This window comes from Cervus canadensis, chromosome 29 (genome assembly GCF_019320065.1).
Source record: "Cervus canadensis isolate Bull #8, Minnesota chromosome 29, ASM1932006v1, whole genome shotgun sequence".
In the NCBI taxonomy this organism is placed as follows: Eukaryota; Metazoa; Chordata; class Mammalia; order Artiodactyla; family Cervidae; genus Cervus; species Cervus canadensis.
Window position 1 is genome coordinate 17,123,021 of NC_057414.1, and position 263,957 is coordinate 17,386,977.

Consider the following 263,957-nt stretch of genomic DNA (forward strand, 5'->3'; position numbering starts at 1 on the left):
ACTGCAGGTGTGAAGGGCATGTTCGTTGGTTTCTCTTCTCCAGGATCACTGCTCATCGCTGCCTTTTCGACGTCTTATAGTAGTTTTATATATATATACATATATATATATATTTCCAGTTTCCTAGTTTTTATGGGGTGAGGGTGAGTTTTCCTGGTATCTCAATCCTTTTTGCCTCAGGCAACTAGGTGAAGAGTGGTGTCATTTACTGAAACGGGAAATAAATAATAAGTGGAAATTTCAGTAGGCTGTTGAATACATGGGTTTGGAAATCTCAAGGAGCTGCAAGGGAAACAATATTTATTGATCTTTCCCTAAATATTATTGATTTTCATATGAACTTGGCTACTCTGGCTGATATACACAAAGTTAAGAGATCTGTACATATGGAAAATGGTTATGGTAATGATTCTGCTTTAAATGTTGCCTTTTATTTAGTATTCAAGCAGCTTACCTTCCTCCCAGACACAGAACTTTTGTTCACAGCATCTTTCTTGGACACTGTAGTCACACCAAGTTCATGTAAGTTCATCAACCAGTTCAGACTGTTTTCTCAGTTCAGTTGTGGTCATTTCCCTTTGACCCATGGGTTTTTATAAATAAGGTGTTTAATTCCCAAGTGTGGGATTTTCTAGTTCTCTTTTTCTTACTGATTTCTGGCTTAATTGTGTTTTTTGATAAATGTTTCATTTTCGCTTGAAAATGAAACTCTGCAGTCATTGAGTACAGTGTTTTATAAATGTCAGTTAAAACTAGTTTATTAATTGTTAACATCTTCTATATCCTTACAGACATTTTTTTATCTGCTTATTATATCATTTATTTAGGGAAGTGTGCTAAATTTGCTACTGTGATTGTGGATTTGTCTATTTCTCCTTCAGAAGCTATGTAATTAGGTGCCCACAAATGTTTTTAAAATATTTCTTCATCATTATACATGTCCCTCTTTGTCTCTGCTAATGCTTTTGCTTTAAAGTTTTTTGATTTAATGATAATATAGTAAGGTAGATCATATCATTTGACTTCAATTTTCATCCTTCATTTAGTTACACCCTTGTGTTCACACCTTTTGCCATGCAACTTTACAGTGCCCTCTACCATGAGCTGACTTTGACTTCAAGACATCCCTTGATGCAGAAGCTTGAAATGGGCTTGCGCATTGAGATTTGCTCTTTTGAATGACTTCCATCACCATGAAAACATACTCAGGTCAGCCTGGTTGAGTGACACATGGAGCAGAGTTGTCTGGTCATAATAGCTGAGGCCGGTCTAGATCAGCAGAATGGATAGCAAATCAGCTCAGATGTGTGAGTAGTAGAAGCTTTTTGTTATATGTGATTGAAGTTTTGTCCATGCTTGGTCCATGGCATTATCCTGGTAGTTGAATACTGATATATGCACAAGGTGTATCTTTTTCTTTTTTCCTGTTTTTGTGCTACATGGTGCAGCTTGTGGGATCTTAGTTTCCTGACCAGAGTTTGAACCCAGGCCCTTGGCAGTGAGAGCATAGGGTCTTAAGTGTGGACTGTCTTTTTCCATATTTTTTTTTCTAAATCTATCTTAACAAACCAAACTCTTGTAAGGAGCTTATTGTTGTTTGTTCTCTTAATCCAGTTAGTCAATTTTGTTGTTTTTTTAAAATGGAGCATTTAGTTCATTTGCATTGAAAGGAATTACTGCTGTATTTTGGAGGAGGAAATGGCAAGCCACTCTAGTATTCTTGCCTGGAGAATTCCATGGACAGAAGAGCCTGGTGGGCTATAGTTCATGGGGTCACAAAGAGTCATATGACTGCGTGACTAACACACACTGATGTATTTAGGCTTAAATCTGGCATTTACTATTTGCTTCCTATTTGTTCTCCTGTTCTATGTATCTTTTTTTTTCTTGCTTTCTCTTGGATCTAGTAATATTTATGATTTCATTTCATCTCCTTTTTGACTTACATATATGTACACCTTTTTCCAGAGATCACTTTCAAGTTTATAGCATACTTTTTTTTCACATATTAGAATCTGCTTTCTACCACTTTATATATAGTATGAGAACTATACAGCACTGTAGTTTCATTCTCTGCTCCTGGCCTTGGAACCATTGTCATACATTTTACTTTAATAGTTGTTATAAGCTACAATAGTCATTGTATTTTTTTTTTTTGATTCAAACAGTTTATTAAATTTTGAAGTAATTTTTAAAATAAAAACAGTATTTTATATCCATTGATATATTTAATATTTTCAATGTACTTCATACCTTTATGGAGATGTAGATTCCCACGAGGTACCTTTTCCCTTCATACTCAATGCCTTTTTAAAAAATTTCTCATAGTATAAATCACTTATTGATTAATTCTTATTGTTTCAAATATCTGAAAAGGTCTTTATTTAACACTCATCTTTTATGTTTTTGCTGAGTTCTGAATTCTAGGTTAACTTGTTTCATTTTTTAAGTTTTTACAGATGTTGCTCCTCTGTCTTCTGGCTTGTGTTGTTTTCAATGAGAAATCATTGTTGAAAGAATGTTAAAGAGACATTCTTACCTTTTTTCTTCTACATGTAATATGTCTTTTTTGCTAGCTAGTTTTGAGATTTTTCTCTTGATCAAGACTGATAAACACTGATAAGTGTTTTAAAGCATCTGGATTATGAAGGGCAGGCAGCTGTGTGTTGGAGTCACTTATTAGTCAAAAACTGTGTTTTTTATGTAACTCCCTCATGTTGCCTAAGTTTTCAGGTTATTTCAAGAGCGTAATAAAGTAAAAAAAAAATTTTACTTTCCATATTACCAAATTTGACGCCTTCAGTGTGTTAGTTGGCTAGGGCAGAGACTATGGTCCCGTTTTTAGAGCTGGGAAAACTAAACTTTGAATGGTGCAATGACTGCAGGAAACACTCAACTAGATAGTGGGAGAGATAGGATGAAGCTCTCATTTTCTACACCAAATCCAGTGTATTATCCTAGATTATAAAAAATATTTTAAATCCATCTATTTTGATGGCACTTTCTGTAGAATGGTAGGGTAGGAAACATTTGAGGAAACTACTTGATCCTGATTGTTTTATTTGTCATTACAGCAAAAAGGTGAACCATGCCTATGAAGGCCAGCAAGATTGAACCTCAGATCCAGACAAGAAAACAAAAAAAGCATACTCCATGGATTTTATACATCTTCAACCACAAATGCTTTGTTACTACCATTATTGGCTGCTACAGCTGCCACTGGAAAATCAAACAGGAGAAAAAACTTAAACGTGGACAGTGCTGCTCTTTGGTACAGAGAGATGGGAAGAAGCTGGACCACATTTTCTTAATTTGGGGAACATGGGCTGGTTCCTACCCTCATACAGATTCACTAAAATCTTCAGGACTGGGCAGGGGCTCTAGCTCTTCTGTGAAAGGTCTGCCACAATTCTGGGGCCACAGTTAATTTTACTGAAACATGTGCTTGTTTTCTTTCACTTTTATTATTAATTTCTTTGCTGTCATTCTGTTATTCACTTATTCATCTTTTCTTTTATTAGTAAGTGAACCTGGAAGAAGAAGTGAGATCTAGGTCAGTCAGATGTTCTTGGCTGTGGAGTATAGGAATAGTTGAATTTTTAAATCTCTCTTCAGTGTGAATTTCCCAAAGGAGCTGTGCATAGGAAAAACAAAAACCAGCAGGTAGGAAATAAGGTGCTCCTTTGTTATTGGTCAGGCAAGTATTTGATTTTTCTCTAATGAAGGATCACTGGTAAGGCTGAATGGTAGCATGTGGTCTGTCCTCATTGAGCACCTCTTTCTTTCTTTAAGTCATATTTTGGGCCTCTGTGGTGGGCACTGTGATGTAAGAGATGAAATGATGAGCACACTGAAGTGAGAAAAGGACGGACGTATTATGTATCTTCACTTAATTATAAACTCGGTCTAGCTGGGTCCAGGATTCTGACCAGTTGGATTACTGATTTCTCTTGTCTGACATGGGGAGCACAAAGAAAGCAGTGGGAATGAGAGGCTTCCCATTAGGCATGAGTGTTCTTCAGTTCATGTATCTTTCCCCCCCAGATATTTGGTTTCTATACCAGTGACTGAGGACAACACAAGTTCCTCAGGCATTGTACTTACTCTCAAGGAATTCACAGTCTACTGGAGGAAAAGACAAGTATATATTAATCTCAATATACTGAGACAATGGTATAATTGTGTGTGTGTATTCATATGCATGCACGTCTCTGTCCATGTTACAAGAGAGGGAGCCAAAAATAACTTTGTTTAGAATGCGAAATGTGATTAAGAATTGGATAGATAAAGAATAGAGGGTGGCAAAAGAGATGGTATTGGAGGAGTCAAAAGGCTTGGTCTGAGGTTTATTTTAGGTGGAGCAGAAGATATGAATGGAGAAGTGATGGGAAGTGAACATAGAGAGGGAGTTGGTAGATGTAGTGTGGTTTTAAGAATTGGACTTCTTCCATGTAGGGAATTGAGAGTCCCTAAAGATTTTAAGCTATTACTGTTGTCTGAGCTTTGTTTTGGAATGATTATTGGATCATGTGGAAGATGCATTAAACAGGATGAGAGTAATGCAGAAAGGTGTCTTTGCCTTCAAAGAGAAAAGCAATAGTAGTAATCAAGGTTAGAGATGTTGGTGTCCTGGATTAGTGAAGTGATGGTAAAAATGAAGAACAGCAAATTGATGCAACACATATTACTTAGGAATGATGAAGTAAGTTACAAGAGAGCTATAAAGGACATTGAGTGAAAGAAAAAGGTAGACTTCCTAGGAAAGGTGACATTGGAGGCAGTGTGGTATAATGGAAAAGTCCCTGGACCACTGCCTGGGAGTATGTTTTGGTGCTTGTTCCAGCTCTGCTTTAGGGCTAGTTATATGCTATCTCTGAGCCTCTCTACAGAGGGAGTTAAACTATAGAATTTTCAAAGTCCCTGGGCAATTCTTAAGGCCCTGTTTATGCTCAGGGGAAGAAATCTGGCATATAGCAAAAGAAATCTAGCATATAGCAAAAGAACAAATTCCTTGTGTTCTGGGAAAAGGCTGGCTGGATTCAATTTATGACTTCATCATTGACTATCTCCAAACTAGAGCTTAACCACTGTGGGACCTTGGCCAGTTACCTAACATTCCAGATATTTGAATGATGGAGATGGTAGCAGCAGTGCCCACCAATGGAGTTTGTTGTGAGGAAAGGAGAGATAAAATGTGTAAATACTTAGAACTGGGCTTGGAATACAGTTAGGACTAAATAAATGTTAGCTGTCATTTTATTGTTCTTGGAGTCACTGACTTGTGAAGTCATCTTTCACTTACAGGAATGATGGTATAGGGGATTCTGGGTGGAGGAAATGCAATAGTCAGAAGTCCAGAGACAGAGAAGCACAGTGGTGTGTTTAGGGAAAAACAAATTTCCAGTATTGAATTTATGAGCAGGTAAGGTGATAAATGGTAAGTGATCAGATTGGAAAGGAATATTTTAATCTAATTATGTAGCATCTTTATGTCAGCCTAAAATATTTGAACTTTGTCCTGTAAACAGTGGGGAGCCTTTGAATTTTTGAGCAAGAGTGACAACAATGAGAATCAAAATAAGGAGATGTGCTTATTCAACAAAAACAAGTTTATTGAATGTGTGTAAGTGAGTAAGACCACTAAGGCCTCTGGCCTTCCTATACCTCACATTCTAGTGGGATGAGTTAGGTAATAAACAGTAATGAAGAAAGATGGTTTCAGACAGTGATAAGAGCTTTGAAGATAATACATAGGAAAATAGGTTAGGTGGATGGGAACCTGGTTAGAGAAGACTGCTTTGAAGCAATGTCTCGTGAGCAATCTCTTAAATATAAAGGTGGAGCCAGCCATGTATACATCTGAGGGCAAAAATACTCCAGGAAGAGGAACCAGGAACTGTGAAACTCTTGGGGTGGGAACAGATTTGGTCATATTCTAGAAACAGAAAGCCAGAGTGGCTGGAGTTCAGAAATGGAGTCAATGTGTAGAGTGGAATGAGGTCAGGGATGGACAAGGCTTGATCATGTGCACCTTTGGGTCATGGCGAGGAGTTGGGATTGTATTTTCGTATAGTGGGAAGATCTGGGAGGCTTGTAAGCAGGGGAGTAGGTTTATCTGATATATGTTTATCAAAGTCCTCACATGTTTTATGTAGAGAGTGAGTATAACCTGAGTTAAAACCTGTTCTCTTCAGCTTCCTACACAGCAGAAGTTGTGGTTTAGTGGCTTGATACCTATAATGTCTCTCATCAGAATGGGTCTGTTAGTACTCTATGTTTTCTGTTTTATTCCTTAATTCTTACTTCACAGTAACCCCATATTTTGCACAAGGCAGGGATTATTAAATCCATGCTTTGCAAAATACAAGCAGTGTGAAAGACACAAAGAAACAGAATTTTTCATCCATGTGATATAGAAATGTTAGGATTATAACTCAGCAAATTAAACCTAATGTTTCCAGGAAGGGTTTGACAGCCTCTGATTTGGTTGATTTGTGCTGTAATTTTCAGTGCAGGGAGTTACCCTCAAGGCTCAGTTTGTACCCCTTCTCCATAAAGATATCCTCCATCTTGGCTTTGGGCTCACAGATCTGGGCAATGCATCTGATAACTCTTGGCTCTGTGACTTTGAGTGAATTACTTTTACTTCTCTGAGACTTAGTTCTCTCTTCTGCAACATGAGGTTGCCAATACCTTATAAAACTGTATTGAGAAATGAAAAAAATGAAAGTAGCTTGTGAAATCCCTGGCCTTGTATTTGTTCAAGATAAACTACTCCAAAAAAAAGTTTATTCCCTAACCTACTTCTCTCCTTCCTCAAATGTGGGAAGATAAATGGCTAAATGACCTGATGAATAATGAATGAATGAATTACTCAGTGAATGAATCACTGAAAAAACATTTGGTGGACAGGAGGTGGATGAATTCAACAGATGGTTACAAAGAGCCAGCTGCATTTAAGGAACTGGCAGTACAGAGGTGTAACAAAAGTTCCTTTTCCTCAAAGAAGAAATTTGCATCAGATAGAAACATGATTGCATTTCAGTGTAATAAATGTTATAATAGGCTTATACAAGCTTCTGTAGGGATAAAAGAATATAGAGGTCTCTCCAGCCTAGGGAGGGTAATGCTGCACTGCAGCTATACAGACCTCTGATGAGTGTATGCAGATGTTGCTGAGATACCATGAGTAAATGGAACTTAATTATACTTTCTTCTTTCTGTTCCCAGAGAGAACGATTATTTTACCCATGTCTGATCATTTCATTTTGCATGTCTGTGCTTTTGGTGTACGTGTGGGTAGAATCATCAAATGAATACAATGGCTTTGACTGGTGAGTTTCACTTTTTTTTTCCATTTGTGTAAGGGCTCTTTGGTCTAATAGCCACATGGATCTTACTTCAGGCTGAAAAGATCTGGTGACATAAGAGGGAGGGTGGACAAAGTTGGATTTTTTGCAGCTGGTGGATGGGAGGCCTGACTCTGGGGAAGAGTAAGGATGCTCAGCACCCTCAGCTACTGTACCTCCCTTCCCTGCTCACTCTCACTCTTAGACCAAATCTGGTTCAGTGGGAAGCTTTCTCTGTGCTTCCAGTGCCCCCAGTCCTTCTATTCAGATGACTCCCTGATACCTTGCTCCTCAGCCTTTTGTCTGGGTTACTGATGCCTACACTAGTCCATCTTCATGATCTTTGTCCATGAACCCTGATGTCTCTGCCTCACCTCCAGCCTCTGCTTCTTCCTTCTGTCCTTACTGGGCTTCCGAAGACTCTGGAGACAGAAACAGTGTCCCATCTCAGCACCTTTTGTAGCCCAATTCCTACTCTGAACTACTCCTAGCTCTTTCAGTTTTTCTGACCTGATTATTGAAAATCTTACCCATTATTTGATATCTGGGGGGAGAAGGTATGTGTTTGAGTATGGGGCTTTTTAAAAATGGAAGACCTTTTTATAGAAGTTTTTATTTTAAATGTAAAAATGCAAAGTAGAAAATATAAACTTCAACTTAGTTTTACTTTTGAGTAACAGTCACTTGATATACTTCCAGTTTTTTTATGCTTACTTTTACATTATTATGCTCATGCCAGATATACAATTTTGCTTTTCCTTTTTGCTTAAAATAGTTACACACATTTTGACAGATTGCTAAAACTCTTAATGAATATCATTCAAAAGAGTCTAAAAATATGTCCTGACATGAAAGTACTCTAATACACTTACTTAAACCACTTTTTATTGTTCAGTTCAGTGCGGTTTAACTGCTCAGTCACATCTGACTCTTTGTGACCCCGTGGACTGTAGCACGCCAGGCCTCCCTGTCCATCACCAGCACCCAGAGTTTACTAAAACTCATGTTCATTGAGTTGGTGATGCTATCCAACCATCTCATCATCTGTTGTCCCCTTCTCCTCCTGCCTTAAATCTTTCCCAGCATCAGGATCTTTTCCAATGAGTCAGTTCTTCGCATCAGGTGGCCAAAGTACTGGAGTTTCAGCTTCAACATCAGTCCTTCCAGTGAACACTCAGGACTGGTCTCCTTTAAGGTGGACTGGTTGGATCTACTTGCAGTCCAAGGGACTCTCAAAAGTCTTCACCAACACCACAGTTTAAAAGCATCAATTCTTCAGTGCTCAGCTTTCTTTATAGTCCAACTCTCATATCCATAAATGACTACTGGAAAAACCATAGCCTTGACTAGATGGACCTTTAAAGTTGGCAAAGTAATGTCTCTGCTTTTTAATATGCTGTCTAGGTTGGTCATAACTTTTCTTCCAAGGAGCAAGAGTCTTAATTTCTTGGTTGAAGTATCATCTACGGTGATTTTGGAGCCCCCCAAAATAAAGTCTGCCACTGTTTCTACTGTTTCCCCATCTATTTGCCATGAAGTGATGGGACCGGAGGCCATAATCTTAGTTTTCTAAATGTTGAGCTTTAAGCCAACCTTTTCACTCTTTTCTTTCACTTTCATCAAGAGGCTCTTTAGTTCTTCACTTTCTGCCATAAGGGTGGTGTTATCTGCATATCTGAGGTTATTGATATTTCTCCCAGCTATCTTGATTCCAGCTTGTGCTTTTTCCAGCCCAGCATTTCTCATAATATACTCTGCATATAAGTTAAATAGGGAGGGTGACAATATACAGCCTTGACATACTCCTTTTCCTATTTGGATCCAGTCTGTTGTTCCATGTCCAGTTCTAACTGTTGCTTCCTGAAATGCATACAGATTTCTCAAGAGGCAGATCAGGTGGTCTGGTATTCCCATCTCTTTCAGAATTTTCCACAGTTTGTTGTGACCCACACAGTCAAAGTCTTTGGCATAGTCAATAAAGCAGAAATAGATTTTTTCTGGAATTCTGTTGCTTTTTTTATGATCCAGCGGATGTTAGCAATTTGATCTCTGGTTCCTCTGCCTTTTCTAAAACCAGCTTGAACATCTGGAAGTTCACAGTTGGCGTATTGTTGAAGCCTGGCTTGGAAAATTTTGAGCATTACTTTACTAGCGTGTGAGATGACTGCAATTGTGTGGTAGTTTGAGCATTCTTTGGGATTGCCTTTCTTTGGGATTGGAGTGAAAACTGACCTTTTCCAGTCCTGTAGCCACTGTTGACTTTCCAAATTTGCTGGCATATTGAATGCAGCACTTTCACAGCATCATCTTTCAGGATTTGAAATAGCTCAACTGGAATTCCATCACCTGCACTAGCTTTGCTCTTAGTGATGCTTCCTAAGGCCCACTTGACTTTGCATTCCAGGATGTCTGGCTCTAGGTGAATGACCACACCATCATGGTTATCTGGGTCATGAAGGTCTTTTTTGTATAGTTCTTCTGTGTATTCTTGCCAGCTCTTCTTAATATCTTCTGCTGCTGTTATGTCCATACTGTTTCTGTCTTTTATTGAGCCAGTCTATGCATGAAATGTTCCCTTGGTATCTCATTTTCTTGAAGAGATCTCTAGTCTTTCCCATTTTGTTGTTTTCCTCTATTTCTTTCCACTGATGATTGAGGAAAGCTTTCTTATCTCTCCTTGATGTTTTCTGTTGTTAAGCATTATGAATGTTTCTAACATGAGAGCCCAGAGAAATCTTTGTGCTGTAAGTGACATTCTTACAATAGATTCCCATAGTGGGATTGAGTTATGAAGAATAAACACTAATAAAATAGATTATGCCTATATTTTCTCAAAAGATTCTAGTAATTTCCATTCACAATAGAGATACAGGAATTTCTGTTTTAACATTCCATTGACAGCAATAAATGTTCTTTTTTTTTTTTTGATTTGTTTTTATTAGTTGGAGGCTAATTACTTTACAGTATTGTAGTGGTTTTTGCCATACTTTGACATAAATCAGCCATGGATTTACATGTGTTTCCCATCCTGATCCCCCCTCCTGCCTCCCTCTCCATCCCATCCCTCTGGGTGTTCCCAGTGCACCAGCCCTGAGCACTTGTCTCATGCATCCAACCTGGGCTGGTGATCTGTTTCACCCTTGATAGTATACTTGTTTCAATGCTGTTCTCTCAGAACATACCACCCTCGCCTTCTCCCACAGAATCTAAAAGTCTGTTCTGTACATCTGTGTCTCTTTTTCTGTTTTGCATATAGGGTTATTGTTACCATCTTTTTTAAATTCCATATATATGCATTAGTATACTGTATTGGTCTTTATCTTTCTGGCTTACTTCACTCTGTATAATGGGCTCCAGTTTCATCCATCTCATTAGAACTGATTCAAATGAATTCTTTTTAATGGCCAAGTAATATTCCATAGTGTATATGTACCATAGCTTCCTTATCCATTCGTCTGCTGATGGGCATCTAGGTTGCTTCCATGTCCTGGCTATTATAAACAGTGCCTCGATGAACACTGGGGTACACATGTCTCTTTCAGATCTGGTTTCCTCGGTGTGTATGCCCAGGAATGGGATTGCTGGGTCATATGGCAGTTCTATTTCCATTTCTGACTGGTGTGTAATGGTACCTCATTGGGGTTATAAATGTTCTAATTTTGATCATTTTTAATTTTATAGATGGAATTTGTTTTGATTTAATCATTCATTAAGTTCCAGAACTGGTTAATTTATTTACTTTTCAGTTTTATTGCTTTGTTTACTTCGTGAGATCTTTACTAATTTTTCATTAATTTACATGCAGTCTTTGCTTATGGATTCATTCTAAATTATTCCACAGGACTTGAGATACAAAATTGTTTTCTTTTAAAGTAAAACTTCCCTCAATTTTTAAAAATGTTTTATTGAGATGTAATATTGTGTTAGTTTCAGGTGGATGCAACATAATAATTTGCTATTTGTATATGTTGTGAAATGATCACAACAATAAACCTTTTTAACATCCATCACCACACATAATTACAATTCTTTTTTTGTGATGAGAAGTTCTAATATCTACTCTCTTAGCAATTTTCAAATATATAATGCAGTATTATCAAGTGTAGTTACCATGCTGTATGTTACATTGTAATGACTTACTTATTTAATAACTGGAAATTTGTACCGATTGACTCCCTTCACTCATTTCATACACTCTCACCTCTGGCGACCACCAGTCTGCTCTATCTATGAGCTTATTTTTTTGTTTTTTAGATTCGACATATAAGGGAGATCATAATGTATTTGTCTTTCTGTTTGACGTATTTCGCTAATCACAATACTCTCAAGGGTTCATCAGGTTGTCACCAATGACAAGATTTCCTTCCCTTTTAGGGCTGAATATTCTATTGTATATACACACAACATATTCTTTGTCCATTTATCTTTCAGTGGATGCTTAGGTTGTTTCTATATCATTATTGTTCAGTCGCTCAGTCGTGTCTGACTCTTTGTGACACCGTGGACTGCAGCACGCCTGGCTTCCCTGTCCATCACCAGCTCCCAGAGCTGACTCAAACTCATGTCATCGATCCAGTGATGCCATCCAGCCATCTCATCCTCTGTCGTCCCCTTCTTCTGCTTCAGTCTTTCCCAGCATCAGGGTCTTTTCCAGTGAGTTGACTCTGGTATCAAGTGGCCAAAGTATGGGAGCTTCAGTTTCAGCATCAGTCTTTCCAATGAATATTCAAGGTTGATTTCTTTAGGATTGACTGGTTTGATCTCCTGGGTGTCCAGAGGACTCTCAACAGTCTTCTCCAGCTCCACAGTTCAAAAGCATCAGTTCTTTGGCACTCAGCCTTCTTAATGGTCCAGCTCTCACATCTGTAGATGACTACTGGAAAAACTATAGCTTTGACTAGACAGACCTTTGTCAGCAAAGGTGATGTCTTTGCTTTTTAATATGCTGTCTAGGTTTGTCATAACTTTCCTTCCACGGAGCAAGCGTCTTTTAATTTCATGGCTTCAGTCATTGTCCACAGAGATTTTGGAGCCCAGGAAAATAAAATCTGCTGCTGTTTCCACTTTTTCCCCATCTATTTGCTCTGAAATGATGGGACCAGATGCTATGATATTAGTTATTTGAATGCTGAGTTTTAAGCCAGCTTTTTCACTTTCCTCTTTCACTTTTATCAAGAGGCCCTTTAGTTCATCTTCTCTTTCTGCCATTAGGGTGGTGTCATCTGCATATCTGAGGTTGTTGGTGTTTCTCCCGGCAATTGTGATACCAGCTTGTGCTTCATCCAGGCCAGCATTTTGCAGAATATACTCTGCATATAAGTTAAATAAGCAGGTGAAAACATATAGCATTGATGTACTCCTTTCCCAATTTTGAACCAATCCATTGTTCCATGTCCAGTTCTAACTGCTTCTTTACCTGCATGCAGGTTTCTTAGGAGGCTGGTAAGGTGGTCTGGTATTCCCGTCTCTTTAAGCATTTTCCATAGTTCATTGCGATCCACACCATCAAAGGCTTTAGTGTAGTCAGTAAAGCAGAAGTAGATGTTTTTCTGGAGTTCTCTTGCTTTGTCTCTGATCCATCGCATGTTAGCAATTTGATCTCTGATTCCTCTGCTTTTTCTAAATCCAGCTTGAACATCTGGGAGTTCTCAGTTCACATACTATTGAAGCCTTGCTTGAAGGATTTTGAGCATTACCTTGCTAGCATGTGAAATGAACGCAATTGTACAGTCATTTGAACATTCTTTGGCATTGCCTTTCTTCAGGATTGAAATGGAAAATGACCTTTTCTAGTCCTGCAGCCACTGCTGAGTTTTCCAACTTTGCTGACATACTGCCTGCAGCACTTTAACAGCAGCATCTTTTAGGATTTGAAATAGCTCACCTAGAATTCCGTCACTTCCACTATCTTTGTTCATGGCAGTGCTTCCTAAGGCCCACTTGAATTCACACTCCAGGATATCTGGCTCTGAGTGAGTGATCACACCATTATGGTTATCTGGGTCTTTAAGATCTTTTCTGTACAGTTCGTCTGTGTATTCTTGCCACCTATTCTTAATATCTTCTGCTTCTGTTTGGTCCTTGTCATTTCTGTCCTTTATTGTGCCCATCTTTTGTGCCCATGAAATGTTCCCTTGGTATCTCCAGTTTTCTTGAAGAGGTCTCTAGTCTTTCCCATTCTATTTCTTTCCTCTATTTCTTTTCATTGTTCACACAAGAAGACTTCCTTGTCTCTCCTGCTATTTTTTGGAACTCTGCATTCAGATCGGTATATCTTCCCATTTTTCCTTGTCTTTCACTTCTCTCCTTTTCTCTTCTATTTGTAAGGCCTCCTCAGGCAACCGTTTTGCTTTCTTGCATTTCTTTTTCTTGGGGATGATTTTGGTCACTGCCTCCTGTACATTGTTACGAACCTCAGTCCATAGTTCTTCAGGCACTCTGTCTTTCAGATCTAATTCTTTTAATCTATTGTAAATGATGCTGCAGTGAACATAGATGCGAATATATCTTTTAAAGTTAAATGTTTTTCATAAAGACTGAGAAGCTGAATTCCTGGATTATATGATAGCTCTATTTTAATTTTTCTTGAGGAACCCACATACTGGTTTCCATAGTGCCTGCACCAATTTACATTCCAGCCAGTGGTACACACAGGTTGCCTTTTGTCCATATCCTAGCAAACACTTGTTATGTTTTGTCTTTTTTGTAGAAACTATTCTAACAAATATGAAGCGATATCTAATTGTTGTTTTGATTTGCTTTTTCCTGATGATTAGTTGTTGCTGAATACCTTTTTATATACCTGTGGCCTGTATGTCTTCTTGGGAAAAATGTCTATTCCAATCCTCTCTGTTTTTAAATTGGATTATTTTAATTGATATTCGGTTGTATGAACTCTTTATATGTTTTTGGATATTAATCTGTTAATCAGATATGTGCTTTGTAAATATTTTCTCCCATTTGCTTTGCTATGCAGAGGAAGTAGTTTGGTATAGTTACCCTTGTTTGTTTTTGCTTTTGTTCCTTTTGCTTTTGATGTCAAATTAAAAAAAAATAACCTAGGGTGATATTAAGGAACTTACTGGTTATATTTTCTTGTAGGAGTTCTTTGGTTTGATGTTTTATGTTCAAGAATTCAATGCATATTGAGTTGATTTCAGTATGTGGTGTAAGATATTGGTTTCACTGTTTTGCATGATTGTTCAACCCTGTTTATTGGGGAGACTGTCCTTTCCACATTGAATATCCTGGTTCTTGTCTCCTTTGTCATAAAATAATAGACCATGTATAATCATGGGTTTATTTCTGGGCTTTTTGTGGCATCCCATTGATCTGGTGTTTGTTTTTGTGCCAATACTCTACTTTTTTAATTATTATAGTTTTGTAGTATTGTTTGAAATTAGAAAGTGTAATGTCTCCAGCTTAGTTCTTTTTTCTCAGTATTACTTTGGCTATTTGGGATCTTTTGTGGTTCCTTACACATTTTAGGATTGTTTATTCTATTTCTATAAAAAGTGCTATTGGAATTTTGATAGGGATTGCATCCAGTCCTTAGATTGCTTTCAGTTGTATGGAAATTTTAGCAATATTAATTGTTTCAGTTTATGAACATGAGGTATCTTTTCATTTCATGTCTTATAATTTTCAGTGGATAGCTCTTTAAGGTACTTGATTAAATTTATTCTTAACTATTTTATTTTTGTTAATGATTATCTAACTCATTTGAAAAGACCCTGATGCTGGAAAAGATTGAGGGCAGGAGGAGAAGGGGATGACAGGGGATGAGATGGTTGGAATGGACATGGGTTTGGGTGGACTCCGGGAGTTGGTGATGGACAGGGAGGCCTGTCATGCTGTGGTTCATGGAGTCTCAAAAAGTTGGACATGACTGAGCGACTGAACTGAACTGATGTAACAAAGGTTGTTAATCTTAATTTTTTATGTATTTGTTATCAGTATGTAGAAATGCAGCAGATTTTTGTATATTTGTGTCCTGCAACTTCAACTTTAATTAATTAGATCTTTCCAGTTTTTGATGGAGTCTTTAATATTTTCTCTATATGAAATGTCATCTTCGCATAGAGAAGGTTTTACTTCTTCTTTGTGGTCCTGACGCCTTTTATTTCTTTCTCTTATTTGCCTGATTCCTCTAACTAGGACTCCCAGTGCTTGTTGGTCAGGAGTGCTGAAGCTGTACAGTCTTGTCTTAGTCCCGATCTTAAGGAGACGCTCTTCGCTTTCACCATTGAGTAAGATGTGGGCTTGTGATGTGTGGCTTTGTTTCACTGAGATGTGTTCCTCCTATACCCAGTTTGTTGAGAGTTTTTTTTTTTTTTTAATCGTGAATGGAGATTGAATTTGTCAGATGCTGTATTTTCATCTGTTGAAATGATAATATGATTTTAATCTTTCATTCTATATGTTAATGTGGTGATGACATTTATTGATTCGTGTGTAGGGAACTATTCTTGTATTACAGGGACAGACCCACTTGATCATAGTGTATGATTCTTTTAATGTGCTGTTATATTTGACTTGTGGTATTTTGTTGTCAATTCTTGCATCTGTATTCATCAGAGACTTTGGCCTGTAGTTTCTTTTCTTGTCGTTCCTTATCTGACTTTTATATCAGGAAAATGCTGGTAAAAAATGTTTTTTTTTTAAAAAAACATTAAAAAGAAGTTTGTAAAATGAATTTGAGAGTGCTCTCTCCTCTTCAGCTTTTGTTAAGAGTTTGAGAAGAATTGATGTTAATTCATCTTTAAATGTTTAAACTCTGCCAGTGAAACAATTGGTCATGGGCTTTTCTTTTTTTGGGAGGGTTTTGATTACTGATTCACTCTCCTTTCTCATTTGTTAAGAGTTTGAGAAGAATTGATGTTAATTCATCTTTAAATGTTTAAACTCTGCCAGTGAAACAATTGGTCATGGGCTTTTCTTTTTTTGGGAGGGTTTTGATTACTGATTCACTCTCCTTTCTCATTACTACGATCAGATGTTCTAGTTCTTCATGATTCAGTCTTGGTAGGTTGTTTGTTTCTAGAAGTTTATTCTCTTTTCTAGATTGTGCATTTTGTTGTTCAGTTGTTCAGTCGTATCCAACTCTTTTCGACCCATGGACTGCAACATGCCAGGCTTTCCTGTCCTTCAGTATCTTCTGGCATTTGCTCAAACTCATGTCCATTGAATCAGTGATGCCATCCAAACATATCATCCTCTTGTCGCCCCCTTCTCCTCCTGCCTTCAATCTTTCAATCAGGGTCTTTTCTAATGAGTTAGCTTTTCACATCAGGTGGCCAAAGTATTGGAACTTCAGCTTCAGCATTAGTTCTTCCAATGAATATTCAGAGTTGATTTCCTTTAGGATTGACTGGTTTGATCTCCTTTCCATCCAAGGGACTCTAAAGAGTCTTCTTCAGCACCACAGTTTGAAAGCATCAAAGTTGTTCATAGTCATCTATTATGTTCCTTTCTGTGATATCAGTTGTAGAGATTCCTTTTAAATTTAAATTTTCGTTTATTTGGATCCTCTTTTTTCCTTGGTTAATCTTATTGATGCTTTGTCAATTATGTGTATTTTTTCAAAGAATGAAGTCTTAGTTTTGTTAGTTTTTTTCTGTTGTTTTCCTATTCTTTGTTCCTAGTCTGTATTTCGTTTACCAAGTAAATTAGCTCTTGAATGAAGAGAAATCCTTGAGGAAGAGCCTTGCCGCATAAAGTGATCTGCCCATATAGGACTGTATAATTCGCCCTCCAAGGAAGATCTGGCTATTTACAAGGGTGGTTGTGCACCAGGCCAAGAGAAATACTTTTGGGACAGTTACTGGGTACTGACTCTGAATTGATGCAAATTTCTAGAGATGTAGAACAGCACTGTAATTCACCACTCAGAGTAATCAATGGAAGTAGGTAATCATTGGAATCCCCAAACCCACCCTGCGGTTATTTCTTTAGGTTTGGAATGCATAGTTGGAATACAGTACCCAGAAGCAGGCAGGATCCTCACGGCAGTACTCCATCTTCAGATAAAGTTGTTAAAACACAAGAGTGAGGCCGCATTGTTTCTAAAGCTACAGGGAAAGTTATTGGGCAATATTCCATATTTGCTCCATATTCCAAGTTGTTCCCATAGCAAATTACCACAAATTCAGTGGCCTAAAGCAGTATCCATTTATTTCCTCATAGTTCTTTGGGTCAGATGTCGGGCATGGTTGGTTGTGTACTCTGCTTAGGATCTCATAATGAAATCAAGGTGTCCACTAACCTAACCATCTAGCTTTGACTAGATGGACCTTTGTTGGCAAAGTAATGTCTCTGCTTTTTAATATGCTGTCTAGGTTGGTCATAAATTTTCTTCCAAGGAGCAAGCATCTTTTAATTTCATGGCTGCAATCACTATCTGCAGTGATTTTGGAGCCCCCAAAAATAAAGTCTGTCACTGTTTCCCCATCTGTTTGCCATGAAGTGATGGGACCAGATGCCATAATCTTAGTTTTCTGAATGTTGAGCTTTAAGCCAAATTTTTCATTCTTCTCTTTCATTTTCATCAGGAGGCCCTTTAGTTCTTCATTTTCTGCCATAAGGGTGGTGTCATCTGCGTATCTGAGGTTATTGATATTTCTCCCAGCTATCTTGATTCCAGCTTGTGCTTTTTCCAGTCCAGCATTTCTCATGATGTACTCTGCATATAAGTTAAGTAGTCAGGGTGACAATATACAGCCTTGACATACTCCTTTCCCGATTTGGAACCAGTCTGTTGTTCCATGTCTGGTTTGAACTGTTGCTTCCTGACCTGCATACAGATTTCTCAAGAGGCATATCAGGTGGTCTGGTATTCCCATCTCTTTCAGAATTTTCCAGTTTGTTGTGACCCACACAGTCAAAGTCTTTGGCATAGTCAATAAAGCAGATGTTTTTCTGGAATTCTCTTGCTTTTTTGATGATCCAGTGGAAGTTGGCAATTTGATCTCTGGTTCCTCTGCCTTTTCTAAATCCAGCTTGAACATCTGGAAGTTCACGGTTCATGTACTGTTGAAGCCTTGTTTAGAGAATTTTGAGCATTACTTTACTAGCGTGTGAGACTAGTGCAGTTGTGCGTTAGTTTGAGCATTCTTTGTCATTGCCTTTCTTTGGGATTGGAATGAAAACTGATCTTTTCTAGTCCTGTTGCCACTGCTGAGGTTTCCAAATTTGCTGGCATACTAAGTGCAGCACTTTCACAGCATAATCTTTTAGGATTTGAAATAGCTCAAATGGAATTCCATCACCTCCACTAGCTTTGTTCATAGTGATGCTTCCTAAGGCCCACTTGACTTTGCATTCCAGGATATCTGGCTCTAGGTGAGTGATCATAGCAACATTTGTTATGTGGAGCACAGGATGCTAGTGAGCTGAAGCAACAAGATGGTTCAGCAACAGACTGCAAGAGAAATTAAAATAGAGAAGTTTATTATTTGTAGGTACTCGAGGAAGTACACGGTGCTTTGAGCCCACCCAGGGAGGCCAAGGGAGAATGTAGACAGAGAGCGAGGCAGGACCTAGGCACATGCCTTTATTAGGGTCTATGGCTAGAGTGCTTTGTGATTCCTGGGCTAGGGCCAGATTGGTTAAATCATACTATAAGAGGAAAGTTCTTGTAAGCCCTATGAGAGTCTTATCTAAGGGGCACATAAAGAATACAAATGCTGGGAAACATGGGAGACTGTTGCCCATAAGGACTGTTGGGAAAGTCATATCAAGAACTTTTATTTGCTTACGATTAAGGGCTGTTGTCTAGATCTTGTCTAGATCACTAGCACCTGAGAGTGCTAGTGTCAATTTGAGGTCTCTGTGGTTCATTGGACAAACAAAATGGAATCCAGGCAACATCATTGATGCTAAGCTAATACAAAGCAATACCATCAGCTAAGGTGTTAACATTCACTAAGGAGAGTTAGCTTCCAACAACAAAAAAGACAACTCTACACATGGACATCATCAGATGATCGATACCTAAATCAGATTGATTATATTCTTTGCAGCCAGAGATGGATAAGCTGTATACAGTCAGCAAAAACAAGGCCTAGAACTGACTGTGGGTCAAATCATCAGCTCCTTACTGCAAAATTCAGTCTAAAATTGGAGAAAGTAGGGAAAACCCCTAGGCCATTGAGCCTAAATCAAATCCCTCCACATAGTGGAGGTGACAAATAGATTCAAGGGATTAGATCTGGTAGACAGAGTGCCTGAAAAACTATGAACAGAGGTTCATAACATTGTATAGGAGGTGGTGACCAAAATCATCCCCAAGAAAAAAAAGTGCAAGAAGGCAAAGTGGTTGTCTGAGGAGGCCTTACAAGAGCCAAGAAAAGAAGAGATGTGAAAGGCAAAGGAAAAAGGGAAGGATATACCCAGCTGAATGCAGAGTTCCAAAGAAAAGCAAGGAGAGATAAGAAAGACTTCTTGTGTGAGCAATGAAAAGAAATAGAGGAAAACTATAGAGTGGGAAAGACCAGAGATCTTTTCAAGAAAAGTGAAGATACCAAGGGGACATCTCATGCAAAGATGGGCGCAATTAAGGACTGAAATGACAAGAAGCAGAGATATTAAGAGTGTTAAAATATTAAGAAGAGGTGGCAAGAATACACAGAAGAACTGTGTATTTCTTAATGACCCAGATGACCACAATGGTGTGGTCACTCACCTAGAGCCAGACATCCTGGAGTGTGAAGTCAAGTGGGCCGTAGGAAGCATTAACACGAACAAAGCTAGTGGAGGTGATGGAATTCTAGCTGAGCTATTTCAAATCCTAAAATTTGATGCTTTTAAAGTGCTACACTCAATATGCCAACAAAGTTGGAAAACTCACCAGTGGCCCCAGGACCGGAAAAGTTTGGTTTGCATTCCAATCCCAAAGAAAGACAATACCAAATAATGTTCAGACTGCCATACAATTGCACTCATTTTACTTGCTAGCAAGATTATGCTCAAAATCCTTCAAGCTAGGCTTCAGTAGTACATGAACTGAGAACTTCCAGATGTTCAAGCTGGATTTAGAAAAGGTAGAGGGACCAAATTGCCAACATCTTTTGGATCACAGAAAAAGCAAGAAAATTCCAGAAAAACATCTACTTCTGCTTCATTGACTACACTAAAACCTTCGACAGTGTGGATTGAAGCAAACTGGAAAATTCTTGAAGAGAGGGAAAACCAGACCACCTTATTGGCCTCCTGAGAAACCTGTATGCAGGTCAGGAAGCAACAGTTATAACCGGACATGGAACAGTGGACTGGTTCAAAATTGGGAAAGGAGTACATCAAGGCTGTATGTTTTTACCCTGCTTATTTAACACATGCAGAATACATCACGTGAAATGCTGGGCTGGATGGCTCACAAGCTGGAATCAATATTACTGGGAGAAATATGGGTAACCTCAGATATGCAGATGATGCCACCATAATGGTGGAAAACGAAGATGAACTAAAGGGCCTTTTGATGAAGGTGGAAGAGGAGAGTGAAAAAGCTGGCTTAAAACTCAACATTCAAAAAACTAATATCATAGCATCTGGTCCCATCATTTCACAGGAAATAGATGGGAAAAAGTGGAAATAGTGACAGATTTTATTTTCTTGGTCTCCAGAATCACTGCAGATGGTGACAGCAGCAATGGAATTAAAAGACCCTTACTCTTTGAAAGAAAAGCTATGACCAACCTAGACAGCATATTAAAAAGCAGAGACATCACTGCCGACAAAAGTCTTTCTAGTCAAAGCTATGCTTTTTTTCAGTAGTCGTGTATGGATGTGAGATTGTGGTACTGGAGAAGACTTTTGAGAGTCCCATGGACAACAAGGAGATCAAGCCAGTCAATCCTAAAGGAAATCAGCCCTGAATATTCATTAGAAGGACTGATGCTGAAGCTGAAGCTCCAGTCTCTGGCCACCTGATGTGTAGAGCTGACTCATTCGAGAAGACCTTGATGCTGGGAAAGATTGAGGACAGTAGGAGAAGGGGGTGACAGAGGAGAGGTTTGGATGGTATGGCTGACTCAATGGACATGAGTTTGAGCAAACTCTGGGAGATAGTGAAGGGTAGGGAACCCTGGCATGCTGCAGCTCGCGGGGTTGCAAAGAATTGGCTCTTGACATGGTGGTAGACAAAAGCTCCATGGCTTGTGTGTGTCCTCATGTAGAACCTGTTGTGTCTTTTGTTTTTCCTCAGAGTTGCTGTCAGCTGACAGTTGATTCTGCTGATAAGCATTGTGGTGTGTATGGTAGACATTGGGAGAGCATGCCGGAAGTCTGCACCTTGTATCTCTGGGAAAGCAAGGAAAGGCTCCTAGAAGGTTTCTTTAAATATGAGCGCAGAGACTGGATGTAGATGGGAAGGCTGACTGGGCTGCTAGACAAGGGCTGTCTCTATTGGATGAGAAGGACTTCATCCAAAAAGGTGTGTGATCATTCTGCTGCTGCTGCTGCTAAGTCGCTTCAGTCGTGTCCGACTCTGTGTGACCCCATAGACGGCAGCCCACCAGGCTCCCCCATCCCTGGGATTCTCCAGGCAAGAACACTGAAGTGGGCTGCCATTTCCTTCTCCAATGCATGAAAGTTAAAAGTGAAAGTGAAGTCGCTCAGTCATGTCCAACTCTTAGCAACCCCATGGACTGCAGCCTACCAGGCTCCTCCGTCCATGGGATTTTCCAGGCAAGAGTACTGGAGTGGGTTGCCATTGCCTTCTCCAGATTATTCTGCTAGAGAGATGTAAAGCAATGTTGTAGAACAGAGGAAACTGCTTGAAAATAGTAAGTCAGAAGAATCCTAAAGTGGACAATCCATGTGGAATGAAGTCTACTGCATAATCTTGAGCAATTGTATATACCCAATTTAAAAATGTGACAGCCAAGAAACACTTTTTCCAATTCCACTCAGCTAAACAAACACCTTTTCATTCTTCTCACTTCCATGCTACTTGACTACTACTACCTATATTGAGTACAACTCCATAGGTCAAGAAGAAGTGGAAGATGAAAGGAGGAAAAAAAAAAAACACAAACAAACTTGTGTAGAATTCTTCCTGCAGTTCATGGTGAGTGGGTGGTAACTTTACCTGAATTTGGTGAGAGGATTTTGAGCTGAACTAAACTATAACAATATCAATATTTACATGTAATTGAATGTACAAAAGAAGACCTTTTAGGTTCAAAGGAAGTGAAAGAAAATAGATGTGGCTAGAGAAATGATTAGGAAAGATAGAGGCACCATTAAATAGTAAACTTTAACTTCCTCACTTGGAAAATGAAGTCAGTATCCTTACTTGGCTAAGCAGTTTGCTGAATTCTTTGATTATATCTCAACAGCTATTAAGTCCATCTTTCATTTAAAAAAAATTGAAATATAGCTAATTTGCTTCCCTGGTAGCTTGGTGGTAAAGAATCTACCTGGTAATGCAAGGGGTGAGGATTTGATCCTTGGGTCAGGAAGATCCTCTGGAGAAGGAAATGGCAACCCACTCTAGTATGCTTGCGTGGGAAACTCATGGACAGAGGAATCTGGTGGGCTATGGTCCAAGGGCTCACAGACAGTTGGATACAACTTAGCAACTAAAACAACAACAAAATAGCTAATTTATAAGTGTAAGCAAAGTGATTCAGCTACATATATATAGATATGCACAGACACGTGCATATATATATTTTTTTTTTCAGACCTTTTCCATTATAGGTTATCTTGCATGTTTTCTAAGATCTCCATTTTATGGTTTTGATAATTAATGTGCTTGTTTTAAAACATCTATTTTAGTTATATGAATGTGAGACCTTTATTTTTCTAAAGATCTTGATTATTTTGTGGTTCTTTCTGATCATTCTATTATGTTTTTAGTGTTCAGGTTATTCTTTTCATTGACATACTGTGTGAATTTGTTGACACTCCTTACATGTTTTGATTGCCGTCTGTGAGTTCATGTTTTACAGAGTACTCTTAGAGTCTTGATCTTGGATAGCTCTCGCTCGGATAGCTGCTTGCTTGTTACATTCTTCTTGATGTATATTATAACTCCTCACCAAAGAGAATTTCCTTACTTTTTTGTAATGTGGCTTTTGTTCACACATCTATATTTTATACAGGCATACCTTGGAGATATTGAGGGTTTATTTCCAGACCACAGCAATAAAGTGAATATAGGAATGAAGCAAGTCACACAGTCTTTTAATTTCTTAGTGCACGTAAAAGTTCTTTTTATACTATACTGTTACTATACTGTAGTATGTAAGTGTACCATAGCATTATTTATAAAAAATGTTCGTGGCTTAGTTAAAAATTATTTTATTGCTAGATAGCTAACCATAGCTATTTATGAATAACTTGCCTTCGGCGAGTAGTGGTAGTAACATTAAAGATCCTTGATCACAAATCACTACAACAAATATAATAGAAATGAAAAATCTTGAAATATTGCAAGAATTGCCAAAATGTGATACAGAGAGAGGAAGTAAGCAAATGCTGTTGGACAAATGACGCCAGTAGTCTTGCTTGATGTATGGTTGCCACAAACCTTCAGTTTGTAAAAAATTCAGTGTCTTCAAAGTACAGTAAGACAAGTTATAGGTCTGTATTGTTAAAATATAATTTCTCCAGGTTTTATATGGTGAGAAGGTAATCTCTGTTATCTTGAAATGAACAGTCTAAAACAGTTTTGACATACAATACGTGGAACAAATTTAATCCTGTTTCTCTTAGCTTATCATTAGCAATTTTCTCTCATAATCTCCTTTAGGAATAGGACATGTCAAAACAGGTTTTAAAGGGGTCAAATACCTTACACAAGATAGAGAAATTGACATGGTGGCTTGCAGTTATATAAGAAAACGTACATTCACATGAACCAGTAATCTTCCAAAATGGAAAGTGTTAAGTTTTATTAAGGCAGTAGATTTTTTCTCTTTTAGAATTCCAGAACTTCTATATTATATTGTTTTTTAAAGAGAATATGTGTTTTGAATATATATTCTGAATAACTTTTTAAAAATGATACCACTTATACAGAGCCCCATTTAAAGTACCCAGTTACCTATAGGACAGAGTTAAAACTTCTCCACTAAATATCCCCAAAGTTCTTCACCCATCTGTTCCCAAATTGCTTCTCTTATCTCCCAGTTTTCTTATACCTCATCTAATTGGTCTTGTCGCCCCTATCCTTGATGCAGATGCTACTAATTTTCTTTCTTTCTTTTTTTTTTTTAACTGTATTTTAAGGATTGAAACTTATTTTTGCAGGGTCATTTTTATAGGTACAGGACTCTGGTTCTTCTGGTCCATTGTCTTACTGAGTTTCCTTGGGATCCTGGCTGCCTACACATCATTGCTGTTGGTGAGTAGTGTTTTCCGTTTCTCCCACTCCTTTCGTGAGTAGCCTCACTAGGTACTCTGTCTGTGGCATGGTTCTCAGTTGGTGCTGGGAGCCCTCAGAACCTCAGATCACACTTAGCAGAGTTGGCATTTACATTAGCTACCTGAATATTAGGCAGGAGGGATAGATGGAGGAAAAAATGCTTGTGCTGTTAGAGGATGTGTCTTACCACTTTGACCCTTAGAAAGAGTGGTAGAACATTCTTTTTCTCTTCTCTTGTTTCATAGCCTATTTCCTGGTATACTTAGTATTATCATTTTAGATGCTCACACCTTCATATGGCAGTACCTTTACATATTGAACTACTCATTCCATACAAAGCCTATCCCCTAAGAGTAAGTCTTTCTGGGTCTTATAAATTAGCTAGTGTGTCAGACCTGTTTTAATGCACAGTTGCTAGTCCCTTAGTCCAGGTGCACTAACTTGTTGGCTCAGACGGTAAAGTGTCTGCTTGTAATGTGGTAGACTCGGGTTCAATCCCTGAGGTCAGGATCCTCTGGAGAAGGAAATGGCAACCCACTCTGGTCCTCTTGCCTGGAGAATTCCATGTACTGAGGAGCCTAGTAGGTTGCAGCCCATGGGGTCGCAAAGAGTCGGACACAACTGAGCGACTTCACTTAGTCTAGGTGCAGAGTACATTTTAGCAAATATCTTTAGGCAATAGAGACCCTGCCTCTGTTTCTGGACGCAGTAGGGTCATGTAGTATGAGAAATCCAGGCCAGGAAACAGAGGAATTTGAAGAAGTGGAAAGCTTGTGAGAGACTGATTCTTAGGTAACTGGAGTTTTTCAGTGCCTTTTTATATATTGGGCATAAATATCTTTCTCTGATTCCATGATTCCTTGTCTCCACTGATTTCTTGTCTGATTCAGAAGAACTCAACCCCCAAATCAGTTAATATTTGCCTTAATTTTTCTTTCAACAAAATGTGTTGATCATTATATGGGTGATAATAAGTACTGAGGATACAGAAATCAACAAGACACGTGCAGATTCTGTTTTCATGGGGGCACTTCAGCGTGACAGGTATGAGATATAAAGTTATAATAGTCTTTAAATCTTAAAAGATGAAGCTGTTAAAGTGCTGCAATCAATATGCCAGCAAATTTTGAAAAAACAATAGTGGCCACAGAACTGGAAAACGTCAGTTTTTATTCCAATCCCAAAGAAAGGCAATGCCAAAGAATGTTCCAAGTACCGCACAGTTGCACTCATCTCACATGATAGCAAAGAAATGCTCAAAATTCTCCAAGCCAGGTTCAACAGTATATGACCTGGGAACTTCCAGATGTTCAAGCTGGATTTAGTAAAGGCAGAGGAATCAGAGATAAATTGCCAACATCCATTGGATCATCAGAAAAGCAAGAGAGTTCCAGAAAAATATCTACTTCTGCTTTATTGACTGCACCAAAGCCCTTGACTATGTGGATCACAACAGACTGTGGAGAATTCTTTTACAGATGGGAATGCCAGACCACCTTACCTGTCTCCTGAGAAATCTGTATGCAGGTCAGGAAGCAACAGTTAGAACTGGACATGGAACAACAGACTGGTTCCAAATAGGGAAATGATTACCTCAAGGCTGTGTATTGTCACCCTGCTTATTTAACTTATATGCAGAATACATCATGAGAAATGCTGGGCTGGATGAAGTACAAGCTGGAATCAAGATTGCTGGGAGAAATATCAATAACCTCAGATATGCAGATAACACCACCCTTATGACAGAAAGTGAAGAAGAACTAAAGAGTCTCTTGATGAAAGCGAAAGAGGAGAGTGAAAAAGTTGGCTTAAAACTCAACATTCAGAAAATTAAGATCATGGCATCTGGTCCCATCACTCCATGGCAGATAGATGGGGAAAGAGTGGAAACAGTGACAGACTTTTTTCTTGGGCTCCAAAATCACTGCAGATGGTGACTGCAGCCATGAAATTGAAAGACGCTTGCTCCTTGGAAGAAAAGCTGTGACCAACCTAGACAGCTTATTAAAAAACAGAGAAATTACTTTGCTGACAAAGGTCTGTCTAGTCAAAACAAAGGTCTGTCTAGTGTATGGATGTGAAAGTTGGACTATAAAGAAAGCTGGATGCTGAAAAATTGATGCTTTTGAACTGTGGTGTTGGAGAAGACTCTTGAGAGTCTCTTGGACTGCAAAGAGATGCAACCAGTCAATCCTAAAGAAAATCAGTCCTGATTTTTGGAAGGACTGATGCTGATGCTGAAACTCCAATACTTTGGCCACTCCAATACTTTGATGCGAAGAACTGTCTCATTTGAAAAGACCCCGATGCTGGGAAAGATTGAAGGCGGGAACAGAAGGGGACTACAGAGGATGAGATGGTTGGATGGCATCACCAATTCAATGGACATGAGTTTGAGCAAACTCTGGAAGTTGGTGGTGGACAGGGAGGCCTGGTGTGCTGCAGTCCATGGAGTCGCAAAGAGTTGGACATGACTGAGCGACTTAACTGAACTCGGGATATTGAGGAAAAAGGAATAACATCATTTTATTTTATTTTTTTTAATAACATCATTTTAGATAGGCTTGTAACAGACTTTGGAAGGCCTGAAAAGTGAGTTAGTTCATTAAGCATAAATTAGATTTCTATTTAGGAAAATCATCCTGGAAGTTGTGGTCTGGAGCCTCAGCCTCCTGAGCCTCAGTTTCTTTTCTTCCAAATGAGCAAGATAATATTTAATAAAATGGTATTTTATAAGGTTGAATAAAGAATAAGTGAACTATATTCATGAAATTGTTTTGATAAAAATCTGCCTCATACATTCTCTCATTCATATCTTAAGCATCTGAGGACTCTATTTTTTCATTCCTGTCTCCAGACTGACTTGGTGACTGGCTAGATTTAGGTTCAAATTCTATCTAAGATTTATTGACTAAATACCGATGTTAATGATAGTGGCTAGTAGTTATAACAGTGGCACTGGTTCCTCAAGACAGGTTTTTTAGATGACCCTTGGAAAGGCTGGCCCTTGACCTCTGTTCTTTAAGAAGTGACTGAGTAATACCTACCAAGAAATTGGTAGGAACTCAAGAAAGATATCAATATACTAACTTTGCAAAATCCCAGAGAAGATAATAATAAATTCTTCCAGGGGTTGGTGGTGAAAGGTACAAGTAGGAGTGACATGTGAACTTTCTTTGAAGCTTCAGTGGCATGGGGAGGGGGGGAGCTTTTTAGCAGAGGAACAGTATGGCAAATTCCCAGCATATGAAATCTGCTGATGTAGCAAGAAGTGAATGTAATACCAGACTGTGAAAGGAATTTTGAATTCAGGAAAGTGTTTTTGGCAGCATCTTGGGGATTTCAAAATAATCTTTTTTTTTTTTCTTTTTTCAGGTACTTGGGTTTTTGTTGCTTTGGGAGGGGATTGAATTGTACCTGCATTGGTGTCATAAGGTAGGACATCTGACTCTTCATAGGAGTCCTGAGACCAGGACTGAATGTGCCTCTTTAGCATTGTGTCAAACACAGAGCTTCCCTTTGTTTTGTTGTTCCCCTTATTAAAAAAGTCTACTTACACTGTTTTAATTGAAATCGTTAAATTTGTAAGAAAGGTAACTGATGTGCTGAAGGAACTGAACCTAAACTTTATTTTTTCTCCCTACTATGGACTCTGTGACTCTGTTCTTCTCATTCCCATAAAATCTTAGGCAAGCTCCATTATTTTCCCAGTCCTTTATAGTCACAAGAACAGTCTTGTTTCATTCATTAAAAATTGCGCTTCACTCCAACTTCATGAAGTATTTCCCTTCCCCTATTTCACATGACCCAGGCATGGGAACCTGCAGTGGTGGAAAGAGCATGATTGTCCTTTTACCCTTCTTCCAGAGTATGGCTCAGGGGAAGGAGAAATAGGATAAAAGAACACAGTCCCACAGGGAGGTGTTGGTCCTATCAGGACCAAGTAAATGCAGTTGTTGGCTCTTAACCGCATGGATTTTTCCATGTATATTTTCAGAGACCCTTCTGCTGAGAACCTTGATTGCAACTCCCTTGGTAAAGTGAATGCCTGTTTTCCTATAGGCCCTGATGCTTCTCTGCTGAGGTCCTTTTGACTCTCCCTTAGTTTGAAGCCCTTTAAAGTTATATTAGCAATTAGAAAGGATCCATACCTGTTCTGAGGAAGCAGTCATTACTGATCCAGCATCTGAAGACATGCAGCTCATTTCCAACATTGCCTCCCTTGTCTTATACTGCCATGGGCTTGAGCATCTCCAGCACAGCCTGTTGATATTTATAGACTTTTTTTTAGGCATGGTTTTCCTTGTATCTCCTCAAATCCAGGAGCATGTCAAATTTTCTGAGTGGTCTCCTTAAATTTCCTCTTTTTCAAAAGAAAAGAATGAACTGAAAATGTAAATTTAAGGATTAGAACAGATGGAAATTGAAGTTGTAAGTTCTTAAGGGAAAGAGTGTAGACTGAAAAGTACATAAACAGGCCTATTGAGATCACCATCTACTTTGGGATTGGGACAGCATGATCAGTTAGTTACTATCAGGTTATAACCCTATGGGGTAAACCATTCTGATTATCATTCCAGCCTTGTGCCTTTTACAGAAACCATGCTTACCTTGCCCCTGGCAGTGAGTGCCGCTACTTGGCCTCTGCCACAGTAGAATCTCATCATTGCTTTTGAACTCAGGAAGCCAGTTTGAGTGGCAACATCCCTCACCTTTATCCAGGCATAAAGCATGGCCACTACGGTGCTTTTCAAGGATGCTGACACTTTCTCACTATGTGTTTTTCAGTGTCCTCTGAGACCTCCCATAGAGGCCAGTATGGTGTGGGTTAGCTTATTATAGGTGATAGCATTCCAGAAACCTGTTTTCAATAAACCATTGAATTCTTTCTTCCATATTATACCAAGAAATCGCTGGCATCCCAATTTTATAATGCATCGGCTACCATTTTTTTAAAAATTGAAGTATAGTTGGTTTACAGTATTATATTAGTGTTAGGTGTGTAACATAGTGATCAATATATTTATGTTATATTTCATTTAAAGTTATTATAAGCTGTTGGCTATATTCCCTGTGCTGTACATTACATCCTTGTATCTTACTAAGTTTTATATTTAGTAGTTAGTGTCTCTTAATCCCCTTTCCCCATCTAGCTCCTCCCCTGCTCCTTTCTCTGCTAGTAACCACTAGTTTGTTTTCTGTATCTGTGAGTCTGTTTCTGTTCTATTATATTCATTTTGTATATTCTACATATGCATGAAAACATACAACACTTCTCATTCTTGGTCTGACGTACTCTACTAAGCATAGTACCCTCCAGACCCATCCATTTTTTGCAAATGGCAAAGTTCCATTCTTTTTTATGTCCTAGTTGTAGTCCATTGTGTGTATGTACACACGCACGCACACACACACACACACACACACACACACACACCCATTACATCTTTTTATCCATTCATCTGTTGTTGATGAACAGTTAGGTTGCTTCCACAACTTGGCTATCATAAATAAAGCTGCTATGAGCATTGGGGTGCATATATCTTTTTGAATTGATGTTTTCATTTTCTTTAGCGTAACCACAGGAATGGAATTGCTGGTAGTTCTGTTTTCAGTTTTTTTGAGGACCCTCCATACTGTGTTTCATAGTGGTTGTATTAATTTATATTTGTACCAGTGTGTACTAGGGTTCCATTTATTCTACATCCTTGCCAACATTTATTATTTGCTGAGTTTTTGACAATAGCCATTTTGACAGGTGTGAGGTGATACCTCATTGTGGTTTTGCTTTGCATTTTTCTGATGATTAGTGATGTTGAGCACCTTTTCATGTGCCTTTTTTGCTATCTCTATGTCTTCTTTGGAAACATGTCTGTTCAGGTCTTGTGCCCAATTTTAAATTGAGTTGTTTCTTTCTTTCTTTTTTTTTTTTGAGTTGTTTCTTTTTTTTAATGTTGAGCTGTATGAGCTCTTTATATATTTTGGATACCCTTATCAGGCATATGATTTCCACATATCTACTCTCATTCAAAAGATAGTCTTTTAATTTTGTTGATTGTTTCCTTTGCTATATCAGTTCAGTTCCGTAGCTCAGTCGTGTCCAACTCTTTGTGACCCCATGAACTGTAGCATGCCAGGCCTCCCTGTCCAACACCAACTCCCAGAGCCCACCCAAACTCATGTCCATTGAATTGGTGATGCCATCCAACCATCTCATCCTCTGTCATCCCCTTCTCCTCTTGCCCTCAATCTTTCCCATCATCAGGCTCTTTTCAAATGAGTCAGTTCTTCGCATCAGGTGGCCAAAGTTTTGGAGTTTCAGCTTCAACATCAGACCTTCCAGTGAACACCCAGGACTGATCTCCTTTAGGATGGACTGGTTGGATCTCCTTGCAGTCCAAGAGGCTCTCAAGAGTCTTCTCAAACACCACAGCTCAAAAGCATCAATTCTTCGGCACTCAGCTTTCTTTTATAGTCCAGCTCTCACATCCATACATGACTCCTGAAAAAACCATAGCTTTGACTAGATGGACCTTTGTTGGCAAAGTATGTCTCTGCTTTTTAATATGCTGTCTAGGTTGGTCATAACTTTCCTTCCAAGGAGTAAGTGTCTTTTAATTTCATGGCTGTAATCACCATCTGCAGTGATTTTGGAGCCCAGAAAATTAAAGTCAGCCACTGTTTCCCCATCTATTTGCCATGAAGTGATGGGACCGGATGCCATGATCTTAGTTTTCAGAATGTTGAGCTTTAAGCCAACTTTTTCACTCTCCTCTTTCACTTTCATCAAGAGGCTCTTTAGTTCTTCTTCCCTTTCTGCCATAAGGGTGGTGTCATCTGCATATCTGAGGTTATTGATATTTCTTCTGGCAATCTTGATTCCAGCTTGTACTTCATCCAGCCCAATGTTTCTCATGACGTGTTCTGCATATAAGTTAAATAAGCAGGGTGACAAGACACAGCCTTGACGTACTCCTTTTCCTATTTGGAACCAGTCTGTTGTTCCATGTCCAGTTCTAACTGTTGCTTCCTGACCTGCATACAGATTTCTCAAGAGGCAGGTCAGTTGGTCTGGTATTCCCATCTCTTTCAGAATCTTCCACAGTTTATTGTGATCCACACAGTCAAAGGCTTTGGCATAGTCAATAAAGCAGAAATAGATGTTTCTGGAATTCTCTTGCTTTTTTGATGATCCAGCGGATGTTAGCAATTTGATCTCTGGTTCCTCTGCCTTTTCTAAAACCAGCTTGAACATCTGGAAGTTCACGGTTCACGTATTGCTGAAGCCTGGCTTGGAGAATTTTGAGCATTACTTTACTAGCGTGTGAAATGAGTTCAATTGTGTGGTAGTTTGAGCATTCTTTGGCATTGCCTTTCTTTGGGATTGGAATGAAAACTGACCTTTTCCAGTCCTGTGGCCACTGCTGTTTTTCAAATTTCTGGCATATTGAGTGCAGCAGTTTCACAGCATCATCTTTCAGGATTTGAAATAGCTCAACTGGAATTCCATCACCTCCCTAGCTTTGTTCGTAGTGATGCTTCCTAAGGCTCACTTGACTTCGCACTCCCAAGATGTCTGGCTCTAGGTGAGTGATCACACCATCGTGATTATCTGGGTCATGAAGATCTTTTTTGTATAGTTCTTCTGTGTAGTCTTGCAACCTCTTCTTACTATCTTCTGCTTCTGTCAGGGCCATACCATTTCTGTCCTTCATTGAGCCCATCTTTGCACGAAATGTTCCCTTGGTACCTCTAATTTTCTTGAAGAAAACAACACAAGAGAAGACTGTACACATGGATGTCACCAGATGGTCAACACCGAAATCAGATTAATTATATTCTTTGCCGCCAAAGATGGAGAAGCTCTATACAGTCAGCAAAAACAAGACTTGGAGCTGACTGTGGCTCAGATCATGAACTCCTTATTGCCAAATTCAGACTTAAATTGAAGAAAGTAGGGAAAACCACTAAACCATTCAGGTATGACCTAAATCAAATCCCTTATGATTATACAGTGGAAGTGACATATAGATTTAAGGGACTAGATCTGATAGACAGAGTGCCTGATGAACTATGAACAGAGGTTTGTGACATTGTATAGGAGACAGGGATCAAGACCATCACCAGGAAAAAGAAATGCAAAAAAGCAAAATGGCTGTCTGAGGAGGCCTTACAAATAGCTATGAAAAGAAGAGAAATGAAAAGCAAAGTTAGAAAAGGAAAGATATACCCATTTTAATGCAGAGTTCCAAAAAAACCAAGGAGAGATAAGAAAGCCTTCCTCGGGGATCAGTGCAAAGAAATAGAGGAAAACAATAGAATGGGCAAGAATAGAGATCTCTTCAACAAAATTAGAGATACCAAGGGAGCATTTCATGCAAAGATGGGCTCAATAAAGGACAGAAATGGTATGGACCTTTGCTGTATACAAGCTTTTAATTTTAATTAGGTCTCATTTATTTTTGTTTTTTTTTCCTTGCCTGAGGAGACATACCCAAAAAATATTCTAAGACTTATGTCAAAGAGTGTTATTGCCTGTGTTTTCTTCTAGAAGTTTTATGATTTCCAGTCTTAAATTTAGATCTTTGATCCATTTGGAGTTTATTCTTATATATGGTGTGAGAAAATGTTCTCATTTCTTTCTTTTACATGTACTGCTCTAGTTTTTCCAGCACCACTTATTAAAGAGACTGTCTTTTCCCCAATGTACATTTTGCACACGTAGGCTACTACTGAGCCAACGTTTCAGAAAATGAAATAAGCAGTTAGAATCATTTTACAATATATAATACCTGAATTCTGGTATAGTGAATTCAGAATCTCTGATAAGTGCACGCTTATCAACAAATTTTGTTGTTGTTCAGTCACTAAGTCATGTCCAACTCTTTGCGACCCCATGAACTGCAGCACACCAGGCCTCCCTGTCCTTCACTATCTTCCTGAGTTTGCTCAAACTCATGTCCATTGAGTCAGTGATCCATCCAGCCTTCTCATTCTCTGTCACTCGCTTTTCCTCTTGCCCTCAAACTTTCCCAGTATCAGTGTCTTTTCCAGTGAGTTGGCTCTTTGCATCAGGTGGCCAAAATATCGGAGCTTCAGCTTCAGCACCAGTCTTACCAGTGAATATTCAGAGTTGATTTCCTTGAGGATGGATAAATAAATAAACTACACACACATACACACACACACACTGAAAGTCGCTCAGTCATGTCTGATTCTTTGCGACCCCATGGACTATACAGTCCATGGAATGAATATTCAGAGTTGATTTCCTTGAGGATGGATAAATAAATAAACTACACACACACACACACACACACACTGAAAGTCGCTCAGTCATGTCTGACTCTTTGCGACCCCATGGACTATACAGTCCATGGAATGAATATTCAGAGTTGATTTCCTTGAGGATGGATAAATAAATAAACTACACACACACACACACACTGAAAGTCGCTCAGTCATGTCTGACTTGCGACCCCATGGACTATACAGTCCATGGAATTCTCCGAGCCAGAATACTGCAGTGGGTAGCCTTTCCCTTCTACAGGGAATCTTCCCAATCCAGGGATTGAACCCAGTCTCCTGCATTGCAGGCAGATTCTTTAGCAGCTGAGTCACAAGAGAAGCCCATACGTGCTTAAGTTTAGCCCAGTCTTGAATTCTTTTCTCCTTGTTTAACAATCTTAGGATTTTTTCCCACATATACTGTAGAGTTTGGTCAGCAAATTTAATAAAGCCATCTCTTGAAGTATTCTTGGGTCTAATTCTTATTATAAATCTGTAGACCATGGAAAGTGATGCAGGTGAGGTATGAGAAAGAGTGGCCATCCCCTTGAAAGGTGACCACCTTAGTCAGGGCTTCATCCATTGAAGGATTAGGTTTATTGGACTTGTGAGGAGAGATTGCTTCTGTTGGCAACAGGAATTCTGTGGGGCTTGGAGTTTCAGTTTTAGTGTGCAAAGAATAAACCCGGAAGGAAAGGGTTAGCACCAAGCCTGTAACCTATTCTCTTTCTACTTAGGCATGTTCAGAGAGGAATGAATGACCTCAATCAAAACTCTTTATAAACATACTGAAGGTATTTAAGCATACTAAAAATAGTTATTAGTCAAAAGATAATGAAGAATTTTTATCTATGAAAATTTCTAGCAGAATATAACCTGGTATGTTTGGGTTGCTTATTGTAAATAAACTTGAAATTTATAAATTTGTATGGTGGGAGACATGGCTGACCCAAGTTGCATAATTAATAGGATATAAGATAAGGATGCTCCATAACTCAAAAGGCTCCTTCTGTGGATCAGAGTTTCCATACACTTTGCTCAAAACACACCTCACATTAACAAATTTCTTTTTATTGAAGTATAGTTGATTTACTTCATGGCATATAGAAGGGGAAAAAGTGGAAAGAGTGAAAGATTTTACTTTCTTGGGCTCCAAAATCACTGCAGATGGTAACTGCAGCCATGAAATTAAAAGATGCTTGCTCCTTGTAAGGAAACATTACGACAAACCTAGAGAGTATATTAAAAAGCAGAGACATCACTTTGCTGACACAGGTCCTTTTAAACAAAGCTATGATTCTTCCAGTAGTCATGTGAGAGTTGGACCATAAAAAAGGCTGAGCACTGAAAAATTGGTGCTTTCAAACTGTAGTGCTGGAGAAGACTTGACAGTCCCTTGGACTGCAAGGAGATCAAACCAGTCAATCCTAAGGCCTGATGCTGAAGGTGAAGCTCTAATACTTTTGACCACCTGATGTGAAGAGCTGACTCACTGGAGAAGACCCTGATTCTGGGAAAGATTGAAGGCAAAAGGAGTAGGGAATGACAGAGGATGAGATGGTTAGATAGCATCACCGACTCAATGAACATGAGTTTGAGCAAACTCTGGGAGATAATGAAGGACAGGGAAGCCTGGCATGCCGCAGTGCATGGTGTCGCCCAGAAATGGACACAACTTAGGAACTAAACAACAGCTTAGTTGATTTATGGTGTTGCTTCAGGGGTACAGCCAAGTGATCAGTTATAAACACACATGCATATATATTCTTTTTAAGATTCTTTTCCATTGTAAATCACTGTAAGATGTTGAGTATAGTTCCCTGTGCTATGCAGTAGATCCTTCTTTTTAAATCCATTTCATATATGGTAGTGTGTATCTGTTAATCCCAAACTCCTCATTTTTCCCTCCCCATTCTCCTTTCCCCTATGGCAACCATGGTTTGTTTTCTGTGTCGGTGAATCTATTTCTGTTTTGTAAATAAATTCATTTGTATCTTTTTTAAGATTCTGCATATAAATGAAATCATATGATATTTCCTTTCAATCTGACATACTTAATTTGACAAGGTCTAGATTCATCCATGTTACTGCAGAAGGCAATATTTCATTCTTTCTTATGGCTAAGTAAGATTCCATTGTATCTATGTACCATATTTTCTTTGTGCATTCATCTGGTGATGGACATTTATGTTGCTTTCATGTCTTGGCTATTGTAAATAGTGCTGCAATGAACATTGGGGTGCATGTATTGTTTCAGACCATGTTTTTCTCTAGATATATGCTCAAGAGTGGTGTTGCAGGGTCATATGGTAGCTCTACTTTTAGTTTTTTAAGGAACCTCCAACCGTTTTCCCTTGGCTGCACCAGTTTACATTCCTACCAACAGTTTAGCAGGGTTCCCTTTTCTCTACACCTCCCCAGCAATTATTATTTGTAGACATTTTTTGACAGCCATTCTGACTGGTGTGAGTTGATACCTCATTGTTTTGATTTGCATTTCTCCAATAATTGGCGATGTTGAGCATCTTTTCATTTCCCTGTTGGCTATCTATGTTTTCTTTGGCAAAAGGTCTATTTAGGTCTTCTGCCCATTTTTGATTGGGTTGTTTGGTTTTTTGATAGTTGCAGCATTTGCAAATATTTTGTCTTCTGTGGATTGTCTTTTCCTTTTGTTCATTGTTCATTTTATTTCCTTTGCTGTGCAAAAACTTTTAAGTTTAACTAGGTCTTGTTTGTTTATTTTTGTTTTTATTTCCATTATTCAAGAAAATGGATTCCAAAAAATATTGCTACAAAAAACACACCTCATATTTTAAGTCCAGGATCAGCGTGTATCATAATACAGGAGAGGAAAGACATTTTTATGAATAGCTGCATTTGATAGATTTTTCCACGAGAAAAAAAATTATCTTTAATTGACTATATCGTTTAAATCATTAGTGAAGGTTGGTGTTGGGTGTGCTCACAGAATCACAGAAGATTCGTGTGAATCTTGTTTGACAATTAAACCCTTGCATTGTAATGCATTTGGTTTGCTAATAGGTTAAGATTTCTGCATCTGTATATAGGAGAAATTGGATTATAATTTTTCTCTCTTGTACTGTCCTTATTGAATTTGAGTATCAATGTTTTGTTGGCTTCATAAGACAAGTTAGAGAGCATTCCCTCTTTTATATTCTCTAAGAGAGCTTGTTAAAGTGGAAATATTTCTTTCTTAAATGTTTGGAAAATTAACCACTGAAGGCAGTATGACCTGGAATTATTTTGTGAGAAGGTTTAATTATGGATTCAATTGCTTTTTTATAAAGATAATGAGAGAGTGGGCACCAAGTATGCTTTACAGGCAACACAGAAACAGAAAAACTGTATTTGAAGGAGAAAAATTTTAAATTATATCTTCTTGGTCTCAGTGTTCTTTCTCAACAAAATAATTAGTGTTCTGGCCAGCAGATATTTTTCATCTGTTCAACAAATATTTATTGGGTATTTTATATGAATCAGACATATTCTGCAAGGCAGTGAAGATATAATTATAAACAAACATTGTCCTTGACCTCTTGAAACTTACAGTCTGCTAGGGAAAACATGCACTGAAAAGGTACTTACTTACAAAATATTTTTTACTTGTTACCATATTGAGTCATGTAAAAAAGTAGTGAATATTTATAATAGCCATTATTGAAGCTGAGTGAGACATGCCAGGCAGTATTGATGGCCCAGCTGAAGTTGAGATGATAAATTAGTAAAAGTATCAGGCCATATACATAGCTGTGTAATTTTTTTTCTCCAGGAAGCAAAGAAGGTAAATTATTGAATTCATCTAATATTGGGCAATTTCAGGTTGGTTAGGTTAAAAGGATGAGGAAATGAGGACCCAGACACTATAGGGACACATGCATTTCCTAAGAACAGTTCTCATCCAAGATTAGTGCTTGGAGGTCAGGAAATTCTTTCTGTTTCCCCAGATCCTGATTCTGCTAGTGATTGTGATGTGCTCGTTTTTTTTCTGGAGTCTGTTCACTTATTGGAGAGATAGGTGGCTCACCGTCGGGCTGTCACTGCAGGTAAGCACCATCCCTAGTTGTAGCCCTGTCTGTCCACTTGTGTTCAGCCTGACTTTTGGCTTTCTTCCAGGTCTTTGCTCCCTACATACACCTAAGCAGCATAGCTATGATGGTTATTCTTTCATGGCCTTTGGCTTTCTACTTGATCCGTTTGGAAGGAGAAGGTATGTTCTGTGGGTGAAACCTTGCCTGATCCTTTCAGTTCTGCCTTTAACTTCTGTATCTTACTTAGTAAAACAAGCTGGATGGATAGCCACCAGTATACCTCTTTGAAATTCATTCAGCTTATTACTCAGTCATGCTCCTTATAGTCAGACAACCCCACATGACCTATCATAGTATTTCCCTGATCAAACCAATCTTCTTGTAAAGAGGGATTCTCCTTCTAGAAAAGTAAGAATTTTCTCTCTTTTGGTATACATTGACTGTCTTGAAATGGATTGGGGTTAGGGAGAGAATAGAGGCAATTTTATTTGACCAGAATGATGGTATAAATCCCAGTTCTTTAAGTTTGTATTTAAATATTACTAGTTTCAACTGATGAACCAGGTGCAGATATCCATGGGTACATCTTAGTAACTCAGAGTAGAAGCATGTGAGTCCCTGTCACATCTGGGAACTGCCCCAGAAGCAGAAATGTGTGCCTCTGCTACTGGTTTCCTCTCCATTCTTTGCCCTAATATCATGGAAACAAATAAGAATCAGAGGTGTACATGAAACTGTTTTGAGAATGGAGTTATTTCTCAACACCCTTACTGAGAAACCAGGAGGACCTTCTGTCTGTGTCGTTTTTATTACTGGTTAAACAAGGAGTGCTTGCATCCTACTTGTATAAAGATACAGGCAAGAGAAAGACTAGGATTGCAGTGTTGCCCTTGTGTGTTTGTATACATGTATATATGTTGAGGGTGAATTTTAGGAAATGTTCCTGGGGGCAGGATCTTAGAAGAAACAATAATTAACTCTTTTCTTTTCCTAAATTTTAGCTAGATTCAGAAGATACCAGATGACATGTAATGAGAGAAAAAGAAACAGATGTAATGTGCTCACAAAGTTGAGAGGTTAGAGCTGAAGATCTATGTTCAAAAGTGACATAGGTGGTAATTTTAAAACTTACAATTGGGTAAAATTTTCAGAGGTCTAAAATAGTAAGTGGGAAATGGCCAATGAAAAATAGGTACTATGGTCAGACTCTGTGTATGTGTGTGAGAGAGAGAGAGAGAGCGAGCGAGCAAAATACTGAGTACCTGTGGTGTCAGCTATCGTATCAACTCTGTGAAGTAGATGTTAGCAGCAAGATAGCTCCGTTTTTCAGAATGAAGATAATGAAGACCCAGAGAGGTGAAGCAACATGTCTGAGTCACACAATGAGAAAGTGGTAGCATTTGGCTTTGAATGCACATTTCTGTCAACTACTATCCCTTCTGGGCTTCCCCAGTGGCTTAGTAGGTAAAGAATCTGCCTGCCATGCAGGAGATGCAGGTTCAATCCCTGGTTCAGCAAGATCCCTTAGAGTAGGAAAATGGCAACCCACTCCAGTATTCTTGCCTGAAAAATCCCAGAGAAGCCTTGCAGCCTAGTCCAAAGGGTCACAAAGAGTTGGACACAAACACGCATCAGCACTATCCCTTCTACTCTACCTTACTGCCCGAAATACAGAGGCATTTAAAGCTTATCGCTGGCCTTCCCTGGTGGCTCAGCGGTAAAGAATCCACTCTCCAATGCAGAAGATGTGAGTTTGATCCATGGGTTGGGAAGAGACCCTGGAGAAGGAAATGGCAGTCCACTCCAGTCTTCTTGTCTGGGAAACCCATGGATGGAGGAGCCCAGTGTGCTACAGTCCATGGGTCACAAAGAGTCAGACATGACTCAGTGACTAACAAAGCTTATTTTTAAAGGGCTTCCGGGCTTTCTCAGAGCCAACTAAACTCCTCTTTCTGAGAAGATATTCCTTAACAGTCCCTCTTTTTCCTTTGCTTCTCACCTCTTGTACAATTCATTCCTTTGTAAATTTACATTTGTTAACAGTAGTGATTTAATAATAATGCTTATATTTGGATATTCCTGTGCTTTCAAATCATTGAGAGAACATAAGGATGTGAAAGAAATATAGAGTAAATCAGTGAGTCTACAGAGTTAATGAACCCATGGACTGAGTATTTATTGGTTGTTGCTTGGGGATAGTTAGTTGCTTGGGATGGTTCTCCATTCCTGTTTGCCTTTTTTTCCTCCTTACTTCCTCCTCCTTCAACTTTTTCAGCTCTACAAGTGGCTATTGGATTGCCCTTTTTTCTTATCCTTTTGTGTCTCTATTTGCTTCCATTGGGGAATTTTTCTCCCTGCGTTCAGGAGAAGGATAAATTGGCACCCAAGCCGGACTTGTTTGGACATAGAGGTGCACCCATGGTAGGTCTGAGCGTGAAGAATGTGGGTGAGTACAGTTGTGCATGGGTGTAGAGGGCCCATCAGATCCTCGGAACCCCCTGGAGAAGTAAAGGGGTTGACTTGAGATGACAAGAATAAGTAAGTAATTGTAGAGGTTGGACTTGAACTCACCTAATTCCCAGTCCATTTCTCTTTATTGTGTCCAATGACATTGCCTCAGATGAGCAGAGTCCCCGAATCAGATTTGGTAGACGAGAATGTAGGCAGGTTCTTTGAACAAAGAGCCAAGGGAACCAAATTTTACTTTCTAAAGTCCTTTCTTACTGGGCCCTGTCACTACCCTAAAAGGGATGTCAGCAGAAAAGACTGTGAGATTAAAAGCCTGATGTCCTTTTCTTCCACAGCTGGGGCCTGAGAATACCATAATGGCCTTTGAGAAAGCTGTTGAACATGGGGCCTGTGGACTGGAGAGTGATGTACATATAAGGTAGGAAAGAAGGAACCAGGGTGGGAGGAGAAAAGACCAGTGGATGACTCTAGCCTGGCCCAAGCTGTAGAGAGGGCAAGCCCTGGGAGTTTCTCCCTTATTCACCTGGTACATCTGTAGATAACACACATACATGAATCACTTCTCCTTTACAGACCACATATCTGTACCCCTGCATTCTCAATCACAGGCTCATAAATCACACACTCAATATAGTCTCCACAAGTAGCTCAAATTTGTGTCCCCTGCCAGCATGCTGACAACTTGTCCCCATGCCCTACCTTAGCAACCTATTTAATTAATTAATTAACATTCCCTGGGCACCTACTATATCCTTCTGAGTGCTAGAGAGAGGAAGATGAGTGAGATAGAGAGTTCTGCCCAAGAGCTGTTCCCAGCCAGTGAAGGAGACATGGCATGTTTACAAAGAACCTTATTCCTTTTATGAATCTTAACATTTTAAATAACATTTTCCAGGGCCTTTGAATAATACTTAGGCATTTTAGTTAAATGCTTTAGGTATTTCAAACTGCAATTATGCATTTAATGTGTTTTCTTTTTTAGGTACTGTAGTTTCAGTCTTTTCAGAATACTTGAGTAATTCTTACAAATCTAACACATTAAGTGTATAACTATATACATTGTTTGATATATTTCAAATCCTTTTATAAATGAGATGTGAACTTATAATCACAAATCTAGATCAGTTACTCAATTTCGTATTTTAAATTGGATTTACAAAGATAACCTTTCCAAATTACCTTAAAGATAATTTTACTTAAAGTTTACCTAAAATTCCAAATACCCAAAGATTCAAGTACAAATATTAATGACATATGTATGATTTTTTTGAACATACATATATTTAATTCTGCATTTCTCTACTTTGAAGTGTACTTACGCACCAAGAAGACAATTAGGTTATTGAGGTTGCTTTGCCACATAAATATTTTATGTTGGCCTCATTTTTTCAATTAAAATTTTTTTGAAGTAAAATACAAAACATTAAATTTACTATGCTTACTATTCTAAGACATATGTATCAGTGGTATTTTACATATTTTTAATGTTGTGGAAACTTCAGCCAACTATCTCTGTGACTTCTTTTCATCTTGTAAAAGCTTTAGACCCATTAAACAATGATGCCCATTCCCTCCTCCCCCACCCCCCCGGCCCCTAGAAACTCCATTGTACTTTTCTGTCTCCATGATTTTGTCTGTATTTTAGGTACCTCATATAAATGTATAATTCATATAGTATTTGATTTTTTTGTGACTGGCATGTCTGTCAGTCTTATAGTCTTCAAGTTCATTCATATTTTATTTCAAAATTGCCATCCTAAAAGGATGAATAATATTCCACCATATATATATACTTGCATTTTGCTTTCATCAGTTTTGACACTTGGGTTGGTTTTACATTTTAGTTGTAGTTAATAATGCTGCTTTGAACATGGGTGTATAAATATATCTTTGAGACTGCTTTCAGTTCTTTGGAGGTATATGTCCAGAAAGGGAATTGCTGAGTTACAATGATAATTCTCTTTTTAATTTTTTGAAGGACTGTCCTAGAGTTTTCCACAGTAGTTGCATCACCGTATGTTCCCACTTATAGTGTAGAAGTCTTCTAATTTCTCCACATCTTTGCCAACAGTTGTTATTTTCTGTTCTTTTGGTGGGAGCCATCTAATGGGTATGAAGTATGATATCTCATTATAATTTTGATTTGCATTTCCCTAGTGATAAGTGATGTTGACCATATTTTCCTATACTCACTATCTATTTATAGTCTTCTTTGGAGAAATGTCTATTCAAGTCCTTTGCCCATTTTTGAATTTTTTTGTTTGTTTTTTAGTTTACTGAACTTCAGAATTGAAATACAGTTGGTTTATATTGCTGTGTTAGTTTCAGGTGCACAGCAAAGTGATTCAGATCTCTCTCTCTCTCTCTGTCATTTTTCAGATTCTTTTCTAGGGTTGTATTTTTTTGCTGTTGAGTTTTAGAAGTTCTCTCTATATATTGGATATTAATCACTTATCAGATATTTAACTTGCAAATATTTTCCCATTCTATAGGTTGCTTTTTTACTCTATTGATATTGTCTTTTGATGCACAGAATGTTAAATATTCATGAAGGCCAATTAGTTTATTTACATTGTTGTTGCCTGTATCTTTATTTTCATATCCAAGAAATCATTGCCAAATCATTGCCAAATATATTTCCCCCTATATTTTCTACTAAGAGATACATTGTTTTAATTTTTACATTTAGTTCTTTGATCCATTTTGAGTTTTTGTATACAATGTTACGCAGTGGTCCAGTTTTATTGTTTTCATGTGAATATCCAGCACCATTTGTTGAAAAGATTGTTTTTTTTCTCTCTGTTGAGTGGTCTTACCACCCTTGCCAAAAGTCATCTGACCATATATGCAAGGGTATATCTGGACTCTGTTCTGTTCCTTGTCTGTTTGTCTTTATTCCAGTACCCTACTGTTTTGATTACTGTAGGTTTGTAGTAAGTTTTTAATCAAGAAGCGTTAGTACTCTAGTTTTGTTTTTATTTTTTAAAATTGTTTTGGTTGTTTGGGATCCCTTGTGATTCCATATGAATTTTAGGATGACTTTTTCTTTCTTCAAAAAATGTCATTGGAGGCCAAGATAAGAGAGTAGGATAACCATGAGCTTGTCTCTTCCATGGGCACACCAGAACTGCAACTACTTACAGAGAAACGATCTGTGAGAATGACCTGAAGACTAGCAGAAAAGGTCTTCTACAAATAAAGATATAAGGAAGGAACCACAGTGAGACAGGTAGGAGGAGCAGTGATTTGGTATAGTTAAGACTTTATACCCCAGGGTAGGCGAGCCACAAATGCAAATATAAGTATTATCACAGAGGTTCTTCCCAAGGAGTGAGGAGTTTGAGCCTTACATTGGGATTCCCACCTCAGAGCTCTTGCACTGGGAAGATGAGCCCCCAAGAGCATTTCACTTTGGGTGAGTAGGGTTTACTTTTAGGAGAGCCAGAGGGCTGTGGGAAGTAGAGACTCCATACTTAAATAGAAAACACAAACGCTCACACACTCATGAGATTCAGGGCAGAAACAGTGATTTGAAAGAATCTTTGGTCAGACTCACTTATCTTCGAGAACCTTCTGGAGAGACAGGAGGTAGTTGAAACTCATCATGGACACATAGACGCTGGCAGCAGTGATGCTGGAGAAGACTCTTGAGAGTCCCTTAGACTGGCCAGGAGATCAAACCAGTCCATCCTAAAGAAAATCAACCCTGAATATTCATTGGAAGGACTGATGCTGAAGCTGAAACTCCAGTACTTTGGCCACCTGATGCAAAGAGCCGACTCTTTGGAAAAGACCCTGATGCTGGGAAAGATTGAAGACAGAAGAAGAGAGTGACAGAGGATGAGAGGGTTGGATGGCATCACTGATGTAATTGACATGAACTTGGGCAAACTCTAGGAGATGATGAGGTATAGGGAAGCCTGGCATGTTGCAGTCCATGGAGCCATGATGAGTTGGCCATGACTAGGTGACTGAACAACAACAATCAGAGACTTCTGATACAACCTTAAGCATACTAACATTCACATTTGGGTGGGGGAGTCTAATAGTGAGAAGCCCTTAAGAAGGAAATGGCAACCTGCTCCAGTATTCTTGCCTGGGAAATCCCATGGATAGAGGAGATTGACAAGCTATAGTCCCTGGGGTAGCAAAGAGTCAGACATGGTTTAGTGACTAAACAGCAAGTAGCAGCAGCAGAAAGAAGAGAGAGAAGGTGTGCAGAGAATATATTTGAAGACATAATAGCTGAAGACTTTCCTAACCTTGAAAAGGAAACAGACATCCAAGTCAAAGAAGGACAGAGAATACCAAACAGATCAAACCCAAAGAAGTTCACATCAAGACAAATTATAATTGAAATGGCAAAAGTTAAAGAGAAAATCTTAAAAGCAGCAAGGGAAAAGCAAAAAATTATGTACAAAGGAATTCCTATAAGATTCTGAGCTGAGTTTTTGGCAGAAACTATATGGGCCATGAAGGTCAGTTATTTAAAATAATAAACAGGAAAAATCTTTAACCAGGAATGCTCTATAAGGTTCTCACTCACATTTGAAGGTGAAGTAAAGTTTGATCCAACCAGTCAGTCCTAAAGGAAATCAGTCTTGAATATTCATTGGAAGCTGGAACTCCAATTCTTTGGCCACCTGATGCGAAGAACTGACTCATTGGAAAAGACCCTGATGCTGGGGAAGATTGAAGACTGGAGGAGAAGGGGACAACAGAGGATGAGGTGGTTGGATGGCATCACCAACTCAGTGGACATGAGTGTGAGTAAGCTCCCAGAGTTGGTGTTGGACAGGGAAGCCTGGTGTGCTGCAGTCCATGGGGTCACAAGAGTCGGATACAACTGAGTGAACTGTACTGAACTGAAGGCTAAAAGAATTCAGCTCCATGAAACCAGCTTTACCAGAAATGTTAAAGGGACTGCTCTAAGTGGAAGAGGCCACAACTAGAAATATGAAAAATTTGAAAGGAAAAAGTTCATTGGTAAAGGCAAATACGCAGTAAAGGTAGAAGATCATTCACTTGTAAAGCTAGTAGGAAGGTTGCAAGGTAAAAGTAAGAAAGTCATCTATATCCACAATAAGTAGTTAAGGGATGCACAAAATAAGAAGGTGTAAAATATGATGTCAGACCAGGCATCTTGTGGCTGTGTTGTGCTTGTGAGCCTTGTAGGGCCAGGGAGGACCGATTACTGCATGGGGAGAAGGCCAACAGTGGCTTGAGGAAGGTCCTAGCCCTTCTGCACTTATGTCTGGCAGAGCTGATTTGGGACAGTGAGGCAGTCCTTCCCAGTCACTAGGATAATCAGCTGGTTGGCCACACATTTGAGTACACACTAAGATATTGAGAAGCCAAATGAAAAGCCCAGACTGCGGTGTTGAAACGGGTTAATAAGGAGCTTAATGATTTAGCCCATGAGCCTTCATCAGTGTTTTTTTCAGGTCCATTTGGTGCAGATGGATTTCATTGGCAAACCACAATTAGGGTACCTAATGACAGCCTATATGAAGGTGGCATATTCTTTTTTTTATTTTTTCCCATTTATTTTTATTAGTTGAAGGCTAATTACTTTACAGTATTGTAGTGGTTTTTACCATACATTGACATGAATCAGCCATGGATTTACATGTGTTCTCCTTCCCGATCCCCCCTCCTGCCTCCCTCTCCATCCTATCCCTCTGGGTCTTCCCAGTGCACCAGCCCTGAGCACTTGTCTCATGCATCCAACCTGGGCTGGTGATCTGTTTCATCCTTGACAGTATACTTGTTTCAGTGCTATGGCTTATTCTTTTTAACAATTGATTTTCCTACAGACTGCCCCTTCAAACCACTTACCATTGCATTTGCAACAGGAGTTTATCATCCAAGTATTAAAAGTAATGGCAGCGTTTGTCTCCTAAGATCACAGTGGTCTCCCACTTTAGCTGTACATATATACATATATATATATATATAATATATCTAAATATGTAAGCAGCATCACATTCCATCAAATTTCATTAAAAAGCAGCAGCATACCTATTCTTTTCAAATGCAAATCAAACATTCTCCAGGACAGATTACATGCTAGGCCATAAAACAAGCCTCAGTAAGTTTAAGAACACTGAAATTATATCAGACCTCTCTCTCAACCACAGTGCTATAAGCATATAAATCAATTAGAAGGAAAAAACCTGGAAAACATAAAAACACGTGAAGGCTAAAGAATGATACTAAACAACCAATGAGTCACTGAAGAAATCAAAGAAGAAAAAAATAATACCTGGAAGCAAAATGAAAAAACAGTGATCCAAAATTTATGGAATGTAGCAAAAGCAGTTTTAAGACAGAAGTTTGTAGTACTACAAGCCAACCTTAGGAAACAATAAGTAAATAACATAACCTTACACCTAAAATGATTAGAAAAAGAAGATCAAACAAAACTCAAAAGTTAAGAAAAATCATAAAGCTGAGAGCAGAAATAAGTAAGAGAGACATTATAAAGCAACAAAAATGATCACTGAAAGTATGAACTGGTTCTTTGAAAAGAGACGCAAGACTGTTAAATCTTTAGCCTAAATCTTCAAGAAAAAAAAAAAGAGACCTAAATCAATAAAGTCAGAAATGATTAAGGGAAACTTAACCGCAAACAGCACAGGAATATAAAGGAGCAAAAGAGATTGCTATGGACCGATCAATGACTCATTAATGAATTTGGTAAAGTATCAGGCTATGGAATTAATGCACAGAAATATATTGCATTTCTGTATACTAAAAGAACTATCAGAAAGAGAAATTAAAATAATCCCATTCACAATGACATCAAAAGGAGTAGAATACTTGGAAACAAATCTTACTAAGGAGCTAAAACATCTGCACTTTGAAAACTGCAAGACATAATAAATGAAACTGCAGATGACAGAGAAGTATAGAAAGATACACCATGCTCGTGGACTGGAAGAATTAATAATGTTAAAATGACCATACCAACCTGATGAAATCTACAGATTCAGTGCAATCTCTATTAAAATGTCAATGGAATTTTTCACAGATCTAGAACAAATCCAAAATTTTTATGGGAACACAGAAAACCTCTGAGTACCCAAAACAGTCTTAAGATAGACGACTCCCTCCAAAGTGTACTGTAGAGCTACAATAATCAAAACAAGATGATGTAGGCACAAAAACACACATAAATCAGTGGAACAGAATAGAGAGCCCAGAAATGAGTCCATAGTTATATGGGCAGTTAATATATATCCATGGAGATTAAAATATGCAATGGGGAAAGGAAAGACTCTTCAAAAAATGGTGTTGGGAAAACTGTACCACTTTCTCACACCACATACAAAATAAACTCAAAACGAATTAAAGTCTTATGTGTAAGATCATAAAGCATAAACTTGTAGAAGAAAACATAGGTAATGTACTGTTTGACTTAAGTCTTATAATTTTGAAGGGAGGTCTGTTTCATTAGGCTAGGGAAACAGAAGCAAACATAAATGAGACAACATCAAATGAAAAAAGCTTTTTCTCAGTGAAGGAAACTCAACAAATTGAAAAATCTGTGTACTGAATGGGATAAGATATTTGCAAATGACATATCTGACAAGTGATTAATATCTTAAAGTATATAAAGAACTCATGCAAGTCAGCATCAAAGAAACACCAACTAAAAAATGGACAAAGGACCTGAATAGACATTTTTTTAAAGGAGACATGTGGCCAACAGTTATATGAAAAGATACTCTATATTACTAATCAACAGGGAAATGCAAATCAAAACCACAATGAGATATCCCCTCACACATGTCAGAATGGCTATTAACAAAAAGATAACAAATTATAAGTATTGGCAAGGATGTGGAGAGAAAGGAACTCTTGTGTGCTGTATGTAAAGTATATTTGAATAAAACTAGGGGGAAGTCACTGAGATTTTGATTGGAGTTGCATGAATCTTCTCATTGCTTTGGTTAATAGTAACATGTTAACAATGTTAATTTTTTCAATCCATGAACCTGGGATGTGTTTACATTTATCTGTGTCTTCCTCCACTTCTTTCAGAAATATTTTCTTGTTTTCATTGCATAAATCTTTCACCTGCTTCGTTTTAAATTCATTCTTTTAAGTATTTTATTCTTTCTGAATCCATTTTAAATGAAATTGTTTTTGTAATTTCTGTAATTAGTGACCAGAGTGGAGATTTCTTTTATTTAGAGTATAGGATCTCTTTTTGACACCTGAGTCTTACCATGCTTTGCAAGTTATTTCATGAACCTGTACACAGATTCTTCATTCTTAGTGTATAGAAATGCAGCTGATTTTTGGATGTTTCCTTGGTATTGCTGTTTTGTGGAATTTATTTTGTTTCTTTTTGTTATGGAAATTTTAGGCTTTTCTGCATGTAAGAGTTTTTGTTGTTCAGTCATTGTCATGTCTGACTCTTTGTGGCCCTGTGGACAGCAGCTTGCCAGGCTCCCCTATCCTTCACTATCTCCCAGAGTTTGCTCAGATTCATGTGCATTGAGTTGGTGATAGTATCTAATTGTCTCATCTCTGCTGCCCTCTTCTCTTTTTGCCTTCAGTCTTTCCCAGCAGCAGGGTCTTTTCCAGTGAGTTGGCTCTTCGTATCAAGTGACCAAAGTATTGAGCTTCAGCTTCAGCATTAGTCCCTCCAGTCAATATTCAGGGTTGATTTCCTTTAGGATTGACTGGTTTGATTTTCTTACAATCCAAGGGACTCTCAAGAGTCTTCTCTAGCACTGTAATTTGAAAACATCAATTCTTTGGCACTCAAACTTCTTTATGGTTCAACTCTCACATCTGTACATGACTACTGGAAAAACCATAGCTTTGACTATACAGACTTTTGTCAGCAAAGTAATGTCTCTTCTTTTTAATACACTGTCTAGGTTTGTCATAGCTTTCCTTCCAGGGGCAGGTATCTTTTCATTTCTTGGCTGAAGTCACTGTCCGCAGTGATTTTGGAGGCCAAGAAAATAAAATCTGCCACTGTTTCCAGTTTTTCCCCTTCTATTTGCCATGAAGTGATGGGCCCAGATGCCATGACCTTAGTTTTTGAATGTTGAGTTTTAAACCAGCTTTTTCACTCTCCTCTTTCATCTTCATCAAGAGGCTCTTTAGTTCCTCTTTGCTTTCTGCCGTAAGGGTGGTAAAATCTTCACACCTGAGGTTGTTGATATTTTTCGCAGCAGTCTTGATTCTAACTTGTGATTCATCCAGCTCTGCATTTTGCATGATGTGCTCTGCATATAAGTGGAACAGGGTGCCAGTATATAACTCTTATTCTTTTCCCACTTGTGAACCAGTCAGTTGTTCTACGTAAGGTTCAAACTGTTGGTTCTTGACCCACATACAAGTTTCTCAGGCACAAGTAAGATGGTCTGGTATTCCCATCTCTTAAGAATTTTCCACGGTTTGTTGTGATCTGCACAGTCAAAGGCTTTAGTGTAGTCAATGAAGCAGAAGTTGATGTTTTTCTGGAATTCCCTTGCTTACTTTATGATCCAACAAATGTTGGCAATTTGATCTCTGGTTCCTTTCCCTTTTATAAACCCACCTTGTACATCTGGAAGTTCTTGGTTCATTTACTACTGAAGCTTAGTTTGAAGGATTTTGAGCATAACCTTACTAGCATGCAAAATGAATGCAACTTTTCAGGTAGTTTGAACATTCTCTGGCACTGCTCTTCTTTGAGATTGGAGTGAAAACTGACCTTTTCCAGTCCTGTGGCCACTGCTGACTTTTCCAAATTTGCTGGTGTGTTGACTACAGCACTTTCACAGCATCATCTTTTAGGATTTGAAATAGCTCACCTGGAATTCCATCACCTCCACTAGCTTTGTTTGTAGTGATGCTTCCTAAGGCCCACTTGACTTCACACTCCAGGATGACTGGCAAACCATCATGGTTATCCTGGTCATTAAGATAATTTTTTGTATAGTTCTTCTGTGTATTCTTGCCACCTCTTCTTAATCTCTTCTGCTTCTGTTAGGTGCTTACATTTCTGTCCTTTATTGTGCCCATCCTTGCAAAAATGTTCCCTTGGTATCTCCAGTTTTCTTGATGAGATCTCTAATCTTTCCCATTCTGTTGTTTTTCTCCACAGTTCTTCTTCTTGTTCATAAAGAAGACCTTCTTATCTCTTCTTGCTATTTTCTTGAACTCTGCATTCAGTTGGGTTTATCTTTCCCTTCCTACCTTGCTTTTCACTTCTCTTCTTGTCTCAGCTATTTGACAAGCCTCCTCAGACAACCACTCTGCCTTCTTGCATTTCTTTTTCTTTGGGATGGTTTTAGTTTCTGCCTCCTGTACAGAGCTACAAACCTCTCTGCATAGTTCTTTAGGCACTCTGTCTACCAGATCTAATCCCTTGAATCTATTCGTCACCTCCACTGTGTAGTCGGTCATAAGGGATGTGATTTAGGTCACACCTGAATGGCCTACAGGTTTTCCCTTCTTTCTTCAATTTAAGCCTGACGTTTTCAATAAGGAGCTTATAATCTGAACCACAGTCAGCTCCAGGTCTTGTTTTTGCTGAGTGTATAGAGCTTCTCCATTTTCGTGTGCAAAGAATATAAGCAATCTGATTTTAGTATTGACCTGTAGGTGATGTCTATGTGTGGTCATCTTTTGTGTTGTTGGAAGAGGGTTTTACTATGACCAGCGTGTTCTCTTGGCAAAACTCTGTTAGCCTTTGTCCTGCTTCAATTTGTACTCCAAGGTGAAACTTGCCAGTTACTCCAGGTATCTCTTCCTATTTTTGCATTCCAATCTTCTGTGATGAAAAGGACATCTTTTTTTGATGTTAGTTTTAGAAGGTCTTGTAGGTCTTCATAGAACTGGTCAACTTCAGCTTTTGGGGCATTAGTGGTTGGGGCATAGACCTGGATTACTGTGATATTGAATGGTTTGCCTTGGAAATGAACTGAGATTATTCTGTTGTTTTTGAGATTGCCCCCAAGTACTGCATTTTGGACTGTTTCGTTGACTGTGAGGGCTACTCCATTTCTTCTAAGGTATTCTTGCCCAGAGTAGTAAATATAATGGTCATCTGAATTAAATTTGCCCATTCCTGTCCATTTTAGTTCTTTGATTCCTAAGATGTCAGTGTTCACTCTTGCCATCTTCTGTTTGACCACGTCCAATTTACCTTGATTCATGGACCTAACATTCCAGGTTCCTATGCTGTATTATTCTTTGCAGCATCAGACTTTATTTTCACCTCCAGGCACATCCACAACTGAGCGTCCTTTTCGCCTTAACCCAGCAGCTTCATTCTTTCTGGAGTTATTGGTAACTGCCCTCTGCTCTTCTCCAGTAGCATATTGGACACCTTCTGACCTTGGGGGGCTCATCTGCAGTGTCATATCATTTTGCATTTTCATACTCTTAATGTTCATGGGGTTCTTGAGGCAAGAATACTGATGTGGTTTTGCCACTCCTTTCTCAGTGGACTGCATTTTGTCAGAACTGTCCACAGTGATTCATTTGTCTTGGGTGGCATGGCATGGCATGGCTCATAGCTTCATTGAAGTTATGCAGGCCCCTTCACCAATGACAAGACCATGATCCATGAAGGCAGCGTATAAGATAATACCATATGAAAACAGAAGTAATTTTAGGTTCTTCCTTTCCAACCTGGATCCATTTTATTTCTCTGTGATGCTCAATTGCTCTGGCTAGAACTTTTAGCATCACTTTGAGTAAAAGTGCCAAAACACACTTCCTTACCTTGTTCCTAATTTTAGAGGAAAAGCTTTTTGTCATTCACCATTGAATATGGTGTTTGCCCTGGCTTTTTCATATATGTCTTTTATTACTTTGGTATAGTTTCTATTTTTAGCTTAAAGAGAATGTTTATCATTAAGGGGGTTGAATGTTGTCTAATTCCTTTTCTGTATCACTTGAAATAATTGTATTTTTTTTTTCATTCTTTTAATGTGGTTTATTACATTGATGGATTTCAATAACATTCTTGAATTTTGGGACTAAATCTCACATATAATCCTTTTGAATACAGTGCTGAGTTTTATTTGATATTTTATTGAGGTTTTTTTACATCAGTATTCATAAGGGATATTGTTCTGTAATTTTATTTTCTTGTAAGTTTGTCTGGCTTTGATATTGGGGTATCCTTTAGAGTCTGTTAACTCTTACACAATCTTTTTTTATTCTCATATTCAATAAGTTGTATTGTCTTATCTTTTAGTTCAGTGAGTCTTCCTTTTGCCTGTTTAAATCTGCCTTTGAATCCCTGTAGTCAGTTTCTCATTTCAGTTATTGTACTTTTTAGCTGTATAATTTTTTGGTTTATTTTTCGGGTTTAAGAAATCTCTTTATTAATATTTCCATTTTGTTCATACATTATTTTGTTGAGTTTATCCACATCTTTCTTTAGTTCTTTTAGTGTCTTTAATATGATTGTTTTAAAGTTTTTATCTAGTATATCTACCATTAGCTTTTTTTCAGGGACAGTTCTTGTTGATTTTTTTCCTTTGAATGGGCCATACTTTGTTTTTGTCAGTCTTGTGATTTTTTTTTAATTTGGTTAAAAACTGGGCATTTGAGATGAGTAGTATGGTCCCCCTTCCTTTGGGTTTGCTGGGTTTTGTTGTTGTTGTTGTTTTAATTTTTATTAGATGTCTCTATGCCGTGGATCAGCCTGAGGTGTAAACTTGAGTTTTTTTCAGGTTTTTCTGATCTTCCCTTGGCCATGTATGGTCACTTTCTAATTTCTCTTTGTATGTACACATATTTTTAATATTTTAATTTTTTAATGTAGATTGCTTAATATAAAGCTACTGTTTAATGGCTGATTTACAATAGGAGAAAAGGAGGGTTGAAAAGGGTGCTGCCCTTTAAATCTTGTGAAAGTCATTTCTGTTAGAGGGCTGGGGCTTTGCAACAGCAGAAGAAGGTGCAACAACAGTCTTATCTCTTTGCTCCTTTGTGACAAGAAGTAACCAGTGACCAGAGCAGGGAAACCCTGTATTTGGAATAGAGGATGTTTTTTTGCCACCCTGGCACTCACCAGCTGCTGTGCAAGTTACTCCAGGAACCTGTCCACAGTTGTTTGCCATGTGAATAGGGGTGGGTAATGGGTAGCTGCTATTGTGCTAAGAGCTGAAATTGACTGAAATTAACCCCAGTTTACACCTGAGTTTTCCTATGGAAGTTGAAAGCCTTTCATATACTCCAAATCTCCAAGAGAATTACATCAGACAGTCTTCGAATGCAGTTGCTGTCTAGGTGGGGAGACATTCCTGGTGCTTTGTACTCTGTCATCTTCTCAGCATCATCTCTTCTTTCATTTTTGATAAATTTTAAGTTGATAGTTGTTTTCTTCCTTCACCATTTAAAATATGTTGTTTCATTGTTTTCTGTATCTCATATTTTTGTTGAAAAGTCTGCTATATACATATCTTTGTTTCTCTCTAAATATGTATTTTCTTTCCCTGTGGCTCCTTTTACAATTTTCTTTTCGTTATCAATTTTTCACCAGTCATACACAGGCACATAGTGTGGGGTATGTGCCTGTGTATGTGAACTCCTACATTTACTTTTCTTGGCATTCATCAGTGTTGTTGGATCTATTGATGCCTAACTTTTATAAATTTTTGAACTTTTTACTTTTACTTCCTCAGATTTTTTTCTGTCCCTCCCCTCTTTTTAGGATTGCAACTGCACATATATAATACTGCTTGATATGATCTTACAGTCCATTTGGATAGACTGTACTGCTGAACCTTCAAATTCACTGATCTTAACATCATCTGTAATATCAAATATGCTGTTAAATTCATTTAGTGAAATTTTCATTTCAGTTATATTTTTTATCTCTAGAATTTCCATTTATTTCTTTTTTGACTCTTAGAGTTCTGTCTTCATATGTTCTTGTGTTCCTTTGCATCTATTACCTACATCGTCTGTATTTTTTATCTTGATTTAATATTCTTGTTTACTAATTCTGTCACCTCTGTCATTTCCAAGTTTGTCTTTACAGAGTAATTTCTCTAGGTTATGTTACATTTTTATACTTTGTTATACATCTGGTAAATTTTGGTTATAAGCCAGACATTGTGACTTTACCATTCTGTGTGGTATATTTTTTGTATTCCAGTAAAGAATTTGGTGCTTATTCTAGAAGGCAATTAAGTTACTTGAAGACTAGTTTGATCCTTTGGAGGATTGTTTTTAAGTTCTTTTATGGAGATTCTAAAGTAATTCTAGTTCTAAATCATTCTCATCTCAAAGGTGTATCCTTGTTATTACTGAGGTCATGCCACTGATAGAACTTGAATGAGTTACATCCCTTTGTGAGCTCTGTAAATTGTCTTAGAACTTTCTGGTTATTTTCTTTTTCTTGGAAGTTATTCTTGGCAAACTCCATAAGAGTTTTACTCTGTACATTTACAAATTGATATTTAGCCATACTTCAAGGGATCCTTGTACATATTTTTCTAGAATGCTTTCTTTTTGCATACCTCCATTCCCAGTGGGACTCTAGCCAATAAATTCTAGCTTTCTTGACCTCTCCTTAATCTTCTCTTCTTCTTTTCATTTCAGTACTGTAGCTGGGTACTTATTAGATGCTCCGCTCCTTGCGCCATGGGCTTCCCTGGTGGTGCTAGTGGTAAAGAACCCACCTGCCAATGTAGGAGATGCACGAGCTCAGGTTTGATTCCTGAGTCAGGAAGATCCCCTGGAGGAGGGCATGGCAACCCATTCTGGTATTCTTGCCTGGAGAATCCCATGGACAGAGGAGCCTGCTGGGCTACAGTTCATAGGGTTTCAAAGAGTGAGACCCAACTTGAATCGACTTATCATGCATGTCCACCTTGCCCTATGCCACATTCCAGTATTTACCTGCAAGATGGAAGCTTGGGTAATGGTAAAGCCTATTTCATTTGTTTGCCTTTTCTCAGAAATAATTATACTATGCTCCCCATTGTCCACTTCCTACAAAAGTTAATTCTCTTGTCCAGTTTTCTAGTTGTTTATGGGGAGGGGACTAGGTCTCAATCCTGTTACTCCTTAATGATCATTACAGAGTTCTCATCATGTATATTTTAATCATAAAGAAAGAGAGATTTTCATAAAAACAGATTCTTCAAGGCAAATAGCTGGTAACAGAAGTTTTCAGATAATAAACTTTTCTAATGATGCCATCTGATATGAGAATCTAGGACCAGAAATACTCAGGGCAGTTGCCAGTTGGGAAATGAGTCAGGAAAACATAGGAAGACTGTGTAGGTGCCTGCTTAGTATGGTTCTAGGGACTTCAGGACCTTGCCGCATTCACTTCTCACTTACCTTACTCTCAGATGACTGCTCTACCTATTATTTTCTAGATCCATAAATTCCCTGGATAGGAAGGCTACTCTTCCACCATAGCTAATAGACTTATTGGAGCTTTCCTGGTAGCTCAGACGGTAGTCAGCCTGCAGTGCAGGAAACCCAGGTTTGATACTTGGGTCAGGAAGATCCCCTGGAAGAGGGCATGGCAAGTCACTGCAATATTCTTGCCTGGAGAATCCCCCTAGACAGAGGAGCCTGGCGGGATCCAGTCTATGGGTTCACAGAGAGTCAGACAGGACTGAGCAACTAAGCACAGCGCAACAGGCTTGTTGGACATTACAGAAGATTGCTTCCTTGGGCAGAAAAATGTCAGTATCAAAGTATAAATTCCTGTACTTAATCCTCTGCTAAGACAAGGGAGGGAGTAAGGAACCTAGTAAGACTTGTGAGCTTGATAGGCTTTCTGAGAACCCTGTCTGCCAGAGTGGCTGAATTCAGCCTATCCACCTCTTTCGCTCTTCTCCCCCTCTGCCTGCAGTTATGATCGTGTGCCTTTTCTCATGCATGACTCTGACCTGAGAAGAACAACCAATATCAAGGAGGTCCTGCCAAATGCCTCCTTGACACACCCTTCCTTATTTGATTGGGATTTCCTGTCGACTCTGAATGCAGGCAAATGGTTTTCACAAGCTCTGGTAAGACACATTCTCCACTTGAAGAAACCTGCCTTGAACTCCCTCTTCTGTATGAGGTCATGTGCTGCTCCTGGAGATAAAGCCTTTAGATGAGGATAGGCAAGTGTGCACACAATTTCATCCCAGTTTGGTAGCGTGACTATAGTTAGAATTCGCAGGAATGTTATTCCAGTAATGTAGTCAGTCTAATTGCTGCTGGAAATTCTGCAAACAAGCCTTAAACTTATTCTTGTTATTTACTTCCTTTTTATCCAAGAATTTCTTGAACTTAGGGCTTCCCTGGTGGCTCAGATGGTAAAAAATCTGCCCGCAATGTGGGAGACCCGAGTTTGATTCCTGGCAGTGTTTAAAAAACAAGTTAGAGAATTTAGAATTATCCTGAATAGAAAGTCAGATTTACATCTGATAAAAGTCAAGCCTGCCTTCTGAAAATAGTTAAAGGAAAGCAACTTACATTTTCCAGGTTATCATGTCTACAGGGAATCCATGTGACCTAGGTTTCACCAATCAGATATACTCATTTTCAGTCTGATTTTGACAACAAACACCTGAGCAGGGCAGACAGCAGGCACTCATATTGCTGGTACCTATGGCAGCAGAGCTACAACAGTTAGAGGTCAGCTGTGGTAATGGCTTTCCTATCAGGTAGTTGTGAAGTAAATCTTCAGGGACTTTTGATTATATACTAGATGGAATGGAATTTATTTATATTTGATGTTAATCCTGAAGACCGATTTGACCCTTTGTCATGTTAAAAGTGAAAAGTAAAGACTTACATCAAGAAATATACTTATCCACTTAAAATTCTTTCAACAAGTGTTACTGTAAGGGATAGCTGAACATTGATTTGTAATGATTGTATCACCTCAGAATACTTATTCTCTTATGAGTACGTAGCCTATAAAAGCTGTTTCCGTGTGAGAAATAAAGGGATACATCTGATATTCCAGGTTTCTGTGTGTATGTAGGCTCTGTATATGTCTCATCATACATGAATAAATAGAAACATACAGACTAGAGAGACTCCATTAGTATGTACAATATATATTGGTTTAATTAGCCATGGGCTAAGTCACTTCATTTGTATCTGACTCTTTGTGACCTTTTGGACTGTAGCCCTCCAGGCTCCTCTGCCAATGGGATTTTCTAGTCAAGAACACCATACATTGGAAGGCAGATTCAACAACTGAACCTCCATGAAAGTCCCCCAGGCAAGAATACTGGAGTTGGTTGCCATTTCCTCCTCCAGGGGATCTTCCCGACCCAGGGTTCAGGAAGAAACCCACATCTCTTAAATCTCCTGCTTCAGCAGATGGGTTCCTTACCACTAGTGCCGCCTATGGAAGCCCTGATAACCATAGGTAATGTTTTGGCAAGTATGTATTCCAAATGAGAAGGCTGTTAGAATATTTGTTGTGTAATTTATGGTTTGTAAAAGTCTTACTTACTATAAGTGGTGGGATAGGATATGTTATTTTAGTAATGTTATCTGTATGTTTTAGGATTAATAGTTTTATTTTATCTAGGTGGTGTGTTTGCAAGTGTTTAGTTATACCTTTAGTCTGGTTACTGAAGAGTATTCTGAAACCTTGACTTCAAATATGATTATCTAGGGGGCTTTATTTTTAGGTTTGTTGGTAGAGCTTGCTTTGCTTGCATGCTGTGTGGTCAGAAGTAGTCAAAGTGGTGTTGGCACATTATTTAAAAGGTTTGTAAGATTGGATAATTTTTCAGAGCAAAGAAATTCTTTCATTTGCGAAGGTTTTTCTGGGTTCTCTTTTTTGGTTGGGTATAGTTATGGATTGATGGTGGTGGTGAGTTGATTATTATCTGACAGTAAAGTTATTATTCTTGAGACTACTTGTGAAAATTAAATAGTTTGATCTATAGTGAAATAAAAATAGATATAGAAGTTCTGGGAATTGTCCCTGGAAGATCAACTGATCTGTTTGAGGGCTTCCTTGGTGATTCAGTGGTAAAGAGTCTGCCTGCAGTGCAGGAGACTCAAGTTCAATCCCTGGGTCTGGAAGATCCCCTAGAGAAGGAAATGGCAACCCACTCCAGTATTCTTGCCTGGAAAATCCCATGGACAGAGGAGCCTGGCAGGCTACAGTCCATGGGGTCGCAAGGAGTCGGGCACAACTTATATTTATTGGTATAGTTATTATTCTTGAGATTGCTTGTGAAAATTAGCCTGATCTGTAATGGTTTTTCTAGTAGTCATGTGTGGTTTTTCCGGTAGTCATGAATATTCATTTCAAGGACTGATGCTGAAGCTGAAACTCCAATACTTTGGCCACCTGATGCGAAGAACTGACTCATTGGAAAAGACCTGGATGCTGGGAAAGTTTGAAGGCAGGAGGAGAAGGGGATGGCAGAGGATGAGATGGTTGGATGGCATCACCGACTCAATGGACATGAGTTTGAGCAAGCTCTGGGAGTTGGTGATGGACAGGAGAGCCTGGTGTGCTGCAGTCCACAGGGTCACAAAGAGTCAGACATGACTGAGTGACTAAACTGAACTGAATAATGAAATAAAAAGAGATACAGAAGTTCTGCAAATTGTCCCTGGAAGATCAGCTGAGTTCTTATTTTACTAGTAAAGCCAACATTTCTGTGGAGCATTTTTATATCCTTTTGTGAAAATATAAATCTCTAAAGTTGTTCAGTTGCTAAGTCATGTCTGACTTTTTGTGACCCCATGGACTGCAGCACACCAGGCTTTCCTGTCCTTCACCATCTCCCGGAGGTTGCTCCAACTCATGTCCATTGAGTCAGTGATGCCATCCAAACATCTCGTCCTCTGTCGCCCCCTTCTCCTGCCCTCAATCTTCCCCAGCACCAGGGACTTTTCCAGTGAATCATCTCTTTGAATCAGGTGTCCAAAGTATTGGAGTTTCAGCTTCAGCATCAGTCCTTCCAATGAACCTTAAGGGTTGATTTCCTTTAAGATTGATTGATTTGATCTCCTTGCAGTCCAAGGGACTTTCAGAGGTCTAGCACCACAGTTCAAAAGCTTCAACCTCAAAAAATCTCAAAAGTATAAAAATGTAATTCTCATGCATATAGTGAGCAGATTATAATTTTATTTAACACATTAATGAAATAAGCAGAACGACACTTAAAAGAAGTAAGAACTCAATATGCCTATAGTCAGAGCAACAAAGAAATGCTGAAATCACATTGTTAAGTTGGATACAAACCTAGTATGTTACCTTGTTAATATACTGTATGGCAATGAAGACATACTTTTGGAGTTATCTTTTTTATAAAAAATCATGTACATCTCTATTGGACAAAAATAATTTCCACTTTTATTAGTTGTCTACAAGTCACCATCTAACTTTACATAGTCTGACCCTAATCAGTAGAACATGGTAATTCAAAGAAAGGTACATTTTCTTAAGAGTCAGATGACCCTTAGGTGTGCTTGTTAAACATTGTGTTACCATGATATTATCTTTTGCCTTACTGCTAAGTTTTGAATAATTAAGTCTCCTCTTGGGATCATTAATAACTTCTGTAGAGTAGAGACTGGTCTCATTGTGATTTTGCATCATGTGGCTTCATTAACTCACATCGGTGTCGTTAAAACAGTCACTTAACACACATAAGGTTCCTTGTTAGCTCTAGAGTCAGATCTGACTCTAGCAAATCTAGAGTCAGATCATATTAGACAACTGCTCAGGCCACTTAAATTAGGTTCCATCACAAAGTTTATAAAGCGTCTAGAATTTTATTTTTAGCAGTCTCTATTATTCCAGAGGTCTTTTTATCACTATTATTTACAAACTAAATTCATTTATGCCAGGTTTCACCTCTGCACTTACAAATGTGGACAAATTCCTCTCTCCTTTTCTTGCAAGTCGGTGGCTTTCTTACTATTTGTAATGCTGGGACAGTGTACAACAATGGACATGAAACAGTTTGCCTAGGAAGGCTGGTAGGCATTGGTCCAAATACCAATTTTATCTGTGTCCTTAGTGGGGACTGGGGACTTGCCATATCATACTGAATGAAATGTATTCTCAAATATCATCCATTAGGCATGGCTTTGATTATGCAATCAATTTGTCCAGTTATATCCCAGTGAAAGGACAGATTTTTATTTAAGCTCATGGAAATGACTGCATTGTCATGAGATATAAAGACTCAGTAAAAAGTATTTGTACCTGAATTCTGAGGGATGGTGAAAACAAGATACTATCAATAAATACAAAGAATGTTTTTCACAAGGTAAGAATTAGAGAAAAGTAAAAAAGAGAATGGGTTTTCTCATATGCCCATTAGAAAATAGAATATTAAAAAGAGTACCAATAAAATTCCAAAATGAATAAGCATGATTAGATTGACCTCATCAGTTCATTCAGTCTGGCATGGGTAATGTCCTGCTATGTCTAGGGTTATCAGTGCGCTTCCATGAAGTTAACCGCTTCTACTCTAAAACTTAATCTTTGAAATTCTGCCTCAGTCCTCTGATACAGATGGGTTGGTGTCTGATTGAGATGACAGTGTCAACTTACACTAGGAAGCATTTTCATGAGTTTGTTCTTGGTGTATCAAAAGATAAGAGTGTACAGTCCTTTCAAACAAGATTTTGATTCTAGACTTTCCAGCTTTTGATCTGTATCTTATATAAAAAACCTTCAGACAATCATGGGAAGAAAGAAGAAAGCTCTTGATAACTGAATTGAATCTGTTTTATTATAGCAAACAACAGTGTCAGAAAGGAAAATAAAATACTAATAGAATATATTAATCTATTAGTGTAACTCTTTGTGACCCCATGCACTGTGGCCCGCCAGGCTCCTCTGTCCATGTGATTCTCTAGGCAAGAATACTGGAGGGGGTTGCCATTTATTTCTCCAGGGGTTCTTTCCAACCCAGAGATCAAACCCAGATCTCCCACACTGCAAGCAGATTCTTTACCATCTGAGCCACCAAGGAAGCCTACCTAATAGAATATAATACATAACTATATAGAAGATTTGATCTGTTTCCTTTAGGAGTAAGAACATGTTATAGACCTTGAAAACATTAGCATCTCTCCTGATTCTTCCAGTCCATTCTTTAAAACATAAAAAATTGTCAAACTCTGAAATGTATTTATATTTTTATTTTACCTGCAAAATATTGACTGGGATGATAAAGGTTCCCTTTTTATATTTTACAGCTTCTGCCATATCTTAACTTGTGGGCAGTTTTTATAATAGTGTTGAACCATATATGAAGCATGGATGTATCTACTTCTGGCCATGACAGTGTACAGGTGTTAGCTGTGTCATCTTGCCATAAATAGCTAGAAAACCAGAAAAAATACATGAAATATCCATTCTTAGATGCTGGGCAACAGTCAGTGCAGAGCTGTGAAAGGAAGGAATAATAGAGCATTCTGATTGCCCTCATATTGCGCCTGGAGGCGTGTTCTGGCTGTCATACAGCAGGAGGAACCTAAGCAGAGCGTGGTGGTCCTGTGGAGCTGAGGACAGATTGGTTTTTTTTTTGTTTTTTTTTTTTTAGATAGAGGTGGTGGTAGTTTTGAGGGAGGACTACCCAAAGGAGAGAACTCTCCAGAGAAAGACCTCTGGAAGTCTGTGTGGGGTCTGCTTGAGTATGTTGCTGATATCTAAAAGGCACACAAATAGGGTGAACCTCCCCAAGGCTGGGCAGAGTACTACTAGGGAGCTTTTAGCGGAATCATTCTAAGAGCTCACATAGATCTGGAAAATATTCAAGTTCTAACTAGCCATATTAGAAGACAGGCTTTGTTGGACATACGGGCCTTTAGTAAAAATTCTGGAAAGGTCACACCTCAGCTATAGGGATAAATAAACCCTAGATTAAAGGCTATTAAAATTGCCTTTAGACCTGCTCTAAACAATATCCATTTGATTTGCTAGTAATCGAAATGCTTGCCAAAATTTTTTTATTGCACTTTAAAAGAGACAACAATGTCAGGCCTGTAACAGTATAACAGTCACAGTGTCCAACAGCCAATAATAAAATTTCTTGGCATACAAAAAAGCAGGGAAATGTAGCTTAAAACCAGGAGCAAAACTGCTCATTAAAAGTTCAGAAAAGACAGACTGATAGGGACTTGTAGACAGAAACGGACTTTTAAAAAGCTATTAAAATCTCTAGTTCCAGCCGTGTTGCTGCAAATGGCATTATTCCATTCTTTTTTATGGCTGAGTAATATTGCGTTGTATATATGGACCATATCTTCTTTACTCATTCCTCTGTTGATTGACATTTAGGGACTTAGAGATTGTCATAGTGAGTAAAGTAAGTTAGAGAAAGGTAAGTATCATATGATAGTGCTTTTATACGGAATCTTAAAAAAAGGGGGGTACAAATGAATTTACCTACAAAACAAAAATAGAGTTACAAATGTAGAGAACAAGATTTTAGTTACCAGGGAGTAATGGAGGAGGGATAAATTGGGAGATTGGGATTAACATATATGTACTGCTGCTGCTGCTGCTGCGAAATCGCTTTAGTCGTGCCTGACTCTGTGCGACCCCATAGATGGCAGCCTACCAGGCTCCTCTGTCCCTGGGATTCTCCAGGCAAGAACACTGGAGCAGGTTGCCATTTCCTTCTCCATGCATGAAAGTGAAAAGTGAAAGTGAAGTCGCTCAGTCGTGTCTGACTCTTCGCGACCCCATGGACTGCAGCCTACCAGGCTCCTCCGTCCATGGGATCTTCCAGGCAAGAGTACTGGAGTGGGTTGCCATTGCCTTCTCCCAAATATGCACTACTATATATAAAATAGATAACTAATAAGGACCTTCTGTATAACACAGGGAACTCTACTCAATACTCTGAAGGGCATATATGGGAAAAGATTTAAGAAGGAGTGGATATATGTATATGTATAACTGATAAATGTATGTATAACAGATTCACTTTACACCTGAAACTAACACAACATTGTAAATCTACTATACTCCAATAAATTTTTTGAACCAAATAGTGTTCCTATAACTAACAAACTATAATATTTGCACTTTAAAATTCCCAAGATTTTCATGAGGGATTATTGGTCTACAGTTTTCTTTTCTGATAATGTCATTGTCTGGTTTTGGTGTTATGATAATGCTGACCTCATAAAATGAGTTGAAAATGTTCTGTCCTCTTCTGTTTCTTGGAGGAAGCTGTGTAGAATTGGTGTTATTTCTTCCTGTGTATTTGGTAGAATTCAGCTTTAAACACACTTGAGCCTCAAATTGTCTTGGAAGGTTGTTACGTATAAAGTCAGTTTTATTCATAGATATATGTCCTTCAGGTTATCTCTTCTTCAGTGATTGTTGATAGTTTTTGTCTTTTAAGGACTTAGTCTGTAGCATTAAGTTGTTGAATTTATGGACAGAGTTGTTTATTTTTAGTTATCCTTTTAATGCTTGTGGGACCAGTGATTATATTTCCTCTTTTATCCCTGCTTTTCATAATTTGTAATTCTTTCCTCTTTCTGTTCAGCTGGTTAGAGATATATTAATTGCATTGACATTGTCAAAAGAACTGGAAGATTTCATTGATTACTGCTTTTTGTTGTCAAGTTTCATAGATTTTTACTCAAATCTTTATATTTTGCTTCTTTTGCTGTTTAAAAAATTTATTTATTTTTTTATTGAAGGATAATTGCTTTACAGAATTTTGTTGTTTTCTGTCAAACCTCAACGTGAATCAACCATAGGTATACATATATCCCCTCCCCCCTTTTTTTAAGCTGATTCAAAAAAAATTTTTTTTAAATTTTTTAAAATTTGTTTTAATTGGAGGCTCATTACTTTACAATATTGTGATGGTTTTTGCCATACGTTCATGTGAATCAGCTATGGGTGTACATGTGTTCCCCATCCTGACCCTCCTTCCCACCTCCCTCCCCATCCCATTCCTCATGGTCATCCCAATGCACCAGCCCTGAGCACCCTGTCTCATGCATCGAACCTGGACTGGTGATCTGTTTCACATATGATAATATACATGTTTCAGTGCTATTCTCTCAAGTCATCCCACCCTCGCCTTCTCCCACAGAATGCAAAAGTCTATTCTTTACATCTGTGTCTCCTTTGCTGTCTCACATATAGGGTCATCATTACTGTCTTTCTAAATTCCATATATATGTGTTAATATACTGTATTGGTGTTTTTCTTTCTGACTTACTTCACTCTTTATTATAGGCTCCAGTTTCATTCACCTCATTAGAACTGATTCAAATGCATTCTTTTTAATAGCTGAGTAATATCCCATTGTGTATATGTACCATGGCTTTCTTATCCATTCGTCTGCTGATGGACATCTAGGTTGCTTCCATGTCCTGGCTATTGTAAACAGTGCTGCGATGAACATTGTGGTACATGTGTCTCTTTCAAGCTGGGTCATATGGCAGTTCTATTTCTAGTTTTTTTAAGAAATCTCCACACTGTTTTCCATAGTGGCTGTACTAGTTTGCATTCCCACCAACAGTGTAAGAGGGTTCCCTCTTCTCCACACCCTCTCCAGCATTTATTGCTTGTAGACTTTTGGATAGCAGCCATTCTGACTGGCGTGAAATTACCTCATTGTGGTTTTGATTTGCATATCTCTGATAATGAGTGATGTTGAGCATCTTTTCATGTGTTTGTTAGCCATCTGTATGTCTTCTTTGGAGAAATGTCTGTTTAGTTCTTTGGCCCATTTTTTGACTGGGTCGTATATTTTTCTGGAATTGAGCTGCAGGAATTGCTTGTATATTTTTGAGATTAATTCTTTGTCATTTGCCTCATTTGCTATTATTTTCTCCCATTGTGAAGGCTGTCTTTTCACCTTGTTTACAGTTTCCTTTGTTGTGCAAAAGCTTTTAAGTTTCATTAGGTCCCATTTGTTTATTTTTGCTTTTATTTCCATTACCCTAGGAGGTGGGTCGTAGAGGATCCTGCTGTGATTTATGTCAGAGAGTGTTTTGCCTATGTTTTCCTCTAGGAGTTTTATAGTTTCTGGTCTTAAGTTTATATCTTTAATCCATTTTGAGTTAATTTTTGTGTATGGTGTTAGAAGGTGTTCTAGTTTCATTCTTTTACAGGTGGTTGACCAGTTTTCCCAGCTCCACTCGTTAAAGAGATTGTCTTTTCTCCATTGTATATCTTTGCCTCCTTTGTCAAAGATAAGGTGTCAATAGGTGCGTGGATTTATCTCTGGACTTTCTATTTTGTTCCATTGATCTATGTTTCTGTCTTTGTGCCAGTACCATACCTCCCTTTTGAACTTCCCGCCCATCTCCCTCACCATCCTACCCCTCTAGGTTGATAACAGCCCCTGTTTGAGTTTCCTTAGCCATACAGCAAATTCCCGTTGGCTGTCTATAACATGGACTCTTTTGTTTGCTTTGAGTTTCATTTTTATCTTTTGTTTCTAGTTTGCTGAAGTAGAAACTTAGGTTACTGATTTTAAGTCTTTTTTTCTTTCTATCATAGCATTTATTGTATTTACCTCTAAGCACTGCTTCAGTGGCATCACACAGATTTTGTCATTTATTTATTTATTTTTGGTTGTGGTGGGTTTTCACTGCTGCCCACAGGCTTTCTTTAGTTGCAGTGAGTGGGGGCCGTTCTTCATTGTGGTGTAAGGACTTCTCATTGCGTGACATCTCTTGTTGTGAAACCTAGGTTGTAGGTATGTGAGCTTCAGTAGCTGTGGCCTATGGGCTTTAGTTGCTCCACAGCATGTGGAGTCTTCCTGGACCAGGGATTGAACTCGTGTCCCCCTGCATTGGCAGGCTGATTCCTATCCACCGTAGCACCAAGGTAATCCTTGATATTTTGATATGTTGCATTTTAATTTTTGTTTACTTCTGAATATATAAAAATTTCCCCTTAATCCTTCTCCCTTGACCATGGATAATTTAGAAATGTTTTTTCAAATTTCTAAACATTTGCAGATGTCCCAGAAGTTATTTTCTTGTTATTGATTTCTAGTTTAATCCTGTTCTCATCTGAGTGTTTAGTTTGTGTGATTGCTGTTCTTTCATATCTACTAGAATTCATTTTATTGTCCAGAATATGGCCTGTCTTAATATTCCAAAAGCATATGAGATGAATTTAGGAAATTGTTTTATATATATTAAATCAAGTTGACTAATAATGTTTAGATTGTCTCTCTTCTTGAGAATTTTCTGCCTGTTTTATCCATTACTGAGAGAGGAATAGTGATGTCTTCAACCATACATGTTGATTTATATATATACATATACATACATATATATGTATATGTATATTTGGATCTGTCAGGTCTCCTTCATTTATTTTGAAGTTCTGTTGTTAAGAGCAGACATATGTAGGATTAGGATGTCTCCTTGGCGAATCTGCCTTTTTCATGACAGACTAATGGCCTCCCAAAGAAAGCCATGCCCTGATTCCTGGAAGCAGTAAGTATATTGTCATACATAGTAAAAAGATCTTTGCAGATGTAATTGAGGTTATGGATTCTCTGTTGATGAGATTATCTTGGGTTATCTTGGTGGGCCCAATCTAATCATGAGTCCTTAAAAACAGAGAACCTTTCCTAGTTGCAGTTAGAGAGCTGCATTAGTGGAGAAAAGGCTGGAAATACTTAAAGCATGAGAAAGACTCAACCCACTGTTGCTGCTTTTGAAAATGAAGAAACCGGGCTATGAGCCAAGAAATGCTGGTGGCCTCTAGAAGATGAGGATGGCCTTTAGTCGATAGACAACAAGGAAATAGGTGACCTCAGTATTAATAACCACAAGGAGCTAAATTCTGCCAACAACCTGAATAAGCAGCAGATGGATTTTCCCTCTCCAAGGGACTCTAGAGAGGAGAACAGCCCTGTTGACACCTCGATTTTAGTCAAATGAAACCTAGATAAGTCTTCCAATCTGTAAAATTATAAAATAATACATTTGTATTAAGTCACTAAATTTGTGTTGTTTCAGTAGTAATAGAAAATATAATCATAATATTATGTTCCTCTTTATCAGTGATAATTATAACTTAAGAACATAGAAAACACTTTGACAAAATACTAGCATCTCAAATCCATGACTATATAAAAAAGAGAATATATCATGATCAAGATTAGGTGCATCTTCGGAGTACAAGACTCATTCAACAGTAAAAAAAAACAACTAGTCAATGTCAATGTGATTTATTATATCAACAGTCTAACGAAAACTACATGATCCCTTAGATTGATGCCACAGAAGCATTTGACAACATTCAGCAAAAATTTTGTTTGTGATTAGAAACTCTTAAAAGTAAGAATAGCAGAGAACTTACCTTAACTAACAAAGGAGAAACTTTAAAGCCTATAGCTAACATTATTCTTTTTTTTGTTGTTGTTGTTATTTTATTTTTTAATTAATTAATTTATTTTTTTATTAATTGGAGGCTAATTACTTCACAACATTTCAGTGGGTTTTGTCATACTAACATTATCCTTAATGGTGAAAAAATGAATGTTTTTCTTCTAACATTGGGAACAAGGCAAGAGTGCCTTCCCTAATGTAAATTGGTGTATCCACCATGGAAAACTTTATTGAGGTTCCTTAAAAAACTAAAAAAAGAGTTGCCATATGATGCAGCAATCCCACTCCTAGGCACATATTCAGGCAAAACTGTAATTCAAAAAGATATATGCATCTGTATGTTCAAAGGAACACTATTCACAATAGCAAGATGTGGAAACAATCTAAACGTCCATCTTTCGGTGAATGGATAAAGAAGAGTGATTCGTATGTATAGTGGAATACTCCTTAAACATAAAAAACAATGAAATAATGGACCTAGAGATTATCATACTAAGTGAGGTAAGTCAGAAAGAAAAAGACAGATGCCATATGCTATGTCTTATATGTGAAATATAAAACGTGACACAAATGAGTTTATCTACCAAACAGAAACAAACACATGGACATAGAGTGGTTGCCGAGAGGGATCAGGTATGGGGAAGGGTGGATTGGGAGTTTGGGATTAGCAGATGCAAACTATTATATATAGAATGGATATACAGCAAGGTCCTAGTGTGTAACACAGGGACTCGTGCCGTATCAATATCCTGTGAAAATGAATGTAAAAAAGAATGTGTGTGTGTGTGTATATATATATATATATATATACATATATATATATGTATGTATGTATATAAACTTTGCCATGCAGCAGAAATTAATGTAACATTGTAAATCAGCTATACTTCAATAAAATAATTTTTTTTTAAAAAAAGAATGCCCTTCCTTACCACTTCTGCCGAACATACTGGAGGTCCTAGACAGTGTATTGTGGAAGGAAAGATAAAAGGCATGCAGACAAGTAAACTTTAAAGTACACTATTATTACCTGTATTCAATATATTATGCATTAGATCTCTATGACTTGTTTAGTGCTCAGTATAAGTTTGTACCCTTCAATACTATCAATCTTATCCTCAGTCCCCATCCCCTGGTAACCACTGTTTTACAATTTTTTTTTTCTTTTTGCAGGTTTGACACTTTTAGGTTCTATGTATAATAATATCATATAGTACTTATCATTCTCTGTCTGACTTACCTTGCATAATCTGGGTGTTCACAGTCCATCCATTTTGTCACAAATGGCAGGATATCTTCCTTTCTCATGGCTGAATAATATTCTGTTGTGTATATACACTACATCATTTTTATTCATTCATTTGTTGATGAGCATTTAAGTCGTTTCCATATCTTGGCTATTGTGAATAACGCTGCAGTGAGCATGAGAGTGCATATATCTCATTGAACTCCTGTTCTCATTTCCTTTGGATATATATCCAGAAGTGGGTTGCTGAATCATTTGATAGGTCTTTTTCTAATTTTTTCAGGAAAATTCACATTGTTTTCCATAATAGTTGGACTACTTTGCCAGTGAGTGTGAAAGTTTTTCATTTTCACCACATCCTTGCTGGTATCTGTTGTCTCTTGTCTTCTTGATAATAGCCATTCTAGCAGGTGTGAGGTGATAATCTCATTGTGGTTTTTATTTGCATGTCCCTGATGATTAGTGATTTTGACATCTTCTCATGTGCCTGGTGGCTGTTTTGATGTCCTCTTTGGAAAATATCTATTTAGTTCTTCTGTCCATTTTTCTAGTCACATTTATTATTGTTATGTTGTAGTATACTTCCTTTATATATTTTAGATATTAACTCCTCATCCAGTATATGGTTTGCAGAAGTTTTCTCCCATTTTCTTGGCTGTCTTTCATTTTGTTAATTATTTATTTGCCATAAAGGAGGTTTTGAGTTTTATGTAGTCCCATTTGTTGATTTTTGCTTTTGGTGTTTGTGCTTTTGGCATCGTGTCCAGAAAAGTCATTGCTAAAACCAGTATTGGTGAGCTGCTTCTCTGCATTTTCCTCTGGGAGTTTTATGGTATCAATCTTATGTTTAAGTCTGGATCCATTTTGAGTTAGTTTTGGTGAGTGGTGTGAGACATGGGTTCAATTTCATTGTTCTGCATATGTTTCTCCAGTTTTCCCAGTACCATTTGTTGAAGATATTGTCTTTTCCCCATTGAGTGTTCTTGGCTCTCCTCTTGAATATTAGTTGACCATGTGATCTCAGGGGCTTCCCTGGTGGCTCAGACAGTAAAGAATCCGCCTGCAGTGCAGAAGACTTGGGTTTAATCCCTGGGTTGGGAGGATCCCCTGGAGGAGGGCATGGCATCCCACTTCAGTATTCTTGCTTGGAGAATCCCCATGGACAGAGGAGCCTGGTGGGCAAGTCCATGGGGTGACAAAGAGTCGGACACATCTGAGCGACTAAGCACAGCACATATAATTCCAGAGCTTAATACTGGACATTTTAATCTGTTCCATTGGTCTTTGTATCTATTATGGGGCTGGTACCATATTATTTGTATTACTGTGGACTTAAAGTATAATTTCAAATCAGGAAGTATGGTATCTCCAGCTTTGTTCTTTCTTTCTCAGAATTTCTTTGGCTATTCAGGGTCTTTTGTGATTACATGCACATTGCAGGATTGTTTCTTCTGTCTCTGTAAAGGATGCCTTCAGTATTTTGATGAGGATTGCTTTGAATCTAGATTCAAAGCTTTGGGTAATATAGCCATTTTAACAGTATTAATTCTTATGATCCATGAACCCAGAGTGTCTTTCCATTTGTTTTTGTCTTCTTTCATCAAAGTCTCATAGTTTTCACCATACACATCTTTCACTTCCTTCGTTAAATTTGTTCCTATGTATTCTATTGTTTTTAATACTATTAAAACATGGATGGAATAGTCTTGAATGGAATGGAATAGTCTTCTTTATGGAAGACTACTATGGAATGGAATAGACTACTATGAATGGAATAGTCTTCTTTATTTCTTTTTCTGATGCTTCGTCAGTAGTGTAAAGGAATGCTACCAAATTCTTTATATTTCTTTTGCATCCTGCCACTCTACTGAAACTGATTAATCCTAACAGTTTTTTGACTGGCTTTTTGGGATTTTCTTTATACAAGATCATGTAACCAACAAATGACAAGCATTTTAATTCTCCCTTTTTGATTTGGATGCCTTTTATTTCTTTGTTGTGCCTAATTCTGTAGCTGGGACTTTCAGTACTGTATTGAATAGGAGTGGTGAGAGTGAACCTCCTTGTCTTACTCTTGCCCTTAGAGGAATACTGTCAGTTTTTCTCCATTGAGTATAATGTTATCCATGGGTTTGTCAGATATGGCCTTGGTTATGTTGATATATGTTCCTTTTATACCTAATCTGTTAAGGGCTTTTTTAATCATGAAAGGATTTTGTATTTTGTTCATCGTTTTTTGAGATGATCATGTGATTTTTATTTTTCATTTTGTTGATACGATGAATTATATTAATTGATTTGCATACATTGACTTGTCTTTGCATCTTAGGGATAAATCCCTCTTGGTCATGGTATATAATTCTTTTTATGAATCCTTGAATTTGGCTTGCTATTATCTTGTGGAGAGTTTTTATACCTATGTTTATCGGGACTGACTTCACTCATAGCTCAGTTGGTAAAGAATCTACCTGCAGTTCAGGAGTCTACCTCCAATGCAGGAGACCCAGGTTCAATTCCTAGGTTGGGAAGAACTTCTGGAGAAGGAAGTGCAGTCTACTCCAATATTCTTGCCTGGAAAATCCCATGAATAGAGGAGCCTAGTGGGCTACAGTCATGAGGAGTCATAAGAGTTGGAAATGACTTAGTGAGTAAACCATCATATTTATCAGGACTGTTGTTGGTCAATAGTTTTCTTTTCCTGTGGTTTTGGTATAAGGCTGACTTCAAAGAATGAGCTTGAAAGTGTTCTCTCTTCCTTGATATTTTGGAGAGTTTGTGGAGGATAGGTCTTAATTATTCTTTAAATGGTTGGTAGAATTTACCTTTAAAGTCATGTGGTCTTGGAGTTTTATGCATTGAGAGATTTTTGATGACTGGTTCAACCTCTTGACTCATTATTGATTTGTTCAGATTTTCTATGTGTTCCTGATTCAATCTTGACATATTGTCTGTTTCTAGAAGTGTAATAATTTCTTTTAGGTTATGTAAATTTGTTGGCATAGAATTGTTCATAGTAGTTTTTTACAGTTCTGTGTATTTCTGTAGTATTAGTTGTAATGTCTCCTCTTTCATTTCTAATTTTAATTGTTTGAGTCATCTCTCTTCTTTTCCTAGTTAGCAAAACATCTGTTAATTTTTTTTTATCTTTTCAAAGAACCAGCTTTTAGTTTCATTGGTTTTTTTCTATTGTTTTTCTGGTTTCTATTATGTTTATTTCTGCTCTGATTTTTTATTATTTCCTTTCTTTTGCTAACTTTGGGCTTAATTTGTTCCTCTTTTCCTAGTTACTTGAGGTGCAAACCTAGGTAATTTATTTGAGATCTTTCTCATCTCTTACTGTATGCATTTGTTGATATAAGCTTTCCTCCTGGAAATGCTTTTTCTGCATCTTACAAAATATAGTATGTTGTTTATTTTCACTTTCATTTGTTTTGAGATAGTTGTTAATTAACCTTTTGATTTCTTTGATATAGTGCTTATTTGGAAGTGTGTCATTTAGTTCCCAAAGATTTGTGGCTCTGCTTTCTTTTTGTTGTTGATTTCTGATATCATACTGTTGTGGTCACAGAAGAGTGTTGGTATTATTTCAGCATTCTTAAATTTGCTAAGATTTTTTTTGTGGCCCATGATATGACCCGTCCTGGAGAATATTCTGTGTATACTTGAAAACAGTAACAGTATGCATTCTACTGATGTAGAATGGAGTGTTCTATAAATGTTTGTTAATTTAATTTGTTCTAAAGTGTTGTTCAGTTCTGTCATTTTGTTGTTTTCTGTGTGACTGATATGTTTATTGTTCTTAGTGGGATACTAAGTCCCCTAATGTTGTATTTTTCTCTGTTTCTTCCCTAAGTCCTTGGGTGTTGTAAACATACATGATTGCTATATCTTCTTGATATAATGACAGCTTTATCACTATATCATCATATGTATTTATTTTTATCTCTTGTTATCATTTTTGGCTTGAGATCAGTCTGTCCTAAGTATGGCTACACCCATTTTCTTTTGGTTATCATTTGCTTGGAGTATCATCTTGTACCCCATTCACTTGGATCCTGTGTGTCTTTATAACTGAAATGAGTGTCTTGAGGCAGCATATTGTTGTGTCTTGTTTTTTTAATTCATCCAGCCACTCTGTGCCTTTTGATTGATGAGTTCAATTTGTTTGCATTTAGAGTTAGTCTGTTTCTGTTGTGTTATGTTCATTTGTTTGTTTTACTTTGTAGAGTCCACATGTAAATGAAAATACACAGTATTTGTCTTTCTCTATATGACTTATCTCACTTAGCATAATACCCTTCAAGTTCTTTGTTGCAAATGGCAAGATTTCCTTCTTTTTTGTGGCTGAAGAGTATACCATTGTATATATATACTACATAGAAGAGTTATACTATTGTGTGTGTGTGTGTGTGTGTGTGTGTGTGTGTGTATATATAGCATATCTTCTTTATCCATTCATCTGTTGATGGATACTTAGGTTGCTTCCATATCTTGGCTGTTATAAATAATGCCGTTATGAACATTGGGGTGCATGTATCTTTTCAAAAGAGTGTTTTCCTTTTCTTTGGATATATGTGTGTGGGATTATTTCTTGGCTCTCTATTCTGATCCATTGATCTATATATTTGTTTCTGTCCCAGTACTATATTGTTTTGATTACTGTAGCTTTGTAGTGTAGTCTGAAGTCAGGGAACTTTATTCCTCCTGCTCTTTTCTTCTTTCTCAAGATTGTTTTGGCTCTTCAGTCTCTTTTGTGTTTCCATGCAGATTTTTAAATTATTTGTTCTGGATATATGAAAATGCCATTGATATTTTGACAGGAATTGCATTGAATCTGTAGATGGCTTATGTAATATTGTCATCTTAGCAATATTTTAATGTTCCAATCCATGAACACTGTGTTTCTTTCCATCTGTTTGTATTGTCTTCAGTTATTTCATCAACATCTTGTATTTTTCTGAGGTCAATTCTTTACTTCCTTAGTTATTCCTAGGTATTTTATTCTTCTTGGTGCAATGATAAATGGGATTGTTTTCTTAATTCTCTTTCTGATAGTTCATTTGTATCCTGCAGCTTTACCAGATTCATTTATAAATTTACTTACAAAAATTATTTATTTATAAATTTTATAAATTACTTATTTATAATAAATTACTTAAATTTATTTATTTATTAATGAGTTCTAGTAGTTTTTTGGTGGCTTTAGGATTTTGTTTGTATAGTATCTTGTCATTTGCAAACAGTTTTAGTTTTTCCTTTCTAATTTAGACTCTTTTTCTTCTCTCATTGCTGTGGCTGGTACTTCCAATACCATGTTGAATAAAAGCAGTGAGAGTGGGCATCCTTGTTTTGATCTTGAATTAGCGGAAATGCTTTCAGCTTTTCACCTTTGGATATGATGTTAGCTGTGGACTTATACATGGTCTTTCTTATGTTTGCATATGTTCCTTTAATACCTACTTTGTTGAGAGTCTTTTTGTCATAGATAGATGTTGAATTTTGTCACAAGCTTTTCTGCATCTATTGAGATGATCATATCATTTCTGTTTTTCAGCTTGTCATTGCGGTGTATCATATTGTTTGGTTTGTGGATATTGAAGCATTCTTATGTCCCTGGGACGAATCCCACTTGATCATGGTGTATGGATCTTTTAATGTATTGTTAAATTCAGTTTTTAATATTTTGTTGAGAATTTTTGTACCTGTAATTTTTTCTGTGTGTGTCCTATCTTTGGTTTTGGTATTAGGCTGATACTGACCTCATAGAATGAGTTCAGAAACATTCCTTCCTCTGCAGTTTTTGGGAATGTTTTGGGGAGGATAAATGTTAACTCTTCTCTAAATGTTTGATATAATTCAACATTGAAACCCTGTGATCCTGGATTTTGTTGGGAATTTTTTTTTTTAATACTTACTCAGCTTCAGTACTGATAATCTGTCTGTTGATATTTTCTGTTTCTTCCTGGCTTTTTGTTTCCTTTTGCATGCAGTGTCTTTGCCCACCTCCTTCTTTCTCTATGTGTGTGTCTTTAGATCTGGAGTGAATCTCTTGTAAGTACCATATATATGGGTCTTGTTTTTGTATTCATTCAGCCACTCTTTGTCTTTTGGTTGGAGCATTTAGTCCATTTATATTTAAAGTAATTACTGATGGGTATATACTAATTACCAGGCTCCCCTTGTGGCTCAGCAGTAGAGAATCTGCCTGCCAATGCAGGAGATAACGGATTTGATCCCTGGGTTAGGAAGATCTTCTGAAGAAGGAAATGGCAACTCCAGTATTTTGCGTGGGAAATCCCATGGACAGAGAAGCTTGGTGGACTGCAGTCCATGGGGGTCACAGAAGAGTTGGATATAACTTAGCGACTAAATAACATTATACTAATTATTTTTATAGTTCTTTTTTGTTCCTTTCATCTTCTTTTGTCCTTTTTCCTTGTGATGTAATGACTGCATTAGGTGTTATGTTTGGATTCCTTTCTCTTTTTTGTGTGTGTATCTGTTGTAGATTTGTGGCTTTTGGTTTGTGAGGTTTATAACGGCAATAGTGTGTGTGATTATTTGAAGTTTCTGATCTCTTAATTTCTAATACATTTTAATAATGCTGAATTTCAGTCTTCTTTCTGCATGGTTTTTGACGTTACGTTTTACTTCTTTCTGTTTTGTATCCCTTAATACTTATTGCAGATGAACTTGATATTACTACTTTTGTTGGCCTGCTAGTGGGGGAACTGGTTCCTGACATGGCTGGCTGTGGTTTCTGAGGTGTCTCAAAATTGGTACTGGACTGCTGGTGGGTAGGACTTGATCCTAAACTGACTGACTGAGAAGTATCTTGGTGCTAATGTGACTTGCTAGTGTGGCCAGGGCCTGGGCCATCATGGGCTAGTGCCAGTTCACTGGTGGGTAGAGTCAGGTGTTGAGATCTCTGGATTCAGGGTCCTGTGGGTCCTAGAGCTGGTGTGGCCTGCTGTTGTGTGGAGCTGATTTCTTACACAGCTGACTGTGAAGTTCAAGCTGTCCAAAAGCTTTTGTAAACCCACTCGTGGGTGGGGCTATATCCTGGGACAGTTGGGTGAGGGGCCCAATGTGTCTCAGAATTGGTGTTGGCCTTCTGGTGGGTAGGGCTGTGACCTAGGGGGTCCTAGGGTGGTAACAGCCTGCTCATGTGTGCTTTAGGCCCAGCTGATGTGTGCTTTAGGCCCTGCTGATATGTGCTTTAGGGCCTGCTATGGCATGTTCTGGGGCTACACTGGTCCTGGGGCTGGTGTTCGTCTGCTGGTGAGTAGGCTCTGTGCCCAAGAGATCCTGTTGCTGGTTCCCACCCACCAGTGGTTGAAGCTGAGTCTTAGAGCTAGTGCCAGTCCACTTGTTGGCAGAGCTGGGTTCTAGGATCTCTGGCCACAGGGCCTTGGAGGTCCTGGGACTAGTGCCTGTCTAGTGTATGGGCTGTGTCATGGTCATCTGTTGGCTCAGGGTGTCATAAGGCAGCCTGCCTGCTGGTGAGTGGGGCTGTGTCCCCACCTGGGTAGTTGGCTTGGCCTGAGGTGTCTCAATACTGGTGCTGACAGACTGGTAGGTTGGGCTGGGTCCCAGTGCTAATAAACTGGAGGGAGGATTGAAAAATGGTGCTTGACAGCACCAATGTCCATGTGGTAGAATGAGCTCCTGAAAATGGCTGCTACAGTGTCTGTCTCCAAGATAAGTTCTAGTTACCTCTTGCCTCTCTGGAAACTCTTTAAGATCAGCCAATGGGTCTGAACCAGGCTTCTTTAAAATTTCTGCTTCTGCCTTGGATCATGGGAAATTTTGTGTTTGCCCTTTAAGAATGGAGTCTCTATTTCCCACTGTCCTCTGGGTCTTCCAAAAGTAAGCCCTGCTGGCCTTCACAGACAAATGTTCTGGGGGGGGGTGAATCTCACTGGTGCAGGACCCCTTGGCTGGGGAGCCCAATGTAGGACTCAGAACCATTGCTCCTTGGGAAAAACTTCTACAATTGCAGTTAACCTCTCATTTGTGGGTTGCCCACCAGGGAACTTTGACCTCACCCCTCCTATATGTCTCATGATTTCTTCTCTATATATTACTTGTAGATTTTTTTCCTGCTCAATTCTGGTCTTTCTCATCAGTCGTTGCTCTTTAAATAGTTGTAATTTTGGTGAACCCATGAGAGGAAGTGAACTGAAGGTCTTCTTACTCTGTCATCTTGGCCAATCTCTCTGTAAAGCTTTTTTTTAAAAATTAAAAACAATTTTAAAATTTTATTTTAAATTGGAGGATAATTGCTTTACAATGTTGTGTTGGTTTGTGCTGTACCATAACGCAGATCGGCCATAAGTATATATTTATATCCCCTCCCACTTGAGCTACCCCCGGACCATCCCACCCCTGTAGGTCTTTACAGAGCACTGAGCTGGGCTCCCTGTGTTATGTAGCAGCTTCCCACTAGCGATCTGTTTTATACACGGCAGTGTATGTATCTATGTCAGTGTTACTCTCTAAAGTCGTCCCACCCACTCCTTCCCCCGCAAGTCCATTCTCTATATCTGTGTCTCTATTCCTGCCCTACAAATAAGTTAATCAGTACCATTGTGTATAGCTTTCTTTTTGTATAGCTTTTTAAATTGGTGGTTTTCCATGATAGTGTGCTCAGTTTTCCCCTTTTTAAATGTTTTTATTTTGTGGTTACCTTGCATGTGGTAACCTCAGTTGCTCAGTCATGTCCAACTCTTTGCAACCCTGTGGAGTGTAAACTTCCAGTCTCCTCTGTCTATGGGATTTTTCTGGCAAGAATATTGGAATGGGTTGCTATTTCCTCCTCCAGGGGATCTTCCCCACTCAGGGATCGAACCTGCATCTCCTGCTTCTCCTGCATTGCAGGAGGATTTTTCACTACTGAGCCACTGGGGAAACTCCATGGTTACCATGAGGTTGTATAAAGTATCTCATAAATTAAAGTCCTTTTTCTACTGATAGCAATTTATCTTCATTTACTCATACAGGTCCTATCCTTTTGTTCTTCCCCTTTTATAATTTTGCTGCCAGAAATTATCTCTTTCTATGCTGTGAGTTCATTACTGAAATACAGTAGCTTTAGTTTGTATTAGTGTTTTTTTCCCTTTAACTTTTATGCTGTAATTAATTGTTTAAACCTTTTGTAAAATAGAGTTACATTTTCCTAATCCTGTTTATCACTTTACTCAGAGTTTTGTGTACTTTTGTCTTTTCGGATAGAAGAGTTCTTTTCAACGGTTCTTGTGGGGCAGGTTTAATGGAGGTGAACTTCCTCAGCTTTTGTTTATCTAGGAAAGCCTTTATTTCTTCTACATATCTGAAGGATAATTTTGCTTGATAGACTATTCTGGCATTTTTAGCTTTCAATATTTTCTATGTGTCATTCTACTCCCTCCTTGCCTGTAGAGTGTCTGCTGAGAAATTTGATGATTGTCTAGTGGTGGTGGTGGTGTTTTTAGGTTACTCCCCCTCCACTCCCTCACAGCAGTCCTTAAGATTTTTTTCTGTATCATTGACTTTTGATAGCTTCCTTATAATGAGTCTTGGAGAATGTCTTTTTGCGTTGAGATAATAAGATGTTCAGTTAAATTCATGGGTTTGTAAGTCTTGGTCTTTGCCCAGGATTAGAATTCCTCAGATATTATTTGCTTTGCCCTCTTTCTTTTTCTTCTCTTTCTGGTGTATCTGTTATTCTTATGTTGGCTCTCATAATGGAGTCTGATAGCTCTTGTAGGGTTTTTTTTTTTTTTTTTACTTTCAAAATCCTTAGTTCTTTCTCCTCTTCTGCTCAAAGTATTTTTTGATTCCTGTCGTAGCTCACTTACTCTCTCTTCCATCTGATCTACTCTGTTTTCAGTGAATTCTACTGCATTTGTTGAGTTCTTTGACTCTAGAATTTCTGTTTGGTTCTTTTTTAAAAATTAAAAAAATTAGAAACTTCCCAAATATTAAAAAAAAAACAGGAAAGAAAACCTCTAAATAACCCATAGGTAAAAGATAATTGTCAAGGAAAGTTAGAAAATACTTTGCACTGAAAGAAGATAAAAATACAGCATATTAAAATTGGTGGCCTACAACTAAATGCTTAGAGGAAAAAGTCTTGGATTATCTGCTTATTTTAAAAGAGTCTCCAATAAATAATCTAAGCTTTCTCTTTAAGAAATTAGAAAAAGAAGAGCAAATTAAGCAAAAAATGAACAGAAGAAAATACATAATAAACAACAGAAATCAATGAAATAGAAACAGAGAAACAGAAAGCATCAGTGAAACAAAAATGTATTCTTTAAAGAGATCAACAGAATTGATAAATCTCTAGTCAGTTGGGATTTGGGCCTCCATGGTGGCTTAGCTGGTAAAGAATTTGCCTGAAATGCTGGAGACCTGGGTTCTATCCCTGGGTTGGGAAGATCCCCTGGAGGAGAGCATGCAACCCACTCCAGTATTCTTACCTGGAGAATCCCTATGGACAGAGGAGTCTGGCGGGCTACAGTCCATGGGGTCACAAAGAGTTGGACACGGCTGAGCGACTAAGCACAGCACAGCATTTTGTATGAACAACTCTGTGCTAATAAAGGTGACAACTTAGATGAAATGGAACAATTCTTTAAAGATGCAAACTACCTAAAATTACTCAAGAAGAAGTACATAACCTAAATAGTACTATATCTATTAAATAAACTGAATTTGTAGTGGAAATACTTCCAACAGAAAATTCCATTTGGTGATGTATATTCACTGGTGATTTCTACAAAATGCACAAAGAAGAAATTAGACTATTTCTTATTCTACAGATATTTTCCACAAAATAGAAGAAGGAAGAATAATCTCTAATATATTTTTATGATAGCAGCATATATGTGATAACAGATCTCTAAAAAGGCATTTGAAGAAATATTTTTTAGGCTGTGCCATGGGACATGCTGGATCTTAGTTCCCTGACTAGGGCTTGAACCTGTGTCCCCTGCATCAGGAGCATGAAGTCTTAGCCACTGTACCACCAGGGAAGTTCCAGGCATTTGAAGAAATTTTGAGAATGATATCCCTTGTGGATAAAATGTAAAAGTCCTCAACAAAATATTAACAAACTGAATATAGTAATATATAAAAAGAATAACATGTCATGACCAAAAGGGTTTTATCCTGAGAATGCAAATCTGGTTCACAGTTGAACATCAGTAAATTTTACAATATTAACATATACAAAGAAGGAAATAATATAATCATCCTCATATATGCAGAAAAATCATTTGATAAAGTTAAACATCCAGTCTTAATAAATTCTCTCAGAAAATTGAAAATAGAAAGAAACTTTCTTAACAGCTACCATTATACTAAATGGTGAAAGACTGAACTCATTTCCGTAAGACCTGGAAAAAGGAAGCATGCCTCATCACTCTACTCAACATCATGTTGTTAGTCCTAGCCTGTGCAATAAGTGAGAAAAAAAGCATACTGATTGCAAAGGAAGAAACAGAACTATTTCTATTTGCAGAGAACCTAATTGTTTATATATAAAATACTAAGGAATCTACAAAAATACCCAAGAATTAATAGGTGAGTTTAGTGTGAACACAGAATACAAAGTCATTATTTATAGAAACCTCCCCCACCAACACCCTTAATCTAATCAGAGGGGACTTCCAGTTTCAACTTTGATATGCAAAGATCTTGAAAGCTGTCACTCCTCTCCTTAAAACAACAAAAAAAATGTAAGTGAATTGAACACCACATGTCCAGGAGCTTCAGACAACATCAAGCAAGATAAATAACAAAAAGATATATATCTAATCATGTTATATTTAAATTGCAGAAAACCAAAGACAAAAGGATCCAAAGAGTGGGGTAAAAATCCCTACCTATAGAGGATCAAAGATAATTACACCAAACTTCTCATCAGAAACCATGCAAATAAGAAAAGAATATACTATTTATAATGTTAAAAGAAAGAAACCCAGTAACCTAAAGTTATATATCGAGCAAAATTATTCTTCAAAGTTAAAGAACTGAAGACTTTCTCAAACAAAAACATAATTTGTCACCAAGAGAATTACCTTGCAAGAAACATCAAAAGAAGTTCTTCAGAGAGAAGGAAAATGATGTAGGTCAGAAACTTGGATCTACATGAAAAAAACAGCATCAGAGAATGAATAAATGACACTAAAAAATAAAATCTTTTATTTTTCTTGTTCAGCATAAACTTCTGGTAGAAAGTGTAGAAGAAAATTGCAGTGACTCTGGATTAGGTAAAGAGTTTTTAGAACAACAAAAGCATGATCCTTAAAAAAAAACTGATAAATTGATCTTTGTCAAAATGAAAAACTTTTGCCCTGTGAAATACATTGTTTTCTCACAGCCACAAACTGGGAGAAAGTATTTTCAAATCACATATCTGTCAAAGGACTTCTATGTAGAATATATTAAAAGCTCAAATTCAGAAAAGAAATTAAGCCATTTAAAAAATGGCCAAATAATTGATTAACTACTTTACCAAAGATGAATGGACGGCACATGGGTGACAAATAAGCACATGGAAAGCTGCTCAATTAATCATTAAGGAAATATAAGTTTAAGCCACAATGAGATATTACTATAAAACCTATAGAATGACTTTAAAAAGCCTTAGAGAATATGGATCAATTAGACTCCCATGCCTAGCTGGTAGGAATGCAAAATGATACAGCCAACTCTGGAAAACCATTTGACTATTGCTTATAATGATAAACATACACTTAACAAAGATTTCAAAACAAGGAATAGTGCCAAGATTAAAAGTAAAATGTAGTGCATGCACTCTGATATCAAACATATCTGATTGTTTCTGGCATCCTTTTTGCTTGTAAGAACTATAATTTGTATAGTATGAAGAAGTCAACCTTTGATACTTTGCTGTCTAAGAGATGGCACATAATTTGGGTTACAGAAGTATTTAGTAGTTTTACAGTTGACATTTGAACAACATGGGCTTGAACTGCATAGGTCTACTTTTATGCAGATTAAAAAAGTGCATGCTAAGTACTGCACCATCTGTGGTTCATTGAATCTGCAGATGCAGAACTGGATAAAAAGGACTGACTGTAAAGTTATAGTCAGATTTTTAACTGTGTGGGGATCAACACTCCTAACTCCTGTGTTGTTAAAGGAGTTCTGTATTTCTGAAATTAGAGTCCTGTTTTGGAAGTTGATATAAAAAAATGTTAATTGCAGTGGGTTGGTCATGTAAGAATATTAAGTATTTGAGAACAATAAATGTTTGTAGTTTTAATCTCTATTAAGCAGACCAATAATACAATGTTCTAAAATAAAAATAGCAGAAGGTAACAATTTTAAGGACTTGAGTTCCTTCAGAAATGAGGAATTTTTGTTTTTGTTTAAAAACAATACCAGGCATGCCAAAGTTAGTCCAAAGCACACAGTTATTTGGGGGGAAATATATGAAATTAAAAGATGCTTACTCCTTGGAAGGAAAGTTATGACCAACCTAGATAGCATATTAAGAAGCAGAGACATTACATTGCCAACAAAGGTCCATCTAGTCAAGGCTATCATTTTTCCAGTGGTCATGTATGGATGTGAGAGTTGGACTGTGAAGAAAGCTGAGCGCCGAAGAATTGATGCTTTTGAACTGTGGTGTTGGAGAAGACTCTTGAGAGTCCCTTGGACTGCAGGAGATCCAACCAGTCCATCCTAAAGGAGATCAGTCCTGGGTGTTCATTGGAAGGACTGATGCTGCAGCTGAAACTCTGATACTTTGGCCACCTCATGCGAAGAGTTGACTCATTGGGAAAGACCCTGATGCTGGGAGGGATTGGGGGCAGGAGGAGAAGGGGACGACAGAGGATGAGATGGCTGGATGGCATCACTGACTGGATGGACATGAGTTTAAGTAAACTCTGGGAGTTGGTGATGGACAGGGAGGCCTGGCTGTGCTGCAATTCATGGGGTCGCAAAGAGTTGGACACGACTAAGCGACTGAACTGAACTGATAGGACCTCTACTATTTGGATAGATGACCCACATGTAAATAAAGATTTAATCCATATCTTAAGGAGAAGACTGAATACTGAATTATCAGTTTGTCATTTTACAAAGAGAAAATTGAATTACAATCTTGCAGTAATATTTGTTGGTAAAGGATTCAGAGGACTTTAAAACATTTTAAATGAATTTATTTCTGAACCAACTTTGTCAAAACTTTAATGCATTTAAGTGATACCACATTCATTATTTTCACTTATCATAAACTAGAGCAAAGACTGTAGGAGGGGCAAAATTGCATTTAGAATCAAACCCACACCCAGCAGAGACACTCAGAGGGCTCAAACAAAACCTCGTGTACACCAGGAGACCCCACAGAGGCTGAGACGGAACTGCCTTTGACTGTTTGCGTGTCTCCTGTGGAGGTATGGGTCTGCAGTGGCCTGCTGCAGGGGCAGGGGCTCTGGGTGCAGCAGACCTGGGTGTGGCATAAGGCCTGTTGGAGGAGGTTGCCATTAACCCCACCATAGAGCCACCAGAACCTACATAGGACTGGGGAAACAGACTCTTGGAGGGCACAAACAAAACCTTGTGTGCAACAGGACTCAAGAGAAAGGAGCAGTGATCCTACAAGAGACTGACCCAGACTTGCCTGTGAGTGTCCAGGAGTCTCCGGAGGCATCGTGGGTCCACAGTGGCCTTCTTCAGGGTTGGGGGCACTCAGTGTGGCAGTGTGTGCACAGGAACTTTTGAAGGAGGTCACCATAGTCTTCATTACCTCCACCATAGCTTGGTTTCAGATCACATAATAGGGAGGGAACACAGCCCTGCCCATCAACAGAAAATTGAATTAAAGATTTACTTAGCATGGCCCCTTTTCATACTGTTTCAACATCCAATGGATCATTGAAAAAGCAAAAGAGTTCCAGAAAAACATCTACTTCAGCTTTATTGACTATGCCAAAGCCTTTGACCATGTGGATCACCACAAACTGTGGAAAATTCTGAAAGAGATGGGAATACCAGACCACCTGACATGGCTCTTGAGAAATCTGTATGCAGGTCAGGAAGCAACAGTTAGAATTGGATGTGGAACAACAGACTGGTTCCAAATAGGAAAAGGAGTATGGCAAGGCTGTATATTGTCACCCTACTTATTTAACTTATATGCAGAATATATCATGAGAAACACTGGGCTGGATGAAGCACAAGCTGGAATCAAGACTGCTGGGAGAAATATCAATAACCTCAGATATGCAGATGACATCACCCTTATGGCAGAGAGTGAAGAGGAACTAAAAAGCCTCTTGATGAAAGTGAAAGAGGAGAGTAAAATAGTTGGCTTAAAACTCAACATTCAGAAAACTAAGATCATGACATCTGGTCCAATCACTTCATGGGAAATAGATGGGGAAACAGTGGAAACAGTGGCTGACTTTATTAAATCACTGCATATGGTGACTGCAGCCATGAAATTAAAAGATGCCTACTCCTTGGAAGGAAAGTTATGACCAACCTAGATAGCATATTAAAAAGCAGAGACATTCCTTTGCCAACAAAGGTCCGTCTAGTCAAGGCTGTGGTTTTTCCAGTAGTCATGTATGGATGTAAGAGTTGTACTATAAAGAAAGTTGAGCATCGAAGAATTGATGCTTTTGAACTGTGGTGTTGGAGAAGACTCTTGAGAGCCTCTTGGACTGCAAGGAGATCCAACCACTCCATCCTAAGGGAGATCAGTCCTGAGTGTTCATTGGAAGGACTGATGTTTAAGCTGAAACTCCAATACTTTGGCTACCTCATGCGAAGAGCTGACTCATTTGGAAAGGCCCTGATGACTGGGAAAGATTGAAGGCAGGAGAAGGGGACGACAGAGGATGGGGTGGTTGGATGGCATCACTGACTCAATAGACATGAGTTTGAGTAAACTCTAGGAGTTGTTGATGTACAAGGAGGCCTGGCGTGCTGCAGTCCATGAGATCACAAAGAGTTGGACACAACTGAGCAAGTGAACTGAACTGAGCATCGCCCCACCCATCAGAACAAGACCTAGTTTCCACAACAGTCTCTCCCATCAGGAAGCATCCATAGACCTCTTATCCTTATCCCTTAGAGAGCAGACAGAATGAAAACCACAGCCACAGAAAACTAACCAATCTGATCACATGGACCATAGCCTTGTCTAGCTCAATGAAACTATGAACCATTCTGTGTAGGGCCACCCAAGACGGACAGGTCATGGTGGAGAGTTCTGACAAAACGTGGTCTACGGGAGAAGTGAATGGCAAACCACTTCAGTATTCTTGCCTTGAGAACCCCATGAACAGTATGAAAAGGCAAAAAAAATAGGATATGAAATTGATGTCTCCAGGTTGGTAGGTGCCCAATATGTACTGGAAGAGTGGAGAAATAACTCCAGAACGAATGAAGAGACAGAGCCAAAGTGAAAACAACACCCAGCTGTGGATGTGACTGGTGATGGAAGTAAAGTCTGATGCTGTAAAGAGCAATATTGCATAGGAACCTGGAATGTTAGATCCATGAATCAAGGCAAATTGGAAGTGGTCAAACAGGAGATGGGAAGAGCAAACTAAAATGGACTGGAATGGGTGAATTTAACTCAGATGACCACTATATCTATTGCTGTGGGCAAGAATCCCTTAGAAGAAATGGAGTAGCCATCATAGTCAACAAAAGAGTCCAAAATGCAGTACTTGGGGGCAGTCTCAAAAATGACAGAATGATCTCTGTTCTTTTTCAAGGTAAACCATTCAATATCACAGTAATCTAAGTCTATGCCCTGACCAGTAATACTGAAGAAGCTGAAGTTGACCAGTTCTATGAAGACCTACAAGACCTTCTAGAACTAACACCCAAAAAAGATGTCCTCTTCATTATAGGGGACTGGAATGCAAAAGTAGAAAGTCAAGCACTACCTGGAGTCTAACAGGCAAATTTAGCCTTGGAATACAAAATGAAGCAGGGCAAAGGCTAACAGAGTTTTGCTAAGATAACGCACTGGTCATAGCAAACACTTTCTTCCAACAACATAAGAGAAGACTCTATTGACCATCACCAGATGGTCAAACCGAAATGAGGTTGATTATATTCTTTGCAGCCAAAGATGGAGAAGCTCTATACAGTCAGCAAAAACAAGACTGGGAGCTGACTATGGTTTAGGTCATGAGCTCCTTATTGCAGAATTCAGACTTAGATTGAAGAAAGTAGGGAAGACCACTAGACCATTCAGGTATGACCTAAATCAAATCCCTTACGATTACACAGTGAAAGTGATAAATAGATTCAAGGGATTAGATCTGATAGAGTGCCTGAAGAACTATGGACGGAGGTTTGTGACATTGTACAGGAGGCAGTGATCAAGACCATTCCCAAGAAAAAGAAATGCATAAAGGCAAAATGGTTGTCTGAGGAGTCCTTACAAATAGCTAGAAAAGAAGAGACGCTAAAGGCAAAGGAGAAAAGGAAAAATATACCTGTTTGAATGCAGAGTTCAAAGAATAGCAAGGAGAGATAAGAACGTCTTTCTCAGTGATCAGTGCAAAGTAATAGAGGAAAACAATGGAATGGGAAAGACTAGAGATTGCTTCAAGAAAATTAGATACACCAAGGGAACATTTCATGCAAAGACAGACACAATAAAGGACAGATATGTATGGACCTAACAGAAGCAGAAGATATTGAGAAGAGGTGGCAAGAATACACAGAAGAACTATACAAAAAAGATCTTTATGACCCAGATAACCACAATGGTGTGATAACTCACTTAGAGCCAGACATCCTGAAATGTGAAGTCAAGTGGGCCTTAGGAAGTATTACTGCAAACAAAGCTAGTGGAGGTGAAGGAATTCCAGTTGAGCCGTTTTAAATCTTAAAAGACGATGTTGTGAAAGTGCTGCACTCAATATGCCAGCAAATTTGTAAAACTCAGCAGTGGCCATAGGACTGGAAAAGTTCAATTTTCATTCCAGTCCCAGATAAAGACAATGCCAAAGAATGCTCAAACTAATGCACAGTTGCACTCATCTCACACGCTAGCAAAATAATGCTCAACATTCTCCAAGTGAGGCTTCAACTGTACATCATCTAAGAATTTCCAGATGATCAAGCTGGATTTAGAAAAAAGCCAGAGGAACCAGGCCAACCTCCACTGTGTCATCAAAAAAGGAAGAGAGTTCCAGAAAAACACCTCCTTCTGCTTTATTGACTATGCCAAAGCCATTGACTGTGTGGATCAGAGCAAACTGTGGAAAATCCTGAAAGAGATGGGAATACCAGACCACCTGACCTGCCTCCTGAAAAATCTGTATGCAGGTCAAGAAGCAACAGTTAGAACTGGTCATGGAATAACAGACTGGTTCCAAATTGGGAAAGGAGTAAGTCAAGGCTGTATGTTATCACCCTCCTTGTTTAACTTATATACAGAGTACATCATGCAACATGCTGGGCTGGATGAATTACAAGCTGGAATCAAGATTGCCAGGAAAAGTATCAATAACCTCAGATACGCAGAGGACACCATTATCGTAGAAAGCAAAGAAGAACTAAAGAGCCTCTTGATGAAAGTGAAAGAGGAGAGTTGAAAAAGTTGGCTTAAAACAACATTCAGAAAACTAAAATCATGGCATCATGGTAAGTAGATGGGGAAACAATGGAAGAGTGATAAACTTTATTTTTTGGGGCTCCAGAATCACTGCAGATGGTGACTGCAGCCATGAAATTAAAAGATGCTTGCTCCTTGGAAGAAAAAACTATGATCAGCCTAGGCAGCATATGACAAAGGTCCATCTAGTCAAAGCTATGGATTTTCCAGTAGCCGTGTATGGATGTGAGAGTTGGAGTATAAAGAAAGCTGAGTGCCGAAGAATTGATGCTTTGAACTGTGGTGTTGGAGAAGACTCTTGAGAGTCCCCTGGACTGCAAGGAGATCAAACTAGTCAATCCTAAAGAAAATCAGTCCTGAATATTCACTGGAAGGACTGATGCTGAAGACAAATCTCAATACTTTGGCCACCTAATGCGAAGATCTGACTCATTGGAAAAGACCCTGGTGCTGAGATAGATTGAAGGCAGGAGGAGAAGGGGATGACAGAGGATGAGATGGTTGGATGGCATTGCCAACTTGATGGACATCAGTTTGAGCAAGCTCTGGGAGTTGGTGAAGGCCAGGGAAGCCTGGTGTGCTGCAGTCCATAGGGTCACAAGTAGATGTACACGAGTAAACGACTGAACTGTACTGAAAGTAAACATAGTTCACTTTCTCGCATATCTTCTATAACTTATTGTACCCACCTATTTGTCTTTAATTGCTATTATTCTAGAACAACCAAATACTTTATATCAGCTGTATCACTAAACACACAATTTAGTTCAGTTTTTTCTTTCCATAAAAAGATTTCTTGGTAAAGAAGGTAGTTTGTTAACATACATTCCAGAACAATCTTGCCATATCACTCATTACTGGTAATGAATACCCTCATTCTAGCACGATACCTATAGTGGGAAATAATACACTCAAGAAAGGAGTCTTAGCACGAGGACTGAATTTTTGCCTGGAATTGTTCATGAACAGTTGGGTGTCACTTATCATTTCCCTGTTAGTTGAATCATTAGGCATGTAACATTCCTTTAAACTTCAGTTTTTCATGTTTAATAGAAAGTTTTGAGGTCAAGTTAAATAATGCATTTGAAGCTTTCTGCAAATTTTGTCTTATTGTTACTGTAGTCCAGCTTTAAGAAGGTTACTTTTCAGTGACTGCTGTCATGGACCTTTTATCATTTTATTTTCTTAAGTGGAATGACTGTTTATTTTGTGAAGAAGACAAGAAAATGGGTAGGTAGTGAGAGCTTCGGATGGGAACTTATGTCGTGTTTTACTTGTCTGTTTGTCTTATCTCCCTTTCTAAACTGTGCATGTCTTGAGAACATGATTTGTGTTTTATGAGCACATGATGCAAGTTGCTGAATGAATGATTGTCTTGTATATGGGGCTTAGTAGGCAAATATGTGTGTTATACTTATTTCTTCTCTCTCAGTGTTGTTGAAAATGTACAGTTAATGGCACTAATAATTTTACCAAAATACTTCAAGTAGCATCCACTGCTGTAAAACCAAGGCCAATGAGAGTGATTATAATTGCCTCAATAGACACCATCCACCCTATGGAGCTACAGCACAAATGGTGGTGCTAGTTGGTCAAAAGTTAATATAGGGCTTTTAAAATTTTCCATTACTTCTCAGGCTAAAGAATTTAAATTGTTTTGTTGTAATTCCAAGAACTTGGGCTATGTTATTTATTATACTGTAATAAGTTATATATTTATTATATCAGCCAAAGTAAAAGACAAATTTTTGATAATTATTTTGAATTATTCAGTTCCTGGTAATGGGCTCACTATCCTTAGAAGGCTGCTTCCTAGGAAATATATTATTTTTTTCAGTCTCTTTAGAAGCAGATATTGTTTTCTGAGGGTTTGGGGAGTCCTGCAATTGGAAAGGATGCAACAGCCCTATAGAACATTCAATTTTGTCTTGAGTTAATGTCAAAAAGCCTGATTCCCACATATTAAAAAACTACAGGAGTTATACAAGAGGCACAACTAACTTTACTGAAGTTTTATGTACTTTTCAAAAAAGAATTGTCATGACAAACGTTCATTATTACACCCCAAGACATTTTTTAAATCTTCTACTGCTAGATCAAGGATATTTCACTTCATTTAGATATTACTTACACAAATAGTTGTTATTGATAAAATTGGTATAGTAGGTTGATTGGGGACACCAAAAAAAAAAAAAAATACAGTCACACCATAATCCCTAGAACCTGTGACAGTTATCATAAAGGCAAACGATGTGATTAAGTTAAGGATCTGGAAAGTAGGAGCTTATCCTGGATTGTTTGGGTGGACCCTAAATATAATCACATATTGTTGTAATGAAGAGACAAGGGGAGAATAGATGTACACATAAGAGTGACCAAACAGAGAAGGGAAGTGATGTAATCACGGAGGTAAGAATTGGAGTGATACGGCTATTAGCCAAAGAAGGCCAAGGCATGCCAGCAGTCACCTGAGGCTTGCAGAGACAAGAAACAGATTTCCTCCCAGAGCCAACAGGGTGAGCATGGGCCTGCCAACACCTTGATTTTAGACTTCTGGCTTCCAAACTGTGAGAGAATACATTTTTCTAAGATTACCATGTAATTCTTGAATTCAATACATTGGTCTGTCTTCTCTATAAGAGGCCCTTGTCTAAGGGGATTAGTCAGAGCATTCTGTTTCGTATGATTTGCCAAAACATTTCCTTTAAGTGGAGCTCTAGTTTAGCACAGCAGTTTATTTGGGGAGCTGCAAAACATCTAGTAAAATGTGTGTTTATTATTCATTTTTGATGTGACTGAAGAGGTTGGGCTTCCCAGGTGGCGCTAGTGGTAAAGAACCTGCCTGCCAATGCAGGAGACATAAGAGATGTGGGTTTGATCCCTGGGTCAGGAAGATCCCCTGGAGGAGGAAAGTATTTCCTCCATTCCAGTATTTTCCTCCAGGGACAGAGGAGTCTGGCTGGTTACAGTCCATAGGATCCAAAGAGTCAGACTCGACTGAAGTGACTTAGCATGAAGAGATTAAAAATCTTTTTCCCTGTAGCATTCTATAGTTGTGAGCCACCTGAAGAGCAAAAAACAATTATTTTAATAATCCCATATGTCCTAGAGAGAGCCATAATTTTGGCCAATTGAGCCAATTTGTTGTTTGGTAATGGACTTGGGATTCTATAAGAGAGTCTAGAAAAATTGCATAATTGACCTATTATTACCTTTTTTCGTTTTTAAGTTTAACCAACAGTAAATAACATTAAACCAAGATTTGATTTAGGGGCATCCAAAAGATATGTTCCATGTATGGACAGTTCTCAAATTATAGAAATGATGAGATTCTCCTTTGTTGATTAGGATAATGCAGTTGCTGTATTAAGAGTGTGATATTAGTGAATGGTAATATGAAAAAGAGAAAGTTAGTGTTTGGTAATTAATCAACTAGGCCTGGTGCACTGGGAAAACCCAGAAGGATCGGGTAGAGAGGGAGGTGGGAGGGGGGATCGGGATGGGGAATACATGTAAATCTATGGCTGATTCATGTCAATGTATGACAAAAACCACTACAATATTGTAAAGTAATTAGCCTCCAACTAAAAAAAAAATACTGGATATTTTAAGTTAGCAAGAGGGATTACATTGAATATGGTACCATAAAATAGAAAGAAGAACCTAGTGTAAGGTCTGAAGGTTATTAGGCTAGTTTTGCTAAGACTGCATGCTTTTCTAAGCCAAAGATAAAAAGCCTTGGATTCAGGGAATAGACATTATTAGGCAGACTTTTTGATGTATGTCAGGTTGTTAAATTAGTACCCTTGGACTATGGCCATCCATTTTACTTTCAAAAACAGATTTTGATGATCTGGAAGAAATATTTAGAGATTGCTAAAGGTCTTTTTTTTTCCTGTGTTTTGTGAGAATGGTTCTAAGATGTGTGTGTAAGTCAAGACTTGACTTACACAAACCTGTGTATTTCAAAAAAGCTTGCTACCTATACTCTCTAATATCCAGTTAATCCCAGAAATCATCTTAATTGTCTTTAGTATTTGATGATGGATAAGTTTGGTTAATTTGTAATCTCTCATTAAATTATGTCTCTCCTTAGCTAATATGTCATGACCTAGATCCAGGGGTTTGCAAACTATGGCCTGCTGTTCAGATGCAGCCCACTGACTATTTTTGTACAGCTTGTGAGCTCAGAATGGTTCTTGTATTTTTGAATGGTTGAAGGAGAATCAAAAGAATAATGTTTCCTGACATGTTAAAATTATATAAAACTTAAATTTTGATTTCCATAAATAAAATTTGATTGGAACATAGCCATGCTTATTCACTTACAAATTGTTTATGGCTGCGTTTGTCTTATAATAGAGTTGAATAGTTGTGACAGAGACTAACAAAACCAAAAATCTTTAGTGTATGGCCCTTCACAGAGCAAGTTTGCTGAATTCTGTATGATGAACTGTTATTTTGTGGAGTTAAAATTTCTCCTTAGAAACTGTGAGAATAGAATTACAGAGTCAGTCTTAGAATTTCAAGTTAGGTTACAAGATTACTGAATATCCTTAAGATCTTTTGTTTAAGACTTGAGAAAGTAGAGTGGGCCTTCTGTAAATGATAGAAACATAACTTTTCAGGTAAATTGTCGATTTTGCTCTGGTGAAAGCAATAAATAGTGGTTATCTTTATCAGCTGGAACATGAAAGAAAGTAAAGATAGAACCAAAGAGAGTACATACAGGTTAAGCAGTGCTAGAAAATGAGGTGTAACTCTTTGGTTAATAGCTGACAGATATTGGTAGAGGACCACCATCTCAGTTTTGGTGTTTTTAAAAAACATGTAAAATAGACATATTGCTTGGACTAATACAAGAGATAGTTAATCCTTGTTATATTGGCTTTCCTGGTGGCTCAGTAGTAAACAATCTGCCTGCCAGTATAGGAATGCTGGAGGCACGGGTTTGATCCCTGGGCTGGGAAGATCCCCTGGGAGAAGGAAAAGGCAACCCATTCTAATATTCTTGCCTGGGAAAACCCATGGACAGAGGAGCCTGGAGGGCTACAGTCCGTGGAGTCACAAAAGAGTCAGACATGACTTAGCAACTGAACAACCACAGCAAAATTGACTTAAATCTGCTCCAACTTCAGCATTAACAGGATTTTAGGCAACAGTTTCAATAGAGTCAATGTGAACTCTTAGCGAGTTTGACTCTAATTATTCTGCCTCTTTTCCCCTCAGGGATTCTGGTTTTTGTTGTTCAGTTGCTAAGTACCATGGATAATTATCTGATTATTTTTTAAACTCAGTATACTAATGTCCACAGATATAATTTGATAATGAGTATAGAATTTTCTGTGACTCCTGACAGTTATTTGTCTGTGGTGCATTTCTTTTGCTGGTTCTTTTTGCAAAGTAGATTCCTAACAATAAGAATATGCTGTAGAGAAGAAAGGAGTGTTCCTATGTCATTTATAGAAAAGGACATAGAAAAGCACTTAGGATTGTTAGAAAATACCGCTTCTTGGTTTTAGTACTCTGAGCAATCTGATTTTTTATGGTAGTGAGATTAATAATAAAGGTACCTATATCAACAAGAAAACTGTATTGCTGTTCATTGATACTTACATGCAGTTCTCATAATTGTCTGTTGAGTTGTATTGTTTCCCTCTAAGTGGTATCATTGGGCCGAATTTATAAATTTTCAGACTTCTAAACCAGTACAATACATTGGATCATTCGATGGCCCTTCTACTTGTAATTTTTCTAAGCATAGGCATAGAGAACCAAGGGTCTTTTAGTATTGTTTTGAAAATGTTCAACTTTATATTGGAGATAATCTAAACTGGCATTGTCCTGTTCCAGTTTATTTTTCTGAATAAGTCCGCCTGTTTTATATATTGGGTTGGCCAAAATATTTCTGTGATATGGAAAACCTGGAATGAACTTTTTGGCCAACCCAATATAAAAAAGAGGCTCAATTTACTTCAGATATTAGATCTACCTCATAATGCTGTTTAGAGATTACTGAAATCTAGTTTTTAACTTTTCTATTGATTAATCTCTATAGTTTTGCTATTTTGTATTTTTCATCCACTTTATCATTAAAGGCTTCAGTAATAAATGTTCTTGTATAGTGCATTTCTTGGAGAAGGCAACGGCACCCCACTCCAGTACTCTTGCCTGGAAAATCCCATGGACAGAGGAGCCTGGTAGGCTGCAGTCCATGAGGTCGCTAAGAGTCAGACACGACTGAGCGACTTCACTTTCACTTTTCACTTTCATGCACTGGAGAAGGAAATGGCAACCCACTCCAGTGTTCTTGCCTGGAGAATCCCAGGGACAGAGGAGCCTGGTGGGCTGCCGTCTGTGGGGTCGCACAGAGTCAGACACGACTGAAGTGACTTAGCAGCTGTGCATTTCTTTTTCTTTTTTTTTTTAAACCCATTCCAGGACTTTGAAAAAATTATGCACAGCTGGGCTATTTAAATCCTTTCTTGATCTTTCCCATCCTGTTCTTTTAACAATTTTTTTTTCCCCACACAAAGTTCTAACAATTAAGTGAATCAATTGGTCTAGATCTGATAGAATCTAACAAAATCTTGTATTTCAAAGCAAATTTCTGTTTTCCTGAGGATTAAGAAAACCTTTAATTATAGACCTCAACTCAGATGTAGAAGGGTTTAATTCCACACTTACAATCTGCCTTAAGGTATAGCATGGGAACAGTGTTCAGTGTGATTGATTCTTTCTTGAGAAAATGGTGAGAAAGGACAGGTTGCTTAGGAAGTAAAGGAAGGAAAAGAAATAGGGTGAGAAGGAGAGAGAAGATAAAGTTGTATAGAGAAAAATATTATTTTAGTCTTGGGAATATGTGAGGTGTAGCTACTGTGTCCTTCTCCTGAGAGACAGTGTTTAATCACTGACTTTACACACAAATGATGTAAAATTGGCAAATGACAATGAAAGTACTTATATCAATATAGCTAATACATGTATGGACTGAGGAATAAAATGAAATGCTGTGTACGGCAAAGAAATTATGACAGTGCCTGCCATTAGGGAGCTGCCCTCCAGTAGAAGCAGTAGAGGGTGAGGGAACTGGTATGAACTGTGCAGTTCTCTGTGTACTGGACATGCTGCTAGACCTGGTAAATATAATATAAATATTATATTTGATCTTCAAAATAATCCTAGAAATACACATATTACTCTCCCCTTCTCCATCTTATATTAGGGTAATGAAAACTTAGACATTTTAAATAGTTTTACCAGTGTTACACAGCAAGAAGTACATGAAGCTAGGATTTGAATCTGATCTAGGATATATACAAATGACTAGAAGGCAGGATGAGACATACAATTACAAAGGCATAAAAATTGGTCACTGTGGTCTAACACTGTTGAAGTCTCTTTAGTTTAGGAGTGTGTAAGTGGACACTTCAGGAAGTTGGTAGCATTTTAACTGGGTTTTGCAGTTTGAGGGTAGGGTTTTAACAGGTGGATATGGTAAGGAAGACAAATGAGTTACAGCACTGGGATTGATTCCAATTCAGTCTGAAGACAAAGCCTACTTTCTTTCCATTACATACAACCTGAACAGTGAGAGTATGTGTGGGAAGCCAGTGTGACTGAAAAGGAATTGTAATACTTTGAGGAGAGTTATAGAAAAAAAGATTGAAAAGGAAGTTTAAGACAAGAACATGAGGAGACCTTCAGTGCAAATACAACAATATAGATTAAATCAACAATATAGGTTCTACAATATAGAGTAAATCCTTCCAAATACCATGATTACCAATGGAGATTACATTTAATTTCTATCCTTGGCAACTGTTATCTCAGAACCAGTATTTCAGAGGGCCTGATGGGTGGGTTAAATGGTAATTGGTGTGGGGCTAAAAGCAGGAGAATTGGAAAATGCTTTTGATGGGAGCCAGTGTTTTCTCTTATGTGTTTTTAGATCAAACCATTTTTTGGTATGAAACCCTTATCAGAGGCTGATAGGGAAAGAGCAGGAAATCAGAAGATTCCAAAGCTAACTGAATTATTGGAACTTGCACAGAAGGAAAAGAAGTTTGTGATCTTTGATCTTAATGGCCCTGCACCGAATCATTCTCTCCGAGCTTTGTATGTCCGCCATGTAGTAAGCATAATCCTTGACTCTCAGATTGAGCAACGTCTGGTATGTCTATCTCAGTATTTATGGTAGAGGTTGGTGGGTGGGTCACATGTCCCACTACCATAGCAGTTGAATCTGACCTACCTTGTAGCTCTTCCTTGGGATCCTTAAATAATTTTGCTCCCTATAAAAATGAAGATGACTATTTTATACAGCTAGCTATATTTGGCAATCTAGGAATGACCCCGTTAAATTTGTATCAGTGGGGGAAAACACTGAGTCTATTTGTTATTCAAAGCCAAATGAAATGTCACCCCTCTGTTAAAAGGGAATATGTGTTTAATGGCTGTATGATGTGACCTGCACCATCACCAACATATATCTATTAGAAAGGGCCTGGGCATGGGACACTTAAGACTTTGAGGACTTGGCTTTCATTAATAATACAGAAAGGACATCTGGTTCTTATTTGAGCAGAGATTTGTTCATCATATTTTTCAGAAGCTACTCTGCATTTGGGCAGTCATTCCAAATGTCAAATTCTCAGAATATGGAAGAATGCTATGAAAGAAACAAATAAGTGGGTTTTTTTGCAAATAGAACTATTTCCACAGATGAGTCATAATAGCCTTCCCTGTTGGCTGGAAATAACCTCTCACAAAGATGATTTTTAGTATCAGTCAGAGGAGGTGTTTATGATTCTAACCTTTCTTCCATGCCTACTTTACCTAGTGTGGTGACACGGAGGACCCTTGGTTCCATGATGTTAACTGGGAAAACTCAGCTCCAGAACAACCCTGGTGAAAGCCCCTTTATAAGAATTCATTAGACAGTATTAGCGAGGTTGACTCTTTCACCAAGGTCTAGAATCTCTCTGCTCCTTATAGACTGTTACCTATGCTGGAATGGGGCTCCTCCCATTCTATGTAGGATCTGTTTGTACCTAGACAGCTGATTATCCACTGAAAGACTTCCTGTTTCTCCTTACAGATTTTTTGGTTGCCGGCTTTTGAAAGGGAGTATGTCAAGAAAAAAGCTCCTGGTTTTCAGCAAGTGGGCCGGTTATTCTCTGTTGAACGCCTCACAAAAGAAAATATCACTAGAGTAAATGTTGACTATAAGAACTTGTTCTATAATGGGATGAGGTAAGTGTTTGACCACACTTTCCTCAGCATGGATTGCCTTACTTGCAGGAAATCTGCATCCCAGCCAAGCTACGTAGGTTCCTCCTCCCATCTCAGGATTTCCTTGTGTAGTTATCATTCTGGAATCCCCTGTTTCCATCTTCTTACCCTTCCCTCACTCTGTGCCAACAAACATTTATCCAAGTTACACTCTGTTCCTGGAACATGCTCTTCAGCCTCTTCTCCTTTATGCTTCAGTCTCTCATTCAGCACACGCTTCTGTGTGTTGGGTGTTTTTGTTGTTGTATAAAGTGATCACTGAAAAGTAAGAACTCGAAAAGTGGTTGATTTCCTTCTGCCATTACCAGATGGATTGAAGTACCTAGTAAATAACTTTGTAATCCAGATACCCAGATTTCTCATAGATATAATTTGAAACATAGTTAAATCATTATTAGAAAAACCCTTAAAACAGCCAAGCATGAGAAGAAACTGAAATTCTCAATCACCACATTTATAATTACATAATCGGAGACAGAGTTTTCAGGATTAAAAGCACCTGAGAATAAAATGGTAACTTTTTCAGATTTAATTATTGTTAGTCACTGCTTACATTAGTCCCTATGTCATTGTTGTTCAGTCGCTAAGTCATATCTGACTCTTTGCGACCCCATGGAGTGCAGCATGCCAGGCTTCCCTGTCCTTCACTGTCTCCTGGTGTTTGCGAAAACTCGTGTCCATTAAGTCAGTGATGCCATCCAGCCTTCTCATCCTCTGTTACCCTCTTCTGCTGCCCTCAGTCTTTCCTAGCATCATTGTCTTTTCCATTGTGTCGGCTCTTTGCATCAGGTGGCCAAAGTATTGAAACTTTAACTTCAGCATCAATTCTTCCAGTGAATGTTCAGGTTGATTTCCTTTAGGATAGGGGCTTCCCTCATAGCTCAGTTGGTCAAGAATCCGCCTGCAATGCAGGGGACCCCGGTTCTATTTCTGAGTAGGAAAGATCCGCTGGAGAAGGGATAGGCTACCCACTCCAGTATTCTTGGCTTCCCTTGTAGCTCAGCTGATAAAGAATCCGCCTGCAATGTGGGAGACCTGGGTTTGATCCCTGGGTTGGGAAGATCCCCTGGAGAAGGGAAAGGCTACCCACTCCAGGGATCTGGCCTGGAGAATTCCATGGACTGTGTAGTCATGGGGTCACAAAGAGTGGGACACGACTGAGTGACTTTCACTTTCACTTTCCTTTAGGATTGACTAGTTTGATCTCCTTGTTGTCCAAGGGACTCTCAAGAACCTTTTCCAGCATCACAGTTTGAAGCATCAGTTCTTTGGCACTCAGCCTTCTTTATGGTCCAAGTCTCACATTCGTACGTGACTACTGGAAAAACCATAGCTTTAACTATACAGACCTTTGTTGGCAAAATGATGTCTCCGCTTTTTAATACGCTGTCTAGGTTTGTCATTGCTTGTCTTCCAAGGAGCAAGTGTCTTTTAATTTCATGACTACAGTCACCATCTGCAATGCTTTTGGAGCCCAATAAAATAAAATCAGTCTGTTTCCACTTTTTCCCCATCTATTTGTCATGAAGTGATGGGACAGGATACCATATTCTTAGTATTTTGAATGTTGAGTTTTAAGCTAGCTTTTTCACTCTCCTCTTTCACCCTCATCAAGAGGCTATTTAGTTCCAATTTATTTTCTGCCATTGGAGTGTGTCATCTGAATATCTGAGGTTGTTGATATTTTGTTCAGCAGTCTTGGTTCCTGCTTGTGCTTCATCCAGTCTGGCATTTTGCATGATGTTCTCTGCATATAAGTTAAATAAGCAGGATGACAGTATACAGTCTTGACGTGCCCTTTCCCAATTTGGAACCAGTCCATTGTTCCATGTCTGGTTCTAACTGTTGCTTCTTGACCCACATATAAGTTTCTCAGGAGGCAGGTTAGATGGTCTGGTATTCCCATCTCTTGAAGAATTTTCCACAGTTTTTTATGACTCCACAGTCAAAGGCTTTAGCATAATCAATGAAGCAGAAGTAGATGTTTTTCTGGAATTCTCTTGCTTTTTCTATGATCCAGTGGATGTTGGCAATTTGATCTCTGTTTCCTCTGCCTTTTCTAAATGCAGCTTGTATATCTGAAAGTTCTTTTCAGATGATTCTAAATGCTTCAGAAACTGAACATATATATGTGTTTTGTCCAGATACACATACGTATTTCCATATCTCCAAAATCTCTTTGAGCTACAGAAATTCCTCTAGATTCATTTTTGTATCTCAAGTCATGAGCTAGGCTATTGGATTTACCTCTTTTCATGTTCTGGCTTTTCCAGTCTCTCTGGCTATGAGGGAGTTGATCATAAAATATATATATATATATATTTTTTTTTTCTTTCAGCATTAGAAAATTATATATGTTTTACCTCTCTTTCCTATTCAGAAGATTTCTCTTTGCCCAACTATTCCTCTGTTTTGAGTGTATGTCTCTTCCTTTCTACTTTTTATCAAAGAAAAAAGGACTCCAAGGTGTTTTCTTTCTCTGCTAATCATAATTTAGATTAATCTGGTAGTCGAAAAGTAATTATAATAACTTTCACTTACTGAGCCTTTATTATGTGTCAAGTTCTGTTGGTTGATCACAGGCTCTTTTTTAAATTCTGGCTTACCCATCAGCTAAACATGTGACTTTGGACAAGTTTTAATAATCAGTTTTCTCATTTGTAATTTAAGGATAACAATAACCTCATGGAATGGTTAAAAGATTAAGTGATACTCTACATATATGCACAGAGCAAAATGATAGGCAAATGTATGAACACAGTAAATGTTACCTGTTGTTTCATCATCACCATCGTTACATGCTGTGCCCTATAAATTAGCATCACCCCCCATGTTTCAAATGAGGAATCTTGTCTCTAAAGAGGAAAAGTTCAGGGAGGTTAGGTGTTAATATTTCCCCAAAGTCCATACAGTTGGTTAGTGGGGGACCACACTGAGGTTTAAATATAGGTTTGACAGATTCCCCAGTGTTAATTCTTTTAGTAGCAATTTTTAAAAGTTATTCCTTGGCCATAGTTACATGGGAATAGTATCAGCTGGCATCAGACTTTAAGAGGAATCAGTCATATCCTGAGTCCTATTAGAAAATCAAGTGGCCTAATCAAACTTAAAAGCTTTTGTCCAGCAAAGGAAACCATAAAGAAAGAAAAATGACAACCTACAGACTGGGAAAAAATAATCACAAATGATTCCAACAGGGGCTGGCTTAATTTCCAAAATATACAACTAGTTTAAGTTGGTTAATAGTCTTTTAAAGTATTATATCCTGCATTTTCCTCCTGCTTTTTCTGTGGCGTTAACACAAAGCATTAGGTTGCAGATCAAACTCATACACATCAGAGAACTTACTCTTAAGTTTTATTATTAATTTCAGAGATGCAAAAGGCAGTCAGGAGGCTCAGACGAAGCAAGCAGAGGTCAGGGACGTTGATTTCAACTTTGCAGGTTTCTTGCCTTATTGGACACATACCCTATGGCCCACAGTGATAGATATAGGCTCCAAATGTGTTTTTACAGGGTTATTTCACTTTGAAGGAGAACATTTGAGTTACAAAACATCTGCATTTAATACTCCCAGAGAATTTCATAGCTTTTGTGACCTTGCCCAAGGACCCATACCTCATAAATCCACATTCTGTATTTATTTACAAAATGTGTAATAAAAAGTAATCAACCAGGAACATCCATTAAAGAACATATTCTATTATAAAGACCTTTCTTTCTAGCAAATATTATTGTTCTATTTAGAAAATATGTAGATATCATGTTGACAAGGAGATTAGACCATGTCTTCTGCCGTCTTCCTTTTGGGAGCAACCTCTTCAGTCAGAGAGAAATTAAGGGCTCCCTGTGCCTCATCTGTCAGTTATAGAAAAGGGGATGTAATATTTCCAGCTGACTGTTGATTTCTGTATTTCTCCCTTTTGCTGTGTTTGTTGTTGTTATTGTGATTGTTGTGGTGGTTTGGCTTCTCATATTTTAAACTCTTTTTTTTAAGGTGTATTTGCATTTAGAATTGTTAGATTTTTTTCATGGATTTATTCCCATCCTTTCATTATGAAATGTCCCTTCTCTCTGGTTATAATTCTTGCCTAAAGATTGCTTTTATTAATATTGCCACACTGGCTTTCTTATAATTAGTGTTTCTGTGGCATTTCTGTTTTTGTTCTTTGTCTTTGAACTGCTTTGTGTCTTTATATTTAAAGTACATCTCTTTCTCAAAGACTTAGAGAACAAACTTATGGTTGCCGGGGGCAAAGATGGGGGAAGGGATAGTTAGGGAATTTAGGATGAACATGTCCATACTGCTATATTGGAAATGCATAAGCAGCAAGGACTTCCTGTATAGCACATGGAACTCTGCTTAGTGTTATGTGGTGTCTTGAACCTTCCGGTCAGGATGGGAGTTTGGGGAGAGTGGATACATGTATAGATGTGGCTGAGTCCCTTTGCCGTTCACCTGATACCATCACAGCATTGCTCATCAGCTGTACCCAAATGCAAAAGGAAAAGGTTTTAAAAAGTAAGGTGTATCTCTGATAAAGGGAAAGTAAAAGTTGCTCAGTTGTGTCCGACTCTTTGCGACCCCACGGACTATACAGTCCATGGATTTCTCCAGGCCAGAATCCTGGAGTGGGTAACCTTTCCCTTCTCCAGGGGATCTTCCCAACCCAGGGATCATAGCTAGGTCTCCCACATTGCAGGCGGATTCTTCACCAGCTGAGCTACAAGGGAAGCCCATATCTGTTCTTGCTTTTATATTTAGTGGGACAATCTCTGCTTTTCAGTGGGAATATCTGACCCATTAATAATTAGTTTACTAATGAATATACCTAGGTTTATATTACATCTTGCCATTTTTCCTATTTGTCCTCTTTATTCTAGATTGGTTATTTGGTCATTCTTTCAATTTGGTCATCCTGACTTTCAATGTTTTAAGTTCATTGATTATTTCCTATCTTCTCTATTGACTTTTTACATTTTTGAATTATTTTTTTACTAGTTGCTCTAGAAATTATAAGAAGTATCCTTACCTTATTACAATTCACCTTTGGGTAATTTTTCCACAACATAGAGTATAGAATATTGAAATCTTAATTCCACTGACTATCTGCTGTCCTTTGTGTGACTGTTGTGATGAATAATATTTTAGTTATAAACCCCAGAGTACATTTTTATTGTATTTTTAAAACTTATCAGTAATATTTTTAAAATTAAACATTTTAAGATTAAAATAAGTTTAAATTTAAAGTTTAAATTAAACTTTTGAGATAATTGCATGCTAACTTATAAGAAATAATACAAAACGATGCTGTATACCTTTTATCCTGTTTACTCCAATGGTAAACTTGTAAAATTTTAATACAATATCAAAACCAAGGTATTGATGTCAGTGCAGTCCACCAATATTTCTCAGATTTCCCCAGCTTTGCTTATATCATTTTGTATGTGTTTTGTATATATGGTGCTGTGCAGTTTTATTACACGTGTAGGGTAGTGATTCCAGTGCCACAACCAAGACAGACTGGTTTCATCACCAGAAGTATTCCTCTTGTTTCTCTTTGGTAACCACAGTCCTCTTACTTCCTTCCGCTTCCCCTCACCTCAAACCCTAACTCTTCACAATCACTAATCTAGTCTCCACTTTGATTATTATGTCATTTTGAGAATGTAATACAAATAGAATCATAAAATATGTAAACATTTGTGATTGGTTTTTTTTCATTCAATGTAGTTCCCTTTGAATAGTTATCCAGGTTTATTGTTTTTCATTGCTGAGTAGTATTCCATTGTATGGATGTACTGAAATTTGTTTACTCATTCGTCAACATAAGGCTGTCTGGTTGTTTGTTTATGCGTTATTGTAAATAAATCTGTTTTGAACATTTGTGTACAGGTTTTCATGTGAATGTAACAGATTTTAGTCATTTAAAAATGTTTTAACCATGGTAGAAATATACATAGTGTAAAATGTGCTATCTTAATCAATCATTTTAATATACATTGATTACACTGTACAACCATTCCTGCCATCAATCTACCTCTTCATCTTGTATACTCAATTCTATACTCATTAAACAATAATATCCCTAACAACTCCTTCACCCATTCTGCTCTCTTTCTCTTTTATCTTGACTTGTATAAGTTGAATCATACGGATATTTGTCTTTTTATAACTGGCTTATTTCACTTCGAATAAAGTCTTCAAGGTTCATCTATGTTAAATCCGTCCATTGCAGAATTTCCTTCTATTTGAGGGCTAAATAGTATTCCATTGCATATATATGCCACAGTTTGCTTATTTATTCAACAGTTGATGAACACTTGAATTGCTTCCATGTTATGTGCAGTGCTGAGCTGAGCTTAGTCACTTAGTCGTGTCTGATTCATTGTGACCCCATGGACCGTAGCCTGCCAGGCACCTCTGTCCATGGGGATCCTCCAGGCTGTAATACTGGAGTGGGTTGCCATGCCCTCCTCCAGGGAATCTTCCCAACCCTGGGATCAAACCCAGGTCTCCTGCATTACAGGCAGATTCTTATCATCTGAGCCACGAGGGAAGCCCTAGTTAGAGTGAATAATGCTGCTGTGAACATGAATATACAAATATATATATATATATATCTTCAAGACCCTTCTTTCAATTATTTTTGCATATATCTATTAAGCAGACTTGCTGGATCTTATGGTAATTCTATTTTTAACTTTTTGAGAAACTGCCATACTGTTCTCCACAAAAACCAATAGTACACAGGAGTTTTAATTTCTCTACATCCTCCACATTCTTGTTGATTTCTGGTTTTGTTTTTTCTTTTTCTTTACATAGCCATCCTAATGAGTTGGTATTAGTTCTCGAAATGTTTGGTGGAATTCAGCAGTGAGAGCAATGGGTCTAGGACTTTTCTTTGTTGGAGGATTTTTGGTTAATGATTCAGTCTCCTTATTCATTGTAGGTTTGTTTGCATTTTCTAATTCTTCATGATTACAAAATAGGTTTTGTGTTTCTAGGAATTTGTCCATGTAGGTAGGTTATCCAGTTTGTTGGGATACAGCTGTTCATAGTACACTCTTATAATCCTTTTTATTTCTCTAAAATAGTAATGTCCCCATTTTTATTTCTGATTTCAGTAATTTGAGTCTTTTTTTTTAATTAGTAGTACATCTGGGTAAAGGTTTATCAATTTTGTTGATCTGTTTGAGGAACTAACCTTCAGGTTCATTCAATGAATTTCTCTATTGGTTTTCTGTTCTATGATTCATTTATTTCTGCTCTAATCTTTATTATTTTATTCTTTTCACTATGTTGGATCAATTTATTCGTCTTTTGCTAGTTCCTTAAATTGCAAAATTTGGATGTTGAGATCTTTATTGTTTTTTAAATGTAAGTGTGTATAACTATGAATTTACCCACCATCATTACTTTTGCTGCATGCCAGGTTTTAATATATTGTGTTTTTATTTTCATTCATCTCCAAAAGGGGAAAAAAGTGAACAATGGGGAGGGAAGGGTATTGACCCTTTTAACCCCTGGTAGTCACTTAAGTGGGAGAGGTTTGTAACAATAGGGGGAGGTACAACAATCATGACATCCCCATTCTGTCTACACCTGTGTGAGGAGAAGCATCAGTCAGCCATCAAACCACAGATTCCTATTATTTGAAGGATAAGATCCTTTTGGCCCACCTTGGTTCCTACAAACTGTCCAGTCTGCCTCAGGAACATGGGGCCAACTGGCTGCCGTGTGCTAGGGACTCGCGTACTGCAACTGCTACTGGACCAGGTGATGAAAGCGACCAAAGTTAACTATAACTTACCATCCAAAACTTCCCTAGAATTTGAAAGCCTTCAACAGATTCCATAGTTCCAAAAGAGTTACATTAGGCAGATTCTTTTAGTGCAGTTGTTGTCTAGGTGGGGAGAGAGATTCCTAATGTTTCCTTTTCAATCATCTTCCAATAATTCTCTCTCGTAAGCATAAGTTTTTGTTTTTATGAAATAAAGACCTGAGAATATAGTTGCTAGGTTATGGTAATTACTTGTCTAATTTTATGAGAAAGTGCCAGACTTTTGGGGGGAAACTTTTACATTCCTGTCAGCAGTATATAATGACCCAGAGTCTCTGTATCTTTATCAATTTTTGGCATCATCATTACTTTTTGGTAGCCATTTTAAGTGTGTAGTGACATCTCGTGGTTTTAGTTTTCATTCTCTGATGGCTAATGATGTAGCACATATAATTATGTGCTTATTTCTCAATGGTATATCCTCTTCAGTGAAATGTTTCTTCACGTCCTTTCTAATTGGATCGCTTGATTTTTTTTTAATTGAGTTTTGAGAGGTCTCTCTATAACATAGATATTAGTCCTTTGTTGGATATGTTATTTATAAATATCTTGTCCCAGTATGACTGGACTGTAACATCCTCTTAACAGAGTCTCCTACAGAGCAGAATTTTTAAATTTAGATGGAGTCTAATTTGTCAGTTTTACCTTTTATGAATCATGCTTTTAATGTCAAGTCTAAGAGTTCTTTGTCTTGCTCTTAGATCTCAAAGACTTCTCTTATTTTTTTATATAATTTTATTTATTTATTTGTGACTATGCTGGGTCTTTGCTGTTACACCAGCTTTTCTCTACTTGCTATGAGTGGGGCTATTCTGTGTGCAGGCTTCTCATTGCTATGGCTTCTCTTGTTGTGGAGCACAAGCTCTAGGGTGTGTGAGCTTCAGTAGTTGTGGCACGTGTTTTAAACATATTCTTTCCTTGGTGGCTCAGATAGCAAAGAATCCACCTGCAATGTAGGAGATGTTTGTTTGATCCCTCGGTCAAGAAGATCCCCTGGAGAAGGGAATGGCTACCCACTCCAGTTTTCTTGCCTGGAGAATTCCGTGGACAGAGAAGCCTGACTAGCTGCAGTCCATTGGGTTGCAAAGCATTGGATACAATTGAGCGACTTGTAGTTTTTACAGATTTTCAGATCCTCTTTTATTTTGTTAAAGGTTATACCTAATTATTTAATTTTCTTTGGAGTGATTGTTAATAGTATTGTTTTATATTTCAATTTCTGTATGCTTATTAACATACAGACATGTGATTGGTTTTTGTGTGTTAATTTCAAAAAGTTTAAGGAAAAAACTTTTAGCTTCAAAAAACATTTCCTTATTTTTAGATGATCTGTAGAATTGTCTTAGACACAGTCTAACATTTTGGGTAACTAATTGCAAGCACTCCTGTAAAGGTGGTATGGTTATTTTTATTTACAGTTTATACACTGAGCCTAAGAAATTGCCGAGTTAGTATGTGACAGAGCTGGGATTCAGCCCCAGGCTTGTGCAGAGCTGTTTTCAATATGTTATAACATCTTAGGGTTAAAAAGTCTTTTGAAGGCACTTACATGATGTATTTTCTGAGAAATTCAATCTGTAATGACAACTTGACTAGATGTTCTTCTACTCTTTCTACAGATAGTGCACAAATATTTATTGACATTTCATTCTGCCATTGGGAAGTGCTGTGTTCCATTCCCCCTACTCATGCTTGTAAAGTTTTTTTATATTTGAAGTTTAAATATTCACCAAATTAGTATTCATTTATTCATTCCTTCATTTAACTGTTTCTACAGTCAGGTATTATGGTACATAAACCACCACTACCACCACTGGATATACAGAGGGTTCCCAGGAGGCACTAGTGGTAAAGAACTCACCTGCCAATGCAGGGGACTTAAGAGATGCGTGTTCTATCCCTGGGTTGGGAATATACCCTGGAGGAGGGCATGGCAGCCCACTCCAGTATTCTTGTCTGGGGAATCCCATGGACAAAGGAGCCTAGTGGGCTGTAGTCCAAAGGGTCACAAACAGTCAGACAGGACTGAAGTGACTTAGCACGCATGCACTGAATATTCAGAGTTGAGTAAGACATAAGTCTTTGCTTTTAATTTGCTTACAGTTAAGTAGAGAAGATTGATAGGAAGGCACATAGAGTAGAGGACGTAAGTGCTCTAATGGAAGTAAGTGCATTTGCTGCCCAATAGTGTACTGGAGCTGGTGCATGTCAGCTTACGGGAGCAAATTGTGAGTATTTATACCATGGAAATTGACAAGTTCCATTAGGAATTTGTTAGGGCTTTCCTTTTTTCCCTTACCCCCGCCCTTCCTTCCTTCCTCCTTCCCTCCCCTCCTTTCTTCCCTCCTTCATTTTTCTTTCCTTGAGGAAGCCAGTTTACTAAAATACTACTGCTGGCATAGTAGCAAAGGTATTAAGTGCAGTCATTTATTTCATTGCAGTATGAGCTAATTCTGCATGTCATATCATAGATTGTCCTACTATCACCTACTTCTGGTGATTTAGGCAACATCCTTTCTCACATATAGTGACTGTTTCCCTCTTAGGTGATGAGAGTGAGATTAACTCTGAATCTCCTATGGGTTCTTTTTTTTTCCTAGAGAATATAGAGCAGCTAACATCAGCATCAACTTATACCTTGTCAATGAACCTTGGCTCTTCTCACTGGCCTGGTGCTCCAGGATTCCCTCTGTGACCACAGACAACATTCAGGTCCTGAATGAGATGACTCAACCTTCCTACTTCATGGTGAGCTGGTTGTCCAGATTGTTCTTCCAAGTCTGGTACAATAGGAGTCTCTGTCCCCCACCCGCCCCTACATTGCCCATTATGCACTCCCCAGGGTAGCTACTTAAGAGCAGAGACTTATGTGAGATTGGAGATGTGCATTCTCCCTTCTCTCACCCAGATCCTTCTGTAATTTTCAGGGGGAAATTAATATTGGTATAATAATTGCTGTTTATTGAATCCTCACAATGTGCCTTTCATGCATTATGTAGTTTTTAAACCTCTGAGTTAGCCACTGGGAGTATCCCTGTGGAGAATCTGAAGCGTCACATGATGCAAGATTCAGAGTGTGGTCTGACTGCAGAGGTGTGTTACTGCAGCCTCACTTTCCTGAAGGCACAGCGACAGTGACAGTGGCAGGAGGTGTGGGGAGAAAACCCAGTGTACTTGATTCCAAAGTAAGCACTGTGTGTCCAGGCAAAATGCTTTTGAAAAGAGGAGCAAGTGTCCAGCCACCTAGTTTGATTTTCTCTTCTGTCCTGCTACTGCTTATGGCCAGAGAATTGAGGACCTGAAGTCTTGAGTTGTAATCCCAGCTAAATCCCTTCACTTATTACTTTTGGAGGGAACTTTACACATACATACATACGTAGTCGATATAGACTATGTAGACTGAATGGGACAGTCAGCATCAGAAAACACTTTATCTCCACTGACTGTTTAAATTGCTCTGAGCTAGTCTTTCCCTTCCCCTGAATGAGATCTCACTCAGATCCCATAGCTTTTTTAGTCACTCTTATAGGTTATTTTTTTATTTAATTGGAGGATAATTGCTTTGCAATGTTGCGTTGGTTTCTTTTATACAGCAGTGTGAATCAAGCCATAAATATGCATATGTCTCCTTCCTCTTGAACTTCCCTCTCACCTACCACCCCACCCCACCCAACCCCTCTAGGTTGTCACAGAGCACTGGGTTGAGCACCCTGTGTTTTACAACTTCCCATCATTAGTTTTCTGTTTTACATATGGTAATATATATGTTTAAGTGCTGCTTTCTCATTCATCCCACCCTCCCCTTCCCCCACTGTGTCCACAAATGTATCCTCTATTTCTGCACCTCTATTCCTGCCCTGAAAATAGATCCATCAGTACCATTTTTCTAGATTCCATGTGTATGCATTAATATATGATATTTGTTTTTTTCTTTCTGACTTACTTCACTCTATATAATAATAATAGGTACTGGGTTCATCCGCCTCACTACAACTGACTCAAATGTATTCCATTTTATGGCTGAGTAATGTTCCATTGTTTTATATGTAACACAACTTCTTCACACTCATTTGTTGATGGACATCTAGGTTGCTTCCACGTCCCAGCTATTATAAATAGTGCTACAGTGAACACTGGGGTATGTGTGTCTTTTTGAATTATGATTTTGTCAGGTTTTGAGTTTGGTATATGCCTTGTAGTGCGATTGCTGGATCATATGGTAGTTTTATCCTAGTTTTTAAAGGAATCTCCATATTGTTCTCCATAGTGGCTGTGTCAATTTACATTCCCACCAACAGTGCAAGAAGGTTGCCTTTTCTCCACGTCCTGTCCAGAATTTGCTGTAGACTTTTTTCATTGAAATTTTTGTGTTGGTTTATTACTGAGACATACTTTAAACTATCCTGACTGCTATATTTTATCTTTTTACTTAAATTTATTTTTAAATGGAGGATAATTGCTTTATAATATTGTGTTAGTTTCTGCCATTCATCAGCATGAATCAGCCATAGGCATGCATATGTCCCCTCCTTCTGGAACCTCCCTCCCACCTCTCACCCCATCCCACCCATCCAGGTTATCACAGAGCACCAGATTTGAGCTCCCTGTGTCACACAGCAGATTCCACTGGCTATCTATTTTACATATGGTAATGTTTCAACTCTTTCAATTTGTCCGTTCCCCCCCTTCCCCCACTGTGTCCATAAATCTGTTCCGTGTGTCTGTGTCTCCACTGCTACTCTGCAGATAGCTTCATCAGTACCATCTTTCTAGATTCCATATATATGTGCATTAATATATGGTATTTGTTTTTCTCCTTCTGATTTACTTCACTCTGTATAATAGACCCTTGGTTCATCCACCTCATTAGAACTGACTCAAATCTGTTCCTTTTTATGGCTGAGTAACATTCCATTGTATGTATGTACCACAACTTCTTTATCTGTTCATCTATTGATGGACATTTAGGTTGCTTCCATGGCCTATCATTGTAAATAGTGCTGTGATGAACATTGGGGTACCTGTATCCTTTTAAATTATGGTTTTCTCAGGCTATATGCCCAGTAGTGAGATTATTGGGTCATGTGGTAGTTTTATTCCTAGTTTTATAAGGAATCTACATGCTCTTCTCCATAGTGCCTGTACCAATTTACATTCCTACCAACAGTGCAAGAGGGTTTTCTTTTCTTCACACCTTCTCCAACATTTATAGTTTGATGATAGCCCTTCTGACTGGTGTGAGGTGATACCCCATTGTAGTATTGATTTGCACTTCTCTAATAATGAGCATTGTTGAGCATCTTTTTATGTGTTTAATAACCATCTGTATGTCTTCTTTGGAGAAATGTCTGTTTATGTCTTCTGCTCATTTTTTAGTTGGGTTGTTTGTTTCTCGTATTGATCTGTATAAGCTGCTTGTATAGTTGGGAGATTTTCGTCAGTTGATTCATTTTCTATTATTTTCTCCCATTCTGAGGGTTTTCTCTTCATTTTATTTACAGTTTCCTTTGCTTTAAAAAAATCTTTTAAGTTTAATTAGGCCCCATTTGTTTATTTTTGTTTTAATTTCCATTATTCTAGGAGGTGGTTCACAGAGGATCTTGCTGTGATTTATGTCAAGTAGTGTACTGTGTATGTTATTCTCTAGGAGCTTTACAGTTTCTGGCCTTATATTTAAATCTTTAATCCATTTTGAGTTTATTTTTGTGTATGGTGTTAGGTAGGAGGTGTTCTAGTTTCTTTCTTTTACATGTAGCTGTCCAGTTTTCCCAGTCCACTTACTGAAGAGATTGTGTTTTCTTCATTGTATATTCTTGCCTCTTTTGTCAAAGGTAAGGTGCCCACATGTGTATGAGTTTATCTCTGGCCTTTTTATCTTGTTCCATTGGTCTGTATTTCTGTTTTTGTGCCAGTACCATCTTTGTCTGAATGACTGTAGGTTTGTAGTATAGTCTGAAGTTAGAAAGGTTGATTCTTCCAGCTCCATTTTTCTTTCTGAAGATTATTTTCACTATTTGGGATCTTTTGTGTTTCCATACAAATTAAGAATTTTCTTGCTCTAAGTCTGTGGAGAATACATTTGTAGTTTGATAGGGATTGTTTTGACTCTATAGATTGCTTTTGTCATTTTCACAATATTAGTTCTTCTAATCCAAGAACATGGTATATCTCTTCATCTATGCCATCTTCTGGTTCTTTCATCAGTGTCTGATAGTTTTCTGCATACAAGTCCCTTGTCTCTTTAGTTAGGTTTATTCCTAGGTATTTGATTATTTTTGTTACAGTGGTGAATGGGATTGTTTCCTTAATTTCTTTTTTTGATTTTTCATTGTTAGTGTATATTAATGCAAGGAATTTCTATGTATATGTTTTATATCCTGCCATTTTACCATGTCCATTGATTAGCTCTAGTAATTTTCTGGGGGCATCTTTAGGGTTTTCTATGTATAGTATCATATCCTCTGCAAAGAAAGAGTGTTTTACTTCTTCTTTTCCAATCTGGATTCCTTTTATTTGTTTTTCTTCAAAAAACAACCAAACAACAACAGGAAAAAAAAAAAAGGCAGAAAAATCCTGGGCTGTGAAGGGTGGGGCTTAGGTTGGGAAGGGTTTAAGCAGTAGCACAACAGCTGGAGTGAGATTTAGGTAGTGGTAAAGTCCTTATTTGGACTTCCCTGGTGGCTCAGACGGTAAAGCTTCTGCCTACAATGCGGGAGACCTGGGTTCAATCCCTGGGTTGGGAAGATCTCCTGGAGAAGGAAACGGCAACCCACTCCAGTATTCTTGCCCGGAAAATCCCATGGACGGATAAGCCTAGTGGGCTACAGTCCACAGGGTTGCAAAGAGTTGGACACGACTGAGCGACTTCACTTTCTTTGAAAGTCCTTATTCAGGACGCTTGCCTCCAGAAAAGGTGCTGGGTAGGGGTCAGACTGTCCCTCCCTCCACCCAGCCAAGGGAGCCTATTCTGTGCCTCCAGCTTTGGGGTGTGGAGGATCAGGCCTGGGTCCCCAGGGGACTCCCTGGGCTGAGGAGGTAGGGGAACACTAGATAGGTTCTTGTTCCTACACATCCTGAGGGACGCTCCCCCTTCAGGAATGGCTCCCTCTCCACTTCCCTCCCTCCTGTGCCTGCCGGACCTATGTGGGCTGAGGGTACCCAGAGGGCTCCAGAGGGCAGATGGTTTAACCTGGAGGAAGGAAAGGGCCCCAGAGGGAAGAGAGGGCCCTGGAGGGCAGAGAGAGAGGTCCCAGGGGGTGGAAGGTCTGGTCCAGAGGGCCGATGGGGCCCCTGGAGGGATGAGGGGGACCTCACAGGACTGCCCAGAGGGACTAGGAAACCAGGCCCTGGAGGGCAGAGGGCTGGGCATGGGGCCTCAGGTAGTTCCTAGGGCTGAGTGGGTAGGGGAACACCAGGCAGTTTCCTGCTCCTCAAACCCCATGGGAGCTGCTTCCAGCCTGCTCGCCCTTTTCTTCTCCCCACTCTGTCTCATGCTTAAGGGACCTCCCTGGGCGGAGGGGGCCTTGAAGGGTGGAGGGTTCCCTGGAGGTGGACGATGCCCCACAGTGAAGAGGGTTTGGCTGAGAAGGTGGAGAGGGCTCCAGAGGTCAGGGGAGGCCCCTGAGGGCAAGGGTCCAGGCCTGGGGCCCCAGGGATCTCCCTGAGGACAAGTATAAGGGGAACCTCAGGGACTTCTGCTAGTGGCGTCTGAGCCCCTGAAGATCCCTCCTCCTCCCCACCAAGCAAGCCTTCTTCTTCCAGTGCCTGAACTGCGCCCCCACCACCCAGGCCCCGTTGTCCCCCAGCAGCCCAGCAGCCCTGACAGTCCCCTGGCCTAGACCTCCCCCTCTCCTCCCTACCTAGTACCTGATCACCCCTCGGGCTTCTCCTGTCAGCTTCACTGTGGGGAGTCTCCTCCAGTGTCTGGTGAGTATCTTGGGCATGGAGAGACACAGACTCTCTGTCTTCCTTGCAAAAGTTTTTTAAAGTACCATTTAGTGACCAAAAAGTCTCAATTCAGGATCAAAGTGTCTAGTCCAAAATAATAACCCAAACTCTTAACTACATTGAATGTTAAAGCTTTAGGCACAGACACCTAAATGAGAAGCCTAAATATTTTAGGTTGCCTTCTCCATCCCTCCAGCCTGACTGGCCCTTGTTTCTGACTTGGTCAGGGTCAGGAGCAGGTGCGAGGTGGTCAGGGCCAAGGGCACAGTCTCATAGGGCCAGAACTGTATTGAGGCCCTATGGTGGCAGTGTAAAACTGCTTACCCTTTCTTCCTTGGTGCCTTGGGCAGCTTTTGGTAGGGTCACCTACCAAAAAGGAGGTCCCTTGGTATAGGTGAAGCCTCTCCACTTGTCTGTCCCCATACTATCCTGCTTCATGTATGGTACTATAAACTTCTCTAACATTTTTGTTTTTAAAAATTGATTACAAAGTAAACTTGTTTTTTATATAAAATTCAATCATTATAAAAATACATAAATATAGAAAGCAGTACACCCCTCCATAATCCTGTCTCCCTAAGTCAGTCGTTTTTCGAAGTTGTCTCTTTGGATATATTAAATAAAACTTTACAAAGTAAAACTTCTCATTTTAATACTTGAATTGATAATAAATTCATATGATTCAAAATTCAAAGAGTGTAAAAGTTGTAAGTAAAAAACTTTCTACACCTGGCTTGTGATTTTTTAAAGAACCCAAGGTCAATTTGTTTAGGGAGGTGGGGCCAGTATCCCAGGGGCCTTCCTAAGCAGCCCGCACTCTGCGTTAGAATATGCAGATTCAAATCTTGGCTCTACCACCTGTTCTGTGAACTTGGAAATGTCAGTTAACCTGTCTGGGCTTCAGTTTGTTTATTTGTAAATTGGGGATAAAAATACCACAAAGAAGCAATTTTACCCAACATAATCCTCTTTGCTTATCAGTCTGTTAATTCAAGTATTTTAATTGGGAAATTGTGAGATAAATGATATACGGTCTATTAGTATTTTACTATGTTTAAAAAACCTACCTAATACTTAATGACTTAAAACTGACAAATATTTGTTATATTCTATATGATGTTTGAGTGATTTCTCTGGTCTCAGCCAGTTTGTTCGGACTGGGTGATCAAGGATGGCCTCATCCATATTTCTTGAATCTTACCTGGAATGACTGCAGTCTTTCTTCATTTGGTTACTCATCCTCAAGGAAGCCAGCTTTTTAAAAAAATATTTATTTATTTTTTATTGAAGGTCAGTTGCTTTACAGAATTTCGCTGTTTTCTGTCAAACCTCAACATGGATCAGCCATAGGTATACATATATCCCAGCTTTTTGCACATGTTCGCCTGGTGGCATTGGGTTCTCAGCAGTGAGAAAGGCAAGCCCCAGTGCATGTGTCTTTTTAAGGATCTCCCACTTTGATGTTTGCTAATGTTCCATTGGCCAAAGATAATCACATGGTCAAGTCCGGATTCATGGTGGGGCAGGACAGAAACAAACTTTACCTCTTGTTAGAGAGGAACAGCAGAGTCACACTGCATACAGACCTGCATTTGGGGAGGAATATTGTGATCATTTTTATAAATAATCTACCTCACACATTTTAATTTAAAATATTCATTCAGCTTTTGACATAGATTCAGGTCTTTTCTTTTGAGTATATTTCAGTTCATTGAATTCTGTATTCTCTTGCTTGTGTATTCTTCCTAATGAACCAGCTATGATTTCTAAGTTTTGTTTCCTTAGAACACAAGAACTTGAAGTCATTTGGAGAAATGACTGGAATGAGGAAGCCATACAGATTTTTAGAATCCTCCTCCACCCCATCTCTTAGTGTTTCTCTCACACCTAAGTCAATTGCAGCTCATTTTTTAAATGACCTTTTCTGTCTTCAACAAGATTTTCAAAACACTGATTTAGTTTCCTTGAAAATGACATACTTTAAAAAGAAAAAGAAAATGACATACTTTTTAAACTCAGACTTTACAGATTTTAGTAAAACTGAATTATACTGGACAGTTGTTAACAAATGGTACAACTGTTCTAAGCCATTTGGGTAGTAGGGATAACTGATTCTTGGTGACTGTACAGCTCACCTTATGGGCATCCTGGAGCAGGCCAAAACGTCTATGTCAGGTTCCCAGAGGGGATTAAGAACCTCAGTTTAGTGGAAGTGGTTTAAGAGCTTCTAATGTACCTGCCTAGTAGAGCTGTTGTGAAGATAAGCTGTGAAAATACCCTTAAAGTGCTTGAGACACTTCCTTAGCTCCTTTAAGTTCTCATTAATGTTAGTTGTTGTTCTCATCATCATCATGATTGCTTATGTTATTATTTTTATCACTGTTATTAAGTCCAAGGGAAGACCTTGGTATAAGGTGGAAATGGCATATGAAAGAATAAAAATGGTAGTCCCAGTACCATCAGGTAATACTAGAGGAGAGGCAGTGAAGGTGGAAAGGCATAATCGAACTAGGGAGTTAAGGACTTCCTGGTGGTGCAGTGGGTAAGAATCTGCCAGCCAGTGCAGGGGACACAGGTTTGATCCCTGGTCCGGGAAGATTCCGTAGGCTGCACAGAACTACTCAGCCTGTGTGTGTGCCACAACTGCTGAGCCCGTGTGCTGCAGCTGCTGAAGCCCCCGCGCCTAGAGCCTGTGCTCTACAACAAGAGAAGCCCCACACAGAAGCCCGAGTAGCACACTCACTGCAACTAGAGAAAGCCTGAGCGCAGCAACGAAGATCCAGTGCAGCCAAAAACAAAAAACCAGGAAGCTGTGGAGTGAAAAAAACTCATACAAGATAACCTAGAAAATGGAGCTCTGTGAAATCAGAGATTCAGGCAAGGAGCCTGGAGAAGTGGACGTGTTAATTAAGAATTGTAATTTCAGTATGTTTATTTGAAGCATGACAATTTAGAAGAAGGATTCTTAAATGCTGGTTCACAGACTGGTTGCTTGTTCCTGGGAAGCTTGTAAAAAAATGTCGAAGTTCTAACTTCTGAGTCTGGAGTGAGGCTCAGGAAGCTGTATTACTAAAGGCTGCAGCTCAGGTAGATTTGGATGCACAGCCAGGTTTGGGAACCTGTGCCATGAACACGTAGAGCACTGGAAGTCAAGAACCTTGGGCTGTAGTCCTGGGTCCAGAGAAGACTTGCTATGTGACTTGCGACTTGCTTGCGACTCCCTCAGACCTCTGTTGAGGGTCCAGGGAGGTGAGGTGTGTGAAGTGTTTTCGCCCTTGTGGAGCCCTCGGCACATGTCAGGGGGGATTACATTGGTTAGCAGCAGGTATTCTCTGTGTTCGACGCTGACCTCAGCAATCAAGGTTCCTCTCCCTGCGCTGCCCCTGCTCCATCCCTGGCAGCCAAGCCAGGGACTTGACCCACATGTCTACATTCCCTTCCAGCTGTCAGTCCTTTAACTGTGTTCTCTGCTTTGCAGACACCAAAGTACTATTTGATTGTGTGGATTCTCATGGATATTCTTTCTGCAATTTTCATTGTTGCCATACTTTATTTTCATTGGTAAGCATATATTTGTAATTTTATATGATTTTTCCCCAAAATAAAAATATAAATCATTTTATGGAAATTTGAAGGAAAACAGTTACATTCGTCCCATAATCCCATGTGGCAGGTCCTCAGGGAGACAGGGTTTTCTCATCGGAACCTCCGATTATTTCTCATGCTGCCTTCACACCCCTTCTCCTGCTTCTACCTGAGACCATATTCTAAGAATAAGGACTCTCACAGGCTTCCCTGGTGGCTCAGATAGTAAACAATCTGCCTACAATACAGGAGACCTGGATTTGACCCCTGGGTGGGGAAGATCCTCTGGAGAAGGGAATGACAATCCCTTCCAGTATTCTTGCTTGGAGAATTCCATGAACAGAGAAGCCTGGTGGGCTATAGTTCATGGTGTCACAGAGAGTCAGACATGACCGAGTGACTGACATAGCTAAAGCGTAATCAAAACCTGTTACTGCAGATCCCCTGTGGATCAGTTGGGAGAGGACTGGAGTTGAAGGCTGTTCAGAACAAGTGCTTCCCTTTTCCCACCTTCCACAGGATGGGACACAGTAGGGTGCTGTGTAAAGAGCAAGCTCACCCTCCAGGAAACCTGGCTTTTGGTCCTGGTTTTTCCCGTCGTTGCTGGGTGACCCTGGGGAAAATCACTGCCCGTTTCCAGACCATAGTTTTTGTATTTGTCTGAGAAAATGACATTTGAGAATTCTTGAGGGGAAAATGCTACAAGATTACAAAGTTCAGGGTGGGAGATGGAACATCTGGTAGAAGAATTTTTACCTAGAAGATACCATGGTCTTTAGATCGCATCATGCCCATTTTTTCCTCATTTGAGCTATCCTTTAAAAAGGAGGAAACTATAAACCCTCTGTTTAACATAGAATTTGATTGGATTAAGTTCTTTTCTGGCCACTGCCTTGAATTGTTGCCTATTTTGGATTAGATCCGTGAGGCTCATGGATACTCTGCTTCCTTCCAGGTGGAAAGAGAGCAAAAAAGAAAAATTACTCAACAGCACCAGCATTCACACAGGTAAAGTTAGAGGCCTAGCCCACTCTCATCATCCCTAACCATTGCCTCCAGGATTTAGGGCCTGCCTTAATGTTTCTGACAAGAGTCGAAGGAGGTCTGAAATTGGGGAGTGGGGATCACTGAGAAATTGGGATAAATAGGTTGGATACAGATTCTGGGGGCCCCTGGCATCAGGATTCATTGTGGACTTTTATCTTCTAAGTGTTGACACTCCTTGGAAGGTTTTGAAATGGATATTTTTTTGTTCACCAGTTCATATATTTATTCATCACATAGTTATTGAGTATCCACTTTGTGCCAAGCACTGTGAGAGAGATTGAAGGCACTGAAAGTTGTCTGTGGAGGGTGGATCAAGAGATGAGAGGACTGGCCCACAGAGAGTGGTGAGGAAGTAGGCAAAGGCATAGCAATTGATACCTTGGTATCATTGGGCCAGATGCCTAGGTATAAGACAGTGAGGCTGCCATGCTCATCAGGTCTGTGTGCTATAGGCGACTTTAATTGTGATATGTATGTTGGAAGGTTGAGGGAGAAAATTGTGGACGGGTATGCTGAAAAGAACATAGACTCTGCATATAAGCAATCAGGAGATGGCAAATGAATTTCAAACAAGACAGCAATATGCTTAGACTTTTGTGTAAAAGGATAGAATAGCAGAATAACTTATTACTCAACAGAACAACTCAAATGAAATGAAAAGAAATTAAATGAAATAAATGAAAAGAAATGGATTTTCATTCTGTGAAACTGAAGGTTCAAGCCAAGTTCACTCAAATCTTTTAAGGGACTGAGAGATCTCAAGTAACTGAGTTCTATGGATTTTTAGATCACTCTGCTAGCTGGTAAGAAGTATGAAGGCCATGTTCCAGTTCCCTTACGATTTTTAGTAGTTACATTAGTACACTAGGGCTATGAAAACAAAATACCACAGACTAGGGGGCTTAAATAACAGAAGTTGATTCTTCTTATAGTTCTGGAGGCTAGAGGTGAAAGATCAATGTGTCTGCAGGTTTGGTTTCTTCTGAGGCCTTTCTCTTTGGTTGCAGATAGCCCCTTTCTTGCTGTGTCCTCACACAGCCTTTCTTCTTTGCACACACTTCTACCCACCACTGCCCAGTGTCTCAGATTTTTTCTACTCTAGTCAGATTTGAATCAGGGCCCACCCCATTGGCCTCATTTTAGCTACCTCTTCAAAGGCCCACTTTCCATATATAGTCAGATTTTCAGGTACTGGAGATTATGGCTTCAACATATGAATGTGGGGCACAAAATTCAGCCTGTAACAATAATCCAGTGAAGAAATGGACAGAATATGGAATAGCTGAGGAATGCATGAATGAGAGAAGTTTTGAAGGAAAACTCTTAAAATCTGTTTAAATTGGGATAAAAGACATGTCTAAAATGCCTTATAAAAGTACACTTAACTTGACCTCAGCTTCACACCATGTTGAAATGATGATAAGGAAATAAGGTGAATAAGAAATAAATTGAAATTTTTCCCGTTTTTTATAGCATTTCTAGTTGCCCATTTAGAGAAACCAGTTTTTCCTGATCTAAGTAAATGTGTTGAAAAGCTGTTTGAGTACTTCCAAGAGACACTTCTAGGGCCTCACCCCAACTCCAAGAAGGGGTGGGGCCAAGTTCAGAATGAGAAAAGGTACAAAGATGACCAAAAAGAAGCCAAAACCACAGCCCAGATTCATGTAGGTTGAGGAGAAGAGAGCTTTGAACACTAAGCATAATTCACATCTTGTACCATGACCACCTCCGAGATGGGCATATACTGCTGCACCTAATGCTGCCTCCAGATGGCTTTCATCGCCTCCTGAGCTTTAGGATACATTTTTCAGCCCTTTAAAGAAGTTCATCGTTTGCCTTCTGTCTCATATAGTTTCTTATGAAAAGTCTTATAAAACATTTTCCATTTAAAAAATCATTGTTCATCTACTGGTAATATGTCATTTTTCTCTGGCTGCTTTTTTAGGTTGCTGCTTTTATTATTGGTTTTCAGTAATTTTATTATAGTTTATTTTGTTGTGTTTAAGTGTGTATATGAGTGAGTGTGTGTGTGTGTGTGTTCATCCTGCTTAGAGTTTTCTGAGATCCTTAGATCAGAGTATAATTTTATCAAATTGGATAAATTTTCAGTCTTTGGTTTTCAGAATTTTTTTGCCTCTACCTTCTTTCTTGGTTTCCTGTAAGTTAGCAAAATTCTGTTCATTTTTATTTTTAGCCTGTTTAATGTCTGTGCTTCATTTGGATAGATTATATTTCTGTATATATTAGGTTTTTATTGATACAGAACAAATTATCACAAATTTGGTAGCTCAGTACAACACAAATTTATCATCTCAGAGTTTGTGTGGGTCAGGAGTCTAAGCATGTGTTTGTCTGGTCCTCTTCATAGAGTCTCACCAGGCTAACATTGAGGAGTTCGCCTCGGCAGCAGTCTCATCTGAGACTTAGATTCTGCTTCCAAGATCACTGGTTATTGGCTGATATTAGTTCCTTAAAGTTGTGGGACTAAAGTGCCCCTGTTTTTGTGATTACTGTTGACTGGGGTTTTGATTTGAGTTTAGAAACCGTATCCAGTCCTGATCATTTTGTCCTCTCAAAATGTGGCAGATTTTTCTTCAATGCCAGCGGAGAATCTCTCTTTAGAGTAGGTGAATTCAGAGAAAAAAGGACAAAGGAAGGAAAAATAACATAAGAAACAAATAGGAGACAAGTTGAAACTTGGTCATCATTAATTCAACTACTTTGTTAATCTTTAAATATCAAAGAAACAAATACTCAAAAGTAGAGACCATGCAAGATAGGAAAAAAGCAAGACCCAACCATATGCTGTCTACAGAACTAATGTTTCAAATACAAAGGTTCAAATAGATTACAAAGTGAAAGGATGGGGCAGTGATATGCCATGCAAACAATAAATATAAAAAATATTTTCTGAAAAAATAAACTTTAAAGCTTGGAAAATTACTGGAAACAAAGATTTCATAATGATTAAAATGTCAGTATATCAGGGAAGACATTGTAGTTACAACTGCTTTCAGTTAGTAAAAGAGTTTCAGAACGTATTAGTCAACAACTGAAAGAGAGATCATAGTTGGAGATTTTAATATTTTTCACTTAATACTTAAAACACAAATTAAACACAAAAAATAAGAATGAATATAGAAATCTGAACACTTTCAGCCATCTTGACCTAACTGGCATATAACATTTTACCCAAGAACTACAGAATATACAGTATTTTCAAGTGTACCTGGCATATTTCTTCAAATAGAGTACATGACAATCCTTTCAACAGCCTGGGAGAGATAGCTGATTTACCTAATTCGTAGAAAGAAACAGAAAATCAAGGAAAATGAGGAGACAGAGGAATATAGTCCAATCAAATGAACAAGACAGAAACCTCAGAAAAATAACTAAATGAAACTGAGATAAGCAGTCTACCTGATGGGACTTCACTATGATGATCATAAATATGCTCATCAAACTCAGGAAAGGATAAACATAGTGAGAACTTTAACAGTGAGATAGAGAATATAGTACCAAAGAGAAGTTATGACTAAACTGAAAAATACACTAGAGGTGCTCAGCAGCAAAGTAGAGGAGGTGGAAAAACAAATGAGCGAGCTAAAAGATAAAATGGTGGGACTCCGTCAGACAGAGCAGTACAATGAAGGATTTTAAAAAGTGAAGATACCATATGTTGCCTTTAGGACAACATTGTGTGGAGTAACATTTGCATTGTATGGGTCACAGAAGGGTAAGAAAGAAAGGACCAGAAAAATTATTTTAAGAAATAGTGACTAAAAAATTTCCTAATCTGGGGAAGCAAACAGACCTCTGGGTCCAGGAAGCCCAAAGAGCTCCAAATAAGAGGAACCCAAAGAGACACACATAAGACACATTGCAACTAAAATGGTAGAAGTTAAGAATAAAGAGAATCCATAAAGCAGCAAGAGAAAAGTAACTCGGGGTAATAAAGGAGTGTCATGATATACTCGAAGTGCTCAAAGGAAAAACCTTCCCATCACAGACTCTACACAGCTAGTTTAACGTTCAGAATTAAGGAGAGATTAAGAGTTTTTGGGAAAAACAAAAGCTAAAGAAGTTTATTGCCCCAATACTTGTTCTACATGAAATATTAAAGGGACTTCTTTAAACTGAAAAGAAATGACACTAAATGGTAATAAGAAAACATGCAGTAATTACAATCTCACTGGAAAATGTACATATATAATAAAGGCAGGGGTTCAATCACCTATAAAGCAAGCATTAAGATTAAAAGACAAAAGTAGTAAAAATGATGTAAAATTTCAGTAATTAAGGAATGTGTAAAATAAAAAGATGTAGAAAGTGTCATCGATAGATGAATTTCAGAAGACTGAAATCTTACAGAATATATTCCATGACCACAGCAAAATTAAATTAGAGAAAAACATTAATATGACATCTATAAATACCCCTAGATTCCAGAAATTGGTGTATTTCTTAACACTGAGTTTAAAAAAAATAAATCATAAAGGAGGTTGATTGGAAAAGAAGTAAAACTCTCACTGTTTGCAGATGACATGATCCTCTACTTAGAAAACCCTAAAGACTCCACCAGAAAATTACTAGAGCTAATCACTGAATATAGTAAAGTTGCAGGATATAAAATTAACACACAGAAACCCCTTGCATTCCTATACACTAACAATGAGAAAACAGAAAGAGAAATTAAGGAAACAATTCCATTCACCATTGCAACGAAAAGAATAAAATATTTAGGAATATATCTACCTCAAGAAACAAAAGACCTATATATAGAAAACTATAAAACACTGGTGAAAGCCACTATGGAGAACAGTGTGGAGATTCCTTAATAAACTGGAAATAGAACTGCCATATGACCCAGGAGTCACTGCTGGGCACACACACCGAGGAAACCAGAATTGAAAGAGACACGTGTACCCCAGTGTTCATTGCAGCACTATTTATAATAGCCAGGACATGGAAGCCACCTAGATGTCCATCAGCAGATGAATGGATAAGAAAGCTGTGGTACTTATACACAATGGAATATTACTCAGCCATTAAAAAGAATATATTTGAGTCAGTTCTAATGAGGTGGATGAAACTGGAGCCTATTATACAGGGATTCCCAGGTGGCACAGATGGTAAAGCATCTGCCTGCAATGTGGGAGACCTGGGTTCTATCCCCATTGTTGGGAAGATCCCCTGGAGAAGGAAGTGGCAACCCACTCCAGTACTCTTGCCTAGAAAATTCCATGGATGGAGAAGCCTGGTGGGCTACAGTACATGGGTCACAAAGAGTCGGACACGACTGAGCGACTTCACATTATACAGAGTAAAGTATGCCAAAATAAAAACACCAATACAGTATACTAATGCATATATATGGAATTTAGAAAGATGGTAATGATAACCCTATATGCGAGACAGCAAAAGAGACACAGATGTATAGAACAGTCTTTTGAACTCTGTGGGAAGAGGCGAGGGTGGGATAATTTGAGAGAATAGCATTGAAACATGTATATTATCATATGTGAAACAGACCACCAGTCCATGTTCGTTACATGAGACAGGGTGCTCAGGGCTGGTGTACTGGGATGACTCAGAGGGATGGGATGGGGAAGGAGGTGGGAGGGGGGTTCAGGATGGGGAACACACATACACCCATGGCTGATTCATGTCAGTGTGTCTACTACAATATTGTAAAGTAAGTAGCTTCCAATTAAAATAAATAAATTTAAAAAAAGGAGGTTGGAAAATATTTTACAGGATAATGCATGTACAGTAGCAAAATTTTTGTAGTATAGCTGAAGCAGGACTTACAGGGAGATTTCTAAGTTTAAATCTTAGAAGAAATATTGGTTTAGTATTCATTGTTTCTACCTTAAAAATCTAGAAAAAAATAAAGTAAATATTTTCTAAGTAAAAGAAGGAGATAATAAAGACAGCAGGAATCAAAGACATAGAAAAGACACAAACAGAGAAAATAAAAAGTTGGTTTTGAGAAGATTAATAAAATTTATAAACTTGTAGTAAGATGAGAGAAAGATTGCCAATACGATAAATGATGGAGAAACACATTTGACAAAATTCAACATCCATTCATGATAAAAACTCTTACCAAAGTAGGTATAGAGGAAATATTTCTCAAGGTAATAAAAACCATTTATGACAAACCTGCAGCCAACACAATACTCAGTGGTGAAAAGCTTAAAGCCTTCCCTCTAAAATCTAGAACAAGACAAGGATGCCCACTCTCACCACTTCTATTCAACATACTATTGAAAGTCCTAGCCACAGCAATTAGATAAGAAAGAAAAAAATAGGTTTCTAAATTGGAAGAGGTAAAATGGTCATTTTACTATGATATGATACTATATATAGAAAACCCTAAAGACTCCATACAAAAACTATTAGAACTGATAAATGAATCCAACAAGGTGGCAGAATATAGGATTAACATACAGTAATCTGTTGTATTTATTTAAACTTAACAATGAAATATGAGAAAAGGAAAGTAAAAAAAAAATTTCTTTTAAAATTGTATAAAAAATACTTAGGAATAAACCTGACTGAGGAGGTGAAAGGCTTATATGCTGACAACTATAAGACATTGATAAAGGAAATTGAAAGTGATTCAAAAAATGGGAAGATATCCTATGCTGGATTGGAAAAACTAATATTGTTAAAATGGCAATACTCCCCAAAGCAGTTTACAGATTTAATGTGATTCTTATCAAATTACCCATGAAATTTTTCACAGAACTAAAATAATTCTAAAATTTTTATGGATCCATAAAAGACTCAAAATCACCAAAGCGATATTGAGGAAAAAGAACAAAAGTCAGGGACATAACCCTCCCAGATGTTGTACAACACTACAAGTCTGTAGTAATCAGAACATCATGATAATGGCATAAAAACAAACATATGGATCAATGGCACAGAATAGAGAGCTCAGAAATAAACCCATACACCTATAGGCAGTTAATCTTTGACAAAGGAGGCAACAGTATACAATGGAGAAAAGACAGTCTCTTCAGCAACTGGTGTTGGAAAAGCTGGACAGCCACATGTAAATCAATAAGGTTATAACACACGCTTTCACCATACACAAAAGTAAACCCAAAATGGCTTAAAGATTTAAAGACATAACACCATAAAAGTCTTAGAATATAGGCAAAACATTCTCTGACATAAATCATACCAATATTTTCTTATGTTAGTCTTTCAAGGGAAAGATAAAAGTAAAAATAAACAAATGGGACCTAATCAAACTCATAAGCTTTTCTATAGCAAAGGAAACCATAAACAAGTGAAAAGACAACCTACAGACTGCAAAATATGCAACCAAAAAGGGCTTAATTTTCAAAATATACAAATAGCATACAACTCAGTAACAAAAAAACAACTCAAGTGAAAAAGGGACAGAAGACCTAAATAGACATTTTTCCAAAGAACACATACAGATGGCCAATAGACACATGAAAAGATACTCAATACCACTTAATTATTAGAGAAAGGGAAATCAAAGCTACAATGAGGTATCACCTCAAACCCGTCAGAATGTCCATCATTAAAAAGTACAAATAACAGATGCTGGAGAGGGTGTCAAGAAAAGGAAACCCTCCTACATGGGTGGTAGGGAAGTAAATTGATGTACCCAGCATGGGAAACAGTATGGAGGTTCCTCAGAAAAATATAAGAGTTGTCATGTGATTTAGTAATCCCACCCCTGGGAATATGGACAGCATTCTGAACTGAAAAGATACATGCACCCCAGTGTTTATGGCAGCACTATTTACAACAGCCAAGACACAGAAGCAACTTAAATGTACATTGATAGGTGAATGGATAAAAATGTGATTTATAATGGAATACTACTCAGCAATGAAAAAGAATGAAATAATGATATTTGTAACAAAATGGATGGACCTAGAGATGATCATACTAAGTCAGAAAGAAAAAGACAAACACCATAAGATACCACTTATATATGGAATCTAAAATGTGAAACAAATTAACTTATATATGAAACAGAAACAGACTCAGAGACATAGAAAACAAAATGATGGTTACCGAAAGGAAAGGAAGGGGTCGGGGAAGGATAAATTAGAAATTTAGCAGATTAGCAGATACAAATTACTACAACAAGATCCTACTGTATAGCGTTGGGAACTGTTATTTCCTTTGCTAAACTGTCATGGAAAATAATTTGAAAAGAATAAATATATATGTATATATGCATAACTGAATCACTTTGCTGTATACCAGAAACTAACACAACATTGTGACTCAACTATACTTCAATTTTAAGAAATAATAAAGCAACAATACCAGCTCTTACCGCTTTCTTCTATTTGGCCTTGTACTGGATATCCTAGCCAGTTCAGTAAAATAATAATAGGCATAAAGGAAGAAACAAAACTCCTTAATTTGCATTTATTATTATATGAAAAATTTTAAGGAGTCAACTGAAAAACCTACTAGAACTAAAAAGTGAATTAAGCAATGTCTCAAACTCCAGCACCTTGATGAATTGAAGACCATAGGAAAGTGGGTAGGGAGAGAAATAGTTGAAAAAAATCTGAGATGATAACTGAGGAGCTGACATTTTAAAGATGACTAGAATTTTACCATGTGACTGGCAAATATTGGAGAAGTGACATTTGCGGAATCTGTGTTTTTGTCTTTTCTATCCCATAGAATCTGTGAGTACAAGCCTCCGAACAGGAGAAAGTCAGAGTCAAGAACCTTCATGTATATCCATAGATCCTGTCCCCCGAGTTACAGAAATTCCTTGGACTTACGCAGACCTCTCCCCAGCTTTAACCAAGAATGTAAGGAAATACCCATACTCTAGCTATGTTTCAGTAGTCCCCATGAAGAAAGCCAGCAAATCAAAGCAAGTCAGCAAAACCATCAAGACACCAGTGCGTGGCGAGGATGACATTAGACAACTGGTCCCCACCTTGAAGGCCTCTGAATCCATCCAAGCACCCATCTCGGATTCTGCCAGAGAGGCCACCTACCAATCTTCATCAGCCATGAAGGCGACTGGAATATTTTCCTCCATAGACGTCTCTCATCCTCAGAAACAAAGGCCCCCCAATACTAAATCTTCTGAGGAATCCCTTCCTGTTTTCACCACATCCAGCCCATCCTCCTCCACCTAAGCCTGTCTGCAAAGAATTAACCACAACTTGCTCCCTTCTTCCTCCTCTTTTCTGTACCTTAGGATGGTGACAGTGGAGAGGGGTCAGGCAATGAGTGCAGAAGAGCCGTTGAGGCTCTCAGGAAAACCGTTCTGGTCTCGCCTTTCTCTAAAGAGTGCATATCAAGGGGACAAACAAGGGGAAAATAGTTGTAATCTTGGAGCTGGAGCTGGTTGTTCTCTGGGTATTAGGTTTTATCTCATCTGTAGTGAGTATCAGCATGTAAATAAAGGCAACTCTCAGGAACTCAGAAGGTAAATGGTGTATTCTTTGGACCCCTCTGTGATCATTCAGGCTGACAAAGACTAGAGAATAAGTGCCAAAGTGTTACCATCCTGAGAATGAGAGGTGGCATAAGCGTGAGTCAGGGGCAAAGATCTTATCCCACACATGCATTCTGTCCTCTGGCATGAAGTTGGGTGCTTTATAATACCTTGTTCACTGATTCCCCAGTGGGGTGATGGGTATAACCCCACACCAACACAATGACTCTAGGTCTTGAGTCATCAGAGCCTCAGCAAGTGTCTAAAGCTTTATCAACCTGAAGAATCTGAAAACAGAAATACCTGGGATATACCAAGTGAAAGAAGTGCTGCAATGAGAAAAAAATGGAGTATTTTAAAATACATTACTATTCAAACACAGGCATAAGCTCAAGAACCTTGTCTTCTTGACTGACTCTAAGAGTAGGATAATGTCACTCCCTCAGATAAGATTTAATCTAGTATACATATACATAATCTAATCAAGATTATTGCATCAAGATTATCATGTTATTATCAAGTCAAGATAAATCTAGTTATTTATGTATATATAAATAATTGAATAATTATTTAAGATAAAGTGGAAGATCTATCACCAGACAGGAATCATTAATTGTCAAATGAACTCATCCCAACAGTAATAGTTCTTGGAATCCAGAGAAAAAGTGACATGTTTTGGGATTGGAAGAAGCCTAGGAAGAATTAGAACCGGAATTTGAAGATGGGTATGGTTTGGAAAAGGAGAGGAACAGAGAGTGCACATTGAGTAGACTAGACAACATTAGTCAAATAAAATTTTAATAACAATATTTTTGTTGGTTTTTAAGAAACTTGTGATAAAACATATTTACATAACAAAATTGATTACCGTTTTTAAGTATATGACTCAGTGGCATTAAGTACGTTCACATTGTTGTGTTGTGCAACCATCAATGGAACTTTTTCTTTTAGCTTTCTTTTGGTTTCCATTTGCATAGAATATCTTTTTCCATCTCTTCACTTTCAGGCTGTGACTGTCCTTAAAGTTGAAGTGAATATCTCTTATAGGCAGCATATAGTTAAGTCTTGTTTTTTTATTCATTCAGCCACTCTGTGTCTTTTTAGAAAATTTAGTTCAGTTACATTTAAAGCAATTTTTGATAGGTATGTGCTTTATACTAGTTGTTTTCTGCCTGTTTTGTAATTCTTTTTTCTGTTCCTTTCTTCTGTCTTTGTGGTTTGATGATTTTTTGTAGTGGCATGTTTAGATCCCTGTCTCTTTGTCTTTTGTGTCTAGTACAGGTTTTTGCCTTGTGATTACCATGAGGTTAAATAAAACATATTTTCAGCAGTCTATTTTAAGTTGATAATAATTTAAAATTGAACACTTTAAAGCTAAAGCTCTATGTTTTTACTTTACCCCCAATGATCTATGTTTCTGATGTCACAATTTACCTATTGGGTATCCATTAACAAGTATTGTAGTTATTTTTTTACTACTTTTGTCTTTTATCCTTCATACTAGAGATATAAGTGATTAACATATCACCATTACAACATTAGATTATTTTCAGATTTAACCATGTACTTACCTTTACTAGTGAGATTTACATTTTATATTTTACATATTTTCAATATTTAAAATAATGTAAATATTTTACATTAAATATTTTATATATTTTCCTGTTACTAGTTCGTGCCCCTTTGCTTCAGCCTAAGGAAATCCCTTTAACAGCTCCTGTAAGGCCAGTCAGGTGGTGCTGAATTCTTTCATCTTTCAGCTCTTGCTTGTCTGAAAAACCCTTTAACTCTCTTTCAATAACAAGGATTCCTCTGATGGATAGAGTGTTTGTCAATAGCTTTTTCCCCCAGCACTTTGAATATATTGTGCCACTCCCTTTTAGCCTACAAAGTTCCTGGTGAGAAATCTGCTGATTGCCTTTTGGGGATTCCCTTTTACATAACAAGTTGTTTTCTCTCGCTGATTTTAAGATTCTCTTCTTGTCTTTAATGCTTGATAATTAATTATAGTACATCTTGCTTGGTGTCTCTTTACATTCATCTTATTTGGACCTCTCTGGACTTCCTAGATCTAAATGTCTGTTTCCTTCTCCAGGTTAGGAATGTTTTCAGCTATCATTTTTTCAAAGAAGTTTTCTTTCTTTCACTCTCTCTTTTACTTCTGGAATTTCTACAATGTGCATATTGTTCCTCTTGATATAGGCCAATAAATCCATTAAACTATTTTCACTATTTTTGATTCTTTTTGTTTGTCTGGTTGGGTAAATTCCACTGTTCCATCTTCAAGTTCATTGATTGTTGCTTCTGGCTCGTCAAGTCTGTTGTTGAACCTCTCTGTTGAATTTTTCAGTTTAGTTACTGTATTTCTCTACTCTGTGATTTGTTTGGTGCTTTCTTATACTTTGTATTTCTTTGTTAAAATTCTCATTTTATTTATGCCTTGTTCTCCTGGTGATCATCTTTAGGACCATTATTTTGAACTCTTTATCAGATAAATCACTTATCTCCTTTTCGTTAAGGCCATGTTCTTTCATTTGGAAGATATTCCTCTATTTATTCTTTTTCCTTGGCTCTTTGTTGGTTTCTATGCATTAGATAAAACAGCTACCTCTCCCAGCCTTGAAGGAGTGGTATGGTGTAGAAACTGAACCTTATCCATCATCCCTGCCCTAGCTTACACGTTTTAGTTGGCAAAGATGTCTGCTTGGTTCATAGTGGCCCCAGAAGATGAGAGAGTTCCAAGTACTCTCAGTGTTCCAAAGGGGAGGATCTTAGTCAGCACTTTGATACAGGCTGATTGGAAGCCAGACCCTCAGGTAAAAACTTTTAAAGTATGCGAATATACCACTTTCAGGGGAAGACTGGGAGATGCATGTTTCTGTCTCTTCCCTTTGCACTGAGCAAAGGGGGACTGACAGTTGTGAGCTATTTGTTTCTTAGCTACCATCCCAGTGAACCTATGAACACAGCCCCACTGGCCACCGGAGCAAGGCTGTTGTGGGATGTATCCTCTGTGTGGCAGCCACGAAAGGCTGGGCACTTTATGTATGTACAAGCTCTTTTCTTGTAGAAACCTGTGATGTGGGGCAGGGCAGAGGGAAAGAGTAATGATGGCAATCACTGATCTCCCTGTTCTCTGGAGAGGATTACAGGCCCCTCCCCTTCATGGATCACAGTCTTATCATGGCATGGCTTGTGTAACTCAGTGAAGCTAAGAGCCCTGACAGGCAGGGCCTCCCAAGGCAGGAAAAGTGAAGAATTCCGACAAAACATGGTTCGCTGGAGGAGGAAATGGCAACCCACTCTAGTATTCTTGCTGTGACAACCCTATAAACTTTATCAAAAGGCAGAACAATGTGACACCAGAAGATCAGCCCCCTAGATCGGAAGGTGTCCAGAATGCTACTGGAGAAGAGTGGAGGGCAATTACTAATAGCTCCAGAAAGAATAAAGCAACTGGGCCAAAGCAGAAAGGACACTTAGTTGTGGATGTAGTAAAAGTAAAGTCTAACGCTATAAAGAACAACATTGCATAGGACTTGGAATGTTCAGTCCATGAATCACAGTAAATTGGATGTGGGCAAGCAAGAGATGCTGACTCTGAACAATGACATCTTAGGAATCAGTGAACTAAAATGGACAAGAATGAGCAGATTTAATTCAGATGACTATTATATCTACTGCTGTGGGCAAGAGTCCTTTAGAAGGAATGGAATATCCCTAACAGTCAACAAAAGATTTTGAAATGCGGTACTTGGCTGCAGTCTCAAAAGCAACAGAATGATCTCAGTTCATTTCCAAGGCCAGCCATTCACATCACAGAAATTCAAGTCTATGCCCCAACCGCTGAGGCTAAAGAAGCTGAAGTTGACCAGTTCTATGAAGACCTATAATACCTTCTAAAATAAACACCAAAAAAAGATGTCCTTTTCATCATAGGGGATTGGGATGCGAAAGTATGAAGTCTAGAGATACCTGGAGTAACAGGCAAGTTTCGCCTTGGAGTACAAAATGAAACAGGGCAAAGGCAAACAGCTTTGTCAAGAGACCACACTGGTCATAGTAAACATCCTTTTCCAACAACACATGAGATGACTCTATACATGGATATCACTGGCTGTTCAATACTGAAATCAGATTGATTATGTTCTTTGTAGCCAAAGATGGAGAAGCTCTATACAGTCAGCAAAAACAAGACATGGAGCTGACTGTGGCTCACATCATGAGCTCCTTGTGGCAAAATTCAGGCTTAAATTGAAGAAGGTAGGGAAAATCACTAGGCCATTCAAGTATAACCTAAATTAAGTCCCTTATACAGTGGAGATGATTAATAGATTCAAGGGATTCGATCTGGTAGATGGAGTGCCTGAAGAACTATGGATGGATGTTCGTAACATTGTATAGTAGTCAGTGACCAAAATCATCCCAAAGAATAAGAAATGCAAGAAGGCAAAGTGGTTGTCTGAGAAGGCTTTACAAATAGCTGAGGAAAAAAGAGAAGCAAAAGGCAGGGGAGAAAGGGAAAGATATATTAAATTGAATGCAGAGTTCCAGAGAATAGCAAGGAGAGATAAAAAGGCCTTCTTAAATGAAGAGTGCAAAGAAATAGAGGAAAACAATAGAATGGGAAAGACTAGAGAATCTTCAAGAAAATGGATCTATCAAGGCAACATTTCATGCAAAGATGGGTATGATAAAGGACATGAAATGGTAAGGACCCAACAGAAGAAGAGATTAAGGAGTGGCAGGAGTACACAGAACTCTACAGGAAAAGTCTTAATGACTCCGGATATGCATGATCGTGTGATCACTCACCTAGAGCCACACATCCTACAGTGTGAAATCAAGTGGGCCTTCGGAAGCATTACTGCAAACAAAGCTAGTGGAGGTGCCAGAATTCTAGTTGATCTATTTAAAATCCTCAAAGATGATGTTATTAAAGTGCAACTGTTAATATGTCAGCAAATTGGGAAAACTCAGCAGTGGCTGCAGGACTCAGTTCAGTTCAGTCACTCAGCTGTGTCTGACTTTTTACGACCCCATGGACTGCAGCATGCCAGGACTCCCTGTCCATCACCAACTCCCCGAGTTTACTGAAACTCATGTCCATAGAGTCGGTGATGCCATCCAACCATCTCATCCTCTGTCGTCCCCTTCTCCCACCTTCAATCTTTCCCAATGTCAAGGTCTTTTCCAATGAGTCAGCTCTTCGCATCAGGTGGCTAAAGTATTTGAGTTTCAGCTTCATCATCAGTCCTTCCAATGAATATTCAGGACTGATCTCCTTTAGGATGGACTGGTTGGATCTCCTTGCAGTCCAAGGGAATCTCAAGAGTCTTCTCCAACACCACAGTTCAAAAGCATCAATTCTTTGGTGGTCAGCTTTCTTTATAGTCCAACTCTCATATCCATACATGACTACTGGAAAAACCATAGCTTTGACTAGATGGACCTTTGTTGGCAAAGTGATGTCTCTGCTTTTTAATATGCTGTCTAGGTTGGTCATAACTTTCCTTCCAAGGAGCAAGCATCTTTTCATTTCATGGCTACAGTCACCATCTGCAGTGATTTTGGATCCCCAAAAAATAGACTGTCATCGTTTGCACTATTTCCCCATGTATTTGACATGAGGTGATGGGACTGGATACCATGATCTTAGTTTTCAGAATGTTGAGTTTTAAGCCAACTTTTTCACTCTCCTCTTTCACGTTTATCAAGAGGCTCTTTAGTTCTTCACTTTCTGCCATAAGGGTGGTGTCATCTGCATATCTGAGGTTATTGATACTTCTCCGAGCAATCTTGATTCCAGCTTGTGCTTCATCCAGCTCAGTGTTTCTCATGATGTACTCTGCATATAAGTTAAATAAGCAGGGTGTCAATATACAGCCTTGATGTATTCCTTTCCTGATTTGAAACCAGCCTGTTTTCCCATGTCCTGTTCTAACTGTTGCTTCTTGACCTGCATACAGATATCTCAGGAGGCAGGTCAGGTGATCTGGTATTCCCATCTCTTTCAGAATTGTCCACAGTTTCTGGTGATCCACACAGCTGAAGGCTTTGGCATAGTCAATAAAGCAGAAATAGATATTTTTCTGGAACTCTCTTGCTTTTTCAATGATCCAGCGGATATTGGCAATTTATCTCTGGTTCCTCTGCCTCTTCTAAATCCAGCTTGAACATCTGGAAGTTCTCGGTTCACATACTATTGAAACCTGACTTGGAGAATTTTGAGCATTACTTTACTAGTGTGTGAGATGAGTGCAATTGCGCAGTAGTTTGAACTTTCTTTGGCATTGCCTTTCTTTGGGATTGGAATGAAAACTGACCTTTTCCAGTCCTGTGGCCACTGCTGAGTTTTCCAAATTTGCTGGCATATTGAGTGCAGCACTTTCACAGAATCATGTTTTAGGATTTGAAATAGCTCAACTGGAATTCCTTCACCTCCACTAGCTTTGTTTGCAGTGATGCTTCCTAAGCCCACTTGAATTCACATTCCAGGATGTCTGGCTCTAGCTGAGTGATCACACCATCATGATTATCTGGAATGAGGATCTTTTTTGTATAGTTGTTCTGTGTATTCTTGCCACCTCTTCTTAATATCTTCTGCTTCTGTTAGGTCCATACCATTTCTGTCCTTTATTGTGCCCATCTTTGCAAGAAATATTCCCTTGGAACCTCTAATTTTCTTGAAGAGATCTCTAGTCTTTCCCATTCTATTGTTTTCCTCTATTTTTTTGGATGGATCACTGAGGAAGGCTTTCTTATCTCTCCTTGCTGTTCTTTAGAACTCTGCATTCATATGGGTATATCTTTCTTTTTCTCCTTTGTTTTTCACTTTTCTTCTTTTCACAGCTCTTTGAAAGCCCTCCTCAGACAGCCATTTTGCTTTTTTGCATTTCTTTTTCTTGGGGATGGTCTTGATCCCTGCCTCCTGTACAATGTCATGAACCTCTGCCCATAGTTCTTCAGGCACTCTCGCTGTAGGACTGGAAAAGGTCAGTTTTCATTCCAATCCCAAAGAAGGGCAGTGCCAAAGAGTGTTCACTATGGTACACTACGGTAATGCTGCTATACACATATATCTATTCACGTCCTTGCTTTTAATTCTTTTGAGTATATTTTTTTGAGTGTTTCATTGTGAAGATTTTCCCCTATGGTTTCTTCTAGGAGTTTTACGATTTTAGCACATACCTTGAGGTCTTTGATCCATTTTGAGTTCATTTTCATATGTGGTATAAAGTAAAGGTCCAACTCTTCTTTTGCATGTGGGTATCCAGTTTTCATAGAATGGTCTTAGTACTCTTGTCTAAAATAAATTGACCATGTTTCTGGATGTTCTCTCCTATTCCATTGGTGTATATGTCTGTATTATGTCAGTATCACAGTGTTCTGATTACTGTTGTTTTGTGGTAAGTTTTAAAATCTCGAAGTATGTAAGTCCTCCACATTTGTTCTTCTTTTTTAAGATTGTTTGCCTTCCCAGCTTCTGTGGCAATTGTATGAATTTTAATATTAAAAAATAGCATGAGAAACTTGATAGAGGTTGCATTGAATCTGTAAAGTACTTTGGGTAGCATTGTCCTCTCAACAGTATTAAATCTTCTGATTCATGAACATGAGGTACATTTCTTTATTTTAAATATCTTCTTTAATTACTTTCAGCAGCATTTTTTGGTCTTTTCAGTGTTCAGTACTTTCACTTCTTTTTGATTCCATTATAAGTGGATTTTTAAAAAATTTCCTTTTTAGATTGTTCATTATAAGTTCTCTCTAATCTGTTTTTATTACTTTCTTCATTTGTTTTATTTTCTTGAATTTGGACATTGCTATTTTCTATGCACTTACTAAATTTTTATCCTTTGTGTTTCTTGCTAGTAATCTTTTTCTTCATTTTTCATCAATCCCTTCAGTTTCTGTTTCACATTTTTCTATTACTTTCCCACATCCTCTCTGAGTTTTTGCTTCATGGTACTCTTTCAAGTATGTACTTGCTTGTGTGAAATTTTTATTTACTTCATGTTGGAATTTTACTTTGCTTCATGTCACAAATTTTAATATGCATTTTCTTGCCCAGAATTTATTATGACTGTTATTTTCTATTGGTCCTCAAGTATCCTTGTAAAAATAATTCAGTGTAATTTTTCTTATTTATAATAGAATGTATTGAACTTCATGGACCAATTAGCAGGGCAATTCTATGTGATAGAAGAGGAGAATCTTGGATATTTTCCACTTTTCTTAGTTTGAAAGTGCCTTTTCTTATTGCTCAAATTAAAGACAGTTTCTTTAATGTGTAGTGACCTTTTGGGAATCAGTATTCCCATGATCTTTCTATTCTGTCTGTTTCAGTAGCCTCCCTAATGTCAGTTGCCTCCTTACTTTTCTTTAAAACTGACTGCTGCCTACATAGAGTGCCACCACCTTCTAATATATTTCCCTCTCTTGCCATCACAAGCAGTCTTCTAAGACTTCCTTTAATACCCTCAACCTGGAAAACTCGTTTTCATTCCTTTTGTTGTTATTGTTGTTTATTCGATAAGTTGTGTCCAACTCTTCTGCGACCCCATGGACTGTAGCCCACCAGGCTCCTCTGTCCTTGGGATTTCCCAGGCAAGAATACTGGAGTGAGTTGCTGATTCCTTCTCCAGGGTATCTTCCCAACCTCGGGATTGAACCCATGTCTCCTGCATTGGTAGGTGGATTCTTTACCGTTGAGCCACCTAGGAAGCCCTTCTTTTTTTTTTTTTTAAAAGAATTAATTATTTTTAATGTTTAAAAATTTCCAGCTGTTCTGCATGGGTTGTGGAATCTTAGCTCCTTGACCAGGGATTGAAACTGGGCCCCTGCTCTCAGTAGTTTCTGTTCAACATGTTCTCCTTCTTAGGGTAAATCTTCATTGAAATTTTCCAGATGCCACCCACACAAAAGCCTCTCTGAATTTTTCACTTTTCTTCACAACTCTCCTTGTTCTCTTCTCAACACTAGAAGCTCCAGCACCAACTCTGTTGCTTTCTGGGCTTTACTTCCACACCTTTGCTTAACTTGAGGTTTGTATTCTTCCTTGTTCTTTTGTTTCATGGGGTGTTTCTGAGTGCTTTTTCTCTCCTTGTTGCTCTCTACAGTCATTAAGAGAATGTGTGGAGAGATGCACAACTAACCAGTATTATTCTGTAGAAATCCTCACTTGGATAATGTACCTCTCTTACTTGATTTATTAGCACTAGTTGATACCTTTTGAACTATCACCACTATCACTTCCTCAAAATAAACTGAGTGGTAAATAATTAGCCAACTTAAATCTCTTCCTCCTCTTCCCCTCCTAGTTTTGTACTGGCAAGATTTGTAATATTTACATTATACCTGTATTTGTTTTAGTCTTAAGACATCTTTTAGTTAAATAAATTCACTAAGACAATCATTTGCTGTAGTTTTCCTGTTTATTTCTTTTTGGCTGTAGTTCATGCTTTAATAGTCTCTTCAAGAAGAGCTCATGCATTTATGGTCAGCTAATCTACAACAGAGGAGGCAAGAATGTACATAATGGTGAGAAGATAGTCCATTCAATACGTGGTGCTGGGAAAACTGGGCAGTCACATGTAAACAGTGAAATTAGAATATTCCCTCACACCATGTACAAAAATAAACTCAACATATTTTAAAGACCTAAATGTAGGACGTGACACCATAAAGCTCCTAGAAGAGAACCTGACATAAATCATAGCGATATTTTCTTTGATCAGTCTCCCCAGACAAAAGAAATAAAAACAAAGGAATGGGACCCAGTCAAACTTAAAAGCTCTTGCACAGCAAAGGAAAACAGCAGCAACAAAAAGACAGCCTAAGGAATGGGAGAAAATACATGCAGATGATGTGACTGACAAGGGATTAATATCCAAAGTATACAGACAGCTCATAGAACTCAGTATAAAAAAATCCAGTCAAGAAATGGGCAGAAGATATAAGTAGACGTTTTTCCAAAAAGGACATACAGAAGGCCAACAGGCACATGAAAAGATGCTCAACATCACTACTTGTTAAGAAAGATGCCAATTAAAACCACAATGAGAGATCATCTCACACTGGTCAGAGTGACTGTCATCAAAAAGTCTACAAATAACAAATGTTGGAGAGGATGTAGAGAAAAGGGAACCCAGGTACATAGTTAGTAGGAAAGTAAATTGATGCAGCCATTATGGAATACAGTATGGAGGTTCCTTAAAAAAACTTAGGATAGAGATACCATATGATCAGCAGGTCCACTCCTGGGTGTATATCTGGAAAAAATGAAAACATTAGTTAAAAGAGATACCCAGTGTTCATAATAGCACTATTTATAATAGCCGAAGCATGGAAGCAACCCAGTGCCCATCAACAAATGATTAAGAAGATGTGGGATGTATGTATGTGTATGTGTATATTACTCAGCCATAAATGAGAATGAATTATTGCCATTTCTGGCAATGTGGATACACCTAGAGGATATTATGCTTAGTGAAATGTCAGAGAAGATAAATATTGTATAACTTATACGTGGAATCTAAAAAAAAAAATAGTACAAATGAATCTGTATACAAAACAGAAACAGACTCACAGACATAGAAAACAAGCTTATGATTACCGAAGGGGAGAGGGAGGAGGGGAGGGGCAAGTTACAGGTGTGGGATTAACAGGTACAAACAAGTCCTACAAAGTATGTTCTCTGACCATATGGAATTGAAGTAGAAACTAATAAAGATAAATGGAAAATCCTCAATATTTAGAAACTAACATACTTCTAAATAACCCACTGGACAAAGAAGGACAAACATTACCTGTCTGCCAGCAACAAGGATTTACTGTTTAGCACAGATGAATTATACCCCAAATCTTATAATAACACTTAGTGAAATATAATCTGCAAAAATACTGAATCACTACACTATACACCTGAAACTAATACAACATTGTAAATCAACTGTACTTCAGTCAACAGCTATCATTTCTCCACTGAATTACCTTTGTACATTTATGAAAAGTGATTTCTTTATTTGTGGGTCTGCTTCTGGACTCTCGATTTCTGTTTTATTCATCTGTTTATATTTATGCCAATATCATATTACCTAGATTACTGTAGCTGTATAGCAAGTCTTAAAATCAGATAATGTTTGTCCTTCTTTGTCCTGTGGATTATTTAGAAGTATGTTAGTTTCCAAATATTGAGGATTTTTCCAGGTGTCTTTATTAGCTTCTACTTTAATTCCATATGGTCAGAGAACATACTTTGTATGACTTAATCATTTTAAATTTATTATCACAATTTGAGGCCCCGAGTATGTTCTATCTTGGTAAGTTTTCCATGTGCATATGAAAAGAATATGTATTCTGTTATAATTGGGTAGACTGTTCTATAAATGTCAATTAGAAAAAGTTGGTTAATGGTGTTTTTCAAGTCTTCTATATCTTATTGATTTTGGCTCAGTTATTGAGAATGAAGTATTTAAATCTTTAAGTGTAATTGTAGTTTTGTTTATTTCTCTTTGCTGTCCTATTTGTGTCTGCTTTAAGTGTTTTGAAACTCATAGTTGCACAAATATTTGGAATTGTATATCTTCTTGATAAGATGATCTCTTTATTTGATTATGAAATTACTTCCATTATTCCTGGTGTTTGCTCTGAATTACTTGGTGTAATATTAACAGCAACTTCATCTTTCTTTTCAGTAGAGTTAATATGGTATATCTTTTTCTATCTTTTTACTTTTAATCTATATGTATTTTTATATCTAAAGTGAGTATCCTATAGACAGTATTGTGGGCTTACCTCTTTAGGTTATCATGTTTTTCATGATTTTAAACTATTGTTATGAACTCTTAATTTAAATAAGTTTTTTCTTTGTGTTTTATCCATTTAAAGAATTGTCTTGAGTATGAAGTAGGTCTGAATTCTCTAGCTCTCTATTACAGTTTTTTTTTTTTTATCAGTAAATTAGTTAAAAAAAAAAAAAACTTAACAAGCACCTAGTATGTGACAGACATTTTTCTGGTAAGGGAAGTATAGTGGCAAGGAAATCAAAGTCCTATCCCTCAAGAATCTAACAGTCTAGTGGCAAAATGTGTTCATTTTTTCTATATAAGTTAATTTAGAAGCAATTATAATAAAACGTACACACACACACAAATATATATATAATCTTTAAGCAAATATTAGTCCTTTCTTTCTTAGAGCTTCCTTGGTTAGCCTTACCCTCAAATAATGGACTTTTTTGTGCCAGGCAGAATTGAAGCTTGATATAAGCTTGCCCAAAATCTTAGGGGAGGAAGCTCAGAAGAATGAGCCTGAGGAGATGGGAATGATTGTAATGTTTAATAGGTAACTATGAGTTCACCACATAACAGACATAGATTGGGGTATTGTGACATTGAGGAATCTGTGCTTATGTCTTTTCTGTCTTCTACAGACATTCAAGAAACAGCCTCTAACATAGAAAAAGGGTCATTGGAAACCCTTGGACTCTGGCCATCTTCCAGCCAGTCTAGATCAAAAGAACCCTCAAATACCCAAGCTCCTTCTGTATCACAGCAGCCCCCGAGGAGGAAGCTGTCACACCATCAGGATCCTCCTAAGGGAAACATGCTACCAGGGGTTGCCAAGAACATCAGATCACCAATGTCCCCCAAGGGGAATGTCAAACCACCCGTGTCTCCCAAGGAGAAAATCAAGCCACCAGTGTCCACCAAGGGGGACATCAAACCACCAGCGCCACTCAAGGGGGAGGTCAAACCACCAGTGCACCCCAAGGGGGTGGTTAAACCACCAGCACCCCCCAAGATGGAAGCCAGACCACTAGCATCCCCCAAGAGAGAGGTCAAACCACCAGTGCCCCTCAAGGGGAAGGCCAAACCACCAGTGTTCTCCAAAGGGCAGGTCTAATCACCAGAGGCCCACAAGGGGGAGGTCGTAGCATCAGCATCCCCCAAGAAGACCATCAAACCAAGTTTGTACCTAAGTGATCATCAGACAGACACCTCCCCCACAACTGAAACATAATGACCCCCTACCACAAAGAGTCTAGACCCACAGAACCCATCAAAGACACCCCAACCCTGAAAATCAACCCTGAGACCCCTGTTGTTGAATTCTCCTCTGAGGGATCCTTTTACATAGTACATTCCTCCTCTGCTAGTGTGGCATCATTCCCGTACAGGATGTTCTTGGAGGAAATTTAGCCACAGTCACTTTCTCCTTCCTCTCTGTACCTCGGGTGACCTGATGGTAGAGAAAGGTCAACAGAGGAGTTCAGGAGAGCTAGGGAGACTCTCACAAAAACCATTCTGGTCTAGCCTTTCTATAAAGAATGCATTTCAAGGGGATGAGCAAATGGAAAATACTTGTTATCCTGGAGCTGGAGCTGGTTTCTCTCCGGGTGTCAGAGGATCTGTCTCATCCTAACCCTTCATTATATTCCCCACTAAAGGAGTGGCTGTGGTGAACATCAGCATGTAAATAAAGGCAGCCTCACAGGAACTGAAGAGGTAATTGATACAATCTTTGGGGCCCGCTGCTGTCACTCAGGCTGACAGGGTCAAGGGAGGAGTTCCAGAGTGATGCCGTCAAGAGTCAGAGAAGGAGAGGTGGCATGGGCATGAGCGGGGGCAAAGCTCTCAGCCCACTCACCGTCCTGTCGTACAGTGTGCGTGGGGTGCTTCCTCATAGCTTGTCGCTGGCCGATTCCCCAGTGGGGTGATGCGTTTAATCCCATGTCCACCCAGTGACCTTTGGCCATCAAGGGAAACTAGAATTAAGAACCCAGTGTTAGAAGCCAGTGAGTTGCATCCCACTGTGTGACCATCACCTACTCCCCCTCCTTCTCTGGACCTCATATTCCCATGTATATGATGATGTGCAGGGTGTTGCCTCTGTTCTAGTTGGAGATCTTGGTGAAGGGCTGAGTGGTCAGGATGTCCTATAGGAGCAGTGGGAGTCTGAAGCTGCACAGCTGGACTGTCTGGCCTCACTGTCCTCAGCTCCAGCCCAGAGTCACCACCCGCATGAAAACCTCGGGCCCTCAGATGGGGAAAGGAGCCAGAGGGTAGAGTCCAGCTGTGCCACAGAGCTGCTGTGGGAGGCAGGCCGTGGTTGGGACCAGCTAGTGGGACTACCAAGGAAGCCCAGGAGGCCGCCAGGTGTGTGGGGCTGGAATTGGAATTTTAAGAGCCTCAAGAAATGGAAACTGTCGTCCCAAATAAGATGATTCAGTGGAATTGGAAGAGGGATACAAGAAGACACAGACTTGGGGAACACAGAGTCTGGGCTGGGTAGAGAAGCAGCCCAGGGAAGTGCCTGAGAGGAAGACCGAGGAAGACCAAGGGAGATGTGATGAAAACCAGGTAAGTGGGCCCATGGGGCCAAGGGGAGCTTGGAGGTCATGCCCTCTTTACCGGCAGCCCCAGGTGTGCCCTCCTGTGTCAGTGGTAGGACTCTGCCTTCTGGGCCCTTTGGTAGGAACTGCTCAGGCCCACACATCTGAGCATCAGTTACCTCAGCACAGATGGCCACCCTGACTAATGTGAGCAAAGAGCATTTTGGAGGGAGGAAGTGGGTGGTAACATCTGATGATGCTGAAAGACCAAGCACTAAAGAGTTGAATGGATTTAGGACTTTGTAACTCAAGCAAGGACTTTGTAACTCAGAGAGAATTTTTGATGGAGAGATGAGAGGTAAGGAAGTAGACACAACAAATGTGGACAACCTCTCAAGACCTGTGTCCAGCAGGGTGGATGAAGTGAGGATGATGGTCACTGATAGGGTCTCTTGGAGTCTGGGTCTGGGGGCCTTTGTTAGAAGTACAGACAGAAAAGCCTACCCCTGCCTGTTCTTCCCTGTCATTGCTCACCATGGTTCTGGGATCGATGAGGCTGATCCCGGACTTGTTGATGGCAATTAAGAGGCTCTTCCCAAGTGGTGCTAGTGATAAAGAACCTGCTTACCAATGCGGGAGACAAACGCGGGTTTGATCCCTGGGTTGGAAAGATCCCCTGGAGGGGAGCATGGCAACCCAACCTAGTGTTCTTGTCTGGAGAATCACACGGATGGCAGAGCCTGGTGGGCTACTGCCCATAGGATTGTGAAGAGTTGGACACGACTTAGCAACTTAGTATGCATGCACATGAAAGTTTGGCTCTGTAGTTTGCTAGTAAAAAAAGGAAAACCCAGAGTCTGGGTTCACCCTTAAGTGGGGAACCCAGAGCAGCAAATGTTCTGTATGTTTGGGGTAGGAATGAAGCTGCCCTCAACTGGGCTTAAGTTTGCCTTTCCCGCTTCACACCTCATGCCCGTCCACACTCAACCACTTGTACTTCCTGCCCAGGCCTGAGCTCACACCTCTGGGTCTTTGCTCAGGCCAAACTGTCTGCCAGGAACACTCCCTCCAGGGTCTCCCTGGAAAGCTGAGGTGTTGCCTCTCCCAGGAAGCCTCGGCCTTCACAATCTGTTTGGGCCTCACATCAGCTATTCCTTACTTCTGTATCTGACATTTCCTAATCATTAACACTTGAGCCAGCCTTTTGAGACTCAGGGGAGCCTGTGGGAGACTTAAAAAAAAGGACAGGGACACAATGACCTGTCCATGGTTCTAAGAGGAGAGTCTGGGAGAATTTAGATGAGGGATGAGTGGAGTTTGGAAGGTGGGGAGGGTGTTCCATGTAACCTTCCACAGGAAGGATTTTAGGATGTTTTTCTGGCCTTGTGATTGTAATTTTACAGTGGTATTTCTGAATCTTTCAGTTCAGTTCAGTTGCTCAGTCATGTCCAACTCTTTGTGACCTCACGGACTGAAGCATGCCAGACTTCCCTGCCATCACCAACTCCCAGAGCCTACTCAAACTCATGCCCATTGAGTCGGTGATGCCATCCAACCATCTCATCCTCTCTTGTCCCCTTCTTCTCCCGCCTTCAGTCTTTCCCAGCATCAGGGCCTTTTCCAGAGTCAGTTGTTCGCATCATGTAGCCAAAGTGTCAGAGTTTCAGCTTCAACATCAGTCCTTCCAATGAATATTCAGGGCCGATTTCCTTTAGGATTGATTGGTTGGATCTCTTTGCAGCCCAAGGGACTCTCAAGAGTCTTCTCCAACACCACAGTTCACAAGCATCAGTTCTTCGGTGCTCAACTTTCTTTATGGTCCAACTATCACACCCATACATGACTGCTGGGAAAACCATAGATTTGACTAGATGGACCTTTTTGGTAAAGTAATGTCTCTGCTTTTTAATGTGCTGTCTAGGTTGGTCATAGCTTTTCTTTCAAGGATCAGTGGTCTTTTAATTTCATGGTTGCATTCACCATCTGCAGTGATTTTGGAGCCCCCCAAAATAAAGTCAGCCACTGTTTCCACTGTTTTCCCATCTATTTGCCATGAGGTGATGGGACTGGATGCCATGATCTTAGTTTTCTGAATGTTGAATTTTAAGCCAACTTTTTTACTCTCCTCTTTCACTTTCATTAAGAGGCTCTTTAGTTCTTTGCTTTCTGCCATAAGGATGGTGTCATCTGCGTAGCTGAGGTTATTGATATTTCTCCCGGCAATCTTGATTCCAGCTTGTGCCTCATCCAGCCCAGCGTTTCTCATGATGTACTCTGCATATAAGTTAAATAAGCAGAGTGACAATACAGAGCCTTGACATACTCCTTTCCTGATTTGGAACCAGTCTGTTGTTCTATGTCCAGTTCTATTTGTTGCTTCTTGACCTGCATACAGATTTCTCAGAAGACAGGTCAAGTGGTCTGGTATTCCCATCTCTTTCAGAATTTTCCAAAGTTTATTGTGATCCACACAGTCAAAGGCTTTGGCAAAGTCAGTAAAGCAAAACTAGATGTTTTTCCAGAATTGTCTTGCTTTTTCGATGATCCAACAGATGTTACCAATTTGATCCTTGCTTCCTCTGCCTTTTCTAAATCCAGCTTGAATATCTGGAAGTTCACGGTTCACCTGCTGTTGAAGCCTGGCTTGGAGAATTTTGAGCATTACTTTCCTAGCATGTGAGATGAGTGCATTTGTACTCATTTTGAGCTTTCTTGGTAGTTTGAGCATTCTTGGCATTGCCTTTCTTAGGGATTGGAATGAAAACTAACCTTTTCCAGTCCTGTGGCCACTGCTGAGTTTTCCAGATTTGCTGGCATATTCAGTGCAGCACTTTCACAGCATCATCTTTTAGGATTTGAAGTAGCTCAACTGGAATTCCATTACCTCCACTAGCTTTGTTAATAGTGATGCTTCCTAAGGCCCACTTGACTTCTCACTCCAGGATGTCTGGCTCTAGGTGAGTGATCACACTTATTGTGGTTATCTGGGTCGTGAAGATCTTTTTTGAATATTTCTTCTATGTATTCTTGCTACCTGTTCTTAATACTTTCTGCTTCTGTTAGGTCCATACCATTTCTGTCCTTTATTGTGCCCATCTTTGCAAGAAATGTTCCCTTGGTATCTCTAATTTTCTTGAAGAGATCTCTAGTCTTTCTCATTCTATTGTTTTCTTCTATTTCTTTGCATTTATCACTGAGGAAGGCTTTCATCTCTCTCCTTGCTGTTGTTTGAAACTCTGCATTCAAATGGGTGTATCTTTCCCTTTCTCCTTTGCCTTTAGCTTCTCTTCTTTTCTCAGCTATTTTTAAGGCCTCACCAGATAACCATTTTGCCTTTTTGCATTTCTTTTTCTCAGGGATGGTCTTGATCACCACCTCCTGTTCATTGTCACAAACCTCCTCCATAGTTTTTCAGGCACTCTGCCTATCAGATCTAATCCCTTGAATCTATTTGTCACTTCCACTGTATAATTGTAAGGGATTTGATTTAGGTCATACCTGCATTGTCTTGTCGTTTTCCCTACTTTCTTCAATTTAGGTCTGAATTTGGCAATAAGGAGTTCATGAGCTGAGCCACAGTAAGTTCCCGTTCTTGTTTTTGTGGAATGAATAGAGCTTCTTCGTTTTTGGCTGCAAAGAATATAATCAGTCTGATTTTGGTGTTGACCATCTGGTGATGTCCATGTGTAGAGTCTTCTCTTGTGTTGTTGGAAGAGGGTGTTTGCTATGACCAGCATGTTCTCTGTTAGCCTTTGACTTGCTTCATTTTGTACTGCAAGGCCAAATTTACCTGTTACCCCAGGTAGCTCTTGACTTCCTACTTTTGCATTCCAGTCCCCTATAATGAAAAGGACATCTTTTTTGGGTGTTAGTTCTAGAAAGTCTTGTAGGTCTTCATAGAACCATTCAACTTCAGCTTCTTCAGCATTACTGCTCAGGGCATAGACTTGGATTACTGTGATATTGAATGATTTGCCTTGGAAACGAACAGATATCATTTTGTCATTTTTGAGATTGCATCCAAATACTGCATTTTGGACTCTTTTGTTGAATATGATGGCCATTCCATTTCTTCTAAGGAATTCTTGCCCACAGAGTAGATATAATGGTCATCTGAGTTAAATTCACCCATTCCAGTCCATTTTAGTTTGCCGATTCCTAAAATGTTGATGTTCAGTCTTGCCATCTCCTGTTTGACCACTTCCAATTTGCCTTGATTCATGGACCTAATATTCCAGGTTCTTATGCAGTATTGCTCTTTACAGCATCAGACTTTACTTCCATCACCCGTCACATCCACAATTGGTGCTGTTTTTGCTTTGGCTCCATCTCTTCATTCTTTCTGGAGTTATTTCTCCACTCTACTCCAGTAGCATATGGGGCACCTACTGACCTGGGGAGTTCATCTTTCAGTGTCATACCTTTATGCTTTTTCATACTGTTCATGGGGTTCTCAAGGCAAGAATACTGAAGTGGTTTGCCATTCCCTCTCCAGTGGACCACGTTTTGTCAGAACTCTCTGCCATGATCCATCCATCTTGGCTGGCGCTACATGGCATGGCTCATAGTTTCACTGAGCTAGACAAGGCTGTGGTCCATGTGATCAGATTGGTTAGTTTTCTGTGACTGTGGTGTTCATTCTTTCTGCCCTCTGATGGAGAAGGATAGACGAGTTTTAAAGCTGCTTTCCTTTTTTTTCCCCCAAGCTGAAATACAGTTGACATAGAATATTATGTTAGTTTCAGGTATGCTGCATAGCTATTTGACATTTTCATACATTATGAAATTACCACCATGATAAGTCTAGTAACCATTTTTTCTCATACAGTATTATTGACCATATTTCTTATCCCCCTGGCTTGTACACTCTATAAATGGACCTCTTATTCCTCTTTACCTATTTCCTCCACCTTCCTTCCACCTCCACTCTGGCCAATTTATTCTGTGTGTCTGTGAGTACTTTTTGTTTTAATTTTTTGTTAGCTTTGTTTTTCAGTTTCTACATATAAATGAGATCACATGATATTTGTCTTTCTTTCTCTATTTAGCACTTGTTGCAAATGGCAAGATTTCATTCTTTCTTACGGCTTAAATATCCCATTGTGTATTTATACCACATCTTTGTTATCCATTCATCTGTTGGTGAACACTCAGCTTGCTTCCAAAAATTGGTTATTGTAAATAAGGCTGCAGTGAGCACTGGGGTGCACATATCTCTTCCAGTTAGTGTTTCCATTTTCTTCAGGTAAATAACCAGGAGTGAGTTTTCTGGGTCGTGTGGTAGTTTGATTTTTAATCTTTTGAGGAAACTTCATACCGTTTTCAGTAATGGCTGTATGAATTTATATTTTTGTCAGCAGGGCATGAGAGTTCCATTTTCTCTACATCTTTGCCAACACTTGTTATTTGTCTTTTTTGTAATAGCCATTCTGGTGTGAGGTAATATACACATACATACATACATACTAATATAATCATTTTAACTTGATAAGCCCTTAAGTTTGAACACATTTCAATCACCCTATGTATGTACTCCCACTCCCCTCCTTTAATGTTTTTGATATATTTTACAGTTTTTGTTTGTTTATCCCTTAATTACTTGTGAATGTAGATGATTTTACTGCTTTGTCTTTTTACCTTCCTACTAGGTTTATAAGGCATTGATCTACTCGTTTTACTGGGTGTTTGCCTTTACCAGTAAGATTTTTCCTTTCATATTTTCATGTATCTAGTTGTAGTCTTTTTTTTCCTCTTGAGAAGTCCCTTTAACATTTCTTATAAAGTTGGTTTAGTGCTACTGAACTCTTTTTGCTGTTGCTTGTCTGTAAAACTGTTTATCTCTCATTCATCTATGAATGATAAATTTGCTAGGTAGAGTATTCTTGGTTGTGGGTTTTTTCATTTCACCACTTTGAATATATTGTGCCACTGCCCCTGGCCTGCAGAGTTTCTGCTGAAAAGTCATGACTATCTTATGGGAGTTCCCTTATACATAGCTCATTGCTTTTCTCTTGCTGCTCTTAAGGTTCTCTTTTTACCTTCAATTTTGGCCATTTTAAGTATAACCTATCTTTGTGTGGATCTCTTTGGGTTCATCTTGTTGGGGACTTTTTATGCTTCCTGAGCTTGGGTGTCAGTTTCCTTCCCCAGGTTAAGGTTTTAGCTACTATTTCTTCAAATAAATTCTCTTCCACTTTCCCTCTCTCTTCTCCTTCTGGGACCCCTATAATGTGAATGTTACTATACTTGATGTTGTCCCAGAAATCTCTAAAACTGCTCTCATTTTTAAAAATTCTTTTTTTTTTTTTTCTTTTTAGGTTAGGTGATTTTCTCTACTTTGCCTTCCAGTTCAGTGATCCATGCCTCTGTATCATCTCCTCTACTGTTGTTTCCTCCAGTGTATGTTTTACTTCAGTTATCATATTCTTCTGATCTGTTTCTTTCTCTTTTCTAAGTCTTTGTTCAACTTCTCACTCTGTTCATTCATTCTCCTGAGTTCATTGAACATCTTTATGATGATTATTTTTGACTCTTTATGGGGTGGATTCTTATCTACACTTTATTAGTTCTTTTTCTGAGGCGTTGTCTTATTCCTTTGTTTGGACCATATCCCCTGATCCTCATTTTGCTCACTTCTCTGTGTTTTCTTCCTACATGTTCATTGTGTTGCTTACACTTCTGATCTTGGAGAAGTGACCTTATGTAGCCAACACTCTGGCATTCAGCAGCGTGCTCTCCTGTATTTACCTACTTAGATGCTCTAGGCTGCCCCCTATGTGGGCCACTGTTGTGACACAGATGACTGTTGAGGGTGTGTTGATAGATAGGACTGGCCCTCAGCCTGGTCGGCTACCCTGCCTTCCAGCAGGCCTGGTAGCTCCCAGCCCATTGGAGAGTGGAGGATGCTTCCTGTATGGTTGGCTGCGTGGCCTGGCTGGGGGATATGAGCTGTTGCTGGCCCATTGTTGTATTAGAAAGCCTCTGGTGCTAACTGGTGACATACAAGGAGGACTTGAAAATGGATCTTGCCAGTGCCATTGTTATCTCAGTAGAAGAGCTCCCAGAATAGCTGCCACCTGCAGTGCTTTCCCTTAGAAGAGTCCCAGTTGCCTCCTGTGTCTCTGGGAGGCTCTTCAACATCAGCAACTGTGTCTGACTCAGCCTCTTTTCAAACTGCTGCCTCTGCACTGGAACTTGGAGTGTGTGAGCTTTTGAGTGTATCCCTCTAATTAGAGTGAAGTCACTGTTTCCTCCAGCTCTCCTGTAGAAGATCTACTGGTTTTCAAAGCCAGAATTTCTGGAGCCTCATTTTCCTGGTTCAGGACCCTCAGGAGGGGTACCCCAACCCCTCGCTCCTTAGGGAGAACTTATGCGTTTATGATATTTCTCCTGTTTGTTGGTTACTAGCCCAGGGGAGTGGGCCCTGACTTTACTGCATCTCTGCCCTTTCTACCATCTTGTTGTGGTTCTTTCTCTGTATCTTTAGGCGTGGTAAGTCTTTCCTGCTAGTCTTCAGATCATTCTCATAGATAATAGCTCTGTAAATTGTTGTGATTTTGCTGTGTTTGTGGAAGAAGGTGAGTTCAGGGTCTTCCGACTCCACTATCTTGGCCATCTCTATTTTATTTCTAAAGGAAACCTCGTATCTTGTTTTCTCTGATATCCACAGCAACTCATATTTCGCTTGAGGAGGCTGAGGCTTAGAGAAAAGTAAACTGATTAAGGTCTCATAGCTGGAAAGTGGCAGGGATGAGTGTGAAACTGTCTTCTTTAAATATGTACTACATCACAGTATACTCTGTTGTTTCCTAACCAGCTTACACATCTGACTCACTCATGATGCTTTTCTAAAACACAGATGCCTGGCTCCCACCCAAACTTTTGGAGTCGGAATTTCCAGAGGGGTAGGTTTGGGTCTGTAAGGGGATTTGGAAGATGAGAAAGAAAAGAACCCTGTGGGCTGTGTTAGTGGTTGAGATTTGAGCTGGCAATGGTTAGAATGTCTGTGGCCATTATCTAATGCTGACCTCTAATGTGGCTTCAGTGTGTGCCTGGGGGGAGGGGAGATGCATAAATGATTGCAAGAAGCTGTAATTGAGGGCCTTTCATCGTTGGTGCTGAGTTGCAGAATTCCATGTGGGATGGCCTGGTTCTTATGGTTAGGATCTGGAGCCTTTGGTTTATTCTATGCAGTCCAGTAGTATGTAGTTTAGAACTTTTTTCTGGCTCTCATTTTCACAAACAAGGTGGAATTCTCTAAGCTTGGGAAGAGTTTAACAAAATTGATTTAAAACCTGGACTAAGTCAGTGTTTATTCCTCTTGTTTGGAGCTTTTTTACTGCCTTGGGCTCAGATTAGCTAAGATGAACCGATGGGAAGGGCTTCTTGAAGATCTTAAAAAATCTTAAAAAAAGATAAACAAGGTCAATGATCTGTGGGGATTTTGCAGTATCAGCCTCATTTCCCATGCTGCCAGAAGCTAAATAGACTTGACCAAAGAAAGGATGGGTGGGGTTTCAGGCTTCTGTTTCCATTTTTATTTCCTCCAGCCTGTTAGCTCTGGTTTCATGAAATCATATGATTTGTTTCTTTTTCCTCAGTCATGGTTTCTTTGTCTTAATGAGTGGGTTGGGAAATCTTACTCTGACACTTTCCTTCATTAATGATAACTCATGTTTGTAAAGCTCTTTAACTTCTACAAAGCACATACTTTTTTTTAAATCTTAGTTGATCCTTAAAATAATAAGAACAATAGTAATAAAAATAATAGCAAATAGTACTAACACAATAGTAATAATCCTAAAATAGTAACAGCAGTAACTGTGCTACTATTTATTGAGAGCCTTTTAGTTACCACATGTTATGTTAGGATCTTTGATGTTTGTGAAATATATCAGTTTTTCAAGGAGATGAATATTTCACTTTGTAGACAGCAAACTGAGGTAACTCAGTTTGAGTAACTTGCCCAGGGTCTTATAGTTAATATGACTGATCTGGGATTATAGCTCTTCTCTATTATTCCAGAGACCTCTCCACTGTACAACCCTGATACTCTTGTGCTCAGAGAGTCAAGGAGTTGCCCAAGATCACATGTTACATAGTTGCAATGAATGGAATCTGCACTTGGACTTTGGTGTTTTGACCTCTGGACTAGCTCTAATTCTTCTAAGTCCTCAGACACCATGTACTGTTTGAAAGCTCCCATCCTAGAGATGTTCAGATTAAGCCCTTCAGTAGAACTGATTTGGTTAGTTCTTTTAACTTATTTTAAAGCAAATTTGCATTTAATGACATCCATTCATATTCACTTAGTCTGCAATATGAAGAAGACACGGTGCATGTAGAAGAAGCTATGTTGGAGTTCAAGCACTTAAGGTTATCACCATTGACCACCCCTGACTTTGTGACCTTTGGTAAGTCTCTCTACCTTTCTTCATCTCAGTTATCTTACCTGTAGTATGCATACATAATAATATTTATCTCATAGATTAAATATTAGGTATATCAACCAACCATATGTTCAAGATTCTATAAGTAATAACACTTTAAATATCCTGTTTGGGGTTTTGTTCCTATTGCAATGTTTCCACTTGTTGTTTGACAACCTCATGACCTTCTCTTGGCTTCAATTTCTTTCTTATCTGTAAAATGAATAAGTTGGATTAAATTATTTGTAAGGTCATATGTACCTTGTGAACCATGATTCTCCACTGTACTGTTAAATCTTTATACAGAAAAATGCACCCTTCAGCAGTGTACAGCTCGTGAACTGTCACATTGACGGTACCTGTGTGGCCACTATCTTGACCAACAAATACAATATAACCAGCCCCTCCTAAGCTCCCTGTGTTTTCCTTTTCAGACACTAGCATCTCTCTCCTTTGGAAGATAAACAACATGAATGAGTTTGCCTGTTTTTGAACTTGCTATACATCGGATCATACAGTGTATATTCTTTTCTTTGCCTTCATTAAATTTAGCATCAATTGTAAGGTATTTCTGTTTGTTTGTTTTTTTCTCTTTTTCTATATATTGGTCAAATTTTTTCATTGCTCTATAATACTCTCTTTTAGGATTATTATCCATTGTATAATTCATGGATATAAAGTTGATTTAAGTAATAAACTTTTAAAAATAAAAATTAATTAAATTTTTATTGATGTATAGTTGATTTACAGTGTTATGTTAGTTTCAGGTATACTTTCGTATATGTATATATATATTCTTTTTCAGATTTCTTTTCCTTTATAGGTTACTACAAGATATGGGATTTTCCAGGCAAGAATACTGGAGTGGGTTGCCATTTCCTTCTCCAGGAGATCTTCCCAACCCAGGAATTGAACCCGAGTCTCCTGCATTGTAGGCAGATGCTTAACCATCTGAGCCACCAGGGAAGTCATAATTCCCTGTACTGTATAGTAAATCCTTGTTGCTTATCTGTTTTGTATACAGTAGTATATATCTGTTAATCCTAAACCCCTAATTTATTCCTCCCCCTTCCTTTCCCAAATGGTAACCATAAATTTGTTTTCTGTGTTTGTGAGTCTATTTCTGTTCTCTAAATAAGTTCATTTGTGTCATTTTTATGTATTCCACATATAAGTGATATCATATGATATTTATCTTTGTCTGGCTTACTTCACGTTGTATGAAAGTCTCTGGGTCCAGCCATGTTGCTGCAAATTGTTTTACAGTATTTCATTTTTCTTTATGGCTTAAAGTATTCCACTATGTGTATGTGCCACATCTTTGTCCATTCATCTGTCAATGGACATTTAGGTTGCTTCCATGTTTTTGCTACTGTTAATAGTGCTACTGTCAACATTGGGGTGGATGTATTTTTTAAAATTAGAGTTTTTGTCTTTTCTGGATTTATGCTCAGGATAGTCTTTTTATGCTCTTAATGGTATATTTGATAGATGCATGACATGGTGTCTTTGATAGAATTTTAATATAGTCAAATTTGTTAACTATTTCCTTTCTATTAAAAATGCTTTGTATTCTCTTTTTGAAATCTTAACCTACTCTAAGGTATGAAATTTTTCTTCTATTAGAATTTTCTGTGGTAGTATACTTGATCATATTATCTATAAGCTGTCATAGTTCTGTTTCTTGCTTTCTAATCTTTCTTCTTTTTTCTTCTTTTACTTTCCTAATTGTACTGGCTAATACCTTCAGTATTAAGATGAATAGAAGTGGTGGTAGCACATCCTTATCTTATTTCTATTCTCAGAGGGAAAACTATGAACATTTCACCATTTAGTATGGTGTTTGCCCTAGGGTTTGTAGTAATTAGCTTTTATTAGATGAAGTAAATTCCCCTGTACTCTCATTTTACTAAGAAATTTTAATCACAGTTGGATGTCAAATTTTAGTAAATCCTTTGAGGCAGTAATTGATTTACATACATTTTCTTCTTTATTTTGTAAATATGGTCAATTATATTTTTTTAAAAAATATTGAGATGCAATTCACATACCACATAGTTCACCATCTCACAGTATACAATTCAGTGGTTTTTAGTGTATTACAAGATGGTACCAACATCACAACTATCTAATCATAGTACATTTTCATCACCCTAAAAAGAAACCCTATAACCGTTAGTATCCACATCTCATTTCTCCCTTACTCCAGCCCTTGCCAACCACTAATCTACTTTCCATCTGTGGATTTGCCTTTTCTGGGTATTTTATATAAATTAAATAGAATATATGGCCTTTTGTGACTGGCTTCTTTCACTTGACATAATATTTTTAAGGTTCTTTCATGACGGACTTCCCTGCTAGCTCAGACAGTAAAGAGTCTACCTGCACTGTGGGAGACCCAGGTTCGATCCCTGGGTCATGAAAATCCCCTGGAGAAGGAAATGGCAACCCACTCCAGTATTCTTGCCTGGAAAATGCCTTGGACAGAGGAACCTGTCCATGGGGTCACAAAGAGTCGGACACAACCGAGTGACTTCACATGATGTTTTAATAACAAGGATCTGGATTTCTTTCTTCCTTTCTTTCTTTTTCTGGACTGAATAACATTCCATTATATGGCTGTATCACTTTTGATTTATCCATTCATCAGTTGAGGTACATTTGGGTTTCTGCTTTTTGACTCTTGAATGATGTTGCTCTGAATATTTATTTACATGTTTTTGTGTAGGCACAAGCTTTCATTGAATGCTTCTAGACTTATACTTTTAGTTACCATAAAACAAATCAAACCAAATGAAAACATTACCTTGAAGCAACAGTAGTCCCAGGGATCCTGATACTTGTGGTTGGGGATATTGGACTAACAGGATCCCGAGTTTGCTTCATTTTCTTTTTTTTATCTTCCCTCCATCTCAAGCTCAGAGTATATCCTTTGTAACAGTTTATAAAATTTAGTTGGCTTGCTGGGCAGGCAGGAAGCTGAAATAAAGATTACCATCTACTCCTCTGAGTTTTTGTTTATTCTGTATCTTTCTGGAATGCCCTTCCCTGTTTCTGCCTGACCAACTCTTATTTATCCTTTATGGGTTCTTTGAGGTAGTATCTTCTCCAGAAAGATGGTTTATTCCTGGCCTTTATCTCTAGCTTGAGCATGGATTGTTGACTGGTTTTATAGATTGAGAATTTGAACTAAGAGAAAGAAAGGTACTTTCCTAGATTTGTAAATTGAATTAACAGTAAGGATATACTGGCTCCATCTTCCTTTGATTCTTTCTCAAGGATATATTTCTTTCTTTCTTTATGGACAAGAAGCATTTGTATTATCATCAGTTTGCTTTGATTTTCAGGGTTATAAACTAAAACAATTAGAGACAGCAATGTTACAGATGGGCGATCTGGGCAAGATATATTTCTTTAAAAGAATATATACTGACCTCAGTATGCTTAGCTGTAAAATGGGGGAAGTCCATACTGTTTGATTTCTGGAATATTTGTGAGGAACCAGTTAGACAGTGACTGTGACTGGACTTTGTGAAGGGCTGTACACATGAAAGGGAGGTGATTGTTAACTTCCTAGAAGATATCTACTGAGTGCCAGAGAGCTCTGCAGTTGTATGGATTCTTCAGTTCTCTTCTGCTTCCTTCCTCAGGTACACTGTATTTTGCTGTGACCCCTAGCCAGTAACTACTCAGCCTAAATTGCACAGCACTCATGATAAGTCCTGTCAGCTAGGTTTTGTTTCCCTCCCACACTCTCCTCCACTCTCACTTTAGCTAAGCTCTTCCTCTTATGATTTCTCAGGCCTGGTCTATATTAAACTATTTCAGCCAGCAGTTGCTTTCAGTCAAGTCAGTCAGTGGAGGTCAGGGGACGTGACAAAGGATGAAGGACTTGATCAGGTAAACTGAGTATTACTGCCATGATGCAGCCCTCTTTCCTCAAGGAGTAAAGTAACATAATCTCTAAGATCATTTCCTAATATTTTTTGGGTGCTCCTAATCTAAGTAATCTTGGTGTTGGGTCCTACTTTGGATTTGGAAATATAATGATCGTGATTAGAAGCCACAAGGGACTTCCCTGACAGTCCAGGGTTAGCACTTCATCCACCAATGCAGGGGTTTGGGTTTGATCCCTGGTTGGGGGAACTAAGATCCCATATGCCTCCTGGCCAAAAAAACCCAAAACACAAAACAGAAGCAACATTGTAACAAACCCAGTAAAGACTTAAAAAAAAAAAAAAGAAGCCATGATTTTGGTCCTCAAGAAGCTTACATTTTAGGTAAGGAGGTTAAGTCTTAAAAACGTCAAAGAGTCATACAAATCGGGAAATGACTAAATGCATGGTGGTTTGGCAGACTTAGTGTCTTGGGACTTCTCAGAGAGGGGAGAGGTCAGGCAATCCTTCCAGGGAGAAGTGGGACTAGGACTAGTCTTTAAATGATGGTTGAGGGCTTGATGGGGAGAATGAGAGGAAGAACATTCTAAGCAAGGAGAAGAAAAAGTAAGCAAAAACTTGGAGGTGGAAATCTGGTATACACAAAGGTTGTAGGATGAAAAGTGACCTGTGGAAGCAGAGCCAACTTCAGCATTGCCCTGTATATTTCCTCTTGAGTTAAATGGTTTCATTTCCCTGGCGTTCTTTTCTGTACACTTACTTCATCCTCTGAGCCACTCTTTTTCACATCCTAATTACCAAAGTTCCTTGTCCTTTTTTTGTATTTGACATTTCATGCCTATGATGATATATTACACAGTATATTAATAACATATAAATAAAATATTAAAGTATAAGGCATATAAATACAAAACAAAAATCTATTAAGACATAAGCGTAATATAACTTTTTTTTTGCCTAAAATCTTTTAAGTAACTAGATGAGAGGAAATTTAGGAAGAGAAGGCAATTCCAAAGCCCTGCAGCATGTCTCATGCACTCTGACTATGAGTAAGATAGATGCATTTATGTCATAAATAACTGCTTAATTTGGCCCTGATACACTCTTAGCTTTCCCTTTCTCATCTCAACTCAGCTGTTGCTGGAGGGAAAATGGCTATATATGTAAATAACTTAATCCCTAGCGGCTGGCATCTTGGCAAATAGTTCTCATTAAGATATTGGGGAAATTTACACTGGATATATCTATTACTGCTTCAAATGTGGTAACAACCTATTCTTCTACCCACCCCCCCCACTCGCATTAATGGTCCCTCTTCTTTACAGGATTAGTCCTAGAATAGTTCAACCTGACCCTTTTAAAAAATGCCTTGCCAGTATAAAAATGTTCAGGCACTGTCCTTGGAACCTTCCCAGGGACTTGCATATTTAGCAGGAAAATGGATACAGTGAGCAGTAAGGCTCAGATGAAATCTGCTGAAAGAAGATGGCATCTCTGGGGTTGTTAGCAAAGTCTCTGGCCAGACTCCAAGGAATATTTATTCCAGTCAAACTAAGCTATGGTATCAGAATTTTGCCTGAAAAGATAAAATCGGGAGACATAGCTATGAAAATCCCAACAGAATTAAATTCTGGGTTAGTGAAAAAGGGAGCAAAATCTATATATCTGTCCCCAGCCCTATGTCTTCCTAGTCACCCATTCAATATGTTAGCAAAGTGTTGTCTGAGCAGTGTGTGTAAGGAGTAATAAAAGCAAAAATATGTCAGAAAGTTACTTCCAAATGGTTTGAGGCATATGATTTTTAGTACTGTGTGTTATAGAAATGTCAAGAATGGTATATTTTAACTGTGTGCGAGATGATGTCAGTGTGCATGGAAGGTCTTTTTTCCTTTTTTGATTAGTGCTGTTAGTGTTCAAAGAATAAAAATGGTTGTTTTATGGTTTAGATTACAAGGTAGGAAAATCTGACTTTTCAACCATGACCTGCATAAGAGAAGCATCCTTGGAAGTCTTAAGTCATATGTCTGAGTTTTTAACTAATTTATGTAGTGTTTTTTTATGTTCTGATATTTTTTGTGAACTGGCATAAATCTAATAATGTGCATAAGCTTGTGTATTTTTGCAAATAGTTTGCTACTTATTTCTTGACCCATATGTAAGTATTTAGAGTCACATTTCTTCAAAGCTTATTTGAAGCTGCGTTGTGGGTTTGGGGTTTTGTTTGTTTGTTTTGGTTGGGGGTTGGGGGAGAGAAGGGATTTTGTACTCTTGATAACCCAGATGGAGATACCTTATGGTTTAAAGAAAATGTCCTACTGAAAGCAATTCAAATATCAGAAAAATTATTTCAGGTTAAGACAGAATAAAAAAAGATACTGAAGAAAAATCCATAGAAATGAGACCTGAGTTCACATCCCAGCTCTTACTAGCTGTATGAGCTTGAGCAAATTATTTACTGTTTTTAGATTTCTCATCTCTAAAATGACAGTAGTAATAATGCATCCCATAGGATTGTAAGAATTAAGGAAAATAATTGTGTTATAGTATCTTATACATGGTAAATTCTTATTTAATGTTGTTTCTTCTCCTCATTATACCAAAAAGTATGTTTTCTTGACTCAACATGAAAATTTTTTAAGGGAGGTAAGGTAATGGGCCTTGGCCCTGATGGCAGACACTTTGAATTTCAATTACCTAAATAATCGTAGGCAGTTCTATACTTTAGTTTCCTCATCTCCTAGTAAAAATTGACCATCAGGATTGTAGTGATTATATGAGATTATGTGCGTGAAGTACCTGTTAAAAACAGTGGGATGCCGTGTCAGGAAGAAACATAGCAACAGAGCTTTGAGAGTGCTTATCTTTCTGTTTTCAGAGACATTTGGAATATAGGAGCTGGAAGAACACGTAAGATCATCCAGTCTAGGTGGGCCAAGCAGATGGAGAAAGACCCTCAGCTCACCTTCTTTCATGCGCACACCAAAATTACAACTATTTACAGAGCAGCCATAGATGAGAACAGTCTAAGACTCACAGAAAAGATTTCCCACAACTGAAAAGATAAAGAAGGATACAATGAGACAGGTAAGAGAGACGGAGATGAGTATAGCCAGATACACACCCCTGGGTAGGCCACCCATAAACAGGAGAATAATCACAGTTGCAGAGGTGTTCCCCAAGGAGTGAGGGGTCTCAGTCCCACAGCAGGCTCCCCTAGCCCGGGAATCCTGCACCAGGAAGGTGAGCCCTCAAAATACCTGGATTTGAAAGCCAATGGAAAGCTTTTCTGGTGGCACAGTGGTAAAGACTCCACCTGCCAATGCAGGGTACACGGTTTCGATCCCTGGTCTGGGAAGATTCCACGTGCTGCGGGGCAACTAAGCCCCTGTGCCACAACTCCCAAAGCTAACATGCTGCAACTCCTGAAGCCCGTGCACCTGGAGCCCTTGCTCTGCAGTAGGAGGAGCCGCTGCAATGAGAAGCCCATGCACTGCGTCTGCAGTAGCCCCATTCGCCACAACTAGAGAAAGACCTCGTGACAATAATGACCCAGCACAGCCGAAAAATAAAAACAAATAAATAGAATTAAAAAGCATCCCAGCTTTTGAAAGTCAACAGAGCGTTTGTGTGGGAGGAGTGGAGCGTTGTAGGCAACAGACTGTGCTGTTAAAGGGCACACACACCATCTCACAAGGTTCATGTCCAGTGCAGAGGCAGTAATTTTAAAGGAGCCTGGTTCAGACCCACTTGCTGATACTTGGAGAGCCTCCTGGAGGAGCAGAAAGCAACAGAGACACCCCTTGGGAACATAGACTCTGCTGACAGCCGTTTGGGAGAGCTCATCATACCACAAGGACACTGGTACTGGCAAGCATCATTTTGGAAACCTCTCTCTAGCCTGTTAGTGCCAGGAGTTTGCCTACAACAAGTATACCAGCACCAGTCCCATGGCCCCCCAAGACCAAAGAGAAAGCCGAGTAGTAACCTGACCTTACTCATTTGTGTGCTGGCACCAGCCCCAGGGCCCTCCTGGGCTGGCAGCTAGCTGTACCAAAACCCAGCCTGGCCTACCACTGGCTGACAACTGCAGGACCTCCAGGGTCCTATAGCCAGCCACCCCAGGACCCCGCTCCACCAACCAGCAGGCAGACATGGTCCCTGGGACCACATGGCCATGCAGTCAGCCACAATTGGACCTGGCCTTGCCCAGCTTTAGGCTGGAACAAGCCCCAGAAACTCCTGGTCTGCAGGCCAGCCAGGCCAGCCAGGCTAGGACAAGGTCCTGCCTCCTGTGGACTGATGGCCACTGAAGGAAGCAGGTCCTCACAGCAAACCAGGCCAGAGACCAGCCCCAGGTACTAGGGTGCCCACAATAGTTAGTGTTGTCATGAAAGTAGGACCTGAAAAACCAACAGTGGGGCACTCATAGGGCATTTAGCTCTGATGACCAGAGGGGAACTCCAGAGGACATCTCCATAAGATCAGTTCTCCAAAATTAGGAAGTATGGTGGACCTATGTAATATATAGAAAATAACAGAGAAGTAAGCCAATGAGTAGACAGAGGAATATATTCTAAATGAAGAAACAAGATAAATCCTAGAAAAAAACCAAGTGAAGTGGAGAGAAACAGTTTACCCCATAAAGGGTTCAAGGAAAAGATCCTAAAGATGTATAACAAACTTGGGGAAAATAATGTATGAACATAGTGAAAATTTAACAAAGGTTTAGAAAATATGAAGAAGAACCAAAAGAGATGAAGAACACGATCACTGAAATAAAAAATATACAAGAAGGAAGCAACAGTAGAACAGATGATACAGAGGAATGGATCAGTGAACTAGAAGACAGAAGAGTGGAAATCAAGCTGAACAGAAAATATAAAAAAGAATTTTAAGAAATAATATAAATAGCTTGAGGCCTCTGGGAAAAAATCAAGCCTACTGACAGTTAATTATAGGGGTCTCAGGAAAAGAAAAGAGATAAAAGGGGCAAAGAACTTACATGAATAAACAATGGCTGAAAACTTCCCTAACCTGGGGAAGGAGACAGACACCCAGGCCCAGGAAGACACAGAGTCCCAAGTGAGATGAATCCAGAGAGAGTCACATCAAGACATACTGTAATTAAAATGGCCAAAATAAATACAGAGATTTTAAAAAGGAGCAAGAGAATATCTACTAGCTATGTACAAAGGAACTTCTAAAGACTACCAGGTGAATTTCAGTAGAAACTGTAGGCCAGAAGGGAGTGGCACTACATATTCAAAATGATGAAAAAACATACAACCAAGAATACTCTGCCTGGCAAGGCTTTCATTCCAACTTGAAGGAGAGACAAAGAGTTTTACATATGAGAAAAGCTAAAAGAGTTAAGCACCGCTAAACCAGCTTTGTAATAAATATTAAAAGGAATTATCTAAGTGAAAAAAAGACCACAACTAGAAATATGAACACTAAAAAGGAAAAAAATCTCATTTGCAAAGGCAAATATACAGTAAAGGTGATAGATCAACCCCTTATAAAGCCAATAAGAAGATTAAAAGACAAAAGTTGTGAAATCAACTATATCTATAATGATAGCTTAAAGAACCCATAAAACCAAAGAAGTAAAAGTAAAATATGATGTAAGAAAAGTTAAAGTGGGCAGGGTAAAACTGCAGACTTGTTAGAATGCATTCAAACTTGAAGAGATCATCATCTTAAGGTTGTCACCACACACACACACACACACACACACACACACTACGTTGTTATATAAGAACCTCAAAGTAACCATAATCCAAAAATCTATAATGGATACACAGAAAAAAAGAGAAAGGAATCCACACGTAACACTAAACACTATCATCAAGTCACAGGGAAAGTGAGTAAAAGAAAAGAGGAATAAAAAAGTAGTGAACCCCCACCTCCCACAGAAATGTCAGTAAAGAAATACTATCAATAATTACTTCAAATGTAAATGGACCGAATGCTCCAGTGAAAAGACAGAATGGCTGAATGGATTAAAAAAACAAATGCAGGCTAAAGTGAGGTAATGGAAAAAAGTTGTTATGTGCAAATGTAAACAAAAAGTGCAGGGGTAACAATATATATAACACAAAATTGACTTTAAAACAAAGATTGTAAGTAGAGACAAAGATGGACATTACATAATGATAAAAGAATCAATCGAATAACATATAACAATTCTGAATATATATGCCCCTGACATAGGAGCATCTAAATACATAAAGCAGATGTTGGTGTTACTATTGTTGTTTAGTTGCTAAGTTGTGTCTGATTCTTTGCAACCCCATGGACTGCAGCAGGCCAGGCTTCATTGTCCTTCACTTTCTCTCGGAGTTTGCTCAAACTCATGTTCATTGAATCAGTGATACCATCCAACCATCTCATTCTCTGTTGCTCTCTTCTCCTGACCTCAGTCTTTCCCAGCATCAGGGTCTTTTCCATTGAGTCAGCTCTTCACATCAGGTGGCCATAGTACTGGATCTTCAGCTTCAGCATCAGTCCTTCCAGTGAATTTCAGGGTTGATTTTCTTTAGGGTTGACTGGTTTGATCTTGCTGTCCAAGGGACTCTAAAGAGTCTTCTCCAACACCACAGTTAGAAAGCTTCAATTCTTTGGTGCTCAGCCGTCTTTGTTGCAAATATTAACAAATATAAAGAGAGAATTTGACAGTAACACAGTAATAGTAAAGGACTTTAACATCCCACTTACCTCAGTGGTTAGCTCGTTTAGTCAGAAAAGTCAGTAAACACTGGCATTAAATGACACAGTAGACCAGATGGATTTCCAGATATAAAATAAATAAATCCTGGAGATGTAATGTACAGATTAGAAAATATAGTCAGTAATATTGTAATGGTGACAGATGGTAACCAGACTCATTATTGTGTTCATTTTGTAATGTGTAAAAATATGGAATCACTTTGCTGTAGGCCTGCAACTAATATAGTTTGTAAGTCAGTTTAGTTCAATAATAATAATAATAATAAACATCTAGTCCGTTCTTTCCATGGGTCAGGTGAGAGAGTTAAGAACCTGGACTACATGGTGTGTTAGAGGCAAAACTGGCTTGAATTCTAGATCTTTTTTCTCTCCTCATTTTGTTGCTTTTTGTTAGGGTTGTGCTAGGTCTGTGGAGACATGAGGACTTTATATCTTTTGGCCAGTATTCTGAGCTCCCACAGAACAGGTTTTAAAACAGGATTGTGTAGGTCAGGTCAGAGATGGTAAAAATGAAAGCATTTATTCCTTGCCCTGGAGAGAATTTGCTTATCTTAGGCATATTCCTTAGACTCCTTGTCAGGTTGAGTTTGGGGCTTGGTCATTTAGTCTATTCTTCACTCATTATCTGAACAAATGTTTTATGCCCAGCATTTGCTCGGCACACGGATTCATGGTAAATTAGACATGGCCCCGGCACTTGGAGCTCAGTCTGGTTGGGAAGATTGACCCAGAAAACAGACAGTTATTTTAATAGCGCTCTGGGAATAGAGGAGAGGGTGAAAAACTGCCAACACGAGAGATCAGGGAGAGCTTCACAGAGGGATGACCATTAAGTTGAGATCTGACAAGGATAAATAAAAGGGTTTGTGTGGTTAGGTGGGATGGAAAGGGAAAGGCAGGATTCACAGGCAAAAGGAGCAACTTGAGACAAAGTGAAGAGGTGTGAAAGAGCCCATTATTGTTTGGTGAACCATCACCGGTTCAGTGTATTGAGTGTAGAGTGCATGAAGCATAAGTTGTGGGAGATGAAGTAGGGGATACAAGTCTGAAGAGCAGAACTTCCCCAATTTATTTATTTTTAAATAGAGTATTTTTTAGAGCAGTTTTAGGTTCACAGTAAAATTAAGTGGAATGCCTCCTATCCCTACATGTGCACAATCTTCCCCACAACCAACATCCTGTACTCGGGTAGAACATTTGTTATAATCGAACCTACACCAACACATCATTTTCATTTAGGTCCATGTTTTACATTGGGGTTAATGGTTGATGTCATTCATTCTATAGGTTTGGACAAATGTGTATTGACAAGCCTCCACCATTATAATATCATACAGAGTAGTTTTAACTGCCCTAAAATTTCTCTGTGCTCCCCCAATTTACCCCTCTTTCCCCACTAGCCATGAAAACCACTGATCTTTATGCTGTCTCCACAGTTTTGGCTTTCCCAGAATGTCATCTAGTTGGAATCCTAGAGTATGTAGATTTTTCAAATTGGTTTCTTTCACCTAATAACTTTTAGTTAAGGGTTCTTGTCTTTTTAATAGCCTGATAGCTCCTGTCTTTTTAGTGCTGAGTAATATTTCATTTTCTGGATGTACCACAGTGTACTTATTCATGCACCTACTGAAGGACATCCTGATTCCAAGTTTTGACAGTTGAGTTGCCATAAATATCCATCTGCAAGCTTTCTGTGAACATAGTTTTCAGCTCACTTGGGTAAATACCAAGGAGCATGATTGCTGGATTGTATTGTAAATGTATGTTTAATTTTCTTAGAAACTGCCAACTTGTCTTTCATTTTGCATTCCCATCAGCAACGAATGAAATTTCTTATTGCACCACATCCTCATGAGCATTTGGTGTTGTCAGTTTTGGATCTTAGTGATTCTAATAGGTGTGAAGTGATAGTTCACCATTGTTACAATTTGTAGTTCCTTAATGACATGGTACTGAGCTGCTTTTCTGACTGTGTCTCTCCTTGGTGAAGTGTCTGTTCAGATCTTTTGCCCATTTTATTAATCAGGTTTTTTGTTTTCTTGCTGGATTTTAAGAGTTCTTGGTACAGTATATATAATAATCCTTTATCAGATGCAGTCCTTCCTTAGTATCCATGGGGAATTTGTTTCAGGACCCCTGCAGGTACCACAGTCCATAGACATTCAGTTCAGTTCAGTTCAGTCGCTCAGTCGTGTCTGACTCTTTGCGACCCCATGAATCGCAGCATGCCAGGCCTCCTTGTCCATCACTATAGACATTAGGTCGTTACATAAAATGGCATAGTTGTGTATAACCTATATACATTCTTGCATATATTTTAAATTATTTCTAGATTACTTGTAACACCTGATACATTATAAATACTATGTAAATCGCTGCAATTACAATGTAAATACTATGTAAACAGTTAACAGTGAAGCATTTCAAGTTTTTTCAAGCATTTCAAGGATTTTCAGAACTTGCTGAAATTTTTTCCAAATATATTTGATCCACAATTGGTTGAATCCATGGATCAAGAGCCCATGGATACAGAGGGCCAACTGTATATCTTTAGCAAATATTTTCTTCCTGTCTCTGGTTTCCCTTTTCATACTCTTGATTCTCAAATCTTATGTGTACATGTAAAATTTATATGAATCATTTGGGGTCTTATTAAAATTTAGATTCTGATTCAGTAGTTCAGGGTGGAACTTGGGATTCCACATTTCCAGCAGTTTTCTGGATGCTGATGCTGAAGAGCAAGGCTATGGCTCACCCTGGCCACTGTTTGCATTGGAGGGGAGCAGAAGGCAGGTGACAGGTGACTATTAGAATGATTCAGGCCACAGAAAAGAATGTCTGAAATAGAGTGGTGATGGAGAATAGTGAATAAATTTGATACTGTATAGAAGATAAAATCATTAATAACTTGGGGACTGCATTGGGAGAGAGGTGACAGAATACCGTCATGGGTGGCCGCTGTCCAGAGGAGGCAGAGCGACAGAATACAAAGGCCTTGGGGCTGGGGGTCTGAAGACCTCAATCTTGGCCCCAGATCCACTGCTAGCTTGCTCTGTAACCTTGGGCAGGCTATTTAACTTCTTGAGACCTCTATTTCTTCTGTCAAATGAGTACCATAATCCTTGTCCTGTTGTCACACAGTTGATTTGAGGGTCTGATGCAGCAGTCCCCAAGTTTTTTGGCACTAGGGACCAGTTTTGAGGAACATGGTTTTCCCACAGATTGGCGTGGCGGTGGAGGGGTGTGGTTCAGGCAGTGATGTAAGGGGGAGCAGCAGATGAAGCTACGCTCGCCCTGCACCCACCTCCTGTTGCGCTTCCCGGTTTCTCTCAGGCTGAAGGCCAGTACTAGTCCGAGGCCCAAGGGTTGAGGACCCCTGCTGTAATGAACAGCCATACATGAAAGTGCTTTGTCAACGCTAGAGCATGACGCAAATGGAGGTGATTATTGTAGCTATTATGAAATGTGAATCTATTACAAAGTGCTATGGGTATTCTTCTTCTTGACCCTTTTGAGTCAGGCCCCATCAGGGGTCCTCCTGCCTGGTGTTCGTTTGAGCCAATGGAGTGAGATTGAGTTTGGTTCAGAAGCCAAGGAAAGTTTTATTCTTTGGGAGAGAACTGAGAGGTGTGAGACTGTGCTCTGGAGCCCCAGTTCTCCCTGAGAGACCGTGGGTGGGGCTGCTTTATAGTGGGGATGGGGTGGAGTTCTCGCGGGCTTTCTGTGCTGGTGATCAGTGCCGGGTGCAGCGCCTCTGCACACGGCCTGCCGCCGCCATCTTGAATGTGATGTCTTGCCTGAGCTTCTGCCCACAGCCTGCGGAGCTTCAGTTTTGAGAGCATCCATTTCTCAATAGGAATTCTGGTCTGAAGACCCCGGTTTTGGGCCTCAGCACAGCTACCCTTAAGCAAGTGAAGCTAAGCAGCACAAAGGGAAAAAAAAAGGTTAGACTTTATCACCAGATGCTATGTTTATTTCCCAGGGATTGTTAAAATGGGCTTTGTTGGTAACATACTTCTACTTTCTTTGGCCCTGGGACTATTAAGCCTGGTAGTGCAGCTCAGAATTGTCAACCTGGGAAGGCAATAGAGCAAGTGTTAGAATAAGTGGATCATGTAAATGCAGCTCAGCTCTTCTGGGCACTGGGGCCTTAAGTGTGAATCTGGGGGCCTTGTTTTAGCTAATGGGCTGCAGCCTGTTCTTTTAATATGAACTCCAAGGAGAGGTCCAGACACGCCTGGCATTCAGCCCCTGTCTGAGCCCAGTCAAGGTACTGCTCAGTGAATTCTTTTAGAGGTGAATTTGGGGCTTCCATTCTTTAGTGCTGAGCCTTGCTGGTGTTTGATCCTGGGTATTTATAGGTGGAAAAATGTCTAGCTTGACATGGAGGCAAGGATTTTGTGCCATGATTGTGACAGTGTGGAGAATAACTTTTCCTCCAAGGAGAAACTGTGGTGGTTTTCCTGGGAGATTGGTAGTGGGAAGAGTCAGAGACTCAGGACTCCTGGCTTTTCCTCACTCACTTGCCTTAAAGAAGGGATATTTTGGCCTTGCCTCACAGGCCTTCAAAGTGTTTCTGGTTTGCCTAGATGTCGAGTTTGATACTTGTATGTTATACATGTCACTGATACTCAGGCAGGGTCAAGCAAATTATTAAAAAGAAGTAATTATGTTTCCTTATCTATAAGATGGAGATATTAATATTTGTTTTGTAGCATTTCATGAGTATTTGGTGAAATAATGCATACAAAATTCTTAGTGCATGCCTGGCTACCATTAATGGTAGCTTTTGCAGTTATCCCCTGAAACCAGTACCACCAGGTGATCTGTAGGGAGTTCTCTGGGAGTTTAGACCAAACAGCCCTGTCCTCTACCTCCTTCCTAGGACATTGAAGGAGGAGGAACACTGGCTGGAGGAAACAGGGTTTCTGCAGATCTTTAAAATCTTGACTCTGTAGGTTCCCATCTGGGAAGAAAGATCATCAGGCTGAGCCTAGGAAGGTAAATATTTAAGCCTGTTTCAGCTGGGTTGCATTTGCAGATGCCTGCTGAGGTCTAGCTAATTGGAAGAACCTGAAACTCAGTTGGAAAAGCGTTATATTAGTTTGCTAGAGCTGTTGCAGCAAATTACCACAAACTAAGGGATTTAAACAACAGAAATTTATTGTTTCATTGTGGAGGCTAGAAGTCCAAGATGAAGGTGTTTGTAGGGTTAGATCCTTCTGAGAGCTGTGAGGAAAAATCTGTTCCATGCCTCTCCTCTTGCTCCTGGTAATTTGCTGGCAATCTTTGGTGATTCTTGGCTTGAAGAAACATCACTCTGATCTCTTCCTTTATCTTAAGATGTTCTACTGTATGCATCTGTCCCAATTTTTTTTTCTAATAAGTATGCCAGACAACAAAGGTTCATCTAGTCAAAGCTATGGTTTTTCCAGTAGTCCTGTATGGATGTGAGAGTTGGACCATAAAGAAAGCTGAATGCCAAAGTATTGATGCTTTTGACTGTGGTGTTGGAGAAGACTCTTGAGAGTCCCTTGGCCTGCAAGGAGATCCAACCAGTCCATCCTAAAGGAAATCAGTCCTGAATATTCATTGGAAGTACTGATGATGAAGCTGAAACTCCAGTACTTTGGACACCTGATGTGAAGAACTTACTCACTGGAAAAGAGTCTGATGCTGGGAAAGATTGAAGGTGGGAGGAGAAGAGGATGACAGAGGATGAGATGGTTGCATGGCTTCACCGATTTGATGGACATGAGTTTGAGTAAGCTCCGGAAGTTGGTAAAGGGAAGTCTGGCGTGCTGTAGTCCATGACGTCACAAGAAGTAGGACACGACTGAGTGACTGAACTGACGAGACTCGTTGGACTAGGGGCCCACTCTACTCCAGTGTGGGCCAAAACCTAACTAATTATACCTGCAAAGGCCCTATTTCTAAATGAGATCACATTCTGAGGTACTGGGAGTTAGGACATAGAAATCTGGAAAAAAACAATTCATCCCCTAACAAAGGTACTTTAGCACTACAGCTCCTTAAAATATGCACATTTTTCCTGCCAGGTCATCAGGACCTTAGTGAATATCTGCTTTATTCAAGACCCTTGTTGAGAGAGGGATGACAGCAAGTATTTGGAGTTACTGATTTTTCTTTTTTTTTAAAATATATAGTTATTTTATTTGACTGCAACATTTCTTACTTGTTGCACGCAGGATCTCTAGTTGTAGCATGTGGGATCTAGTTACCTGACCAGGGGTCAAACCCAGGCCCCTTGCACTGGGAATGTGGAGTCTTAGCCACTGGACCACCAGGGAAGTCCCTGGAATTAATGATTCTTTAAGGTCCTAGCCTAGGGATTCAGCATAGCACAGTGGTTTAGAGCTTAGGCTTTGGGCCAGACTGCCTGTTTTGGGATCAATGAAAAATTAAGCCTTTAATCATGGATTGAGCATCCATGTCCCACACTGGGCTCTGTAAATACACTTGTGAAGTAGAGAGTCCTTGACCTCTGTAGGAGCCTGCCAGGTTCCTCTGTCCGTGGAATTCTCCAGGCAGGAATACTGGAGACTGTAGCCATTCTCTTTCAGGGAATCTTCCTGACCCAGGGATTGGACGCGAGTCTCCCACATTGGAGGCAGAGTCTTTACTGTCTGAGCCACCAGAGAAGCCCTTATAGGAGTTTAGAGCTCAATAGATAGCTAAATAAGCCTATAAGTATAATAATGTCCTTGATTTATGTACTTCTCCCTGTTTCTTTTGCAAGGAAGAAAAAAGGCAAAAGAAGGAACGGCCAGAGATTTCTCTTTGTTCAGATTTTGAGCACATGATTCACATTGGTTTTGATGCTGTCCCAGGTGAGTTTAGAGTAAGTCCTGGGTCACAAAAAGACCTTTGGCCTTTCAGAGTACTGGTTATATTATACACTGTTAGATTCAGTTCTTTCCAGACTTTCTGATGTCTCTCTCTTTGCCTGAGACCCTCATTACTATCTTCTTACAGTCTTTTAAAAAACACTTTTAAAGTTAATTAAGTAATTTATTTTTGGTTACCCTGGGTCTTTGCTGCTGCACTCAGACTTTCTCTAGTTGTGGCGAGTGGGAACTCCTCTTTGCTGCAGTGAGCGGGCTTCTCGTCACAGTGACTTCTCTTGTGGAGCACAGCTCTGAGCGCTTGGTCTTCAGTAGCTGCCGCACGCTGGCTCAGTAGTTGCCGCTCTCAGGCTCTGAAGCACAGGCTCAGGAGTTGTGGCACATGGTCTCAGTTGCTCCTGGATGTGTGGAATCTTCCCAGACCAGGGATTGAACCCATGTTCCTTGCATTGGCAGATGGATTCTTATCTACTCTGCCACCAAGGAAGTCCTCTTCTTACATTCTTGAGAGGGACACTTTCCTCCCCTCCAGAATTGTACTAGAGAATCCTTTGCATCACCATTCCTTATATAGACCTGGGTTAAGTGTTCTCTTGGTAGTAAGCTCTGTGCTGGGTACTGATGATCCAAAGCAAATCAGACATGATTCATGCTCTAAAGGAGGAGCAAACATTCCGAGAAATGACTGATATAGTGAGATGTGTTATAAGAGAGGCTTGTGAGGAGCTCTGATGGAAGAGAGAGAAAGGAATGACTGAAGTCATCTTTATTATTTAAAAAAAATTTTTTTTCATTTATTTTTATTAGTTGGGGGCTAATTACTTTATAGTATTATAGTGGTTTTTGCCATACATTGACGTGAATCAGCCATGGATTTACATGTGTTCCCCATCCTGAACCCCCCTCCCACCTCCCTTCCCCTCTGCTCCCTCTGGGTCATCCCAGTGCACCAGCCCTGAGCACTTGTCTCATGCATCCAACCTGGACTGGCGATCCATTTCACACTTGATAATATACATGTTTCAATGCTATTCACTCAGATCATACCACCCTCGCCTTCTCCCACAGAGTCCAAAAGTCTATACATCTGTGTCTCTTTTTCTGTCTTTCATATAGGGTTATCGTTACCATCTTTCTAAATACCATATATATGAATTAGTATACTGTATTGGTGTTTATCTTTCTGACTTACTTCACTCTGTATAATGGGCTCCAGTTTTCATCCATCTCATTAGAACTGGTTCAAATGTCTTCTTTTTAACGGCTGAGTAATATTCCACTGCCAACAAAGGTCTGCTTAGTCAAGGCTATGGTATTTCCATTGGTCATGTATGGATGTGAGAGTTGGACTGTGAAGAAAGCTGAGTGCTGAAAAATTGATGCTTTTGAACTGTGGTGTTGGAGAAGACTCTTGAGAGTCCCTTGGGCTGCAAGGAGATCCAGCCAGTCCATCCTAAAGGAGATCAGTCCTGGGTGTTCATTGGAAGGACTGATGCTGAAGCTGAAACTCCAGTACTTTGGCCACCTCATGTGAAGAGTTGACTCATTGGAAAAGACCCTGATGCTGGGAGGGATTGAGGGCAGGAGGAGAAGGGGACGACAGAGGATGAGGTGGTTGGATGGCATCACTGACTTGATGGACATGAATTTGAGTAGACTCTGGGAGTTGGTGATGGACGGGGAGGCCTGGCATGCTGCGATTCACGGGGTCGCAAAGAGTTAGACACGACTGAGTGACTGAACTGAACTGAATATTCCATTGTGTATATGTACAATAGCTTTTTTATCCATTCATCTGCTGATGGGCATCTAGGTTGCTTCCATGTCCTGGCTATTATAAACAGTACTGTGATGAACACTGGGGTATACGTGTCTCTTTCAGATCTGGTTTCCTCGGTGTGTATGCCCAGGAGTGGGATTGCTGGGTCATATGGCAGGTCTATTTCCAGTTTTTTAAGGAATCTCCACACTGTTCTCCATAATGGTTGTACTAGTTTGCATTTCCACCAACAGTGTAAGAGGGTTCCCTTTTCTCCACACCCTCTCCAGCATTTATTGCTTGTAGACTTTTGGATAGCAGTCATTCTGACTGGTGTATAATGGTACTTCATTGTGGTTTTGATTTGCATTTCTCTGATAATGAGTGATGTTGAGCATCTTTTCATGTGTTTGTTAGCCATCTGTTTGTCTTCTTTGGAGAAATGTCTGTTTAGTTCTTTGGCCCATTTTTTGATTGGGTCGTTTATTTTTCTGGAATTGAGCTGCAGGAGTTGCTTGTATATTTTTGAGATTAATCCTTTGTCTGTTTCTTCATTTGCTATTATTTTCTCCCAATCTGAGGGCTGTCTTTTCACCTTGCTTATAGTTTCCTTTGTTGTGCAAAAGCTTTTAAGTTTCATTAGGTCCCATTTGTTTATTTTTGCTTTTATTTCCAATATTCTGGGAGGTGGGTCATAGAGGATCTTGCTGTGATTTATGTCAGAGAGTGTTTTGCCTATGTTCTCCTCTAGGAGGTTTATAGTTTCTGGTCTTACATTTAGATCTTTAATCCATTTTGATTATGGATTTTGATTATGGATTACAAATATGTGTAATCCGTACACATATTTTTGTGTATGGTGTTAGAAAATGTTCTAGTTTCATTCTTTTACAAGTGGTTGACCAGTTTTGCCAGCACCAGTTGTTAAAGAGGTTGTCTTTTTTCCATTGTATATCCTTGCCTCCTTTGTCGAAGATAAGGTGTCCATAGGTTCGTGGATTTATCTCTGGGCTTTCTATTCTGTTCCATTGATCTATATTTCTGTCTTTGTGCCAGTACCATACTGTCTTGATGACTGTGGCTTTGTAGTAGAGCCTGAAGTCAGGCAGGTTGATTCCTCCAGTTCCATTCTTCTTTCTCAAGATTACTTTGGCTACTCGAGGTTTTTTGTATTTCCATACAAATTGTGAAATTATTTGTTCTAGTTCTGTGAAAAATAGTATAGTCATTTTCACAATACTGATTCTTCCAATACATGAACATGGTATATTTCTCCATCTATTTGTGTCCTCTTTGATTTCTTTCATGTGTTTTATAGTTTTCTATGTATAGGTCTTCTGTTTTTTTTAGGTAGATACACTCCTATGTATTTTATTCTTTTTGTTGCAATGGTGAATGGTATTGTTTCCTTAATTTCTCTTTCTGTTTTCTAATTGTTAGTGTATAGGAATGCAAGGGATTTCTGTGTGTTAATTTTATATCCTGCAACTTTGCTATATTCATTGATTAGCTCTAATAATTTTCTGGTAGGGTCTTTAGGGTTTTCTAGGTAGAGGATCATGTCATCTGCAAACAGTGAGAGTTTTACTTCTTTTCCTACCTGGATTCCTTTTATTTCTTTTTCTGCTCTGATTGCTGTGGCCAAAACTTCCAAAACTATGTTGATTAGTAGTGGTGAGAGAGGGCACCCTTATCTTGTTCCTGACTTTAGGGCAAATCCTTTCAATTTTTCACCATTGAGGATAATGTTTGATGTGGGTTAGTCATATATAGTTTTTATTATGTTGAGGTATGTTCCTTCTATTCCTGCTTTCTGGAGAGTTTTTATCATAAATGGATGTTGGATTTTGTCAAAGGCTTTTTCTGCATCTATTGGGATAATCATATGGTTTTTATCTTTCCATTTGTTAATGTGGTGTATTACATTGATTGATTTGCAGATATTAAAGAACCCTTGCATTCCTGGGATAAAGCCCACTTGTTCATGATGTATGATCTTTTTAATATGTTGTTGGATTCTGTTTGCTAGAATTTTTTAAGGATTTTTGCATCTATTTTTATCAGTGATATTGACCTGTAGTTTTCTTTTTTTGTGGCATCTTTGTCAGGTTTTGGTATTAGGGTGATGGTGGCCTCATAGAATGAGTTTGGAAGTTTACCTTCTTCTGCAGTTTTCTGGAAGAGTTTGAGTAAGATAGGTGTTAGCTCTTCTCTAAATTTTTGGTAGAATTCAGCTGTGAAGCCAGAATTTAGAATAATGATAATAAAAATGATCCAAAATCTTGAAAACAGAATGGAATTACAGATAAATAGCCTGGAGACAAGGATTGAGAAGATGCAAGACATGTTTAACAAGGACCTAAAAGAAATAAAAAAGAGTCAATTAAAAATGAATAATGCAATAAATGAGATCAAAAACACTCTGGAGGGAATCAACAGTAGAATAACGGAGGCAGAAGATAGGATAAGTGAGGTCGAAGATAAAATGGTGGAAATAAATGAAGCAGAGAGGAAAAAAGAAAAAAGAATCAAATGAGGACAACCTCAGGGACATCTGGGACAATGTAGAAACGCCCCAACATTTGAATCATAGGAGTCCCAGAAGAAGATAAAAAAGAAAGGCCATGGGAAAATACTCAAGGAGATAATAGCTGAAAACTTCCCCAAAATGGGGAAGGAAATAGTCACACAAGTCAAAGAAACCCAGAGAGTCCCAAACAGGATAAACCCAAGGTGAAACACCCCAAGACACATATTAATCAAATTAACAAAGATCAAACACAAAGAACAAATATTAAAAGCAGCTAGGGAGAAACAGCAAATAACAGACAAGGGGATTCCCATAAGGATAACAGCTGATCTCTCAATAGAAACTCTTCAGGCCAGAAGGGAATGGCAGGACATACTTAAAGTAATGAAAGAGAATAACCTACAACCCAGATTACTGTACCCAGCAAGGATCTCATTCAGATATGAAGGAGAATGCAAAAGCTTTACAGACAAGCAAAAGTTGAGAGAATTCAGCACCACCAAACCAGATCTTCAACAAATGCTAAAGGATCTTCTCTAGATAGGAAACACAGAAAGGTTGTATAAATGAGAACCCAAAACAGCAAAGTAAGTGGCAACGGAACCATACCTATCAATAATTACCTTAAATGTAAATGGGTTGAATGCTCCAACCAAAAGACAAAGACTGGCTGAATGGATACAAAAGCAAGACCCCTATATATGCTGTCTGCAAGAGACCCACCTCAAAACAAGGGACACATACAGACTGAAAGTGAAGGGCTGGAAAAAAATATTTCATGCAAATGGAGACCAAAAGAAAGCAGGAGTTGCAATACTCATATCAGAGAAAGTAGACTTTAAAATAAAGGCTGTGAGAAGAGACAAAGAAGGACATTATACATTGATCAAATGATCAATCCAAGAAGAAGATATAACAATTATAAACATATATGAAATCATCTTTAGCTGCTGTCAGTTATCACAGTTAGTTCTGAATTTGCTTCAGTGTCCCTGGGACTGTGCCTTGCTAACAGCCTTGCATGTCTGTCTTATAGGGAATGTCAGAGCAGTGAGCCCACTCACTTCAGACATCAAATATCACTGAGTCGGAGCAGAAGAAAAGCCCACAGGCTGTTCTGGATGTGTTGGAATTTTATAACTCAAAAAATTTCTAACAGAAGTAGGTAACTTCCTGATGTAGAAGTTTTTTATAGGTTATAAAACAGCACCATAGGAAATAACCCCATCATTATCATATTTGTTCTTAATTGATAACAATTATTATGTGAAGGGCTTCCTAGGTAGCTCAGCTGGTCAAGAATCTGCCTGCAATGCAGGAGACCCTGGTTTGATTCCTAGGTTGGGAAAATCCCCTGGAGAAGGGATAGGCTACCCACTCCATTATTCATGGGCTTCTGTGATAGCTCAGATGGTAAAGAATCTGCCTGCAATGCAAGAGACCTGGGTTCTTGGGAACCCAGTTGGGAAGATCCCCTGGAGGGGGGGCATGGCAACCCACTCCAGTACTCTTGCCTGGAGAATCCCTGTGGACGGAGCAGCCTGGCAGGCCTGGGGTCGCAAAGAGTCAGACACAACCAAGTGGCTAAGCACACAGCACAGTGTTATGTGATAGTGTGTTTACTGTGTATCTTTTAGGTAGGCAAGCCCAGTTTTTTGCTCAAGTAACTGATTTTTATCATTCAAATAAAAAACAGGCCAGTAATAATAAATGGTCTTTATTTGTACTCTTTATATATAAACATATATATATATATGACTATGTTTATATATATGTGTGTGTGTGTATATATATATATAAAGGACTATGTTTTTCAGAATGTTTTTAATCACAAAATTGGGATTAGAATTCAGGTCTCCTGGTTCCTGAACCAGTACCTTTACAGTTTGCCACTTGCTTCTAGTAACTGTATTTGGAGAACCTCCTTCCATAGCAGAGAGATTTTTTCTTTTCTTAAGCAACTCATAAGAAGGCCTACGTTTTTGGAAACTTGCCTTTTATATGGCAGCTTAGAATTTAGGGGAAGATGTATCCTTAATATAAACCACTTTCAGTTCTCCTTTGTTTTGCAGACATTAGAGCCCCACATGCCTTTCTAATGTGGCAAAATTAGTGCTCTCTTAACCATTGGTCTTAACTCTGAGTCCAGAGATCTTTCTGGTGTTCAGAAAGATCTGTCTCTTTAAAAGGGCAGTATTACTGGGGAAGGTGAGAACCAGGCTGAACAAGCTAATTTTGAAGGATGCTTTTCCCAGCAAGTATCTGACTTGCAGCAAAGGGCACAGATGGTGAGGATGACAGACTGCAGCTTTGCTCATGCTTCATGGCTGTGCCCTGGAGAGGGTCATGCATGTCCCTAGCATATGTCCTTCCTGACATCTGGCCTGCTGGGCCTGTCTCACTTTTTTCATTGGAGGCCTGGATCATTCCAAGGAGGCACTGGGATTGAAAAATGGTGGGTAGGCAAGTTTTCTAGTCAGGATATCAGGGCTTGTGTTATATAGAGTTTGTTGTAGAGATATCAGCTTAGAAGCTGGCTTTGAAAATCTCAGCAGCAAAGTCTTTGGAAGAATCTATTTTTATGTGTATGTGTGTAGATGTGTACAAATGCCATTTATGTATATGGAAGCATAGCTCTGTGGGTTTGCATATGTTTGAAATTAAAGTCCACTTCAGTGCTTATGACTGAATATGGGTATAGATATACAGATGCAGGCAATTCTGTGTATGTTCCTCTGTGCATGCATAAATGAATAACCCTGAGTGGATATGTATAGATACATACCCATACACCTACTTCTCTGTGTATAAATTTGTGCAGACTTGTATGTATGTGTGTGTGCATGCATGTGAGGAATTTTTAATTTTCTAGAAGTTGAAGACTAGGGTTAACTGTTCTCATACTACTAATTATGATAAAACTACTTCAATTTGTATATTCTTACACATGAATTATCTCATTTGATTCTCATGATGGCCTTGAGAGATTGGTAGGGAAAAGAGTATTATCCCCATTTTGCAAACTCAGATGAATTAAATAGGCTTTGGGAAAGTAAGTGACTTACTTACTCAGAATGACTTAACTGCTGTGTGATGGAAATGTGTTTTCAGCTTGGACCCTTAAACACTTTGCTATGGTATAACCCAAAATCAGTCCTTTGTGCTAATTTTTGGCCATGTTTCCTATTTTTTTAGTGCTTTATATTCTGTACCAATTAGTAGCTAATGTGATAAACAAACCCTTGTGACGGACAACCCAAAGTTTTGGGCTTTAGCCCACTTTGCCACTGATTTATGTAACCTTGTACCTGTTTCTTTTCCTCTGAACCTTAATTTATTTATTGTAAAATGAAAGGATTGAAAGTACTTTGCATTCTGTCATTCTAGGCCATGGAATGTAATTTTGATATACAGAAATTGTAAATCACGTTTAAAAAGAGCAATGCTTACCTGTTTTTAATACAGTGGCAATATATTTACTACCAGAATACCTATGACATAAGGTGAAGGCATAGTATTGCACTTTTTTTCTGTCTAAGGTGATGGACTTTTGGACCAAAAAAATGTGAATCAGTCCTGAACTTGTTTCTCCGAGGTACAGATGGCTGTTGAGGATTGTTTTAAGAATGTGTTAGCACAGCTTATGCATTCACTATTTGTCATAGGATCAAAGAAGCTGTACCTGGTACTTTCTTATCCGATGAGATTGGAATCTTGGACATCCTTTGGGCTTGGTTCTTGGTGAGAATTAGGTTAAATTTGTTAGGCTTTTGTCCTTCTTAATTCCTTTGGTGGTGAACTGGTGAAGTTAGTTTCTTCTTAGACCTTTAAGAATTTAAGAATAAAATCAAATATAATACTTGGTCTTTGATCTTATGTTTCTGCTGTAATCTTTGTTGGATCTATGTTTCACATTTCATTAAGTTTACGCTTTCATTCATTGTAAGATACACCACTCTTTTATATGCCATTAGAGAAAAAAGTTGTCAGTTCAACCATGGAAATGTCTTTGCAAGATACATTTCTGTTTCAGAGGTGTTAATGTGAAAAAAAAATATATCTAAGAATCAGTGAACTGTGGTAGTTATCTTATTGTGGAAGTTGGATCTATTCTTAGGAATAAGATCCTGCCTTGATTAGACTTGAGATGATTAAAACTTCTGTTTTCCTAAGTCTTAATCTTCCTGTGGGGAATAGACATGGATGTAGAAGTGTCCTAAACTAAAAACTAGTCATGAGGTGTTACGGCTGTGGCTCAGGATGGTACCAGCCATGGATTACTTTCTCTTGAAATGCAGGAAACCTCTTTGGCCATCGAGGCTTGATGATGATACAGTTGATGATATGAATACGGTTCTAGCATAGTGTTTAGAAGTGCACAAAGGTTCAACTCTTGACTCCTGCCAATATATATGTTAAGTAATTACTGGGTAAATTACTTAACTTTCAGTAACTTCAGTTTCCAAAGCTATAAAAATAGACATGCTGATAGTACTCAGAGCTGTAGTGAAGATTAAAGGAGGTGATGTTTATAATGTGCTTAGCATGGTGTTGGGCCTGTAGTACCAATAGCACTATGATTATACTCTGAGCTTGGAAACTGCTTTACTGAATAGGTCTCCTTAGCTCTCAAGAAAGGATTAAGTCTAATTGTTTATTGACTAAATCCCTTGTCTTCTTCCCTTTGGAGGTAAAGTAGCTGAAGATTATAATCCTAACATTTCGGTAAGCCTTTACTTCCTCTATTCTGATATGGGCAGGTATGATTTTTAGGGATCAGGTCAGTGTGGCAGATGCAGAGTCTGGGCTGAAGGGCACTCATCTTGGTCACTTGTCTACACAGGGCCTCAGAGTAAAGGACTTGGATTTAATAAACAGTAAGCATCCTTTCCAGTTTTAGCGTATTAACGCTGTAGAAATTCTAACCTTAGAACCAGAAGAACTGCCTGCTAGACTCAGTTTTTCATTTGTAGATTTGAACCTTACAAAAACGAACTTGCCTTTCTGAGCTTCAATTGTTTCATCAATAAAGTGAGCATAATACACTGATTTTCCTGGACATGTCTTCAAATAGCTGAATTTGGTAGATAATTTTTTTCTTTTGAGTTGGTTGGGTCTACAAAACCAGGATTAAGACTTAATTGTTGAAGGAGCAGATTCTATTAATTTTAAAGTCATTCATTCTGTCCTCTGAAGTTGTAGTGAATGCCCTGTCAGTTGAAGGGATATTACAAAAATCAGTGATGAATTGGGTGGAAAGTAAAACTAAATGACCTCAAGGGTCCCTCTGTCTTTCTCAGCTTATGAATTCCGTTTTCCAGAGCAGATAAAATGAGATGTAGATATATTTGGAAGGGTCTTATGAATAGTAAGCTGTGATATATCTGAGAGAATACTGCTGCTTTTTTAAGGATAACTTTTTATTTATAGTCTTACAGTAAAGGGGGAAGCCTTAACTTGCAAGGTGATTCTTCAGCAGTATGTACAACATACTTTTTATTTCCATGGAATGGAATCAAATGTGGACTGAAACTACAGCGTATACACTAGAAATCTGCAAATGCTGGAACAGAGTAGGAAAAAGACAAATGAGGCCTAAACAAAACCCTTCACTGGGATCTACTGACCACCGCCAGAACCAGGGCTGGATCACATTATGGGGACAGATTCCAGGACAGTCTGAAGGGGAGTGGGCAAAGGTGGGGAGGGGTCCACAGTGGGGTGTGGGTTTAGTATGAGGTGAACTGCTCTTGATATTTACAAAATCAGTTGGCTCTATTTCTTAGAAATACTCAAGGAAAGAAAGGAAGATTTGATCATTACTTTATGAATCTGTTGCTTTGCAATACCGACATTATCAGAAATAGGAATGATTCACTCAGATTCGAATTTCAGTAGCAGGAAATCACACCATCATCACTGGCCCTCAGTACAAAACCTCTACCTTACCCTATCCTCCCTCCTTGGCCCACCCGCTACCACTCCCCTCCCTGGAGGCTGCCACTCCACCGCTGCCCTCACACTACACAAGTGTCTTAGAGCCTCCCTAAGGCTGGCTGAGACAAGTAGGCGTGAAACAGGCCACTCTGCAGGCAAATCTGTCCCTACTTCTGTTTATACCACAAACTTTTTCAAGGATCTGATCTTTCAGTAGAAGCGATAAATAGCCCTTTAGGGGGAAAAAATCCTTAAACAAAGGAGGAATTACTCTGATTACTCTAGACTGGTGGTCTTCTGAAAGTAGGGCAGTCCTCAGATTCTCAAAGTCTATCAAACAGGGGTGAAGGTGGCCTGGGAGGAGAGGCCTGTGAGGGGCAGGAGCCCACCCGGCATGTGCTGGACAGGGCTAGAGCAGCTCGTGGGTGATCAGGATACCATGTCCTCAGGGGTCTGCAGCTTCTGTACTTCACAGAAAAAGCTGCCAAGTTGGGGTGTTTGGTTTAAAAATTCCTGGTGGGGACAGGGAATCTCTGAAGGAAAACATTAAAAGAAAAAAAAAGGAAATGAGGAAGGAGAATGAGAGGTATTGTCTAAGGACTTCTATTAAACAATAGAAGGACTTTTATTAAAAAAAAAAAGGAGAAAGAGCAAAAAATAAAGTGTCTCTTAAAAGGTTCTGAGAATTCTAAAGATGAACTAAAAGGAGGATAAGATGACAGAGGAGACAGTTTTTTTGCTGGCCTTGCCCCATGGAGCTTAGCTGGTCTCCATCTGAAGCTTCTTCCTGCTTTGGGGCTCTTTGGGCTCTGACTCTGAGCCCCCATTGAAAGCAAAAATGAGGGACTCTCAAGAATCTTCTCCAGCACCACAATTTGAAAACATCAGTTCTTCAGCATTCAACCTTTATGCTCCAGTTCTCACATCCTACAACTACTGAAAAACCATGGCTTTGACTATACAGACCTTTGTCAGCAAAGTGATATCTCTGTTTTTAAATATGCTCTCTAAGTTTGTCATAGCTTTCCTTCCAAGAAGTAAGTGTCTTTCAATTTTATGGCTACTGTTACTGTCCGCAGTGATTTTGGAGCCCAAGAAAATAAGATCTGTGACTGTTTCCACTTTTCCCCTTCTCTTTGCCAGGAAGTGATGCGACCAGATGCCATGCTCTTATGTTTTTAATGTTGAGTTTCAAGCAACTTTTTCACTCTCCTCTTCCATCCTCATCAAGAGGCTCTTTAGTTTGTCTTTGCTTTCTGCCGTTTGAGTGGCATCATCTGCATATCTGGGATTATTGTTTCTCCTGGCAACACTGATTCCAGCGTGTGATTGATACAGCCCCCCATTCGCACGATGTGCTCTGCATATGAAGTTAAAGAAGCAGGGTGACAGTACACAGCCCTGTGATTCTCTCTTCTCAGTTTTGAACCAGTCCCTTATTCCGTGTCTCACACGCTAGCAAAGTAATGCTGAAAATTCTCCAAGCCAGGCTTGAACAGTACGTGAACCACGAACTCCCAGATGTTCAAGCTGGTTTTAGAAAAGGCAGAGGAACCAGAGATCAAATTGCCAACGTCCGTTGCATCATAGAAAAAGCAAGAGAGTTCCAGAAAAACATCTATTTCTACTTTATTGACTATGCCAAAGCCTTTGACTGTGTAGATCACGACAAACTGGAAAATTCTTCAAGAGATGGGAATACCAGACCATCTGATCTGCCTCCTGAGAAATCTGTATGCAAATCAAGAAGCAACAGTTATTACTGGACATGGAACAACAGGGAAGGGAGTACATCAAGGCTGTATATTGTCACCATGCTTATTTAACTTACATGCAGAATGCATCATGAGAAATGCTGGACTGGATGAAGCACAAGCTGGAATCAAGATTGCCAGGAGAAATATCAGTAACCTCAAATATGCAGATGACACCACCCTTATAGCAGAAAGTGAAGAAGAACTAAAGAGTCTCTTGTTGAAAGTGAAAGAGGAGCGTGAAAATGTTGGCTTAAAACTCAACATTCAGAAAACTAAGATCATGGCATCTGGTCCCATCACTTCATGGGAAATAGATGGGAAAACAGTGGAAACAGTGGCTGACTTTATATTTGGGGGCTCCAAAAATCACTGCAGACGGTGACTGCAGCCATGAAATTAAAAGACACCTACTCCTTGTAAGAAAAGTTATGACCAACCTAGATAGCATATTAAAAAGCAGAGACATTACTTTCCCAACAAAGGTCTGTCTAGTCAAGGCTATGGGTTTTCCAGTGGTCATGTATGGATGTGAGAGTTGGATTATAAAGAAAGCTGAGCACTGAAGAATTGATGCTTTTGAACTATGGTGCTGGAGAAGACTCTTTGAGAGTCTCTTGGACTGCAAGGAGATCCAACCAGTCCATTCTAAAGGAGATCAGTCCTGAATATTCATTGGAAGGACTGATGCTGAAGCTGAAGCTCCAATACTTTGGCCACCTGATGTGAAGAACTGACTCATTGGAAAAGACCCTAATGCTGGGGAAGTTTGAAGGCAGGAGGAGAAGGGGATAATAGAGAATGAAATGGTTGAATGGCATCACCGACTCAATGGGCATGAGTTTGAGTAAGCTCCAGAGGTTGGTGATGGACAGGAAAGCCTGGCGTGCTGCAGTCCATGGGGTCACAAAGAGTCAGACATGACTGAGCGACTGAACTGAACTGAACTGAACCAACAGTGCAAGAAAATTCCCTTTTCTCCATATCTTCTCCAGCATTTATTGACTATAGACATTTTGATCCATGTGATTAGTTTGCTTAGTTTTCTGTGATTGTGGTTTTCATTCTGTCTACCCTCTGCTGGATAGGGATAAGAAGCTTGTGGAACCTTCCTGATGGGAGGGACTGGCTGTGGGGAAAACTGGGTCTTGCTCTCCTGGGCCATGCTTAGTAAATCTTTAATCCAATTTTATACTGATGGATGGGATGTAATGGCAACCTCCTCCAAGAGGACTTATGCCAGTGTGCCGTGCGTCCCAGGACTGCTGCAGTCAGTGTACCTGACCCTGAGGCAGGTCACTGTCTCAGGAAGACCCATGCTTCCTCCGGAGACTCCCGAGCACTCACAGACAGGTCTGTCTCAGTCTCTTGTGGGGTCATTGCTCCTTTCTTCTGGGTCCTGGTGCACACAAGGTTTTTGTTTGTTCCCTCTAAGAGTCTGTTTCCCTGTCTTGTGGGAGTCCTGTAATCAAATCCCACTGGCCTTCAAAGTCAAATTCCCTGAGGAGTCTCAGTTCCTTTGCTGGACCCCCAGGTTGGGAAATCTGTTGTGCGGCCTAGACATTTTGATGATGGCCCTTCTACTGGTGTGAGATGATATTTCATTGTAGTTTTGATTTGCATTTCTCTAATAATAAGTGATATTGAGCATCTTTTCATGTGTTTATTAGCCATCTATATCATCTTTGGAGAAATGTCTGTTTAGGTCTGCTCACTTTTTGATTGGATTGCTTGTTTTTCTGATATTGAGCTGCATCTGGAGATTAATCCTTTGTCAGTTGTTTCATTTGCTATTATTTTCTCCCATTCTGAGAACTGTTTTTTTTTTTTTTTACCTTGCCTATAGTTTCCTTCATTGTGCAAATGTTTTTAAGTTTAATTAGGTCCCATTTATTTTTTTGTTTTTATTTCCATTGTTCTAGGAGGTGGGTCATAGAGGATATTGCTGTGATTTATGTCAGTGTTGTGTTTATGTTTTCCTTCAAGAGTTTTATAGTTTCTGGTCTACATTTAGGTCTTTAATCCATTTTGAGTCTATTTTTGTGTGTGGTGTTAGAAAGTGTTCTAATTTCATTCTTTTGCATGTAGCTGCTCAATTTTCCCAGCACCACTTATTGAAGAGACTGTTTGTTGTATAATTTTGCCTCCTTTGTCAAAGATAGGTTGTACATAGGTACATGGATTACCTCTGGGCTTTCTCTCGTGTCCCATTGGTCTGTATTTGTCTTTGTGCCAGCACCGGACTGTCTTGATGACTGTGGATTTGCAGTACAGTCTGAAGTCAGGCAGGTTGGTGCCTCCAGCTCTGTTCTTTCTCAAGACTGCTTTGGCCATTCAGGCTCTTTTATGGGAAATTACTGATCTTATTTCTATACGTATAAATTTACCTTTTCCAAAAAATTTTAAGTAAATGGATTCATACAACAGGTAATCTTTTGTGTCTAGCTTTCTTTTACTTAGCATAAAGTTTGCGAGATTCATTCCTGTTTTATCATGTATCAGTATTTCATTCCCCTTTGTGTCTTAATAATATTCTGTTGTATTGGTATACAACATTTTTAAAATCCATTTATCAGTTGATGGGCATTTGGGTTTCCACTTTTTTGGCTATTATGAATAATGCTCATATGAATAGCCATGCTTTTGTGTGGATATATGTTTTCATTTCTGTTGGGTGTATACCTAAAAATAGAATTGTTGGATTATATGGCTACTCTATAATTAACCTATTGAGGAACTGCCTTCCAAAGTGGCTGTACTATTGTACACTCCCACTAGCAATTATAGTTCTAACTTCTTTGTATCTTCCCCCACATTTGTAATTGCATGTCTTTTCTTTATATCCATCATAGTGGGTATGAAGCGGTATCTCACTGTAGTTTTGATTTGTATTTCCTAATGGATAATGATGTTAAGCATCTATTCATGTGTTTATTGGTCATTTATCATTTTGGAGAAATGTCTTTCTTGTTGTTTAATTTAATTCCACTGTAGTCAAAGAATACATTTTATTTATTTTAAATCCTTTTAAGCTTATGGAGATGTGTTTTATGACCTATCATATAGTTTGTGCTAAAAATGATCCATATGTGGTTAAAAAGATTTGTATTCTGCAGATCTTGGGTGGAATATTGGGTTGATTAATATAGTTGTTTGTGTCTTGAATATCCCTGCTAATATTCATTCCAGTTTTGCTAATTATTGAGATAGAGTAGTGAGCTCTTCAGCTATGACTGTAGAATTTTCTTTTTTTCCTTTAATTCTGTCATCTTTTGTTTTATGCAAAACCACTTTCTTGTTAGGTGCATATACATTCATAATTGTTAAATCTTGGTATATCAACTCTTATAATTATGAAACATCCTTTTTTTATCTCTGGTGATATTTCTTAAAGCTTATTTTAATTGATATTAACATGGACACTTCCAGTCTCTTGTAATCATTGTTTCCATGATACGTCTTTTCCATTATTTTGCTTTCAACTTACTCATGTCTTTGAATTTATAATGTGTCATTATTTATATGTTTAGCTTTACATTTGACATTTTGCTATTTGTTTTCTATCTGGAACCTAGCTTTTTCTGTTCTTCTTTCTTTTGTTGAATAAACTAATTTATTATTTTTCTTCTTTTATAAAAACTATTTCTTAGTGGTTGCCTTCAGGATTAAAATATACATTTTAATTTATTATACTCTATTTCAATATATTATTATATTCTATTTCAGCTCAACACAAAGTGCTTTCCAATAAAATACATAAATTTGGTTCCAGTACAGCTTCATTCCCTGGTCTCTGCTTTGTGATATTATTACCATATACTCACATGTACATATGCACATGCACACACATACATACAGATACATCTATGTATAAGCCCAGCAGTAAAGTGTTACAACTATTGTTTCATACAGTTTTTTTTTGTTTTTAAATGTTAATAAAATTTATTTTAAAAGTTTATTTATGGAATATTTCATGTTAATTTACATATTTACCATTTCTTCTGCTCTTCATTTGTACTTGTGGACTGTGAATTTGTGTTTTTTTTTTTTTCAGCCTGACAGATTTATTTCAGTATTATATGTAAATAGGTCTTGTGGTAAGCAAATTTTCCTAGTCTTTGTTTATATTGGAATGTCTTTATTTCACCTTCATTTTTTAAAGATTGTTTTACTGGATATAGGTTTCTTGATTGGGATTTTTAAACAATTTCAACCCTTTGAATATGTCATCTCATTGCTCTCTCACCTTCATTGTTTCAGATAGGGAGTTAGGTTTTAACTTATATTAAAACTTAAGTTTAGCTTAGGTTTTAACTTTAATCCTTTTATATTATGTGCCATTTTTCTCTTAATGCTTTTTAGTATTTTTACTTTGGCTTTGACTTTCAACATCTGTCTATGATGTGTCTGTGTGTGAAACTATATATATTTTACTACTTGATGTTTATTGAGATTCTTGGATATCTAGATTAATATTTTTCATCTAATTTGGGAAGTTTATGTATGTTCACACAGTCAGGCGTGTATGAAGAATTTGAGGCCTCTCTCTAAAGTCTGCTATGTCTGTGAGCAACGTCAGGCAGAAATTTGTTTGCCCTATTCAGTATTGCAATCTTAGGCTAGTAGCAGATGGCACCGCTGGGCCTGGGCATTGCCCACTGCTCCAGATGAAAGTGAGCCCTCTTGGATCAAGTAGTTACAGCATACCTTCCTTGGAAGAAGCTCCTTTCTGATCGAGCTGGGGTTGGCTGAATGGGAGCTACCCTGGGGTAGGACATCAGAGATTCCTACTGTTATTACCCAGACTTCAACCATTTTCAATCATATGCACTTCTTATACATGTTTCCACCTTAGAGCCATTGTACTTCTTCCATCTGCAAAGAACAGTCTTTTCTCAGAGGGTCGAATGGCTTCTTCTTTCATTTCATTCAGGCCAGTGATTATATAACTTGTTGTTGTAGAGACCTTTCCAAGACTACTCTGTCTAGAGTAATATTTCCCCACTTTGAACCAATCTCTACTCTCCTATGTTTATCTTTACCTTATTACTACCTGACATTTTGATGATTAATTTTGACTATATCATCTTCTACAATGGAAGCCATAGGACCAGGGACTTTATCTGTTCTGTTCTTTAAAATAACCCCAGAGCTTCAAACAGAGACTGATACACAATGAATGAATGAGTGAATTAAGGTCATTGGCTTTTTAAAAAAGAGGTTTGTGGTTATTAGATATAATGATCCTTTAATTGATTCTTTACATCTTTCTAGCTCCTAACCAATTACAAAGTGTTTTTATACTCATATCACTTCATTTCTTCCTCAAGGTGGCCCTGTAAAGTAGGCAGAGATGTGCTGTCATTACTGTGTTTTATAGATGAGAACTCTGGCTTAGAGTGATACACCTTACCTAGGAACATAAGGATAAGAAATAGAAGTCTGGCACAAAAACCAGTATCTCTTGATTCTGGTAGTTGTTGATATTACCACTCAAAGCCATCACCTGTGGGAAACAGAATATGTTGATGAGGAAAGTGATGAAATCCCCTTCTCTATAGAGTTTTAGGAAACAAAAGAACCTAGTGGTTTTTTTCCCTCAGGGTTGTTATCACTATTTGTGGTATGTTGCATTTCCATACAAATTTTTAAAAAGTTTTTTTGTTCTAGTTCTATGAAAAATGTCACTGGTAATTTGATAGGAATTGCACTGAGTCAGTAGATTGACTTGGGTAGTATAGTTGTCATTGACTGTTGATAGTTTTTGTGTAATGCGTCTTGGAGAAGGTCTTCTTGTGTTGAGGTAACTCTCTCCTCAATCTATAACCATAAAATATCCACAACTCAACAATGGTGCCTATGCCCAACACATCACGATGCTGGAGAATTCTCATCTGAAGATAGATAGGGGGGGTGGAACCAGGGGACCAGTAGAGGCAGTGCAGAGTCCCAGGCCCTTGGTCTCAACTGTTTAGTCCACAGTCCCAGAGAATCCAGGAGCAGCAGCAGAGGTGGCGCACATGACTTTGGATTCCCGGCTACAGTGACTCTTAGGGCCAAGGTAACTGGGAAGCAGTGAGCACTACCCCTCCAGCCATAGAGGTACCAACAATTCTGCCCCCACCCCTACCCACAGTAGTGGATAGGAGCCTGAGAACCTGACGGCACGAACGTGGCAGAGGTGTCCACCTGACCCAGCTCCCTGCCCACCCCATCCCCATGCTAGGAGTGAAGCCTGCAGGAGCCCAGAAGCAACAGAAAAGTCCACCATCCTGGTGCCCCAGGAAGCATCACCGGTGACCTGGTAGTAGCAAGGCGTCAGTGACCATGGAAGCCCAAAACGTGATAGTAATGGCAAGGGGCAAAACTTCTGACAGACATAAAGTGAGGGATATAGTGTGCACTTTCAAATGTAATCAGAGGTAGATTGGCTAAGTGAAATCAGATGTGCTATACTGCCACCTACTGGGAAATGAAAGACCTGTCATTTCTAATCTGTTGAATTGTTAGAACCAAGTAGAAAGACACTTCACTACTTCAAATGTCTTAGCAGAGAAACAACTCATCAATCACTGTAAGAACCACAGTAATGCTGTACCAAACAAAAAAATGACAATTCTTCATAAACCAAACTTAAAAGTCATAAAATATTGCAGCCTAACTGGTGGAGAATTCAAAACATCTGTCATGAAGAAACTCAACGGGCTATAAGAAAACTCAGAAAGGCATTTTAATGAGCTCAGGAATAAAATTAATGAACAGAGGAATAATTTACCAAAGAGATGGAATATCTGAAAAGAAGAAAACAAAATCTAGAGCTGAAGATTCAGTAAATAAGATGAAGAATGCATTAGAACACATTGGAACAAGAGCAGAACATATGGAAGAATTAGCTCAAAGATAGAAATTTTAAAATGATACAGATAGAAAAGGAAAGAGAAATATTTGTAAGAATGAAGAAATTCCACTAAATCTATCTCAGTCTTCTAGGAAGGGCAACATTAGGGTAATGACAACAGCAGAAGAGAGAGAGAAGGGACCAGAGAGATTACTGAGAGAAATAATAGCTGATCCCAATCCTAAGGAACAACTACACAGCCCATGAAGTTAAGAGAACACCTAAGAAGTGAAGAGGAACTAAAGAGCCTCTTGATGAAGGTGGAAGAGAAGAGTGAAAAGCTGGCTTAAAACTCAACATTCAGAAAACTAAGATCATGGCATTCGGTTCCATCACTTCATTGCAAATAGATGGGGAAACAGTGGGAACAGTGACAGACTTTCTTTTCTTAGGCTCCAAAATCACTGTAGCCATGAAATTAAAAGATGCTTTCTCCGTGGAAAAAAGCTGTGACAAACCTAGGCAGTGTATTAAAAAGCAGAGACATCACTTTGCTGACAAATGTCTGTATAGTCAAAGCTATGGTTTCTCCAGTAATCATGTATGGATGTGAGAGGTGGACCATAAAGAAGGCTAAGCACTGAAGAACTGATACTTTTGAACTGTGGTGTTGGAGAAGACTCTTGAGAGTCTCTTGGACTGCAAGGAGATCCAACCAGTCAATCCTAAAGGAAATCAGTCCTGAATATTCATTGGAAGGACTGATGCTGAAGCTCCAATACTTTGGCCACCTGATGTGAAGAGCCAACTCATTAGAAAAGACCCTGATGCTGGGGAAGATTGAAGGCAGGAGAAGGGGACAACAGAGGACAAGATGGTTGGCTGGTATCACCAACTCAATGGACACGAGTTTGAGCAAGCTCTGGCAGAAGGTGAAGGACAGGGAAGCCTGGCGTGCTGCAGTCCATGGATTCGCAGAGTCGGACACGACTGAGTGACTGACCAACAACAAATGGTTAGTATATACACCATACTGCTGGATGCTTTGCTGCTTGTGTGCCTGACCTGGACACTTTCATAGCCAAGTCATCCCAGCAGTTCAAACCTGACCTCGTGTAAGTCTTATGGCCTAAACTGCCTGCCCAGTCTCCGGACAGCATGGTTGCAGAGGAGATTGACATCTTAGAATTTGTCACTAAATTTGTAACCTGTAGCTCCTACCAGGTGAGGACAGCTCTTCCTTTTCTCTCCGTAGGTTTACTATATTCTCACTCTTAGCATCAGAAGTATCTATTTATTTTAGACACTGGAGTAGTTTTGTTGGATTTCTTGTTTTCCAACTAGCCTTTTTTAAACAACTGTAGTATATTTTCTTCACAGTGTTGTGTTACTTTCTGCTGTACAGCCTAGTGAATCAGCTGTGTGTGTACATGTATTCCCTCACTCACCCCCACTGCACCCACGTGTCTGTGTCATCACAGAGCACCGAGCTGAGCTTCCTGTGCTGTACCTCAGGTTCCCGCTGGCTATCTATTCTGTACATGGTATTGTATTTATGTCAAATCTAATCTCCCAGTTCATCCCACCCTCCCAGTTCCCTTCCCCCATGTCCACACATCCATTCTCTAAATCTGCATCTCTATTCCTGCCCTCTAACTAGGTTCATCTGTACTGTTTCTCTAGATTCTATATACATTCATTAATATATGGTATTTGTTTTGCTTGTTTTGACTTAATTCACTCAATATGACAGACTGTGGGTCTGTCCACATCTCTACAAGTGACCCAGTTTTCTTTCTTCTTATGGATGAGTAATATTCCATTATCTTCTTTATCCATTCATCTGTCTACGGACACTTAGGTTGATTCTATGTCCTGGCTATTGTAAAAGTGCTGCAGTGAACACTGGGGTACATGTGTTTTTTTGAATTATGGTTTTCTCGGCATATATGCCCAGTCGTGGGATTGCAGAGTCATACGGTAGTTCTGTTTTTAGTTTTTTAAGGAATCCATTGTTATTGTTGTTCAGTCACTAAGTTGTGTCCTAGTCTTTGCAACCCCATGGACTGTAGCACGCCAGGCTCCTCTGTCCTCCATTATCTCCCAGAGTTTGCTTAGGTTCATGTCCATTGAGCCAGTGATGCTATCTAACCATCTCATCATCTGCCATCCCCTTTTCCTTTTGCCTTCAACCTTTCCCACAATCAGGGTCTTTTCCAGTGAGTCATTTCTTCACATCAGGTGGCCAAAGCCACCTGGAGCTGCAGCATCAGTTCTTCCAGTGAATATTCAGGGTTGATTTTCTTTAGGATTGATTGTTTGATCTCCTTGCTGTCCAAGGGACTCTCAAGAGTCTTCTCCAGCACCACAATTCAATGGCATCAGTTCTTTAGTGCTCAGCCTTCTTTATGGTCTGACTCTCACATCCATACATGACAACTGGAAAAACCATAGCTTTGAATAGACAGACTTTGGTTGGAAAAGTAATGTTTCTGTTTTATAATATGCTGTCCAGATTTGTCATAGCTTTACTTCCAAGGAGCAAGTGTCTTAGTTTCATGGCTGCAGTCACCATCCACAGTGATTTTGGAGCCCAAGAAAAGAAAATCTGTCACTGTTTCCATTGTTTCCCTATCTATTTGCCGTGAAGTGATGGGACCAGATGCAATGATCTTAGTTTTCTGAATGTTGAGTTTTAAGCCAGCTTTTTCATTCTCCTCTTTCACCTTCATCAAGAGGCTCTTTAGTTCCTCTTCACTTTCTTCCATTAGAATGGTATTATCTTGATATTATATATATATATATATATATATATATATATAATATATCTGGTATTATAACCTCAGGTGAGGTTGTTGATATTTCTCTGGGCAGTGTTGATTCCAGCAAGTGATTCATCCAGCCCCGCATTTTGTATGATGGGCTGTATCAATTTACATTCCCACCAACAGTGCAAGAGAGTTCCCTTTCCTCTACATTCTCTCTAGCATTTGTTGTTTGTAGATGTTTTGATGATGGCCATGCTGACTGGTATGGAGTGATCCCTCACTGCAGTTTTGATTTATGTTTCTCTAATAATGAGTAATCTTTGAGCATCTCTTCCAGTATTTGTTGCCCATCATTTTTTGATTTTGTTTTTTTAATATAGAGCTACATGAACTGTTTTTATATTTTAATCCTTTATAGATTAATCCTTTGTGCATTACTTTGCAAATATTTTCTGCCATTCTAAGGATTGTCTTTTCATCTTGTTTATGGTTTTCTTTGCTGTGCAGAAGCTTTAAGCTTAATTAAGTCTCATTTGTTTATTTTTGTTTTTATTTTCATTACTGTAGGGAGTGCATCAAAAAAGACCTTGCTGTGATTTATGTCAAAGATTGTTTTTTCCTATGTTTTCCTCTAAGAGTTTTGTGATATCCAGTCTTGTGATATCCAGTCTTACAGTTAGGTCTTTATTCCATTTTGAGCCTATTTTTGTGTATGCTGTTAGGTAGCATTCTAATTTCATTCTTTTATATGTATATGTTTAGTTTTTCCCTGTATCACTTTTTGAAGAGACTGTCTTCTCCATTGATCCTGTTGTCCTGTTTTATTGATCTACATTTCTGTTTTTGTGCCACTACCATAATGTTTTGATTATTGTAGCTTTGTAGTATATTCTGAAGTCAGAGAGTCTGTTTCCTCTACTTCAGTTTTTCCTTCCCAGGATTGCTTTGGCTATTCATGGTCCTTTATGTTTCCATACAGATGCTAAAACCTTTTGTTCTAACTCTGTGAAAAGCGCCATTAGTAGTTTAATAGAGACTGCATTGAATCTGTAGATTCCTTTGGTAGTATAATCATTTTCACATTATTAATTTTTCCAATCCAAGAATATATCTTTCCACCTTTCTGTGTCATCTTTTATTTCTTTTAGCAGTGTTTTATAGTTTTGTGAGTATAGGTCTTTTTGCCTCCTAAGACACGTTTATTCCTAGGTATTTTATTCTTTTGGTTGTGTTGGTAAATGGGATTATTTCCTTAACTTCTCTTTCTGATTTTTCATTGTTAAGGTATAGGAATGCAAGAGATTTCTGTGCATTTATTTTAACAAATTCATCGCTTAACTCTAGTAGTTTTCTGGTAGCATCTTTAGGATTTTTTGTGTGTAGTATCATGTCATCTGCAAACATTGACCGTTTTGCTTCTTTTCCAATTTAGATTCTTTTTATTTCTTTTCTTCTCTGGTTGCCATGGCTAGGATTTCCAAAATTATATTGAATGAAAGTGGTGAGATTGGACATCCTTGTCTTGTTCCTGGTGTCAGAAGAAATGCTTTCAGTTTTTCACCATTGAAATCGATGTTTGCTGTGGGTTTGTCATATGTAGCCTTTATTGTGTTGAAGTAGATTCCTTCTGTGTGCACTTTCTGGTTAGTTTTTAATCATAAATGGGTGTTGAATTTTGTCAAAATCTCTTCTGTCTCTACTGAGATGATCATACAGTTTTTATTCTTTAAGTTCTTAATGTGGTGTATCACATTGATTTATATGCATATATTGAAAAATCCTTGCATCCCCAGGATAAATTCCTCTGGATCGTGGTATGTGATTGTGGTATTGTTGGATTGATTTTCCACTATTTTGTGAGGATTTTTGCTTCTATGTTTATCAGTGATATTGGCCTATAATTTTCTTATCTTGTGCTATCTTTGGTTTTGGTGTCAGGATGATGGTGACCTTGTAGTATAAGTTTGTGAGTGTTCTCCTATCTGCAATTTTTTTGGAAGAGTTTGAGAAGGATAGGTGTTACCTCTTCTCTAAATGTTTGACAGAATTCACCTGTGAAGTCATCTGGTCCTGGACTTTTGTTTGTTGGAAGATTTTTAATCACAGTTTTAATTTAATTACTTGGTCAGTTCATGTTGTCTATTTCTTCCTGGTTCAGTCTTAGAATGCTGTACTTTTCTAAGAATTTGTCCATTTCTTCCAGGTTATCCACTTTATTGCCATATAGTTCCTTGTAGTGGTCTCCTACAGGCCTTTGTATTTCTGTGGTTTCTGTTGTTTAAGTTCTGCTTTTTCATTTCTAATTTTATTGGTTTGAATCCTCTCCCTGTTTTTGTTGATGAGTCTGGCTAAAGGTTTATCAATTTTGTTTATCTTTTCAAAGAACCAGCTTTTAGTTTCCTTGATCTTTGCTATTGCTTTCTTTGTTTCTGTTTTACTTATTTCCTCCCTGATCTATATGATTTCTCTCCTTCTACTAACTTTGGTGTTTTGTTTTGTTTTTTGTTTTTTGTTTGATTCTTCTTTCTCTACTTGCTTTAGGTGTGAGGTTAGGTTCTTTATTCGATGTTTTTCTTATTTCCTAAGGTTGGCTTGTATTGCTGAAAACTTCCCTCTTAGAACTTCTTTTGTTGCACCCCATAGGTTTTGGGTCATTGTGCTTTTGTTGTCATTTGTTTCTAATTTTTTGATTTTTGAGAATTTTTTGATTTCCATTTTGATTTCTTCAGTGATCTGTTGGTTATTTAGTAGCATGTTTAGCTTCCATGTATTTGTGTTTTTTAAAGTTTTTTTTTTCCTTTCTGTTGTTGGTTTTTAATCTCACAGTGTTGTAGTCAGAAAAGATGATTGATATGATTTCAATTTTCATAAATTTACTGAGGCTGCATTTGTGACCTGGTGTGATCTGTCTTGGAGAATATTCTGTGTGCATTTGAAAAGAAAGTGTATTCTTCTGCTTTCAGAGGAAATGTCCTATAAATGCCACTTAAGTCTCTGGGTCTAATGTGTCATATAAGGCTTTTGTTTCCTTATTAATTTTTCTCTCTGGAGGTTCTTTCCATTGATTTAAGTGGAATATTAAAAGTCCCCTACTAGTTCTGTGTTACTGTCGATTTCCTCTTTTATTACTATTACTCTTTGCTACCTTATGTATTGCGGTAATACTATGTTGAGTGCATAAATATTTGCAATTGTTCTATCTCCTTCTTGGATTGGCCCTTTGGTCATTATGTAGTGTGCTTTCGCGTCTCTTATGATAGGTTTTATTTTAAAGTCTAATTTTATTTGATGTAAGTATTGCTACTCCACTTTTCTTCTGATTTCCATTTACATGGAATATTGGAATATATTTTAATCCCCTCACTTTCAGTCTGTAAGTGTTCCTAGTTCTGAGGTGGGCCTCTTGTAGATATTGTATATGTGGGTCTTATTTTTGTATTTATTCAGCTAGTATGTGTCTTTTTGGTTGGAGCACTTAATTTATTTACATTTAAGGAAATTATTGCTATGTATATTTCTCTTACCATTTTCTTAATTGTTTTGGGTTTGTTTTTGTAGGTCTTTTCCTTCTCTTGTATTTCTCACCTAGAGATACTCCTTTAGCATTTGTTGTAAAGCTAGTTTGGTGTTGCTGAATTGTATTAGATTTGCTTATCTGTAAAGTTTTTTATTTCTTTGTCTAATCTGAATGAGGTCCCTGCTGGGTAGAGTGATATTTTTGTAGGCTTTCCCTTTCATCACTTTACATATGTCCTGCCACTCCCTTGTGGCCTGCAGTTTTTCTGGTGAAAAATTAGCTGATAACCTTATGGGGATTCCCTTGAGTGTTATTGGTTGCTTTTCCCTTGCTGTTTTTAAATATTTGTTCTTTGTATTTAATTTTTATTAGTTTGGTTAATATGTTCTTAGCATATGTTTCCTTGACTTTTTCCTGTATGAGACCCTGTGCTTCCTGGACTTGATTCACTATTTTCTTTCTCAGATTAGGGAAGTTTTTGACTATAATCTCTTCATATATTTTCTCAGGCTCTTTCTCCTTCTCTTCTTCTTCTGGGATCACTATAGTTTGAATGTTGATGTGTTTAATGTTGTCCCAGAGGTCTCTGAGACTGTCCTTGTTTCTTCTCATTCATTTTTTTTATTCTGGTCCTCAGCAGTTATTTTGCTCCTTGCCTCTGTCTGTATCAAGTGTGTGTTTCGGAGTGTCTGTGAGCTTAGTACATCTTTAGGCAACCTGTCCACTAATGGGTAGGGCTGTGTTCCTGTCTTGCTATTTGTTTGGTGTGAAGTGTTTGGCACTGGAGCCTGTAGGCATTTGGGTGAAGCTGAGTGTTGGTGTCAAGGTTGATACTTCTGGCAGAGCACTATTTAATATTACCTGGGCCCTGGAATTCTTTGGTGGTCTAGCATCCTGAACTTCATATTCCGACCCTGGAGGCCTGAGCCTAATGCCTGGCCAGTGAACCAAGAGCCCACAAGTCATGCTCCATGCCAGACAAAAAAGAAAAGAAAAAGGAAAAGAAAATTCACAGAAAACAAACCCCAAGAAAAACAGCAAAATCAAAACCAAACACATAGCAGCAACCTGGAGACAACACACACACACACACACACATACTCTCTCAAAGAATTGAGAAAACAGACAGACACACAACATCCAAGAGTTATGATAAAAACAATGAAACTAACAAAAACAAAGAAGCAGACAGAAAAGAGGAAAAGAGAAAAAGAACAAATGAAAGAATTCGAACATGAGAACAGTTAAGGCTAAAATAATAAAACAAAAAAATGAAAACTAAAACAAAAACAGAAAGCTCACGTACAGGAAAAAACAAAGAAAAATAAGTACATAGAAATAATAAAAAAGGAAAAAAATAAAAAACGAAGCATAAATATAAAAACCCCAGAAAACTACAAAAAGTAAAAAGAGCAAAATAAAAATGTACACTATAAAAAATAAATTATAAACAACAACACCATCCACTGAACAAAACAAAATAAACAAGGAGAGAATAATAAGAAGAATATTTCCTTGGGGCCTCCTGTCAGCACTGTTGCTCCGACAGTAAACCGCAGACAATCTCAGCCTCCAACAGGAGGCCCTCCAATACCTGTAGATAGGTCTCTGGACCTGCTATTGGAACTGTGGTGCCGGTTCAGACTCTCATCTGGCCCAAGTACTGTGTGTAGTTGCCTCCAATGTCCACTGTTGTTACGGCTAGACTGATAACCATTTTGGGACTGCTCATTGTCTATTCAGGTATTCCACGGATGTAGGATTTACCAAGCCTGTTGGGAGGATTTAATGTGTGACTTGAGGAGCTGGGCAAAATGTTTTCGTTTTTCTTCCTTGGTGACACTGCCCCTGGGGCTCAGCTTTTATTTTGGCCTCTACCTCTTCATGTGCGTCACCCTCAGGCACGTGCTCCCCACACAGGCACCAGGGAGCAAAGCAAGGCCTCACTGGGGCACATTGACTTCTTCAGTCCTGGGGGCGGGGTGCAGCAGCCACAGTTAGGGTGTGTGCGGATTGCCTCAGCCATTAGGAACTGAGAGGCAGTTGCAATAGTCTGGGGCATGCCTGCTCTTGTGTGAGTCCTTCTCTGTGCCCACATGGACCAAAGAAACTGGTGGGTGGGGAAAGGGGTTGTACTGGTGGCCCTGCCTCTTGCATACCACTCAATAATGATACCTTGCTTCTGTGGGATCCTGTACTTTTTCTGCAAATTTTATTGATTGTGTTGCTCCTTACTCCTGTCCCTCCTTAGGCTGTCTTTTCATAGCAGTTCCCTCCCTGGTCCATGCTCCAGAACCCACTTTCCAGCACCCAGCCCCTCTCCATAACAGGAGCCTCATGACTCAGGCTGGGGTGCACAGAGCTCACATGGCCACACAGACTATGCGAGCAATTCTTACTTTGTCCTGTCTTTCTCAGGCTGTCTCAAGACCTTTGATCTCCCTTTCTATCCCAGCTGATTTCCCCATCGTGAGATTTTTCTAAGTGCAGGGACCTCCCCTCACCTTCAACTTCCTGCCAGAGTTGCTGGTCCCTTTTTTGATTCCTCATTTTTTTTTCCCTTTCATTCTACCCAGTTAGAGGATTTTTTTTGTCCTTTTATGTGTTCAAAGTCTTTTGCTAATGTTCAGTAGGTGCTCTGAGAGAATTGTTCCATTTGTACATATATTCTTGATATACTTATGAGGAGCAATGACCCCCACATCCTCCTATTCCACCATCTTCCAGTTCAGTGTATCTTTAAAATTTACCTTAAGACTTGGTCCTTGACCCACAGGTTATTTAACAGTGTATGGTTAAATTTCCAAATATTTGTAGATTTTCATGTTATCTTCCTATTATGATTTCTAGTTTGATTCCAGTGTATCACAGAACACACTGTGTATGATTTAAATTCCTTTAAAACAGGATCTGTTTTAAGGCCTAGAATATGGTGTGTTTTGGTGTATGTTCCATAAGTGCTTGAAATGCATGTACATACTGATGATGTTGGGTGGATTATTCTATAAATATCAGTTGGATACTATCGGTTGATGTTCTTATTGAATTCCTCTTAAGTGTTTGTTGATTTTCAACGTAATTGTCCTATAAATTTTTGAGACTTTGATAATGAAGACTTGAACTGTTGTGGGTCTATTTTGCATTTCACTTCTATCAGTTTTCCATTCATATACTTTGCAATTCTGTTTCCTGCTGCACGCAAATTTAGGATTGCTGTGTCTTATTTGTGGATTGGTCCTTTCATCATTATATAATGCCCTTCTGTGTTTTTAGTAATTATCTTTGCTCTGAAATATAATTTCTTTGGCATTAATGCAGGCTCCTCTGCTTTCATTTGAGTCATGTTGCCATGATATCACTTTTCTGTTCATTTACTTTACTCCAACCCGTACTGTTACATTTGAAGTGAGTTTGTTGTAGATAGCATATGGGTGGTTCATCATGAGTCCTGTTCTGCATATTATACCAGGAAGGTCATGTAGAGCTCAGATCATTATTTTTTATTTATTTGTTTGTGTCCTTGTTTTTATTTATTTATATTTATATCCTGCCCCTTTCACTCAAATGGTTTAAGAAAACCTGCAGCAAGGATTTTTGGAAAGGAACAAAAAAGTTCCTTTGGAAACTTTGAAACAAGGGAAAGATAAGCTGAGATAGGTTGATTACAGGGGCTAAAATATTGCTATACTTGAGCTTAAACTTTAGAATTGAACCTCCTAGAAGTTAAAGTAACAAGGTATGCTATGTAATCCTCATGATCAGAAAAGAGGAAGCGCATCCCAGTTACCTGTGACTCCAAATTGTAGCTTTCTGAAGTAATGGATTCTCTTCCTGTGTTGTTCAGTACATTAAATACTTGAAATGTGGTTAATGAATGAGGATTTGTCTTTTACATTTTATTTAATTTTATTAATTAAAACTTAAATAGCCACTAACTGGAGAGCCCAGGTCTAAGGAAACAGTGTAGCACAGTGTAATTGGAATCAGATGGGCTGGGCTAATTTTTGGCTCTGTCAGAGGTATGTGTGACTGTGGAGAAGCTACTTAACCTTTCTGAGCTTCAGTTTCTAGATATGTGAAATGAGAAAAATGATAGTATCTAACTCTAAGACTCTGAGGAAATAAAATAGGATGTGCAAAGCATTTAACACAATCTCTAACACATAGCAAATATAGACCTATTTTATAATGCTTGGAATTACCTGGTTTGTCAGACTTTATGTCTTGATTTTAAAAGGCACTCAAATGGAGGTTTTATACAAGAATAACAACTAGCAGTCTCAGTTATCCTTAAGCATCTTGGCCAATAACTGCTTTTCTGTTCACAGAATCAAAGATCAATCAACATTGTTAACAGCCTATATCCACTTCAGGCTACTTGAGGATACTCTGTATAAAAGCATGGGATTCTCTTGCTTTTCTTGTCACGTTGTTAAGGGGTTAAATTCTAATATTACCATTCAGTAGCTCTTTCAGGCTTGCTGTTCAGTTCTTCTTCTAGGTATATTAAAAGCAAAAAGTACTAATTTCAGTGAGCTTTTATTGAAACATGAGAAGATTCATTACTTCTAGTAAAAAGAATAATGTTTAAACTAGGAATACCATATGTATTTAGTGAAGATAACATCCAGCCTTTGGGCTTGATACATTGCTGTACAGTTGACTAGGGTCTGGCATACTGCCCAGCATACTGCCTAGAAAGAGAAATCAGAGGCTGGCACTCAGCTGGTGAGGTGAGGTATCTATAGGTCTCAAGTTTATCCTTTTTTTGTGTCAATTTTATTATTTTGCAGATTTAAGTAACTGATATTTAAAACAACTCGTAAGTCATCTATTAGCCCAAGCAGTGAATGATAGAATTGCTCTTACAATAATTAGAAAGTTACAAAAAATGGTCGGGATTGATATTGCCTAGCCTGTAGGCTGCAGGGCAAGTTAGGAATTGACTGTGTTTTTGTAATATTACTAGGTTCTTATATTTTTCTGATAAGCCACTCCTGTACAGAAAGGCCTGTGTGACAGTGTGCTATCCTTGATGTTTAAATAGCACATGACAATGTGTGCGTGTGTGTACGTATATTTGTAAAGTATATGAAACAGGCTTTATGTACAATAGCAAATGCACTCTCTTACTTTGTTTTTAGTAGAATTCCCCCCAAGATGATAGTGTGACAGTGATCACTAGAAAAAACTTTATCAGGTTGGCTTGCTCATTATGGAAACTGTTTGACTCAGAGCCCCTATTCTACAGGAGGGTGGAGTTTTAAAAGAATGACTGACAATCTTTGTTTGCCGGTTTGAGAGTGTCTTGAAAAGATAATCGAGTTCTTCCAGTATAAACTTTTATGAGTTCATCATATATTTTGTGTAGGATCATACATGGTCCACTAGACTTTGAACAATATTCATTACAAAATAAAAGTTTAATTGGGTGAATAATGATTCTATAAAATTGAGTCAGTTCTTTTGGAACAGTAAAGCTGGGAGAAAATATTTCCCAAATAGCAGTGGGAGCCTGTGGTCTCTTTCGTTACATCATGTCACCAAGTCACCTTTCTTTATTGACTTTTTTATAGTCAAGTTTGAAGACTCCCACAGAAATTGAGTACTTATGTTCTTTGAAATAAAGACATGATGGTTAGACTTATTTGATAAACTCTTTGGTATCCTTTTTATATTCTGCTTATCATGCTTTAATTTTGTCTTGCTTCTGCTTTAAAACCAGGAGTGATAGGATCAGACCTTGTTGTTGTTTAGTTGCTTAGTCTTGTCTGACTGTTTGCAACCCCATGGACTGCAGCACACCAGGCTCCCCTGTCCTTCACTATCTCCTGGAGCTTACCCAAACTCACGTCCATTGAGTTGGTGATGCCATCCAACCATCTTGTCCTCTGTCATCCCCTTCTCCTCGTGCCTTCAATCTTTCCCAGGATCAGGGTCGTTCCTAATGATTTGGCTCTTCACATCAGGTGGCCAAAGTATTGAAGCTTTAGCTTCAGCATTAGTCCTTCCAATGAATATTCAGGACTGATTTCCTTTAGGATTGACTGGTTGGATCTCCTTGCAGTCCAAGGGACTCTCAAGAGTCTTCTCCAACACCACAGTTCAAAAGCATCAGTTCTTAGCCTTCTTTATGGTCCAGCTCTCACATCCATACATGACTACTGGAAAAAGCATAGCTTTGACTATACAGACTTTTGCTGGCAAAGTAATGTCTCTGCCTTTTATATGCTGTCTAGGTTTGTCATAGCTTTTCTTCCAAAGAGCAAGCATCTTTTAATTTCAGGCCTATATTTGCCCTAACATGGGACCAACCTCCAGAGATTGTTTCATTTTCTGTTGATAAGAGAAGAGGAAAAGATGTCTAAAGAAGAAATCAGAATGAAGTTTCAGAAAATCATCATATCAAAAGATTTCTTAATCCTTTAATTGCTACCTAACCTCAATGGGTGCAACCATTTCAAGGGACGTAGAAGATAAGAGGAGGAAGTATTCAGCTGAATCTGTTGGTGAGGAATATGTGGTGATGATCAGTAAAGACTTCCTGAACTGAGTCTTACACCAACAAGTGTTAACTGGGTGAAAGTTGGAGATGGAAAATGGGTCAGCCTTGCAGTAGGGAAAACATGAAGAAAGGTACATAATGGTATAGGAGAGTAGTACAAGAGATTTGGTTTTGCTGGAGTTTCAATATGAATGAGGATGAAGGGGAGTTGGGGGAAGATGTAGCTGGAGAGAAAGAAGAGATCTAATTGAAGGAGCTTAAACTTTAACCTTTGGAATGAATTTTAAACATATTCAACTTTGCATTTTAAAAAGATCACTACTTGAATTTGGGGAAGTAGTGAGATTCTTTGGGAGTCTACTAAGTAACTACCTTAACAACTTAACCATAGTAGTACTAAGCAAGGAGTTGATTAGGGGCCTAGTGGACATTGAAATCAACAGGGGAATGAGTAGGAGAAATAAATATAAGTGAATAAGAGGTATAATAATCAGAATTTGTTTGGTATAAGTGGGAGGGGTGTTGCAAAGGAAAGTAAGCTATTAAGAATGAGGCGTTCATTTCAGATCTTGTCATTCATAAATTTGGAGGCACAGAAGATGGAGTAGATTTGAAGGTAAAGATCATTCAGGTTAAGGTTTACTGAGTTTGAGGTGTCTACAGAAGGACATTCAGACAAAGATGACCAGTAGATTGATGGATGTAAGAATCTAGAGCTCAAAATGAGGTCAGAGCTAGAGAAATAGCCAGAAGAATCAGATATTAAAGAAAGCTAAAACAAGTCCATTTTTGAAGCAGGTTAGTGAAGAAAAGCTTCCCAGGTGGCACACTGGTAAAGAATCCGTCTGCCAGGGCAGGAGATGCAAATAACACAGATTCGTTCCTCGGTCAACACGATCCCTTGGAGGAGGAAATGGCAACCTGCTCCAGTATTCTTGCCTGGAAAATTCCATGGACCCAAAGGAGCCTGGCGGGGTATAGTCCATGAGGTCACAAAAAGTCCAAGGTGACAGAGCCTGCAGTGAAGAAGAAGAAAAAAAAAGCAAGAAAAATTATTTTAAAAGAAGAGACAATCAGTGACTATGTGGGCTATAAAAATAGTTAATGCCTGAACTAAATGACTGGTGAAAATTAAGTTTATTTTTAAAAGAAGAGAAGGAAACATGGTATACCTTAAAAGACATTTAAAGTGTGGTGCACTGTAAGGTTGAGGGTTGACTTTAGATTCAGTCTTAGTGCTTGACTGGGCATTAAGGCCACGCCCCTGGCCACGCCTACCCACAACTGCCACCTTAGGCCTTGTTCTGCCTGGCCGCCATCTTGAAAGACGTTGGTCTTCTCTACCCTGAATTCTAGATTTAGGTTTGGGACCTTGAAGTCACGTTAAGTGTTGAGTCCAGCTCCGTGCTTTCCCTAAGTATCTCCAGAAAGAGGAAGGTACGTTAACACTCTTAAGTTGGCCGGCATACTTGAGTGAGGCACTGTATCCTGTCAGCTCACCACGGGTGAAGCCGGAGCTGCCGTTATACCCCTGCTGCCGGGAGGTCGCTTGAGAACCGAGGGCTTCCACCTAAGTGGGTCCCAGAAGCCCCACGAAGCCCTACAGCCCCTGGGCAGGTTTCTTGCCTCGGCTTCTCTGGAAGTCCCCGCAGATGTGAAGGGTGCTCTATATATTGTCTTGTTTTCTAGTTTTATTTTTATGGCAGGACGTATTTCCGTTTCTCAGTCCTGAGCGGCATGCCCTGGATTTTACCTCAAGCAACTCTGTGAACAGTGGTGCCCTGTACTAAGTTGGGACTGAACATAAGAGCAGTAGGTTTGGGGGGGAAAGGTCGGGGGTTCAGTTTAGGACATAATAAGGTTGAGATGCCTGTAAGAAGTCCAGATGGACATTTCAGTACAGTTTTGATTGTATGGGTTTGGAAACCAGAGAAAAGTTGTTGGAGGGAAATCATGTTGATTAGCCTTTCCCTGTGCTCAGTCATGTCTGACTCCTTGCGACTCCTTAACTGTATCCTGCCAGGCTCTTCTGTCCGTGGGATTTTCCAGGCAAGAATACTGGAGTGAGTCACCGTTTCCTTTTCCCAGGGAAACAGAGTCTTAGTCTTTTCCTAAATACTACTTAATTTTCATGTGAATTTGGCTACTCTTGACTGTTGGAAGTAAATGTAAAGTATCTGTAGATACATGGGACATGGTTATGGTAATGATTCTGGTTAAAATGCTGACTTTTATTTAGTATTCATTCAGTTTATGTTCCTCCCAGTCACAAAACTTTTGTTCACAACACCTTTTTTTGACAGGCCAACATTTGCAACACCAGTTAGCGAAATTTCATCACCAGTTAAAACTTTTTTCTGATTTTGTGTTTATTTTCCTTTGACCCATAATTTTTTTTTATAAATACAGTGTTTATTTCCTGAAATGTGGAGTTTTCTGATTATCATATTATGATTGATTTCTAATTTGACTGCACTGCAGTCAGAAAATATACTGTTAAATTTCTGTTACTCAACTAGGTTTGTTTTTTCAAGGGGCTTTATGGTTCCATAGAGTCCACTTTAGTTCCTTATAGCTGTTGGATCATATTTGATTATGTATTCTTCAAATAGGACATTTCAGTCAAAACCATGATAATATCAGCAATATTTTCAACAGTGTCCTGTTGTAAGGAGAACAAACTCTTATTTAACTCATTCAAATAACTGTATTTCCGTGAAAATAAATATAGTAAAAGAGTTTCCCAATTCTGGAGGGATTGGATAGAAAAGATAAACGCTTCACCTTTACTTAAAAAGGTATAATTTACTAGATTGCCTCAATTGATTATTAGCTTGAGGGGAAAGCTTCCCCTATATCTGGAAAACATAGATTAAAAGCCAGTAATATTTTAGATAAAAATGATAAAAGTTATAACCATATTCATCAGATCACTCCACCCTATATATCTAATCATTGATCTTACTATTTTGTTAACATTTTTATGAAACTGTCAGGGTTTCCATTAGAATTTTAAAATTTCTTCTTCTGTTCAGTGGTGTGATCTGAAAGTTATCTAAAACCTGTATTAGTCCTTTCTTTGAGTCTTCTTGAAGATGAAGCATTTTTGAAAAAGCAAAAGATGTACTCTGCAAATAGTTAAATAAGCAGGGTGACAATATACAGCCTTGTTGTACTCCTTTCCCAATTTTGAATCCATCAGTTCCATGTCTAGTGCTAACTGTAGCTTCTTGATCTGCATACAGGTTTCTCAGGAGACAGATAAGGTGGTCCAGTATTCCCATGTTTTTTTTTTTTAAAGAATTTTCCACAGTTTGCTGTGATCCACACAAAGCCTTTAGCACAGTCAATAAATGAGAAATCGGTGTTTTTCTGGAATTTTCTTGCTTTCTCTATGTGCCATTGAAATGTTGGCAGTTTGATTTCTCTGCCTTTTCTAAACCCAGCTTGTACATCTGAAAATTCTTAGTTCATGTATTGCTGAAGCCTACCTTAAATGATTTTGAGCATTGCTTTGCTAGTATGTGAAATGACCACAATTGTATGGTAGTTTGAACTTTCTTTGGCACTGCCCTTCTTTGGGATTGGAATGAAATCTCACCTTTCCCAGTCCTGTGGCCACTGCTGAGTTTTCCAAATACGCTGGTATATTGAATTCAGCACTTTAATAGCATCATATTTTAGGATTTTAAATAGCTCAGCTGGAATTTCATCAACCTTCACTAGCTTTTTTTCCTATAATGCTTCCTAAAGCCCACTTGACTTCACACTCCAGAATGTCTGGCTCTAGGTGAGTGACCACAACATTGTGGCTATCCAGGTCATTAAGACCTTTTTTTTTTGTATAGTTCTTCTGTGTTCTTGCCACCCCTTCCTAATACCTTCGTCTTCTGTTAGATCCTTAACATTTCTGTCTTTTAACATGCCCGTTTAATTAAATATATTTTACAGTTTTTATCTCTTAAAAATATTAGTCTTTAGTGAAAACGAAGAATCAAGCAGTTGTGAACATAGCAGAATTTCCTGATTGGTTAACTTATGAACATATTCTACACCTCTAGCAGCATACATTTTCTCATAGCATAGTTTCTTTCCTCAATGTGGTACAAGACATACATCCGATGAACCCAAAGTATCTTTAATATTTCTCTCATAAGACGATAAAAGTAGGTAAACTTAGACTTGTTTAGCAATTAGTTGCCATATTTTATCTTATTTAGAAGTGATCTGGATATTTAATGCCTTCCTATCATTGAACATAATTTAGCAAAACTCTAAACTTTAAAATTACCGAATATCTTGAGAGAGTATTTTTAAATAGATAGGCCTAAAATATAATTGGGCTGCCCAAATGGTGCAGTAGTAAAGAACCATCTTGCCAATGCAGGAAACATAAGAGATGCAGGTTTGATCCCTGGGCTGGGAAGATCCGTGAAATGGAAAATGGTGACCCACTCCTGTATTCTTGCCTGGAAGACTCCATGGACAGAGGAACCTGACTGGCTACAGTCCATGGGGTCACCAGGAGTCAGATATGATGAGCACTTGAGCAGCAGAGCAGCAAACTCATTATTCCCAAAGATTTCACCAAGAAGGTTCTTATGTCATTTACATTTAGTTAAAACAATTTATCAGAGAATAGTTGATTTACTATGATGTGTTAATTTCAGATGTACAGCATTGTCAATCATATATATATATATATACACACACACACACATATGCATACACACACACACATACATACATACAACATTCTTTTTCAGATTCTTTTCCCATATATGTTATTGAAGAATATTGAATAGAGTTCTTTGTGCTATACAGTAGGTCCTTGTTATCTATTTTATATATAGTAGTGTGTATATGTTAACTCTAATTTCCTAATTTATCACTCCCCCCTCCATGTTACCCTTTGGTAACCATTAGTTTGAGGTCTGTGAGACATTTACATTTAATTTTCTTAAAAGTTTCATCATATCAAATTTTTCTTGCAGAAACATTTTGCAACAGAAAGAATTTAACTTTAACTTTTAGTTAAAGTAGATACAATAAAAGTATTGGACTTAATGTTGATGACAGTAAAGATATGCCTACATTAATTAAATCAATCTTAAACTAATATTAATACCAGATATGAATTTAATACTCAATATTTACCAGCTGTCATGAACCTGAAGTTCATTCAGGTTAGGTTTTTTCCCCCATGTTTCTGAGAATTTATATAAGCAATTGGTTTCCTATAAGCCAGTTAAGTAGAGCTCAATTATAAATTCATTCTGTTAAAAGCATTCAGAGGTAAAGATATGTCACACTTATAAAGTACACACGTACATACCTAGAGGTCTTACACCTTCATTTAAAAACTTAGTCATTAATTAGGTATTACAGTATAAAGCAGTTTGTAAAACAATAGAAACAAAAAAGTTAGAATAAGTTCTGTTTCCTCCATTGAGTTTAAAAGACCTCTTCATTCCCCCACCCCTCTTTCTCTGTCCAGATTTAAATTCTAAAATTAATCCTTCGTCCAAGGTAAGGAGCAGCAGCTGCGCTTTGCTGGAGCAGCCGTGGAGATACCCCACCTCCAAGGTAAGAGAAACCCAAGTAAGACGGTAGGTGTTGCGAGAGGGCGTCAAAGGGCAGGCATACTAAAACCATAATCACAGAAAACTAGCCAGTCTGATCACAGGACCACAGTCGTGTCTAACTCAATGAAACTAAGCCATGCCGTGTGGGGCCACCCAAGACGGACGGGTCATGGTGGAGAGCTCTGACAGAATGTGGTCCACTAGAGAAGGGAATGGCAAACCACTTCAGTATTCTTACCTTGAGAACCCCATGAACAGTATGAAAAGTCAAAATGATAGGATACTGAAAGAGGAACTCCCCAGGTCGGTAGGTCCCCAATATGCTACTGGAGATCAGTGGAGAAATAGCTCCAGAAAGAATGAAGGGATGGAGCCAAAGCAAAAACAATACCCAGGTGTGGATGTGACTGGTGATAGAGGCAAGGTCTGATGCTGTAAAGAGCAATATTGCATAGGAACCTGGAATGTTAGGTCCATGAATCAAGGCAAATTGGAAATGGTCAAACAGGAGATGGCAAGAGTGAATGTCGACATTCTAGGAATCGGCGAACTAAAATGTACTGGAATGGGTGAATTTAACTCAGAACCATTATACCTACTACTGTGGGCAGGAATCCCTTAAAAGAAATGGAGTAGCCATCATGGTCAACAAGAGTCCGAAATGCAGTACTTGGATGCAATCTCAAAAATGACAGAATGATCTCTGTTCGTTTCCAAGGCAAACCATTCAATATCACGGTAATCCAAGCCTGTGCCCCAACCAGGAACACTGAAGAAGCTGAAGTTGAATGGTTCTATAAAGACCTACAAGACCTTTTAGAACTAACACCCAAAAAAGACATCCTTTTCATTATAGGGTCCTAGAATGCAAAAGTAGGAAGACAAGAAACACTTGGAGTAACAGGCAAATTTGGCCTTGGAGTACGGAGTGAAGCAGGGCAAAGGCTAATAGAGTTTTGCCAAGAGAACACACTGGTCATAGAAAACACCCTCTTCCAACAGCACAAGAGAAGACTACACATGGAAATCACCAGATGGTCAATACCGAAATCAGATTGATTATATTCTTTGCAGCCAAAGATGGAGAAGCTCTATACAGTCAGCAAAAACAAGACCAGGAGCTGACTGTGGCTCAGATCATGAACTCCTTATTGCCAAATTCAGATGTAAATTGAAGAAAGTAGGGAAAACCACTAGACCATTTAGGTATGACCTAAATCAAAAACTTTATGACTATACAGTGGAAGTGAGAAATAGATTTAAGGGACTAGATCTGATAGAGAGCCTGATGAACTGTGGACGGAGGTTCGTGACATTGTACAGGAGACAGGGATCAAGACCATCCCCATGGAAAAGAAATGCAAAAAGGCAAAATGGTTGTCTGAGGAGGTCTTACAAATGGCTGTGAAGAGAAGCGAAAATCAAAGGAGAAAAGGAAAGATATACCCATTTGAATGCAGAGTTCCAAAGAATAGCAAGGAGAGATAAGAAAGCCTTCCTCAGCAATCAATGCAAAGAAATAGAGGAAAACAACAGAATGGGAACGACTAGAGATCTCTTCAAGAAAATTAGAGATACCAAGGGAACATTTCATGCAAAGATGAGTTCGATAAAGGACAGAAATGACCTAACAGAAGCAGAAGATATTAAGAAGAGGTGGCAAGAATACACAGAAAGACTGTAAGAAGAGAGATCTTCATGACCCAGATAATCACGATGGTGTGATCACTCACCTAGAGCCAGACATCCTGGGATGGGAAGTCAGGTGAGCCTTAGAAAGCATCACTACGAACAAAGCTAGGGATGTGATGCAATTCCAGTTGAGCTATTTCACATCCTGAAAGATGATGCTGTGAAAGTGTTGCACTCAACATGCCAGCAAATTTGGAAAACTCAGCAGTGGCCACAGGACTGGAAAAGGTTAGTTTTCATTCCAATCCCAAAGAAAGGCAATGGCAAAGAATGCTCAAACTACCGCACAATTGCACTCATCTCACATGCTAGTAAAGTGATGCTTAAAATTTTCTAAGCCAGGCTTCAGCAGTACGTGAACCGTGAACTTGCAGATGTTCAAGCTGGTTTTAGAAAAGGCAGAGGAACCAGAGATCAAATTGCCAACATCCACTGGATCATCGAAAAAGCAAGTGAGTTCCAGAAAAACATCTATTTCTGCTTTATTGACTATGCCAAAGCCTTTGGCTGTGTGGATCACAATAACCTGTGGACAATTCTGAAAGAGATGGGAATACCAGACCACCTGACCTGCCTCTTGAGAAGCCTGTATGCAAGTCAGGAAGCAACAGTTAGAACTGGACATGGAACAACAGACTGGTTCCAAATAGGAAAAGGAGTACGTCAAGGCTGTATATTGTCACCCTGCTTATTTAACTTATATGCAGAGTACATCATGAGAAATGCTGGGCTGGATGGAAGAAGCACAAGCTGGAATCAAGATTGCTGGGAGAAATATCAGTAACCTCAGATATGCAGATGACACCACCCTTATGACAGAAAGTGAAGAGGAACTAAAAAGCCTCTTGATGAAGGTGAAAGAGGAGAGTGAAAAAGTTGGCTTAAAGCTCAACATTCAGAAAACTAAGATCATGGCATCTGGTCCCATCACTTCATGGGAAATAGATGGGGAAACAGTGGAAGCAGTGTCGGGCTTTTATTTTCTGGGCTCCAAAATCACTGCAGATGGTGATTGCAGCCTTGAAAGTAAAAGACGCTTACTCCTTGGAAGGAAAGTTATGACCAACCTAGATAGCATATTAAAAAGCAGAGACATTACTTTGCCAACAAAGGTCTGTCTGGTCAAGCCTATGGTTTTTCCAGTGGTCATGTATGGATGTGAGATTTGGACTGTGAAGAAAGCTGAGCACTGAAAAATTGATGCTTTTGAACTGTGGTGTTGGAGAAGACTCTTGAGAGAGTCCCTCGGACATCAAGGGGATCCAACCAGTCCATCCTAAAGGAGATCAGTCCTGGGTGTTCATTGGAAGGACTGATGCTGAAGCTTTGGCCACCTGATGCAAAGAACTGTCTCATTAGAAAAGACCCTGATTGTGGGAAAGATTGAAGGCAGGCGGGGAAGGGGACAACAGAGGATGAGATGTTTGGATGGCATCACCGTCAATGGACATGAATTTGAGTAAACTCTGGGAATTGATGATGGACATGGAGGCCTGGCGTGCTGCAGTCCATGGAGTTGCAAAGAGTCAGATAAGACTGAGCAATTGAACTGAACTGAATCTCTGGCTTTGTGGACTGTGTTTGTATTTCAAGAACATGATAGGGTGATAACTTTAAGCCTTTTCCTAGGAATGTTTTTCTTCCTTCAGGATCAGAATTTTGAAAAGATATTTTATCAAGGCAGCTTCTTTAATGGCATATGCAAAAAATCCAAGTATTTAAATGTCAAAAGATCCCCTCCCATCTTGGCCATTTTAGAGTAAGGTTTCCTTCAGTTCTCAGTTAAATAAGTACTTGCAAATATTGATTCCATACCAATTGGCTCCATGTTCATGAATCAACTGGAATTCCAGTAGGTCACTGCCTGTCTGAGAGCCGGTAGGCTTTAGAAGCCAAATTTCCCATTTTCTTTTAGCTTTATTTTAGTATACAATGGAAATCTTTCCAATTTCTTAGCCCCTATATAGCCAGTTGTTAACAAATAAGGTGATCAGACATAGACAAGACAAATAGGGCCAAAAATAAAACTAGAAGCCAGAAGCCCAGGATATTAATCCAGGCTTAATTATCTCAGTACCTAAAACATTTTGTATTGTATCTATTAGTGTGGACCTCTATCCCTTGATTCTGCTGAATTCCCACCAGCAGGACCTCTAACCCATGATTTAGACAATTTAGGCATAGGTAATTTTTAATGGGTCTTCCCTGGTAATTTTTAGTGAGCTTACCCACCCAAAAGTGTCTTCCAGACCCACAAATTATTTCTTAGCTGTAAAGCAAAATTATGTGCCAAAGGTCAATGGCCCCATGCCCGCGGAAGTCCAGGGAGTGGTCCCTGGACCCAATGGACCAGACAGCTGCTTGGGCTTATCCATCTGTTGGGCTCATTGAGCTTGCTTGCTCAATACCAGAAAGCCACTAATAAACTATGGGCAAAAAGTCCATCTGCACGTACCTCCTGACTGATTACCAACTTTGTTACAGAATCATTTGCCTGATATGTGGGAAACCAAACACTAAGATGCTGAGGTTTGCAACAGAGACTAAATCTCAGAGCTGGGAAAATAAATCTCAAATCCAGCTTCCTGAAAGTGTGAGGCTTCAGATGTTTATGGGATAGAAAAATAGGGTGGTCTTGCATGGGAAAAGGTGATCAGAGGTGTGGAAAAGGTTGAGGTAACTGGTCTTCTGTGTAGATGTGACTGAGTTACATTCTTCTTCATGGGATACATGTTCATAAGTGGAGGCAGTTTAGCATGATTATATGGTTAAGTTTGGGGCCTTTTGAAGTCAAAAGGTCACCCACTGGACACTTGTACATGCGCAGTTTTAGGGTTGGTGGTCCTGAATAGTCAAGCTGGCTCAAATTGGACAAGAACTGACTCTTAAGTTCCTAAGCTATGTGAAGCTTGAAGAGTATCCATTCTGCAAGAAATAATTAAGGAAACTTGCTCATTGAAGGCAGGCTATAAGCAGAGAGTTTTTAAAAACAAGATGTTCTGTTATCTGCTGATCTGTAAGACAAGCTTAAGAGTTTCTGTTACTCACCAGTTTCTGGTAATCTTATGGTGCATAGTTTCAGGGTGGCTTTTTTTTTTTTTTTAACCCTATGGGACATGGTTTCAATTTCAATTCTTAGATGTTTAACACAATCAGTTGTGTGGCTCAGTATGTGATCGCTGTTGATAAATGCTCCATTTTCATTGGAGAAGAATATACATACTGCAGATATTGAGTAAGTACAGTATTCTATAAATGGTAAAACTAGTTTATTAGTAGAGTTGTTAAATCTTCAGAATTCTTACAGAATTTTTGTCTGCTTATTATATCCTTTATTGAGAGAAGTGTGCTAAATCTCCCAGTATTATTGTGAACTTAGGTATATTTCCTCTAGAGGCTAGGTGATTGGATGCATATATATGAAAAATGGTTTTTTAAAAAATCATTTTTCATCATTATGTCCTTCTTTGTCTCTACTAATGTTTCTTTCCCTCAAGGTTTTTTGATATGCTGGTAAACCAGTGAGATACATGATGTCATTTGTTCCCAATTCTCACCCTTCCTTTACTTACAGCCTTTTCTTCATACCCTTTGCTATTCAAATTTACATTTGCTTCCTACCGTAAGTTGATATGCTTTGCTTTTGACTTTGACATGAAGTTATCCCTTAGAGCAAAAGGTTGAATTTGGCTTGTACCTTGGGACTTGTTCTCTTGGACAAGTTCCATCACCATTAGAATACACTCAGGCCACCTGGAGCAGAGTTGTCTGGTCATATTAGCTGAGGCGAGTCTAGAAAAGCAGGATGAATATGTTGGGGTCCTTTAATGGACCAGAACCTGGTGGTACGGAGTCGACAATAAGAAAGTAAAAGAGAGAGAGAGAGAGAGACAAAAAAAGACCCAGGGACCTAAGCTCTGTTGGAGCAAAGGTGCTTTAATGATTTTTCTATGAGTATATATAGGCTCATAGTACAAGAAACTTCTTTCGGGAATGATAGAGATCAGAAAACCAAACATACAGTAACCGTTACCAAGGGAACAAGGGGTAATCCTAGCCACAAGTTCAGGAGACAATCCATATCTCATGAAGGGGGAGCAAGACTAAGCAATTTTGTCAAAAAGAGAATGTTTACTAAAGGAGACCCAAGCCTGCCTCACACAATGACTTCAGTCCCTGGGAGCAGCATGCTGTTCTGCTTGAAGAGGGACAAAGGACTCATGAGAGGCAGCATGTAGGCATCCTCCTGTCAAACGCTCCCTGACAATTCCCCCTTATTTATTTATAATATTTGTAAGAAGAGTTCTGACCATCAGAGTTTGTTTAGTTTTGACAATCTTTGCATGAAGGCAACGGTAGACAACAAATATAATTGTTAAGACAATTGCCAAAATTATGGTTCTAGACCCAGTGCTATGAGTAAGGCTTTGAAACCATCCATGTGGGTCTAGCCCAGATAATTGATCAGCTAATTGTTTAGCTAAAGTTCCCATACTAGTGGAAGAGGGCAGATTATTAGAAAAGGTTTCACATATTTCTTTTTTGTAATAACTGTACATTCATAAAGGCATTATCATGTATGTTTTGTAAATGAAACTTGATTTGTTTCCAGTTGTAGGCACTATTATAGAAATGAACAGGAGTAACATAAAATTGAGTAGAATTTCAATCACATTTTAGCATCATCTGTTTTTGTACATCTGTTCATTGATCTCCAACCCATTTGATGGCTGTTCTCAGTTCCTGTATTTCTTTTTGAATATCCTCATCTATTTGAGCCTGAGTGGCACACATAGTATGAGCATCTTTAGTCCAATTTTGGATAAAATTATGTGTTTGAATTGCGATTTGTAAAGTAACGCTGGTGATGACAGTAATGGTGCAAATAGTTATTAATCCTATAATGCCAAAAATCAGCCATCCAGTGAATCGTTTAGATCGCTAGAGCAATTTAGTAAATAACTGGGAAGCAAGTCTAGCCTTGGGACCTTCTTCCCAGGGCCATTGGAGATTTATTGGTAACCATAGATAATGTTGAGATTGAAGAGTCACAAGGGAGTCATTTTTTAAGGAAATAGAGGAGTTAGGACAAGTATGTAATCTACAATTTATGCAAGTTACAGAATGTAAAGTCTTACTGAATTGTAAATTTCATATAGCTACAGCAAAAAGAAGTGGAACATAGGCTTGTATAAAATATGATTGATTATCATGAAAGAAATAATTGCTATAGCTATGATTGGTCCCTGTGAAATGTCTGGTCCAAGTCCCAAGTTCCTTGGTGTTTGCAGCAAGTTTTCAGATGTCCCATTGTTTAGGCCCAGTCTGTTTATCAAGGATGATTAGAGGACAAGGTGGGGGCCATTCCATCATCAAGCTAGCCAAGAAGTCCTCTGTCATGGTAATGTTCCATTGTAGTATTAGTAACCTTCCATGTTACTTGAGTAATATAATCATACATAGTATTGTTAACATCATCTGAGCAGTTCCATAACCACATACTATGGGGTCCCCAATTGACAATTGTATGATTAGCTATAAACATTAATTTTCCTGATTTGGCCTGACATTTGTCTTAATGAACAGGAATATATTTAAAGTTCTTATTAGTAAACCCTTTGCATAGTGTTCTTTGTTTTTTCTTTAATTCTTTTCCTAAAGTTTTAGTAGTATAAACATGATTCATGGACAAAGAAAGGGCAGTAAGTAATCCAAGAAGCATCAGAAAGTCCTCTTTTGGAGGTAGGGGGAAGACCTAAGTTTGTCGGCTAACGTATATGCATAATTCTGTTGTGCCCATACACAAAGGAAGGATTTCATAACCTAGAAAGATATTAATTAGTTTTTCTTTTTCTTCAGGATGAGAGGGCCCCTCCAAGTTCCAAGGAAGGGGCATATGTATTGACTCATTAGTGGATATGATTGGTCCTATATCTGTCCATTTTATAACCTACAATAAAAGGGGGGTTAGGTATATAAGCCCAATAAGTATGATCAATCAAGTCAGCCTGAGCGGGGGAAGCAAAAGCAAGCAAAGCAAGCATAGTGAAGAAAAATATTTTCAGGATTCTGAGGCATTCACTGCTGAGAAATCAGATTTTCAGTTTGATTAGTAAGGGTGTTTATCTGTCCCCGAATAGGGAGATCATAAGGTTGATGACGTCGAGTGTGGCGTTTTTTGGAAATTTTTAAAGTCGCCATGGCTTGTATTGGAATTCTTTCTTCCTGGGTTTTTTGCTGTTTCATCTCTAGTCTGAATGCTGGGGGCCCCCTTAGGTTGAATCTTCTGAAAAGGAAGTCATGTGAGCTCGTTGGATCCATCTGGAGAAATAGAAGCATACCCCTTTCCCTGTAAGATTAGTTTCTTAGATTTCCATTGATTAGTTAACCCATCTTGATATCAAATGGGCAAAGGAAAGGAGGTGTCCTTCAGTGTTTCAAAACTTTTTTTTTGTTTGTTTTTTGTTTTTGTCAAAACATCTCTTTGTGGTAAGTTTAAAAATTTAAAACAAATAAGGTTATATTAACAATAGTTATAAAAAGAAAGGAAGACGTTAATGATGAAAACATTCTTAGGAAATATTTCAGTCCAAAAGAAAAAATAATCATTCAGAAATCTGTTTGGGACTGGTATTTGGCTGTGGTTTTGAATTAATGGGTTGATTTTCTCTTCATACAGTGTATACATTTTTCCTGATATAAAAAGAAATGGGATCTGACTGTGTTGTAAGTGGTTTGTGTTATTTGGGGCAAAGGATTAGGAGTAACCATTCAAATATTTTTTCCTAAGTGAAATTATTGAAAAGGTGATGCAGAATAACTTGACAAATGAAATGTTGCTCACATCCAAATATATTTGACCTTGTCTTTGAAAAAGAAAAGCAGCTTAGCAACTGTTGAATCTCTCTGTTCAGTGTGTTAAAGATGATGATTATACTTTCAAGACAGACCTGAAAAGAAGGTGAATATTTTACATTTTTTATATTCTTAGGAACAAATAATTTATTCGGGAAATGGTGTCTTTTTTTATGTTGTTTTTGTTTTGTATTGTGAAATAGGCATTGAAGTTGATGTTGTTTTGTTTTAAGAATCTTACAGATTGGAAACAGAAATAAAGTTATATTAATAATAGTTATAGGCTTAAAGAATATATTACATTAGAATCTAGTACAGTTCTGGATAAGGAAGATAAAAGTGTTCCTGTGTATTTCCTCTTATTTAATTTTTTATTTGCAGTTACAGTGTGTAATGTGTTTGTTTAATTATGTCTTGTGTTTGTGGATTATAAGGAATGTCTGTAATCTGTTTAATAGAGAATGAATGTAAAAATTGTTTGAACTGCTTAGAAATATAGGCAGAGCCATTGTCTGTTTTTATAGAATTAGGTGTTCTCATTATCGCGAAGTAAGTTGATAGGTGGGTTATAACATGTTGTGTAGTTTTACCTTAGAGAGGTGTTGCCCCTAGAAAAGAAGAATTTGTATTGATCGAGACATGTAAGAAGGAAGAGGAAGAAAGTTCAGGACAATGAGTTACATTTATTTGCCATAAAATTTTCTTTCATTTGTCATAAGCCTTTTTAGTATTTTTGTATTCATCATTTTATTTGCTATTTCTTATATCTTTCTATTAAAAGCATATATTTTACTTTTCTTTAGCAACTATGAAGTGTCTTGTATGTTAGTATTTTATAGACTGTTGAATATATTTATCAAATCATATTATATATATATCCATTCCTATATAAATATATATTTATATCCATTAACAGCTCAAAATCTCTTCAGCTCTTCTGCAAGAAAAACCCCTTGTAAGAGTAAGCCAATGTTCAGCAATTAATGCTTCAAAATCCTATTTCATTTGGAAATGACCCAGCCATTCAACAAACTTCCATTATTTAGTTCAGTAAAACTCCAGAAACCTAAGTCACTCCAATCCTAAGAGATTGTTTTTGATTATAATAATAGATTATTCTATTAAAAATATAATTATTTTTAATAGAGCTTATCTAAAAGTTTTCATCTCATTTATATATTTGTATATATATATAAAGAGTTACCTTTTTGTTGACAAATTTAGTTTACCTTAAACCAAGGCATAATAAAAGTATTATATAATGTTGATGACTTAAGACATGTCTTAATTAGGTTAACAAATAATTATATTTAAATTATATTTATATTTAAATAAACATTATATTTAATATTGAATATTTTTCAGTTCATGTGAAGTTGAATTTAAATAGAGCTTATTAACTTTATATTATCCAAAAACAAAGACATACATTGAGACATAGATAATTTTAGATAGACAGGCATAGTTCTCCATTTGAAATTTAAAATACCTTTTTGTTTTATTTATTTATTTTGAGTTCCACCAATTTGTTAATGGCTGGAGTCCTAGATAGAGTGGGCTGTGTATCCCAAGGACATGATAAGAGTTACCTTAAGGTTTTTTCTTAGGCCGATTTTTTGTTTCCCAGGCAGAACTGGAGCTCCAAAAAAGTATTTTAACAAGTTAACCTTTTCCTAACTGCACGTGCAAGAAGAACTGGTTTTGCAATTTCAAAAAAGATTTTATTTTAATCAGTTTTCTCCGGAGTCTAAAGAATATCATGGCCATTCAGTGTCAAAAATATCATTTCTCCTTTTTGTAGCTATGGTATATTATTAATGATATATGCATGAGGGAATTGCTGTCACATAGGAAGTAAAGTCTTGGTTACAAAATTTTGACAAATACTAGGACTGTTATGGAGATGGCAATGGCACCCTGTTTCAGTACTTTTGCCTGGAGAATCCCAGGGATGGGGGAGCCTGGTGGGCTGACATCTATGGGGTCGCATAGAGTAGGACACGACTGAAGTGACTTAGCAGCAGCAGTAGCAGGACTTTTAAGCGTACCTTGAGGTAACATAGTCTATTGAAATCTTTTATGAGGCCTGATATAATTAGGATAAGGGAGAGAGAAAGTGAATCTCTCCCAGTCTAAAGGGTGTAAAGGTATATTAAAAAAGCAATCTTGTGAATCAGTAATAATAATGTGCCAATTTTGAGGAACAGTAATAGGTGATGGGATCTCTGGTTGCAGTGCACCCATAGGTTTCATAAAAGAATTAACTTTTCTAAACTCTGTGAAGAGACACCATTTGTTAGATTTCCTTTTTATAACAAAAATAGGAGAGTTCCAAAAAGAGCAAGATTCCTTAATATGTTTCAATTTTAATTGTGTGTTTATAAGTTCTTTAGTAGCTTGTAATTTTTCTTTCGTAAGGGGCCATTGCTTTATCCAAATAGGCTCATAATTTTTCTCAGTTATTTTAATAATTGTTTTGTTTGTTAAATGAGCAGTGGCCCCTAGGAAAAATGTGGAATGTATATCTGAGTTGGCCATTGCATAAGTAAGTCCCTTCCTATTAGATTAAGGGGTGCATCTATCACATAAGGTCTTAATGTTGTAGGTTGGCCTTTTGGTCTATCATATGGGTAGATTTGAATATTTTGATAAATTTCTTGTACTTTGGTTTGAGAAATTCCTGCAGTTTGGCAAGAGACCTTTTGTATAGGTCAGGATTTGGGCCACAAGTGTTTGGAAATAATAATAATATTAGATCCAGTGCCGAGGGGACCAGAAAATCTTTTACCATTAATTTTGATATTTATATTTGGTCGAGCATATTTAAATACCAATGATGTCCATAAGGATTGTTTTTGATCTGTATTGCCAAATCTGCCTGTCCGTACATTATTAAAGGAGTTAATAGAAATGTAAGGCAAAAGAAGTAATTGAGCAATTTTGTGTCCCCCCTTTTGAATTGCCATGGAACCTGAGCTGACATCATAATTTGAATCTCTCCTTTATAATTTGAATCAATTATTCCAGGGTGAACAGCAATTCCTTTAGAAGCCAAATTAGATCAGCCAAGTAAAAGACTGAAGGTTTGTGGGGGCAGGGGTCCAAAAAGTCCGGTAGGTATTCTAGAAGGGACTGCTTAAGGGTAAAGGAAAAAATCATTTAGGGCTGGTATATTAATGGCAGCACTGCTGGACGTTGAGGGTTTGAGGGAAAAGATAGAACTTGTGCCTGGTTTTCATTGTAGGTGACCTGGGAGGTCCCCTGTTTGGAATTTCCTGGAATAGGTTTTCCTTCAATATCAAATTTAAATTTACTGTCTTTGGCCCAATACATTCCTCTGGCAGCAAGGGCGAATTTTTGGAGGTTTTTTATTAGCCTTCTTAGGGCAATCCCTTTTTAAATGGTTTTTATCTCCACATGTAAAGCATCCTTCATTTCCCTTTTTAAAAGGTAGTAGCCATTGTTTCAGCTAGTATTTGCATCTTGTGAGTTTTTGATCCTAGATTGTGACAAGCCTTCAAATAATCAATAATAGTCCTAGTCTCACAAATTGCAGCTATAGCTCTTTGACATTTCTGATTTGCATTCTCATAAGCAAGTAATTTCTCTAGCTGTTTTTTGGTTTCTTCTCCGATTACAATACAGGAAATAGCAGCTTCTAATCTAGCTAAAAAATTAGCATAACTTTCATCAGGTTCCAACAAAGGAGAGACTTTTGGAGTTTCGACTGTTGGCAGAGGAGGAGCATTTGGAGCAGCCGGGGCAGGGCTAGTAAGAAAATTTTGAGATATTTTGTATTGTTTTAATTGGGCCTTTTGTAAAGTTTTATCATTTAATTTATATTTATGTAATAAGTGTTCTGTCTGTTGCTGAATATTGGAAGGGCTAGAATGTACCTTGAAATGGCAGAATTACAGCTTTAATGAGAGCCCATAGGGGCTAGAGATCAATTGGAATATTTTTTCCTTGTTTGGCTGCTCATTTAACATTTTCTTTGACCTGGAGCCAAATTTCTAAATCAAAACTGCATTTATCAGGAAACTAAGGATTATGTTCAACTACTGTTTGAAAGCAAGCCTCTATTCATTGGCGTGAAACCAGAAGTCCCTGAACTTTAAACAAGTGGTGAAGTAAAGTAGAAAAATGATGAGGCTTTCCAGCCGTTTGACCCATGCCTTAGTACTTACCCACCTCAATAGGTCCGTGAGTCACTCCGCCCGATATGCCACATATACCAGTGTCCCTGTTCCTTGGCGCCATTTGTTGGGGTCCTCTAATGGACTGGATCCTGGTGGTACGGAGTCGACAATAAGAAAGTAAAAGAGAGAGAGAGACAAAAAAAGACCCGGGGACCTAAGCTCTGTTGGAGCAAAGGTGCTTTAATGATTTTTCTATGAGTATATATAGGCTCATAGTACAAGAAACTTCTTTCGGGAATGATAGAGATCAGAAAACCAAACATACAGTAACCGTTACCAAGGGAACAAGGGGTAATCCTAGCCACAAGTTCAGGAGACAATCCATATCTCATGAAGGGGGAGCAAGACTAAGCAATTTTGTCAAAAAGAGAATGTTTACTAAAGGAGACCCAAGCCTGCCTCACACAATGACCTCAGTCCCTGGGAGCAGCGTGCTGTTCCGCTTGAAGAAGGACAAAGGACTCATGAGAGGCAGCATGTAGGCATCCTCCCGTCAAACACTCCCTGACATGAATAGTCAGTCAACTCAAATGTATTAGCAGTAAATTCTTAGGATTGTATATGAGTGGGGTTTTTGTCTTTGATTGGTACATGACATTATCCTGGTGATGAAGCACTAATACATACACAAGTTTTATGTTTTTTTTTTTTTAACCTATCTCAACAAACCAAGCTCTTCTAAAGTGTATATGATTATTGTTCTTTTAATCCGGTTAGACAGTTGTTATTTGGAGCTTTTAACTCATTACATTAAATGTCATTACTGATAACATTTAGGTTTAAATCTGACATTTCTTATTTTTAGGTTTAAATTTGGTATTTGCTTCATTTATGACTTAATTTTATCTCCTTTGTTGGATTATTATATTATGTCAGTTCAGTTCAGTAATTCAGTCATGTCTGACTCTTTGCAACCCCGTGGACTGTAGCACGCCAGGCTTCCCTGTCCACCACCAACTCCCGAAGCTTGCTCAAACTCATGTCCATTGAGTTGGTATGCCATCCAACCATCTCATCTTCTGTCATCCCTTCTCCTCTTGCCTTCAGTCTTTCCCAGCATAAGGGTCTTTTCCAATGAGTCAGTTCTTCGCATCAGGTGGCCAGATCTTTTGGAAGTTTATAGTGTATGTCTTTAACTTATCCAAGTCTACCTTCAAGTAGTATTATACCACTTCACATGTAGTAGAGAACTGTACAACAAACAGTACGCTTTCATCTCCTTACTTCTGGCCTTTGAAGTATTACTGTCATACATTTTACTTCTACAGTTGTTTTAAGCTGCAGGATTCATTGTTTATACTTGTTCCTTCAAACATTGTTATCTTCTAAGTAGATTTTATAAATAAGAAAATCATTTTTGTATACTACCTATATATTTAATACTTCCAGGGCACCCCATTCCTTTCTTTAAATGTGCATTTCCATCTGGTTTCTTTTTCATTCTTACTGAAAGACTTTCTTTAACTACTGGAAGTCTTTCTTAAAGATTTTAGTTGAAAGTCTTTAAGACTTTCTGTTTCTTTTAATAGAAGTTCTGTCTTTCTACTTTTGAATAGATGAAAAGATCTTTATTTCACTATCTTTTTTAGAACTCTTTTTGCAGAGTGCTAAATTCTGTTTTAACATTTTATAAAATAATTTCTTCAGTTCTTTAAAGATGTTACTCTACTGTTTTCTGGCTTCATATTTTTTTTTTTTAAAGAGAACTCATTTTTTTTGAAAGAATGTACAAGAGTCATTCTTTGAGATTTTCTTTTTATCAGTGTTTTTAAGCATCTTGATTAGGATGTGTTTTATTTTTTGTATGTGCCTTTTCTATGGGGTTTTGGTGCTTCTTGGTCTGTGGGTTTATAATTTTTTCAACTTTGGAAGATAGTAATTTGTTCAAATATTTTTTGTCCCTTACTTTGTCCCCTCCTCTCTTTCAGCAACTCCAGTCACATTTATATTAGAATGCTTAAAGTTGTTCTGCAAGTCACAGTTTCTCTTCTTTTTTTCAAATTCTCAAGTTTCTAATCTTTTTTTCTACAGTCTCCTCTTAATCTTAGCAGTGTATCTTTTGTCTCACATGTTATATCTTTCATTTCTAGAAGTTCAGTCTACATCTTTTTAAAGAACTATTTTGCAAAGAATAAGTATTATAAATATCAGTGAAATAAATAACACTTGTTGATGTTTGCAAAAAAAAAATCATGTATTTCCTTCAAATGTACACCTTCTTCTGCTGTCTTGAACATGGGATACAATTGTAATGACATTTTAATGTCCTTGCCTACTAAGTCTGTCATTTGAGACGTTTCTGAGTTGTTGTTGTTGATTATTTTTTTCTTATTTAGGGATTGTGAATTTTTGCTTTTTTTTTTTTTAAATTATTTATTTTTGGCTCTACTGGATCTTTGTTGCTGCCTGGGCTTTTTTCTAGCAAGCTACTCTCTAGTTGCAGTGTGCAGGTTTCTCATTGTGGTGGTTTCTCTCTCTCTCTCCTTTTCTTTTTTTTTTTTTTGTTGTGTGTGTGTGGTGGCCTCTCTCGCTGCAAAAGAATGGACTGTAGATTGTGTGGGCTTCAGCGCTTGTGGCTCCTGGGCTCTAGAGCACTGGTTCAATAGTGGCACACAGGCTTAGTTGCCAGTGGCATGTGGCATCTTCCTGGTTCAGGGATCAAACCCATATCTCCTGCAATAGCAGGTGGATTCTTTACACTGAGCCAGCGTGGAGGCCTCTATCAGGAAAAATCCTGATAATTTTCATTGGGTGCTAGGCATTGTGAATTTTGCTTTGTTGGCTGCTTTTAATATTAAAAAGTATTCTTGATCTGTTCCATAACTTATGTAACCTGGAAATAATATTTTCATTATTTTGAAACTTACCTTTAAGTTTGTCTGGTTAGACCATAGAAGCCTTTAATGTAGGCTTAATTTTTTTCCCACCACCCAGGTAATACCCATCTGAGTATGCTACGTGGTGCTATAGGTGTATTACAAGGTTTTGCTGCTCTGGTTTTTAAAACACTTAATGTGAAAGTTATTACCCTAGGCCCTCTTACTTCATTTTAACCTGAAGTGGACATTCAGACTATTTGCTTTTTGCTACAACACTGGAGTGCCTTTCTAAAAAAACAAAATGGAGCACAACAGAAAGTTTCCATGGGCAGAGATAATTGCCTGGTATAAGATCTCTAAGACTATTTTTGTTTCATTAAAAGAAAGTGAAAATGAAGTTGCTCAGTCATGTCCAACTCTTTGCAACCACATGGACTGTAGCCTAACCAGGCTCCTCTGTCCATGGAATTATTCAGGCAAGAGTATTGGAGTGGGTTGCCTTTTCCTTCTCCAGGCAGTCTTCCCAACCCAGGGATCAAACCCGGATCTCCCACATTGCAGGCAGACACTTTACCATATGAGCCACCAGGGAAGCCACATTTCGTTAAAAATTTCCCCCAAATCCATACATTCTTTGAAAGTTCATATGTCTGAGAGCCTTATCTGAGCACAGAAGGATGAGAAAATGCAGTATTGATGTCAAGATGTCCTTAATATCTAGTTATTGTTGTTTTGCCTGTAAGAAAGCCCTTGTTAGTGAAATGTCATCTCCAACTTCTTGAAACATCCTTAAAATAAGGGGAAGCACCCTTCTTTGTTCTTTTCTTCTTGTTGTTAGTTGGAATTTGGAATGATAGATACACTTTGAGCAGCCATTTTGTACCCTGAGGAGCCATGTGTTGTAGTGGAAGAGCAAACTGAAAGATATCTGGGTTCTAATGACATTATAAAGCAACATACCACATAATTGTTTCCTTAAACCTTTGAAATTTTTTTGTTGGCAAAAGCAAAAATAAACTTATTTCAGCCATTGCTGTTCTGAATATTCCATAATTCTTAATTGAAGCTAACTCTAGAAAAGCCACATGTGGGAGGAAAAACAAGGGGCAGACACTTGTGTGTCTGAGTACCTCATTAGTCAAGGATGGTATTTTTTCATATACTTCAACCATGTCTCTAAGATCTCAGGTTATATCAAGGTCATTATTGTTGTTTTTCAGTTGCTATGTTGTGTCCAACTCTTTGTGACCCCATGGACTGCAGCGTGCGAGTCTTCTCTGTCCTTCACTATCTCCTGGAGTTGGCTCAACTCATGTCCATTGAGTCAGTGATGCCATCCAACCAAGAAAATAAAATCTGTCACCATTTCCACTTTTCCCCCTTCTATTTGCCATGAAGTGATGGGACTGGGTGCCATGATTTTAGTTTTCTGACTGTTGAGTTTCAAGCCAGCATTTTCACTCTCCTCTTTCACCCTCATCAAGAGGCTCTTTAGTTCCTCTTAACTTTCTGCCATTAGAATGGTATCATCTGCATATCTGAGGTTGTTGATATTTCTTCTGGCAATCTTGATTCCAGCTTGTGTTTCATCCAGCCTGGCATTTCTCATGATGTACTCTGCATATAAACTAAATAAACAGGGTGACAGTATGCAGCCTTAATGTACTCCTTTCAAGAGCATATTGGAGAAGGCAGTGGCACCCCACTTCAGTACTCTTGCCTGGAAAATCCCATGGGCGGAGGAGCCTGGTGGGCTGCAGTCCATGGGGTCGCGAAGAGTCAGACACAACTGAGCGACTTCACTTTCACTTTTCACTTTCATGCATTGGAGAAGGAAATGGCAACCCACTCCAGTGTCCTTGCCTGGAGAATCCCAGGGACGGGGGAGCCTGGTGGGCTGCCGTGTATGGGGTCGCACAGAGTCGGACACGACTGAAGTGACTTGGCAGCAAGAGCATATTACTGTTTTAATAACACATTCCATATATATTATCTAGTTTGAATTTTTTCAGCATCTATTAGTTAACTAGGGTATAGAACATGGTACCATTTTAGCAGTGAGAATGCTAAACTTAGAATGGTGCAATATCTGCAATAAACACTCACCTAGTTAGTAGGAAAGATAGGATGAAGCTCTACTCTTCTACATCAAATCCAGTTCATCTTTCTAGATTATGATCTTTTGAAAGATCTGTCCATTATTGGTGGACTTTTCTGTAGAATAGTGGGGATAGGAAACATGAAGAAGCTATTGGATTCTGACTACTTTATTTACCATTTCAGCAAAAGGGTGAACCATGGATGATGTTAACAGGACTGAGACTGGAAATGAAGAGACAGGAAGATGGAAAAACTTTAATTCTTGGATTAAATACTACTTCAACTATGAATGCTATATGACTTTCCTTAATGGCTGCTACAGTTGCAAATGGGAAGCCCAACAGAAGAAAAAAGCTAGACGTCCACTCTGCTGCTGCTCTTTGGTATATGAGTTGGGAGGGAGACGGACCACACTTTCTTAGATATGGGAAAGTGTGTATTCTCTCCTTGAGAGAAGTGCTATATAGTGTGCATGTCTCTGTGTGTGTCTGTCTACATATACAGTCATGCATCATGTTTAATGGGTCAAAAATAACTTTATTTAGAAGGTGTAAAGTTATCAGAAAGAATGGATAGGGAAAGATAGATAGATAGGGAAAGAATGGAGGATGGCAGAAGAAATGATATTGGAGGAGTCAAAGGGCTTAGTATTTTTAGGTGGAGTGGAGGATATGAATGGAGAAGTGATGGGAAGTGAGTGTAGAGAGAGAATGGGACAGATGTTGTGTGGTTTTAAGAATTTGACTTCTGTCACGTAGGAAATAGTCCCTAAATTAAGATCGGGGGAAAAGAGAATCTCTAAAGATTTTAAGCTTCTAATGTTGCCCACGCTGTGCTTTGGAATGGTTTCATATGGAAGATACAATAAAAAGTACAAGGGTAATGCAGGGAGATGTCTTTGCCTTCAAAGAGAAAGCAACAGCAATATTCAAGGTAAAGCTGATGATGTCCTGGATTAGCATAGTAATGGCAAAAGTAGAGAAGAGCAAATTGATTCAACAGATATTTATTACTTAAGGATGATGTAGTAAGTCATAAGAGAGCTATACAGAAGGACATAGAGTGAAAGAAGGGAGGCTTCCTGGGAAAGATGCCATTGGAAGGGGCAGTGTGGTGTAATGGGAAAAATCCCTGAACCAGGGCCTGAGACAATGTTTTAGTCCTTGTTCCATCTCTGCCCTTGGGCTGGTTTTGTGCTATCTCTGAGCCCCTCTACAGATAGGGAATTAAACTACATAATTCTCAAAGTCCTTAGATAATTCTCAAAGCCCTATTTCTGCTCAGGGGAAGGAGTCTAGCATGTGGCAAAAGAGAAAATTCCTTGTGTTCTAGGGAAAGACTGCCTGGATTAAATTTATGGCTTCATCACTGACTATCTTCAAACTAGAGCTTAACTACTGTGGGACCTTGGGCCGGTTGCCTAACATTCCAGTGACTGGTTCCTCATTAGAGTAATAGAGATGGTAGCAACAGTAACCACCAGTTGGGTTTGTTGTGAGAAGAGAAGCGTTATGTGGAAACTTAAAATTGGGCTCAGCACACAATTAGCACTTAATAAATGTTAGCTATCATTTTGCTGTTCTTGGAGTCACTGACTTGTGAAGTCATCTTCCACTTAGAGGAATCATGGTGTAGGGGATTCTGGGTGGAGGAATTCAGGTGGTCAGAAGTCCAGAGATAGAGAAGTATAGTGGTGTTTAGGGAAAAGTGAATTTCTGGTGTTGAATTTATGAGCAGATAAGGTGATAAATGGTTAAGTGATCAGGTCAGAAAGGAATGTTTTAATCAAATTTTGAGGCATCTTTGTCAAGTTAAAATGTTTGAACTTTGTTCTGTAAACAGTGGGGAGCCTTTGAACATTTTTGAGCAAGTGTGGCAGCAGTGAGAATCAAAGCAAGGAAATTTGTTTATGCAACAAGAACAAGTTCATTGAATGTGCTCCACAGTGAGTAAGACCACTAAGGCTTCTGGCCTTCCTGTGGCTTGTATTGTAGTGGGATGAGTTAGATAATAAACAGTAATGAAGAAAGATGGTTTCATATAGTGATAAGAACTTTGAAGATAATACATCGGAAAATGGGAGCATGGTTAGAGAAGACTGCTTTGAAGCAATGTCATGTGAACAATCTCTTAAATTAAAAAATCAAATCAGCCTTGTATACACATGGGGACAGAAATACTCCAGGCAGGGGAACCAGGAAGTGTGAAACTCTTAGGAATTAAAGAGCCTCCTGATAAGAGTGAAAGAGGAGAGTAAAAAAGCTGGCTTAAAACTCAACATTCAAAAAACGAAGATTATGGCATGTGGTCCCATCACTTCATGGCAAATAGATGGGGGAAAAATGGAAACAGTGACAGACTTTTTTTCTTGGGCTCCAAAATTGCTGCAGACAGTGACTGCAACCTTGAAATTAAAAGGCACCAGCTCCTTGGAAAGAAATCTATGGCAAACCTACATAGTGTGTTAAAAAAGCAGAGACATCTCTGTGCCAACAATGGTCTGTATAGTTAAAACCGTTTTTCCAGTAGTCATGTGTGGATGTGAGAGTTGGACCATAAAGATGTCTGGGCACCGAAGAATTGATGCTTTTGGACTGTGGTGTTGGAGAAGACTCTTGAGAGTCCCTTGGACTGAAAGGAGATCAAACCAGTCAATCCTAAAGGAAATCAACTCTGAATATTCATTAGAAGGACTGATGCTGATGCTCCAATACTTGGTCACCTGATGCAAAGACCCAAGTCAATGCAAAAGACCCTGGTGGTGGGAAAGATTGAGGGCAGGAGAAGGGAACAATAGAGGATGAGATGGTTGGATGGCATCATCAACTTGATGGACCTGAGTTTGAGCAAACTCCAGGAGATGGTGAAGGACAGGGAAGCCTGGTGTACTGCAGTCCAAGGAGTCACAAAGAGTAGGATGTGACTAAGCAACTAAACAACAAAGGAACAGATCTGATCATGTTCTAGAAGCATAAAGACCAGTATGTCTGGAGTTCAATAATGGAGTTAGTATGTAGAATGGAATGAGGTCAGGGATGGGCAAGACTTGATCATGTAGGACCTTTGGGTCAGGGCAGGCAGTTGGGATGATATTCTTATACAGTGGGCTGCTCTGGGAGGGTTGTAAGCAGGGGAGTGACTATGTGATACATATTTTTAAAAGTCCACACATGATTTGTGTAGAGAGTGAGTATAAATCCGAGTCAAAACCTGTTCTCTTCATATTCCTACTCTAGAAGTGGTGGTTTAGTGCCTTGTTACCTATCATATCTCTCACCATTTTGGAGTACTCTGTTTACCATTTTGTTTCCTTATTCTTAGTGCTCACAATAACCATATAATTTGTACAGGGCAGGGATTATTCTATACATTTTTAATAGCTTGGATGCAGTGTCCCAGCGAGGCAAAATTTCTCATTTTTGTGATACAGTCATAGTCCTGGGAAGAGTTTGATAGTGTATTGTTCGGCTAGTTTGTGTTACAATTTTCAGTGCAAGGGTTGTCTTCAAGGTTCAGTTTGTACACGTTTCCAGAAAGATCATTTCCATCTTGGTTTTGAGCTCACAGATCCAGGCTGTTTCCCTGCTTAGTTGTGTTATCTTGAGCCATTTAACCTAACCTCTCTGAGTTTTAATTCTTTCTTCTACCAAATGAGATTAACAATACCTAACTTGTATAACTCGTATATGAGAATTAAAGTAAATGTAAGTAATTTGTAAAGTCCCTAGCATTATAGCTACTGGTACAAAATAGCTACTGGAGAAAAAAAAAAGATTTATTCCCTAATCTAATGCTCTTCTCCCCCAAATGTGGGTAGATAAGGGACTATTCATTAGGGAACTGATGAATAATTAATGAATGAGTTACTCAGTGAATGAACATACATTTGGTACATGGAGAGGTAGATGAATTCAACAGATGATTGTTGAGAGACCATAATTGGAAATACATAGAAGTGTAATGAAAGTTCCTTTTCATCAAAGCAGAAACTGTGACATCAGATATAAACATATAAACACACAACTCTAGTTCAGGATAATGTTATAAATAAAGTTTTGCAAAATTCCATAGGGTTAAAAGAATACAGTGGTCTCTCCAGTCAGGGGAGGGTAATGCTGCACTGTAACTATGTAGACCTTTGGGGAGTATAAACAGATGTTGCAGAAGTACCATAAATAAATGGAGTTAAATGAGATTTCCTCCTGTCTCTTCCCAGAGAGAGCGATTATTTTACCCATGGCTGATTACGTCATTTTGCTTGTCTGTGTTTTTACTTTTCACATGGATAGAATCTTCAAATGAATACAATGGCTTTGACTGGTGAGTTTCACTTTTTGTATTTTCATTTGTGTAAGGGCTCTTTGGTATAATTACCACATGGATCTTACTTCAGGCTGAAAAAATCTGCTTATATAAGAGGGAGGGTGGACAAAGTTGGATTTTCTGCATCTGGTGGATGGGAGGCCTGACTCTGGGGAAGCGTAAGCATGCTCAGCACCCTCAGCTACTATACTTCCCTTCCACCTGTTCTCACTGTCACTCTTAGACCAAATCTGGCTCAGGGGGAAGCTTTCTGTGTGCTTCCGGTGTCCCCAGTCCTTCTATTCGGATGACTCCCTGATACCTTGTTCCTCAACTTCTTGATCTGGGTTACTGAGGTCTACACTAGTTGGTCTTCATGATCTCTGTCCATGAACCCTGATATCTGTCTCACCTCCAGCCTCTTACTCTTTCTCTGTCCTTACAGGGCTTCCTGAAACTCTAAAGACAGGTATGATGTGTGATCTGAGTACCCTTCTGGCCAAACTCTTACTCGAAGACAACTCTCAGTTTTTCCAGCTTCTCTAGCCTTGATTGTTTGGTGTTTGATGGGGAAAGGGGTCTGTTTAAGTATGAGGCTTTTTAGAAATGTAATTTATTGTTTTTGTTCAGTCGCTAAGTTATGTCTGATTCTTTGTGACCCCATGGACTGCAGCATGCCAGGATTCCCTGTCCTTCACTATATCTCAGAGTTTGCTCAAACTCATGTCCATTGAGTCAGTGATACCATCCAACCATCTCATCCCCTGTCACCCAATTCTCCTCCTACTCTCAACCTTTCCCAGCATCAGAGTCTTTTCCAGTGAGTTGGCTCTTTGCATCAGGTCACCAATGTATTGGGAGCTTCAGTATAAATCCTTCCAATGAATATTCAGGTTTGAACTCCTTGTTGTCCAGGGGACTCTCAAGATTCTTCTCCAACACCACAGTTCAAAAGAATCAGTTCTTCAGTGCTCAGCCTTCTTTATTGTCCAACTCTCATATCTATACATGACTACTGGAAAAACCCTAGCTTTAACTATATGGACCTTTGTTGGCGAAGTGGTATCTCTGCTTTTTAATATACTATCTAGGTTTGTCATAGCAATTCTTCTAAGAAGCTAGCATCTTTTAATTTCATGGCTGCAGTCACCATCCACATTGATTTTGGAACCCGGGAAATGAAATCTGACACGAATTTCCACATTTTCCCCATCTATTTGCCAAGAAGTGATAAGACCAGATGCCATGATCTTCATTTTTTGAATGTTGAGTTTTAAACCAGCTTTTTCACTCTCCTCTTTTGCCTTCATCAAGAGACTCTTTAGTTCCTCTTTGCTTTTTGCCATTAAAGTGGTGTCATCTGCATATCTGAGGTTGTTGATATTTTCCCCAGCAATCTTGATTCTTGGGTCTGTTTAGGGCTGTTTTGTTGCTGTTGTTGTTTTGGGCATTTCTTTTGGTTAGTCTTGTTAAGGTTTTTCATTTTGCTTATCTTTTTGAAAAACTAAATTTTAGTTTTGTTGATTTTGTCATTGTTTTCCTGTTCTTTATCTCACTTATTTACTGAGTAAATTGGCCCTTGAATGGAGCAAAGGCATTGACAGAAGGTGAAAGACATTGTTGCGCAGCCAGTACTGTATGCTATCAATCTTACTCCTAGTTTTATCCTAGAAGAACTTTTAATAATTTACCAGATTTCTTGTCATTGGGGAAGAAGAAATACTTTTATGGGATTCCTGGACACTGACTGTGAACTTTCTGAAATGTATAACTGGAGATATAAAACGCTGCTATGATTCCTTAGTAAGAGTAGGAACTTTTGAGTATTAGGTAGTCGATAGAATTCTGGTTCAGACTCATATCTTCACTGGGCATAGTGGGGCCCTAGACCACCCTGTGGTTATTTTTCTAGTTCTGGAATGCATACTCCAATAAACATACTCAAAATCATTCAGAATCCCCACAGCAATACTCCATCATCAAATAGAAGGTGTAAATATAAGAGTGAGCTCCCCCTGATCCTAAAGCCACAGTAGGTTTCATAGGTAGTTCCATGGCTGCCATGGCAAATTACCACAAATTGAGTGACACCAAAGAATACCATTTCTTATCTCACAGTTTTGTTGGTCAGAAGTGAAGTATGACCTGGGTACTCAAGGTGCTTAGCTGGCCTGTGCTTTTAACTGGGGCTCTGAGTGAGACTCACTTCCAGGTTTATTTAAGTTGTTGGCAGAATCCAGTTTCTTCTGGTTGGTGAAATGAAGTGCTCATTCATTAGTGATTGTCAGATGGGAGTTGTTCTCAGCTTCTAGCTTGTGACCTTTTCTATCTTCAAATCTAACAGTGGTATTTCAACTCCTTAGCTTCAAATTTCTCTGATTTCTGCTTTCTCATGTCTCTGACTTCCTTTTCTGCCTTCTTATTTTAAGAGCTCATGTGACTACACTGGATTCAATCTGATAATCTAGAATAATCTCCCTACTTTAAAGGCAGCTGAATAGTAACCTTAACTGAAAATGTTCCTCTTATAGTCTAACACAACATCATCACTAGTGACACCAGAGGACAAAGATATATATTATGTATAATATATATATATTTCCCAGACCCTGATGCAGGGAAAGATTGAAGGCAGAAGAAGAGGGCAACAAGAGGATAAGATGGTTGGATGACATCACCAACTCAATGGACATGAACTTGGGCAAACTCCAGGAGATAGTGAAGGGTAGAGAGGCCTGGCGTGTTGCAGTCCGTGGGGTCACAAAGAGTTGGACATGACTTAGAGACTGAACAACAACATACAGATATATGTGTGTATATATACACACATATATGTGTATTTAAATGATATATATATATATATATGAATAAAATGTATGTTTGTAATATAATATGTAAAGATATATATATATATATATATATGAATTTTTGCTTATCTCATTTCTCTGTCATTGAACATAAGATATGTGACTAGTAGTTAACCTTATATACTAGTACTTAAATTCGAGGCGTAAACATCATCCAGTGATCAACTATCAGAGCAGATGTAACAACCTTCTCTAGCATTTTCTGTGATAGCATAAGATCTAATCCCAACAGTGAATACTTCTCTGAATCATCCCAGACCAATCCAATATTTTTAATCATTTTGAAAATTCTTAGGCTTTATCTTTCATTTTTTTAAAACTATTTTTAAAGTATCTGCTTATTTATTTTTGGCTTTGTTGAGTCTTTGTTGCTGCATGTGGGCTTTTTTCTAGTTGTGATGAGCAGGGGCTACTCTCTAGTTCCAGTGCACGGACTTCTCATTGGGGTGGCTTCTCTTATTGTGGAACATAGACTCTAGGATGTGTGGGCTTTAGTAGTTGCAGCATGTGGGCTCAGTAGTGTGGCTCACGGGCTTAGCCTGTGGGATCTTCCCGGATAAAGGGTTGAACCTGTGTCCTCTGCGTTGGCAGGTGTATCTTTACCACTGAGCCCCCAGCAAAGCCTTCATCCCATTTTCTGCTGCCTCTCCTTTTGAAACTTTAATTTCATGTGTGTTAGGCTTTTTCTCTTCTTCCCGTAAGTGTCCTGTCCTTTCTTCTGTACTTTTCATGTTTTTTGTGTGTCTCTGTTTCCTTCTTGATATTTGTCTCCTGACTTGGTTTTTTGCTAAACAAATTATTTTGACTGTGTTTTACCTGCTATTAAGTTTGTTCACTGCATTCTTAATTTTTGTTGCTGTATTTTCCTTTGTAGAATTCTTAATTGGTTCTCTTTTTAGTAGGTCTCTGTGCTTTGTCACTCAGTCCAACTCTTTGTGACCCCATGGACTCTAACACGCCAGGCTCCTCTGTCCATGGGATCCTCCAGGCAAGAATATTGGAGTGGGTTGCCATGCCCTCCTCCAGGGGATCTTCTCAACCCAGGGATCGAACCCAGATCTTCCACATTGCAGGTCTCCCACAATTTTTCCTTTGCCAGCAGTACTCAGCAAGTAGATGGGACCTTCACCTGTTTGGTGGGAGAATTTGGAAGTGACCTAATATTAAATATTTACATGTGAGTGAAAATAGAAAAGAAGGCCATTATGTTGATGAGGGGAGAAAATAATGTGGCTAGAGAAATTATTAGAAAAGATAGAGGTCCCATTGAAGGCAAAACCAAACTTTTCTTTCTCATTTGGAATATAAAGTCAATTTTGCTTCTGGATAATTGTATAATTAATTCTTTGGCTGTCTTTAGGCTGCTTTATGTCTATCCTATGTGTTTTTTCCCCCTGTATCTCATTTTTGATCATTATTCTGCTTGCATATAAACATTCTGTTTTTGTTATGTGGATATGAGTCCTTTATCTCTCTGAAGATCTTGAATATATTTTTTATTGTTCTTTTCTGATTGTTATCTTAATTATATTTTTGTGCAAGTTATTGTATTAGTTGGCATTATTAGGTTAATTTGTTAACATCACTTACACATTTTCTGATTCCTGGCTGTGAGATCATGTTTTACAGGATACTCTTCCCAGTGTCTTGATCTGGGATCAGCCTTGCTAGGTTGACTACTTGTCTAACTTTTTCTCTTGGTATGTCTTCTCACCCCTGACTAAAGAGAATTTTTTCTTATGTTTAATGTAGTAATATGTTCAATAATCTATATTTTGTATCATTTAAACATAATTTGTCTAGGTCTCATAAGGAGAGGAAATAATTTCTGTTATCTTGAAATGAAGAGTCTAAATTCTATGACATATAATATTTAGAATAATTATAACATTGTTTAACTTAAATCAGTTTATTAGCAGTTTTAACTTTTAAACTACTTTAGGAACAAGGAGGACTACAAATCGCTCACACAGGATATAGATGTTAATATAGTGGCTTGCTATTATGTAAGAGAACATATTCATAAGGACAAGGAATCTGCCAAATTGGCATGTATTAGCTATATGAAGGCAGTGAACTTATGGATGACTTCTTCTCTTTTGACATTCCATAATTTCTGCATTTTATTGTTTTTTAAAGAGTATATATTTTTTTGAGTCTTTATTCTAAATCACTTTAAAAAGCATACAAGTTGTATAGAATCCTATTAATGTACCTGATTGTCTGTAGAGCAAAATTAAAACTTCTCAGCTAAATACCTGCAAAGGATAACTGTTCCCAAATTGCTCCTCTTCTTATTCCCCTGTTTTATTATGCCTCATCTAGTCCAGTCTTATCACCTATACTTGACAGAGATACTACTAACTTCTTTATTTTAGAAATTGAAACACATTTTTGCAGGGTTATATTCCTAGGTACAGGAGTCTGGTTCTTTTGGTCCCTTGTCTTGCTGAGTTTCCTTGGGATCCTGGCTACCTACACAACATTGCTACTGGTGAGTAATATTTCCCATTTCTCCCACTCCCTTCCTGAGTAGCCTTATGAGGTGCTCTGTCTGTGGTATGGTTCCCAGTTGGTGCTGGGAGCCCTCAGATCACTCTTAGCAGAGTCTGGGTTTTCATCAGCCACTTAAATATTAGGCAGGAGGGATAGAGGGGTAAAAAGGCTTGTGCTGTTAGAGGGTGTGTCTTTTCACTTTGATCCTTTGAAAGGGTGGCAGAACATCCTTTTTCTCTTCCTATGTTTCATGGCTTATTTTCTGATTCTTTCAGTGTTGTCATTTTAGACACCTGCATCTTCACATGGCAATACACTTACTCATTAAACTACTCATTTCATAGCCCATCTCTTGAGGATCAGTCTTTCTGGGCCTTACAGATTATCTAGTGAGTTAAACCTGTTCTGCTGTGCAAATGCTAATCCCCTAATCCAGGTGCAAATTACATTTTAGCAAATGTGTTTAAGTAATAGAGACCCTGCCTGTTTCCTGACATAGTAGTGTTGTGTAGTGTGGAAAATTCACACCAGACAGAGTAGTGTCATGTAGTTTGAGAAATGTAGGCCAGGCAGCAGAGGAGTCTTCAGAACTGGAAAGCTTATGGGAGACTAACTTTTAGGTAACTAGAGTTTTCAGTGCCCACTTACACATAGGACATGTATTTCTTTGTCTCGTTTCATAATTTTTTGTCTCCATTGATTTCTTCCCTGATACTAAAGAACCCAACCCTCACATCAGTTGACATTTGCATTAATTTTTCTTTCAGCAAAATATATGAGTGATAAGTACTTAGGTTACAGAGATCAAAGATGTTTGGTTTCTGTTTTCATCCAGGGCACTTCAGAGATAAGTATGAGAAATAAAGTTACAGTTGTCCTTAATTCAATGAGTGTAGAATCTAGTAGGGCATTAGGAAATAGACAAAAGTAAGGAACACAGAGCATTATAATTGTCATTAGAGGGTCCTAAATAAAGTTCTACCTGGGTACTGAGAAGGAAGAGTTAACTTCCAGCCAGGAAGATTAAGTGAGGCTTCTTGGAAGAGGTGGCACAGGAGGGGGATCTTGAAGGGATGTTACATTTAGATGTGTTTATGGGGATGGAGGAAAAAAGTTCCAGAACATGGGGATATCATGACAAAGTCAGTAAGACAGACATACATAGAGTTTGACTAGATAAGAAGGAAGAATCAGTGATGGTGGTGGTTTAGTCTCTAAGTTGTGTCCCACTCTTGCAACCCCATGGACTGTAGCCTGCCAGGCTCCTTTGTCCATAGGATTCTCTAGGCAAGAATACTGGAGTAGGTTGCCATTTCCTTCTCCAGAAGAATCAGTACTGTTAACATATAAGGTATAATGAAGAATAATGTGGAATATGGATAAAGCGATAGGATTTTCAAAGATTTTGCAAGGCCTGAAAAATAGGCCAAGACATTTAGCATAAATCAGATTTCTAGTTAGGATAATCATTCTGGAAGTCTTTGCATGGAGAGTGTATGTAGACAGAGATTAGTTTTTTTTTTTTTTTTCAGAGATTAGTTTTTAATGAGGAAGATGCAGATGAATGATGTTCTTGGGGCAAGAATGTGTCCATCAAACTGTACTTCATACACAATAAACATAAAATGGTATAGGTAACTTCTAAGATGGACTTGCAGTGTCTAGTAAGTCATGTATTTTAACAAGCTTCTACTCTATCCCACCTCTTTTTGGATATAGTGGCAGCAACAGAGAAGACCAGGTTTCTATTTCTTTATCTTTCAGTTATTTGTAACCTTAACAAAGTCACATAACTCTTCTAATTCTGTTTCTTTTCTTTCAATTGAGAGTGATAATGATATTTAATGAAGTGGTATTTTATAGGGCCTAAAAGTGGAAGTGTTAGTTGTTTAGTCATGTCCAACTCTTTGCAACCCTATCGACTATAGCCCTCCAGGCACCTCTGTCCATTGGGATTCTCCAGGCAGGAATACTGGAGTGTATTGCGTCGCCCTCCTCCAGGGCCTCTTCCCAACCCAGGGATTGAACCCAGGTCTCCCACATTGCAGGCAGGTTCTTTACTGTCTTGAGCCACTAGGGAAGCCCAAGGTCTTGTCTGGGACCTGAACTCAGGACCTCTCATGCCAGAGGCAAGAACCATACTCCATAGACTAACCAGCTCACCTGTATTGTACATTGGTAAAGTACAAATAAAATCATATCCATAAAATTATTTTGATAAAAAGGTGAGTTCCTTATGCACTCAAACTCTCTTTAATATTCTTAGCATCTAAAGACTCCAGTTTTCAGTCTCCATCTCCACACTGACTTGATGATTGCGTAGACTTGGATTCAAATCTAATTAAGATTTATTGACTAATACCAACATTAACAACAGTGGTTAACAATTGTAACAATGGCACTGGTTCCTCAAAGAAGAGCTTTTTTTTTTCTTTTTTAACATTTCAGTATTATTATTTTATCGTTGGCACATTTATAGGAGAAACTTGATTAGATGAGAAGAGGAAGCAAAATTTAAGGAAATTCAATGAGACTATCAAAGAGCTGGCCCCTCACTCCTGATCTCTTCTTACTAGCTCTGCATAATACTAGGAATAAGCTCCTGCACAGGGAAAAGAAGTTGGTAGGAATTCTGGAAGAATATCAGTGTGGTGATTGTTACAAATTTGCAGAGAAGATAATAAACTCTCTCTGGGTTGCTGGTGAAAGTTACAAGTAGGCGGTGACATGGAGCATTGTTTGAAGGGTTGGTGGCATGGAAGGGGAGAGTTTTTTAGGCAGAGGAATAGTGTGACAAACCCTTGATGCTGAAAAGGGCAGGTATAGCGAGAAGTGAATGTAATGCTGGACTGAAAGGAATGTTGAGTTGACAACAGTGTTTTGGGTAGCATTGTGGTGATTTCATTTCAAATTATTATCCTCTGTTTTTTTGTTTGTTTGTTTGTTTCAGGTACTTGGACTTTTGTTGTGTTGGGAAAAACAGCGACTACACCTGCACTGGTATCATAAGGTAGGGCATCTGAATCTTCAAATAAGAGACCTGAGACAAGGACTGAATGTGCCTCTTTGGCACGAAGCATTAAATACAGAGCTCCCCTTTCTTTGTCTCCTTTATAAAAAAGAAATCTGCTTACACTATTTCAACTGAAATGATTCAGTTTCTAACAGGTGGAACTGGCTTACTGACCATGCTGAACCCAAATGTTATTTTTTCTCACTACTCTGTGTTAAACTTACTATGGCCTCTGCCCATCCCCATAAAATCTTGAGCAAGCTCCATTAATTTCCCAGTCCTTCATAGTAACAAGGGCATTCCATTTCAGTTATTAAACATTTCAGTTCATTGTAATGAATTCCAACTTTATGAAACATTTTCCTTACCCTATTTCACATGACCCAGGCCTGGAAACCAACAGTGGTGAAGAGAACATGATTATCCTTTTACCTTTTTTCTAGAGTAAGGCTCAGGGGAAGGAGAGATAGGGTAAAGAACACAGTCCCACAGCGAGGGTTTGGTTCCATTAGGACCAAGAAATTGCAATTTTTGGCTCTTTACTGCATGGATTTTTCCATGTGTGTTTTCAGAGATCCTTCTGTTGAGATCTTGACTGCAACTCTTGGTGGATTCAATGCCTGTCTTCCTGTACCCTCTAAAATTTCTCTGCTGGTGTCTTTTTTATTCTCCCTGAGTTTGGAGCCCTTTGAAAATACACAAGGAAAAAAAAATACACAAGAAAGTACAAAGGATCTGTTTTTGTTCTGAGGAGACAGGCATTACTGACCCATTATCTGAAGACATGCAGCTCATTTCCATCATTGCCTCCCTTGTCTTGTTTTGCCATGGGCTTGAGCATCTCCAGCACAGCCTCTTGGTATTTATAGACTTTTTCAGGCATGGTTTTCCTTGTATTTCCTCAGATGCAGAAACATGTCAAATGCCCTGAGTGGTCCCCTTAAATTTCCTCTTATTCAAAAGGGAAATATGAATTGAAAGTATACATTTAGGAGTTAGAAAGAATGGAAATTGAAGTAATAAGATCATGCAGGGAAAGAGGAAATAGAAGCATGAACATATAGGTGTTACTGAGATTCCCATAGGTTTTGGAGTTCGGATACCATGAGCAATTTGTCACTACCAAGAGTCCCTGTGGGTTAAACCATTATGATTACCATTCCAGGCTTGTGTCTATTACAGAAACCATGCTTACCTTGCCTCTGACAGTGAGCGCTGCTACTTGGCCTCTGCCACAGCAGAATCTCATCACTGTCTTTGAACTCAGGAAGCCAGTTTCTGTGGCAGCGCTCCTCACCTTTATCCAGGCATAAAGCATGGCCACTGCAGTGCTTTTCAAGGATGTTGACACTCTCCTCACCAATGTGTTTCTCAGTGTCCTCTGAGACCTCCTGTAGGGCACAATATGGAGTGGGTTAGCTGACCATAGGTGGTAGCATTCCAACAACATTTTCTTTTTAAGAATTATTCTGTTTGTTGTAATCCACACAGTCAAAGACTGTGGCATAGTCAATGAAGTGGAAGAAATGGAAATACTGGACCACCTTATCTGCCCCCTGAGAAACCCGAATGCAGGTCAAGAAGCAACAGTTATATATAACCAGAGATGGAACAACAGACTGGTTCAAAATTGGGAAAGGAATACATCGAGACTGTATATTGTCACCTTGCTTATTTAACTTATATGCAGAGTACATCATGCAGAATGCTGGGCTGGATGAATTAAGCTGAAATCAAGATTGCCGGGAGAAATATCAACAACCTCAGATATGCAGATGATACCACTTCAATGATGAAAAGTGAAGAGGAACTAAAGAGCCTCTTGATGAAGGCAGAAGAGGAGAGTGAAAAACAGGCTTAAAATTCAACATTCAAAAAATGAAGAACATGGCTTCTGGTCCCACCACTTCATGGGAAATAGATGGGGAAACAGTGGAAACAGGCAGATTTTATTTTCTTGGGCTCCAAAATCACTGTGGATGGTGACTGCAGCCACAGAATTAAAAGATGCTTGCTTCTTGGAAGGAAAGCTGTGACAAACCTAGACAGCATGTTAAAAAGCAGAGGCATCACTTTGCCAACTAAGGTCCATATAGTCAAAACTATGTTTTTTCCAGTAGTCATATATGGATGTGAGAGTTGGACCATAAACAAGGCTGAGCTCTGAAGAATTGATGCCTTTGAATTGTGGTGTTGGAGAAGACTCTTGGGAGTCTCTTGGACAGCATGGAGATCAAACCAGTCAATCTCAAGGAAATCAACCCTGAATATTCTTTGGAAGGACTGATGGTTAACCTGAAGCTCCATACTTTGGCTACCTGATGTGAAGAGCTGATTCTTTGGAAATGACCCTTATACTGGGAACTGTTGAAAGCAGACAGGGTGGCCACAGAGGATGAGATGATTGGATGGTATCACCGACCGAATGGACATGAATTTGAAAAAACTGCTCAAGATAGAGGAGGATAGAGAAGTCTGGTGTGCTGTATTCCATGGGTTTGCAAAGTTTTGGACATGACTTAGTGACTGAATAACATCAGCAGTGATAACCTTTTGTCAATAAATTATTGGATTTTTTCTTCCATACTATTTTAAAAGGGAACAATGTTTAAATTTTTTTTTAAATTTACATTAACAAATTGAAAGATAAAAACCATATGATTATCTCAATAGATGCAGAGAAAGCCTTTGACAAAATCCAACATCCATTTATGATAAAAACCCTTCAGAAAGCAGAAATAGAAGGAACATACCTCAACATAATAAAAGCTATATATGACAAACTCAGAGCAAGCATTATCCTCAATGGTGAAAAATTGAAAGCATTTCCCCTAAAGTCAGGAACAAGACAAGGGTTCCCACTCTCACCACTACTATTCAACATAGTTTTGGAAGTTTTGGCCACAGCAATCAGAGCAGAAAAAGAAATAAAAGGAACCCAGACTGGAAAAGAAGAAGTAAAACTCCCACTGTTTGCAGATCACATGATTCTCCACATAGAAAACCCTAAAGACTCCCCCAGAAAATTACTAGAGCTAATCAGTGAATATAGTAAAGTTGCAGGATATAGAATTAACACACAGAAATCCCTTGCATTCCTGTACACTAACAATGAGAACAGAGAAATTAAGGAAACAATTCCATTCACCATTGCAATGGAAAGAATGAAATACTTAGGAATATATCTACCTTAAGAAACAAAAGACCTATATATATAAAACTATAAAACATTGGTGAAAGAAATCAAAGAGGACACAAATAGATGAAGAAATATACCGTGTTCATGGATTGGAAGAACCAATATAGTGAAAATGAGTATACTACCCAAAGCAATATATAGATTCAATGCAATCCCCATCAAGCTACCAACGGTATTTTACAGAGAACTAGAACAAATAATTTCACAATTTGTATGGAAATACAAAAAAACCTCGAATAGCCAAAGCAATCTTGAGAAAGAAGAATGGAACTTGAGGAATCAACCTGCCTGACCAGCTGTACTACAAAGCCATAGTCATCAAGACAGTATGGTACTGGCACAAAGACAGAAATAAATTTAACTTTCTTTATTTGTTATTTTTGGCTCCACTGAGTCGTCTTTGCTGTACACTGGCTTTATCTAGTTGTGGCAAGCAGGGGCTATTTTTCGTTGTTGTACACAGACTTCTCATTGTGGGTGGCTTCTGTTTTTGTGGAGCACAGACCCTAGGCGCATAGGCTTAAGTAGTTGCACCACATGGACTCAGAACTTGTGGCTTATGGGCTATAGAGCATTGGTTAGTAGTTGTGGCTTACCAGCTCTAGAGCACTGACTCATTAGTTGTGGCACATGAACTTAGTTGCTCTGTGGCATGTGGAATCTTTCTGGATGAGGGATCAAACCCATGTCCCCTGCATTGTTAGGCAGATTCTCATCCACTGTGCTGCATGAAGTCTTCTTTCTTTCATACAATACAAATAAATTGCTGGCATCCCAGTTTATTAAGCATGGGTTTCTATTGAGTGAAGTTTTCAAATAAACAATTAGAGATGAATAATACCTGGATACTTATATACTGAACTTATATATAACTATATATATATAGTATATATATATATATATATATACTTTATATGTTGAGCTTAGAATTGCTGGTTAGTGCACAGTGAGTAAAAGTCGTTCAGTCGTGTCCAACTCTTTGCGACCCCATGGACTGTATATGTATAGCCCATGAAATTTTCTAGGCCAGAATACTGGAGTGGGTAGCCGTTCCCTTCTCCAGGGATCTTCCCAACCTAGGGATCGAACCCAGGTCTCCTGCATTGCAGGCAGATTCTTTACCAGCTGAGCCACAAAGGAAGCCCATATCAATAAATTCAGCCTGATTTAATATTATGTTCCTTTCTCCTTGTATAGTGAGCACCTTTAGAATTTATTCCCACACACAGGGTTTTTTTTGGTCAATATATTTAATGAAGCCTTCATCTCTCAAGGTATTCCGTGGTCTAATTCCAGTTATGAATCCATAGCTAATGAGAAGTGGTGGAGCTGGGTATTAGAAGAGTTGGAATACCCTTAGAAGATGACTAACTTGGTTGGGCCTTTAAACCCTTGCCTTTCAAATCTCCCTGGCAAGTGAATTTCTTTAGGGCTTGGAGTTTCAATGTGCAAAGAACAAACCTAGATGGAAAGAGCACCAGGCCTATATAGTGCATTGTCTTCCACCTAGGCATGCTCAGAGAGCAATGAATGACCTCAATCAAAACTTCTTAAATAGCTAATAACCCAACCTTCACATCAAAACATGTATTAATGTACTAAACATTTTAATTAGCCAAAAGCTAATGGCAAGTCCTTATCTATGAAAATTTCTAGCAGCTTCTAACCTGTATATCTAGGTTGCTTGTAATAAATAAACCTGGAAGTTATAGATTTATAGGGTGAGAGACATGGCTGGCTGGAGTTGTATAGTTAATGGAATATATAAGAAAATGATGCACCATAATGCAAAAGACTTCTTCTGTAGAAAAATGTTTTCTCATACTTTGCTCAAAACACACCTCATGCTTTAAGTCCCAGACCAGAGCATGTATCCTAATACAGGAAAGGAAGGACCTTTTTTGACATTTGACAGTCAGATTTATCTAAAGGAAACTGTTTGTACCTTATAATTGTCAGTTGCCTTAAATCATTAGTAAAGCTTAGTGTTGAGTAAGATCACAGAATCACATGAAATTCATGTTGAGTCTGATTTGTCTATTAAATATTTGTGTTATGAGGCATTTGGTCTGCTAACAGTTTTTTTTTTCTTCAAATTTTCACATTTATTTGTGTCTATGTATAGGAGAGATTGGACTGTAGGTTTTGTTTCCTGTAATTGTCTTGTTCAGTTTGAGTATCAATGTTTTTGTTGGCTTCAAAAAACAATTTAGAGAGAATTCCCTCTTTATTCTCAGGAAGAGTTGGTTAAAATTGAAATATTTCTTCCTTTGTTTTTGTTCAGTTGCAACCCCATGGACTGCCACATACCAGGCTTCCCTGTCTTTTACTATCTCCCAGAGTTTGCTCAAACTCACCTTGATTGAGTCGATTATGCCATCCAACAATCTCATCCTCTATGGCCAAATTCTTCTGTCCTCAATCTTTCCCAGCATCAGAATCTTTTCCAGTGAGTTGACTCTTTGCATCAGGTGACCAAAGTATCGGAGCTTCAGCTTCAGCATCAGTCCTTCCAAAAATATTCAGGGTTGATTTCCTTGAGGATTGACTGGTTTGTTTTCCTTGCTGTTCAAGGGACTCTCAGGAGTCCTTTCCAGCACCACAGTTGAAAAGCATCAATATTTGGTGCTCAGCCTTGTTTATGGTCCAACTCTCACATCCATATATGACTACTGGAAAAACTGTAGCTTTAGCTAGACGGACCTTTGTCAACAAAGTGATGCCTCTGCTTTTTAATACACTGTCTAGGTTTGTCATAGCTTTCCTTCCAAGGAGCAAGTGTCTTAATTTTGTGGCTCCAGTCATCTGCAGTAATTTTGGAGCCCAAGAAAATAAAGTCTGTCACTGTTTCCTTTTTTCTCCATCTATTTGACATGAAGTGATGGGACCAGATGCCAAGAGGTTAGTTTTTTGAATGCTGAGTTTTAAGTCTACTTTTTCAATCTCCTCTTTTACTGTCGTCGAGAGGCTCTATAGTTTTTTTTTTTTTTTGCACATAACATGTATTTATTATTTTCCAAATTGCTTTCTTATTTAGATTACTACAGAATATTGAGCAGAGTTCCTTTTGTTATACAATAGGTCCTTATTGGTTATGTTTTTTTTTTTTTTAATTTTTTTATTAGTTGGAGGCTAATTACTTCACAACATTTCAGTGGGTTTTGTCATACATTGATATGAATCAGCCATAGATTTACACTTATTCCCCATCCCGATCCCCCCTCCCATCTCCCTCTCCACCCGATTCCTCTGGGTCTTCCCAGTGCACCAGGCCCGAGCACTTGTCTCATGCATCCCACCTGGGCTGGTGATCTGTTTCACCATAGATAGTATACATGCTGTTCTTTTGAAATATCCCACCCTCACATTCTCCCACAGAGTTCAAAAGTCTGTTCTGTATTTCTGTGTCTCTTTTTCTGTTTTGCATATAGGGTTATCATTACCATCTTTCTAAATCCCATATATATGTGTTAGTATGTTGTAATGTTCTTTATTTTTCTGGCTTACTTCACTCTGTATAATGGGCTCCAGTTTCATCCATCTCATTAGAACTGATTCAAATGAATTCTTTTGAATGGCTGAGTAATATTCCATGGTGTATATGTACCACAGCTTCCTTATCCATTCATCTGCTGATGGGCATCAGGTTGCTTCCATGTCCTGGCTATTATAAACAGTGCTGCGATGAACATTGGGGTGCATGTGTCTCTTTCAGATCTGGTTTCCTCAGTGTGTATGCCCAGAAGTGGTATTGCTGGGTCATATGGCAGTTCTATTTCCAGTTTTTTAAGGAATCTCCACACTGTTTTCCATAGTGGCTGTACTAGTTTGCATTCCCACCAACAGTGTAAGAGGGTTCCCTTTTCTCCACGAGAGGCTCTATAGTTTATCTTGGGTTTCTTCTATTAGAGTGGTGTCATCTGCATATCTGAGGTTGTTGATATTTCTCCCTGCAACCTTAACTCCAGCTTGAGCTTCATCAAGCCTGGCATTTTGCATGATGTACTCTGCATATAAGTTAAGTAAGCAGGGTTGCAGTATACAGCATTGACATAACTCCTTTCCCAGTTTGGAACCAGTCTGTTGTTCCATGTAAGGTTCTAACTGTTGCTGTTTGCAGGTTTCTGTTGCATATAGGTTTCTCAGGAGACAGGTAAGGTGTTCTGGTATTCCCATCTCTTTAAAAATTTTCCACAGTTGTGATCCACACAGTCAAAAGCTTTAGCATAGTCAATGAAGCAGAAGTAGATGTTTTTCTGGAATTCCCTTGCTTTTTCTATGATCCAACAGATGTTGGCAATTTGATCTCTGGTTCTTCTGCCTTTTCTAAATCCAGCTTGTACATCTGGAAGTTCTTGGGTCACACACTGTTGAAGCCTAGCTAAAAGGATTTTGAGCTTTACCTTGCTAGCATGTGAAATGAGTACAGTTGTGTGGTAGTTTGAATATTTGTTTGCATTGCCCTTTTTTGAGATTGGAATGAAAACTGACTTTTTCCAGTCCTTTGCCACTGCTGTGTTTTCCAAATTTGCTGGCATATTGAGTGTAGCACTTTAACAACATCATCTTTCAGGATTTGAAATAACTCAGCTGAAATTTCGAAAATTAACCTTTGCAGGCAGCAAGGCCTGGAATTATTTTGTGAGGTTTAATCATGGATTCAGTTGCTTTCATAGGTACAGAAGTCTCTAGAGGGCACCACAGATGTAGGAAAACTACATTTGAAGGGGAACAAGTTAAAATCGTATCTTCTTGGTTTCAGTGTTCTTTCACTATAAAATGAATAGTAGATTTTTAAAATCTGTCCAACAGATATTTGCTGAATGATTACTGTGTGTCAGGCAGTGAGAATATGATCTTACCCAAATATTGTCCTTGACCTCATAAGCTTATATATAGTCTCTTTGGGAAAAACATATGTTAAAAAGGCAATTACAAATACTGTTGACTTGTGATTTTACTGAGTCACTTAAAGTGGTATTGAATATTTAAAATGGCCATTGTTGAAACTTGGTGAGATATGCCAAGCAGTATAAGACCCAGCTGAGGTGGAAATAATTAATTAGTAAAGACATTAGACCGTATAGCTGTATAATTTTTTCCAGCCATGCTACATAACTTAAACTTGGCAGCAATACGATTAAATCCAAGTAGTACTGGGGGTCTGAGGGGTGGTTAGATTAAGGAGATGAGGAATAAGGTCACTGAAATTGTGAGAACAAGTATACATTTCTCAAGGACAGTTATGATCAAAGCCTACTGCATGGAAGTCAGGACATTCTTTTTGTTTCCCCAGATCCTGATTTTGATAATGATTCCGTTTTTCTCACTTTTGTTATGGATTTTATTAACTTACTGGAAAGAAAGGTGGCTCACCATCGGGCTGTCACTGCAGGTAAGCACCATTCTTAGTTGTAGCCCTGTCTATCCAGATGTGTTCAGGCTGACTTTTCAATTTTCTCACAGATCTTAGCTCCCTACGTACACCTGAGCAGCATATCTATGATGGTTTTGCTTTCATGGCCTGTGGCCATCTACTTGATCCATTTGGAAGGAGAAGGTATGTCCTGTGGGTGGAACCTTGCCTGATTCTTCCAGCTCTGGCTTTAACGTCTGTACTTTACTGAGCAGAACAAGCAAAGCACCACTGTATTGTTCTGAAACTCATTTATCTTGTTACTCAAGCATGCTCCTTGTGATCAAACTCACAACCCTACATGGCCTGTCGTAACATCCTGTCATAGCAGTTCCCAGGCTAAGCAGTCCCTCTTCTAAAGAGACATTCTCCTTCTAGGAAAATAAGTATTTTGTCTCATTAACTTTTGGGGAATAGATTGGAGTAGTTTTAGGGAAGGAAGAGGGTGTTTTATTTTTATTTGGCCAGTGATGGTACACTTCATAGTTCTTCTAGTTTGTATTCAAATATTACTATTTTCAACTCAAGAACCAGGTGCAGATATCCCCTGGATACATCTTAGTCCTTCAAAGCAGTCCCTGGTGAGTCTCTGTCATGTCTGAAGACTTCCACAGAAGCAGAAATATCTGCCTCTGCCACTGCTTTCTTCTTCATTCTTTGTCCTAATATCATGGAAACAAGTAAGAATCAGAGCTGTACATGAAGCTGTTTTGAGAATGGAGTTAACTCTCAGCACCCTTACTGAGAAATCAGGGAAACCTACTTCTGTCTATGTCTCTTTTTATTATTACTGGTTAAACAAGGAGTGCTTGCTTCCTGACTTGTCCAAGGATGCAGGGAAGAGAAAAACAGGATTGGTAGTGTTGCCATTATGTGTGTACGTGGCTGGTGAATTGTAGGAAATGTTTCTGGGGGCAGGAACTTAAAGGGGACAATAATGAACTCTTTTTTTATTTCCTGAATTTTAGCTAGAATGAGACGTTACCAGATTACAAGTAATGAAAGAAGAAGAAATACGTGCTGTAGTATGCTCACGAAATTGAGAGGTTAGAGCTGGAGAGCTAGGTTTGGAAGTGACATGGATGGTAATTTTAAAATATACAAATAGGTTAAATCCTCAGAGGTATAAAATAGTAAATATTGGGGTATTGTCAGTGATAACAGGTATTGTGATTAGTCTGTGTGTTTGTGTATGTGTGTTTAAGAGAGGAGTGGGGGAGAGAGAGAAATACAACTATTATTGAGGGTCTATGATGAGCCAGTAGTGTCATATCAATTACATGAGGTAATACTAGTAGCAGAATAGCTCCATTTTTCAGAATGAAGAAAATGAATACCCAGAGAGGTTAAACAATAAGTCTGAGTCACAAAATTAAAAAGTAGTAAAGTCTGCTTTGTATTTGGATTTCTTTCAACTAGTATCCCTTCCACTATTCCTCTCTGCCATCAACACCTGCACATTTTAGGCTGATCTTTAAGGGCTTGAGAGCTTTCTCATAACCAATCAAACTCCTCCTCCTTCTGAGAAGCTACTCCTTAACATTCCCTCTCCTTCCTGCCTCCTGTACAATTTATTCCCTTGTTAATTTGTATTTGTAATTTTTTGTTGTTGTTCAGTTGCTAAGTCATGTCCGACTCTGTGACCTCATGGACTGTAGCACGCCAGGCCTCCCTGTCCCTCACAATCTCCTGGAGTTCACCCAAGTTCGTATCCGTTGAATTGGTGATGCCATCCAACCATCTCATCCTTGGTCACCCCCATCTCCTCCTGTCCTCATTCTTTCCCAGTAACAAGGTCTTTTCCAGTGAGTTGGCCCTTTGCATCAGGTGGCCAAAGCATTGGAGCTTCAGCATAAGTCCTTCCAATGAATAGTCAGGGTTAATTTCCTTTAGGATTGATTGTTTTGATCTCCTTACTGTCCAAGGGACTCTCAGGAGTCTTCTTCAGCACCACAGATTGAAAACAAACTCTTCAGTGTTCAGCCTTCTTTATTGTCCAACTCTCACACATCATTACTCGACTACTGGAAATACCACATCTTTGACTATATGGACCTTTGTCAGCAAAATGATGTCTTTGCTTTTTAATATGCTGTCTAGGTTTGTTATAGCCTTCCTTTCAAGAAGCAAGTGTCTTCTAATTTCATGTCTGCAGTCAGCATCCCCAGTGATTTTGGAGTCCAAGAAGAGAAAATCTGTCACAACTTTCACTTTTCCCCTTTCTATTTGCCATGAAGTGATTTGACTGGATGCCATGATCTTAGTTTTTTTAGTGTTGAGTTTTAAGCCAGCTTTTTTACTCTTCTCTTTCACCCTCATCAAGAAGCTGTTTAGTTTGTCTTCACTTTTTTTTTCCCATTAGAGTGGTATCATCTAAATATTTGAGATTGTTAATATTACTCCCAGCAGTCTTGATTCCAGTTTGTAACTCATCCAGCCTGGCATTTTGCATGATATACTCTGCATATAAGTTAAATAAACAAGGTAACAGTATATAGCTTTGTTGTACTCCTTTTCCCAATTTGGAACCAGTCCATTGTTCAATGTAAGGTTCTAACTGTTGCTTCTTGACTTGCATACAGGTTTCTTAGGAGATAGGTAAGATGGTCTGGTATTCCCATCTCTTTAAGAATTTTCAAGAGTTTGTTCTGATCCACACAAAGGCTTTCTTGTAGTCAGTGAGGCGGCAGTGAATGTTTTTCTGAAATTCCCTTGGTTTCTCTATGATCCAACAGATGTTGGCAATTTGATCTCTGGTTCTACTGCTTTTTCGAAACCCTGCTTGTTCATCTGGAAGTTCTTGATTCAAGTATTACTGAAACCTAGTTTGAAGGACTTTGAGCATAACCTTATTAGCATGGAAAGTGAGCATAATTGTCCAGTAGTTTGAACATCCTTTAGCATGGTCCTTCTTTGGAATTTGGATGAAAACTTACCTTTTCTAGTCCTGTGGCCATTGCTGGGTTTTCTAAATTTGCTGACATATTGAGTGCAACACTTTAACACCATCATCTTTTAGTATTTTAATTAGCTCAGCTGGAATTCCATCACTTCCACTAGCTTTATTGGTAGTAATGCTTTCTGAGGCCCACTTGACTTCACACTCCAAGATTCATTTGCAATAATTTTAACTTAATAATCATGCTTGTATTTGGATAGCCTTTTACTTTCAAATAATTGAAATGTGGGGGACCTGAGAGAAATAGTAAATCTGTGAGTTCACAGAGCCAATGAACCCATGGATTAGATATTTACTATAACTATTTTGGAGGGATACTTATTTGCTTGGGATGGTTCTCCATTCCTCTTTTCTTTTTCATCACTTTCTCATTCCAACTTTTTCAGCTCTACAAGTGGCTGTTGGGTTGCCCTTTTTTCTTATCCTTTTATGTCTCTATGTGGTGCCATTTGGGACTCACTCTCCCTGTCTTCAGGAGAGGGAGAAATTGGCACCCAAGCCGACCTTCTTTGGACATAGAGGTGCACCCAGGGTAAGTCTGAGCTTGATGGATGTGGGTGTGCATAGGTGTGGATGAGACAAGGGCACATCAGATCCTCAGAAACCCCTGGAGAAATAAGAGGTTGGCTTGAGATGACAAGTAATTATTTGTAGAGGTTGGACATAATTCTCCTAATTCTCAGTCCATTTCTCTTTATTATGTCCAGTGACATTGTCTCAGATGAGCAGAATTCCCAAACCAGATTTGGGAGAGGAGAATGTAGGCAGGTTCTTAGAACAAAAAGCCAAGAGAACCAAACTCTGCTTCCTAAAGTCCTTTCATTACTGTGCCCCCTTCCTATGCTAAAATGGATGTTGGCAGAAAAGACTGTGAGATTAAAGGCCTGATGTCCTTTTCTTCCACAGCTGGGGCCTGAGAATACCATAATGTCCTTTGAGAAAGCTGTTGAATATGGGGCCCATGGACTGGAGAGTGATATACAAATAAGGTAGGAAAGAAGGGACCAGGGTGGGAGGAGAAAAGACCAGTGGATGACTCCAGCCTGGCCCAAGCTGTAGAGAGGGCAAGCCCTGGGAGTTTCTCCCTTATTCTCCTGGCACATCTGAACATAACACACATACATGAATCACTTCTCCTTTACAGACCACATATCTGCACCCCTGCATTCTCAATCACAGGCTCATAAATCACACACTCTATATAGTCTCCACACATAGCTCAAATTTGTCCTCCCTGCAAACATCCTTGCAGCTTACCTCTGTGCCCTACCTTAGCAGTCTGTTTAGCTAACATCTCCTCGGCATCGCCTGTGTTCCTACCATATCCTTCTTCTGAGCGCTAGTGAGAGGCAGAGGAGTGAGACAGAGTCGTGCCTAAGAGCTGTTTGCAGCCAGTGAAGGAGACATGGCATGTTTACAAATAAACCCAGCATAGGACCATTCGTGGTGAGTGCCTTCCAGAGAAGAGTAAGGCAAATGCAGTAGAACCTCAGTGGAGGAGGAAGAGGTCACCTCTTTTGTGAAAAATGATCTGTTTGCTCAGAACAGTGTTTGGGTTGAGCCTTGAAGGAAAAATAGTATCTTCCCAAACGAAGATGGAGAATGAGGATATTCTGGGCAGGGGCAACAGCTTAGTCAACGGCATCCAAAGGAGAAATAGCAAGTTTGTAGATCCGTGAGCTAGACTGTATGTATGCCAAGAGTAATCCACTTCGGGGACACCGGGGGACTAATCCACTTTGGGAACACCGGGGGGCAAAGCTTACTGAGACTGGATCACAGAGATCCCTAAATGTGTACTGGGCAGCCATCGTAGGTTTTAGAGAACAGATTAGCTTATTGTTTTAGAAGGACTTATCTGAGAAACTCTGAGGGAGAATCATCATGGATTTGGGCAGTAAGCTCTAGCAGTGTCCAAAGGACAACACAGGAAGACTTGGATCATAGCAGGAATGAGGACAAAAAACACATGCTTTTCTGTAGAATGTATGTACTTGGGCAGCCAAAAATAGAGATGAACTGTCAGATGGTTATATTAGAGAATGTGGCATGTACTACTCCCTTCCCAGCCTTCTGTGAGGCAAACAGAAAAGAAATGAACATCCTGTTTCACAGTGAAGCACTGTGGTTTGAACCTGAATTAAAAAAGGAGAAATGTATTGCTGAGGACCTAAGGCTAGAATGTACATGATAAAGCCAGAACTAGAACTAGATTTCCTGACCCCCGACTAGGGTTCTTGTCAATGGTGACAACTATTCCATGCAGAATATTTGAATCAGGATTGAAACTGGATGCTCTTTCAGAGCTTCCATTTCATTGTGCAAGTTCCTCATGGTCATGGCTTAACGTGGTCTTGGTGCTGAGACAGTGAGCTCCTGGCCCATTGTCCTGTTCTCTTCTGGGACTTCAACTTCATTGTAGATGATCTTCCCAACTGCTCAGTTTCTCTGTTGACATCTTCATTTCCCATGACCACCTCCTCTACATATCTCCACCATCCACATTGATGGCTATCATCTGTACTTCATCATTAATAAATATTGCTTATCAGTCATGGTCTAGTTAGGACATGAATACCATAAAAATAACTAGAACAGGAAAAATCATATTATAATTACTAAGTAGTAAAATTGGCTAACTACTGAAAGTGGGACACAGGACTCTGGGGAATGCGCAAATTGCAACTACTACTGTGTATTCCACTGTATTCTCTCCATTAATTACCAAAAAAATTTAAAAAATAAGATACTGGACAAAACTCACAAAGCAACTAACAGAAGACTCTGAATGGTGAAGAATAGAATGTGGACTGGCTTGGTTCATAAGACCAAAGGAACTTCATAATAGGCAGTGAGTTTCCACTTGCTAATTTCTGTTTCTCCTCATGTATCCTGACATGAACTCTGAAGAGAGCTGATCTGGAAACATCTATAACTACAGACAGAAAAAAGCTCCACAAAAATTGTTATTTCTAGCCCAATAACTTGTAGAAGGGTCATCCAATATGATATAAATGTTTTGATCATACCAGTCCTACTCAAGGGAATACGACACAGAAACCACTCCCCACCCTGTCACAGCTTGCGGCTTTGGCTCTGGAGACTATGAGCAGATCCGTGTAATGATTTCTGTCCTGATGTAAGCGGTGGTACCCGTTTCCTTTCTTCTTCAGCTAGAGAGTGAGCAGAGAAATATTGAGAAAAGTTTTCCAGAAAAAAATACTTTTTATTGTAAAATATTCTTAACATAAAATTTACCATTTAAACCATCTTTTAGGGTACAGTTTAATAGCATTAAGTACCTTCACCTTCTTTTAAGCATCACCACATAGATCTCTGGCACTTTTCATCTTCTCAGACTAAAACTATTTATTAGATGTTAATAATAACTCCACCCAAGCCTTTGCAACCATCATTATTTTTTCTCTATGTATTTGACTGTTTTGTGAAATCATACAGTATTTGTTATTTTGTGTTAAGCTCATTTCACATCAGCATGATGTCAGTATAGCTCATTTCACTTTAGCATGTCAAGACTCATCTATATTGTAGCATCTGTCAGAATTTCCTTCCTTTTAAAAGTTCTCTTAAAAAGCACATAACAAAATTTGCCATCATAACTATCTTTAAAGTGTACAATTTAGTAGTATCAAATATATTCACATTTTTTGAAACAAATCTATAGAACTTGTTCATCTTGCAAATCTGAAACTTGATACCTGTTAAATAACAATTCCACCTTTCCTTCTGCCCTCAGCCCCTGCTTACCACCATTCTACTTTTTGTTCCTATGAATCAGACTCCCTAAGTAACACCCATAAGTGGAATCATACAGTATTTGTCTTTTTGTGACTATTTCTTGTTTGATTTAGCATAATGTCCTCAGATTTCAGCAGCCCACTCCAGTATTCTTGCCTGGAGAATCCCATGGACGGAGGAGCCTGGTAGGTCCATGGGGTCACAAAGAGTCGGACACGACTGAGCGACTTCACTCACTCACTCCTCAGATTTCATCCATGTTGTGGCATGTGACAGGATTTCCTTCCCTTTTTAGATTGAATGATATTCCACTGTGTATATATATCACAGTTTGCTTCTTCATTTATCCTCTGATGGACATTTGGCTTGTTTCTGCCTCTTGGCTGTTTTGAAAAATGCTGCTATGAACATTAGAGTACAAGTATATTTTCAAGAACTTGTTTTCAGTGCTTTTAAGCATGTACCCAGGTGGAATTACTGGTTCACGTGGTAAATCTATGTTTAGTTTTCTGAGGAATTGCCATGCTAGAGAAAGGGAATTTAAAAACCTGTTCATAAAATCCTTGGCAGACCTTTGTATAACCTGTGCATGAAACCACACAGACACAGCACAGCAGAAGGTTTGAGAATCGGTTGGAACACTTATCTGTGCTGTAGATTGACTTCTGCAGAGCCTTTGAAAACTAAGTTGGCATTAAACCATATCTTACAAATGTGGTCCAGGACATGTTTTCTGAACCTAGACATGTTGAATCTCTGTTAAAATAGATTTTAATGAGATTTCAAATCTCCAAATACTCAAAGTGCTCAGGATACAATCCAGAGTTTTCCATAGCAAGATCTAGAAAAAACTCAGCTTCAGTGAGAAAAGGTAATCAATAGATGTCAACAGCAGGAGAAATAGATGTTGGAATTATTTCTAAGAATTTTAAAGCAGCCATCATAAAATGTCTCCAACAAACAATAATGAACACTTGTTAGTTGCAGAAGTAGAAGGTGTTAGCAGAGAAAGAGAAGTAAAGAAGAATCAAATGGAAATGAAAAATTCTTTAGACAAAAGATAATGATGTTAAAATTCACTCCTATGCATATATCAAATCATGCTGTATGTACACCTAAAAATAATACAATGCTATATGTCAGTTATATCTCAGTAAAACAAGGGTAAGGAAAACAGCTTGGAACATGAAGAATAAAAAAAAGCAAAGAAAAGGGTAAAAAATACATAGGTGGCAACTGCTCTGATGGTCCAGTGGTTAAGGAGCCACTTGCCCCTGCAGGGGACACAGTTGGATCCCTGGTCTGGGAAGATCACAGAAGATGTGGGAAACTAAGCCTGTGCACCACAACTGTTGAGCCTGCATGCTACAACTAATGAAATGCGCATGCCTAGAGCTTGTGCTCTGGGACAGCAGAATCCACCACAATGAGAAGCACACTCACCACAAAGGAAAGTAAACCCACTCCTGAAACTAGAGGAAGCCCGTGTGCAGCAGGCGAGACCCAGCCAAGCCAAAAATAATAAACGTCTTTTTAAAAAGATAAATATTAATAGGTGATTCTTCTATTCCAGAGTTTAAAAATTGTGTTCAGTAGTTAAAGACAAAGTGATAATGTTGTTTGATATATGGGTCTCAGTATATTTTGAGATATTTAAGACATGTATATCATAATGGAAGGAGGTTGGGTAAAGGGACCTAAAAAGTATTCAGTTTTCTACATAATACTTGAAGTGGTAGATGGCTGACACTAGTAGAATGTGATCTGTTGGGTCGTATTTGGAATCTTTGGGGCAACCACAAAATTATACAAAGAGTACACAGTTGACCCTTGAACAACAGGAGATTGAAGTGCGCTTCAATTCAGTTCATTCACTCAGTTATATCCGACTCTTTGGACCCCATGGACTGCAGCATGCCAGGCTTTCCTGTCCATCAGCAACTCCAGGAGCTTGCTCAAACTCATGTCCATCATATCCATCTTATCCTCTGTTGTCCCCTTCTCCTCCTGCCTTCATCTTTCTCAGCATCAGGGTCTTTTCCAGTGAGTCAGTTCTTCCCATCAGGTGACCAAAGTATTGGAGTTTTAGCTTCAGCATCAGTCTTCCAATGAATATTCAGGACTGATTTCCTTTAGGATTGACTGGCTTGACCTCCTTGCAGTCCAAGGGATTCTCAAGAGTCTTATACAACACCACAGTTGAAAAGCATAGGTTCCTTGGTGGTCACTTTCTTTATGATCCAACTGTCACATCCATAGATGACTACTGGAAAAACCATAGCTTTGACTAGGTGGACCTTTGTCAGCAAAGTGATGTCTCTGCTTTTTAATATGCCATCTAGGTTTGTCACAGCTTTTCTTCCAAGGAGTAAGCATCTTTTAAATTCCTGGTTTCAGTCACATTCCACAGTGATTTTGAACCCAAGAAAATAAAGTCTCTCACTGTTTCCATTGTCTCCCCATCTATTTGCCATGGAGTGATGGGACCAGATGCCATGATCTTTGTTTTTTGAATGTTGAGTTTTAAGCCAACTTTTTCACTCTCCTCTTCCACTTTCATCAAGAGGCTCTTTAGTTCCTCTTTGCTTTCTTCCATAAGGGTGGTGTCATCTGCATATCTGAGATTATTGCTATTTCTCCTGGCAGTCATGATTCCAGCTTGTGTTTCATCCAGCTTGGCATTTTGCATGATGTACGCTGCATATAAGTTAAATAAACAGGGTGGTAATATACAGCCTTCACATAGTCCTTCCTCAACTTGTAGCCAGTTTGTTGTTCCATGTCTGGTTCTAACTTGCTTCTTGACCTGCTTACAGGTTTCTCAGGAGGCAGGTAAGGTGGTACAAAATGAAGCAGGGCAAAGGCTAACAGAGCTTTGCCAAGAGAATGCACTGGTCATAGCAAACACCCTCTTCCAACAACACAAGAGACGACTCTACACATGGACATCACCAGATGGTCAATACTGAAGTCAGATTGATTATATTCTTTGCAGCCAAAGATGGAGAAGATCTATACAGTCAGCAAAAATAAGACTTGGAGCTGACTGTGGCTCAGATCATGAACTCCTTATTGCCAAATTCAGACTTAAATTGAAGAAAGTAGGGAAAACCAGTAGACCATTCAGGTATGGCCTAAATCAAATCACTTATGATTATACAGTGGAATTGACAAATAGAGTCAAGGGATTAGATCTGATAGACTGCCTGAAGAACTATGGACGGAGGTTCGTGACATTGCACGGGAGGCACTGATCAAGATCATCCCCAAGAAAACGAAATGGAAAAAGGGAAAATAACTGTCTGAGGAAGCCTTACAAATAGCTGAGAAAAGAAGAGAAGCTAAAGGCAAAGAAGAAAGGAAAGATATACCCAATTGAATGCAGAGTTGCAGAGAATAACAAGGAAAGATAAGAAAGCCTTCCTCAGTGATCAATGCAAAGAAATAGAGGAAAACAACAGAATGGGAAAGACAAGAGATCCTTTCAAGAAAATTAGAGATACCAAGGGAACATTTCATGCAAAGATGAGCACAATAAAGGACAGAAATGGTATGGACCTACCAGAAGCAGAAGTTATTAAGAAAAGGTGGCAAGAATACACAGAAGAACTATAGAGAAAACATCTTCATGACCCAGATAACCATGATGGTGTGATCACTCACCTAGAGCCAGACATCCTGGATTGCAAAGTCAAGTGGGCCTTAGGAAACATCACTATGAACAAAGCTAGTGGAGGTGATGGAATTCCAGTTGAGCTATTTATCATAAAAGATGATGCTGTTGAAGTGCTGTACTCAATATGCCAGCAAATTTGGAAAACTCAGCAGTGGTCATAGGACTGGTAAGGGTCAGTTTTCATTCCAATCCCAAAGAAAGGCAATGACAAAGAATGTTCAAACTACTGCACAATTGCATTCATCTCACACACTAGCAAAGTAATGCTCAAAATTCTCCAAGCCAGGCTTCAACAATATGTGAACCAAGAACTTCCAGATGTACAAGCTGGATTTAGAAAAGTCAGAGTAACCAGAGATCAAATTGCCAACATCCGTTGGTTCATTGAAAAAGCAAGAGAGTTCCAGGAAAATATCTACTGCTTTACTGACTACACCAAAGTCTTTGTGTGGATCACAACAAACTGTTGAAAATTCTTCAAGAGATGGGAATACCAGGCCACCTTAACCTGCCTCCTGAGAAAGCTGTATGAAAGTCAAGAAGCAACAGTTAAAACTGGACATGGAACAACAGACTGGTTCCAAATAGGGAAAGGAGTAAATCAAGGCTGTATATTGTCACCCCGCTCATTTAACTTATATGCACAGTACATCATGCAAAATGCAGAGCTGGATGAGACACAGGCTGGAATCAAGATTGCTGGGAGAAATATCAATAACCTCAGATACACAAATGACACCACCCTTATGGCAGAAAACAGAGACAAACTAAAGAGTCTCTTGATGAAAGTGAAAGAGGACAGTGAAAAAGTTGGCTTTAAACTCAACATTCAGAAGACTAAGGTCATGGCATCCGGTCCCATCACTTCATGGCAAATAGATGGGGAAACAGTGGAAACTCTGACAGACTTTGTTTTTTTGGGGCTCCAAAATCACTGCAGATGGTGACTGCAGCCATGAAATTAAAAGATGCTCGCTCCTTGGAAGAAGAGTATGACCATCCTAGAGAGCATATTAAAAAGCAGAGACATTACTTTGCCAACAAAGGTCCATCTAGTCAAAGCTATGGTTTTTCCAGTAGTCTTGTATGGACGTGAGAGTTGGACTATAAAGAAAGCTGAGTGCCAAAGAATTGATGTTTTTGAACTGTGGTGTTGGAGAAGACTCTTGAGAGTCCCTTGGACTGCAAGGAGATCCAACCAGTCCATCCTAAAGGAAATCAGTCCTGAATATTCATAGTAAGGACTGATGCTGAAGCTGAAACTCTAATACTTTGGCCACCTGATGAGAAGAACTGACTCACTTGAAAAGACCCTGATGCTGGGAAAGATTGAAGGCAGGAGGAGAAGGGGATGACAGAGGATGAGATGGTTGGATGGCATCACCGACTGGATGGACATGAGTTTGAGTTAACTCCAGGAGTTTGTGATGGACAGGGAGGCCTGGCATGCTGCAGTCCATGGTGTTGCAGAGAGTCGACAGGACTGAGTGACTGAACTGAACTGGTTCGTGTGGCTCTGGGGAGCACAGGGCCCTACCTCATCCCTACCCTACTCGCCTTATTCTCAGGTCATTACCTTTTTCTTCATTCTAAAAAATCCCTGGATAGGGAAGCTACACTTTCACCATAAATAATATGATATTTACACACCTCAAAAAGAGATCCCTAGGGCAGAAAAATACTGATATCATGTAAATTATTGGCACTTAGTCCTTTGTTGTGATATGGGAGGGAGTGAGGAACCTTAGTTAGACTTCTGACCTTGGTGGGCTTTCTGAGAACCCTGTCTGCCAAGTTGACTGTATTCTGCCAATTCTCCCATTTTCCTTTTCTCCCCATGCCTGCAGTATTGATGGGGTGCCTTTTCTCATGCATGACTATGACTTGACAAGAACAACCAATATAAAGGAGGTCATGCCAAATGCCTCCAGTAGAAACCCTTCCTTCTTTGAATGGAGTTTCCTGTCGACTCTGAATGCGGGCAAGTGGTTTTCAGATGCATGGGTAAGATACATTTCCCAGGTCAGAAAACTGAATCTTTTTGTTATGCATGGTCACATTCCTAGAAATAAATACACTGTGTACAGTATAATTTTGATGCCCTTGTGAGGTGGTACTACCTGAGAGAATTGGAGAACTTCATGCAAAGGTATCATTTGATCTGAAAGAAGGTTATTGCTGAGGGGAGCCGTGGGCAATAATGGTGGTTGGTTTCATATATTACAGTAGAGTGAAGCAAGAAGATATGTGTGTGTGTGTGTGTGTGTGTTTGTGAAAGAGGGAAGGAAGGGGGAAGGGAAGGAGAGAGAGACAAAAGGAGAGGTACAGAAGAGATGGGATATACGCTGGGAAAAGAATCAGAAAAACATGTTATGAGGAGAAAACATGTTACACAGCAGTGTGTAAATAAGACAGTTTAGAATTATCCTGAATGTTTTAAAGTGGGTAAAAAAGTCAAGCCTGTCTTTTCAAGATAGTTTAAGAAAAAACAACTGACATTTTCCAGGTTATCATATGTTTATAGGGAATCCATGCAACCTAGGTTTTACCAATCAGATATACTCATTTTGAGTCTTTGATTTTGTCAACAAATATCTGAGCAGGCCAGACAGCAGGCATTCATATTGCTAGCGCCTCTGGCAGCAGAGCTACAATACTTGGGGGTCAGCTGTGGTAATAGCTCTCTTATTAGATAATTGTATAATTAGGAAAATAAATCTTCAGGTAATCTTGTTTATGTTCTAGGTGGAATGGAATTTTATTTATATTACATGTTAATCCTGAAGACTGACTTGATCCTTTTTCATGTTTAAAAAGTGACAAGTTAAGACTTAGGTAGAGAGAGCTATCCACCTCAAATTCATTCTGTTAACAAGTGTTACTATAAGGGACAGCTAAATGTTGGTTTATAATGACTGTATCACCTCAGAATACTTATTCTCATATGAGTATATAGCCTACAAATGCTGTTTCCATGTGTGAAATAGTGGTAACCATCTGATATTCCAGGTTTCAGTGTGTGTGTAAGCTCTGTATATAAATCTCATCATACATGAATAAATAGAAACATACAGACTTGAGAGGCTTCTTTAGTATAGGCTTAGTTTGCCATGTAGCAAACTTTTCTCTTGTAACTCAGCTGGTAAAGAATCCACCCACAATGTGAGAGACCTGGGTTCAATCCCTGGGTCAGGAAGATTCCCTGGAGAAGGGAAAGGCTACCCCTGGAGAATTCCATGGACTGTATAGACCATGGTTCACAAAGAGTCGGACATGACTGAGCGACTTTCACTTTCACTAGTTTGCCATAGGTAATGTTTTAACAAACATGTATTCCAAATGAAAAGGCCGTTATTAATCTGATGTGTAATGTATGGTTTGTGAGAGTCTTATTGTAAGTGATGGAATTGGATTTGTTGTTAGAAAGTTTTGCTTATTTTACAGGATTAATAGTTTTATTTTAGCTTGTTTAGGTGGTAAGTTTACAGTGTTTAGTTTTTCGATTATTCTGGTTACTGAAGGGTATCTGAAAGCTTGACTTAAATATGATTATCTAGGAGGCTTTATTTTTAGGTTTCATAGTAGAGCTTTCTTTGATTCCATGTTGTGCAGGCAGGAAGTCAAGGTGGTGTTGGCACATGATTTAAAAGATTTGGATATTTGGATAATTTTTCACAGTAAAGAAATTGGTTTTGTTTGTGAAGGTTTTCCTGGGTGCTCTTTATTGGTTGTGTATAGTTATGGATTGATGGTGGTGGTGAGTTGATTATCATTTGTCAGTATAATTACTATTCTTGAGATACTTGTGAAAATTAAATACCTAATCTGATCTATAATGAAATAAAAATAGATACTGAAGTTCTGGGAATTATCCCTGGAAGCTCAGCTGAGTTCCTATTTTTTAGTAAAACCAATCTTTGTGTGGAACATTTTTATATCCTTTTGTGAAAGTATAAATCTCAAGATTACAGAGAAATTTATCTCATGAATAAAGATAATGAACTAGGTACAAGTTTTATTTAGCACATTAATATGGGAACAAACAGGATGACGAAACCCAGTCAAGAGAAAAGTGAGAAACCAGCGTGCAAAATTCTCAGTGCAACAAAGAAATGCTAAGAATTGCATTGCTAAGTTGGATACAAACCTAGTGTATTGTTTCAGTTAATACATTCTGTGATGATAAAACTTAATTTTAGAGTTGTCTTCTCTATGAAAACTCATTTGTACCTCTACTAGACAAAAATCCTGTCCTCTTTTATCAGTTTTCTAGAAGTCAACATCTAACTTTACATTGTAAATCAGTTCAGTTCAGTTCAATCGCTCAGTCATGTCCGACTCTTTGCAACCCCATGAACTGCAGCACGCCAAACCTGCCTGTCCATCACCAACTCCCAGAGTTTACTCAAAGTCATGTCCGTTGAGTCGGTGATGTCATCCAACCATCTCATCCTCTGTCGTCCCCTTCTCCTCCCGCCCCTAATCCCTCCCAGCATCAGGGTCTTTTCCAATGAGTCAGTTCTTTGCCTCAGGTGGCCAGAGTATTGGACACAGCAATTCAAAGAAAGGTACATTCCCATCAGATGATCTTTAGGTGTGCTTGTTTAAACAGTGTGCTACGATGATATTGGAGGGTTCAACAATGAACTTATGCTTCATTTCTAAGTTTTGAATAATTTAGGTTCCCTCTTGTGCTCATAAATAACCTCTGTAGATTATTTAGAGGAGGGTCTTGTTATGATTTTGTGTTATTTAACCTTATTAATTTGCATCCAGTGCAGTTTAAAGGATCAGTTAATATATATAATATTTATTGTTGTATAATCAGCAAATCTTGATTCAGATTGTGTTTAATAACTATTAAGCTTAATAAATGAGGTCCTGTCTAGAGCATGTATAGGGAATCTAGAATTTCATTTTAAATAGTTCCTACTGTTCCAGACTCTTATTCTTACTATGACTTGAGAAGTTCACTTGAATCAGGTTTCACATGTATACCTACAAATGTGGACAAATTTCTCTCTCCTGTTCCTGGTAATCAGTGATCTTTCTTCCTACTATAATGCTGGGATAGAGTACAACAAGGGACACCAAACTGTTTGCCTAGGAAAGCTGTAGGCTTTGATTCCAAATACCAGTTATGCATGTGTCCTTAGTGGGGACGGGTGGCTTGTTCTTTCGGACTGAATGACATGTATTCTCAAATATGGTCCTTCAGTTATGACCTTGATGACACAATCAATTTTTCCAATATCTCCCAGTGTAAAGGAGTACATATTTTCAGCTTTTGCTAAAGACTGTATTGCCATGAAACATAGTGGCTCAGTAAAAGCAAATTTTACCTGAATTCAGAGGGGTGGTGAGAACAAATTACTAAATAAAAGAATGTTTTGCACAAGTGTAACAGAAAAAATGTCAAAAGAGAATGAGTTTTCTCATACACCCCTGAGGAAGTAGAATGTTTAAAAGAATACTAACAGGGAATCCCCACCTGGTGGTACAGTGGTTAGGACTCAGCACTTTCACTGCTGAGGGCCTGGGTTCAATCCCTAGTCAGGGAACGAAGATCCCACAAGTCACACGGTGTGGCCAAATATGAAGAAAGGAGTACCAACAGTTTCCAAAAGGAAAAGATGAATATGCATGATTAGATTGCCCTCATCAGTTTGTTCAATCTGCTGTAGGTAATGTCCTACTATATCTAGGGTTATCAATGTACTTCTGGGGAGTTATCTGCTCCTCTCTGAAATTTAATCTTGGAAATTCTGACTCAGTCCTCTGATCAGTTGGATTGGTATCTAATTGAGATGGCAGTGTTAGCTTATACTAGGAAAGCTGTTTCCATGAGTTTCTTCCTTGTGTATCAGTAGACAAGAGAGTATCTGTAAAGTCCTCTCAAACATGATTTTGAGGTTAACTTTTCCTATTTCTGTTCTGTATTGTGTAGGAAAAACCTTCAGATGAACATGGGACTAAAGCAGAAATCACATGATAATTAAAATTAATTTGATTATTATATGATAGTAAATAGCAGTGTCAGAAAGGAGAATACAGTAGCCTGTTAATAGGCTATAATGCATAACTATTTTCAAAAGATTTGGTCTGTTTCTCTTTCCCTTAAGAGTAAGAACATGTTGTGACTTCTGTCTTGGTTCAGTGGTTAAGACTTCATGCTTCCAATACAGGGGACACAGGTTCAGTCCCTGGTCAAGGAACTAAGATCCTGCATTCCACTCAGCACCCCCACCCACCCAAAAAGGAAGATCACACTATGGGCATTGAGAACCTTAACAGCTCTCCTGGTACTTCCAATCCATTCTTTATTATGTTAAAAAAACTGTCCATCTCTGAGATGTATTTCTATTATCATTTTACCTGCACAGTATTAACTAAGAATTTAAAATTTCCCTTTTTAACAACTCCTCCCATATTGAAGGCTTAATGCACAATGTTGAGCTATATATGAAGCATGGACATTTCTACTTCTAGACATGACTATTTGCAGGTGCTGGTTGTGTTCTCCTGCCTTAAACAACTAGAAAACTAAACCAAAGATCTTAAATAGTCATTCTTAGATACTGGAAAACAGTCCGTGCAGAACTGTGACCCGTGAGAGAAGGGAATACTAGGAGAGCCTTATAATTGCCCTCGTGTTTTGCCTGGATGTACTTTCCAGGTCTTACAGCAGGAGGAAAGCATAGCTGTCTTGTGGATTTGAGGAGAAGGAGATTGGATTTTTGGGAGATCAGAGTGTCTGGAATTTTGAGGGATGAAGTTCAAAAGTGAGAAAGCTCTCCAGAGAAAGGCCTTTAGAAATCTGCTTGGGATTGGCTTGAATATGTTGTTAATATCTATGAGACACAGAAATAGGGTGAAGTTCTACAAGGCTGGGCAAAGTACTAATAGGGAGCTTTTATTTGAACCATTCTAAGAACATACGGTTGTGAGAGCTGGACCGTAAAGAAGGCAGACCACCAAAGAATTGATGCCTTTGAACTATAGTGCTGGAGAAGACTCCAGCAAGGAGATCAAACCAGTCGATCTTAAGGGAGATCAACCCTGAATATTCACTGGAATGACTGATGCTGAAGCTGAAGCTCCAGTATATTGGTCATCTGATGCGAATAGATGACTCATTGAAAAAGTCCCTGATTCTCAGAAAGATTGAGGGCAGAAGAAGAGGGCGTCAAAGGACGAGATGGCTGGATGGCATCACCAATGCAATGAACATGAACTTGGGCAAACTCTGGGAGACAGTGAGGGATAGGGAGTCCTGAAGTGCTGCAGTCCATGAGGTTGCAAAGAGCCAGACACAACTAGGCGATTGAACAACAACAACAACATCATCAAGAGCTCACATCCATTGCCAACATTCATTGGATCATAGAAGAAGCTAGAGAGTTCCAGAAAAGCATCTAATTCTGCTTCATTAACTATGCTAAAGCCTTTGTGTGGAATAAAACAAACTGTAGAAAATTCTTAAAGAGATGGGACTATCAGACCACTTTACCTGCCTCCTGAGAAATCTGTATGCAGGTCAAGAAGCAACAGTTAGAACTGGCCGTGGAACAATGGGCTGGTTCCAAATTGGGAAGAGAGTACATCAAGCCTGTATATTGTCACCCTGCTTGTTTAACTTACATGCAGAATCATGTGAAATGCCGGGCTGGGTGAGCATGAGCTGGAATCAAGGTTGTAGGGAGAAGTATCAATAATCTCATATAGCAGATGATACCACCTTATGGCAGAAAGTGAAGAGGAACTAAAGAGCCTCTTGATGAAAGTGAAAGAGGAAAGTGAAAAAGCTGGCTTAAAACTCAAAATTTAAAAAACGAAAATGGTGGTATCTGGTTCCATCACTTCCTGGCAAACAGATGGGGAAACAATGGAAAGAGTGCAAGCATCTTTTAATTTCATGGCTGCAGTCACCGTCCACAGTGATTTTGGAGCCCGAGAAAATAAAGCCAGGCATGCTGCTGTCTATGGGGTCACAAAGAGTTGGACACGACTGAGTGACTGAACAACAAGAGCTCACATGTGTCTGGAAGATACTCAAGTTCTAACTAGCCATATTAGAAGATGGACATGAGGGAACTTCAGTGGAAACCCCAGAAAAGTCATACCATAGTAACAAGCCTAAACCAGCTCTAAATTAAAGGCTATTTTAGACCCACTTAAAAAAATCCAATTGATTTGTTCATAATATAACCCACCCCACCCCACCCCACAAAAAAAACCACTTCCCTTGTAGCTCAGTTGGTAAAGAATCTACCTGCACTGCAGGAGACCTGTGTTCAATCTCTGGGTTGGGAAGATACCCAGGAGAAGGAAATAGCAACCCACTCCAGTATTCTTGCCTGGAGAATCCCATGGACAAAGGAACCTGGCAGGATACAGTTCATGGGGTCCCAAAAGTCAGATACAACTTAGTGACTAAATCACCACCACCAAAATAAAAAAAAAAAAACACAAAACAAAACTAGGAGAGACAACAATACCCAGACATCTTACAGTGTATAAGATCCAGTAGTAAAATTACTGTGCGTATGAAGAAGGTTGAAAATGTGGCTTAAAGCCAGGGAAAAACTACACATAAAGATCCAGAAAAAAAAAAGAGCTGATAAAATTAAGAGAAAGGTAGTTTTCAAAAGCTATTCCAAGTGTATTAGGGATTTAAAGAAAAATAACATAATGAGAGAGACATAAGATATAAAAATAACTGAATAGAATTTCTAGAACTGAAAGCCTATGCCATCTGAAATTCTTCCATTATTTGTTGATAGTTTGTGTGTTTTGAGTAATGGCTCTGTATCATCAAGGTGGTTGAATGAATGGATATAGAGTTGTTCATAAGATTTTTTATTATCCTTGTAATGACTTTGGGATCAATGGTTATATTTCATTTTTAATTCCTGATTTTCATAATTTATAGTTGTCTTTCCTCCCCTGCCCTAGAGATCTGTGCATTGTATTGATCTTATTAGAGATGCAGTATGTGGTTTTGTTGATTTCTGCTCAGATCTTTATGTTTTCTTTCTTTTGTTTGCTTTGGGTTTGATTTTAGGTTTTACGTAGTTTGCAAAAGGGTCAATTTTAGGTTACTTTAGTTATTTTTTCTTTCCATTATAAGCATTTAATACTATACATTTACCTCTAATACCGCCTTAACTGTGTCATAGATTTTGATGTATTTTAATTTTTATTTATTTTGAAATATTTAAAAATTTCCCTTAAATTTTCTTTATTGTTATTGTTTAGTTGCTAAGTCCTGTCTGACTCTTAGGGACCCATGA

At 38.6% G+C, this 263,957-nt stretch overlaps 2 protein-coding genes, 1 long non-coding RNA gene and 1 other non-coding gene across 4 annotated transcripts in view; all 4 read left to right on the forward strand.

The window, feature by feature from the left end:
• Nucleotides 1-470: 470 nt before the first annotated feature.
• LOC122431392 (glycerophosphodiester phosphodiesterase domain-containing protein 4-like) lies at nt 471-140,247 on the forward strand. Its single transcript, XM_043452690.1, has 18 exons — nt 471-522; nt 1,089-1,307; nt 3,075-3,271; nt 7,231-7,334; nt 24,603-24,696; nt 28,093-28,152; nt 37,971-38,069; nt 38,140-38,233; nt 39,056-39,130; nt 40,330-40,475; nt 40,859-40,941; nt 56,365-56,521; nt 95,631-95,852; nt 96,780-96,934; nt 107,418-107,565; nt 116,243-116,325; nt 117,305-117,357; nt 139,299-140,247. The coding sequence occupies exons 3-18, from the start codon at nt 3,089-3,091 to the stop codon at nt 139,769-139,771; spliced, it is 2,229 nt and encodes a 742-aa protein (XP_043308625.1). The 5' UTR covers nt 471-522; nt 1,089-1,307; nt 3,075-3,088; the 3' UTR covers nt 139,772-140,247.
• Nucleotides 140,248-140,612: 365 nt separating this feature from the next.
• On the forward strand, nt 140,613-151,189 carry LOC122431343. The gene is made up of 3 exons (XR_006266485.1): nt 140,613-141,228; nt 150,513-150,613; nt 151,063-151,189. It is a non-coding gene; the product is annotated as an uncharacterized LOC122431343 (long non-coding RNA).
• Nucleotides 151,190-205,265: 54,076 nt separating this feature from the next.
• Nucleotides 205,266-263,957, forward strand: part of LOC122431006 (glycerophosphodiester phosphodiesterase domain-containing protein 4-like) — a 108,836-nt gene continuing 50,144 nt past the window's right edge. Inside the window, exons 1-11 of the mRNA XM_043452027.1 lie at nt 205,266-205,313; nt 223,161-223,360; nt 227,194-227,297; nt 232,547-232,640; nt 235,593-235,652; nt 244,151-244,249; nt 244,321-244,414; nt 245,239-245,316; nt 247,616-247,761; nt 248,136-248,218; nt 256,512-256,668. Of these exons, the coding sequence (XP_043307962.1) occupies nt 223,175-223,360; nt 227,194-227,297; nt 232,547-232,640; nt 235,593-235,652; nt 244,151-244,249; nt 244,321-244,414; nt 245,239-245,316; nt 247,616-247,761; nt 248,136-248,218; nt 256,512-256,668 (1,101 nt within the window). The 5' untranslated portion in view covers nt 205,266-205,313; nt 223,161-223,174. The remainder of the gene's footprint in view (nt 205,314-223,160; nt 223,361-227,193; nt 227,298-232,546; nt 232,641-235,592; nt 235,653-244,150; nt 244,250-244,320; nt 244,415-245,238; nt 245,317-247,615; nt 247,762-248,135; nt 248,219-256,511; nt 256,669-263,957) is intronic.
• On the forward strand, nt 260,149-260,225 carry TRNAE-UUC. The gene has a single exon. It is a non-coding gene; the product is annotated as a tRNA-Glu (tRNA).

Bases quoted from the DNA above. Each gene is read 5' to 3' on its own strand.
- LOC122431392 (XM_043452690.1), top strand. From the start codon at position 3,089: ATGCCTATGAAGGCCAGCAAGATTGAACCTCAGATCCAGACAAGAAAA. The intron at 40,476-40,858 runs GTAGGTCTGAGC...TTTCTTCCACAG, and splicing joins GACATAGAGGTGCACCCATG to CTGGGGCCTGAGAATACCAT. The intron at 96,935-107,417 runs GTAAGTGTTTGA...TTTTTTTCCTAG, and splicing joins TTGTTCTATAATGGGATGAG to AGAATATAGAGCAGCTAACA.